This window comes from Pogoniulus pusillus, chromosome 9, assembly GCF_015220805.1.
Source record: "Pogoniulus pusillus isolate bPogPus1 chromosome 9, bPogPus1.pri, whole genome shotgun sequence".
In the NCBI taxonomy this organism is placed as follows: Eukaryota; Metazoa; Chordata; class Aves; order Piciformes; family Lybiidae; genus Pogoniulus; species Pogoniulus pusillus.
The window spans coordinates 33531541-33804676 of NC_087272.1; the positions used below are offsets into that span (position 1 = coordinate 33531541).

General features: G+C 42.5%; 9 protein-coding genes and 2 long non-coding RNA genes across 25 annotated transcripts; 6 read left to right on the forward strand and 5 right to left on the reverse strand.

Annotated features, from left to right (window-relative positions):
* Nucleotides 1–5924: 5924 nt before the first annotated feature.
* TMEM156 (transmembrane protein 156) lies at nucleotides 5925–31920 on the reverse strand. The gene is made up of 7 exons (XM_064149149.1): nucleotides 31821–31920; nucleotides 26599–26877; nucleotides 24811–25062; nucleotides 22087–22194; nucleotides 17554–17661; nucleotides 11010–11117; nucleotides 5925–6137 (listed from the first exon to the last, which is right to left on the reverse strand). The coding sequence occupies exons 1-7, from the start codon at nucleotides 31918–31920 to the stop codon at nucleotides 6118–6120; spliced, it is 975 nt and encodes a 324-aa protein (XP_064005219.1). The 3' UTR covers nucleotides 5925–6117.
* Nucleotides 31523–34807, forward strand: LOC135178311 (uncharacterized). The gene is made up of 3 exons (XR_010303467.1): nucleotides 31523–31606; nucleotides 34503–34541; nucleotides 34677–34807. It is a non-coding gene; the product is annotated as an uncharacterized LOC135178311 (long non-coding RNA).
* A 3296-nt stretch (nucleotides 34808–38103) lies between these two features.
* On the forward strand, nucleotides 38104–108012 carry KLHL5 (kelch like family member 5). 13 transcript variants are annotated; one of them, XM_064149141.1, is made up of 13 exons: nucleotides 39959–40073; nucleotides 40595–40685; nucleotides 61268–61361; nucleotides 71983–72165; nucleotides 83134–83270; nucleotides 84247–84443; nucleotides 92622–92834; nucleotides 99734–99920; nucleotides 101156–101380; nucleotides 101701–101863; nucleotides 103197–103409; nucleotides 104242–104413; nucleotides 106433–108012. In XM_064149141.1, exons 4-13 carry the CDS (start codon nucleotides 72023–72025, stop codon nucleotides 106487–106489), a joined length of 1707 nt encoding a protein of 568 aa, XP_064005211.1. In that variant the 5' UTR covers nucleotides 39959–40073; nucleotides 40595–40685; nucleotides 61268–61361; nucleotides 71983–72022; the 3' UTR covers nucleotides 106490–108012. The 13 variants fall into 13 exon arrangements, with proteins under 13 accessions (XP_064005210.1, XP_064005211.1, XP_064005212.1 ...); XM_064149138.1 differs by lacking the exons at nucleotides 39959–40073; nucleotides 40595–40685 and adding exons at nucleotides 59275–59460; nucleotides 60962–61153 and having other exon boundaries at nucleotides 71980–72165; XM_064149140.1 differs by lacking the exons at nucleotides 39959–40073; nucleotides 61268–61361 and adding an exon at nucleotides 38104–38248.
* Nucleotides 108013–108889: 877 nt separating this feature from the next.
* On the forward strand, nucleotides 108890–152407 carry WDR19 (WD repeat domain 19). 2 transcript variants are annotated; one of them, XM_064149151.1, is made up of 37 exons: nucleotides 108890–109043; nucleotides 110804–110895; nucleotides 110983–111048; nucleotides 112160–112285; nucleotides 113485–113600; nucleotides 114144–114259; nucleotides 115394–115474; nucleotides 117170–117282; nucleotides 119009–119182; nucleotides 120431–120501; nucleotides 121596–121768; nucleotides 121866–121980; nucleotides 123307–123413; nucleotides 124207–124329; nucleotides 124798–124947; nucleotides 125905–126052; nucleotides 126652–126856; nucleotides 128460–128619; nucleotides 129477–129587; nucleotides 129849–129958; nucleotides 131340–131397; nucleotides 132681–132827; nucleotides 132943–133025; nucleotides 134578–134661; nucleotides 136379–136525; nucleotides 136982–137106; nucleotides 139005–139117; nucleotides 140106–140174; nucleotides 140663–140740; nucleotides 144692–144788; nucleotides 145772–145896; nucleotides 146497–146578; nucleotides 147166–147316; nucleotides 149673–149796; nucleotides 150830–150906; nucleotides 151380–151500; nucleotides 152230–152407. In XM_064149151.1, the coding sequence occupies exons 1-36, from the start codon at nucleotides 109038–109040 to the stop codon at nucleotides 151492–151494; spliced, it is 4038 nt and encodes a 1345-aa protein (XP_064005221.1). In that variant the 5' UTR covers nucleotides 108890–109037; the 3' UTR covers nucleotides 151495–151500; nucleotides 152230–152407. The 2 variants fall into 2 exon arrangements, with proteins under 2 accessions (XP_064005221.1, XP_064005220.1); XM_064149150.1 differs by lacking the exon at nucleotides 108890–109043 and having other exon boundaries at nucleotides 152253–152407.
* LOC135178318 (uncharacterized) lies at nucleotides 130138–132576 on the reverse strand. Its single transcript, XR_010303471.1, has 3 exons — nucleotides 132376–132576; nucleotides 132101–132182; nucleotides 130138–130368 (listed from the first exon to the last, which is right to left on the reverse strand). It is a non-coding gene; the product is annotated as an uncharacterized LOC135178318 (long non-coding RNA).
* On the reverse strand, nucleotides 150094–191929 carry RFC1 (replication factor C subunit 1). Its single transcript, XM_064149157.1, has 25 exons — nucleotides 191845–191929; nucleotides 187445–187573; nucleotides 185717–185792; nucleotides 182908–183027; nucleotides 170917–171149; nucleotides 169969–170043; nucleotides 167765–167842; nucleotides 166802–166889; nucleotides 166421–166719; nucleotides 165202–165309; nucleotides 164233–164412; nucleotides 163821–163925; nucleotides 162160–162556; nucleotides 161215–161324; nucleotides 159633–159747; nucleotides 159134–159222; nucleotides 158042–158179; nucleotides 157779–157874; nucleotides 157573–157671; nucleotides 157000–157154; nucleotides 156764–156881; nucleotides 155778–155923; nucleotides 154859–155072; nucleotides 153701–153892; nucleotides 150094–153247 (listed from the first exon to the last, which is right to left on the reverse strand). Exons 1-25 carry the CDS (start codon nucleotides 191845–191847, stop codon nucleotides 153152–153154), a joined length of 3459 nt encoding a protein of 1152 aa, XP_064005227.1. The 5' UTR covers nucleotides 191848–191929; the 3' UTR covers nucleotides 150094–153151.
* A 269-nt stretch (nucleotides 191930–192198) lies between these two features.
* On the forward strand, nucleotides 192199–196432 carry LOC135178006 (caspase-8-like). The gene is given in 3 exon segments (XM_064148432.1): nucleotides 192199–192225; nucleotides 195376–195563; nucleotides 195565–196432. Coding segments are annotated over 3 exon segments (1083 nt in total).
* Nucleotides 196433–201062: 4630 nt separating this feature from the next.
* Nucleotides 201063–221313, forward strand: KLB (klotho beta). The gene is made up of 5 exons (XM_064149152.1): nucleotides 201063–201800; nucleotides 209758–210265; nucleotides 215438–215706; nucleotides 217471–218614; nucleotides 220508–221313. The coding sequence occupies exons 1-5, from the start codon at nucleotides 201063–201065 to the stop codon at nucleotides 220867–220869; spliced, it is 3021 nt and encodes a 1006-aa protein (XP_064005222.1). The 3' UTR covers nucleotides 220870–221313.
* A 3122-nt stretch (nucleotides 221314–224435) lies between these two features.
* Nucleotides 224436–230697, reverse strand: RPL9 (ribosomal protein L9). Of its 2 annotated transcripts, none has more exons than XM_064149155.1 (8): nucleotides 230636–230697; nucleotides 230151–230197; nucleotides 229945–230060; nucleotides 228862–228957; nucleotides 227864–227996; nucleotides 226016–226096; nucleotides 225408–225525; nucleotides 224436–224550 (listed from the first exon to the last, which is right to left on the reverse strand). In XM_064149155.1, exons 2-7 carry the CDS (start codon nucleotides 230194–230196, stop codon nucleotides 225419–225421), a joined length of 579 nt encoding a protein of 192 aa, XP_064005225.1. In that variant the 5' UTR covers nucleotide 230197; nucleotides 230636–230697; the 3' UTR covers nucleotides 224436–224550; nucleotides 225408–225418. The 2 variants fall into 2 exon arrangements, with proteins under 2 accessions (XP_064005225.1, XP_064005226.1); XM_064149156.1 differs by lacking the exon at nucleotides 230636–230697 and adding an exon at nucleotides 230283–230431.
* A 53-nt stretch (nucleotides 230698–230750) lies between these two features.
* Nucleotides 230751–244778, forward strand: LIAS (lipoic acid synthetase). Its single transcript, XM_064149154.1, has 11 exons — nucleotides 230751–230906; nucleotides 232831–233003; nucleotides 233530–233623; nucleotides 234984–235064; nucleotides 235300–235456; nucleotides 236428–236485; nucleotides 237756–237884; nucleotides 239358–239503; nucleotides 242026–242096; nucleotides 242847–242958; nucleotides 243893–244778. Exons 1-11 carry the CDS (start codon nucleotides 230832–230834, stop codon nucleotides 243943–243945), a joined length of 1149 nt encoding a protein of 382 aa, XP_064005224.1. The 5' UTR covers nucleotides 230751–230831; the 3' UTR covers nucleotides 243946–244778.
* Nucleotides 244779–247833: 3055 nt separating this feature from the next.
* Nucleotides 247834–265445, reverse strand: UGDH (UDP-glucose 6-dehydrogenase). The gene is made up of 12 exons (XM_064149153.1): nucleotides 265336–265445; nucleotides 264323–264491; nucleotides 260745–260846; nucleotides 258801–259001; nucleotides 258525–258722; nucleotides 257903–258050; nucleotides 257024–257118; nucleotides 254197–254327; nucleotides 253368–253501; nucleotides 252171–252262; nucleotides 251973–252083; nucleotides 247834–250702 (listed from the first exon to the last, which is right to left on the reverse strand). Exons 2-12 carry the CDS (start codon nucleotides 264482–264484, stop codon nucleotides 250592–250594), a joined length of 1485 nt encoding a protein of 494 aa, XP_064005223.1. The 5' UTR covers nucleotides 264485–264491; nucleotides 265336–265445; the 3' UTR covers nucleotides 247834–250591.
* Between the last annotated feature and the right edge of the window lie 7691 nt (nucleotides 265446–273136).

The window sequence follows — 273136 nt, forward strand, 5'->3', positions numbered from 1 at the left end:
CAATCTCTGAAAAAAGGGTTTATTAAGGAAAATCTATTTTATAGAATCATAGAATGGTTTGGGTTGGAAGGGACCTTAAAGACCACCCAGTTTTAAGCCCCCTGCCATGGGCAGAGACAGCTCCCATTAGACCTGGTTGCTCAAAGCCTCATTCAGCCTGGTCTTAAACTCTTCCAGTAATGAGGTGTTCACAACTTCTCTAGGCAACCTGCTCCAGTGTCTCACCAACCTCAGTGTAAAAAAATTCTCCCAAATGTCTGATTTAAATCTACTCTGCTCTAGTTTCAAAACACTGCCCTTCATCCTGTCACGACATGCCCATCTCCAGCTCTCCTGTAGTCTCCTTCAGGTACTGGAAGGCTGCTATAGTGTCTCCCTGGAGCCTTCTCTTCTATCACACTGTAATTTAACAGGTTTGAGATACCATTCTGGCTAAGTTAAAAAATGTTAAATAAACCTTACAGCAACATGCATAAAAATAAGAAACCCCTTGGCAGCTGCAAAGTCAAACAGAACTTGACATTCGTTGGTATTTATGCCATGCTGAACAGCTAGCCTCACCTCAACGTGGGAGAAAGTAGGACACAGAATATGCAACCAGCAGGCAGACTCAGTAGCCCAGAGGTAGGATGCAGCTCCCACATTTCTCTCTGGCATTGCTCTCTTTCTGAAAACATCATTTCAAAAGTGTATTTGCCAAATCATGTTTAGTTGATGCAAACCAGTTCACCTCTGCCTTCTACACTTTGAAGGGAATAAGCAGACTCTTCTCTAGTAGTCCCGGCTGGCTGCTGGAAGAGACACTTGCTTCTGCTGGCTTGACATGGCGTTGTGCTTAGCTATGCACTTCAACTCGGTGCACATCACTGAGAACCAGGTGCTTGCTCCACGTACTTGATCGTGGGCATTTTTCAGTTTTAAACATCTGGCAACATTTAGTATCTTGTAAAAAGGCCTTTTTGTTGAAAGTAGGTTTTATTCTGTTGTTCTGTGCTGACAAGCAGAACATAATACCTCGTTAAAAGCTCATTTGCTTTTCAAACAAAGACCATCAAGAAAAATCCAGTGTTTTCACCTATCAATCATTACAGCCGGGATTTAATTTAACTTTAATTCGATCATTATTTTTCATCAAGAAACTTTTCAGTCCATGTTGGAGTCCCCCTGCATCAGGTATCTGTAAATGTGGCATTACTGCCAAGTGAGTCATAGAGCGTGGCAGCAGCTGTTTCTTCAGAGTGTTCTCCTGCCAAGTCAGTGTTTTCAGACAGAAATCAAGTCAGTTACTTTTCCATGGGTAGTTTTTTTTCCCCTCTCTGCGATGCAGTGCCGAATATGTAGTGTTAAACCTGTCAGAAAAATGCGTTGACTAATAGTGGTGCCTTTTAGCAGAGGCTGAACAATGTATTAGAAGCCTCAGGGGATAATGTTTGCAGTCGTTGAGGGGCATTCTGGAAACAAAGATTGCTTGTCTGAGAGATTCTTTACCAGAGGTTCCATGATCTTGCTTAAATTATGTTTGTATTGAATGAAATATCTTACCCTACAGTAAAAGAAACTGAAAAATGATGTGGGGACTTAAAGTACTGACATCCATACAGTGTAAGAAGGGAAACAGGGCAGAGTATGAGTGTAGGGATACTCCCATCTGATTTCAGATGCAATCATCTTGTCCTAGGAGAACTGAGTGCTACAGCTTTAAATCCACTTTAGGTAAATAATATTTCAGTATAAAAGTACTATGTGGTTGTAACCAGAATGTTTTGTTTACACTGGTTTGTATTTTTCCATCAGTTAAATAAACCATTTGAGAGCTGAACTGAGGCAGTACACTGAAGAGAATGTTTTGAAGAGTTAACAGGAGGGGAGGATGTACTCAGTGAAGTCTCTCACTTTCTGGTTTTACCTTTGGAGTGATACTGTTTGTTGCCTTGAACTTGGAAGGGAAAGTGCTCTTTTTCTCAGCACCACCTTCTTCCAGGTCAGTACTCTGAATGTGTGCCTCAGCACTTGTCAAACTGCCAGGTTTGAGGTATTTATCTGAAAATTAACCAAGGTTGTAAAAATTACCTGGTCCCTTCAGCAGATGTTTTTCATGGCGTCCCATTCACTTTGGAGCACACCTTTTATGCAGAGAAAAAGGAGGCAGGTTTTTGTTCTCCCCGAGCTGAGAAACCTACCAACATGAAACTTTGTTCTAAGTCTGCATGCTTTGCATCCTTTGCAGATGATCCACGATTACTGAAGGATAAAGTAATGACCTGTAGTAGGTCGTGAACGATTAGACAAATATTTCATTTGCTGTATTTGTATATTAAATAGATTTGCCTTTTACTGTATTTTTCCTTTGAGCAAACAATGCAAGCTGCAAGTTGTTAGCTGCTTTTTAGGGTATAGTCTATCCATGTGTAAACATCTCTTCCCCATGATTTGCTCCTACACTTCCATTGCTTGAGACAGCTAAACAAAAGAACTGTCTCTTCCACTTTTCTCACGCTGCTTAGATCATCTGCTGAAGCCATTAATATCTTCCTCTGAAATGTGCCCAGATGACAGAATGCAAAATCAGAGCCGGTGCAAGCTGAGATGCTTTTTAATGATGTTTCCAGTGTCAGCCGCCACTCAGGATTCATCCAACTTTAATGGCGCTGAAACACCACGGGATTTCGAGTGGCAAATACAGATTTTTCACCTTTCCTTTTTTTTTCTGATTCTCCAAAGTGTTTTTATCATCCAGTCACCCACTTCAGAGGATTATCCTCGAGACACTCCAGTTCTATTTCAAACGACAGCCCTGTCCTTTCTGTTCGTCTCAAAAGAACGTAAAGAGTGGGAAAGGACTTTCTTGAGTTCTTATTAAAACCATCTCAGAGCAAGGCTTAATGTGACACCATCAGCCAGTCTGACCTACTTTGAAATTCTCACAGTCTGACTGGAAAGCCCTCTGGATTTTATTTTTTTCTTTTGTCTCAGATCAACCTTTGTTGCTGAAGCTTCTTTTTAGTGTGTGACCTGTACATTTTCCATGCTTGAGTCCAACTTCAGCCTTCATAATAGTGACAATGATGGGCAGGTTTAGAATTAAAAAACTGAGAGTAAAATGTCAAACATTGAGCTGTATTAAAAAGCTGGGAGAGGGAAAATGATTTTCAAAGGGAATAAAAAGATGTGCTGTCTGGAAATAAGAACAGTTTTCAAGGTTGAATTAGAGAAAAATCTCTCTAAGAGATTTTTTCAGCATTGTTCAGAATAAACAAGAGGTGACATCTGATTAGTTCCAGCAGAACTGGGGTAAGGGCACTTCTGAGGTAGAACAAAAATCTGCATGAACCTGAAGGAAGTGAGGAAAGATAAGAAACGTTCAAAGAGGACGAGCTCAAAGGAAAGAAGACAGCCAATGTGATCACTCTGCATCTGCAGAGCTCATTCCCCCCTTGCTGCCTGCACCCCACACAAGTCCCTGAGCACACATCTTCTTATTAGTCCCCTGACTTTGATCCCCCCCTCACAGCTTCCCTTTACAGTGTTTTGAGGAGGTGCTCTGATAGACTAAGAGCACAGCACTAAGTATTAATTCTGCCTTTCAAACATTTACCTGAGGACTGAAAAAAAATTATTATGCAGCACCAAAGCAATGTGCAGAAGGAGTCTAAACATCCAGCAGCAAGGACTAATCATAGTTCTTAGTGAAGTGAATTTTCTGCTGCCACTGCTGTAAAGAGGAAGGCTATTTCTTTTCTGTAGCACAGGTTTTTACACAAGGTGCCTGCTCTGGAGTCAGACAGGGTCACCTAAATGAAAAACAGAACGTTGAGTAGTTCAGTTTTTAAATGACTTCAGAAGCCTCTCAACCCACTTACTAGACTGGGAAAAATGCAGTCCTGCTTTTCCTGCCCTTGCTTATCTCAACCACTGTATCAGCAGCTTAGCTGATGCTGATGTTTAGGGTGGTCTGTGGTTTCCCTTATCAGTTCTGCCTGTGCCTACTTTTCACATTCTGCTCAGCATCGGTTCTGCCTCCCCCACCAGTTTCGTTCACCTCATTCTCCTCCACCTTCGCATCTCCTTCCTGCCGCTGGTTTCTGAGGTTCTTTCGTCCTGAGAGACTGCACCAGGACATCTGTTCTCTCCTTGCATGTTGTTTTGAAAATGCCAAGAGATGAAGAGAAAGGGTTAAGAGGACATGGGAGGAGAGAAACCAAGAGGCTCTCAGGACACTAAACTGGTTGCTTTTTAGTCCACTCCTTCCTCCTCCAGTGTAAGGAGTTTGAACTAGAGACAGCTTTTCAGCCCAAATTACTTTAGGATCACATCTTCTTACCATTCTTATCCATGTCTCCCCATTCTCCCACTGTTTCCTATAGCTTGGATCATACTTACAATACAAGGTAAGCTCTATACAACAGAGATTGAAAGTTAATAAGAACCTTTTGGGTTTACATGTTCTTGGTGGTTTTAAAGGTAACTTGGAAAATGGAAGCTTCCAGTGTAGTAACAACAAGTGTTTTGAGAGCTGTGGGATAACAGACCAGTAAGTCACAGTTTAGCCATTCAAGGAAAGGAAAAGAGGGAGGTTATATGCAGCAAGAATAATAGAATTAAGTTATAAGAGGAAGGAAATCCAATCAGGGTCAAAAGGAGCAGGGCTGTCCCTGCCAATAAGATCTCTGAATCAGTGAAGGGAAGAGTGATAAACAGTGCCAGCATTCAAATGCTGACTAAAACAGCTCTACCAGTTCTGCAGTAACTTGGGATAGACCTGTTTCTGTGTCTGCAGATTGCTGTTCTACAGGAAGGAGTTAAAAAACAAATAGGAACAAATTGTGAGAGTTTTATTTTATAGACTGTATTTAAAAATTCATCATTATCTTATTAGCACAGCAAAACATTAAAGCCTCAAAAGTCCCCAAATTAAGAAAGTCAGTGTTTTTCTCTGGTTTTTATGATGATAACAACCAATAGAAGCAAAATCTTCAGACTTACCCAACTAAATATAACAAAGTTCCATATGGCCTCAAGTCATTCAGAACCTAATGTTCACAACTATTCCCATTAAACCTGCACTGCTTGCTGCAATCTAATGACTGGAGAAGCAATTCCAGAAGGTTTCAGGAGAGAAAGGCTATATGAAGGGAAGGGATGGGGGCTGTGAAGTATTAGCATGATGCTCAGTTGCTGCATATCATCTTTGCAATGGGCAGTTTACAGTCTGTTCATCCTGATGGATGTAGCACATGGGAGTCTGAAGTCCTGGCTCTGCAATTTCTGTCTCTGCCTGGTAATTGATGGGTAAATTGTGCCCACAAATAACGTGTTAGCACCGAGTGAGCTGGGGCCCTGCTCAGCACAAACAGCTCCAGCACACTCAGAGGAGCTGTAATAAATGGAAGGCAAGGAAAAGTTCCAGGAGATAATGAGTCTGAATACTAATGACCTAAGCTGGTACAAAAGATAGAAATGCCATTTATCAAAAAGTACAAAACTCATTTGCTGTCTTAATGAGTTATTAAACGCCAATAATAACAATTTTGTGGTTTGAAGCCAAATTACTACTTTCCCACATTTTTTTCCCTTGGCCCACTAAGATGTTGCAGGATTTATGAAAGTTCTCCTGCTTTACTGCAGAAAGGAAAATGTACTCCAAAGTTTTCCCCTCTTGGATGCTTTGGCTACCTTCCTCAACCACCAGAAATTGTATCTTTTAAGCATCTTAGTCATCTGGAGCATTAAACAGGCTGGAAACTGCTCATTTCAAGACAGCAGAGGATAATTTCTCTCTTTAAACAGACTTCCTTATCCTGTGGAGTATGTAAAATTCTTCTCTGACAGAAAATGGAAATATTTCAAGGCTTATCTCACAACTATGTGATGAAGTCTAAATCCTGAATGAACCAAAAATAGATGTGAAATTTATACTGGCCTGCTGAAGTTGTTTACACAGCAAAACATGGTTGTCCATCATATTTGCTTAATACCAAGTAGTTCTGGTGATGGATAAACTGGAGCTTCTCAACTCGAATGGGTAGTTGGCATTCTCATTAAAAGACAGAGATGGAAATGGAGATGTTTCCCCTCTAGTGTGTGAACTATCTTCTTTCACCCAGTAGTAATGATGTTTCACACGGTGATACCTGAACCTAAAGGAAACAGTATCAAAAAATAAGAGGATGTTCATTAGGTCTTCACTGATTTATCTTAAATGTCATTCTTTTGGCTTTCACAGCAATGAATTCTCCTCTTTATTACAAAAGAAATCAAAGCTGTAACTAAGAGGCAGACAACTGGATGGTACATAACAGATTGGAGCAAAGGACCTAAGACTGATACCTGCCAGCAGAACAGTGAGTTAGGTACCTGCCCTGTGAGAATATGTTACAGGAACCTGAGAAGCACTCAGCCTGATTCATTTCCAGGTAAATTTGGCAATGTAAGAGCTGGCAGAGCCAAAAGCCATCATAGAGAGCATTCACCACATTCACCTGGCTGAAGTGCTCCAGGAAGGATGTCCCTGAAGTGTCTCAAACTGGCTTTCTGCAGAGTGTCTCCATCTACACAGAGTTCAGTCTGGAACTTGTGAAGGTAGGTGGTGATGGATCTTTTCCCTTCAAATAACAGAGGGCTTCACTCTGTCCTTCCTTCTTGGAAGCTAAATGAGGAAAGCACTTTGTGTGGTATCTACCTCTCCTCCAGAGTCACTTGCTCTGTGTCCACTCCTGGACATCTCTTAATGAGCTACACCACCTGCAGCAGAGTGTTCAGAAGTAAATGTGGGGCATTAACAAGGCCTTAACTGCAGCTGAGCCAAAACAAGCTAATTTATTGTAGTGGAGAAAAAATAGAAGTAGACCCAGCCAAACCACCAGCTGGAAGGAAGAATGTGCAGACTTGTGCCCAGCTGCATTTCCTGTACTGTGCTTGTACACAGTAGAACAAATTTGGAAATAATGAAGTAAGGGCAGCTTTTTCCACATTCTCAAGTGAAAAATACTCACAGAATAATTTTGTTTGGAAAGGACCTTTAAGATCTTTGAGTCAGCATTATCTAACTCTGCTCCTCAGTAATCAGCACTGGGACTTTTGAAATTTGGATTGCAGCTCCCTGAGTACCATGTGATGAGGAGCCTTGAGATATGAAAACACCCAGATCCCAATCAAGCTCATCAGAGTTTTCAGGGAACGACACAGTGCCAGGCTGGGGGGGGAAGGAAGTGCAGGCTTTGTGTACTTCTTACTCTCACACAGAGTAAAAAAGCAAACGCAGCTTGTCACCCATTCTGGTAGCTCGTGTAGCTGCAGTCCCAGTGACAACCTCTGTCTTCCCTTCCCGTCACAAGAACTGGGATAAGAAGTGTTCTTTGGGTGTGAAATCACAGTGGAGGCAGCAGCTGCTGCAGTGAGCTAGAAAATGATGAGTGTGGGCAGGATGCAATGCATCAAAAATTGATGGGGGCTGATGGAACAGTGGGTTTAAAGAGCCTGCACAGTGCCCATTACAATCCAGTTCTGCAAGCAAGCAGGAGTGCTTCCCTGCAAACCCCTCTAACTGTCTACTTTGGAGAGGAACACATCCTGGCATGCATTTTACTGTGCCAAGAGCCCTGGAATGTGCTCAGCAGTCTGATTCTGTGAGCTCTTTCACACTGAGAGGGGTTTTAATTTTGATGTATGATTAACAGTTGAATCTGTTATGGAAGCAGAACGAGAGACGGAATTTCTCTTTCATGGTACTGAAAAAACAAGTCTGGAATTGAGTGACAGCTTAAAGCTGCATGTGGGCATAAATCTTTTTTTCACAGCTATCTATAGGAATTGATGAAAGCATAACAAGTGATGTCTTCCAAAAATGGCCAACTGGCAACCCCAGTTTGCCAGGACTAGCTCCTGCCTTCAGCAGGATCACAGCCAGTGTTGTGATGAGTTCAACCACAGCACAGTCACTTCTGAGCTCTGAAATGATGCTTCTCAGGAAAAGTGTCAAAAGCATAATGGGAAAGATCCCAGCAATTTGAGATCACACCTACTGTTCTTTACAAATACACAAATGATTTATGAAAGCAGCTTAACTGCCATCTTCCTCTCCCTCCTCAGCACACTTGGAACCTGCCTTTGCTAGAATGTTTTGAACGGAGGCTTTCACTGTTTCTCCTGCATAATTGGTATCTCCTGTTGTTTGTGTGGGTGTCTTGCTCCAAGCCAGATGAGAGGGATTGTTTTAAACGTGAAAACGTTTTGTAAAGCCACATTCACAAAAGGAAAAGCAGGCAAAGAATATTTTGTTGCCTTTTCTGTTTGAGCTACTAAGTTCTGCTGTGAAGGCATTTGAAGATCTCTTCAGGAATGCAGAAGGAGCCTGAGCCAGAGCCTAGGTAATACCCTAGGAGGATTTGCATCAGTTTTTGCTGGTAGTAAACTGGAAATCTGCACAATTAAATTTCTGCATTGCTAGGGAAGGGCATCCTCAGAAAACAGCAGTGATGATCTATTTAGAAATGTCCCTGCTCACTGTATGAGGATTGGCCTGGATGACCTTTAAAAGTCCCTTGCAACCCAAATCAACCTATGAGTCTATGATACTCTTAATGCAGCTGCTTAGGAATCAGCCTCACGTACATGTAGTTGTTTACTCTCTTGTGCCAGCCACCACACCTGGGAGGTTTTGTGTCCACATGCTTTTAGACTGCAAAAAAAAGGGAAACCAACATTGTTGAGCCTTTCTGCTTTTTGGGTTAAGGGCCATTGCTGAGGCAATCAGCAGGTTCTCCAGCTCAGTAGCCGTAATGAGTGCTCTTTGCTTTTCCATTTCCTCCTCCTTACATCTGCTGTTACACCTACCACACCTACTCTGCAGCCTGCTTGCACAGAAATCAAGCACTGTGCTGTGGTTAATTCTTCTTCTGAGTGCAGCTTCAGCTAGCTGGAAATGAGGAGAAACAACTCAAAAGCAGTTTGCCTATCCCTGACTTGGTTGCTTGATCTAAGGCAGCACTGAGGCAGCTCTTACCAATATGCAGCAGAGAAGGGCAGATATTAGCACTATCACTAGTGGCTCAGGCTTCTAGTTCAGGCCAGAGCCCTTCTTTGAGGCTCTTATATCTGTGGTCTGAAGTGCATGTACTTCAGGGTAGCAGCTGGGACTGTGTCAAAAAGATGATGCTTTTTGGTCAAGAAGCTCCTGATGCACACTTCACAGCTCCAACCAACTTCCTTCTTGGGGAAAAAGAGGGTTTCTCAAGCTGAGGTAGTCTATATCTGTCTGTGTCAGTTCTGGCAGTTTAATCATCTTGGTGTTTTTCAGTCTGTACTAAGCTATTCATGTGCAGCACTTCAAATGCAGCCAGCTTCTCATTGTTCAGCAAATTAGTCTCTAGTAGCATTCTAGAGACTTCTGGAGACAGCCCTGGAGAGTCAGGAGAAAAGTGCACCTCAACCTGTTTCACAACCTAAGCAATCAAATGGAAACCTAGCTACAGGTCCAGAGAAGGGCAGTGAAGATGGTGAAGGGTCTGGAGAACAGGTCTGATGAGGAGCAGCTGAAGGAACTGGCATTGTTTAGTCTGCAGAAAAAGAGGCTAAGGGGAGACCTCATTGCTCTCTGCAATCCTCTGAAAGGAGGCTGGAGCCAGGCAGGACTCAGTATCTGAAGGGAGCTTACAAAAATGGTGGGCAGGGACTTTTTAGGCTATCAGGGAGTGACAGGACTAGGGGGAATGGAGTGAAGCTGGAGATGGGTAGGTTCAGGCTGGATGTGAGGAGGAAGTTGTTCAGCATGAGAGTGGTGAGAGGCTGGAATGGGTTGCCCAGGGAGGTGGTTGAGGCCCCATGGCTGGAGGTGTTTAAGGCCAGGCTGGATGAGGCTCTGGCCAACCGGATCTAGGGTAGGGTGTCCCTGGCCATGGCAGGGGGCTTGAACTAGATGATTCTTGCAATCTCTTCCAACCTTGACTGATTCTATGATTCTAAGTGATAGGATGAGAGGAAACAGCCTAAATTTGCACCAGGGGAGGTTTAGGTTGGATATTAGAAGAAATTTATTGACTGAAAGGGTTCTCAAAGACTGAAACAGGCTGCCTAGGGAGGTAGCTGAATCCTCATCCCTGGATGAGGGATGCTGCATGGATGTGGTGCTGAGGGGCACGGTTTATCACCAGACTTGGTAGAGTTAGACAGTGGTTGGACAATCATCTTAAGGTCTTTTCCAACCCTAATGATTCTTTGATTCTGTAATATTGATTTTCCAAGAAACTCCATCCAATTAACATAGATGTAAAGAAGGTCCTTCTTCAGCTTTTAATCTTAGGAATTCCCCACAGGCAGTAATGTAACCTGTGTGAGTGCCATAGCCTTGTCTATGCAGCTGATGGATTAGTTTATATGACTTATTCAAGTAGCATCTGTTCTGCCTCTAGCTATTACTGCCAGGAAGAGGTATCTCTTGCTGCCCATTTCTCTTCAGACTTGTTTCCTTGCATTAGATGTCCTGAAACAAATACTGGAGTTTAAGACCTGGAGAGTGTTGGAAGTGAAAGAGTCATTTTAGTTCCAAGCTGAAACCAACTTCTTGTGGATCCTTCTGTCTGGTGTAACAGCAACAGAGAGATGCATTTCTTTTGTTTGGGGAATTTGATCATCAGACTATTTATTTCAAACACTATTTTCTTGAGAGAGCATTTACAAATTGCTTCTTTCCTCTGCTCTTGTCAGAAACAAATGTCAGCATAATGCTGAGGTCCTGGACACAACTTTCAACACCAGAAAAATAATGTCAGGACTTCCACTGGGGCCTTCAGGGACACACAGAGTTGAAAAGGCCAACACATTAGTTTATAGATAGCTCAGTAGCAGAAGGAAAATTGATTCTGTTTCCCTGCCACCTAGCTCCCACAGAACACATTCCCCAGTTTCTCATATACTTGGCTAGAAGTAGTAGTAATTTATTTTGAGCAGATACTGCATACAATTAATTCCAAGTATACGAGGCAAATAACTGGAGTTGTAAGAGATGCACATACCTTGGGCAGTCGTTGCACCCCCATGACAATGCTCTTGTTCAGGAATCACAGGCAGCACATTGGTGGTCTGGGCAGAAAGGGCAGTCTCCTGTTCATTGGTTTTCACTACTGAAAGTTGAAATAATTTTTATCCATGTTATTAAACAGCAAATGTATCTGCAGAGTGTTAAAGACTGAACTGGCATCTCTGGAAACAATTGAGAACTAGCTGAAGATAAGGCAGAGGTGAGCAGCCAGTTGGTCAGTGAATATTAGAAGGAACTGCTTGACTGAGAGTGTTCTCAGTCACTGGAACAGGTTCCCTAAGGAGATGGTTGAATCTCCATCCCTGGAGGTGTTTAAAAGCAGTGGAGCTGTGGTGCTGAGGGCCATGGTTTAGCATCAGCCTTGGCAGAGTTAGATAATGGCTGGACTCGATGATCTTCAAGGTCTTTTCCAAATGAAACACAGTGCCTTGTTCCACTTAGCCAGGTTACTTGTCTCAATTTCAAGCAATCACAGTTTGGTGCATTACATTTTAGAATACAAACACAGGCTCCCTTGACTCACTTCTCTGGCTCACACTAATGAAAAGGTAATGCTGGTTGGTGGTAATGTTGTAAGTCATCCTGAAAGCAGGACATTGCAGCACCAGGGTGACAACCAGAATTTAGAGAAGAAAACTTGAGGCCTTCTGGCCTTCAGTTGTTTCCTGGACTGTTTGGACTGTTTTGGCAGTCACAGCATTTGATCTGAGTGGGTTTGACAGCTGTAATTTGCACATAAGAAACAACAAGACAAATTTCCTTTCAGTCTTTTAGATTCCTGTATTGTTTTCTGTGCTATCCTATTAAAACAATTAAGTCTTCTACACCATTAGAGGAAATAGGCAAAATTCTGCCATCTCCCTGATGTGTTGCTACAGCTTCAGCTTAGTTGACAGGTTGGAAACAGAAGCAAATGCAGGGTCAGGGCTGGCAGCCTTGTGGGTTCAGACTCACTCCAGCAAAACACTTACTAGCAAAGAGAGCAGGCAAGATGCACATTCTACAGCAGCAAAGAGAGGCAAAGCCAAGAAAAGGAGAAATTTGTTTCATCTTGGCCAAGTGAAGCATCACCTGCTTGATTCTGATGCTTCTCAGTTCCTGACAGAGATGGATAGTTGGCTTTCCTTCTGCAGCTCAGATGAATGATGCTGGGAAAAGCAAAGCTTGCCATCGTATTCCGTATTTAACACAGACTTACATGTTTCTGGGATGCAGCACTTCCAGAGAAAAATGTGAAGCCTTCTTACCACTTTGGGGCTTATTTGTTTATTTATTTTTCAGATGAGAGGATAAAATCTCTAAGATGCAGGGAATTCTAGGGCTGCTTTTTCTAGCCCCTCTACACTCTCTGCATTGCTGTTTTTAAAACTGCTCCAGTTTTATTCTGATTTTGCCTTTCATGTTTGGTTGTTTGATTGCCAAGATCCAAACTCTGGGTTTTAATCACGTTGGTAAAGAGACAAGCCCAAATCATGGAATCACAGGTGGAAAAAAAACTCTGACATCAGCAGGTCCAACCATCAGCCCAACACCACCATGGCCATTAAACCATGTCCTGAAGTGCCCTGTCCACACATTTTTTGTAACACCTCCAGGGATGATGACTCCACAACTGCCCTGAGCAGCCTATTCCAGTGCCTGACCACTCTTTCAGGAAAGAATTTCTTTTCCTAATATCCAACCCAAACCTCCCCTGGTGCAACTTAAGGCCATTTGCTCTTATCCTAAATGATAAGGTCAGTGGTGAAGTGATGTAGCTAAATACAAGTGGCATTGTTCATCCTCTTGTTATGAACTCAGCAGAAGCCTATTTGTAGGTTATGGATGATGAGGGGCAGGACAAATCCAGAGTTCAAATATTATTTGTGTTCTACATTGAATCAACAACTCTGGCAATGCTCTTTCTGTGTTTCTTTTTCTGTGTCCATGTAGAGTATCATAGGCTGTCCAGGTCTCTCTGCAGAGCCTTCCTACCCTCCAGCAGCTCAACACTTCCTCTCAGCTTAGTGCTATCTGCAAACTGACTCAGGGTGCATCAATCCCCTTGTTCAGGTCATTGATAAGGAGACTGAGAACTGCCCCCAGCACTGAGCTGTGGGGAACACTGCTTGTGTTTGAATTAAGGTTGCCCACACAGTCTATAGATCAATAACATGATGATATTAACTATAGGATTCACTGTCTGCATGATCCCATTCTAGCATTCAAATGGCATCAAGCCTTTTTTACCAACTGAATTCATGCTGCTATCAAAAGAGGATAAAAATAAATAAGGAATGTCATTAGTGTGCAGTTCTGGATGGGAATTTACACTGGTAGGCTTCTAGTAATACAAATCCACTCTTCAGTATAACCCATACCATTATATTAATGAAACTTTCAGCATGAGAAGACCCTGCTGGGCAGCCTCAGTCTAGGTATTAAAGGCTCTGAATTTGTACAGTCTGTCTGCTGTGCAACTTGAGAGTTTTAATACTATTCACACACACACACACACTGGCCTGCTCCCAACAAGCTATTCTGTGCCATGTCCCCAAGCTTTTTTACTATTATTCTTTAGGATATATCTGTATGAGAATAGCTATTACTTAGTTACTAGTAGTGGAAAAGGTTCTAAATAGGTTTGGGGAACGTGGGCTAAGGAAAAGGTATGGTAGCAGGGTAAGCATAGCTGCCTTCCCTTTCTCTGGAACTGCTTTAAGCAGCAAGCAGCTAGGCAGTTTCTATCTGGGATTCTATAAATCACTGTGGGAAATTCTGTATAGTCCTTCTAATTGCTGTTATTAATTTATTAAGTTGCTCCAAAACCTATTCTACTGCCTGCTCAACGTGAGAAAGCTCCTCACAGACATTCTTGCGATAAAAGCCTCGTATGTGGGAGTCCCCCTACCATTCTCTGTGGTCAACACAAAGCAAGGAGCTGGCTTCTCTTCTGTGGATCATTTTCTGCATGCCTCAACTCTCAGGTCCTGTTGGATATGAAAATACTCTGTCTGGAAATGCAGGTCAGCCACTTAAATGCAGCCACGAGAGGAGGGAAAGGGCACAGGGAGATCTTTAAGGACAGTTCTGGTTTGTCAGTTTGTACCATCGAAGGGAGGTTTAACAAATGCAATGGCAGCACCAGACCCAAAGCCTGGAAGATGTACTCTGTACAGCCCATGCTCTAGTGCACACTTTTTGGGCTTAGTACAGACAACATTGAGTCAACTTTTGTGTTCAGGAAAATTTCCAACTCCCCTATCCTCACTGTATGTGCATAATCCTTTGTAGTTCCATGTAGAGGGAAGGCTGTAACTTTAATCCTGCCCTAAAGAATATACCATACATTTTTTTCTCCTTCCCTCTGGCCACTAGACTTAATGATTCATGGGCACAGAGCCACCAAATTTCATAAAACTGGCATCCATGCTGTAAATTATCATTTTGTAGGACCACAGTGATATTTAGACAGTAATTTCCTGAGCTTACCTAGGAAATAATTCTCAAAGTATAGGTTTCCTTCTTTTTCTTCCCTTATCCTTTCTGAACTTTGAATAACCTTTTAGTAGGTATCTCTATGAGATACTGTCACGTCCTCTCAGATCTGTAGTTTCATTAGGGTGTTTCCAGGGTGGTTGTATTGCCTTCAGTGGCTCTCAGTGTTTTGTTTGAAGATTCCAGGCTATGTATTGACAACAGTGAAAGCATCAAGGTCTGTCAAAGTCATCTGTAGTTAGTTATAATCCATTATCACAGCAGCAAAACTGAAACTTAGCAACTGTGGAAAGAGGGAATTCTTTTAATATGGTCTTCATTCTACTTCTAATTATTTTGGTATAAATGGGAAAATTAAACCAAGGGGTGGGAAATCAAGGAATCTCCTACTAAAATAAACCCCATGATAGCAGATATGAGAGCCCAATGACTCTGTTGTCTCAAAACAATGCTTGACATAGCTGGACTGAATAGACAGGATGATGGCTTTGAGAGCTCTGGAGGAGAGCTATCAAGTGATGGCACCTTACTTGGAGGAGAGCAGCTGGCACGGCAAAATGCGTTAACAATGGAAAGAGACCATTCCTGCCAGGAATTCCCTTTCCTTATTTTAAACCCACTGTAACAGCGCCACGGAAAGGCCAATGGCAGGCGTTGCACTGGAGCGCTCCCCTGTCTGTGCACGTCTCTCTCTGAACATCTCTTTGTGATTTGGAGACACACACATACACACACATCCTAAAAGGGTATAAAGGAACCACAACTTCCAGAGTCCACACGTTGCATCTACCACAGAAGACCCTGCTGGGATGTACACCTGCCGCCAAGAACTTGGGCTATGCCTGTGAAAACATCACTGGATCCAAGGAGTGGTGATAGCTTTAATTTTCTCTGACTTCTAAACTCTCTCTCTTTTTCTGTCTCCTTTTTCTTCCCATTTTCCCCCTGCTGCAGTCCACTGAGACCTTTCACTGGCTCTGACAAACCCAACTCATCAGCCATTTGGTGTTAGTTCACTTTTATTTACTCCAAGGGAATTTCTGAATCTCAGCACAACCCCATTGCTGCCCAGGATTGGCCCAGGACACTGGGTCCTGACAGCAACTAAGCATCCATATCCTGGACTGCATCAAGAGAGGTCAAGGGATGTGATTCTCACCCTCCACACCACTCTCATGAGACCCCACTTGGAGAACTGTGTCCATTTTCAGACCTCCTTTTACAAGAAACATCTGGACAAGCTGGAACATGTCCCAAGAAGGGCCACGAAGATGACCACAGGACTGGAGCTCCTCTCCTATGAGGACAGGCTGAGAGAGTTGGGGTTGTTCAATTTAGAGAAGACTCTGAGGAGACCTTATTGTGACCTTCCAATATCTGAAGCAAGCTACAGGAAAACTGGTGAGCGACTTTTTAGGGTGTTGGGTAGTGACAGGACTAGGGGGAATAGATCCAAGCTGGAGGAGGCAGATTTAGATTAGATGATAGGAAGAAGTTCTTCACCATAAGGGTGGTGAGACACCAGAACAGGCAGGTAAGTGGTGGAAGTCCCATCCCTGGGTGTTTTTAAGGCCAGGCTGGATATGTCTCTGAGAAACCTGATCTAGTGGAAAGTGTCCCTGCTCATGGCAGGGAGGCTGGAACTAGATGATCTTTCAGAGGCCTTCCAACCCTGACTGATTCTGTGTTTCTGTGATCTTTCTGGGTCAAAAGGATAGATTGAAGTGGGAGGAACATGGAAGTAAGAATAGCCAATAAGGGATTCCTGCTCTCTGCAGTAAAATCTAGTAAAACTAGATTGGCTTTTCCATAAAATTCCATCATCAAAACAGCCTTTGGATATACAATATTAAAAATGCCATTGTGACCATGCTGATAAAACAGGTATGATATTAGTGGAGCTACTCAAGACAAAAGATATCAGAAAACTAATTCCTTTCCTTCAGGATAAAAATAATGAGTTCATAAATATATCCTAGAGGTAGTCAGTGCTTTAAAAGTGAGGAGCATAAATTGTACTTGCAGGAGGGTTCAGGCAGACAAGGAGTTATTCACTCCTTCCTAGGTAAAACTGAAATGCCATGAGTTACTGAGTTGTAAAGAGAAATCCTGAAGAGTGAGAGAAGACTCAATACTCCTGCTGAAGAGGAGGAAGTACAAACAGTGAAGTGCCCAAGACTAGCCAAATTTGAAATGATTTTTTAGTTTTCTGGCTTTGAGTTGCTCTTGTTCTGGAGGACAATTGCTTTGCCATTCACAGATTGTTCTGCATCTTCATCTTTTTAAAGCTTCCTTCATCAAATCAGTACCCATGGAATTTTAAACCACAGGACTCCGCAAGCAATATCAGCAACAGGTACAACTGCTGATGTCCTCTCACACAAAGATCTGTTACCAAATCATCATTTCTGGAAGCGAGACCTTGAGTTTAGCCATGCCTTTTTTAACTCACCTGTGCTAGACATGTTTAGTCATGCCTTTTTTAACTCACCTGTGCTAGACATACTGTGCTTTCAGAAGATTGCATTTGAATTCCTATCTGAAACTGGGAAAACTGTACTTTCATAGAATCATAGAATCAACCAGGTTGGAAGAGACCTCCTGCATGGGCTACAGAGTGCCAGCAGAGCCATCCTCTGAGTTCTCCCATCCATCCCATCCCTTGGCAGCAGATTTTATCAAGAGTCACATGCATACGCGTGTGTACCTGGCTGTACGCTTGTCATACACATAGAAAGCACTCAGCTGCCAACCCCAAATGTGGCATACAACATGATCAAAAATTAAAAGCAGGTAAAAAACCCCAAAGTCATTTGTGCAACACATTTGGAAGACTGGGAGAAGTATTTCCACATGATATACATAAGTTTTCTTACAGTTTTATTGTCAGAATTAGTTCTTTATGCTATAAAAAAAGGTTTTCATAACATCAGCTGGATCAAATCTGTGTAGGATCAATGGTAACTCTGAAAGAATGTCTTTAAAAGGCCTTTCTTGACCTCCTCATGTCTCAAAATTTACTAGGTTTTTATATTACTTACCAGGGAAAGGATGGATTTTAGTAGCAGATACAGTTCTTCTTGCATGCTTGGAACTCTTTTTTCTTACAGTACTAGAAACTGATGCTGAAGTTCTGTGTTTACAGTCTGCTTGAAACAAAAAGTGTTATCCTTAGCTGTAGAATTACATACAGCACTGATCAGCAAGAAAGCTGATAAGCTTATGTAATGCTTTGGGTGTTACCCCCTCACACACTTTTATGAAGTCACCCAGACTAGACTCAGCCAAGCCGGAAATTAAGGAATGAAGCTTTATATTTACAGCGTAAGAACAATATATGAGCAGGTATTTACAATAGATACAGCTATAGACAGAAATAGACAAGTTAAAGGTGATACAGAAACACAGCAGCCCTCCCAGAAATCAGAGTCTCCAGGAGGGGCTCCCAATCACCCTTCCACTTCCTTTCCACCCTTCTACCTTATCCCAGAGTTCGCCTTACATGCAAGGTGAGTTTGGAGGATGGGCCAGGGGGGTTAGAAAGCAGAAGGATTGGTTACACAGAAAGCAGGCCAGAGAGAAAAGTACAGACACCAGCTGCAACAGAGAGCCCCTGCATCTGTCTTGTTTATGTTCTTGTTTTTATACATCTCAGCAAGCCTATGAGTGAAGTAGACATCGTCATTGTTTCTTTTTCACAGCCTATCATCTAATTCTTCTCACCAAAATATTCCAGCTGGTCTCAAACTAGCATGACTTCTTAAATTGTTGAACACTTCCCATTAAAAATGAAAGGTTTTGAAATCAGGTGATGAGGAAAAAAAAGGGCCAGATATTTTATCTTTTCCTGAAGGGAATTTTCTGGAAATTTCTTTCAGGTTTGCCTCTTTCCAATTATTCCTTCCTTTTTCTATACTACATACTTTGAACAAAGTTTGTAATGTTCCAGTCCCAGTCCAGACTCAGACTGCCGACAGTGGAATAGTAAGGATGGAGGGCAGTGGTATCCTAGGAAGCTGACAGTTGATTTACATGTGTGAGGTGTTCTGCTTTGGAATCACAGTTTGAGAACAAGCTCTGTATTGCTCAGAGACAAAAATATAGAGGTGGAACACCTCTAGCTGTTCCTCAGCACCTAGTTCATAACCTCCTCAGTAATTCCATTCTTGCCATGCTCTCTTCATACTGAGCTCTTGGTGGGGTTGTTGCAGATGATGGTGCAGCTGTTTGGGTTATTCCTGTCTTATAAGGACAGCAGTTCACAGATTCATAGAATTGTTTAGAAGGGAATAGGTTAGAAGGGACCTCAAATATAAAGGGAGCCAGGCTCTTCTCAGTGATGCCCAGTGACAGGACAAGGGGCCATGGGTGGAAGTCAAGGCATAGGAAGTTCTGTGTAAACATGAGGAAGAATTTTTTCCTTGTGAGGGTGACAGAACACTGGAGCAGGCTGCCTGGGGAGGTTGTGGAGGCTCCCTCTTTGGAGATATTCAAGACCTGCCTGGATGCACTCCTCTGTGATCTGGTATAGGTGATCCTGCTCTGGCAGGGAGGTTAGACTGGATAATCTTTTGAGGTCCCTTCCAGCCCCTAACATTCTGTGATTGTGACATCTACTTCCAACCCAGTCCCCCTGCCACAGGCAGGAACACCTCCCACTAGACCAGCTTACAGTTCAGAGCTCAGACTGCTTGTGGTGAGAGGATTGTTCCAGTTCTACATAACAGAACTGATTTTTCTCACTATAAAACTTCAGGTTTAGGAAATTAATTAAATTAGGATTATTTAGCTCATGTTTTTTTTTTTTATGAGCAGCCCTAACCCTAATGTGCTGAAGTCCTGACCATGCACTTGCAAGAGTTAATGCCAAAGGAAGCTCTGGGAGTGGTGTTAAGACAAGAGTGGACAGGAAAAGCAAAAGGACTAATTCCCCATTTGTCTCCTATGTTATGAACCATTTGTAACCTCCCCCATGTTTATTTGAAATTTTATGTTGCACACTCATGGAAATAACTTATTGTTTCAGAAAGTCCCAGAGTCTGCCTAGCAGAATGTCTTGCAATGCCTCAAGAGGAAATAAATAATTCCATATTTCTTAACAGCTTTCAGTGGTGCTCAGAAATTAAAAGAGGAAAAACTACTAAGTGAATTATAGCTGGAAAAATCCTTAGCACCTGTTTTAGGCACATGGTAATATTCTGCTCTATTCTTTGGGCACCACTGAAGAGAAAGCTGCTTGAAGACTTGCAATTAAAAGTGGCATTGTAATATAAACACACAAGGAACACAACCCTTAAATCTAATTTGTATGTATCAGCATACTGATGTTGTTTATAATGGTAGATATTACAAATTAAACAAATCACTACTCTATTAACAGGGAAGCTATTCTAGAAGCAAGTAAGTAATTAGAAGCCTCAAAAGGGCATTTTTTTTCCTGTTTGTATCCATGACAATTCTGAAAACTCTGCATTTCATACAAAACTGATGCTTAAGAATAAAGAGAGGAAATCATTAATAATCACTAATAGTATTGCATTAAACATTACTCAAGGTGTAGGTAAAAAATATTACTTTTATAGGTAACTTTTAAATTGCAAACAAAAATACTTTCATTTGGAGCACTCAACAGACCTAATTTACACTTTGTGGGATTTCTATATACATAATATACACTCATGGTTTAGCATCAGACTTGGCAGTTAGATAATGATTTGGCTCAACGATCTTAAAGGTCTTTTCCAATCAAAATGGTTCTATGAAGCTATAAAATAGGTCTCAGAATCTGGTTCTAGCAATATGTAAAAGATCATGTATTTGAAACAAGCCAATCTGGTAAAGAGTCTTTCTTAGTCCTTTGGTGAGGAAGCATGGATTTGCCATTCGAAGCAACTATTTTCCTTGTTCATTAAAAATAGATGCATAAAATATTTACATTATGCAGAAATATCACAGAAACATTTTGTGTGTGGGCACTCTTCTTCCTTCTGTTCAGTTATGATGAAAGCTAGACTTCTGTCCTTCTTTGGTTACAGAGCTGCCTGTGGATACAGTAAGGATGGTCAAGGAATGGATAAGGCTTATTGCTTTTTTATTACCCCTGTGACCAAGATTGCCATTCAGCAGCTCTGGACCAGGAGGGAAATGGACATCTCTCTGGTAATAGCAACTAAATGCTGTCTGCCTGGAGGCATTCTGCCCACTCAGGGCTGACACAGGCAGAAAGTCTCAAGAAGTTGCTGTGAAAAGCATCTAAGAGCTTTTTTCTCAGGTAACAGCTTAGGTAACACTCTTTTCACACTGATGAAAGGGAGTATGCTCCCTCTTCCACCTTCCTCTGACCTGGGATGAAAACCAAGTAGCTGATGAGTAGCCCATTTTCTGCATTATTTTTGTGCAGAGGATTTGATCTCGAGTGCTCAAAATTCTTAAGCTCAGGGTACTCCTACACTTTTACTCTAGCTTTCATCACTGCATATTGCTAGAAGAAATACTGTAAACCTGGGTTCAGCCTCTGTCCCAAGAGAACTGCACAGGAAGAGCTTGTCTTGACTGGTGAAGACATTTTGTAGAAACACTTGCTTCAATCTCTGAAATAAGAACAGTTTCTTTCATAGCAAAGTTTTAATCACTTGGAATAGTCAACAGTGTAGATTCAGAAACCACAGCAGCATTTTCTTTGCTGAAATAACAGGCTAAATTCGGCTCTGGGTCCAGCTTGGTTGACCTGAATGGGACTACATCACCACTGAATGTAGAGAATCAGGTTTTAGGACAGTCAGCTGAGTGCATATCTCCTCATATCTAGCCTGTCATTTTTCTTGACCATGATCTAGATGAATCATCTTCAGGAATCATAAAATCATAGAATCAACCAGGTTGGAAGAGACCTCCAAGATCATCCAGTCCAACCTAGCACCCAGCCCTGTCCAATCAACTAGACCATGGCACTAAGTGCCTCATCCAGGCTTTTCTTGAACACCTCCAGGCGCAGCGACTCCTCCACCTCCCCGGGCAGCCCATTCCAATGCAAATCACTCTCTCTGTGAAGAACTTCCTCCTAACATCCAGCCTATACTTTCCCCAGCACAACTTGAGACTCTGTCCCCTTGTTCTGTTGCTGGTTGGCTGGGAGAAGAGACCAACCCCCACTTGGCTACAGCCTCCCTTCAGGTAGTTGTAGACAGCAATGAGAAGGAAAGGGTATCTCAATCTGTTTATACTGATCATTGGCTTTTCTGCTTTAGACCTTCAACAAGGTTCAGCTGCAATTGTTTCACCTACTGGAGTCAGTCTGAAACCCCAGCAGTTCATATCCCTAAGGATCACAGGCCACCAAGCATCTGTCAAAAACCCCACATTTCGTTCACCATCAACAAGCTTGGATTTGCATTCACAAGTCAGAGGTGAGATGTGACAGTGTCAATCTTCTGAGTATTTCAGTCCTCCCAGAAGAACCTTTTACCCCATTACAACTAAACACACTAGCAGTCAACAGCTTCGTTACTGTAAATTAACACACTTTACATTGCACAGAAAATAGAATTCATGCAGATTAACTTTTGGCTACTTACAGTTTGGTTCACTTTCTTGGGCTATTTTGTAGATGATGACTGAAAGAGTAGACACAACAACTACTGGAATGATAGTAAGCCAAATGATCTTCGTCATGCACATTGGATCTGTCCATAAAATGTAGAAGAGGTCAACTGAAGCAGGAAATCACTGGCAGAGGAGAGCAGAACATTCCATCTTGGTAGGTTTTCGGAGCATGCCTCTCCCCACAGATAAAAATTGAAAATGAAAGAGAAGATTATGCCATTTTCTTTCAACCTTCTTTTTGTTGTTGCTACTGTTAATGTTTGATTTTGTTTGAAATTAAGCTTCCTCTCTAGAATTGTCAGCTGTATCTGAAATCATCGTGTCTGAAATAGTTAGAGGTAGCTATGTGAATGAAAACTTTTCCTATTTGTTTAAAGTGTTATATACAACTCAGCCAGGAGGAAAACTCTTCAAAGACCAAAACAGATATTTAAGGTGGAAAAAGAGTAATATATATCCTCTCTTTGTCTTGATAGAGCACAGAAGGAATTAGTCCAACACTAGCCTGCATTGGCATTTCCAGCCTTCTGACTGGCATTTTCAACCTCCTGGTCCATCTTCACATAGAGCAGAAGGTAAGATGCTACCTTCCTTTCAAAAAACAAGGAAATGCCACCAAGAAGACTCCTCTGCAGAGTTCTTTTAACTAAAGTTGCCTCAGGGAAGAATCACTGTGGGACTGGATGTAGGAGGTAGGCTGCTCTTTGGGACAGCCAACTGCTGCAGAAATGCACCCACATTCTGCAGGGAGTTAGTTCAATAGCCAGGACAAGCCAAGACTATACCACAGACAGAGGATGTGGGGAACTGTCCTGCCTGGTTGTTTGAAAGGCCTTTCAAAGTTCTTTGGCAGATGCATGTTAGTGCATACCTTAGCACTGTCAAGTAACTATTACAAAACCCAACTCTGTTACTGTGACTCATAGAAAATCAAATTACCAGCTATAGCCTGGTAATTCTTCACTTAGAATAGTATAATTAGACCTACATCAACTTCCCTTGTGTATCTGCTCTATTAAGAAGTCATGAGGTAGCTGCCACTAAGCCTGTGGCTCTTTGAGGTAACCACAGCTCATCTGTCCTAATTCAGAACTAAAATTATCTTTATACAGTTATCTGGGCTCCTCTGAAACAGAGTACTCCACCACATCGTGTAGGGACTTGCAATGGCTTGCACACCACCCTTGCTTACTAAGATCCCTGGGCACACCTTTAGCCTTGTTTTGAAGTAAACAGCAGAGAGATGCATTGTTAAATTTCGTTGCTAATTTGAGATAACTACTTCCAAGGTAAATCACCCTTAGCAAGGGGTGGTTAGCTCATAGTTTTGTCACAAGTTACCAGAGCAAGTTACAGACTGTGCTCTCGTAGTTACACCTACTTGTTTTTTAAAACAAAACCTTAACCTGCCCCCTCTTCTCTAGGATTTTACCTGGGCTTATTTTGCATAGGTTTAGCCACCTGAAAACACATGTTGTTTTCCAGCAAAGGTATACCATAAAATGCATTTGCCATCCAAAAGTAAATGACTGTAATAATTCAGCAACTCCCAGATGGCAAAGCATTGCATATAGACAGGCTGGAAGCCCTGACTGTGGTCAGGCAACCAGCCAGAAAAGCTCCTGCAGTACAAAGAGGAATTTAAAAAGCTGACAGGCTGTCCTCTGGGAAAACTAAGCCTAGTTCAGCTGAAGATTTCTCTTCTAAGTATGCTGTAGTAAGGTTGTGTGGTAGGATATTGCAGTACAATGTTGAGAAGAGTCAAACCTGTCTCCTGGCCATTCTGCCGCTGAAGGTAACATGATTTTTTTTTGTTTACTTCCCAGACAGAGCTATGCCATTATTAGGGAGCAGAGAGGAAAAAAAGTAGTTGCAGGTTTTGCCACACATGCCATCTGAGAGTCTGTCATCACTGAGCAGAAAACTGCACAGAGACTTTGCTGTGCTCCTTCTAGAGGAAAAAAAAAGCCACAGCCAAACCTGCTGTAAAATCACTCTTAAAACTGTCAGTTGCCTACTAACGATTCTCTTCTACTAAGGGGTGGTCAAAATTGCATTCTCTTAGAGTCATAGAATGGTAGGAGTTGGAATTGACCTCTGGAGATTGAGTCCAACCCCCCTGCCAAAGCAGGATCACCCGCAACAGGCCACACAGGAATGCATCCAGATGAGTCTCGAAAGTCTCCACGGAAGGAGATTCCACAGCCTCTCTGGGTAGCCTGTTCCAGTGCCCCATCACCCTTACTTAAACTTAATAAGTTAATTCCTCATGCTGAGGTGGAAATCATATCATTTGATATGCAAAACTTTAGAAAAAAATTAGTGTATATAGTCTCAAAAATCTAAGAATTAAGATAATTAAGACATATCTGGATAGCAAGTCACCTACCAAAGGTGAAGGAGGTGAGATCCAGCCTCCCTCATGCTTTGGAGGTGCTTTGGGGGTGTCTTGCCACACAGACAACAGCAGCCTCATGCCACCCATGACTTCTTCCTTAAGCAGCAGAACTCCAAAATTCAAATTTTGGGCAGGACAGTGTGCTGCTGTGTTCCTCCAGCCATGTATCAATAGGTAGCCCTTGCCACTGGCCCAACACACCTTAGATTTCCTGATGAAAGCAGGGAACTACCTACTGGGGACTTTTGGTAAGACTGATACTGTTTCTGGTTTGATCTCCATTCTGACTCTGACTTACATTCCACGTGAGACTTCAGTTGCAGTGAAATATTTACACAGTCATTTTGGTCTCCCATCATTGCCACCAGACAGGAATGATTTAGATGTTCTTCAGCTGCATTTCTGCCTCCGACTAGAGAATGGTCGATGTGGATTTCCAGCAGGTAGTGAGTATTATGCTCTGCTCCTTCTGTCTCAGAAACCGAGGTGAAATTGAAGTACTTATAAAAATAAATAACATCTTCTGTTTCCACTTCAAGTGAGCTTTTTGCTTTGGGAAAGAAAAATTAAAGCAAAAGTGCTATAAAATACATGGCAGGCCAAGAGACAACTCTCAGAAAGAACAGTAAGACAAGTTCTGTCTCGTTTGCAAAAGCAAATAGGCTTTTACACTGTTGACTATGATAAAATGGACAAAAGGACACTGTAAAGCTATTCTGAAGAGATCTGAAGAGTATGGATTATCTCTACAAAATATATTGCCCCTGCAAATTATAGCCCTTTTTTTATTCTTTTTTTTTTTCTTGCTTTCAAAGAGTCTAAATGTTTTGTCGTTTTGCCATGTGTTGTCAAAGGTAGCAGATAAAAACAGGCTAGGAAAGAGAAGAAAAAAAACAAGTAAAAGCCATATGATGACAGGGATTTGAAGTGTCCATCTATTTTATCTGCTGTCATAGAATCATTTTGTTCAGAAAAGATCTTTAAGATCATTGAGTTCATCTGTTAACTCCAGTGACAAAGTATCCTTGTTCACTACAAACCACACAAGCTGCATGAACATAGGTGAGACATTTTCCAAAGTATTTGAGCTGGATAGGTCTGAGAAGAGAGGTTTCCAGGGATTTTTTGTTCTGTTGTTTTCTGTACTTGTTAAGACAGATGTTGTATAATAGGAAAATGATGGAAGAGCTCAAAAGGAAATGTTTCTCAGATTCAGGGCTTGGCCTGTTGCCTCTGTTGCTGACAATGTTGAAAAAAATCAAGATTCAGAAGCATGCTATTGCCCAGAAGTTTCTAGATGTTTTGCAAGAGAATATGGCTCAGAAGGAACCCTATGCTACTGCTCTGAAAAGGGGTGGATATTGCTGACTTCTCTCTGTGTTGCCATGCCAGAGAGTTATTCTGTGCTGCCTCCTGTGAAACATGCAAGGCCGTTCCTCGTACCACACAGCTGTGGATACCAGAGGCTACAAGCACGAAAATGGTTGTTTCTTGTGTGGCTGCCATCTTTTAACTAGCTCTTCAGATCTTGCTCACAAGATATATACTACTACTATATTCTTGTAGTATCAGATGTAGAGACACACAATGATATTTGAAAGCAAATCCTGTGTGAAGACTGAGCAGAAGCTGCAACTCCTTACAAATAAATGAAGTACTTCAGAAAACATAGCAAATTTCAAAGAGCAAAGATGGAACTATAAGCACACTCATAAAGGCAAGATGGCAGAGGTCATATTTGTAACAGAAATACTCCAGGTGGCCGCTGAATAAGGCTCTCTTTTTTCACAGCACTCTCCTTCCAGACTGACAAAACCTCCCCCCCAAAGATAATGACACTTCCCCCCTCCCCCATTTTATACAAGATCCTCAATGAAACTAAATCAGCATTTTGCTACCAACGCATTTCATTGACAGCCAGGAATTAATGGCACTGAGAATCTGGCACAGAACCTTTGCAAAGACAACCTAAACCCCCTTTATTCATATACTTGAAAAGACCACAGAGCCCCTGCAGAATATGATCATGTTCTTTTAACTGCCAAATAAAACCTCAAAATTAAGTGTTTCTCTTCCCCCTACTGACCTTTTTTAGCTACAGCCCCTGATCCTTGATCAACATCCACATCTCTCCTGGATTCACACTCGGTGTGTTTAGTATGAGGCCGTTGCACCCTCCTGGAGGACTGGCAAGTGCACGGAATATTTTGGAAACTGGAATGATTTACAGTGGCCTTCAGTAAAAGAGCCTGGTTTTCTGTTCTTTGTTGCACTGGTCTCTTGCAAGAATTGTTGAATGTACAAAGTGGAAAAGTGGCATTATTTGACGAGCAGGTATCCAGGCATGACACAATTACAGTTTTAGCTGTGAGAAAAAACAACAACAAAAAGAGTATTTATAGCAAGACAGTCATGCAGGACACATGGACAAATATATCATGCATGGGAGCATCATGTGGCAGGTCTTTTAATTATCTTATGATGAAATACTCTTTCTGGAGCATTATGGCAACACATTGAATGATAGAATCATCATAGAATCATAGAATGTTAGGGGTTGGAAGAGACTTCCATACATCATCGGGTCCAACCCCTCTGCCAAAGCAGGATCACCTAGGGCAGGTCACACAGGAGCACATCCAGGCTGGCTTTGAAAGTCTCCAGAGAAGGAGGCTCCAGAACCTCTCTGGGTAGCCTGTCACCCTCACAGTAAAGATGTTTCTCCTCATATTGAGGTGGAACTTCCTGTGTTCCAGCTTATTTCCATTATTCCTTGTCCTACTACTGGGTGCCACTGAAAAGAGCCTGTCCCCTTCCTCTTGACACCCACCCCTCAGATATTTATAGGCATTAATGAAATGCCTTCTCAGCCTTCTCTTCTCCAGAATAAACAACCCCAGGTCTCTCACGCATTCTTTGTAGGAGAGATTAAGGAATCATCCTCATAGCTCTTTGTTGGACCCTTGCCAGTAGGTTCCTCTTATCTTGAATTGGGCCCGAAACTGGACAAGTATTCCGGGTGTGGTCTCACCAGGGGAGAGCAGAGTGGAAGGAGAACCTTCCTACATCTGCTGGACACACTTCTACTACTGCACCACAGGATGCCATAAGCCTTTTTGGCCACAAGGGCACATTGCTGTCCCACAATGTCGCGTCAATGAGTAAGAGAAAGCAAGCTCAGTCCTCCTACAAGCTAGGCGATGGTTTGTATTGCTGAATTATATGAAACCTCTTGTAATACTAACTTTAAACTGTGGTTATATCTATCCGCATTCCTGTTTCCAAGCTGCTCTGATTTGATTGCACTTGAAAAGAAGACGAAAGCACTCATGTTTGGAGGGGAAATTTAGCCCTGGAACTGCAGTTGCAATGCACCAGTGCAATTATGTTGTAAAGCAGCTACAATGGGAACAAAAACTTCATCTCCTATGACATTGAAACCACCCAGTGAAGCACACAGAAATGCGGCTGAATCCTCTGACTGCACCCTTCATGTTCTCTTATATGCAGTCAACAAACAGAAATGTTGATGTTGACTGCTGGGTTTGGTGCTCAGTGTCAAATGTCAATATCAGGTGGCTGTAGCTGGAGTACGTTAATGCCATTCTGGCAAGTAGCAAAACCCACCCAGCATTAATTATTAATGAGTGTTATTTTAGCTGCCTTCCACATTCAAGTAGGGCTTTGTTGTGCAAATCAGGATTTTTTATGTGAGTTAATTTTGAACTGTTTTTTTCAGCATAAAACAAAACCAAACCAAACCAAACCACCACAGGAATAAAAAAACCCAACATGTAGGACCACAAGATGAAATACACATTTAGGAACAAAAATAGCCACTTCCTGGAGTTGAAGCTCAGTTGTAGCTGAACTTCCCAATTCTAGTGGTCCCCTTGCATCTCTATGAAGAGGAAACATTGCATCTAACTCACGTTATGAGTAATTGGAATAATATGTTCCTAAACCATTATTTATAGAAAGAAAACCAGAGCCTTTAATTGCTCCAGTGCTCAGCTGCAATGTGATAGCTTCAGCAGGCCACCTGTGCTCACAGAGGAGCAGGCTCTAACCCCAGGAACAGTTCAGAGAAGAATCTCAGGTAGGATACAGAAATAAAATCCAAAATCCAACACCAAAGTCAATATCATCAATTTACTGCTACTGAATCAAAGAGTCATAAACTCCTTTGAAAACATAATAAATGGAATTGTAAAATACACATCCTGTGCAGGCAAGAGAATAATTCATTTTAATGCTAAAAATGAAAAATGCCCAACAAAATTTAGGGCTTGATATTTCCCTGAGGCAAGACAAAACATTTTTCTCAAAGGGGTTATGACATGGCTCAGGAAACGTGGAGTGGAGCAGGCTCCTGAGGTCAAACTCTTCCAGCTGAAGGAGTCAGTTTGTGCAGAGCTTCTCTGTGGAGATGAACCAGGAGCAGCAAATGAATGCTTACTCTGCTCTCTTGGCAAGGCATGAGTGCATTTGGGCAACCAGTCTAAACCCACTGCTGTAGCTTTCAAGGTCAGTTTAATGGTCATTCTCTACTGTACCACTTTCACCAAGCAGTTTGTGTGTTGACTTGAGAATCTACTGACTGTGCTGTGATAACAGACTGGTCTCAGCACTATGTAGTCCATTTTGGGCTTCACACATGGCTGACTGGGTTCCAGAGTTGCCTATGAGCCGTGCTATAGATGTGTAAAGGCACATTACCTGAGTGGGAGAAGTTTGAATGCTGTTTTCATAGGGAGGATGCTTACCATCCTCTACTGAGAAAGCAAATCAAATGGTGATCTGGCTTCAGTTTAGAAGCAATAAAGCTAGCTTCTAGCTTTCTTCCAGCTCACAGAACTGTGGACTTTCTAAGCAGGGGCATATATTTTTGGATACTGTAAGCAAAAAGACTAGACTTTCCCAGTGGATTGCATGGCAGACAAGGATCCATACTCACAAGAGGCTTGCTGTTTGCTGCAGGACTGGGAAACGCTCTCCCAGATGTGCACCTCACTAGAAATGTGGAAAAAGGTTTTGTGAAAGCTGAAGGCAGACATCCTGAGGAGTTAAGAGGATCACTGAGATGAAACCATGCAAAGTACCTCAAGGAAAGTGCCATATTCAAACTTCTTAGTGCCATGGTCTAGTTGACTGGATAGGGCTGGGGGATAGGTTGGACTGGATGATCTTGGAGGTCTCTTCCAACCTGCTTGATTCTATGATTCTGTGATTCTGTAACCCTCGTGCTTAATGTTAGGAAGTTCTGTGACAATGAAGTACTTTTACTAAGCCTCTCTTTACAGAGTGTTTTTCCATAGGAAATCCAATTCCACTGAAACTAAATTATTCACAGGGAAGATCTGAATTTGTGAAAAACAAAAACAGAAACAAAACCCAAAACTTGCTTTCCATTAAGAAAATCATAAATATTTAATTTTAGATTGGCCTGACTTATTTTCATTTGATCTAAGGTATTCTGTTTTGAATCAATTCAGCAATATATAAAATAAGGCTTTTTAAATCATTTCCTTATGGAAGTTAGAGTTGTCACTAAATATTATAGAGTTAAAAGGCCTACAGCACGAGTTGGGGAATACACAACTGATAGATTAAAGGAGATACACTCCAAGTAGCTGGCCCCAGAGGACAGGACTAGGATTGAGAGCATCAGACTCCAGAACAACAACCTCCTGCTCCAAAGCAATGTGTTTAAAGATTCAATGACTCGTAACCAAACAAGGGGGTTGCTGTAAAGGAAATAATTCAATTTTGGCAGCACTGAACTGTATTCTTTTGATAAATTTTTAAAGGCTTGGTTTTTCACAAACTGATTTCCCCTAAATTTGTGTTTTAATGAGAGATTTCCATTTTTATCCCCCCCTGCTCAGGAATGAAAATTAATGCTGGAAGTTCCTCTGGGATAAAATATCCAAGTTTCACTTACTTCTGTTTGTATAATTTTTGCTGGCTGCCATTTCAGAGGTTAAATTAAAAACTTGAAGACCCAAAACATTAACATGGCCTCAGTAAAGCCAGTGGAAGTAGAAAGTCTCTGCTACTCCTGTAGAAAGCCCTCACAGAGGAAGACACAGTCACAGTGTCTCACATCTCAAAGATTTTGGGTTAACGGTTGGACTCCATCATGTAAAAGGCCTTTGCCAACCAAAATCATGGAATCATCATAGAATCAACCAGGCTGGAAGAGACCTCCAAGATCATCCAGTCCAACCTAGCACCCAGCTCTAGCGAGTCAACTAGACCATGGCACTAAGTGCCTCATCCAGTCTCTTCTTGAACACCTCCAGGGACGGTGCCTCCACCACCTCCCTGGGCAGCCCATTCCAATGCCAATCACTCTCTCTGGCAACAACTTCCTCCTAACATCCAGCCTAGACCTCCCCCAGCACAACTTGAGACTGTGTCCCCTTGTTCTGTTGCTGGTTGCCTGGCAGAGGAGACCAACCCCCAGCTGGCTACAGCCTCCCTTCAGGTAGTTGTAGACAGCAGTGAGGTCACCCCTGAGCCTCCTCTTCTGCAGGCTAAACAACCCCAGCTCCCTCAATCTATCCTCATAGCAGAGGTGTTCCAGCCCCTGGATCATCTTTGTGGCACTCCTCTGGACTTGCTTCAACATTTCTATGTCCTTCTTATGATGGGGACACCAGAACTGGATGCAGTTTTCAAAGTGGGGTCTCACAAGTGCAGAGTAAAGAGGAAGAATCATTTCTCTTGCCCTGCTGGCCACACTCCTGAAGTAGCCTAGGATACAATTTGCCTTCTGGGCTGCATGAGCACACCGCTGGCTCATGGTGACCTTCTCATCAGTCGATACACCCAAGTTTTTTTCTTCAGAGCTCCCCTCAACCCACTCTGCACCCAGCCTGGATTTGAGCCTGGAAAGCATGTCTCTTTCACAGACAGCATCACATACCAGATAGTCACTGTACAAATTTTTATAGGCATTTAAACATGGAAACTTAAAAAAAAAAAAAAAAAGTTATTTTGAAGGACATGCTATAAAACTACTTTACCTTTTCAGAATGAAGATAGTAGAAGTATAGTTGCATGAAAAGAGTTATCCAGATTTTTGCAGGGTAAGTAAATGACTAACAAACTCCTTTCAAGTTATTAAAGTGAATTAACCCTGTTGGTTAAAAATCTAACAAAACAAAACCAAAAAATAAACCTATCTGCTTTGCAAAGTCCAGAGAGTGCACCAACCTAACCATCACATTTAGGGAAGCACGTATCAACTTGCAACCAGAGTGTAGCATAAATAAAGAGCCACTTGAAAATCTGAGCACTCACCTTCCTGGATTTTGAAAAGTTCAGGTAAACACAGAACAAACATGGTCATTATTGCTAGTACTAATTTGAAGAGCGCTGATTTTCTCAAGAGCAAGCACATGGCACCGAAGCACTCCCATCTAGCACAGTGCTGTTAACTTCCTTCCTGGTTGAGGTTTTAACTTAGCACGGACTTTGTGCGAGATGATATCTCTTCATTTCCTTTTTCTAACAGGACTTTTTAACTTCTCATTACATGAAGTCGTAGAGACACAAGTTCTGTTCTTACATTGGCGTAGATGAGGATGATTCACATGAATACACTGAAGATAAAACTAAAACTTGTGAAAGCACTATGAAAATAAGAGAAGGGTCACACACAGAAACGGATTTTATTCACAGAATCACAGAACATTAAGAGGTTGGAAGGGACCTCCAGAGATCAATGAGTTCAACCCCCTTGCCAAAGCAGGATCCCTTAGGGTAGTTTGCACAGGAATGAATCTAGGTGGATTTTGGAAGTTTCCAGAGAAGGAGACCCCACAACCTCTCTGGGCAGCCTGCTCCAGTGCTCTGTCACCCTCACTGTAAAGAAGTTTCATCTTGTGCTGAGGCGAAACCTTCTGTGTTCCAGTTTGTAGCCATTGTTCCTTGTCTTATTGCTGCAGATCACTGAAAAGTGATTGGCCCCCACAACTTGACACCCACCCCTCAGATATTTATTTACATTGATATATCTCCTCCCAATCTTCTCTTTTCCAGGCTAAACAGTCCCAGGGCTCTCAGTCTCTCTCCATAGGGGAGATGCTCAAGTCCCCCAGTCATCCTTGTGGCTCACCACTGGACTCTTTCCAGCAGGTCCCTGTCTCTCCTGAACTGGGCGGTAGTTCTGGAATAGTTTTATTTCAGGAACATCAGCTTCTGATGGCCACTTTCTTACACCTTCTGAAGAGTAATCATCTTTGTGAAGGAATTTTGTTCTCATCTGGCCAAAATGATTTTTTAAAAATGAGTGAGGCACTCAATGATGAGTCAGAACCTCAATGAGTCAGATATGGATATTTTATTGTTTTATTTATATACACATGCCCTGGGGATAGGGGAGAAATAATGCCATGCAATACAGAACCTTTAGGATTTTAATAGGCTACTAATATGATCATTACAACCTAAAGTTACTGCTATGGCAAGTAAGTGATGTGCTGAGTACGTGTGAGTTACTACAGAATCACACAGTCACCGTATCAGGACAGGACAGGACCTCTGGGGATCATCTAGTGCAACTCCTCTCCTAATGCAGGTGAACCTGGATTAGGTTGCACAGAAACACATCCAGATGAGCTTTTAATCTCTAGAGAAGGAGACTCCACAGTCTCTCCGGTCAGCCCCTTCCAGTGCTCTGCCATCCACAAAGTTCAGGTGGAACTTTCTGTGCACCAGTTTGTGACCATTGTCCCTTGTCCTGTCATTGGATAATAATGAAAAACAGTCTGGCTCCATCCTCTTGACACCTTCCCTTCTCCTCTAAACCTGCTCTTTTCCAGACTAATCAGCCTCAGGTCTCTCAGCCTCTCCTCGTAAGAGATGCTCCAGTCCCTTCAGCATCTTTGTAGCCTCCATTGGACTGTATCCTGTAGTTCCTTGTCTCTCTTGAACTGGGGAGCCCAGAACCAGACACAGTACTTCAGATGTAGCCTCAGTGGGCCAGAGAATAGGGGAAGGAGAACCAACCTTGACCTGCTGGCAACAATCTTAATGCACCCCAAGACACCATTGGCCACAAAGGTACAATGGTTAATTTATTATTTATCAAGACTCCAAGGTCCTCTCTGCAAAGCTGTTTTCCAACTGGTCAACCCCTAATTCATACTGGAGCACAGGGTTATTCCTCCCTAACATGCTTATGTTGTTGTTACTGTTGTATTCTTAAAAGACAACAGATGCCAATCTGCAGTGTGTCCAGCATGCATCTTACTGTACTGTCCCTTGTATCAGAACAAGACTGGATAGAATCAGTACTATTTTTCTGCATTGTAGTCACAACTTTTCACCTAAACTTTGTAGTTAAAAAGGTGGAGACTGATAGAACCAGTACTATTTCTCCACATTGTAGTCACAACTTTTCACCTAAACTTTCCAGCTATAAAGGTGGTGACTGATAGAACCAGTACTATTTCTCTGCATTGTAGTCACAACTTTTCAGCTAAACTTTGTAGTTAAAAAGGTGGAGTCTTTCGTTCTGACAACCGCAAAATCCTCTTACAGGTGAAACTGCAGAGAACACTTCTGAAGTGCTCTGAATAAAAGTGTTCTGGATAATGCACATGTAGAAACAAACAGTTTGACTCAAATACAGAGCACATACACTATGAAGGACTTAATTAATTCAGAAAGCTCTTCTGATGTAGTATTTTTCCCACAAGCCATTAATTATTGAGTGCTACCAAAATGAAGCAACGCTCTTGAAGTTAAAATAAGAAATGCCTTACAAATCTGAAATGTCCTTCTTGTCACCTAGTTACCTCAGAAGATGAGTAAGCCAGGTAGAAGCAAATACAGGATTAATTCTAGAGAAAGACTTTTAATGGAACTGTAGTCAATATAAACTTGTTACTATGCTGTTTTACAAATGTAGCACTTTTATGCAACAAAAGCAACAAAACCAAAGCAAAATTAACTGGTTTTTGGTTTTTTTTTTTACAGTAAGATGCAACGGAACTAAGAGGATATAAAATATCACAGGTATGAATTTAAAACATAAAATGAGGCACAATTCATGTTTGTGATGTGTTAGCGAATGAGTCTCTCTCTTTGTGAGAGGCTGCATTGCCTCTTAAGTGTCTTCCCTATCAGTTATTTATATTTTCCTGGTTTTAGGGCAGCATGGTGTTCACTCATCCTTTCTGCCCAGAAGGAACGGAGAAAATACTGGAAAACAACATGAGGAATTTGTCAAGTAATATGTGCATCTCTCCCTTTCTGATACATTCAGACTTTCATCATTGTTTGTAGTGCCCAAGGTCAGAATAGAAATTGCCCCATAGGATCCCACTCAGGCTCAGCCTGATATAATATCCTGTGGAATATGCTGAGTTCCAGATTCTGCTGAAGAAGATTTGAAAGAAACCTGCAATAAGCAGATGGGGAATATCTATTTCAGGGCTATGGTGATGGCACATTTTAGTTTGGTTTCTGACTTCAGGAAGCCTACATATGATCTGTCCACACATCACTCTGCCCTGGTGAGACCTCATCTTGAATACTGCATTCAGTTTTGGGCTCCCCAGTTTATGAGCAACAGGAAGCTGCTGGAGAGGGTCCAGCGGAGAGATACAAGGATGATGAGGGGACTGGAGGGCATGGCTTATGAGGAGAGGCTGAGGGACCTGGGGCTTTTTAGTCTGGAGAAGAAAAGACTGAGAGGAGATTTAATAAATATTTGTAAACATCTGAGGGGTGAGAGTCAGGAGGCAGGGGACAGGCTCTGCTCACTTGCTCCCTGGGATAGGACAAGAAGCAATGGGTGTAAATTGCAGCACAGGAGGTTCCACCTCAACACAAAGGGGGACTTCTTTATTGTAAAGGTCACAGAGCACTGGAACAGGCTCCTCAGAGAGGTTGTAGAGTCTCCTACTCTGGACACTTTCAAGGCCTGTCTGGACGAGATCCTCTGGGATCTGTGCTAGATTGTATGGTCCTGCTCTGGCAGTGGGGTTTGACTTGATGATTTCCTTGGGTCCCTTCCAACCCCTAATATCCTGTGATGCTGTGATCTCTCAGGAGCACCCTGAGCTTTAGACACTGTTGCCATTGAGCAGTTGTACATGCATGTGGCCTGGCCTGCCAAGTGAAATGAAAAACCTGAGTTTTCCTCCTTGAAGAAAAACATCCTCTCCCCTAGCTGATAATTTTTGCACAGCCAGAACAACTAATGCCTTTGCAAACAATGTCTTTGAAGATATTGTTTGAAAGTTGAAGTTACTTAAAATGGACTGAATCATTTAAAGCCAGCCAGCATGAGAACTGGCAGACAGATGGACACAGCCATGTAAAGCCCCATTTTGTTACAGAATTAGGGAAAGCAAGCACTCTATCCCTCATCAAACACCTGAAACACCACAGCTCAGCAATGAACTCCCAGTTTTATCAGTTGGAGGCATATCTGCCACACAGTCATAGAATCATAGAATCAACCAGGTTGGAAGAGACCTCCAAGATCATCCAGTCCAACCTAGCACCCAGCCCTAACTAATCAACTAGACCATGGCACTAAGTGCCTCATCCAGGCTTTGCTTGAAGACCCCCAGGGACGGTGCCTCCACCACCTCCCTGGGCAGCCCATTCCAGTGGGAAATCACTCTCTCTGTGAAGTACTTCTTCCTAATATCCAGCCTAGACCTACCCTGGCACAACTTGAGACTGTGTCCCCTTGTTCTATTGCTGGTTGCCTGGGAGAAGAGGCCACCCCCCACCTGGCTACAATGCCCCCTCAGGTAGTTGTAGACAGTAATAAGATCACCCCTGAGCCTCCTCTTCTCCAGGCTAAACAGGCCCAGCTCCCTCAACCTCTCCTCATAGGATTTGTGCTCCAGGCCCCTCACCAGCTTTGTTGCCCTTCTCTGGACATGTTCCAGCACCTCAACATCTCTCTTGAATTGAGGGGCCATTCATCTGGAAAATTATTCTACCTTTGGATGGCAGAGGTCCACAAATAAGGTGTTGCATAACAAGGCCAGCAAAGGCTGGAGTATGTTTGCCCATTAGGCAAGAGAGTGCACAACAGGCTGCCTCAGCACCATGCAGAGCCAGGGCCTGAGAGGAAGTTAATCACAGAATGGCAGAGGCTGGATGAGACCTCTGGAGATCATTTACAACAACCCTCCTATTAAAGCAGGACTGCCTCAATCAGGTTGCACAGGAACTCATCCCAGAATAGGTTTTCAAGGTCTCCAAAGAAGGAGGCTCCACAACCCCTCCAGGCAGCCTGCTCCAGTGCTCCATCAACCGTCACAGCAAAGCTTTGCCTCATGCTGAGGTGGAACCTCCAGTGTTCTAGTTTGTGCCCATTGCTCCTTGTTCTACCACTGAAAGGAGACTGACCCCCATCTTCTGGATACCTGCCCTTTAGATATGGATAAGCATTGAGAAGATGGCCTCTCAGTCTTCTCCAGGCTAGACAATGCTGGGGTTTTGAGCTCCTCCTCCCAGATGCTCCAGATGCCTCAGCATCTTCATACCCTCTGTTGGACTCTCTCCTATAGTTCTCCACCTCCCTTGAACTGGGGAGCCCAGACCTAAGACTCCAGATGTGGCCTCACCAAGGCAAAGTAGAGGGGGAGGAGAACCTCCCTTGGTCTGCCAGACACACTCTTCTGATTGCCCCCCAGGAGACCTTTGGCCTTCTTGGCCATGGCTGTGTTGTGTGTCACTGAAGTGAGGCGGGCTGGGAAGTTATGCTTCGCGTTGTGGCTTCAGAAGCCAGGCAGGGATACCTTGGGAGAGGACGAGGCTTTTTATAGGACTAACCTAGACAAACCGCGCAGGAGTGGGACCGGCCCGGCCCGGCCCGCCCCGCCCCGCCCCGCCGGCAGGGGGAGCGCTGCGCGCGGCCGCCGGACTCCAGGGGTGCCGCCGCGGCCCGGCCCCTGGGCGCGCGGAGGCCGGCGGTTGGCTGGCAGCGCCTCGCGCCTCCCGCCTTTGGATCCCCTTTCCCCGCCCCTTTCCCCGCCCCTCCCCCCGCCCCTCCCCGCCGGCCCCGGGGTCGGAGCCGCCTGAGCGCGCAGGGGAGGGGCCGGGAGCGGGGCCTCTGGGGACCCGTTAGCGCCGGGGAGGGAGCGCGCTGTGTCCGCCGCCGGCCCCCGGCAGAGCGGGGAAGGAGGGGAGGGGGGTGCCGGGGCCTTCTTTGCCTTTTTTTTTTCTCTCTTTCCCCGCCCCTCGCCCAACCTCGCCCCCTTCCCGGACCTTTTGAGAGGTGAGAAGGGCGGCCGGGGCTTGGCAACGACAGGAGGGGGCTTGGGGCTGCCGGGAGGGGGAGGAGAAATCGAGGAGGAGGAGAAGGAAGAGGAGGATGAAGGCTAGTAAGGGGCGGGCTCCCGGCGGTCTGCTTGCCTGCCGGCTGCGGAGAGCGACTGTCAGCCGCCGCCGCCGCCCGGAGGAGCGTTCCCGGTGGGCGGGGGAGGGGGAGCGGGAGCGGGAGTGGTGCCGGGGCTGAGACACCGCCCACGTCCCGCCGCTGTGCAGCCTCCGGCGGGTGCCGGAGAGGGCGCGGGTGCCGAGCGGGCAGGCGACCGTCTGATGCAGGACGGGGCTGGGGGAGGCTGTTGGACAGGGCGTGATGGAGACGCGGGGGTCTGGGTCCCACCCGGCTCTGTAGCCCCGGCTGCTGAGTCAGTTCAGAGCATTCAGAACGAAGACCCGGTAAAAGTGCACTTAACACACTAGGCTTTCAGGTATTTGCCCATTTATTGTCTCCTAACCTTCACGATCACGGTGAGAGATAGTGAAAAACTAATTATTTCTTTGAGACTGGCCGAACAGAGTGGAGCAGCGACTACACGGGGAATGAGGGGAAAGTCTCTTTAGTGTTGAACATCAAACAATCGCTGTTTATATGTATTATTGGTTCGTGTTTTTCCTTAACGCCTTTTTGTGGCTTTGGGCTCGCACCGGTTTAGCTGTGTGAGCAACGATGTAGGTTAGCAGTCCAGCTGAAGTCAAGCCATCTGTGGCTCTTTGGTACCGGAGTGTTGTAGCACTAATGTCAGCTTTCATCCAGTAATGTCAGAACAGGAGAAAAGGAAGGCTTGGGTTTCTTAATCTATTTCCTTAGAACTTAATTACACAATTATATAAGCTAAACTCCAAGCACAGGCTTCTTTTCAACTGTACACATCGCTCAAACCTTGCAAGCATGCGTGGGAATAAAAATCTGAGCTCAGTGTTCTGTTGATGTAGCCTGTGTGTCTAAAGTCCCTGTATGGTGGGGATGGGTCCTATTTTGAAACATCACAGGACGTTCTTGTGAGAAGTTCGTTAATTTTGGCAGAGACAATCTCTGAACGCTGCTCATGAAGGGATTTTTGCATTAACATTTCCAGAGGCATATGTGGGTGTTTTTGTTTTTCAACAAAAGCCTCGTTCTTGAACTTCATAGGTGCGTTCCTGATAGAGGAGGTTGTGTTCCCATCTTATGTTTTTTCCTGTTTTCCACTTACTGAACAATGCTAAGGAGCGTAAATAATGATCATAACAACCCTGATCTGAATCAGTTTTCCTTTGCCGTGTGTCAGTCCTATTGAACGCCTCTCGAGTATATCCTCTGGATGGGCAGGTCCACTACCAAAGCGCAGGGTGTTTACTCCGTGGCAGATGATTTTAGCACAATGTGTTTCACAGAAATGCAAATGATTGCAAATTTAAAATAGAAAAACACTCGAGTGACAATGAAAATTCTTCCATTAGGACCATTATGGTCAAAGAGCAGTTGCAAAGTGTCCCTACCAGTAACAGTTCGTATTGATCAAATTGTTCCAGTGCTTTAAAAAGGTGTTGATTTCTTGTGTCTTTGTTGATGCAGTTCAGTGTTTCATGATGTGGTAAAGAAGGTTACCTAATCGGGCATAACATGACCCAATAATGAAAGTTTCTGCAGCTCTTAAGAAATTAGGGTGATTTTGCATTTCCTCTGCAAAGCTCTTGCAGTGGAAGTTTGCTTCCTCCTCCTGTATCAGTTAGGGGATTCTGCTGGAGGTGATCCTCCTCTAGAGAGCCCATCCAACCCCTAACATTCTGTGATTCTAAATCGCCTTTTATTATAGCAGCCTAAGTAAGTAGAAGAATGCATTAATTACAAACCTAAGTATCCATCCTTTGCCTTTTTTTTTTTTTTTTTGTTAATAGGAAAAAAAAATCTTCCATTAAAAATTACAAAGCAGCTGCTGACCATAACTATATGTATTAATTAGCTTTATGGCCTTAAAACCCAGTCACATAGGAGGAATGAGGTTACTTGATCCAGATGCAGGAACCAGGTGATGTTACTATTCAGACAACTAGCATAAAAGACCATGAAAGGCCAAGTATCAGGCAAAACATGATGGATGCAGGTGTCCTGTGGGGCTTGTTTTTCTTCCACTTTGAAGTGCTTAGAGTCAATTTGTTTGATGCCAAGCCAAAAGTAGACACTTCACCAGGCTTGGTTTTTTAAAGTAGAGATATTAGTTTGGAAATGTTTTAGTGGTCTGTAATAGGGAGAGATAGACAGCTGCTGTAACAGTAAGTGTGAATTTTTACAGAGCTGCTCCTTTACTGAAGCATGATAGCAGTGAAACTTTGATTTATTCACACCAATACAGTCGATGTTACTCTTTGGCAGCAGTGTTCAATTGAAGTGCTTTGTGTGACAGAGCAATTCTTCACTGCTCTTCCCTTCATGGCATTATTGCTAGCTGAAGATAGGGATGAAAATGCACCAATCTTGTTTCAAAAATCAAAGTCCAAAATATGCTGCCTTTTAACTCACTGTTTCTTGAGAGTTTATGTATTCAAATTTCACATTAATTTCCCCTCTTTCTTTGATCTGTGGGTAATGAAATTGTGAAAGGAACTGAGGTGACAATTGTGCAGTGACGTGCTTTTATCACCTTCCTCTCAGAGACTTTAGGAAACAGGACAAATAGAAGGAAGTTCTGTTTGAATTAAGTAGACAATCTGCTTTCTTGATAATTTTTTTTGTTCCCCCCCACCCCAGAATGGTTGGTTTTATTTATTTGCATTGTTGTTTTTTCTGCCTTTAGATTTTTTCTGCTACCTCAACTTTTTGGAAAGAAGACAAATGGAACTTCATCATGATTCTGTGAGCACCTAGAGATTATTCCAGTGCTATAGGTAATTACTGTGTTTCTGTTTTAGGTAACTATTGTTTTTACTTGGTTGTCACAGTAAGCTGTGCTACAGGAAACATGATTTTAGCCCTCAAAAGCATGGGGTCTTCCTTGCACTTGAAATTTCATCTTGTATTACACATCTTGTGAGGACTTCCTTCTGATGAGCATACCCAAGCAAGAACTGGCTTTGTTTCTTTGGACTTCACATCCTAGTTTCAGGAGCATTTGTGTGAGATTTCACCACTTCTGCTCTTTATCAAAGCATAATTTATAGCAGACTTTCAGTATTGCTATGAAGTTCAATTTTAATCTTAATGCATGAAAGAAACTTCAAACTTTAAATCTTTTAGTCGTTAGAGGAAAAATGGGAAAAGAAAATACTGCTTTAGAGAAATGCTCATGAATAGAGGCCCACCAACTGCACAGTCAAATCTCATTACTCAAATAATACTAGCTGGCTTTTACTTGCTTTCATTTTTTTTAAGCAGGAAAGTAGTAAGACTGTTCTAAGCTAAAGTAATTTTCAAAGGGAATAGCTTTGACATTTATACAAAGCAAAGGGATAAAAGAATGATGAAAACATGAATACATGCAAGAATCTAGCTTTATTTGGACTCTGTGTAAAGTAAAATACTGCTGGAAAATAGTGGTGAGAGTGAGAAAAGCAGTCAAATTAATTTAGGAATAGTAGGGCTCTGCTTCAATGAAAAAAAGTCTGCTTTCTTGATGTGAGATCTCCCTGTATGGGAATGTTGATAAAGAAACTCCTTTATAGTCTAGAATTTATTCCTGTCATGAAACTAACACAAAAAAGAGAGATGGTTTTTACTTTTCATGTCACCATCTGTCACACTGCTGGCAATTTAACATATACATAAGTTTCTTAACAATAGATGTTTTAATTTATTCTGTTGTGTATCCTTCTACCTCTCTGGCTCTTTTGGCATAGTATATTACATTACTGTGTTCTGGAAGGCTGTGACCTTTGACAAGCTTTCCAGGAGCTAGAGGAATGTTGCAGTTCTACATGTTGGAATAACAGGAAGTCTGCTTCAAGTAAATTTAGCCCAGAGTGATGACCCAGCTGCAGCGTCCTTCATGGCTATCTACTGAGGCACTTCAAGCCTAGAAGTACATAAGTCTTAGAGATGTAATTTTCACAAAGGTGATGACAATGTACTCAAGAGTTTTGAGTGTTGTTGTTGTTACAAGATCTAGTTTATATTTGGGCATTTTCTCTGTGTGGCCATCACATTTGTGAGAATCATGAATTGGGAAGTTTATAGTTTAGGTTTGTTTCTATCCTTTCTTTTCTCTGTATTGCACCTTATTAAACTCTTGGGAGACATTTCAGTGCTCTTGTTTACTTTTCTGTAGATTGATTATAAATTTATTTCATATTTGATATACTTCTCCCTGTCCAAAGAAAACCTAATGTGGTTTTGATTTGTATAGTAGAGTAGTTGGACTACATTAAATTGATCCTTACAAGCTTCTTATATTTAGAAACATTCATTAAATTAGCACTTTAGTATTCCTATTTCTCTGATCCAAAAGAAGAAAATGTTTGTAAGACACCTGAGGAGCTTGTTCCAAGTTTGTGGCTGCCAAAGTGGTACAGACTTTGATAAGTAATTGGCAGTCAGACCACCAGCACTTGCTGTGATGGTCATCAGCACCAACAATAGGAGGTATTTGGTGTTCTATTAGTCTCCTGTTCATTTCCCTTCAATGCAGGATTAAATAATACCAAAACAAGAACCTGCTTCTCACTCTGTGTTGCTCTTGTCAATACCAAGTATTTGAATATCACATAGCAGAATGATGCTTTTTGTATGGACTATTGTAAACTTAGTGCTCAGATAGAGGTTGAGAGACACCTACTTAAGCTTGATATCTTCCTTTGTCTTTACTGAGGTCTGATAAACTAAAAGTGTAGGGTTGTAAAGAACATGAGAATGAAACCCAAGTGTCATTTGGTCTTCCTTCAAGTGCCTTGAGATTCATCTCTATTTACAGAGATATTGACCCTGTTTTATTTATCCTCTTCCATGTCTATTTAGAAGCCTTTCCCAGACAACTTGTTAAGCCAACAGCAATAATAATCAAAATCACAGAGCCTTAGAATGGTTTGGGTTGGAAGGGACCTTCAGTGTCATCTAGATCAAACCACTCTGCCCTCGTCAGGAACGTGTCCTGTGAGACCAGGTTGCTCAAGCTTCCATCCATCTTGGTTTTGGACACTTCCAGGCTTGGAGCCTCCACACCTTCTCTGGGCAATCTGTTCCAGTGCTTCACAACCTTCACGGGGAAGAATGTCATTATGTCTGGCATCAAGCAGTTGGGGAAAGCAGACCTTCTTGTCTGCCCTGTTTTCAGGGGAGTAACAGACTTTATTGAATTACTGATCCTCAGTCTGGCTTTTTTCCTTTTTCTGTTTTTTTGTTTTGACATTTTCCATGTCTTTTCCTCCTTAGTCTGTCTATATCCTTGTTGGAATATTCCACCATAGATGGCATCAACACTCTTTCCAGCTTTAAAAATTATTGGAACCTCTGACGTTCCCCAGAAGTTATTTTAAGAACAGATTTTGTCGTTGCTGTTGTTTTCAGTATTTTGCAATAGTTAGAAATGTGACAGCTTGACTTACTGAAATAGCTGACCTCCTCCAGACTGTCAGAATCTTTAGACTTAGCCTGCACCTTCATCTGTAGTGGTCATGGAAGTTAAAAAGAAGTTCAAATAAATGCCAAAATGCACTCCACAAAGAGAAGGAACTGAAAAGGTGGATTGCTATGGAAGAAATTCTTACTCCCCATCTTACTGCAAGGCAGAATGACTAATTGTCAAGCAGGGTTGTTGATTAATACTTGTGTCTTATGGACTGTGCTGGCATTTTTCCAGAGGGAAGATTTCTGTAAAGTTGAGAGAGGTATTGATTTCAATCTGTTCTGAGCAAGACTTTGTCAATTAATTACTAGCAACTCTTAAGTGCAACTGATGTTAAAAATCCTGATGTCTCCCATAACATGATGTACTTTGAAAAATAATTTTTGGTTGGTAACTTGGGTTCTTCCAAATGCATCCATCAGGTATTCAGAATTAATGGAAAGCTGTTCATGCAATTGTAGAGGATGATTTTGTAACACAGTGAAATTGAAGATGGATCACTAGCTTCATCTCTTCCAAAATGTGTCTGGATAGATTTTGTATAACTGGGAGATGGGACATGAGCCAGCAGTGTGCCCAGGTGGCCAAGAGAGCCAGTGGCATCCTGGCCTGCATCAGGAATGGTGTGGTCAGCAGGAGCAGGGAGGTCATTCTGCCCCTGTACTCTGCACTGGTCAGACCACACCTCGAGTACTGCGTTCAGTTCTGGGCCCCCCAGTTTAGAAGGGACGTTGAGATGCTTGAGCGTGTCCAGAGAAGGGCGACGAGGCTGGGGAGAGGCCTTGAGCACAGCCCTACGAGGAGAGGCTGAGGGAGCTGGGGTTGTTTAGCCTGGAGAAGAGGAGGCTCAGGGGTGACCTTATTGCTGTCTACAACTACCTGAAGGGTGGTTGTGGCCAGGGGGAGGTTGCTCTCTTCTCTCAGGTGGCCAGCTCCAGAACAAGAGGACACAGCCTCAGGCTGCGTCAGGGGAAATTTAGGCTGGAGGTGAGGAGAAAGTTCTTCACTGAGAGAGTCATTGGACACTGGAATGGGCTGCCCGGGGAGGTGGTGGAGTCGCTGTCCCTGGGGCAGTTCAAGGCAAGGTTGGATGTGGCACTTGGTGCCATGGTCTAGCCTTGAGCTCTGTGATAAAGGGTTGGACTTGATGATCTGTGAGGTCTCTTCCGACCTTGGTGATACTGTGATACTGTGATACTGTGATACTGAGTAGCTGATACTTTTATCAATGTACTTGATGTATCTTGTATTGACTCTATTGAAATGACTTCAACCGATTTTAAAACATAGTAAGAATTTAACCTTTGCTTAATAAGCAAGTAAAGGTTAAATTCTTATCAGGTTTTATTAACTAAAGGTTAAATTCTTACTATGTTTCAAAATATGCAATGCTTTCCAATTCAAGGAATTGCCACTTAAATCAGCATTCTACTTCTATTTTGTGGAAGCTCCCATGGTCCTGGGTTGCATGTTCAATGGTGGGAGTAGCTTCTTGAAAAAGCGTATCAATTGTTCTAGACATCTTTTTAGATACAGAATGTAAGTGGATTGCTACTTAAGGCATAAATAGCTTTTTAGCTTTGATAAATGTCACCTCTCACAGTTTTCAGAAAGCCACAGCTTGCCCAGGTGTTTTGCATAATTACAGCCTTTTAGAGCCTTTGAAAAACACCTCGAAATTGTAAGGTTTTTCTCATGCCTACACTTAGTGGATTTTTTATGGGGATAGAGGAGGAGCAGAATGTGTCTTGCCGGAAAAGAATGAAAGCTTAAGTAAGTAATAGGAGTGCTGTGGACAACTTGATGTTTTCAAACCGGTTTCTTACAGTCTGCCTTTAATTATTTCCTGTGGGTTGCAATTGGAGACTTCTTGTTCACCTAGATAGGCTTTCTGTCTCCAACAATAAAGCAATTCTCACCTTGGCAAAGCATTACACCTTTAGCGTTAGAAAGAATGGCATTAAACGAAGAATTAATTCATTTTGTGAAACACTGGGTGTTACTGAGGCCAGAACTGTGATTATTTCTTTCTTAACTCTTTGTTTTGTGATTATAGTATTCTGTGTTAGGTTACAAAGAAATCCCTCCTCTCCAATCGCAGTTCTGGTTGGAACTTATATCTGTGAGATGCTCTGCTGGAAAACACTTTCAATACTCATTAGTATCTGAGGGGTACAGCTTTGTCTTGTGATAACATTTGTAGCAATTACTGAAAACAAAACAAAGAAACAAAAAACCACCAAAAAATCCCCAAACCAACCAACCAAACCCCACACAGCAGTCTCTTGGAAGGCTAAATATAAGAGCTGGAAGCTTTCAACAGAGTGAAATGCTTTTAGTTGAAAACTATTTCAGTGGTCTGTACTTCCTGCTAGTTTCCCTGAAGGTTTCAGCTTTTAAAATCAACGCAATTAATAGGCAATATATTTTAAAGGCTGGAGTTGGAAGGAGCAGAATGTGTTTCCTGTGCTTCCTTTTGTGTTCCACACAGTTTTTGCAGGAGCAGTGAGAGGGTGCAGTAGGATGATCTGCACAAGCTGATTGGGTCTGCAACACTTACATGCTCAGGGTTGCTTTTCAGTGGTCAGATTTTCAGGTGCAGGAACTGTGAACCCGCAACCTTTGGTACTGATTTTGAATAGGAAGGTCTTACAGCCTGTTGAGGTACAAGCAGATTAACTTTCTAAGCACTCATTTTTTCCTTTTTATTTCCTTTTTTTTCCCCCTTTTTCTTTTTCCTCTGGCACTTCTGAATCAATTTCCTATATACATTGTCCATACAAAGAAAAAAAGAAGAGAAAAACCTGTGGTTAGGTCTTTATGCTATCCTGCTCTCAAATGTCTTTCAAACTATGCTAAACTATTGTGCAATCTTAGCTATTCTGAACAGAAAAAAAAAAGAAAAAATGAGAGAAATATATTCTCTCAAACCTCTTTTAGGTTATATTTTAAATGCTGGCCTTTCTTCATGAGGTATTGATGGGTTTTTTACAGTGGTATATTCAGAATCCCCCCAAAAAGGACTGCATTTTCTCAGATGTATTTTAGGTTGATTTTAAAATGCTGTTCTCCTTTTTTTTTTATTGATTCCTCCCCCTTCCTTTGTCCAGTTTATGAAGCTGTAAGAGGAAATAAGAGTAACACTTTGATATGGGCTATGTATGAGGACAGTCTGAGCGATTTGGGGTTGTTCAGTTTGGAGAAGAGAAGGATCTGAGGAGACCTTGTTGTGACCTTCCAGTATCTGAAGAGGGCCTACAAGAGAGCTGGTGAGAGGCTTTTTAGGATGTTGGGTAATGATAGGACTGGGGGGAATGGATCCAAGCTAGAGGAGGGCAAATTTAGATTAGATGTTTGGAAGAAGTTCTTCACTATGAGGGTGGTGAGACACTGGAACAGGTTGCCCAGGAAGGTGGTGGAAGCCCCATCCCTGGAAATTTTTAAAGCCAGACTGGATGTAGCTCTGTACAACTTGATCTAGTGGAAAGCATCCCTGCTCGTGGCAGGGGAGTTGGAACTAAATGAACTTTGAGGTGACTTCCAACCCTGACAACTCTGATTCAGGCGTGTGTCTAGTACACATGGCATCTAGCACAGATTTGAATGTGGGTGGAAATAGTATAATTATTAAAACCTTAAGAAAAAAATATTGCACACCATGCATACACTCTGTAGCTTCAGTTTCAGAGCCCACAGAACTTTCCAAAATCAGGCTAAGTCTACCCACAGAACAGAGGAGACATTCATAGCACCTGGCTATGGAATAAGGCACATATTCATAGTGTACAATAAGGCGAGAATCAAGTCCAGAGAGATTTACTAACCTGAGTTGTAAGGCATACAAATAGTAGTATCCATGAATTATCAAATCAAATGTTTATAAGCAGTGTGTATGTGGTGAGGATGCATAGGAGAAGCTCACAGGAAGCTGAGGTTTTTGTCAGTGGTTTTTGGTGGTTGGATTGTTTGCAGGCAAGTTTTTGCTTGTTACTGTTAGCCTGGCAGCTGCCTTCAAGATAAGTAAGGCTTTCTACATTGATTATTCATTGTATCCACATGCATTTGTCTGGTAGAGATTCTAAAATACATTCTAATATCCTGAAAAGAAGTACTTCTGAATATTAAATGATCTTGTCATCTTTACTAGAGACAAAATCAAAGTTTAAATCTTGCTATTTTACCTGCAAGTAAGAGAAATGGTATTTTGGATGCAAATGTAATCACAAGCTTGTACATTCAAACTGTAATTAAAGGATTTAAGAAAGTAGAGCATTTAATGATGTTACCATGACTTGATAAGGCTTGGCAAGGTCTTCCCCAAGAACCACAGCATTTTAAACTTGGAATTATTTTCCAAGGAAATAAAAGTAATTCACTAAAATTAATCTGTGAGTTTATAAACATGTGGGCAGATGGACTGATAAGTATTAGAATGCAGCTCCTTTGTACCTCCTCTCAATTCCTGAGAGATTTCTAATTAACAAATACAAATTCAAATTGCACCTTTGCATAAGAAATGGATGTTTTGACCAAAGAACAATTGTACTTAAAACAGATGAAGTGATAGTTTCAGTCAGTATGCAAAGATTATTGTTTGAAAACTTACAAGCTCAGTGAATGAGAAATACTTTTCATAAATACTGAAAGCTGAATTAGGAAGTCTTAGAACTTGGAGATAGTAGTATGGATGGGCAGGTGATTGCAGACCATCTAAATCTGATGAGATCCACATGCAGAAGTAGATGATAGTTTGGTATTTCCCTTAGGGTGTAGCTAGAGTTGTTAGGAGATAAAGGAAGAAAAACCACTTGGTAAGAAAATAATGAAAGGGTTTTTTCTCAATTACACCACCATCTCCTTCTGACAATATAGCTGTCTGGGTTCAAAGTGTTCCCCTTTTTTGATCATGCTACTTGGTAGTGGACTTCTTGCCCCTGGGAGTGCCAGCAGTTTGAGTTAGTATCCTGTGTCCCTGCTGGCAGTTCACTTACATTGCTGTTGTCTGCTCCTCACTGTGCAATGCAGGAAATGTTTTAGGATTCCTGTTAAAACAGAGGTGAGGCAGCTGAGGTTGGTGGGACAGGTGGAGACAACTCTGTAAGTACTTCAACGATTAAAAGGTTTAATAGGTGGTCTAGATTTTTACCAGTGGTGCCTGCTTTCTCAAGGTCTTTCCAGTTTTACACAATTGTGGAGGGTGTGCTAATTTGAAGCTAGCTAGAATGTTTTGGTGAGAAGGATTAGATCACAGGCTGTGAAAGAGAAACAATGGTGACGTCTACTTCACTCATAGGCTTGCTGAGATGTGTAAGAACAGGAATCCAAACATAGATAAGGCATTCGGGCACTGCCTGAGCTCTGAGCAGCATTTCTGTCTAACCTCACCTTCTGTCTCTGATTAATCCACTTGCTTTCTAGCCCCCCTGGCTGACCCTCTATTCTTCCTTGGGGCACAAAGCAACGTCTAGGGTAAGGTTGAGGGGTGGGAGAAGGTGGAAGGGCGGTTGGGAGCCCCTCCTGGGGACTCAGGTTTCTGGGAGGGCTGCTGTGTTTCTGTATTACCTTTTACCTTGTATATTTCTGTATATAGCTGTATATACTGTAAATATTTACTTGTATATTGAGCTAAGCTGTAAATAATAAGCTTCATTCAATTTCCAGAGCTGTCTGAGTCTAGTCTGGGTGATTTCCAAAGTGTGGGGGGACAGGTAACACCCAAACCATCACAGAGGGTTAGGAGTTCATGGCTGCATTTGAACTGTCAGTCAGATTTTTCTCCCCCATAGGGCACTGGGATAAGTTTCCCAGAGAAGTTATGGCAGCTCCAAGGCTGGAAGTGTTCAAAGCCAGATTGGATCCGACCTTGAGGAAGCTGGTCTAGTAGGAAGTGTCCGTGCCCATGGCAAGGGGCTTGAAAGTAGATGATCTTGAAGGTTGCTTCCAACCCAAACCAATCTGTTGTTCCATGATACTGAGGTGATTTCTGTTCTACCCTGTTTCCAATGCCTGAGCTCAGGTGGTGCACAGCCTCTCATGAGGGCAGTTGTGTGTACTCAGAAGCAAAAGACAGGCACTTTCAAGTCTCTTGAGTTCCAGACAAGTTGGCTTTATGTCTTCTGATTTATCAGTTCCTCCCTAATAACCTTTCTGTCTGGTTGCCAATTTCAGTCAAACTCTGACAGAACAGAGCCTTTTTTGCCTTCAGATTCCTGAAAGGGTTTGCAAATATGGGTAGGTAGGGAAGGCCAAGTAATGTTACTCGACCTGCCAGCTGGTGAGCCTGTCTGCTTCTGGATCTGAATACAACAAAGGATTTGCTTGTCTTGCCTGCCCTGGTACTTAGTGGGGAGGGATTTACGTGTGTATGAGTGAGAGAGACTATGTGAGATGAAACAAGCAGGGCAACTGGAGTTACTGTCAGAAGAGCTTGTAAAATAAAGAATAGTGAGGAACTTGAGTTCACTTCTGCATGAAACTGCAGAGGCAGAATGGACAACCTAAGAAACCAGTTTTCTTCTTATAGTTAGGAGTACATGGTGACTGGATACATAGTTTGATCTGAGATTTTATAGTACCCAAATGCAGAATTAAAGGATATTTTTGCTTACATGCCTCAGATACATATTATTTTAAGCAACATTGACCTAAGGCAGAACTAATTTTGTTTCAGAATGAAGGGGATAATTAAATGTAGTATGTTCTGCATTGCTTTTCACTAATAGTATTTCCTTGAGCCAAATCAATGGAAACCTTTAATTAACATCTCTAATTTAATCATGTTGCTTGCAGGCCTTTGTGAAGCTTATTGTAACATGAAAAAACCTATCAAGACACAATGCTTGAAATTGCAGCAAGTAATACAAGGCATTTTATTGTGCATTTGCAAACAAACACATGTATGATCCAGTTTCACCATCTCTGGGGCTGTTTGATTATGAATACTGCTCTCTGGTGTTGATTTCATTTCAGGGCTTCAGATTTACAGTTACTGCTGTAAATGTCATTTGTTATGGAGAAATGAGATGAAAGAGTTTTCTACTCTGCAAGATAATTCTTTTCAGTGACGTTTGTCAGCTACTGATGTCTAATTATAACCAGGATTTTTTAGTGGTGATTGATGATTCATCTTGTGAGCCCTTAATGGGAATTTGAACACATAAATGCTCTTTTAAAAATCTTTACTATCATATGTATATTTCATAAGAAATGGAGATAATTTCTCTGTGTGGCATTTTTTTGTGTAGTCATTACTTCAGCTGTGTTCAATGAACTGCATAAGGAGTGATCATCACTGGCAAGCTGGGTTGGAGAAATGTTTCTTTGTAGTGTTGTATTAAAGTAAATCTTGGTAAAGTAAATCACAGATATTTCACAGTACCACAGTATCACACAGTATCATCAGAGTTGGAAGAGACCTCACAGATCATCAAGTCCAACCCTTTACCACACAGCTCAAGGCTAGACCATGGCACCAAGTGCCACGTCCAACCTTGCCTTGAACAGCTCCAGGGACGGCGACTCCACCACCTCCCCGGGCAGCCCATTCCAGTGTCCAATGACTCTCTCAGTGAAGAACTTTCTCCTCACCTCAAGCCTAAATTTCCCCTGGCGCAGCCTGAGGCTGTGTCCTCTCGTTCTGGTGCTGGCCACCTGAGAGAAGAGAGCAACCTCCTCCTGGCCACAACCACCCCTCAGGTAGTTGTAGACAGCAATAAGGTCACCCCTGAGCCTCCTCTTCTCCAGGCTAACCAATCCCAGCTCCCTCAGCCTCTCCTCGTAGGGCTGTGCTCAAGGCCTCTCCCCAGCCTCATCGCCCTTCTCTGGACACGCTCAAGCATCTCAACGTCCCTTCTAAACTGGGGGGCCCAGAACTGAACACAGTACTCAAGGTGTGGTCTAACCAGTGCAGAGTATTTAGAGTTGACATAGAAAATCTTTGTACCACACTGGAGAAGGGAGATTGTGTGCATGTACAGAATCACAGAGTTAACCAGGTTGGAAAAGAACTCTAGGTCGTTGAGTCCAATCCATCACCTAACCCTTCTAATTAGCTAAACCATGGCACCAAGTGCCTCATCCAGCCTCCGTTTAAACACCTTCAGGGACAGTGACTTCATCTCCCTGGGCAGCCTGTTCCAATGGACAGTCATTCTTTCCATGAAGAATTTCTTCCCAATGTCCAGCCTAAACCTGCCCTGGCACAGTTTGGGACTGTGTCCTCTTGTTCTGTCACTGGTTGCCTGGGAGAAGAGACCAAACCCTGGCTAGATACAGCCTCATTTCATGTAGTTGTAAACAGCAATAAGGTCTCCCCTGAGTCTTCTCTTCTCCAGGCTGAACAACCCCAGCTCCCTCAGCCATTCCTCATAGGTCTGTGCTCCAGTCCCCTCACCAACCAGTATCCATTTGATAGTGTTCTAACAAAATGCCTCTAAAGTATTGCTTTAAAAAGTAATGTACTTGTTACTTTTATTTATGTGTATAAAAGATGAAGGAAGTTACTTCATTTAGTAGGGGGATGAGAAGAACCTGTAATAGAGCAACATTTCCACTTAGCTTGCACCCCTTGCCCCTTGTCCTTCATCTTCCTGTCACTGCCCTCCACATATGAACTTGAATAAGGTCACCCCTCAGGCTCCTCCTCTCCAAGCTAAAGAGCCTCAGATCCCTCAGTCTTTCTTCATAAGGAAGATGTTCCACTCCCTTCAAGATTTTTGTGCCTTTGAGCTGGGCTCTCAAGCAGTTCAGTGAGGTCCTTCTTGAAATGAGTGGCCCAGAACTGGACACAGTATTCCAGATATGGCCTCACCAAGGCAGAGTAGAGGAGGAGCAGAATCTGTCTTGACCTACTGACCACACCCCTTCAAATACACCCCAGGATGCTGCTGGCCTTCTTGGCCACAAGGGCACATTGCTCACTCATGGTCATCCTTCTGTCCACCAGGACCCTCAGATCCCTTTCCCCTATGCTGCTCTTCAGCAGGTCAGTCCCCAACATATACTGGCCCATGGAATTGTTCCTTCCCAGATGCAAGACTCTATGCTTGCCCTTGAAGCTTCTTCACAGAGATTTTCACTGAGAGAGAAACAATGAGTCTCTTGAGGTGTCTTTTTGTGTTGAATAACTTTAGAATGCTCAGGTCTCTGTCTTGAAATACCTAAGTAGCTGTGGCATTGCACAGCTTGACATTTAAACAGAGTGCAAACCCTTCACACATGGACCTCTGTGGATTCCTCCTAGAAGTTTGTGTAGTCTGGCATGGAGCACTGTCTTGTACCACTTGACCAACTGCAAAGCTGCTTCTTCATTCTTCTTTTCCTGTGTTGTAATCTGGTGGTTTCCTGTATGGGGCCTGTTGCAGACCTGTGGGTACCTGTAGTTTTTTACCACAGAAGTAGTATCCACTCTGCAGTTGGCAGTGTTGTTCTCTATCCATTTTTCTGTGGGTTTTTCAGGAATACTGAATGCCTCCTGGTGACACACAGCTGTAAAATGTAATAAATATCTTTTTCAGTTTGCCTGTGAATTTGCTGCTGAAAGTGTCCTTGGCTGTGTCTATGTTTTCTTGATAAAAGGGAACTGTCTCACATTATTCTGTTTCAGTTAGGCACAATGCTTCCATCCCTCCTGTATAGCCTTTTATAGCTTTTTTTTAAGGCAATGCCTTCCTAAACTGGTTCTAAAGAATGATTTCGCTTTCTCCAGGACTTCTTTAAGCATCTTCAGAACAGTGTTTTGGTTTCCATTCTTCTCTAACACTGATCTTTCTAGAGGAGATGATTTGTGCTGGACCATGTCTGTCTCTAGATTGATTCCTTTACCTTGTCTTCATTAGACTCAGCAGTTCCAGTATTCCTGGAGTGTATGAACTAGGAACTTTTTTGCTTGCTTTAATCTTTCTGTGGCTATTTGAAGCCTTCAGTACAGAAAAGTTGTTTTGTGATTTGGAGGATTGGCCTTTGACAGCCTTGTCCATTTTGTATTATGAACGAATTTTAACTGAAAAAGCACAGCTGACCTGATGGACTCAGTGAAAACTTTCTAAGGGTGAAAAAGCTTCAGGGGACTTGTGTTGTTTACTCAGGACCAGCTCTGCATTCTGCTTTTACTCATAGATGGTTCCTGGTAATGCTTGGGTATTATTTGGATAGACAGAAATCAATATCAATGTTTTAATGTTAAAAGAAAATAAAATGTCTTGAATTGTTTCTGTGAACCAGTACAATCCTCGAGCTGGAAAAGTCTGGGATCTAGCAATGTAGTCTCCCTTTGTCTCCACCCTCAATCTTAATAGCATACAATGAACCAGAGTGCTTCTCTGTACAGGTCTTTCCATGCTGCTGTTAAGCTGAGTGCTCTAAAGTCAATGTTTCTAAACATATGGCTTGCACATCTCAAGGGAAATGTGCAATGCAAAGTGGCAGCAAGTCGTGATGCAGTGACAGTAATTTGGCTGCAGCTTGTTTCTGCCAGTCAGAACAATGATTTGGAGTTCACACTCAGTAAATGTAAGGTGTTTCCCCCTTTTTTTTTCTCCTGGATGAACCGTGTGCTGTAAAGAACTTCTCACATAACCATGAACCTGAAGTGTTTACACTTAACTCTGGGATAGGAAGTGATCATTGTTATCTAGAATCACAGAGCATTAATGTAGTTATCTTCTGAAGTCTTTGTTGAGCTGTGTTGGTCATTTTGGTGCTGGAACACAGGAATAGGGAAGACAAATTGGACATTTAACACTTCTTTGAACATAAGCATAGTTACATCAGAGTTGCAGTTTGTCTGTAGCAGTTTTCTTTGAACAGTTCTTTTAATGCATGAGATGAATACATTTTAAAGATCTTTTTAAAAGAAAAGTTAATTTTTGAATGCTTCTTAGTGCTGTAAATATGCTTTTGATTAATTGGTGAGCATTTTATGGTCAGTGAACCTTTTTTTATGCTTTAGAGTACATATCTAGGATCACTAAACATTGGCAACAATATATTCGTAGAATCATGGAATCACTCAGGATTGGAAGGGACCATAAGGATCATGCAGTTCCAACCCCCCTGCCATGGTCAGGGACACCCTGCCCTAGATCAGCCTGGCCTTAAACACCTCCAGGGATGGGGCCTCAACCACCTCCCTGGGCAACCCATTCCATTCTCTCACCACTCTCATGCTCAACTTCCTCCTCACATCCAGTCTGAATCTCCCCACCTCCAGCTTTGCTGCATGGCCCCTAGTCCTGTCACTCCCTGATAGCCTAAAAAAGTCTCTCCCCAGCTTTTTTGCAGGCCCCCTTCAGATAGTGAAAGGCCACAAGAAGGTCACTTGGGAGCCTCCTCTTCTTCAGACTGAACAGCCCCAACTCACTCAATCTGCCCTCCCAGCAGAGCTGCTGCAGCCCTCTGAGCATCCTCGTGGCCCTTCTCTGGACACGCTCCAGCATCTCCACATCCCTCTTGTAATGGGGGCTCCAGAATTAATAATATTGCTTTAGGACATCTGAATGAGTCTAGTTACATCTGAAATACATCATTGTATATTTAGTGCTTTTGTTAAGCAGTGTTTTTTTTTTCAAGAAACAGCTCTTACAGTCAAAGACTTTTTAATTATTCTGACATTGTCATCCTTATTTGGCACCTTGGGATCATGAATATCTTCTAAGGACTGTCTGAGCCTTTGTACCCCTAGATCTTCGTTTTTAAAAATGGATAATTAGAAACCCATTTAATAGAATAAATACCTTGAAAATACTACATCTGAGGTGCCATGAAATTGAGTGTTAACAGTCATTTCTGAAGCCAAAAAGTAGAAATGACTGGAAAAATGTTGCCATGAAAAGTGGCATTGAGATTCAAATCTTGAAAGTGCCTCAAAAAATATTCCATAAGCATTTAGCTGACTTTCTAGTGAAAGAGGAAAAGTCATAATGAATAAAAATGCTTAGATCCAATTATATATTTTTTCCATCTTTCCCAGTGATGTACTTAATATTTAGAGTGTGTCTTCCATCCAAAATACACAGTAGAAGTATCTTAGGAGAAAAACAAGTCTGAATTTAACCAGTTATGCTGGATTTCAGTCTTCCTTTAGCACTTGTGTGAATAAAAATATTATATATCATATCAAAGAATGTCAGGGCAGTGAAATGGGTTTTTTTGTTAATAAAAAAATAAACAGTTTTATATCTCTGTAGGGAGAAACTGTGTGGAAGATCTTGGAAAGAGCAATTTCTAAAGCTGCAGTGCTGTGGTTTTGGTGTTACCTATTTGCATTTAAATGTTCTCCTTTTATTCACAATGCAGAATCTGGGAAACTATCCCCCACTGATAACGGCAGGGATTTATTACTTTGTGGAGCTGCTCATGTGAGAGAAGTTATGTATTAAATGATATTCCTAAGAGATGAGCATCTAAGCAATCTGATCAAAACTAGAGTCCTCAAAATTGTTTTCACAGTAAGCTTACACACCTCATTAACGTGAACAAAATTCTGTCCCCAGATATCTGCCTGCGTATCAAATGTTGTTATTGGTCACCACAAACCAGATTTAGCTGCAACAGTCATAAATCCTACAATCATAGGATCATTTTGGTTGGAAAAGACCTTTGAGGTCATTGAGTCCAACCATTATCTAACTCTACCAAGGCTGGTGCTAAACCATGTCCCTCAGCACCACGTCTGCAGCTTTTAAACCCCTCCAGAGATGTTGATTCAGCCATCTCCCTGGGGAGCCTATTCCAGTGTTTGAGAATCCCATTAAAGTGAAGAGGCTTCTTATATGCAACCTAAAGTTCCCCTGGTGCAACTTGAGGCCATTTCCTCTTCTTCTGTCACTTGTTACTGGGCAGAAGAGACCAACACCCACCCAGATCCAACCTCTTTTCAAGGAGTTAAAGAGAGTGAGAAGGACTCCCCTCAGCCTCCCTTTCTCTAGACTATACAACCCCAGTTCCCTCAGCTGCTCCTCACCAGACCTGTTCTCCAGAATGGATGTAAGACCTCTTGTTTTTTCCATTAAATGAAAGCTTTTGCCTTAATAAATGAAAAACATATTTCAGAATGCTTGCTTACATTTTTAGGAGATTTCTCAGAAATATATGAGTATTGGAAAGAGAGATAATGAGAGGCCACAAACTATGGCTGGGCATTTAGGTTTGTGAGTACCAGACAGGAAGTCCAAAGATGGTCCTAGTAAGTGGAAGTCCTAACAGTTAATTTGGGATGAACAAAAACTTGTTAACTCCTGTCAGAGATCCTAATAAAGGCAATAAACATTGTCCAGAACAAGAACAGACCCTCAGCTACTTCTGAGCAATGTTGTCAATTTAGAATGAAGGGTTCAGTTGCATGCAACACCCTCGTATCTAACTTAAGTGAAGCAGAGAAATATTTCAGATGCTTATGCAGTTTGTCTTAGAACTGTAATTTGGGAGAGTGTACAGAGTGAGAGTTTGTTGGAGGTTGGAAGGGACCTCCAGAGCTTGAATCCAACCCTCCTGCAAAATCATAGAATCAACCAAGTTGGAAGAGACCTCCAAGATCATCCAGTCTAACCTAGCACCCAGCCCTATCCAGTCAGCTAGACTATGGCACTAAGTGCCTCATCCAGTCTCTTCTTCAACACCTCCAGGGATGGTGACTCCACCACCTCCCTGGGCAGCCCATTCCAATGCCAATCACTCTCTCTGTGAAGAACTTCCTCCTAACATCCAGCCTATACTTCCCCCAGCATAACTTGAGACTGTCCCCCCTTGTTCTGTTGCTGGTTGCCTGGGAGAAGAGGCCACCCCCACCTGGCTACAATGTCCCTTCAGGTAGTTGTAGACAGCAATGAGGTCCCCCCTGAGCCTCCTCTTCTCCAGGCTAAACAACCCCAGCTCCCTCAGCCTCTCCTCATAGGGTTTGTGTTCCAGGCCTTTCACCAGCTTTGTTGCCCTTCTCTGGGTAGCTTTTGAAAGTCTCCAGAGGAGGAGACTCCACAGCCTCTCTGGGCAACCTGTTCCAGTGCTCTGTCACCCTCACTGTAAAGAAGTTTCTCCTCATGTTGAGCTGAAACCTTCTGTGTTCCGGTTTGTAGCTGTTGCTCCTTGTCTTATTGCTGCTGACTACTGAAAAGAGATTGGCCCCATCCACTTGACACCCACCCCTCAGATATTTATAGACACTGATGAGATTTCCTCTCAGTCTTCTCCAGGCTAAACAGCCCAAGTGTCTCAGTCTCTCTCCAGAGATGAGATGCTCAAATCCCCCAGTCATCATTGTGGCTCTCCATTGGACTCTCTCCAGCAGATTGCCTTCCCTCTGCTTTACTTTTGTGTGGGAGCAGACCTATTTGCTTTCAGTCACCCTATCAACTGCTTCAAACAAACAAGATGAGAAAAGGAATGTTTCTTCTGACTCTGTGACAGCAGCAAGAAAAATACACAGAAGGCACTTTGTGCAAAAAGGCTGCACAAATTAAGCAGACACACCAGTGCCCAGCCTAATAAAATCCTAACTGTATGACCTTATAAAAAACCCAAAGTGAAACATAGTGAAACATGATAAACTTTGTGCAAAAGATACCTTTACCCAGTTACGTTTCATGATGCTCTCTCTTCTATGTTCAGTTTGTAGCTGTTGCTCCTTGTCTTATTGCTACTGACTATGGAAAAGTGATTGGCCTCATCCACTTGACACCCACCCCTCAGATATTTAGAGACATTGATGAGATCTCTCAGTCTTCTCCAGACTAAACAGCCCCAGGGCTCTCAGTCTCTCTCCATAGGGGAGATGCTCAGGTCCCCCAGTCAGCCTCGTGGCTCTCCACTGGCCTCATTCCAGCAGGTCTCTTGAACTGGAGAGCCCACAACTGGACACAATACTCCAGGTGTGGTCTCAGTAGGGGAGAAGAACCTCCTTAGACCTTCTGGACACACCTTCCCTGATGCACCTCAGGATGCCATTGGCTTTCTTGACCACAAGGGCACATTGCTGTCCCATGCAGAACTTTATGTCCACCAAGACTCCGAAGTCTTTCTCTATGGAGCTGCTTTCCAGCAAGACAGCCTCCAACCTGTACTGGTACCTGTTGTTATTCCTCCCCAGATGCCCCCATTCTAGGGAAAGAACGAAAGAAACTAGAAAAAACTCCTGTGTTTTGGTCTCTTAAAACTGCACCACATTTTGGTTTCTAATCTGTTTGAGCCCAGAGCTCCACAGCTGAAGCGAAGCATTAATTAGGTTGCATTTCCCAGCAAGTCAGGAGAAAGTGCTGAAAAAGCACCAGAACTGGCAAATCTGCCATTGTCTTAGCAGAGTTGTACTGGGACAGTTTGAATTTTAAATGAGTCTGTTTATGCAAGAAAGAGAATCCAGGTCAGCCCTTATGTATAATGGATTTCCCATACCAGAAGAAATAAAGGTATTTAAAGCTTACTTTTCATAGTTAAATGGGTCATTAAAATACTGCTGCCTTGCTGAACATTACCAAATACACCAACCATTCAGCTGTCCTGCTTCTCCACCTTTGATAGACATCTGACACCAACACAAACTGTTAAGGAGAGGACAACAAAAGGACATTTAAAAAAAACCCTATTACTTCTTAAGCTGTTTATTTTACCCAACTTGCAGTTATGCAGATGATGGTGTTTGAAGGCTGCACTTGAGCTTTTAAAACGATTAGCTGTTTGTGCACAAGATGTGTAAGGTTTGCATGTCACAGCGGTTTGGTTACACATCTGTACACTTTTTATGCTGATGGATGAAGTCATTATCCCTCTTACTTATTTCCTTGCACGTGTTTACATGAAATCCCCAGCAAAGACGTTTATTCACCTACTTAATCATCTCACCTTCCAAGTACCTTCAGCTGTTCTCTGGTCGTGCTGCGAAGCCCTGGGTATAAAGCTCGTTGTGGGCCAGGCTGCTGGCAAGGTACGCATCCTGAAAAGCAGCTCCTCTTTGTAGGGAACAGCTGGAATGCTGTTTCTATAGAAATGAGCTTTGCTAGCGTTTGCGAGAAGCACTTTGATAAATAACTGTGTTCTGAGCCATGATGGGTGAGCTTTTCAGGTTAAAACTAGCCCTTCCAGCATTGTGGTTTCCAAGAAAGCTTGATTTACTTCTGGCAGTGAGTATGAAATGGAGTGTTTGCTTTAGGGGGGGGTGGGTGGGTAAAACTGGGCACTGTTGAAGTTTTCGTATGGACTCTGCTTATAGCCTGTGTTAAAGAACGTTGCAGGAACATTACAAAATCACCTATTTTGTAGCTCGTTATGTTAATCTGAGGGAGAGTGACTTTAACTTCTGATGATAACCATAGACAGAAAAGAAGCACTTGTTACAAATTTGTTGCCTGTGTATCCCGGGGAGCTGAACAGACTAACTGAAGGGTGAAGTTTGAGAACATACATCTGTTTTATCAGGGGCTGATAAAATCCAGGGCTTCTTTGTTGCTATTAAACTGCTGTTACTCTCTGCATGTGACTGGAATGAGTCTCAGCGTTTCATACCTAACTAGCTCCATATGCTATAGAGGAAACGGGCTGTTTTTCGTAGGAAATGTAAATTGGTCATTGTGTCTTTTGTCCTTTTGGCTTTCTCTTCCTCAGTCAAGTGAAAACTTTCGTTTTATGTTCCATAAATAACCCTGTCTAGATGGAATTGTGTCTCAAAAGTAGGCATCTCTCCGTGTTCCTGCTCTGGGGCAACTGATTGTATATGGTTAGAATTAAGCCTTTTGAGAAGTTGCCTTTTGTTTTCTGTTTTGCTGGGGGTGGGGGGAGAGGCTGCTTAGCTTCTTGCTTTCGCTTTTAGTGATGTCTAAGTAAATGGAAGCCATTAGCTCGTTTCAAATAGAAATTTTCAGTTGCTGCAGACCTAGATTTGAATCAAAGCACATCAAGATGAAAGGCTCTATAACCCAGTACTAGTCTCTTGAGCCTTCCAGGCTGTTCTTGTCCTTTTTAACTTAGTGCATGTCCTGTAATGGGGGAAAAAAAAGAATTATTTACAGTTCAGTTTCTCTCCAGTATAATCAGTTATTTTTGGATTGGTTTAAAGTCTTTTCTGTCAATTTATTCTTTAGCAGTGCAGGAAGGATTTAACTCGCTTACCTTTTTTTTCCCCTTTTCCCTTGCTCGCCTTTTTTCCCCCTCTTGCTCTGTAGTAGCAAGAGTTAACAGAGTAAGCAGAGATTCTAAGATGCAGTACAGGAATTACGTTCTCTGTCATTTGTGGTTTAAGAAAAGGGGGTGGTATTCAGCTCTTGAAAGGGCCTTAATGAATACTCTTTGGTGTTTTTGAAAGCTAATGGTCAGAGGAGAGCAACAGAAACAGCCTCGGAGCTTTGAGGGTAAACTGATTAGCATTTTTCCTGATTGAGGTGATTGTTTCACCTCCTCTTTTTATCTCCGGATTTTTCACTGTCTGTTGCCTTTTGTTTATATTCAAATGACATACAGTTAAATAAGCTTTCCTCTCTTTTTTTGTTTTCAAACGTGAGTGTGGTGCTTTCTCCTCTCCTGTAGAAAATCTACTCGCCACAGCCAGGCAGAGCCATGTGTTTCTCTTGTCTTGGTTGGGTGCACAAATCTTCTTTTATGTGTGCTGCTTCTTACCCTGTTGCCTAGACGATCACTGGCTTTCACTAAGGATGTCTGGTCCTCGTAAAGAGTTTGACGTGAAGCAGATTCTAAAAATCAGATGGAGGTGGTTTGGTCATCAGGCGTCAGCCCCTAACTCGGCAATTGAAAACCACCAGGGAGACTTCTGGAATAGAGGACAACATGTAACAAGCACTTCTACCAAGTTTTTAGATTCAGGTAACCTACCTTTAACATCAGATGGTTACAGAAGGTCCAGCCAACAGGATTTCCAGAATTCACCTTTCTGGCCAATGGCATCCAGCTCAGAAATCCCTACATTTGAATTTGCAGCAGAAGACTGTGGAGGTGCACGTTGGCTTGACAGACAAGAAGCAGATGATAGAGCAAGTGAAGAAGAAAATGAATCGGACAGCAGTTCGTGCAGGTTAATGACTACTTTCCTGTCGTGAGAAATGCCTTTTCCTTGCATGTCTGCAGATAGCATGCATAGCTAGGCTGGGCTTTATTCTAAGTTGAAATGCTTCAGAAGGCTAGCAGCTGCTGTGCATCACAAACAGCAAACGATTTGTAATGGGGCTTCTGTGAGCTTACTAGGACTGTTCTAAAAGGCAACTGCAGGCAGTGTGAGAATAAAGCTCAAATGCGGATGCACTCACTTGTGTCTTAAATTGTACACCAAGTACGTGCTGCTGTGAACAAAGTACTGTTTGTGAAGTGGTACTGTTACAGGATGCTTTCTAAATTATTTTGAAGTGACACCAATTGCTTAATTATGCTGAGAATTAGTCCCGTGCCAGTTAGCAGAAAACTGTGATAATGAAAGCTTCTCATAATTCTTATCTGATGTTTCCATATGCTTCTGTAGATGAGGAAGATAAAACTGTGAAAATTACTTAGACTATTACTTTTTTTTTTCTTTTGCATTTGCAACTTAAAGGATAAAAAAAAATCGTCTATTGAAACCAATCAGTTTGTGCTTTGATGTGATTGCAGTTACCTGCCCAGTTAGTTTAAACCCTGTATCTACCTTAACAAGAAAAAAGATAGGTTTTAGTGTCTATAGATAGGTTTTGATGTTCTTCTTTTGCATATCATTACTAAGATGAAACTGCAAAATTTGTTCTTTAATGAGAGGTGTTTGCCAGTTGTAAATTAGGCTGGTTAATCTTTCTTAATTACCATTTTAATTCTATTATTTCCTTTTTCTGCATGTGTCAGCCCTTCTTCACTGAAACTGTTTTTCCTGTTTTATAGTGCATAACAGTTCACCATTTCAAATAATTTTTATGCTGTTTGCTTTCTGGCTTTTGAGAGAGCTTTGCAGGGATCCAGCATTTCAGAAAGCACAGCTATTTCAGAGGGAGAACTGTTTAATAAAACCTGTTAGGGACAGATCAATCTAGGTAGTGTTTTGCATCCCCTAAGAGAAGTAATCATTTAGTTCCAGGCAAAAGTAATTCTCAATATAAACACTATCTATGGTTTAAATGCACTTTAAAGGTTCAAGGTAAAAATGCTTTGGAGTCAGCAATGTATTTGCAAAAGTCCTAGTTAGTGCTTCAGAATCCTGCTGCAGCAACTACATAGTTACAAATAACATAGCTCTGAAGAGGTCCTATTTAAGTGATGTATTCAGGTATGAATTTTTGAATAGCTATGTCACTGGATAATAGATATGATACAGGACATCACCTTCCATTTCAGCAGCATCTTCTTTTGATGTGAAATTTTTATGTGCAGCATTACCCCAGATAGGACATTCTCACTAAAGCAAGGCAGTCAGTGTAGGTAAGGAAGAAGTGTGTAGACTGAAAATACCACACACATTTGTTCTTAATTGTAGGAGAAGAATTTACATATGACAGAACTAATTTGTTACTTTGTAGAACTGGAGAAGTGCAGGTATTTATTTAGGGAGTGTGAAAATTCTATATAGAACTGGGGGGTTTTGGAGGTTTTGTGGTTTTTTTTTTTCCCCCCTGTATACTACAGGAAATGTGTGCAGAGTTTGAACTTAGTGAATTTCAAGTGTATTTTTAGTATGTGCTTAATCGTCTGTAGCATCTAGAGTTATTTGCAATTCCTTTCTTGCCTTGCAATTCTTGCTAGAGTTTTACCTTCATGGTTGAAAATAAATATTTTTAGATCAATTTTGAGTTCAGTGTTGGTACAATTTAATACTTAATGGCAATTGTAAGCACTTGCTTTGTGTTGTTAGCTCCATCTCTAGTCTCATGGGGAAGACTGTGCTTAAATCATGTTTTGTTCACTCCCTTTGTTAGGAGTGTATAAGCTGTTGGGCAGACTATGCAAGCCTGCTTAACAGCTGGACTTTTTCTGATGTTAATAGCTTTAATTGTCCTTTCTTTAAATTTGATCTAAAATACAGCTTCTTATCTATTGGCTTGAGAGGCAAAAAAAACCCTGAAACACAAAACTCATCTGTATAGTTGTCAAGAGGTTGTTTTTCCATACGAAACCTTTGTTACCTCTATTAGAAACGTTGTGTATGGAAAAAAATCCTTGGTTTAAACTTTTTGTAGAAGTTGGGAAGTTGCCTTACTTCTTCACTTCTCTCTCTCTAACTTACTGCAGAGTAGAAGCCTTAAAAGCCTGAAGTAAAAGAAGCAACTCCACTGCTTTGTGTGTATCAATCTTCCTTCCTCTTTGCCACATCATATAGCACAGGTAAAAAGCGTGTGGAGCAGCTCTGTCATTCTGAAAGCTCTAGATCATTACATGATTCATTTAGAGGAAAACCACTGTAGAATTCATTTGTTATTAGTCTGGAGGCACAAGGAATAAGCAAATTCCAAGTTTAGTACCACATCTTTGACAAGGCTGTGTCAGAGATGCAAACAGATCATCCGGATTCAGGGACCAGAGCTAGTGAGCTGTAATGCTGGTCACATCAAGCTCCTGTGCGGTGTTTGTAACCAGCATTAGCCTGGGCGTTTGTTTACTAAGCCAGGGAGGTTGGAATTCTTCTGCTGATTTTTGTCTCCTCGATTTCCTCTGTTGCTGCTGTTTGTTAACTCTCTTGCATTCCTGAGGCAGTGGTCATCATTCTGCATTTGTGCCCTTTTTACATTTTCCCAACAGCTGTGCAGACTCTTGCACAGCAAATTTAAGCCTATTAGCAATATATTTGTTTTTCCTCGACGTTTTGTGGGTGCTTCAGCAACAGTCCACAGGCCTTGGAGGCATGGGGGATACCAAGCTAAAAATACCTTAGTATGCAGATTATTGTATCTGGTTCACTTCACCCAGGCATGCATTAAAATATTGGAATTACTTGGCTGTGGTTTAAAGTATGGAAATGTATTCAAACACAATACAAAATGTCTGTTTGTACTTGAGCAATAAATACAGAGTATTTCAGGATTCATCAGTTATGTCCTAACCTTGAACAGTTAGTGAGGTGTCTGTACTTGATTTTTGAGACAAGCTCTGGATGTACCAAGTGGTAGCTACTCTGCAGTATTGTTCTATATGAGCAGCCTTGGAGTTAGTACATTGTAATTTACCATCTAATCTGCTCCCCTCCAAAAAAACCCCAAACTTCACCCTGGCTTTCAGTCTGTAGAAAACTTCAATGTGCCTTTTATTTCACCTCAGTCCTACTTGACCTTTAAGGCTGTAAGTTCTTTATGACCCCTAGTTGTGCTGTGTATTTCTATGTATCTCCTATCATGAGATAATGTAAACTGTCAAAGAGGGTTGATAGATTCCTTCAGTGTGGCGTGGTAGTAGCACAATACTTGGAACTAACTAAAAACTTATAAAAAGAGCATTTTTTGCTACCTCTGTGCTGCATAGATTAGATAAAAGTGAGAAACTGTTAATAGACATAAACAAGTTACTTGTATTACAGGAGAGCATCTCAAGCCTTCTCGTTGTGTTTCTTTCATGCTGCTGCTAAATCCTGTCATTTTCTTCTGTGCCTGTTACATCTTCACTTGGGCTATGTGTATGCAGATTTGAAGTCTTGCAGCAGCACAATTATACAGCAAAGATGAGGCAGATTTAATCTGGTAAGCTTGAGCAGTAGCTGTTATAACAGAGCTAAAGTAACAAGAGGCTTCAGCATGGGCTTTGCAAAGCCACAGGGGACTTCAGCTATCTGTTTAGGTGGAATGGGCAGCCAGGCAGACTGCATGCTCCTGGTGACATATGTGTGGGTGTACTAACTCGTTACACTAAATGTCTCAAGGAAGTAAGGCAGGAGACATCAAGTGCTGCAATCAAACGTCTAGCTGCGCTGCAACGTGCTGACATTATTTCTTACCAAGATGAGAAGCACAGATGCAGTGGTGTGGGCTTAGCAAGCTGTGTATACACATCTTTGTTGGGCTGGCAGAGGTAACACTGAGGCTGTGCTCCAGCATCTCCAGCTTGTTGTTGCTCATGCCAGTTAAATTAAGGTTTAATGCAGATGTGTTTGTGTTTGCTCAAACCTGTGCCTTTTGACTGCAAGATTGTAGGTCTGGCTGTTGCTGTAATTCTTTTCTCTAGCATGGACTAAATCACTGGCCCTCAAGTTCACATGCATGTACAGCCTTACTCTGCCTATATTAGTTTGTTTAATGTCTCCTGATTTACACGTGATCTTAACAAAAGTAATATTCTTTATATGTGAATTCTGATTTAAAATGTGATTTTTTTTTTTTTTCCTTAGAAAGTGGTGTTCCCTGGAAGCATAGTAGTGAGGAGAGAACCATGGGTGTTTTTTTTCCCTGTCTGTACAGTTTTACAGGGTTTGGTGCACCAAATGCTTTCATCTACATGCAGAAATGTATGTAACATGGAATTTAAGCCAGTTGAATGATTTGGGTTGGGAGAGACCTCAAAGATCATAGAGTTCCAACCACCCTTGGCATTGGCAAGGACACCTCACACTAGACCAGATTGCTCAAGGCTTTATCCAAACTAGTCAGGGTGGGGGCATCCAGAACCTTAAGTTTTTCTTGCTTTAGTTCCTATTTTGCACCATTTTCAGTGTCTCTGTGGAAGCCACGTGTGTTGGTGTATAGTGCTGTCTACAGCACAGACAGAGCATTTGCTTTTACATGGACTTCCTGAGGGGACCAAGTTTATGGAGTTGTGTTCTGCATTGCCTCTGCTGTTTGCCTGGTAGCTTTGAAACCCATGGGCCATTTTCATCCTAATGTGAGAGCAGGCACATCTCAAGGATAACGTCACTCCTCTCAAATGGCAGCTAGTTAATGGGGAGAAACTCAGCTTATTGCCTGCGCTGAGAAGATCAGAATTCATTGGCTGCAAAGCTGGCTGCACATCTCCCCTTAGGCACGTTATTTGCAGTCTCTTGCCTTGTGAGGCATTGCCTTAAGGAATTGAGTGGAAAGGAAAAGAGCTGTCTTGTGGTGGGAGATGGAGGGAGAAGAAACAGCGTTGAAATCGTTTGAAGCACAAAGTTTGTTCATTGATTCTGTGAACCAGTCTGAGCTGACTTAGTAGCATTGTGTTTGGGGTATTTTCTCCATCAAGGTGACACTAAGTTGGGAGGCAGTGTAGATCTGCTTGAGGATAGGAAGACTCTGCAGAGGGACCTGGCCAGGCTGGATCAGTGGGCCAAGGCCAGTGGTATGAGGTTTGACAAGGCCTAGTTCTGAGTCCTGCCTTTGGGTCACAACAACCTCATGAACACTCCAGGCATGGGGCAGAGTGGTTGGAGAGTGCCCAGCAGAGAAAGCCCTGGGAGTGCTGGTTGACATACAGCTGAATGTGAGCCAGTGTGTGCCCAGGTGGCTGAGGAGGCCAACAGCATCCTGGCCTGGGTTGGGAACAGTGTGGCCAGCAGGACAAAGGGAAGGGATTGTCCAGCTGTATTCAGCTGTGGTGAGGCCACACCTCGGGTACTGGTTTCAATTTTGGGCCACCCATTAGAAAAAAGACCTTGAAGTGCTGGAGCAGGTCCAGAGAAGGGCAGTAAAGCTGGCAAAGGGTCTGGTGAGGAGCGGCTGAGGGAACTGGGGTTGTTTAGTTTGGAGAAAAAGAGTGAGCTACCTGAAGGGAAGCTGCAGCCAGATGGGTCTTGGTCTATTCTTTCTAGTATAAAGTGATAGGATGAGAAGAAATGGCCTCAAGTTGCACCAGGAGAGGTTTAGGGTGGATAGTAGTAGTGATGTCTTGGCTGAAAGGTTTCTCAAACACCAGAACAGGCTCCCCAGGGTTGAATCTCCATCCCTGGAAGTGTTTAAAAGCCGCAGAGATGTGGTGCTGAGGGACATGCACCAGAATTGGTAAGAGTCAGATAACGGTTTGGACTGAATGATCTGAAAGGTCTTTTCCCACCCAAAGGATTTTAGGACTCTAAGATTTTGCAGATACAAGTCCCATTGCGATGCTGCCTAACTCCTTTTTTCTGTCAAGGCTGTAGTATAAGCAGCTGCACTTCAGCATGTTACTCCTGTCAAAAGAAATGTGACTTTTAAATGCAAGGAAATAAGTTGTTACTTGCTGCAGAAGGTTAGAAGAGACAAGGTGGTACTTGTCTATAAGGTCAGCATCTGTGCTACACACTCTTGATCTAACCATATCACTCTGATGGTGCAGTCAAACTTTATTTTTGCAGATTGAGAGGATTTCTTCTTGTGGAGTAGTTGACCTTTTTTTCAGAAGTACTAATGAGGCTGCAGTTAAATTAGGTGAACTGATCATGGCAATAAAAGAGTTTTAAATATGAATGAATCGATGCCTAATTTTTCAGAGGGAACTTTTTCAGCCATGATTTTACAAGGGGAAAAAAAACTACCACCAAAAACCCCAAACCCAACATTTTAAACTGACTTTAAAATGTCAGGTTTCATCCCTCTATTTCTGTTCCAAAATGAGTAGTTTGAGATGCATGTTGGGGTTTTTTTCTTAGTCATAATGAACTCTTCATTGCTTTGTTTCTATGTCAAAGGCAGATGTGGAGATGTTTAATGTAAAAGATGCCTTCCTAAAATAGATATAAAATGCATGAAATAAAATGCTTGGGGAAAAAAAAGTTGTGCAGCCTTTGTTATAGCCAAGCTAATATGTCTGCTATAAAATAACTGTTCTAAGCCCTCCTTTAAATTTCATCTCCTCGCTTTCAAATAATTAAAAGAACAAATCCTGTTAATTGGAATAGGTTGTGTTTCTCCCTCATAAAGCTGGAGAAGCACTGGTGCCTCTCTCTATACAGAGATTTTAGTGGAAATGGGAGGAAAGAAGGTTTGTGGCTGTTTGGTTTGGGTTTGTATAGCAAACTCTGGCTTTGAAGATACAACAATGAAGCTTGAAACAACACCAGAAGCAGAGGTGTGAATTCACCTCTCCAGTCAGGAGAGGATAACAGGATTTGGTGTTTTAATTATTTTAAAGCTAGGAGATTAAAAGGAGTTACAGTGGTTATTTTATAGTGATGGCACAGTACTTAACTATTCCACTAAGTATGGAGCTTGGCTGTAACAAAGGCTGCAAAACTTTATTTTTAAAGCATTTTATTTTATGCATTTCATATTAATTTCAGAAAGGCATCTTTTACATTAAACATCTCCACATCTGCCTTTGAAATAAAAATGAGGCAATGAAGAATTCATTATGACTAAGAAAAACACATCTCAAACTATTCAGATATGCTTTTACTTTTGAAACTCTTTTTTTTTTTTCCCCACCACTTTAGTATCCCACTTAATTGCTTCATTACTTTACAATGATCTGTTCTACTGAGCAGAGGTCCTTAATCCAAACATCCCACTTCAAGAAATAAAATCCTTTAAAAATTAATGGGTATATAGCAGAGCTTATACATAATTTCAGTTTCAAAAAGCATGCTCATATAAATTCTTTATTAGACAGAGAAGTTGATGAAAGCTAGCATCTTCAGTATAAAAATGTTTGTCACCAGGACACTGAGATATGTAGTTAGCATCAGAAAGACCTTGTCTTTTAACTTCTGTTTTTACAATTATCCTGAAATTGTAGCACAATAAAAAATTGTCAGTGCTAGATGGCATCTTTTTTTGACAGAAAAGAAAGACCAAGGAAAATGTGACTGAAGGTTAAGGAATAAAGGAAACCCTACTGAGTAATGCTCTAAAGATACTTGTAATAGTATCTTTAAGACTGAAGAAAGCATTTTTAACATATTAAAGGAATATGCAGGATTCTTTGATACCTTTATCTGGCAGCCTCAGTATTTAATGGAATTGTCTTAGTAGTATGTGAAGTATGCAGAAGTAGCAATACCTCTAGCTTACGGGAGGGGAAATTCATCCTACACTTACACTAGACTTGAGAGCCAAAGCCAAAAGGACCAGAGCCACCTTGATACTCAAGAGCTGCAGGACTTTCATGGCTGAGTGTTTGCTCTGGACATGGGATTTACAGGTTAGTGTTAGATACCAAGGTTTTGTTCTCTCTGTTCTCTAGAGGGCATCTCAGTGCAGCTGCTGGGAGAGGGCAAAACAGCTTCTTCCCTTCCTCTATTCTATCCTTGCTTGTGTGTTCTCACAACCTATGATAGTTGTGGCAAACTGAACTGTAAAATGGGTTCATAAAACAGTTTGGGGAAGGAGGGAGAAATAGTTTTTCCTAATTGTGATAGGCATCATTAGCCCTTAAACCTATATTTTTTTCTTTCTTACATATACCTCAACTATTAGATTGTCTCTTTTGTGTTCTCTTTACGAGCCACTGAAGTTTGAATCTTTTTATCTTCTCCTTTTCCTTCTTATGGAAAATGGTTTGTGAGTTACTAGCTAGAGGATAGAAATAAGGTTGAGCATCTGAGCTGAAGGGAAGAGCTAAGGCTGGCTCTGCTGTGTCCTTAAGTGCTTTGTTTGGGCAGTGGAAAACAGAGACCATTGCAATTATTTTCTCTTTGTTGAACAAGACTGGTGACTGCCACTGAGTGCATAATGTACCTGTGTGCTCTCTTGGGGCTGACAATAGCTCTAGTGAGGGTGGTCCTGCAAAATGATGGCTTGGAAAGTTTTTACCTTCTCCATACTAGTCTGCAGCTCAAATTCTACCTGCACAGCTCTTTGTGAGGTTGTAGTGTAAATCAAATCCCTGATATTATTTTTGTCATCTTTAATGAGCTTAATATGAGGAATCTGGGAATGTAATTCAACAACACCCAAAAAACCCCAACCAAAAAAAATTAAAAGGCAAACCCACAGCAATCTGTATCAACACAATTGAGGATGTGATAATATGTGATAAGAAACAAGAATTTCCTAAGCATGCTACCCAGCACATTGTTCTTTCCGTTTCTGTTTCTTTAGCAGGGATGCTGATTTAAGAATTGCTTTCCCCGAGTACTTCTTGCTCTTTGATTGTGAGAGTGCCACCCAGTTTTGCAATATAGTGTTGGGGTTTTTTGGTGATTGCATGGTTCCATTTTTCACATAGGAGTTCTGTGATTCAGTTTTCTCTGTGGACATTTTGAATACGTGCTCCGGCTTGTAAGAGGGCCAGTGGTGGAGCAGACCAAGTGACTCTGATGGGCTGAGAAGTTAACCCAGCTTGACCACAGCTTCAAAGAACATATTTAAGATAAATCCCTCTAAGGGAAGTAGGTAGGCAGGTATGTCATTTGTGATCCTTTCCTAGATTTAGATTTGAATTAAGCACTAGATTGCTTGGACTTTTTAGCTATCTGGGCACATGCGAAAAAGACCTCAAACCAAAACAAAAGTAAAGTCCTCCACCACTGCAGAACATTTTCTGCTTTAAATTTGGACTGATTTTGAGGAGCTTTGTCTGGAGATTAATATCCTAGGCTAAGGACCAGTCTAAATCTCTTGGTGGATTTAGCTCTGAGCATTCTGCCTGTGTTCATGACACCTTTGTGAAAGCAGGAGTCTGGATGCAGATCTTGTGAGCAAGAATCGGCGCTTCCCTTACTATACATAGTTAGAATTAATGTCCTTTCAGTCCCAGACCCATGCATGCCTTTTAAGTTTCCTGTTTCTCTATTCTCCCACACTGCTGTGTGTATGCACAGGAATCATTTTTCTCCCTGTTCACCCTTGTGTTTTTTCTGTGTTGGATTCTGTTATGTTAGATCTCATTTCAGGCATGTAAGACATAAGTAGTAGTAATGATGTGTTTCTTATTTGCTTTAATATTTTTTTCCCTCATGCATGCTCATGTTCTTTAACCAGGTTCATATATGCTGAGTTTTATTGTAGCTACTTTAGGCTAAATGTGAAGCAAGACTTTAGCATGTGTGAAGTAAAAGCTTAACTTATAGTAGGGAAGGGTTTGATTCCTTATTGCATCCTTCCATTGCTTTCTCAGTTTGCAGGGGTTTGGTAGATGCCTCTTCTTCCTTAACCATCTGATGATGCTATACATACAAGAAACTGCTGGAGAGAGTCCAATAGAGGCTACAAAGATGCTGAGAGGGCTGGAGCATCTGATAAGGAAAGAGTGAGAGATTGGAGGCTGTTTAGCCTGGAGAAGAGCAGCCTGAGAGGGGATCTCATCCATGCTTCTCAGTATCTAAAAGCTGGTGGGCAAGAGGATGGGGCCAGACTTCTCAATGGTGCCCAGAAACAGGACAAGAGGCAGTAGGAGCAAACTGGAACACAGAAAGTTCCACCTTAACATAAGGAGAAATTTACTTCGATTGCACCAGAGCACTGGAGCAGGCTGGAGCTTCTGAAGCCTCCATCTCTGGAGGCTTTCAAAACCCCTGGACATGCTCTTATGTACCCTGATCTAGGTGAACCTCCTTTGGACTCGGTGATCTCCAGAGATCCTTTCTGAGCACCACTACTCCATGATTCCATGATTCCTGGACTGATATTTGTCTGTTAGTTGAAGAGTACGAGATTAAATGGTCATACTTTTCCCACAGTGGTTTAGATAAGGTTTGGAGGAAGAAAGTATGAATATGAGTAGAAACCACATAGCAAGGGAATATATATTAAAATAAATAATGTATGCCAGCTTTAAATCATGTGATTTTTGCTTTATCATCTATAGACAGAAGTGCTGCAGCTTAACACTCTGTGAACTAACCTTTCTGTTACTGTTTTCAGCAGAACTTCCAACAGCAGCCATACCTTATCATCTTGTCAAACTATGGAGCCCTGTGCCTCAGATGAATTCTTTCAGGCTCTCAACCATGCTGAACAGACTTTCAAAAAGATGGAGAATTATCTCAGACACAAACAGCTGTGTGATGTGGTGTTAGTGGCTGGTGATCGTAAAATCCCAGCTCACAGGTAAGTTTATCATCATTCCAAGTTACTTAATCTTCATTTACAAATGCAACTTCAAAGTGTGTCCTGTGTTTTGTTTGAAAAAGATCAGGACATCCTAAACGATTTTGAATTCTTTAGACATGCTTATGGGTTTTGGTTTTTTTATTAACATTTATTTGGAAACTATAAGTAAATATCTGTCAGTTGTATGCAACACAGCATCAAAAATAACTCTGCTTTCATTTTCTGCTTGTTGCTTTCAAGCCTAGGGCCAGATATCTGCATACCAAAATAAAGACCCCAACGCACCCGCAGGGTATTATTAGTAGCAGCTTTTGTGCTACTAATGGTGTCACTACTTTTTTTCTTAGGTTTACTTTTCTCTTTTTACTAACAGTTAAGTTGTTGGAGCCATAATTAGTAATAAGGACAGTCTTCTGTCCACATAATTTTTTTTTTTTCCTCCCATAGTAAGAATCCTTTGATAGTAAACTACTGAAGACTGGCACCAGGTGTTAGATGGCTAATTAGATCAAACATTAGCCTGTGTAATTAAGAGATCAGCTAGTGTGTCACCTAAAAGGCTAGGAAAATACCAAAGTTTGTGAAACAAATGTATGAATAACTGAGGCATTTTATGGTATTTAATGCACAGTATTTAAAGCTCAACTAGGATCCTAGGTCTAATTAAGCTGTGGTTTCATAAGATTGGCTCCACAACAGAAAATAGTAGCCTAAAGCATTTCTGTTTTCTATTGCTCATTCCTACCCCCACATTGAAACTGCAGCTTAGTACTCTAGCAGCAATAAAAGGATGGGAATTGGTTGCTGGTTTAGGTTTGGTATTCTTTTTGAAATGCCAGATTTCTGCATTTCTTCAAGTGTCATCCACTCTGTTGTGCTGACACAGCTGAGAGGTTGGTGGCGTGAGGACGAGAGCTAACTTGAGGTTGGTGGCGTGAGGACGAGAGCTAACTTGAGGAGGCAGGTCTGCTGTAACTTGCTGTTGCTTTCAGAGGCTTCATCTTGCAAAACTTCGTTTTTAAACTGAGACTATCTCTGGCTTTTTCAAGTTGATTTAAGCAAATCTGACTGTGACCACTGCTAGAATGGGTGGTCCTGCTTTCCACCCAACTCCTGACCTCAATTCCTTTGTAAACTTTTATAGCTGTGGATGATGAATCATTTTTGGAGAGACAATAGGGGGAACAAGATGATTTGGCTTTCCCTGTGGCTACAGTGTTGCTTAAGCTTGGTCTTCAGTTTGTTCAAATTAGTTGCAAAACTGCATTGTCCCTGTGGAGAGTGAATCAGAGGAAAACAGGGAACGCTCATCCTCAGTGGATTTGCACTCACTGAAGTAATTCAGAGTGCAATTGAATTCCAGGTTTGGAGTGCTGTAAACAGGACATGTAGTCATTATAGTAAGAAAATAATTTTACTTCCTTATGTGGCCAAGGTAGCATCTTTGCAGTACATAGTTCTGGAGTGTGGCTTTTGTAGTAGGGTGCAGAGGACACCTGCAAATACCTTACAAAGGGCTGGAAGGTTATGGGAGTTTTGCAACAAGATAAACAGAAAGACAACATGCAGAAAAACTTCTTTACTGTAGTTCCTCCTGTTTCTTAGCTATTTAGAGAGATGATTTTGCTCCTCCAGATTCTGCTGCTCAATCTGTAGAGCATTAGGCACGTGCTATCACTTGTTAATTGCTCTGGTCCCTTCTTGGAAGGAGAAACAGCATGCTGTATGTGGCCTTGTGCTTGGAGCAGGAGGCTTACAATTGTCCTTAGTTCACTTTATAATGTTGGAGTAGCTTAGAAAGAAGCATTGCTTTTTGCACAATGAGTTCTTTCTCTTACTGTTCTGTTTTCACAGAGAAATGTGTCAAATAACTACAATAACTACAGTCTTCATCTCAGTACATCCAAAGTACCTCACTGAAAACTGAACTTTTCCATAGTGGAGATGATAAAGGTGGAAATCCTAAATTTGGTTTGGAATTTTACAGAAATTGAGTAAGAAAGCCAGCTTGATGTACTTGCTGTAGCCTGTGTTCTGAGATGACAAGTCTGGAGAAGTTTTTTACTGCCTTGTGGTGGTTTGGGTGTTACCTACCCCCCCCCCCCCCCCAACTTTGGAAACCACCCAGACTAGACTCAGTCAGCTCTGGAAATTGAATGAAGCTTATATTTACAGCATAGCACAATATACAAGCAGCTATTTACAACATATATACCGTTACATACAGAGGTATACAAGGTAAAAGGTAATACAGAAACACAACAGCCCTCCCAGAAACCTGAATCCCCAGGAGGGGCTCCCAACTGCCCTCCCACCTTCTCCCTCCCCTCTCTTCCTTACCCCAGACATTGCCTTGTGCCCAAGGAAGAATAGGGAGATTAGGAAGCAGGTGGATTAATCAGGTTAGGTTAGAGGGAAAATGCAGCGCAAAGTCCAGACAGAGAGCAACTTCCCGACTACCTTATCTATGTTTGGATTCTTGCTCTTATACCTCTCAGCAAGCCTATGAGTGAAGTAGACCTCACCACTGTTTCCCTTTCACAGCCTGTAATCTAGTTCTTCTCACCAAAACATTCTAGCTAGCTTCAAACTAGCACGTGCCTGCATCCAAGTCTTGACTTCTTAGGTATTGACTGCAGAGTGGAGCACTGCAGTCAATCACTTTTAGAACATTAGTCGTTATTTTATCTTAACATTTAATAAGCAACAAAATACATATTAAATATATAATAGCTTAGTGGTTTGGCATTCTGAGATGTGCAAGAAAATAGAGAGTTTGCTTACACTGGGCAGCTTTTATCTTTCTTAAAGAAAAAAAGACTCTGTCACAGTATGTGATCATCTAGAATTGGTAAGAAGGAATGTATTTCATTACTGCTATTGTCATTCCTAAATGGAGAGGAGTTTTCAGATCTTGTAGGTTGAACCTGATATTTTTAGTAGTTTTTAGGGTGTTGTTTTCTTAACTCTTACCTTTCCTTTCGATGATGCTCGAATGTTCTGAGGTGTACAGTGGATGTTTTAAATCAGAGAGTAGCAAGTTTGGTATCTGCAATAGTAAGAAGCACAGGTGACATGTTACTGTGAGAGTCTGGAGAGTTTTGGTGTGTATCTAGTTGAAGAATTCAGGCTATGAGTCTACCACAAGTGAGTGTGTTCCATGCAGCCATGATGTTTCTCAATATCACACACTCTATTATTCCATGACCTTTTATCTTCTCATTCTGTGCTAAAATTACAGCTTAGGACTTGTTTAGGAGATCAAAAAGCAAGCAGGAAAGGGGGCAGTTCTTCACAAGGTAAAAAATGCTGTCCCTGGCAGGAGGGTTGAAACAGGATGATCTTTGAGGTCACTTCCAACCCAAACCATTCTGTGATCTACAACTGCCTGAAGGGAGGCTGGAGTGAGGAGGGAACAGCCTTTCCTTGATAACAAGTAACAGGAGTAGAGGAAATGGATAGAAGCTGTGCCAGGGGAGATTTAGGCTGGATATTAGGAAATATTTTTTTCACTGCAAGAGTTACCAGACATTGGAGTGGTCTGCCCAGGGCAGTGGTGCAGTCACCATCCCTGAAGGTGTTCAAGTGCTGTGTGGACCTGTTGCTTAGGGATGTGGTTTAATCTCATCCCTTCAGTGCTGAGTCAAGTGTTGGACTGGATGCTCTTTCAGGTTTCTTACAACCAGAGATATTCTGTGATTCCATGATTCCCATTCCCTTAGCCTGCAGTTATGTAGAGAGAGAAATGTTGCCACTTCAAAGTAAATTTAATTTAATCACCTTTTTTTGCATCAGGTGCTTTTTTTCAGTATACACTGCAATTTCAGACATGGAAGTAATTTACTACATTTTTGTTTATTACATTCAGTTAATTGCTGTATCCATAATAAAAGTCGTTGGGGTTTTTTTTGACAATTACTTGCTGATCACAACATCTACATCAGAAAAGGGAGATCTGTGTAAATCCCTGGCCAGGGGGGATGTAAACCCTGCTCTTCCTCCTGCAACCAGCAGTCCAAAGATCTTTGCAGAACCATTTTCTGTTGACACTGAAATATGGAAATACAAAAGACATGAGACTGAAGGAAAGAAGGCAAATGGAAGCTTAAGTACTCTAGGGGTTAGGAAGCTTATTTGGAAAGGCACAAATCCTAGCTTGCAGACGTTTTTTATCTTCAGGCTTATTTATCTTTGTACTGCTTTGCCCTACAGCTTAATAATACTTCCTTTCTTTCACAGTTGCATTGCCTTAGTTTGTAAATCCTTCACTGCAGACTTCTTGTTTTGTTTTAGCTACATGTTTATAAAAGTTTATCACAAAGTGCCATTCTAAAAAGTCAAAAGAATGTTAAAAAAAATCAGTTCTGTGACAGCTTTGTGTTTAAAAAGGTTCTGTTGCTACTAACAGTGTGGTTATTTTGAAGACTTCTATGAAAGGGTTTATTGTGACCCTCATTTAAGTGTCAGAGGCACCAAACAAATTTGGAAAGGTTTGATTTTTTTTTTCCTGGAAGAGAGCTATAACTGGAAATCTTTTTAACATCAACGTGCTGCATGTATAATGTTAGGTACTGCTTGCTTTTAAACAAACTTAATTTGAATAACTGCAGATATGTTACTGGGGTGGGATAGTACCACTTCCATATATTGTTTTTATTACTGTTAAAGAATCACAGGATGGTTTGAGTTGGAAGGGGCCTTCAAGGTTATATAATTTCAACCCCTCTGCCACGGGCAAGCAGCTTGCTCAAGGCCCCATCCAACCTGGCTTCCAACGCTTCCGGGCTTGGAACCTCCACAACCTGTTCCAGTGCTTCACCACCCTCAGTGGGAAGAATTTCCTCCTAATGTCTAATCTCAGTTGGGCTTCTTCCATTTTGAAGCCATGCCCTGTTGTCCTGTCACTATGCCTTTGCCAGAAGTCCCTCTCGAGGTCTCCTGTTGCCCCCTTCAAATACTGAGAGGCTGCTAAGTGGTCTCCCTAAACAACCTCCCTGGGCAACCTGTTCTAGAGTCTCACCACCCTCGTACTGAAGAGCTTCTTCCTAAGATCCAGTCTAAATCTACTTTCCTTCAGTTTCAAACTATCCCACCTTGTCCTATGGCTAGGCACCCTTAGGGAAAGTCCATCTACAGCCTTCTTGTAGGATCCCTTCAGGTATTGGAAGGCAGCAGTAAGGTCCTCCTGGAGCCTTCTCCTCTCCAGGTTGAAGAAGCCTGACTCTCTCAACCTTTCCTTGGAGCACCTCTGCTATAATCCTCTGATTATCTTTATGGTCCTCCTCTGGACCTGCTACAGTTCCGTATCACAGTATCATCAGGGTTGGAAGAGACTTCACAGATCATCAAGTCCAACCCTTCACCAGAGCTCAAGGCTAGACCATGGCACCAAGTGCCACGTCCAACCTTGCCTTGAAGTGCCCCAGGGACAGCGACTTCACCACCTCCCCGGGCAGCCCATTCCAGTGTCCAATGACTCTCTCAGTGAAGAACTTTCTCCTCACCTCCAGCCTAAATCTCCCCTGGCACAGCCTGAGGCTGTGTCCTCTTGTTCTGGAGCTGGCCACCTGAGAGAAGAGAGCAACCTCCTCCTGGCCACAACCACCTCTCAGGTAGCTGTAGACAGCAATAAGGTCACCCCTGAGCCTCCTTTTCTCCAGGCTAACCAATCCCAGCTCCCTCAGCCTCTCCTTGTAGGGCTGTGCTCAAGGCCTCTCCCCAGCCTCGTCGCCCTTCTCCGGACACACGCAAGCATCTCAACGTCTTGTATTGGGATTTCCAGTGCTGGAGACCAGGCTTCAGGTGAGATCTCCTGGGAGTGGAGTGAAAGGGGAGAGTCAAGAAACTAGCTGAAGCCACTGGTGTGGAAGATTCTTCACCCCAGGGTGCATCAACTACTCAGTATCACTTTACAACTTAAGTAAATGCTATTGGTGAGCTCCCTAGAACTCTTTACAGATATTATATGGCAACACATAAGGAGTTGCCTAGAAAGTGTCTCTTTTTAAGATGTTAAGAAGCTTCATTTCATCCTGTCAGATGAACTAGATGAGGAGATACTACATTTATAAATTGCCAGGTTCACCAGCTATCATCACTGTACCTTATAATTGATCTGAGGACATAGAAAGCTGTCAAGAGGGTGCAGCTTGTGGCAATTCCATAAAGAAGCACAATTCAGATGTGCCCCACCCTACTTACACAGACACTCAGTAGAAGACACTTCAGAATAAGTAGCTGTAGTAGATCTTTGTGTTTTTTGATCAGTACAAACCACAGACATTGAAGACATCAGTAGCATCCCTGTAAGAATAAGGAGATGTACTGAAACACTTGGATTTTTCCAGTATTTAGCCCAGTACCTCTTGAGTGTTTCCCCAGGGAGGTTTCCTGGCTGAAAATTTGTTCTATTTCTGTGTTCCTTTTTCGTATGCATTTTTCCTGTGCACTGAAACAGAGCAGCCATCCAACTGCATAGAATTCAGTAGCCAGATTCTTCTGATCTTATCTATGCAGAATTAAGTATTTGGCAGTAGCTGGTAATTAGGTAAAGATGGAGAGTAAAGGTAAATAAGTCTGATATCCACAGCTCAACACCACAATGCCAACTGCAGTAAGGCTTTTTCTTTATTATTTGGTTGTACTGTTAATAGTCCTCACTGATGGCAGTCTCTGCTGATTTCATAGGCTTTTTATTTGGGCTGTTTATGAAAGAAATATTTCTATTGGAGGGGGGAGGGGAAAAGAAGTAGAAATTCATAATGCCAGAGCTTTCTTCACTCTCTAGACTGAGGAAAGGCAGCTTTTGTAGCATCAGTAGATCTCAGTGAACTCTTGATATGGATGAATGCTAATTTTAATGCTTAATAAATAACACAAAGAGAATCTCTTTATGTTAAATATTAATGAGGACACAATGGCTCTATTAAACATGAGAGCTGTGCATGGAAGTGTAGTTTTTATAGTCATTGCACAGATTTTTTTTCTTCTGACGCTTGTCACTGAGCTCATTTAGAGCCTAAAAAGGTCAAATATGGATGGGGAAGTTCTTCCATGGATTTTTGGGTGATACGAAGGGATTAGCTTCTTCATATTGTATTTTCTGCATGTAGAGATGCAGTTTAATTTCAGACAATATGAAAAAGAAAAGACTGAGAGAAAAATGAGTTGCTAGCTGTGAGATTAAAAGATCAATGAAAAAGTGGGTGTCAAATGGCACAAGTCAAGCAGTAATTGATTTTTATTGACTAGTGAGAATAAAATAGGACAAGAAAAGGCCATTTGGCTGAAAGTCTGGCTTTGTTTTCATTTTTGCTAGCTCAGTGTCACCTTGATGCATTTGGTCACTATATGTTTTAATCCCCTTTATCTAAAAGACCTTTTAATTCACAGCACTTCTGCTATGAGGACAGGCTATAGGATTTGGGGCTCTTTAGCTTGGAGAAGAGAAGGCCTCAAGGAGACCTTATAGTGGTTTTCCAGCTTCCTACAGGAAGGTTGGGGAGGGACTATTTGCCATTGGAATGGGCTGCCCAGGGAGGTGGTGGAGTTGGTGTCCCTGTAGGTGTTCAAGAAAAGACTGAATGAGGCACTTCGTGCCATGGTCTAGTTGATTGGATAGGGCTGGGAGCTAGGTTGGTCTGGATGATCTTGGAGGTCTCTTCCAACCTGGTTGATTCTGATTCTATAGTTTACAAGATCTTGTAATGAGAGGATGAGGAGTAATGGGTTTAAACTGGCAGAGGGGAGATTCAAACTAGGTGTTAGGGAAGGGTTCCTTACAGTGAGAGTGGTGAGACACTGGCACAGGTTGCCCAGGGAGGTTGTGGATGCTCCTTCCCTGAAGGTGTTTTAAGGCTAGCTTGGAAAAGGCCTTGAGCAACCTGTTCAAGTTGGAGGTGTCCCTGCCGTGGGCAGGGGGTTGGATCTGGATGATCTTTGAGGTCCCTTCTAAACTAAAACATTCTATAAATTCCAGTGGTTTCTTTTGAAAGACTTCAACATTGGAAGTTGCAGGGAGGAATTTGCTGACATCAACCAGCTGGTGGAAGGTGCTTTTCTGGAGTTTTGGATTACTGTATGGCATTTCTTCAACAATTATTGCTAAGATATGTACAGTCCAGCCACTCTCTAAGTAATGCTGCAGATAACTAACCCACCTGCACTGCTGGGGGGAGAAAAGAAAGAGCAAACCCCAAAACTGTTAAGAGGTGTAGGCTGGATGTTAGGAGGAAGTTTTTGACTGAGAGAGTGATTTGCCGTTGGAATGAGCTGCACAGGGAGGTGGTGGAGTCGCTGTCCTTGGAGGTGTTAAAGACAAGACTGGATGAGACAGTGCCATGGTCTAGTTGATTGGATAGGGCTGACATGTTGGACTGGATGATCTTGGAAACCTCTTCCAACCTGGCTGATTCTATGATTCTATTCTATGATTTCTCATCACAGAGGCCTTTCTTTTTCAAGCTGTGTTCTGCTTAGAAGTTCAAGTCAGTATTGCCAGAGGTGAATATTTTAAGTTGTTTGTTATTTTGGTTTGGTTTTTTTGTATTATTATAATTAATTCTGAATTGGACCTACAGAGGTACTTGGTTTACTCAAATCTGTCCATCTACATGCTCTCCCTTCTTATGAGAACACCTCTTTTGTACGTACTACTCTGATCTTGTCTCATTCTAGCATGAAAAGCAGCTGCAGAAACTCTGCCTTGATGCTTACATGAATGGACTCTAATTTGACTACACTTTTACAGATCTCTAGGAGCCAGTATTTTCATTCATCTGCAGGTTTCATTAAACCTGAGGTTAAAATGCCTGGAACTGATGCTAGAGTGCTGCCTTGGCAGAGTGCTCTCATTTAGGCTGGATGTTAGGAGGAAGTTCTCCACAGAGGGAGGGGTTTGCCATTGGAATGGGCTGCCCAGGGAGGTGGTGGAGTCACCGTCCCTGGAGGTGTTCAAGCAAAGCCTGGCTGAGGCACTTAGTGCCATGGTCTAGTTGACTGGACAGGGCTGGGTGCTAGGTTGGACTGGATGATCTTGGAGGTCTCTTCCAACCTGGTTGATTCTATGATTCTAAGTCAGGCACAGAATAAATCTCATATTTCAAGAACAATATGCTTCTTAAAAGAACAGAACTTTATTTCTCATTACAAAACTTAGCTTCAATCACACAACATTTAAAAATGAATCTTTTCCCCATGCACTCTTGACTCAACTTTGTTGCCTCAGCAACTAGAATAAAAAGGATTACCCCACAGTATGCCTGACCAAATGGTCAGTGGTCAGAGAATCAGCAAGAAAATAATGTTTGAAATTAGTCAACAAATCATTACTTTGCAGTTGAATACCTAAGAGACAATTCTTTGTACTTCATGACTCTGTGTATGGACCTGCAAATCCTCCCCATTAATACATGTTTAGACTCCTAAGCATCTGTGTTCAGATTTTCAATTAATTTCACTCTTTTTTGTGGTTCCTGACCTCTGTCATCTTAGCAAGACAATATAATGATTCAGCACTGAATAAGCTGACATTTCATGAAGTATTTGGTTCATTGGATGCATGCAGATGGCTATGGAGGGTGTTTGCTGTTTGTACAGCTCAGTACATATGCAAGTGTATTTCTGTTTGAATTCCCTGTGACCAAGGCAACGGTGAACTGCTGCAGCACAAAAAAATTATGCAAGCCACAGACCGTTCCTGGAGGTCTCTTAGGGCAGAGACCAGCAGACCTCATCAATTGCCATGGTGGGTTTCATACAACAGAACTCTGGGTTGAATATTCCTGCTGCAGATGATTTGTTTTCTTCTTCACCCCTCATCATGCAAACATGTTCTGAGACATGAAAATTCTTGCCCATTTTGTGGAGCAACATTTTTTTACGTGTACTCATGTTTGAGTAACCCAAGGAAACATCTGTTGTGCACTAACATGTTTACTTGGGATCTTAAAATACTCAAATTGTGAAGAAAAGGCTAAATACGGCCCCACAAAAGAGGTTACTCTGTCATAGAATCATAGAATCAACCAGGTTGGAAGAGACCTCCAAGATCATCCAGTCCAGCCTAGCACCCAGCCCTATCCAATCAACCAGACCATGGCACTAAGTGCCTCATCCAGTCTTTTCTTGAAGACCCCCAGGGACGGTGCCTCCACCACCTCCCTGGGCAGCCCATTCCAATGCCAATCACTCTCTCTGTGAAGAACTTCTTCCTAATATCCAGCCTAGACCTACCCTGGCACAACTTGAGACTGTGTCCCCTTGTTCTATTGCTGGTTGCCTGGGAGAAGAGGACACCCCCCACCTGGCTACAATGCCCCTTCAGGTAGTTGTAGACAGTAATAAGATCACCCCTGAGCCTCCTCTTCTCCAGGCTAAACAGGCCCAGCTCCCTCAACCTCTCCTCATAGGATTTGTGCTCCAGGCCCCTCACCAGCTTTGTTGCCCTTCTCTGGACATGTTCCATCTGTGTCTGTACCATCTCCATGTTTACTGTGCCTAGTTATGGTGCTAGCATTTCAGTAAATGAGTACACCAAGAGGAAAAAGCAAGAGTAAAGCACTCTGCAAAGAACTAGTCAGCTATTCTTTTGCATGTAAAAAAGTCACTGACATAATGTAAATTGATGTTAATTGAACTTCATTTTCTTCCCATAATATATATTTATATTCCTTTTCCAATTTATATGGTTTTTTTTTTTTTGGTGGGTTGTTCCTGTGTTGGCTTTTAAAAGTCATGGAGCTTTGAAAGGGTAATTCATTTACTTCAGCAGCAAATCCACAGTACTTCATTATTCATAGAAGGGAACTAGAGCATGGAGCAGTTTGTCAATTTTAAAATGCTTTTCTCAGTAGAGTATTTCATCACAGAGCGAAGCAATGAATCATAAATTAACAAACATCAAGTTGACTAAGTTGGTTTTTTTTTTCCTCTTTTGTCTCCTTTTCCCCTGCATGGTGTATTCAGATTGGTTCTCTCCTCTGTTTCGGACTACTTTGCAGCAATGTTCACTAACGATGTAAGGGAAGCAAGACAGGAGGAGATCAAGATGGAAGGTGTGGAGCCAAGTGCATTGTGGGCTCTGGTTCAATATGCATATACAGGTAATTAAAACAAAAATGGGAAATGCATCTAATAAATTACTCCCTGGTGGAGCATTCTATTCCATGATCATGCATGGCCAGCAGGAGTAGGAAAGCAATTGTGCCTCTGTACTTAGCAGTGGTGAGGCTGCACCTCAACTATTGGGTTCAGTTTCGGGCCCCTTACTGCAAGAAAGACATTGAGGTGCTGGAGTATGTTGAGAGAAGGGCAGTGAAGCTGATGAAGGGTCTGGAGAACAGGTCTGATGAGAAGCAGATGAGGGACCTGAGCTTATTTAGCCTGGGGAAAAGGAGGCTGAGGGGAGACCACCTTGCTCTCTACAACTCCCTGAAAGGAGGTTGGAGCCAGATGGATGTTGATCTCTTCTGCCTAGTAAAAAGTGATAGGAGGTTTAGATAGGAGAAGAAGAGAAACTTCTTCACTGAAAGTCTCCCCAGGGAGGTGGTTGAATCCCCATCCCTGGAGGCATTTAAATGCCACAGAGATGTGGTGCTGAGTGCCATAGTTTAGCACCTGACTTGGTAGAGTTAGATCATTGAATCCTGCAATGCTTTGTGCCGGGAGCCTTAAAGATGATCCAGTTCCAACTCCCCTGCCATGGGCAGGGATACCCTTCTCTAGACCAGAGTTCTCAATGCCTCATGCCTTGGAACACTTCCAGTGAGGGGACACCCACAACTTCCCTGGGCAACCTGTCCCAGTGTCTCACCACCCTTGATGGTCTTAAAGTTTTTTTTCCAATCAAAATGATTCAGTAATTCTATGATTCTTAGAAAAGGAATCTTTCTGAGGTTCCCTTTTCCTTACATCATGATGGGCATTGATTTTGAGAAGCTGGGCATCTGGTGCAGAGGGTGATGCTTGCTAAGCCTTAGGCTCTATCATAAAACTAGGAAATAATTCTGTTGCTTCTGAGTTTTGCAGAGTTTAATAAATGCCAAGAGGAAACTAATGTCATCCTTTTAACATTACTAGGTCGCCTTGAATTAAAAGAAGATAATATTGAGTGCCTGTTGTCTACAGCTTGCCTTCTTCAGCTGTCTCAAGTTGTAGAAGCATGCTGTAAGTTCCTAATGAAGCAGCTTCACCCCTCCAATTGCCTTGGAATCCGATCTTTTGCTGATGCACAGGGCTGCACTGACTTGCACAAGGTGGCTCACAATTACACCATGGTATGTTGTTAACTATCAACTCCTATATTTAGTAAGGTAGATACAGAATGTTTTCCTGAGTAAATTACTAATGTTTCTGCCTCAGAAAGCCTTGATCTTTTTCCAAGCAAGAGTGTACACATGTTTCCATGATGAGTAATGACAAAATCACCACGAAGCTGCTGGTTTAGTGTTGGAAGGAAATAGTCAGGTATTAATGGTTCCCTGTAACAGTAATGGAGTGGTATGGCACACATTTAATTACTCAAAAACTTGTTCTTATCTCTGAGTCAAAAACTTCAAACTTAGGAGTAGTCAAGCTACCATCCTCTAGTCCAAAGTAACATATTATCAAATGAAACTGGAATTCTTAGTCTATAATGAGCTGGAGTACTCAGTTTTTAAGTTATACTTGTAGGCAGGAATTTGGCATTTTTCAGTATAGTATATTCTGCATTATCCTTAATTTCTTGGTAATTAGATGCCAGAATGGCCTCAAACAATTTGTATCTTAGACTAGGCAATATGTGACTAAACACAGCTTTGGCACTGATGTTTTCAGAGTTAATCTATAGAAAGACTGACCTGCCAACTTAATTAAAGTTCATCTTAATAGTCATCCTTTTATTTTAATATAAAATGGTCTTTTTCCCCCTCTCATGAGCATATTTTAGTCATCTTATCAGCAGAAAAAGGCAGGAGAATTGTCTCTGAGGCAAGTCAGTTCATCAGCGCTTTGCAGAGGCATTGTGAGACATTTTTCTTTCTTCTTGATGAAGTTTTGCCTATGTAAGCTCTTGGGACCTGAATGAGGGCATGTAGATACTGTGTAAGAGATGTGGGAATGAAGATAGGACTTAATTTGCTTGTGTGTCATGGCACTGCATTGCTGTTAAGCCATTGGCTTTGGTCCAAGAGGTGGAATTTCTGTCTTGTAATTAGTGTTAGAAATGCATGGCTTTTCCTCTTGTTACCTTTAATTTTTTGCTAGTTTAAAGACTTTTTTAATTGTTATTTTGTTCATGTCTCCTTGGCTTAAAATTTAGTATTTGTAACAGTTTAAACCAGCATTTTTTGGCTTTAAAGGATACAATGCTCTCCCTCAGTGAGTGGATCTCTGATATATTGAAAATCTTGTACAGACTAAAATCAACCAAAACAAGTCAATATGCAAATTGTAACTTGATTTTTTAAAAAGGGGTTTCATTGCAAAATAAATTAATAAGATTTTGAATGCTTCCATTTCTTCATATTAATCATGTAGATGTAAGTTATGCTAAACTTTCATTCTTGATCTTCATTATTGCTCAAATGAAAATAAGGAGAATGCAATTAGGTAGGCAGCCAGATGAAATAGTAAAGATAAATGTGGCTTATGCCTTTGAGGAATATTAGAATTAAGTTTGAGGGAGATAGAAATAGCAAAAGTATGTCAAAAGAAAACCTCCCTTCTCTGACCTACTTGTTCTTCTTCAGAGTAAGTGGGAGGTAGTGGAGTCACCGTCCCTGGAGGTGTTCAAGAAAAGCCTGGATGAGGCACTTAGTGCCATGGTCTAGTTGACTGGATAGGGCTGGGTGCTAGGTTGGACTGGATGATCTTGGAGGTCTCTTCCAAGCTGGTTGATTCTATTGATTGTGGTCCATGCTATTGCCATGCCTCTTATAAATGGACTGCCAAGATCAGAATGGTAATAAATGTTAAGAGTTAGACTAATGCCTCTTTAAAGATGAATGTTATAGATTGTAGCCTTAACTATTTTGCCTGGAGATTCATGAGTTGTGGAAAGGGGCTGTGAACTTTCTAAAAGCCATTATTTTACAGCACCTATCTTTCTTTTGTTCAGACCACAAGAAAACAGTCATGTGCCTTTTGGCTGTTGTTTACTTCAGTGGCAAAATTGTTGCTTTTAAGGCTTTGCCGTGGACTAAATTTAAATTAGGTGGATTTTTAAAAAGCCATTTTCAAAAACTAATTAGTTGTGCTAGATGGATTCTTCCTAAGGCCTCTTTTAATGTTGTTTAGTTCCAACAGAGACATGAAATTGAATTTTAGTAATAATGAGTAATAGAGAAGCAGCTTCTTTAGTTTGAGGTGAATGCTGCTATGGAAACTGCATAGAAATGTATAGTCCAATTGAATCTTCAATTAAAATAAATCCCCAAGTAATTTAATTTGTTTTAAAAGCTGTTGGGGAAAAAAAGGCAAATGTTCCACAGTAGTAATAAGTGGCAGCCACTTGATGCTCTTTCCACTAAGGAGTATTAGAACATACTGAGGTTAAGCATACCTGTCATAGCTGGAAATTCTGTTTGTGAAAAGAGTTAGGGTTTTTTTATGCTGCAGTTGGCAGTATAGGACAATGGGGGATTACACTGAGTATAGATATTTTTAATGCATTTAAAGTAATGAGTAAGTTAAAATGATTATAACTTAAACCCATTCTTTCCTATGACTTTTTCTGTTCCTTTGGCAGAAAAAAAAAATCAGGTTGCTATGTAAAAACAGTCTGCAGTAAAATCAGGTTGCAGTTAAAACATCTTGTTTTTAAAGGTTTTTATGACATATGCTATAGTGGATCATAATTTCACCCGCTTCTCTAAACTAGGAATGAAAAGTAGAAATTCAGGTGAAATGAGCATTTGGTTGATGTGAAAGACCAATCAGTGAGTAATCCCCATAGGCCTGCCTCTGTTAGTAGTCCTGCTCTGTCTGAATAATCATTACTGTCACTGGAAAGCATTAGCATGATTCTCTGGCATAGTTTTAATCACATAATACAGTGTGATTACAAAATAAATTAATAAGAAGGATTTGGATGCTTCGCTTCTTCCTACTAATGATGTAGATATAAGTAATGCTAAAAGGACTTAAGTATTGCATTACTTTATTGCTTACTGTGTTGACAGTTGATAAGCTAGTGGTTTATTTTTTTTTCCAGAGGAGAGTAATTTTTAAGGTTATCATCAAAACAAGTCAGTTTTTGACGTTGCAAATTAAAACTTGAGAATTTTCAGGATGCATTAAGTGAAACAAGAGATAAACTGAAGTTATCAGCACTGAATTTAATGCTGTATAAAGAGCACCTCTGATTAATTTTCTTATTCATCAGTTTTAAAATACTGTTGGCAGCATCATGAAACGTAACTGGGTAAAGGTATCTTTTGCACAAAGCTCATCATGTTTCGCTATGTTTCAGTTTGGGGTTTTTATAAGGTCATACAGTTAGGAATGTAAGGATTTTATTAGGCTGGGCACTGGTGTGTCTGCTTAATTTGTGCAGCCTTTTTGCACAAAGTGCCTTCTATGCATTTTTCTTGCTGCTGTCACAGAGTCAGAAGAAACATTCCTTTTCTCATCTTGTTTGTTTGAAGCAGTTGATAGGGTGACTGAAAGCAAATAGCTCTGCTTCCACATAAAAGTAAAGCAAAGGGAATGCAATCTGCTGGAGAGAGTCCAATGGAGAGCCACAATGATGACTGGGGGATTTGAGCACCTCCCCTCTAGAGAGAGACTGAGAGACCTGGGGCTGTTTAGCCTGGAGGAGAGAAGACTGAGAGATCTCATCAGTGTCTATAAATATCTGAGGGGTGGGTGTCAAAGTGGATGGGGCCAATCTCTTTTCAGTAGTCAGCAGCAGTAAGACAAGGAGCAGTAGCTACAAACTGGAACACAGAAGGCTTCACCTTATCATGAGGAGAAACTTCTTTACAGTGAAGGTGACAGCACTGGAGCAGGCTGCCCGGGGAGGTTGTGGTGTCTCCTCTTCTGGAGACTTTCCAAACCCACCTGGATTCGTTCCTGTGCAGCCTATGCTAAGGGATCCTGCTTTGGCAGAGGAGCTGGACTCGATGGTCTCTGGAGGTCTCTTCCAACCTCTAATGTTGGGTGATTTCAAATGAGGGAAAGCTAGCCTGTCTTATTCCAGAACATGAATTACCTCTGGTGAGTAGTGAGGAGTTCTTATGTAAGTGCCAGCAGCTTCTTCAGTAGCCAGGTTTTCACTTCTTTATTTACAATGGAGAAAGGGCAAAACAGGCATTGAAACATAATACCTGGTAGTGCCTGAGTCAATCATTGTAATCTTTGCTGCTGAGCTTTCCATGCTGAAAGCAGAGTGAAAAGTCATTCTGATTTTCATCAGATGTACATGAGCAGCAATAATGTTACAAGATTGAGGTAAAGTTAGTTTAGGAGTTCGAATGATTTCTGAACACAACTGATGGCTGTTTACAAGAAGAAAACCTTAGAAAGTACATAGTAACAGAGTGAGGCCAAGCAGAGGTGCTGGGAATTTTCTGAATGGATGTCAGATACTTAGATTTGCTTTTTCTGTTCTAAGGCGTGAGCTGGGTAACAAAAAATCATTGCAATATAGTATTCAGGGTTTGGAAGGAGGAATCAAAAGAGGCATCATTAGTCTTTTTTCTTTTTACAGCCAGGGCAGTTTATTCTTTTAGTGAGGGAGTGAAAAGGGGAGAAATTTCAGTAATATTTTTTGTACACTAGGGGACAGACCCAAAAATTGTTCATGCCTAGAATAAGAATTATATCCTGCTCAGTAACTCTCTATCTGACTTGGATAATACTCAATCACTTCTTTTCATGTGTGCAAATCCAAAATATCTCTGTCTTTCAAGTTTCTTGATTTCTGCCTAGCACAGTATATCACTACTGCCTTGGCAAGGTCTCTGTATGCTGCTTAACCTGTTTTGGAATCCACAAGCTATGCAGAGAGGAGTCAGGCTACAGTAGTTGTACTCTAAACAAACCCTGGGCACACTAAAAGCATTAGGTTGGTTTGTTGCTTAATGCAGCAGTTAAAGCTGACTAAAGGTAAAGTAGCTGCTATCTGACATCTCTCTGACTATTAATAGTTTACCAGGAGGTCAGATAGCTCAGTTCTTAGTGAATTCATACCTCAGCTGACCTGCTGACTGAAGCAGCCAGTACACAAACTTACATTCCCTGTTCGTTCTCGTTCAGCACCTCTTGCTTTTCATCTGTCTAGGTTCAGAACTTAGAGACATGTGGTTAGAGCTGCCTTACTGGGCTGCCACAGTGTGCTGTCCTTCTCAACCCATAGATGTTCTTATGCTCTCTGAGGTTCTAATCCTTATGACACAATGCAGAGGGAGACCAACCGTCTCACCAGATCCCACTGAGTGTTAAGTACTACTCAGCAATAAACATCATGGTGTCTTATCTTTTGTGTGACCCTAGTTTTTTTTTTGCTTTTTATCAAGTGCAAGGCAGACCTGTCGTTAAGAGTGTCACTGTTACTCATTCTGCAGTTGCTTAAGGGTGAATTTAAACTTGCAGTGTGAATGAGCAGTGCACAGCATTAAGCACGGGGACTGTGTGTCCCTGTGTCAGCTAAGGCATAGACCTCAGGCTACTCATCTGATAAAGTTTCCAAGCTTTTTGAGGAGTTCGTTTTGGGGGTGGGGAACTCTTTTTTTCACTTTCAGGACCAGAAAGCAATGGACTGGAAGTGCAGACCATTTGTTCTCTGAAATATCCTATTCTTCCACAGAGAGTTCCCATAAGAAGAAGGAAAGAAAAGACTAATGAGGAGGTTAAGAATGCTAGGAGATACACTGGCTCCTCCTTTTTGTCTTCAGTATCTCTGTCTGTAGAGGAAGAGGAATTGCCAGATTCTGATCCTAAAAAAACCCAGACATAGGCCAAAGAATGGCTGTATTCCCAGTGGAATCCTTTGGTACTGTGCTCAAAAGGAATCTCTGCTTTACAAATAGAAAGGGATCAAGAGGAAGTGGAACTTGTTCCCATCAGAAGGCAACTGTCTGCAAGCAACAAGAAGGAAAAACAGGCTTTTTGCACACAACAGCTGTTGAAGTGATGAAATCCAGTTGGAAAAAAGCTTTCCAAAGAGGATCCCTGACTGAGTTATACAAGATCAGCTTGTCGTTGCCTTCAGAGACAAAGGAAAATTTCCTTGCAGGTGCTTTCCCCTTCCTCTTCCCATGATGCAAATAGACAATAAGGAAAGTTTAAGGTAGTAAGTCTTGGCTTTTCTCTTTGTGGGTGCTCACTGCCTGTTTCTTCAGCAAAACTAAAAGCACAGCTTCAACTTGCACACTTTCTAGGACAGAGAATCAACACAAAATCAGCAGTGGAAAAAGCGAACTCAGAGGAATCTGAATGTGTGAACTGCATGTTTAAGCACTGGGAATAATTCTGATCATTTTGCAGCTTCAGTTTTACTGCCAAGTGTTTGACTTCAGAGTGAAACAAATAACAGTGCATGTCTAGTGCTACTGAATATTGGTACAGTCCTTTCCTTGATTTTAATTCCTGCATTTGCTCACATTCTTAACTTTCATTTTGTAATGCAAAATGTTCAATGAATTAAAGAGGAAAAGACAGCTCTGTTTTGTGTAGCCAATTGGATTTCTCTAGTAAGAATGCTTTTCAGATGCTCAGTGTAAAACTTTCCTTCCCAAATTCTACCCAGAAATATAGTTATGTGCACAGGTAATACTTTAAATTACTTTCCTAATTTCAACTCCACAGTTACCTGTGCAGTGGAATGACTTTGATCTTTCCCCTTAGGCATCTTGTAGCCATCATGTGGCTGTGTGGCTTTCACATGAAGGGGACCGGTGTACTCCTTGTTAGGTTTTTTCCTCTTTGCTCAGCATTCTTTAGTTAATAATTTTTGAGTGCTGAGATGTAACTTGGAAATGATCAGACTTAAGCAATAAAAAGGGAGCAGTGATGGCTTTTTTAGTTTGTTGTCATGATGTCCTCTGCATGTGCAATGCCAAACTGTGCTGTATGTTTTCCTTGTCATTTTGTATGCTAAACTGGTTCCTGGTTTGCAATGCCAGTCCTGCTTCTGCTCCCAAGTTTCTCCCTGTTTTGTCTACCTACAAATCCTATGTTTTTTCCAACATATACATGCTTCTATTTTTTTTTTTTTTGTTAGTTTGCTATTCTTTCTTTTAAACCATTAACCAAGATACTAAGTAAGGCTAAGTTTGATGGTAGAATTGTCTGTGGATCTAATACACTTTATCCTCTGGGTGTTCTGGATATGATGGCAGAGCAAAACCAGCATCCCACTGACTAGCTGTGTAGCTATCAACAGAGCTCTTACTAAATTGATTGCAATACTGTTCTCTTGTCATTAAGCTGCTCTGACTTTGGGATTTGAGGATAACTGGGGTTTAAGCTACCAAAATGTAAGAACATGTAATGATGCATAGACTGCTTTTACTTTTCTCTCCTTTGCTGCCTTGTAAAGGTATAGAGGGAAAGAGGACAGACCTGGTCTCATCCTTTTCTGTTACATTCAGATTTCTTACTGTGTAAGTTCATAGTGCTGATGATATTTCTACATACTTATCTGCTCTTTCTGCCTAAAATCATGGCAATCCTTACAGTATATTCTGCAAGTCCCAATATGCTGAAGTAGTAGGATATCAGTGTTGGAAATGTTAACACGTTGTGACCTCCCTGAATAAGTAAGAATTTATTGTTGGAAATGGCAGGATGAAAGTTAGAAAACTAAATCCTGGCAAAGTAACTATTGTTAATAAAGCAAGGTGTATACACTATTGTGGATTCTTTGTGTTTTGTTCCCCAGTCAATCAGAGCAACTGTGTGAAACATGCAAAATGCTAAAATAAATGTAAGATAATTCATTGAAAGGCAAAAATAAAATTGTTAATGTTGCTTATTTCCTGTGAAAGCTTAAAGACCTACTTCAGTCTAGCAGTAATGAAGAGTTAGATGCACCCCATAGCTGCAGCACGTTGTGCCCTTTGCTTGACAGAACATCTTACCTTGTGTGCTACGTTGTCAACAGGAAGAAACTGCACATTTTATTTCATTTGTATTAAACTGAGCCTCAGAAATGCTTCCTTCAGTTTGCACTGTCAAGATAGTGACCCCAACAACCCACTGCTCATATCTCACTCATTTCAGCACATCAGTGTGTAGGACTGTGCAGTAGGGTTAGAGAAATGTTGAGGAGTCAGAATAACTCAGGACAGTTGGATTTTACTTTTTTAAATGTTATTTTTTTTTCCTCTCAGGTGAGTTCTGCAGTGGCATTTAGTGGCACAAGTGAGAGTTGGTGTGAAGGAAGGAAAAAGAGATACAGTGGGTGTTCCAGAAAATGTCTTTCAGAGTATGGTGTCACCTGTGTTTTTAAAAATGCTTCTCTTTTTCAGGAAAACTTCATGGAAGTAATTAGAAACCAGGAATTTCTGTTGTTGCCAGCCACTGAAATTGCAAAGCTTTTAGCAAGTGATGACATGAACATTCCTAATGAAGAAACTATACTGAATGCACTACTGACGTGGGTTCGACATGATCTGGAACAGAGAAGAAAAGATCTCAGTAAACTCCTGGCTTACATTAGACTGCCTCTGCTTGCTCCACAAGTAAATAGTTCTCTTCCTCTCTAGTTTATATATCATGGTTATAGTGAGCATGGTGTCTGCAGCATCAAGATATTGATAGAATCATAACAGCTTCAGGATTTCTAATGATTCTTAAGCTGCATATGAAGGCTCAACATGTTGTATAGTCATGATGGTTTGTGTTCATGAGATCTGACTGTTCTCATCCTAACACAAGATCAGGACACAAAAAGGGGTTGGAGCCACTAGGAAAAAAATTGCTTCTCTTGCCTAGGAAGTTGTTTATCAAGGATATGCTTGTCACTAGAAGGTGTGTCCTTTTACAATTCCTTCTTTTAGGAACTCACACTTTATATCATTACATTTTCTTCATATCATAGAATCAACCAGGTTGGAAGAGACCTCCAAGATCATCCAGTCCAACCTATCACCCAGCCCTAACCAATCAACTCCAGCTATTCTGGAGATTTAGGAAATACAACTTGAGTGAATTATTTGGAGTGCCTTTTTTTCTTCTCCCAATGCCAGAGAAACCATATGGGTACTTTTTTGTGCTTCCCAGTCAATACTACTTCTACTTCCTGGGCATTTACACATGATGTTGAGGAAAACTTGGGTTCAGTTTGCTTGACTAGTTGTGAATTACCATTTTCTTCATCCTTTAGGAATGGTCACTCTTGTTAATGTCATGTGTATCATTGCATTTATTATCTCATAACATCCACGTAAATTAGGTTTTGGGGTTTTTTTTGCTTGTGTTTTAATTTTCATTTTTGCTTTCTTTTCTTGTACTAGTCCTCTTTGACATTAATGAGTAATATTTAACACTTAGTGTACAGTCAAAAGATTTTATATTGCAGTTTTTGACTTGTTTAATGAGAATTATCTTTATTCAACAAAGGAAATAGGATTTTAAAGAAAACTGAAGAATGAGTAGAATTCATTAGCACTGCAAAAAATTAGTTTGGTTCACTCAGAGTGACAAGTCTCTAATCTCCCTACCCAGCGTGAGGATACCAGATTTTCTAGCAAGCATTTCCATACTGCTTATTAGATATGCAGTGGAAGGATTTTCTCAGCTGTGGCTTTGAATTTGTAATTCATTTTTTCTAGAAACATAATGCAGTGTAAGACCTGGAGGAAATAATTCTTTTGGTAAGCATTTAATTAATTGATCACTTTAAGTAGCCACTGCTATAGTCACTTTATTTAATTGCCTGTAATTGAAACCAGAACGATGTACTGAAATCAGATTATGTCTACTCAGTAACTGTCGTGGAGGCAGGGAATTAACATGGCCAAGTCAGGAAAATTTGGTAGGAAAACTGCAGAATGAAATACAAATGATGGCTGCCAATGTGTCCATGTCCAAGTGGAGGCCAGTGGCAAGCAGAGTCCCTCAGGGATCAGTCCTGGGACCAGTCTTGTTCAACATCTTTGTCAGTGGTATGGACAGTGGCACTGAATGCACCCTCAGCAAGTTTGCTGACGACATAAAGCTGTGTGATGCAGCAGACATGCCAGAGGGAAGGGATGCAATCCGGAAGGTCGTGGACAAGCTGGAGAGGTGGGCTCAAGCCAACCTCGTGAGATTAAACAGGACCAAGTGCAAGGTCCTGCATCTGGGTCGGGGCAATCCCAAGGACCGATACAGGTTGGGCAGTGAGTGGCTGGAGAGCAGCCCTGAGGAGAGGGATTTGGGGGTGCTGGTAGATGAGAAGTTCAACATGAGTCAGCAGTGTGCACTTGCAGCCTGGATGGCCAACCAGATCCTGGGCTGCCTCAGAAGTGTGGCCAGCAGGTTGAGAGAGGTGATTCTCCCCCTCTACTCTGCTCTGCTGAGACCCCACCTGGAGTACTGCATCCAGTTCTGGAGCCCCTATTACAAGAGGGATGTGGAGATGCTGGAGCATGTCCAGAGAAGGGCCACGAGGACGATCATAGGGCTGCAGCACCTCTCCTATGAGGACAGACTGAAAGAATTGGGGCTGTTGAGTCTGGGGAAGAGGAGGCTCCCAGGTGACCTTCTTGTGGCCTTTCAGTATCTGAACGGAGCCTACAAAAAAAGCTTGGGAAGGACTTCTTAGGCTGCCAGGGAGTGACAGGACTGGGGGGAATGGAGCAAAGCTGGAGGTGGGGAGATTCGGACTGGACCTGAGGAGGAAGTCATTCAGCATGAGCATGGTGAGAGCCTGGAATGGGTTGCCCAGGGAGGTGGTTGAGGCCCCATGCCTTGGAGGTGTTTAAGGCCAGCGTGGATGGGGTTCTGGCGAGTCTGATCTAGGGTGAAGTGTCCCTGCCCATGGCAGGGGAGTTGGAACTAGGTGATCCTTGTGGTCCCTTCCAACCCTGACTGATTCTATATTTCACTTTATATTTAATTTTTCATGGTTTTTTTTTTTTTTCACTTAATTGTTTTATCTTTATCCCTTCCCAAATGCATACTGAGATTTGTATAACATTTATTTTTCTGTCATCTTTTTATTTATTACTTTAACAAATTAGTGTTGAAGCTGTGATTTTTAGTATGGCAACAATTAGCTCATTGAGTAAATTGAAGTGCCCCAAAGACTCTTAACATTTCCAGAGTCATGTTTTGCTTTGTGATGGGATGACATTAGGCAGTCTGACAGCAAACAGAACATAATGAAAAGGTTTCCAATTTTATGGTTGAAGGGTTAAAGCTATTTGAAGGAAATGAAATTAGAAAATTGAACAACTCACCGAAATCAATAACTATTGCAAGCAGAGATACAAAGAATATGAGGTTCAGACACTTTAGACAAAGCAACACTTTGGGAAATACTCTGAAATTGTAGCACTGGAAGCAAAAAAACAGTCATGACTTGTCACTTTTATTGGGGTTTGGGTTTATGCATCTCTTCCTACACAGCACTCTGTCATCTCTTTGAATAATGCAAGCAGTGCCCTAAATATTTGTGAGTCTTTTTTTGCTCTTAGGCTGAATATGAATTTTTTGTCATCTTCTTCAGCTGTTAAATAGGCAAGTATTCCATCTCTGAGAAATTAATTCAGAAACTGATTAATCATGTTTTTCATTACAAGATGCTTCAGCTTCCATAGACAGAAAATTCTTAGTACTTGCATATCTGCATAACCTTTCCCTTCATCAGGTTTCCAATGACTATGCTAACACATCATTTGTAATTGCTTGGATGTAATTGCTTTTAGTACAAGGAGCTATGTAAAGAACAAAACTTGGACATTTTTAAATTTCATTTCAGTAGGCCCATTCCAAGTGCTTTGAGCAAAAAATGGTTACAGAAAATTGAAATACAATAGCTTTAAGTTCAAGAGCCTGCAGGATTTTTGGGTGCTAAAGCAGTCTTAGTGCTGGAACAGTGTTACAGGCTGAGTTGAACGTGCTGCTGTTATTCAATACCATGCTGCCCAGGACAAACGGGTAGCCCAGGGAGGTTGTGGATGCCTCCTCCCTGGAAATGTTCAAGAACAGGTTGGACAGGGTAACCTGGTCTAGTGGAAGGAGTTGCTGCCTGTGGCAAGGAGGTTAGAACTAGATGATCTTTAAGATCCCTTCCAACCCAAACCATTCTGAGAGTCTGTGATTTCTTTTTAACCGAGATGATGTTTCTTTCAGAGATTGAGACTCTGTGCCATGAGAAAACTTCCTTAGAGGTTGGTGAGCTTAGAAACTGGAGAAAATGTAGGTTGTATTTTGTTGCCAAGCTCATACACACTTGGTGTTGCTTTAAATATTAAATTCTCCTTGTGTATCAGAAAAATGATTGGAGGTCTGAATTGGTCATGTTGTATACAAGCCTTCATTTTCATCTGAAACTATGGCAACATCTAATTTAGGACAGTAATAATTAATTGATTTTTAAAAAAGCAACTATGTGCAATTTTACATCCTTGCACGGCTCTTAGTTCACTATTGTATAATAACAAAGTGTCCCTCTGAAGTGACAAAAGTGGTGGTTTGGGTCAACAGAAGAAACAATGGGAGGCACTGAAAGGAAGGAATGAAAAGCAGTTCCCTCTGCTAAATTACATGGAAACATTTCAATTTGCCAATTACAGGGATACTCCAAAAATCAAGCTCATTTTTCTATAAAGTCTTTGTTGAAGGGTTTCAAAAGTTGTTTTTATTCAATATGTATGTTCATTGTTTCCTTTCCTCGTTTCTGCTGGTTCACCTGATTCAGGCTTATACAGACTGATACAACATGTTCAAGCTTAGCCTGTGCTTCTCTGTATCTCTTCTAGAACCACTATTGTCATATTTACCCTTTTGCACTCCTAAGGCAGCTTTTAGCCAGGGCTGTGCAGAAACCAGATTGTTTCATGAGTCCTCTTAGTACTCGTGATTGCTAACTGTGCAGCAGCATTGTACCTGTTACTGGTTGGCTTTAAACGGTTTGTATTTCAGATATTCACACAGTGCCTGGGTTTTGTGACACCAATTCAGATGCATTTGCCTTTTTGTCATTGTTCTGACAAATGTCCAAGTCCCAGTAGGGCACTTGACTTGTTTTTTCTCTGTTGCTCAGGTCATGCCTTGCAGCTCAGGAAAAATGTCACTTGTCTAGACTTCTGATAATTACAGTTGGGACGCTCAACCTACTGAGACAGTTTTCTGTGACAAACAGAGGGCACAAAAGACTCCATAATCTTTAAATTTTAGAACTTTCATTAGTAGTCTTTATTTAAATGAGTTTTATTTTAAGTCAGATGTAAAATTTAAGACTTGCCAAGTTTGCATCCTTGATGTGAACGTTTTTAACAAAGGCTTGCATCAAGTCGTAAACTGTGATTGTGCTCTGGGTTGCTGTCAGATTAAGAATAGAATATGTAATATTCAGTCTGTGCCTGAAGTGGCTTTTACAGACCTTTGGTTTGAGTGCATTTGGGAATAAGAAGGTAAACTGACATGCTCAGAGTCTGTTTTTTATTTCCTTGAATGTACCTGGAGTGATATGTTGAGGTGCTGGAACATGTCCAGAGAAGGGCAACAAAGCTGGTGAGGGGCCAGGAGCACAAATCCTATGAGGAGAGGTTGAGGGAGCTGGGGGTGTGCAGCCTGGAGAAGAGGAGGCTCAGGGGTGATCTTATTACTGTCTACAACTCCCTGAAGGGGCATTGTAGCCAGGTGGGGGGTGGCCTCTTCTCCCAGGCAACCAGCAATAGAACAAGGGGACACAGTCTCAAGTTGTGCCAGGGTAGGTCTAGGCTGGATGTTAGGAAGAAGTTCTTCACAGAGAGAGTGATTGGCATTGGAATGGGCTGCCCAGGGAGGTGGTGGAGGCACCGTCCCTGGGGGTCTTCAAGAAAAGACTGGATGAGGCACTTAGTGCCATGGTCTGGTTGACTGGATAGGGCTGGGTGCTGCGTTGGACTGGATGATCTTGGAGGTCTCTTCCAACCTGGTTGATTCTATGATATTCTATGGTTTCTTCCTTTGGACCATCAAGCTTAAGTCATTCATTAGGGTCAGATAGCTTTCATTTTCAGTTTTATTTTTGCCTAATGGCTTAGCTTAAAATGTGACTGTTTTGGTTGTTTCAAGTTTATTTTTACTCTAGTCTTTTTTCATATGACTGTTTTGAAAATGCATAGATTTTTTTTAAATCAGGTAGTGGAAGTCTTTGGAAAAAATCATGATCCTTCTGGAAACTCTGCTAAAGCAGATGGAAAAACAGTGATCAGTGACAGCCAGCATGGCTTCACGAAGGGCAAATAATCCCTGACAAATTTGGTGGACTTCTAAAATTCTGTGATGTGGTTACATTGCTGGTAGATAAAAGAGCAACTGATGAAATCTACCTGGACTTGTGCAAAACATTTGATAATGTTCCACATGACATCCATGTCTCTAAATTGGAGAGACAGAGATGGACCACTTGGTGCATACAGAATTGGCAGGATGGTCACACTCTAATTGTTCTGGTCAATAGCTCCGTGTCCAAGTGCAGACCAGTGGTGATGTTCTGCAGGGGTCAGTATTGGGGCCAACACTGTTTAGCATACCCATTGGTGACATGGATTGAGTGCACCCTCAGCAAGTTTGCTGATGATACCAAGTTACGTCATACAGTTGGCACACTAGAGGAATGTCATCCAGAAGGACCCAGACAGGCTGGAGAGGTGGTCCCATGTGAACATCATGAAATTCAACAAGGTCAAGCACAAGGGTCCTACATGTAGGTCAGGGCAAACCCAGGCACAAGTACAGGCTGGGCAGAGAATAGATTGAGAGCAGCCCTTAGGAGAAGGATTTTGGTGTAATGGTTGTCAAAAAACTCAACATGAGCCAACAATATGCATTTGCAGGCCAGAAAGCTAGCCAGATTCTGGGATGCCTCAGAAGCAGTCTGGCAAGCAGGTTGAGGAAGGGGATTCTGCCCTACTGCATCCAGCTCTGAGACCCCAAAAATAAGAAGGACTGAGTTGGAGAAGGGCCACAAAGATGATCAAGAGGCTGAAGCACCTCTTCTGTGAGAATAGGCTGAGTTGTTCAGCCTGGAGGAGACTCCAGGGGTACCTTCTAACAGCATTCCAGTAGTGGAAGGGGGCCTACAAGAAAGCCAGAGAACATTTGTTTTATAAGAGCATGGAGTGACAGGACAAGGGGGAATGGCTTCAAACTGAAAGAGGGTAGGTTTAGATTAGATAGCAGGAAAAAATGCTTCACTGCAAGAGTGGTGAGACACTGGAATAGGTTGCCCAGGGAGGTTGTGGATGACCCCTAAAAGGATGGGACTTTGAGCAATCTGAGCTAGTGGAATGTGTCCCTGCCCATGGCAGGAGGATTGGAACAAAACAGTCTTCAGGATCCCTTGCAGCCCAAACAGTCCTATGAGAACATTTTCTTACACTGTTTTTATTCTGCGTGTAGCTTACAGCAGTGCAGCTTGTTTAATTTTCTTTCTTGTTCACAGTTTCTGGCAGATATGGAAAATAATGCACTCTTTAGGGATGACATTGAATGTCAAAAACTCATTATGGAAGCAATGAAGTACCATCTGTTGCCAGAGAGACGACCTATGTTGCAAAGTCCTCGCACCAAACCTAGAAAATCTACAGTGGGCGTGCTGTTTGCAGTTGGAGGAATGGATGCAACAAAAGGTATTGGCTTACATAATGATAGTGATCAGTTGATGAGCTGCTGTGCTGCTTCTTGAAGGAAATGTTTGATAGATGTTTTTACAACTTGTTAGTTTTAAACTGTAAAGATTCTGCAGTGTAGAACGTAAACGGTGTACATTTTAAATGCTTCATTAGGTTAAAAAAACTCTGCCTAGCTTTGATAATGCTGTAAACATTCTGGAAGCTGGAGTTGTGATGGATTTGAGATTTATCAAGGGAATAAATTATTTGAGGAGGGAGATGTTGAATGGAGTGAAAATTGACCTTTATTTACTTGAGTGGGATGTCACTTGGAAAAGGAAGACCATGACAGAAAGGGCATAAAGGTGACCTCCAGATGTATTTAAAAGAACTCCACTGATTAATTGTGAAATGGTTCTGTCAGAGCTACTGGAATTTTCTTTTACACTTCCACACTTACCATGGTTAGAGGGAATCTGTCATGCTATAGAATATAAGGCAGATTAAGTGTTTTAACTGTTGTTTTTCAAGTTTGCACCTGCATGGATATGATTCTGAGGGACATGGTTTAGTGGTAGTGGCTTAGCAGTAGTGGTGGGACTGTGAGCTGTAGCTAAGCAGGTGGACTTGATGATCTCACATATCTCTTTCAACCTGCCATGGAACTGTTGAGGTTGAAAGAGACATGTGAGATCATCAAGTCCACCTGCCTAGCTACAGCTCACAGTCCCACCACTACTGCTAAGGCACTACCACTAAACCAGGTCCCTCAGAATCATATCCATGCATCTTTTAGATACCTTCAGGGATAATGATGCCACCACCTCGCTGGGCAACCTGTTCTAATGCCTGAGAACCCTTTCTGTGAAGAAATTTTTCCTAATATCTAAGCTGAACCTCACTTGGCACAACTTGAGCTTGTCACATAGCCTCAGATTTTTTTTTCCCCTAATATTCCAAAACAGCTGAATTCAAGATATAATTGCATTTCACAAGGGTTGGTTTATATTCTTAACATTTATACTTTTTAAAGGCTTAATTTTGCAAAGCAGTTTTTTGTCTTGAAAGCCCTGAGCAAGTCCTTTATAATGGTGCAGTTAATTCTTGAGGAAGTAGAGGAAGACTCTTCATACGCCTGGAGTTAAGAACATGCTGCAGGATGTCATGCTGCCTTGTGGGATCAGCATACTGCTGAAAAAAGCTCTCCTGATAATTTGATGTGGTTTTAATCTCCTGCATATGTTGCTCTTTAGGAGCTACAAGCATTGAGAAGTATGAACTTCGTACCAATATGTGGACTCCTGTTGCAAACATGAATGGCCGAAGATTGCAGTTTGGAGTTGCAGTCTTAGATGATAAATTGTACGTCGTGGGAGGCAGAGATGGACTGAAGACATTGAATACTGTGGAGTGCTACAACCCCAGAACAAAAACTTGGAGTGTAATGCCACCTATGTCCACTCATCGTCATGGTCTGGGTATGTAGAGGCTGAATGCATGCTTTTAGAAGGTTATCTGGTTTAGAGTTGGTCTAAAAACAGTCAGCAATTAAACTGAGGGCTTGGAAACCTTATTTCAGTGCCAACTGCCTGTTGAACATCTTCTGTTCTTCAGGTTATATCCAGCATTGGCCACCAAAAGGAAATATCTGTTTGGTTTTTAAGTATTTTGTGGTGCACACTTGGACTGTCACTAGGAAAATGTGCTTTTTTTTTTCCTCTTATCCAAAAGTAAAAGGTTTTCATATCTGTTTGAGTTGTCTTTTGGTTTTTTTGTTTGTTTTTGTTTTTTCTTTTAGGAGTAGCTGTTTTGGAAGGTCCAATGTATGCTGTAGGAGGACACGATGGCTGGAGCTACCTGAATACAGTAGAAAGATGGGATCCACAGGCTCGTCAGTGGAACTTTGTAGCTAGTATGTCAACTCCAAGGAGCACTGTTGGTGTAGCAATATTAAATGGAAAGTAAGTGAAGGCAACTTATGTTTTCTGTCTCTTTATTTTAATGTAATTATTGGACCATCCTGAGTGACTATTGATAATTTCTCTTGAGTAGATATCTGATAGCCTTCAGAACAAGTTTAACAGCAAAGATACTGTGTTAGTCAAGCAGGCTTCCCCACAAGCTCCTCACAGAGCTCCTCATTACCAGTTCTGAGACATCATCTATATGGGATAATAAGTAGTTGGCCCTTATTAAGGACTAATTGGTCATACTATCATCATAAATTGCTCATGAACTCTGTGCATAAACTCATTGTCAAGTTTGATATTTGATTATTTTAACGATTAATGGGTGATGGAGTGCTCCTAAACCCTCTTTTCCTTCTAGCCTTTCATAAAAGTTGGTATCCTTTGTTAACACTACGGGTTTGAAACCTCTTTGTAAGAACTGAGCAAACTAGGCCACCTAGTGGGTGTGAGGGACCTTCCACAGCGCTGTCATTCGGAAGCTGAAGCCCAGGTCCAGAGAAATACTTGAACGTCTGAGATGAGGCATAGCAGAGTTGTAGCATGCACAGATCCGCTACTGAATTTGTCCCTCTGACCCTTGGCCTTTATCTTTCAAGGCCACATTTGCCCTCACTACAAGGAAGATATTGAGATGCTGGAGCATGTCCAGAGAAGGGAAATGAAGCTGGTGAAGGGTCTGGAGGAGCAACTTAGGGAGCTGGGGTTGTTTACTCTGGAAGATAGGAGGCTGTGGAGAGACCTTACTGGTTTCTACAGTTTCCTGAAAGGAGCCTGTGGCCGAGTGGGTGTTGGTCTCTTCTCCCTAGTAGCAAGTGATAGAATAAGAGGCAATGGCCCCAAGTTGCACCAGGGAGGATTTAGGTTGGATATTAGAAGAAACTTCTTGACTGAGAGAGTTCTCAAACATGGGAACAGGCTCCTCAGGGAGGTGGTTGAATTCCCATCCCTGGGAGGTGTTTAAAAGCTGCAGAGATGCAGTGCTGAGGGATGTGATATAGCGCTACACTTGGCAGAGTTAGATAATGGTTGGACTTAGAATCCTTTTAGTTGGAAATTACCTTTAAGATGATTATGATTCTATGCAAATGTGCATAGGTTGGAACATAAATGCTGTTTTAATAGATATCCATTTTCTGTAAATTATTGTTACTTCATGTTGATCAGGACAACAGCAAAAGATAAGAGCAAAACTTTAGTTTTCATAACAGAACATTCTACTGAAAGCTGAAAATCTCCTTCTATGCTTCCCTGTTTTAACAAACTTGAAAGTCCTTCATACATCACTGGAAACTGTGACTTGTTCTTTTTGTTTTTCAATTTGTAGGCTTTATGCAGTTGGTGGTCGAGATGGAAGTTCTTGTCTTAAGTCAGTAGAGTGTTTTGATCCTCATACGAACAAATGGACCCTGTGTGCTCAGATGTCAAAAAGAAGAGGTGGTGTAGGTGTAACCACTTGGAATGGTTTCTTGTATGCAATAGGTGGCCATGATGCCCCAGCATCAAACTTAACATCCAGACTTTCAGACTGTGTAGAAAGGTAATATCCTGATGAAGACATCCTTGTGTTTGCTTTACTACAGTGTAGCAGCAGAACTGTTTCTGGGGTGGCACATTCAGACATACAATAAGAAATGTAGTAAGAAGAGCTGCATGTACTACTATGTGGAAAGCAGGACAGAGTAGATTAGGTAGGTGGTGTACTTACTGCCTGTCCAGATGGCTCAAGGAATATTTTCAAAAAGAAAAGGGGAGAAATCCTTGGAAATGTACATCCAAATCTCTGCTTTCCTACCAGTATCGTTGAGGAGAAATTGGAGAACCATTAAAGGAATTAATAGCTTTCAACAGCCTTTGCTTTTTTCAAGGGCAATCTTGAATAGAAAGAGCAGACAATTTTATACATTCCTATCTTATTTTAGGCCTTGGACAGTAATGGTTCATCACAAAATGGTTTTCTTGACTATCTTCCCCTGGAAATGTTTGTAAAAGTTACCCCCCTAAAGTGAACCCAGTTGTTACTTTAACCAAATGCAACCTCTGTCGCATCTGGTCCTCCAGGACAAGAGGAAATGGCCTCAAGCTGCACCAGGGCAAGTTTAGGTTTAGGCTGGCCAGGGAGATGGTGGCGGTACCATCCCTGAGGGGTGTTGAGAAAGTGTGTAGACATGGCACTTGGAGACATGGTTTAGTGGGCATGCTGGTGTTGGGTTGGCAGTTGGACTTGATGACCTTAGAGGTCTTTTCCAGCCTTAAATGACTTTGTGGTTCTACCTGTTTTCAACTCCTTTGAGAGTGTCAATTCCAATACATGTTTTTTCCTATTGAGTTTTGGCAACGGTTTCAGAGCATAACACCAAATTGTCTTTTAGGTATGATCCAAAAACAGATATGTGGACTGCTGTGGCCTCTATGAGCATTAGCAGAGATGCAGTGGGAGTCTGTCTTCTTGGTGACAAGTTGTATGCTGTTGGAGGATATGATGGGCAAACGTACCTTAATACAGTGGAGTCTTATGATCCCCAGACAAATGAATGGACACAGGTATGTTTTTTGATTAGACCACGTACTACTACTTAGCTTACCATCTCAACTGTGCCTTTTTCAATGAGAACTCAAATACTCCTTCTCTAAGAAACACTTTCTTCCAAATCTATTGTCTCCTTTCTTTGTCTACCATCTCACAGTGATTTATCTTGAACAGTGGTTAAGTTCTAATCCACTGCCCATCTTTCTCTAGCAAGAAGATAGCTATTTTCTTTGACAACTACTGTTAAATATACTGTTGGCATGTTTCCTAAGCTTTCATAAAGGCCCCTGTTTATGACTTCCTATTCTGAAAGTATATGATAAATGTAGATTAATTTTAGCTCTCATGTGTTTCTCGGCAAGTTTATCAGTTTCTTCAAGGATTTGGTCATCTTTTCATAAATAATCCTTTCCTGATGTGGATGCTATGTACAGTGTGCTTAACTTTCAGGAAGCTTTTTCCCATTTCTCTTCACTTAGCTCAAATAAAATAAAAAAATGTCAAATTCACAGTCATAAAACATTACTGTCAGTTCAAAGCTTGGTTATTTTTTTTCTAGATGCAGGAACGTGCACACACAAGGACATCCTGGGCAGGCTGTCCTTTGGTATCTACTGCAATTTGAGACCTCCTAAAGTGCCTACAGCACAGAAGGCCAGCAGATACAGCCCAGAATCAGTGCCCTTCTGGAGTCCAGTTGCAGGCTAGGATGAATGTCCAAAGTCATCTAAAGTAGCATTAGACCTCAGTACTTAAGCAGATGAGCTCTGATCTCCTGAACATGCTATCCCAGTATCAGCCCCAAATTGCTAATCCAAAAAAGAAAACCACAGTCAGAATCTCTGTAACACAGAAAACTGAGCTATCCATTTTGCTCTACTTCATACTGCTGTAAGATGATAGAACATAAAGTCCTCTAGGATGCTCAACAAGAGCTTGAGGCCTTCAGTGGTAGTACTGGTAATGATTACCTGTGGTATTGTTTGTCCTGCCAAAGAAAGAAAAAAGTGTAGCAGGGAGGAACAGTGCTTCTCACTGTTGCATCTAGATGAATCTTGCATGATGCCAGGTGGTGACCATCTGTATGTACTTTTGTAACCTTAGCCCTCTATACCTCGCTGAATCCTGTAATCTCAGTATATGAACAGTTTTGAACCCTTCCTAGATGGATTTGGAAGTGTGTACCTTCCTTCTTTCTTGGTGTGTCAGCAGTCTGCCACCACTTCATCCACACACAACTCAGAAGAAAGTAGTGGAATTTTCTGAGCTGAAGTTTGTTAGAATCACAGACAGCTCAAGATAAGTCTGATGTTCCTGGAGGGGAGGAAAGAAGTTGGCATAAGCACCTTTTATCATCTTCAAAACACTCAGCGTGCTATTCACACAATGTCCAGTACTAGGAAGCTTAGAAGGGGAGGCAAAGTTGAGTGTTAGAAACTACCTTCCTCATTTTAAAGCCAACAGACTCTCAGCAGAAAAAGGTCTTGCCAGAAGTAACTTCTGTTTACAAGAAAAGATCAGAGACTGGGAAATTATTTTGATTTCAAGAACTCTTAACAGCATTTCATCAAATATTCATGTAAAAAGGAGAGATTGCCCCTGTTGTGTTTGGCATTTTCTGTTCAAGATAAAAACATAATTTTGCCAGCCATTTTTCAGTTGTCACTGTCTAGCTCAAGTGTCCAGCTTGCACTGTACCAAAGGATTCTTTTTCCTGTAATACCAAGTAACTGAAATTAGCAATACAGATTATTCCATATTCCTATTGCTTTCCAAGTGCTTCACACTCTAATATAAAATACCTTCACCTTTTCTGTGGGTTTTAATCCAAGTTTTGAACCAATTTACTGTTCTTTTTGAGTCATGCCAACAGAGTGTGGGTGATACTCCCACTGTGCTGCAGCTGTATAACTATTATTACAAGTATTAACTAAACACTTGTCAGTAGGGTTGTTTTTTTTCTGGGGAGGGAATGCTTAAAGCTGATTGCCTTTATCTCACATCTCTTTGCTTTTGTTTTTTTGTGTTCACAGGTTGCACCATTATGCTTAGGAAGAGCTGGAGCATGTGTTGTGACTGTGAAACTGTAAATGATTTTGTCTATGAAGGTGATGTTCTCCTCTGTAGACTCAGAGGATTTATTTTTTCCCACAGCAAATTACCAGTGCACCAATGAAGACAAGGTGCGGGATACCTACCATGGGGAAGTGTTTGGTCTCAAGTTGACACGTTCATGTTGTTCCTAAAGACTGAAACAAAGCACTTTTAAGAAAGAAATAATCTTTGTTACCTATGTTACATAAATCTTATTTGTAAGAAAATCAGCTGCAACCTGCCAGTTTCAAGCAGGGGACTTCTGTTTAGGAAGTGCTAAGAAATTAGTGAACTCATTATAACAAAATGTTGTAGATCCAGAGCTGTGATCACCCAAACATGGAGAGGAATGATGTTGTCGATGGATATACTTCCACTGGTATAATTAAGTCTGTCTCTGAGTGAAACAAGTTACAGGACTGGATCCCTTGTATTTAATTTGCTGGTATTAAACATGTTTGGCTGTAGGTCTCTGAGCTGCTACAGTGCAGGTTGACAAGCCAATGCAAACCATTGTAAATGGCAGGCTTAGCACCTGCCTTGGAAATGAAGTTGTATATTTGATGAATCTTTTGCACTTTTATTATCATTCCTAGTTTAGCAAACTTTTTATTTAACCAAAGCCTTATTTTAAATATTGTCTTATTATGCTAACAGAAACCTGCTATTTAATGATTTCTGCCAGAGGTTGTTCTTTTCACATCCAGCATACTACTTGGATTTTCAAAGTTTTTGTGAGATACAGAACATCATACCTCTATCTCTGCTTTTTTGTTCCTATATCTACTTTGCTATTTTACAGGGAGAGGAGGGGGGGGAATCTATAAGCATGAACTATTGGAGGAAATCTAAAGTGTGATTCAAAGTTAACCAATTTAAGTTTAGTATTTGCACTTCAGATTTTGTGAAGCATTCCATTCCATCTAGACTAATTCCATTTTTACGTGAGGCTTTGCACTAATTTGAAAAGAAATCTATACTTTTATAAGATGAAGTGAGACAATTGTCTGTCTTTCCAGTAAGGTTACACCAAAATGCAAAGGGCCCAGTCCTGCAAGAAACTCCACCATTTAAGCACATACAGCATCTTACAAGGGAGTTCTGTGTGCCTCGCAGGATTGTATCAGATTAGTTACCTTCTTTAACAGTCTAATTTTTTTCAGATGCTTTATAATTTGCCTTTTCTGAGCCCCCGTGCTGTTACAGAGGATTGCTTTGAATGGTCTGAATGTTCTCAGAAAGTCTTTTTGTATTTGCTTTTCTGTGCCTTGTTCCTTATGTTTCCAGAACCATAGGTGGTAACGTGTGTTTGTAATGGGAAAGGGGAAGATGTGAGCTCATTGAATGTTTTCCAGAAGTTTTGAAGCATCTGATACCCCAAGTCTTTGTACCTTTGTAATTTAAGATGTGTTAATGCTCTCGGTGAACTATTTATTGTTTCAAAAGAAATTACTAAGCAGTGAAACTTTGCGATGAAACCTGCACTGTTCGCATTCGAATACAGCTGAAGTTAAACACAGCTGGGTGGAGTCAGCACCTTTTGTTTGTTGAGCTTCCAGCCTGTTTGCAGAGTCACAGGATCATAGAATCAAACAGGTTGGAAGAGACCTCCAAGATCATCCAGGCCAACCTAGCACCCAGCCCTATCCAGTCAACTAGACCATGGCGCTGAGTGCCTCATCCAGTCCTTTCTTGAAGACCTCCAGGGACGGTGCCTCCACCACCTCCCTGGGCAGCCCATTCCAATGGGAAGTCACTCTCTCTGTGAACAACTTCCTCCTAACATCCAGCCTGTACCTATCCTGGCACAACTTGAGACTGTGTCCCCCTGCTCCACTGCTGGCTGCCTGGGAGAAGAGGCTACTCCCCACCTGGCTACAATCTCCCTTCAGGTAGTTGTAGACAGCAACAGGATGGTGGGGGCTGGAAGGGACCCCTGAAAATTCTCAACCTCTCTGCTAAAGCAGGGTCACCCAGAGTATATCACACAGGGGCCTGGAACACCAGTGCTGTGCAGACAGGCTCAGGGAACTGAGGTTGTTCAACCTGGAGAAAAGAAGGCTCTGGGGAGATCTAGTAACAACCTTCCACTTCTTGAAGAGGATCTATAAGAAGGCTGGAGCGGGAGCACAGGCCTGCAGGAATAAGACCAGGGGCACTGGCTTAAAACTAGAGAAAAGTAGATTTAGATTGGATGTTAGGAACGAGCTTTTTACCACGAGGGCGGAGGAGCACTGGAATAGGTTGCCCAGGAGGGGGTTGAGGCCCCATCCCTGGAAACACTCAAGGTGAGGTTGGACGGGCCTCTGGGCATGCTGATCTAGTTGAGGATGGCCCTGCTGCCTGCAGCGGGGGTTGGACTGGACGCCTTTCGCAGGTCTCTTTTAACCCGCAGCAGTCCGGTTCTACGCCCAGGGCTGGGCTCCCCCTGCCTGCCGCGTCTCCGGGGTGAAGGCGACGCTGCGGGCGGGCGGAGCCTGTCCCGGTGGCCGGCCGGGGGGTGGCGCATGCGCTGAGGGCGCTGCGCAGCGAGCCGGGGGCGCGATGAAGGTGAGTCTCTGGGCGCCCGCGGGAATTCCTTCGGCTACCGTGCGCCGGGCTGTGGCGGAGGGGGGCCGTGAGGGAACCTTGGCACCGGTGCGGCCGCCGTTCCGCGTCGCGCCGTCTGGGTCAGAGGCGTCGAGCAGGCTTGCCACGGCCGGGCGGTGCTTGCGGCCTGCGGAGGGGAGCCTGGGGGGGAGCCGCCCGCTCGTGCAGCTCTGCAACAGGTGGGAGGCCTCCGCCGCGGACAAGGCCTCTGGGCAGTCCGGGCCGCTCCCGAGAACGGGCCGCAGAGGCTCGTACTCCGCCCGGGCTTGTTCTTCCCGCGACACGCTGCCCAAGCCGCCGCCGTTACCGTTATCCGGAGCTGTTACCGACGAAGTTGGGGTCTCCCACCCGCGGGTCACTGTGCCTTAATGCCAGCCCCGACAGCGACGAGGAGCGTGCGGTGTGTGAAGAGCTGGAGCTTGCCTGCACTGCCGTCATTCTTTTTCACCTGCTTTTAAGAAATTCTTTTCAAACATAATCGTGAGATCATGACTGTGGTATGTGGAGACCATAATTTCACAGTTTTAGTCACGGAAGTTCAAATTCATTGGGGATTACTGAATTCTATTCCTCCTAAAGAAGGGATGGGCGGAACCTGAGTACAGCTTCCAGGCGTTTGGGGGACACCACCTATTGATGCTGTGCGAGGGAAAGGCCTGGTTAGCAAACTGTCCAAGTGCAGAGCTTTAGCTTACTCCCAGGTTCTAGAAAAAAAGAGCTGAGTGGGTAGTGTGCAAGGAAAAGGAATTTGGAAAACTTTCTTCATCAGAAGTCGGTGTCTCTTTTTTTCACTGATGGGTAGCTTTGAGGTCTTGAGGAGAGGCTGAGGGAGCTGGGGGTGTGCAGCCTGCATAAGAGGAGGCTCAGGGCAGACCTCATTGCTGTCTGCAACTACCTGAAGGGAGGTTGTAGCCAGGTGGGGGTTGGTCTCTTCTCCCAGACAACCAGCAATAGAACAAGGGGACACAGTCTCAAGTTGTGCCAGGGGAGGTCTAGGCTGGATGTTAGGAGGAAGTTGTTGGCAGAGAGAGTGATTGGCATTGGAATGGGCTGCCCAGGGAGGTGGTGGAGGCACCGTCCCTGGAGGTGTTCAAGCAAAGCCTGTATGAGGCACTTAGTGCCATGGTCTAGTTGATTGGCTAGGGCTGGGTGCTAGGTTGGCCTGGATGATCTTGGAGGTCTCTTCCAACCTGCTTGATTCTATGATAAGAGTTCAGAGAGGGCAAAGTAGTTGCATAGCTTCAGAAGCATTGATGTTAAGCCTACTGTTTTATATGCTACAGATGCTTTCTAATCCCAGGCTTTGGAAAACTAAGTATTTTGGTCTTTGGACATGAAGCAAAATTTTTTACTCCAGTAACTCTGTGAAGAAAAAAAAAATACTCATGATAGAGTCACAGTAATTCTCAACAGGACACCTAGCACCAGAAAACTCACATTTTCCAACACAAGCCACAAGATGTTTCTGTGGAATTTTGGTGTGTTAGAATCATCATAGAATCATAGAATAATTTAGGTTGGAAGTGACCTCAAAGATCATCTGGTTCCACTTCCCTGCTATAGGCAGGGAATAGAATCATCCAGAAGCCATATTTGAGGGTTGGGGTTTTTACATACCTCCATGCTACTCACAGTTGCTGATGTAATAGGAAGTTGTTTACTGTTCTGTGCTTATGAATTTAAGTTTTGTCATTTCCCACTTCTTTTTTTTTGTCTCATAGCAAGTATTCTATCTACTAGATAAAGCTTGGTCTGGTTCCCCTGTGCAGTTTGCTTGGCAGAAAACTTTGGGAAATATCCTTGCTGTAACAGGGTAAGATTATAAACGATCATTGAATTTGTCCTTAGAGATTACTGATGGAGAAGGGGAATTATTCTACATGTTAATCTTCTTTTTTAGAGGTGATCGTGCTGTGAAAATATTTGATCGTCATGGTCAGAAGAGAGATGAAATCAACTTACCAGGGTAGGTACAAAGATGGGTTTAAATTATTTTCTTTGGCTTTTGTTCCTTTTAAAATGTTTCTCTTCTGGTGAGGTGCTTGCACAATGTGAAAATTTTGTGGAAAGAGACACTATCACTGGTGAACATACCTGGAAAAGAAGATGAACTTATGAGCAAGACAAACTTAAGGCGTGCTGATTGCTGAGAAGCTCAAGAGCCGGCAATGTATGCGTGCAGCACAGAAACCAGAAGTGTCCTGCGCTGCATCAAAAGCATCATGGGCAGCAGGTGGGGGGAGGGCATTCTGCCTCTCCGCTGTGCTTTAGTGAGACAGCAGCTAGAGAATTGTATCTAGCTCTGGAGCCCCTGACAGGAGGACATAAAACTGTTAGAGCAAATACAGAGGAGGGCACACAGGTGATCAGAGGATTGGAGCACCTGTGCTGTGAAGACAGGCGTTAGGGGAAACCACCTGGCATCCATCCAGTATTCAAAGTGGCCTAGAGAAATGCTGGAGAGGAGCTTTTGGCAGGCATATAGTGACAGTATGAGGGATAGTGGCTTCAAACTGGAAGAAGCTCCGTTGAGATTCAACGTTAGGAAGCAATTCTTTGCTATGAGTGTGGTGATAAATTGGAACAGGTTGTCCAGGAGGGTCTTAGTCTGCAGCATGTGGTGCTTTCAGTATGTAAACAACAAGTTGTGAGTAATTCTGTTGTCATTTTCCTTCTGAGAACTATCTGCAAGTAGAGGTTTTTCTTGCCGCTGCAGAAGTTTCTCATCCAGCTTTGTTATGCTTGTTGAACTACGAGGAAAATAATCCCAACACCGAATAGTCTGGGATAGTATAGAACCTTACAGAGGATTTTCACTGTCCTTTCACCAATCAAGCAGGCTCTATTTCAAGTAGAGGCTCATTCTGATGACTTCCCTGATCACCTCACTGAGATTTGAGTGTTGGGGTGGTTGCAATAAGGTCTCATTTTGCAGCTAGATTTGCAGTCTGTCTTGGGTTTGCTTGGGAGGGAAGCAGAAGCACAGGCATTTCAACTGACTAAATCTGGCCATTTCTCTACACTTAAACATTTCAACATTACTAATGAGAGTTGTTTGTTTTGTATTTTTCCTTCAGCAACTGTGTTGCTATGGACTGGGATAAGGATGGTGATACTTTAGCAATAATCACGGACAAATCTAGTGCCATATTTCTGTGGGATGCAAACACAAACAAAACAAGCCAAGTAGACAGTGGCATGAGGTAAGGAAGTTGTTTTTAAAGTGTGTAGTTGCAGATTTGGACCACCATGGCTTGATGATGTGGAGGATATACTGCAAAGATCATCTTTTTTCAGGATCTTTGTAGTACATACACTGTTAAACCAATATGCTACAGTTTGTTGCTAAATTCTTTTCTGTATAATTCACTGGGTTTGAAATGCTTTTTTGGGTGGAAGTTTTGAGATTGGTTAGGGTTTTGTTTCTCTCTTGTCAATAGTGCTAAGGTCCTTAGAGAGCTTCTCTTCAAAGTTTCCACTTCTTGGTAGCAACAAAATGGGTGAATTTTTTGATGTGTCTGCAGTAGCTAACAAAAGTAAGGGAAGTGATCTTGGCGGTACTGAGATTCTTTTTTTCCCCTTGGATAAGGGGACTAAATGCCATTTACAAATCAAACTGGTTTAGGATGGGAGGAAATATCTAAGATGATCCTACTCTAAGGTTCAAATCTCTACCTTTCAGAGATTTTCAACTCTCCTGAGGCCTGTATAACAATCAAAGCGCTGGGTAAACAAATAAGCTTGGTTTGACAATTAAACTTTTAGCTTCTTTGAACCTATTCTAATAAATTCCTGCAATCTGCATAAACATTCTGTCTCTAGGAGAGAGAGTGGAAAATTAACGTCCTATATTTAAGGCACTCACCCAAGCACAGGAACAGATGATTTGGGCTACTGCTGCTATTTTATTTAAGACAAACACTCCTTCTGATCTAACCTTTTATTTCTAAACTTTCTTTGTGCTTTGGAGGGGGTGGGGATGGGGATATGTTTTTTTGTTGGTTGGTTAGTTTTTGTTTTGTTTGTTGTTTTTTTAAGTAGATACCCTTTTTTTTTTTTAAATACCAAAACTGGAGTGTTTTATCCATTAAATCAAAATAATTCAGTTTGCCTGGAAAAATTGAGAGGTGAGGTTTATGTTGGGTGATTTTTCTGTTTTGGTTGATTGGTTGGTCATTTTTTTTTTTTCCAGATTTAGGTTGAAAACTCCATGCCTGGAATATAGAAATATGGAGTATTTCTGTTAGCATGTATGCTTGTGTTTTGTCAAATCCATTTGGAACATCAACTAATTGACTATGGGGTATTTCCATATATTACAGCCTGATATGTTTCCTTATGTAAGCATATGAAGGTAAAAGGAATCTCTGCACTGTACAAAGTAATTTTTTCTTTATTTTAGGGATACAATGTCTTTCTTACTGTGGTCCCGAGTTGGAACTTTGCTTGCTGTTGGAACAACAAAGGGAAACTTACTTATATATAACCGCCAGACTTCTCGCAAGATTCCTGTTCTTGGTATGCACTGGTTTGAAATTAAACGTGCACATGTCGGAGTGGAATTTTGCTGAGATGCTTCCATTCCTTTTTATGTCTGTATATGACTATACCAGTAAAAAAAAGTGTTCATACTCAGTTTTCACCTTGTTTTGTTGCACTTAGCAGAGTATTTTTATAAGTTAAAAGTATATACGCGCATATCTGCCTCATGGGAAACGTGTGTTCCCTTTCTTGCAAAGGATTTGTGTCATTGGTTGCTAAGTTACTTTTTCTTAACTGCTTAGGGTACCTCTGGGCATCAAGTTTAAGGATATAGCATAGTCTCCAGAACTTTGATGCAAAGAAATAGAAGAACAGTTCCTAAAAGGTCAAAAGACTTTCATTGAAAAGTAAAAGATTTTTTTTTAAAGACTCTTGAATTTGTAATGCTCCATTAAGTTGTTTCACATTCTGACAGTCTGTGTTTGGGTGGCCAGACAGAACATATTTCCATTTCAGATGGTTTATTTTTACTTAGTGGTTGTGTTTCATTTGTCCTGTAGGGGTTCCTTTCTTTTTCAGGTAAGCACACTAAGCGGATTACTTGTGGCTGTTGGAGTACTGAAAACCTTCTGGCTCTAGGTGGTGAAGACAAGATGATTACTATAAGCAATCAGGAAGGAGATACAATAAGACAGGTAGCATTTATAACCACATTTGATTTTTGAGGCATTTATTAATACTCCTAGTTCCTAGGAAAGGTGGGATCTGTGGAAGCTTATGCTTTTTGAGTCTTGCTGCATTCAAAGACCCTTTGGGAGACACCTTCATCATCCTTGATCCTGATCTTTCTCTGGTAAAGAAGCATCCTTTGAGTCCTGTGTGAGCTTGGCTTCCCCAGAAGCAGCACAGGACAGCTCTCACCTGACTTCAGAAGGTATTTAGGAAGTACTTTTAGTGTTGTGTTTGCTTTAGATCAGTTAAGCAAAGATCCTTGCACCTCATGTGCAAGGATTACACCTAGGCTGGATCTCCATTGCACTGCTGAGAGGCTAATTCTAGTGCTTCCTCTAAGTACACTCAGGTTCTCCAATTAAATATTCTGTTTGCTCGTATACATAATATCCTGTTGAGCAATGACAGTTGCTGTGTAATGTGCAAATCAATATAATTATTTTTTTTAACTTTAATGAGCAGCATTTCACTCAATGTTTTCAAAGAACAGATCTTTCATGTGCTCCTATGTTTATATCTGAAAATCCCCTTTGGAGAAGAGTAACCTAATAAATTTATTGGGATATCTGTGCTTTAAACTAGCTGGCTTAGTAGTAGCAGCATAGCTGAGACAGCAGACCTAAGCAGAGCTTGGTTATTAGGTTTTAGAACTTCATATTGACTGCAGAAACAGCTAGATTGCTGTCACTACCTAAGCCAGATCACTTATATCCATATTAAAATGTATTGTAAATATTTAACCTGTATGCCTTTATCTTCCTTCTTTGACTCTGCATTGAAGCAACCTCATTTGTACTGCTTCAGTTGGTACGGTCTGCATAATGTCCCTTTGCAACTCTTACTCCTCATCTGAATCTTCTCTGTTTAGATTTCTGTTTCCTAGATAGTTTTCAGTGTTTTCTGTGATAACATACTGTTATCACCTAAACCGAGGTCATGTTTTCACCAACCTTTTTCTTAGTTCTGGTACTAAGTGCAGTTTCTTTCTGTCTGACTGTCTATTCATCCATCCATCCTTTACACCAAAATGCACAAGGCAGGACTAATACAGTATTGCTACATTACCTGTTTTCTCAATCTGAACTTCTTCCTTGCAGACTTCAGTGAGCGCAGATCCCAGTGATATGCACTTCTCAGTTATGAAGACTGATGAAAGAATATCAACCACAGAAAGCACAGTAAGAATTCAATCCAAAACACTGCAAAAAGTGTTAATCTGACATCTCAGGGGTTTCTTCTGGCAACCTGTATGACCCAGGAAGCAATTTGTTCCTCCTTGACTTACAGTTTTGTGTTGAAGACTTTTTTTAGTTTTCAAAAACTCTTCTTTAAAACTAAAGCCATACTTTTTTTGTTCATTAAGGATGTGTTCAAGAGAAGTGCAGTCGTTAGCAATGCAACAAATAAGAGTAGCTTTGCAATGATAGTTAATGGAGATGTGTGCAGGGACTTACAGCATAAACAAAGAACTGTATATGCAGTATGGCAGGACAAAATGGAGCAGGTTTGTCAAAATTGTTAAGAGATCAGAAAAAACACAACAACCTGCAGCTTGCATCAACAGTAAGTAGTGCAAGAGTTAACATCTTGCTCTGCAACATAAAATTCCTGTGAAATAGTGTTTCTTAAGTAGTGCATCATTAAGCTGCAGTGGAATTACAAGCAAACTGTTTTGAAAGACAGGAAAAAACACTTTTTGTATTTGAGGTAACTTTCAGAATTACAGGTCAGTTTGAGTTTGTAGTTCTGCATTAATGCTTCCCTAGGAAGAGGGGTAATGGCTTCAAACTGGAATGAGATCTGTTTAGATTAGACTTTAGGAGGAGATTCTTCCCTCTGAGAGTGAAGAGGCACTGGAACAGGTTGCCCAGAGAAGTTGTGGTGGTTCCAAACCTGGAAGTGTTCCAAGCCAGGTTGAATGGGGCCCTTGAGCAAGCTGGTCTGGTAGGAGGTGTCCCTGCCCCTGCAGTGGGGTTTGGAACTAGGTAATATTTAAGATCCCTTTGAACACAAACCATTCTGTGATTCTATGATTTATCAGGTTTTAGGCCAACATAGGCCTTTTTTCCCCCTCAGTTTGAAAATTCCAGCTCTGTATTTCATACCTCTAGCTCTTAGTTTAGGAATAAAATATTGTCGTCTTTTTCAACAAGGAGAGCTGAAGCACAAGGGAAAGTAAATTTGTAAATAGCTCTTCCAAGTATCCAAATAAGATGAAACAAGCTTTTCCTCCTTGCTGTTTGTATGATGAGTGTTTTACACCTGCCTAACAATTATGCTCAATTAAGAAAAACCTTTTAGAAACTTCACCTGTATTCCACTATGAAGTCCAGCATCTCTCTGGGATTCATCAGATAAAATATGCTCACCTAGACTGATGTCAGGCTGTAAATGTTGCTCATGTAATACACACTAAACAAGCTGGGTTTTACTGAATTGTCTTTTGGCCTTTGGAAGCTGAGCAAGGCCATTTGAGATGGCAGTGGTGTGATAGTCATCCCCTTAACTTCCCATGTAAAACTCTGTAGATGGAAAAACATGCTGTGTTCAAATGAGAGTAGTCCTAAAGGATAAATCCATGTGACCTGCATCATTTTCCTCTGAGGAAATGGAACTGGCTTAATACTTCTCTAGGGAGAAGTCTTGAATTTTGAGATGTGTGTTCTCCTGGGCTGGCATTTAGTGAACCACTAACTCACAAGGGGAATATTCCAGAAATCTCTTCCACTGTTGATAAAGATAGGGAATTCAGATCCATGGGATTCTTAAGGATTATTGAAAGTCCTAAATCTCATCTTTAGTGAAGATATGAGGCCTTGCTTTAAGGGGATGCTATTCTCATCAGGTTAATTTCTCTTTTCATTTGTTGGCAGGTTAGTGTAGTGGTCGGCAAGAAGACTCTCTTTCTTTTTAACTTGAATGACCCTGATAACCCAATCGATCTGAAATTTCAGCAGCCTTATGGCAGTATTGTGACCTACAGATGGTAAGCAGAGCTTTCTTAGTGAAGCAATCTAGTGTTAACAAGCTGAGGATTTTCCCAATAGCTCTGATAAATGCTGGAAAGGAAATCATATCCCTTGCTTACACTGGAATGTTTTCTTGAACATGTTCTAGCCTTTTAGATCTTTTCCAAGTACAAAGAGGCTTGTATGTTGTAGTTGTTTTAGTTGACAATTCAATGGTTCTAAAAGCAGTATTTGCCAATATAAATACTCTTTGTATGCTCAGTTTTAGGGCACTTAACACTGCTGCTGTCTTGACATTAAATTAAACTGAGGTTGTGGTAGGTCGTTTTCTGTTTGGATGAGTAGCTGATGGAAGAGCTGGGGTGGAGTTGTATCCTTCAGCTAGTTTGCTGATTTGCAAAGTTGTACAAAGCTTTTGTAGCCCTACCTCTTTGTAGTCCAGTTGGTAATGTTCATTGAAGAAATCCCAAGCTAGACATTTCAACTGCATCCAAAAAGTAGCTGTACTATTTCTGTACCTTTGAATCGTTATACCCATCCTTTAGCGTCCTTTCTGTAAACGTGCAATGGGTGTTTATTTCTTTATACTGCAGCTGTGTGAGAGCACCTCTAGCTCTATGCTTCTTCATTTGTGTCCAGATGTCCAACAAGGCATACCCAGGCTATTTCCTTTGCAGTGACTCTTTTGCACCTAAGCTGATAAGATATTGTTTGAATTCATCCTTACATCCTGTAACTGTTTCTGCCTTCACCTCATTATTTCAATTTGACATTGTGGAAAGCAAACAGATGTGATAGGATGAAAAGACAATGTCCTCAAATTATACCAAGGGAGGTTTAGATTTGCTATTGTGAAAAATGTGTTTACTAAAAGAGAGGTCAAGCATTGGAACAGACTCCTTAGGGAAGTGGTTGAATCATCATTCCTGAAGGTGCTCAAAAACAATGTACACATGGCACTCTGGGACATGGTTTGGTGGAGATGATGGTGTTGGGTTGATGGTTGGACTTTGATGATTTTAGAGGTATTTTCCAACCTTGGTGGAAAATAATTCTGTAATTTAGTGGTGACTTAGCAGTGATGCCTTAAGAGTTGAGCTCAAATGATCTCAGAGGTATTTTCCAACCTTAATGATTCTATGATTGTATGAAATACAGATTGTAGCTTTGGTACCTTCAGTGTGTTTGCAGCAGTATGCCCTAAGTGCACAGTGACTAGCATTATTTTTAGCATAGATTTGATGGAACCAAGTCTGCCAGAAGCAGAAATGTAAGTTTCCATCTTCTGGCATGTTTATATGAAGATTCCAGAGGTCTTTCTGCTGGCATCACTGTCATATATGCAGCGTCCTGGAAGTAAAATGGTATTATAGAATGTAGAAGAGAGAATAGAGACAACTTATGAGTGAACTCGAGGCACAAACATGTTTTTTTTCCTTTGAGAACCTTTTAATCTGTTTTGTACTATATAAGTTGGTGCTCAAGGATATGGTGTAGTAGTGGCCCTGGTACACTACTACTAGAGTTAGATAATGGTTGGATTTGATGTTCTTGAAGGTCTTTACCAACCATAGTGATTCTGTGATTATTTAATTCAATTTTATGTATGTAAATTTCCATAATTTGATTATTTTTCCTATTAAAGAAATGAACTGACAGTTACCCCAGCAGTCTGGAAGAAAACACATTTTGCATATTGCATAAATAGGTCTCTTAAGTTGTTTTTTTTGTTGTCGTTACCAGGTATGGTGATGGCTACATAATGATTGGCTTCTCACGGGGGTATTTTGTAGTCATTTCTACACACATTCGTGAGATAGGACAAGAAATCTTCCAAGCTCATAACCACAAAGACAACCTAAGCAGCATTGCTATATCCCAGTCATTAAACAAAGCTGCATCATGTGGAGACAATAGGTAAGTGGAAGTCTGATACATAAAAGATGGAATTCATCTCACACAACTGTAATTATTGGGCATTATAGCTGGGCTCTCCAAGGCTCCTTAAGAAGTCAGTTTAAAGATGAGATTAAGTGCTCTGTGGAACTGCCTCTCCACCTAAAGACAGAAGCTAATTTTGACTAAAATCTCTGCAGTTGTAATTAAGGTTATTGTTGGAAATTTTTAAAAGATAATTAATCAGATCTTAGTATATGTTATTCCTTTTCTTTCTTTCTTTTTTCTGCTATGTTATTTGGTTACAAAAATGCCCAGATTTCTACTATAATATACTAATTGGACAGAAACATCTGCTTAGCAATAGCAGAACAGTTAATTTCAATCTCTGCTGGGTATCCTGGTATCCTCCTGCATCATGTTTGGTCTTACTAAATTCTAGACAAAAGTATAAATGTTTAAGCAATCAAAGAAAAAAAAAGAGCAAAACATGGTATAACTTCAGGCACCTTGGCTGTTGTGCAATATAATTTCTTTAAGGTGATCTTTAGCATTGATTGAGTAACATGACAGCATAAGTAAACTCTTGCTGTCCCTTTTTATGTGAAGCAGGACTTAAAACCAGTTTTTTAGATCTGTATTTCAAGCAGTATTCATCTGTCAGGAATGTGTTCTTAACCTAACCATTCCAGAGGGAACAGTTGACTGTGTTTCCCACCCCTGAATTCTTTTCAATAGGATTTGTGCCTTTTCCTTAGATTTCAGTTCTGAGCAAATCCTTTTTGTACAGTCATAGTGGTCACACTGATTTTTTGAGTAGGATGAGAGGAAATGGTCTCCAGTTGCACCAGGGGAGGTTTAGGTTAGATATTAGAAAAAACATCCTGACTAAAAGGGTTGTGAAAGACTGGAACAGGCTCCTCAGGGTGGGTGGTTGAATGCCCATCCCTGGACATGTTTAAAAGCTTCAGAGATAGATGTGGTGCTGAGGGACATGGTTTAGCACCAGACTTGGTAGAGTTAGATAGTGGTTGGACTCAATGTTGTTAAGGGTCCTTTCCAACCAAAATGATTCTGTGTTTCCATTATATGCTATTTAAAGTGATGGATAACAGTGAGTGTGTGTTGCTCTTTTGGAAACAAAAGGCACTTTTCATTTGGGCTCTATTTTTTTTGCTCTGTAAGGCTGTCTTAATTAGGTTGGCTTTCTTCTGGTTTATGATGACTGAGTTTTCTATTAGTGAGGATGACTGTTTATTTTTGTTTTAGCATTAAAATCCATGATCTGTCAGACCTGAGACAAATGTATGCCATAGTAAACTTGGATGATGAAAACAAAGGTATGTTACCAGTCTCCATGAGGGTAGGAATCTTACAAAGTAAATAAACCAGATTTTTTATGTTGATTGTGTTTACATGATTGAAAGTACAGTTGTTGGAAAAACAAAGTAAAGAGAGAACTTCCATAAATTCCCTCTTTCCCAACTTGTATTGATCAGGCGACCCATACCAAAATGGGAACATGTTTTATTTTATCTCTTTAAAGTACAGAGAAGCACAGCTCTCAGAGTATTTGATCAATTAGTATTTTGGGCTTTTGACTCTGGAGTGCAGTATATTTAGATTATTAAAATAATAAACATAAACTGAGAGTTCAAGTTGTTCAGACTGGAGCAGAAAAGGCTCCAGGAAGATCTTCTTGTGGCCTTTCAGAGCTTAAAGGGACCAGCCAGAAAGGTGGGGACAGATATTTTGGCAGGGCCTGTTGTGAAAGGTCAAGGGGAGATGGGTTTAAACTAAAAGCTGAGACTAGAGAGAAGGAAGACATTTTTTGGCGCTGAAGGTGGTGGTCAGTGGTTGCCCAGAGGTGGTAGATGCCCCATCCCTGGATCTGTTTAAGACCAGGTTGGACCCTGGGGCTCTGAGCAACCTGCTGTAGTTGCAGATGTCCTTGGTGACTGCACAGGGGTTGGACTAGATGACCTTTAAAGGTCCTTTCCAACCCAAACTGGTCTATGACTCTGTGACTTAACTGCTTTCTGTTTCTTTCTGTGGTGTCTTTGGTTGGGTTTCTGCACAGCAACACTCCTTTTACTGACATACATCATATTTAATCTGTTCTCATCCTGATATGCAGAACATTGGCTTCCAGAACATTGTTACAAGACTATCTTTTTGGGTAATGAGTATCTCTTCTTGTACTGTCTATAAAAGCTTGATGTTTTTTAAGTCTTCACTCTTAAAACACTAATCCAGTAAATTATGAGCTTGAATGACTCCATTTAATCTTGGAATTCCATGAATTGGTAGTGTTTGAATACATAATTTCCTAGATGTGAATTCCAATTTCATGTTTTAAAGCAAATTAATTGTTTCTTGGTTTCAGCAGCTAAAGGATTATTTTTTTCTCTGCAAAAACTTGTGAATGCTTTAGGTGTAGATCAGCTGGCTTGGACAGATGATGGACAGTTGTTGGCAGTATCTACACGAAGAGGATCCCTCCATGTTTTTCTGACAAAGCTTCCAATCCTCGGAGATGCTTGTGGCACGCGGATTGCACACCTTACTTCTCTCCTTGAAGTCACTATAGCCAACCATGTGGAGCAAGTATGAGGACTTCTTCCTTTTAATTTAGCTATAAGTAAAATTAGTACTAATAGTAAATGAAAATTGTTTCATTTGTTTTGTTCTGTCTTTTTTACAGGAGCAACCACTCACAGTTTCTGTTGAAGTAGAGCCCAGTTTTGTTGCTATTGGTGTTTATCATTTGGCTGTAGGAATGAACAATCGAGCTTGGTTTTATGGACTTGGAGAGAACAGTAAGCATAAATTTAGTTCTCTTAAAACTACTCCATTATTGTTTCTTATTTTATGAATTGGGTGTTGTGCTTAGCAGTTCTGGACATCACACAGTGTACAATGACAGCTTGAAATGCCTCGTGGTCTTGTTAGGACTGGGTAACGATCTTCCCAAACTGAAGCAGTTACAACAAGGCATTGTAAGTAACAGAAACAAAACTTCAGGTTCAAGGTATAGGTAATGAAATGCAGAATGGTTCTCTTCTGTTGTTTTTTCAGATTGTGTTGTTAATCAATGAAGGGCTTTTAAGATGTTATTTGACCATGCCTTTAAATAGTTTGGCAAAGTACCCGGGGACTGTGTGTGTCAGAGGGTTTAAATTCTCAGTTTGGTATGTGTTCATGGTAAGGTAAAAGTGGCTATGCTGTATCTGGAGATGGTAATCAACAGCCAGCTATATATGAGCCAGTTGAGGTAGCTAAGAAGACTGAGAGCATCCTGGCCTGTATCAGGACTGGTGTGACCAGCAGGAACAGTGATTGTTCTCCTGTGCTCGGCACTGATGAGGCCACACCTCCAGTACTGCAGTCAGCCCTCCTACAAGAAAGACATTGAGGTGCTGGAGTGGGTCCAGAGAACGGCAACAAAGCTGGTGAAGGGTCTGGAGAACAGGTCTGGTGAGGAGCAGCTGAGGAAACTGGGGTTGTTTAATCTGGAGAAAAGGAGGCTGAGGGGAGACCTTCTTGCTCTCTGCAACTCCCTGAAAGACAGTTGGAGCCAGGTAGGTGTTGGTCTCTTTTCCCTGGTAACATGTAATAGGATAAGAGGAAATGGCTTCAAGTTGCTCCAGGGGAGGTTTAGGTTGGATACTTAGAAGAAACTTCTTGACTGAAAGGGTTCTCAAACACTGGAATCAACTGTCCAGGGAGGTGGTTGAATCCCCATCCCTGGAGGTGTTTAAAAGAGGCAGAGTTGTGCTGAGGCACCAGCCTTGATAGAGTTAGAGAATGGTTGGACTCAATGATCATAAAGGTCTTTTCCAACCAAAATGATTCTGAGATTCTACATACAAATTTTAGGTAGCGGATTTAAAGTTTTAATGTCTCTCTATTACCTTTTCTGACCAATAATACATTAGTTCAGACTGTAAGAATACCAATCACAGTTGGTCAGGAAAAGATTCTTTGGTGCTTTTTGATCCATTCTCTAACTGCTGAGAAAAAAAGCCTTCTTACATGCAACTGATCTCTGTTTCGTTGTGAGCCTTTCGCATCTGGTTACTTTATTGGAAGTAAGACCCATATGAAATTAATATATTTTTATCTTTTCTATTTGAAATTTTCAGATGCAAAAAAGCTTAAAGATGTGGAGTACCTTGGGACAGTAGCAAGTATGCACCTTAATTCTGATTATGCTGCTACTCTCTTTGAGGGTAAAGTCCAGCTGCATATGGTAAGAGCTCTGAAAAGTGCTGAACTAGAGTTGGTCTGAGCTGAACGTGCTGTTTTTAAAATAGAAAATAGCCAGTTGGTGGAGATACACAATTTTCAGAATGCTTTTGCTGGCTAATTAAAATGTAATTGAGCACAAGCCTGATGAGGAGAGGCTGAGGGAGCTGGGATTGGTTAGCCTGGAGAAGAGGAGGCTCAGGGGAGACCTTATTGCTGTCTACAACTACCTGAGGGGAGGTTGTAGCCAGGAGGAGGTTGCTCTCTTCACTCAGGTGGCCAGCACCAGAACAAGAGGACACAGCCTCAAGCTACGCCAGGGGAAATTTAGGCTTGAGGTGAGGAGAAAGTTCTTCACTGAGAGAGTCATTGGACACTGGAATGGGCTGCCCGGGGAGGTGGTGGAGTCGCCGTCCCTGGAGCTGTTCAAGGCAGGATTGGACGTGGCACTTGGTGCCATGGTCTGGCCTTGAGCTCTGTGGTAAAGGGTTGGACTTGATGATCTGTGAGGTCTCTTCCAACCTTGGTGATACTGTGATAATTTTAAGTTTCTTTTGACCTCATAAATACAACTTAGTTTAGAACAGATTAATAAAATATGTTTTCTTGGGAACTATTTAACTAGTTATATTCTTAAAGTTTCTGTGGGCAAGCAAGAGAGGCAGATGTTGGGGTTTTAAGGGATGAACATGCAAGTTGGTTTTCATCTCATTTCCTTCCAGTCTGATACAGGCAAGACTGTGACACCTTGTTGTTAACAGTGAAGTTTTTCAGTTCAGTCTATTCTTTATATTTAGATAGAAAGTGAAGGTTTGGATTCTCAGGAAGAACGAGAAACTCGGCTCTTCCCAGCAGATGATGATAAATACAGAATTTTGTGCCATGCTTTAACTAGTGACTTCCTCATTTATGGTACAGATGTGAGTATTATTGCTTTTTAACTGGAATATATTTCTGTCTGAAGGGACATTGTAGCCAGGTGGGTGTTGGTCTCTTCTCCCAGGCAACCACCAATAGAACAAGGGGACACAGTCTCAAGTTGTGCTGGGGGAAGTATAGGCTGGATGTTAGGAGGAAGTTCTTCACAGAGAGAGTGATTGGCATTGGAATGGGCTGCCCAGGGAGGTGGTGGAGGCACCGTCCCTGGGGGTCTTCAAGAAAAGCCTGGATGAGGCACTTAGTGCCATGGCCTAGTTGACTGGGTAGGGCTGGGTGCTAGGTTGGCCTGGATGATCTTGGAGGTCTCTTCCAACCCAGTTGATTCTATGATTCTATGATTGTTGCTCTTCCTTTTAGGAAAAAAAAAATGCTTCCGAGTAGTTTACAGTGGATTATTTTCCATGCACTTACTGATGTCACTGTTGGCTTTTCCTGTTATTTCTCATCAGACTGGAGTTATTTATTATTTCTACATAGAAGACTGGCAGTATGTGAATGAATATCGGCATCCTGTCAGCGTGAGGAAAATTTTTCCAGATCTCAATGGAACCAGATTGGCTTTCATAGATGACAAAAGTGATGGCTTTGTCTACTGCCCAGTAAGTCAGTGTGGGCTATCCATGCAATTATATTTAGAGCCAGGCTTTTAGCGTTGAGAGCTGTGATAATTTACCACAGCCTTTTCCCTACAACACAGAAGTGAGAGGAAAGTAACACAGAAAAATAACTATGGGTTGAGATAAGACATTTTCTGAATAAATGAGATAATAATAATCCAGTATACAATTACTTTAGTCTATTTGCAGAAAAAGCACAGCAGAAAGCAGCAGCAAATGACCTAAAAACCTAAGCCAGGCAGCTTATACCCCCATTCCTCCCTGTCCCTCTGCCATCTTAGCAGAAGACGGCCAACACCCAAAACCCCAAAGAGCAGCAGCCAGAACAGAAAGCCTCCCATGTTACAAATTAAACTTCAAGCCCCATAATATTTTGCTCCAGCCAGCATGTTCATTTTAAAGCTGGCAGGAGGCTGACTGGTTTTGAGTAACAGTAGCAAATATTCAGCTTAACCCATGACAAGAAGGAAGAAGCTTTTGTCACTCCGAGATGTTATGCTTGAAGAGATTTCCTGGGAGGCTTGAAGATAACTGTATGGCCATGTGAAGAGATAAAATCTGTCGTATTTGTTCAGGACAATTTAATTCACGACGTTCCTGATCAGTAATTTTCAGAAGCCTGTGTGTTTGTGTATTCAAATACAGGTATTTTAGCCTGTTAACAGGCACTGCCACTTTCACTGCCCTTCCTCACACCTTTTTTTTTCCCTGAGAAAATTGAATAAGTGATAAAAAGGGCATTTTCTCCATTTGCTTCTATTCTGAATTAAACTATTGTGTTATTCAGAACCACTGCTAATAAGCAGTCTTTTTTAAATACACTTTACATATTTCTGTGCTATTTACACTAGTATTTTTATTTTTAATCATAACCAACATGGATATTAAGTTCATCTCTTTATTCTCTTGCTAGTAATTTTACTTTTGCATTCTTTGTAGGTAAATGATAGATTATATGAGATTCCAAACTTCTCACCAACTATTAAAGGAATCCTGTGGGAAAACTGGCCAATGGATAAAGGGGTTTTTGTTGCTTTTGATGATGATAAAGTGTACACTTATGTTTTTCATAAGGATGCCATTCAAGGTACTGTAAATGCTTTTATGAACTTAGTATTTCAGTTACTAAAGTAAAAACACTGAGTCTTCATTTGTTTTAAATGCTTTTGTAACTGCATATAAAAATGTTCTTAAAGAAGTTTTGAAGTGCAGCTGATGAATAGAAAAATGGTTGCTTTGTAGGTTTCTCTGCAAAGCTCCAGGGAGGCATTTTGGTCAGTCTTAGTTCTCTGAAGTTCTTGCCGTTGCCATCTTTCCTCTGAAATTTACACAGTGTGTTTCAACTACATTTTGAAGTGTTCATGAGAAGGTCTTAGGATCAGGGTGACAAAGCTCATAATCACTTGCAGTGTTAACCAAAATTGTAATCTTAGCAATTTCTCTATCTGTGACAGAGGAACATTAAGAAATTTACCTAGAAATAGTTGGGAAATGACCTTACTACCTCAGAAGAGTTAAGTTCTGTGTATTTATTGAAAAATATGCCTTGCACTGTAGATGGCGAACTACCAGAATTAGAGACCTGCAGTTACATGACTTCAGCTGTGATGTTTGCTACACTTCTTACCAGATAGGGATTATTTTTTTAAAGTGTTGTCATCTTTTCCTCCTGATCTTTAAATCTAGGATCAAAGATTATTTTGGCAGGTGGCACAGAAGTCCCCTTTTCCCATAAACCTTTGCTGTTGTATAATGGAGAATTAACTTGTCAGACTCAGAGTGGAAAAACAAACAATATCTGTCTCAGCACTCACAGTTTCCTTGGCAATCTCAAAGACTTTGGACCTAGTGAGCTGACACGAATGCTTACTCAGACTTTAATGTTGAAAAGGTACATCTGTGTTTTAATTATTTTGTGTAAAATGTTTTCTTCTGTGTGTGTATCTCAATACGACATATCCTGGTGATTTAAAAATGTCATCATGAAAGTTGATAAATTAAATTGCAATCCCAAGTACAAATACAGGCTGGGCAGTGACTGGCTGGAGAGCAGCCCTGAGGAGAGGAACTTGGGGGTGCTGGTGGATGAGAAACTCAACAGGAGCCAGCAGTGTGCACTTGCAGCCCAGAAAGCCATCCAGAGCTTGGGCTGCAGCAGAAGTGTGGCCAGCAGGTCGACAGAGGTGATTCTCCCCCTCTACTCTGCTCTGCTGAGACCCCACCTGGAGTACTGCATCCAGTTCTGGAGCCCCCATTACAAGAGGGCTGGAGCAGCTCTGCTATGAGGACAGACTGAAAGAGTTGGGGCTGTTCAGTCTGCAGAAGAGGAGGCTCCCAGGTGACCTTCTTGTGACCTTTCAGTATCTGAAGGGAGCCTACAAAAAAGCTGGCGAAGGACTTTTCAGAATATCAGGGAGTGACAGGACTAGGGGGAATGGAGCAAAGCTGGAGATGGGGAGGTTCAGATTGGATATGAGGAGGAAGTTGTTCAGCATGAGCATGGTGAGAGCCTGGACTGGGTTGACCCAGGGAGGTGGTTGAGGCCCCATCCCTGGATGTGTTTAAGGCCAGGCTAGATGGGGCTCTGACCAGCCTGATCTAGGGTGAGGTGTCCCTGCGCATGATGGGGGGGTGGAACTGGATGATCTTTGTGGTCCCTTCCAACCCTGGCTGATTCTATGATTCTAAATTGAGCCATGAGTCCCCATAGCTGTCTGAGCAAAATAAGTGACCCAGTGCTGATTTGTTTGATTTTCCACTGCCAAATAAAGCAAAAATATTTTTTTTTCAAGACTGATTTGAGATTCTGTGACAGTGACTCTTCCAAAACGGGCTGAAGGTGCTTCTTGCATACTCCCCTCCCACCTAAATGAAGCCATGTGGAATCACTCTAAGGGAGAGGATGCCAGACTAGGGCAAGCAGATAATTTCCTAAAAGGTGTGGTAGAAACAGAATTGCAAGTTTTATGTTTGTGTTTTTTCTTTCTTCCTGACGTATATCTCTCCATGACTTACAAGTAAATGCTCTTAATCATAGAATAGAATCATAGAATCAACCAGGTTGGAAGAGACCTCCAAGATCATCCAGTCCAACCTATCACCCAGCCCTAACCAATCAACTAGACCATGGCACCAAGTGCCTCATCCAGGTTTTTCTTGAAGAACCCCAGGGACGGTGCCTCCACCACCTCCCTGGGCAGCCCATTCCAATGGCAAATCACTCTCTCTGTGAAGAACTTCTTCCTAATATCCAGCCTAGACCTACCCTGGCACAACTTGAGACTGTGTCCCCTTGTTCTATTGCTGGTTGCCTGGCAGAAGAGGCCACCCCCCACCTGGCTACAATGCCCCTTCAGGTAGTTGTAGACAGTAGTAAGATCACCCCTGAGCCTCCTCTTCTCCAGGCTAATGCCATAATCTAATATTAGAAGAGTGTTGAGAAGGAATTTTAGGTACAACTGCTACTAGTCCACAACGTGTTTTACCTTCTATAGGTTTTCTGAAGCATGGGAGTTGTGCAGACTTCTGAATGACAAGTCTGGTTGGAGTGAGCTGGCCAAAGCTTGCCTGTATCACATGGAGGTGGACTTTGCAATACGAGTTTATCGGACCTTTGGTAATGCTGGGATGGTGATGTCACTGGAGCAAATAAAGGTAAAACAGAGAGTCCCTTTTTGAATTAGGAAATACAGTGATTTAATTCTTCTTTAAGAATTGCAGAATTCTTGTTTTGTGGAAATTTGGCTGGCTTTTAAATAGAATGTGAATTGTTCTCGAGAGGGCTAATAGTTGTAGAGGAGAAAGTGTCCAGACCACGTAACTCTTCCCTGATTTTCTCTTGAAGAGGTCACAGTCTCTGCTGGAATGCATGGCGTTGCTTCCTGCATTAGCTTGAGAGTAGCAGAATATATTCATGTCTTGGCCATTTGGCCTTAAACATGTAAAAGCTTCCACTATTATTATTTAGAAAAAAGAAAACCCACATAGACTGCATTGATCTACCTAAAAGTGTACATGAAATAGTACCTTAAATACATACTTGTGCATGCTGTTGGGTGTAGGCAGTGTTAGCTGTAGTGGCTTTGAGCTACAGCAAAAATTGAGGGCTTTTTCTGGTTTGTAGATCACAGTACATATAAAATAGTTTAGATTGGAGTGGACCTCAAAGTTCATCTAGTGCTAACCCCCTGCCATAGGCAGGGACACCTCCCACTAGAACAGGTTGCTCAAGGCCTCATCCAGCCTAGCCTTGAACACCTCCAGGAAGTGAGCATCCACAACCTCCCTGGGCAACCTGTGCCAGTGTTTCACTGCCCTCATTGTAAAGAACTTCTTCCTTACATCTAGTTTAAGTCTCCCCTCTGCCAGTTTAAACCCATGACCCTCGTCCTATCATTACAGTGTAATAGTAAATTACAATGTAAATAGTCCTGGGCTTATTAGGTTATGTTATTTTGCAATATTTTGTTTTTCTTTTGGACTACTTTTGCACCTGTTGTGTCTTCTTGCAGGGAATAGAAGACCGCAACCTTCTAGCAGGACATCTTGCGATGTTCACTAACAACTTTAATCTGGCCCAGGATTTATATCTAGCGTCCTCCTGTCCTATTGCTGCACTTGAGGTATTCGTTTTAGCTGTGTCATTTTTTTTTCCTGCTGCTTTCATCTCCTCCTTAATGTTGGAAATATTTTCTTTCTGATCATTCTGCCCTTTAATGGTTTTGTTTTTGCCACTGTGTAGCCAACAGACATTCCTTTAGGATGAACATCTCACAAATTGTCTGTATTTTTCTAGAACACTACCCCTGCATTTGTATATAGAATAATAAAAAGTTCATGTTAGAATAATTGCATCAGGAAATGCTACTGTTCTTTGTTAACAGATGAGAAAAGACTTGCAGCACTGGGACAGTGCACTTCAGCTGGCTAAACGTTTGGCCCCAGACCAAATCCCTTTCATATCCAAGGAATATGCAGCACAGCTGGAATTCATGTAAGTTCTTTTGCAAATCTGCAGTATAAGAATATTAAACCAATACTTGTGTTCACTACAATAACTGAATTCCTTCAGCTGAGGGGATTCTGTGAGGTCTTGCTTCTATAGTATAGGGAAGGATAGTTCTGTAAGGAATATTTCATACTGGAGATATACATTAGCAAATAGTAGTTATTTTTTATTAATGTCAGGATATCTGGGTTCTTTGCAGCTGGTAAATCCACTGTGTAATATCATCTACTAAATAAATTATTGCAGACAAGTGCTTGGAAAACAGAGGAAGTTCACACTACTTAACACTTCTTACATTGGATGAAAACCTTTTGCCAGTCTTTAAATATCCGGTGGCTTTCATTTTCTTACAGATTTGAGGCAGGGGAGTGTCAGGTTTCATGGCTTCCAGTTCCCTGAAAGAGAGAAGACATTAACTATTTACCATGATTTTAAAGTGTATTTTGCAGTTAGTTCTTCACAGATGAAGTCTGATCTGTTTAATATCTAAACCAAGAAGAAAAACTCTTATTCTTTAAAAATTTCTAGGCAGTTTCTTCCCACTGGAGCTCAGACAGAGCACTTGCTGATTGCAGAAAGGAAGGAATAGAAGTAGCTGAAGCAGTGCAGCCATCTGTATTTTTTCTTAATGTACTTAATGAAGAAAAAATATTCTTTTTTTTTTTAATGTTGCCAGAAGTTGTAAATAATTTTGTCAGGTTAGTTTCATTAATCTGCCAGAAAAATGTTGGTGTAGAGATAAGATTTTTGAGTTATATTTTGCAAATGGATGCTTTGCCTGACTTTCAAGGGGGGTTTACTGATCTCAGTGTAACAGAACTGAGAGGTGGACTGCTTCTTTGTCCATCCTTTGCATACTTCAAATGCTTTCATGGAGGAGTTATGCCTAAAGCAAGATTGACACATGCATTGTCTGTGATAACTATCTCTTCTAGGCTGAGGCAACTGGGGGTGTTTAGCCTAGAGAAGACTCCAGGGGGAACTTATAGCTGCCTTCCAATACCTGAAGGTATCCTACAGGAAGGCTGGAGAAGGGACTCTTATAAGAGTGTCTAGTGACAGGACAAGGGGGAATGGTTTTAAACTGAAGGAGAGTAGATTCAGAGTGGATGTTAGGAAGAAGCTTTTCAATATGAGAGTGGTGGGACTCTGGAGTAGGTTGCCATGGGAGATTTTGGATACCTTCTCCTTGGGAGTGTTCAAGGCCAGGTTGGATGAGGCCTCGAGCAGCCTAGTCTAGTTGAGATGTGTCCCTCCTAATGGCAGGGAGGTTTGAGTAGATGATCCCTAAGGTCCCTTCCAACCTAAGGCATTCTATGATTCCTGTCAAAAATATTCTTCCATATAACTTCCAGTTTTCTTTTAGGGGTGATTACGTTAATGCCCTGGCACATTATGAGAAGGGAATCACTGGAAACAATAAGGTAATTCCTTTCTAGTAGTGACAGTATACTACCATACTGCCCATTAAGTTGTCATGTTGCAGACTTATTTTAATTCAGATTAATTTTTTTATTCTGCCCCAGCTGCAGGCTAAATTTAGACACTTAATGATGTTCAAATAACTGAGAAATTACTGCTAGAATTTTCGTGGTTATAACAAAAAGTCCCAATTATTCCCTCTGTTCTTTACTGAATTGTTATCTCTGTAAAGACAAGCAGAGATCATGATAGAAAATAAATATGTTCAGTAAATCCTCTCTTATTTTGGTGTTATTTCCACTAATATTTCCAAAATGTCTCTTGAAGCAGCTTCAGTGATAATAGAGAAACGTAGCAGGGAAAATAGCAATGTTTTCTGAATTCAAGCCATTTGGTTTATGAAACATTAGTGGCTTTACCACCTTGGAAAAAATAAATAAAGGAAATATCCTTCTTGTAGTTTCTCTTTTCTCTACTGTTGGATTTGGAGAGAAGTACTGATCTGTCTGTAAAAGATTCTTTTCATGTATGCTTGATGTGGACAGATGAAATAAAATATAAAAACTAAAGACAAGGCTTGATAAGAAAAGTAAGCCAGGTCCTTGTAAATAACTGATAGCTGCAGCTGGGCAAGAATTGGGTGACAAAAATGGATTTAACTAAGTCTGTGCAATGTTTTGCCAATTCAGTTCACTGCTTACTTACTGTGGCTTTTGTGACTGTGATGGTTTGGGCTCTTACCCGCGCCCCCACACTTTGTATTTGCCCCAGCTAACTCAGACGGACCCTGGGAATATAGATGAAGCAATTTATTTACAGCTAGCAGAATTTACAAGCAGCTATTTACAATATATACAATTATATACAGAAATAGACAAAGGATAAACAATACAAAAGCACAACTCCCCTCCCAGAAACCTGATTCCCCGGGAGGGGCTTTCAAACCACCCCAACACCTCCCCCGGCCCTCTCAACCTTACCCCAGTTCTCAGGAAGAAGAGAGGTGCGGCCAAGAGGTTAGGGAGCAAGGTTAGTAGGAGCAAGGTTAATGAGATGTGACCAGGTCTGAAGGCAAAGGCAGAAGAGAAAGACAAAATGGAGAAAGTTTTTTTTCTTCTTCCCAGAGTTCTCAGCGTAACTGTGAGAGAAGGAGACACCATGTTTTCCTTCCACTGCCTGTTATCAAGTTCTTTTACCAAAATATTCCAGCTTGCTTCTAACTAGCACAGTGACCTGCTATTTCTGATGTATAATGAATAGCTACTGCTTTTCATTCCCTTGCCAGTACCAGGAACATGATGAAGCTTGCCTTGCTGGGGTGGCTCAGATGTCCATTCGAATGGGAGATATCCGGCGAGGGGTAAACCAGGCCATTAAACATCCCAGCAGGTTACTCAAAAGAGACTGTGGAGCAATTCTGGAGAGTATGAAGGTATTCCAAAGGCTTAACAAAGCTAAGACTGAATACATGAATTCATTAAGCTATTTATTTATTTATTTGTGATCTTAATTTAAAAATGATGCTTTAATGATTCCCAATGTTGTAGCAATTTTCAGAAGCTGCTCAGCTGTATGAAAAGGGCCAATACTATGACAAGGCAGCATCAGTGTACATCCGGTGTAAAAACTGGTAAGTACCCCTTGCATGGGGGTGTTGTCCTTCAGAGGACTTCTCTCCTGCGTTTTGGGAGGAAGTGAGTCTCTGGAGAAGAAATTACCCTATTAAGTTTCCTTGATTTTGTTGTTCCTTCCTCCAGACTTAAACAACAACAGTGTCCTCTTAGAAACTTAGGAGGTTTTAAATACAGTCTTGCTGTAAATGTTCTTGTGCATTCTGTTTCAAGTTACTTACAGTTTCCAGTCCTCTGTGCGTGTGTGCACAATTTGATTATTGTCAGGTCTCCAGTGGAAAAAAAAATACAAATTAATGAGAGGTTTAGGGCCTTAATTCTTGCCTAATTATATGTTATTAACTTTTAAGAATTGATCGTAGCAGAGATCAGAAAGACCTCTCCTCTCTACAAGTGCTCTAAAATTAGGTTGGAATACTATGTTAATTTACAAAGGAAAAATTTATTGCATCAGAGAAATGGCAGTGAAATCAGAACAGACCAAGAGAACATTTCAAACAGAGTAACTTTTGATGGGAGTTGATTGGGAAGTGGGAGGTACAAGCTTTGTTTAGCAGAAGGAGGTTCAATGGGGGGAGTGCTCTGTTGTTTAGGCAGCCTGTCTCTAGTCTCTCCTGCCCTTTGTCTTGAAAGCCCCACTGCTTAGCTTGCTGTTGCTGGCTTTTATAGATTGTATCACTCTGTGCAGCTGTTGAAACTAGATTTATGGCAGGGCTGACAGTTCTGCATTCCTCCACAGTCTACTGTTATGGATGTTGTTGCTCACAGAATCTCGTTCTGGCTACCTAGAGTCCTCTGTACCACCTTAAGCACACACTCACTGGAATCATCACAACCATGCCTGTACTGGTGGGCTTGTGGACTCTTTTGCACATTCTTTCAAGTTACAAGGCTAGCACTGTGCTGTCTCTGTAGAGTGATTAGAGACTACAAGAGGTAGAAATGGTTAGTCTGACAATTCTTCAAACACTTCCAGTATTTGAAGAGGACTGCAGCAAGAGCTGTAAAGGGACTTTAGGCAAAAGCATGGAGTGACAAGACATGGGATAATGGCCTCAGACTGAAAGAAGCTGGATTTAGATGAGATATTAGGAAGAAATTCTTCTCTACAATGGTGGTGAGGCACTGGAACATGTTGCCTCGAGAAGTTGTGCAGGCTCTAGCCTGGAAATGTTGAAAGCCAGGTTGGAAGGGGCTTTGAGCAAGCTGGTGTAGTAGATGTCCCAGCCCGCGGCAGTGGGATTGGAACTACATGATTTTTAAGATCCCTTCCAACCTAAGCCATTCCATGATTCTGTGCTCCCACAGAATATAAAGAGAAGACACTGTGCTTGTTTAATCCTGTATGTTCATGTAGCGATCTGTAGTAGCCAGCTCTTGCATTTACAGAGTTCAGCTTGAAGACATTAAAGTGCCTTCAGAGCTCACACATGTTCAATTACTTCTTTTTTTAGCTTCCCTTTCAGTGTTAATATAAACATGCCTGTTTAACTGAAGCAAACCTGAAAACAGATATATATCTACTCACTAACTACCATCTTGTCTTGCTAGGGCAAAAGTTGGTGAACTTCTTCCTCATGTTTCATCTCCAAAGATTCACCTACAATACGCAAAGGCCAAAGAAGCAGACGGCAGGTGTGCTTGGATGATTTTCTTTTCTTTAAACATGTTATTATTGTTAGTACACATCACTCTTTTTATAAAAATAAGAGACTTTCAATTTAGCATAAAGTAGCCTTTTGAAAATGTCTTCTGAAATATGTAGAATTAAAGTGTTGGGCAAAGATTGGAAACAAACTTCTACTAGAGTCAAAGAAGTGTTTCTAATTGGTGGTTTTCCTGTCTAAGCATTATTATCCATAACAAAGATCATGAAAGATTTTGAAGTACTGCACTCAATGCAATATTTCACCTTGTGCAGTATTCAAGTTCAGTCTGTTTCTAACAACTCCTTAGCTGTGATTTTGTTATGGGTTTAAGAACCGTAGAGGTTCCTAAGATCTCCAGAAGTACCAGAGATTACAAGGAGAGGACACCAGAGAATGTAATCTTTGTTATTTTATTCCCATCAGCCTGCACCCCTATATAAACAGACATTTCTGTCTATTCTGCTCTCTTTCTCCCTCTCCCTGCTCCCAGCACGTGTTGGCTGTTATCTTTTCTTTGTTGTTTCATCCTTGAGTGGCCAGGCTCATTTTTGCTGCCCAATTTGGGCCTGGTATGGGGGGGAAGCAGGGGAGGCATGAGAATGGGCATTGAGGCCTTGGTGTTAGGCCTGGTTGTGGAGGAAGGCTTTGGAAGGTTTTGGCACTAATGAAATTGTGATAAGCCAAGGTCAGAGGACTGGGCTCAGGCTGAATATGGATTTGTGTATTTTGTGTTTCTGTATATATTTGTGAATAGTATGTCCATTTAAACTTCTGATCCAGCATGGAGCATTTTTATTTTAGTCCTTTGGGAAGGGGTAAAATAGCTTTCTGTCCACTCAAAACCAGACAGATTTTTAAAGGTCATTCAAGGAGGAATAGTCATAAAAGAGAATTTTTCATTCTTGAACCAAATTACTGTTGCATCTTGCAAAATACTGAATATGAAAGTATTGTCTGGTATGAAAACCTCAAACAGAATATATTTTAATCACAGAATGTAGCTTCTATAAGGCTTTATCTGTAAGTAAGTGTGTTGCAGAATGGTATTTTATAATATAAAGCAAGAGCAGAACTACATGTTTGCTTTGATGAGACTACAAAATGCTATTTGTGTCAGCTGCATAGTGAGGAGGAGAAATTTCTTCGTTTACTTTACAGAACAGAAGTGTGTTTTTTTTTAAACTGTGCAGCTTTCATCTGTTTGGCTTTTATTGTTCTCTTGCTCCCAAGTGGTTTCATATGGAACTGATGGAACAGATGAACTGCTTTTAAAATAGACCAAAACAGGTGCTGGCAGAGTAGGTAAAAAATACCTTTATGCCAGATATTTTTCTATCATCTCTTCCTTTCATAGAATCAACCAGGTTGGAAGAGACTCCAAGACTATCTCACACCAGAGATTCTCTTACTTCTAGTAAGAGGTATCCCTGCCCATGGCACAAGGGTTGGAACCAGGTGATCTTTAAAGGTCTCTTCCAACCTAAATCATTCTATGATGAAACAGAGACCTAAAAAAAACATAGTAAAGGCAAGACTATCATATGCAAACTGAAGTGAAGATGTCACAGAGTAACCTTTCAGAAATAAAATTCTGTATGCTTCCTTCACACCAGGTGGTGAAAGTTTAACAAGTTAATTACTAAATAAGTTAATAAATAATCATTAAAAGTTAGAGAAGCTGATATGGGGCCATTATTTTGCAGGTACAAGGAAGCTGTGATAGCTTACGAGCACGCAAAGCAGTGGGACAGTGTAATTCGACTGTATTTGGATCACCTGAATAATCCTGAAAAGGCTGTTACCATTGTGAGAGAAACACAGTCTCTTGAGGGAGCAAAGATGGTGGCCAGGTAACAATCAATATTCCACAGGTTCAAAAACCAAAAGGGTGCAAGAAGCCATTCCCTCTTGGAAGCTGGTGAAGCTTATTAATGTATCAGACTCTGATTATTGGGTGCTTGGCCAATAGCTATGTATTTCAGTTATCAATTATCAGGCTCTGTTTATTGGGTGCTTGGCCAATAGCTATATATTTAAGTTATTGATTTGAGTTCTTTAAAATATGGGCAACGAGGCAGGTACTGATTTTTTTAACTTTCTGATTAAAATCCTATGAATCTGAAGTAATTGATGCAGAGAATCAAAGTTGTCTTGTTGTATTATTGATACTAAGTTAATTTAAGTAACCTGATAAAAATATAGGTATAAAAGAAATGTATGCCACAAAATACACTATATTCCTAAAATATTTGGTGTATTCATTATCTTAATTAGCACAAAATAATTAATTTGTACTTTCTGGTTAGATTCTTTCTGCAGCTTGGTGACTATGGTTCTGCCATCCAGTTTCTCGTCATGTCCAAGTGCAATAATGAAGCCTTCACATTAGCTCAACAGCACAACAAGATGGAGATCTACGCTGATATCATCAGTGAGTATTCCAAGTTAATAGTTTGCTTGCAAGGTGTTTTGCTGTTTTTTTTTCATGTGGTTTAGACCAACCTGAACTCATAAGACATGAGATGTGAAGTTTTGTTTGCCAGTCTTTTTCATACCCAGTCACCATGGACAGGTTTGGCAATAGGTAGGCTATGGACTACTTTTAGATTTCAGCTAAGGTATCTCCCTTGGTCCTCAGTCCAGGTTGCTTTACAGTATCACCTTGCTAGATCTTTTCCTATTTATCCATGGAGATAATGCATTTGTCTAGACTATTCTCTTGTGCCTGTTGGGGAATCCCTTTCTTTGACCTTGATCTAGATAATACTGCTTTTCCAAAGCCAAGAATTGTATTGGTTCAATTCCTGACTTTTATTCCTTTTTTCCCTTTTTCAACGTTTCAGCTCTTTTCTTACATGTGTATGTCACTTGTCTTCCTTTTTTATCCCTCTAAAGCCCTTTGTGGCCTCCACTTTTGTCAGTGAAAGGCAAAAAGGGAGACCTTACTGTGAAGCTTTTACCTCAGGCTGTCATCAGTTAGTGGCCACCTTGTCCATTTGCAATAAATATTAGATTTTTCACCTGGGTCAGGCACCATCTTTGTGGAAACAGTTCCACAAAGGTGTCTACAGAACCGTCTCATGTTTTCAATTAATATCTCCCTTTAAACAATGTATTCTTCTTATAGAAGTTCTAAACATTTGGCAACAGCTAGCTTGATGATGTACTGCCTGTCATGGTGGCCACTGTTGTTCTGCTGCTCCTGTGCTCTTTTCCTTCTCTCTATACAAAATCTCAAATTTAATCTTATGTATGTGGACAAAGGGTTTAACACTAACTTTGGAGTAGTGGCTGTATTTAGTTTTGATGTTTACAGTAAAATGGAGTCTTGGTTAGAAGACTTAAGCAATATTCCCTGTTGCCACATGGTTACATTGGTCCTGATATCCCTGCTCTGTGGGACAGAGATAAATTCACTTACTCGTGGACTGTGAAAATAATTCAGGTGATAATCACAATCAATTGCTCTGTTTTATTGTTGCTGGAAGAATTCATTAGTAGGCCACAGTTAGGCCATGTGGAAAAAAAACAGAAATCTTGTTATGGTATAAAACCTATGGAAACAATTAGGAGCTAAAAATGCATTGAAATAATGTCTGACATGTAGTCTGATTAATTAGGAAAAATATGGATAAGACAGAATTTGAGTGTAGCTGGCTTTGATTTTTCTTTGAATGTCAGTAGACAAAATACCCATAGAATAGGAGTTTTTTCCTTTATTAAGGTATTTTTCTTAGTCATAGAATCAGCGAGGTTGGAAGGGACCTCCAAGGTCATCCAGTCCAACCTATCACTCAGCCCTGTCCAGTCAATTAGACCATGGCACTAAGTGCCTCATTCAGTCTCTTCTTGAACACCTGCAGGGCTGGTGACCCCACCACCTCACTGTGCAGCCCATTCCAATGCCATTCACTCTCTGAAGAACTTCCTCCTAACATCCAGCCTAGACTTCCCCTGGCACAGCTTGAGACTGTGTCCGCTTGTTCTCTTGCTGATTGCCTGGGAGAAGAGACCAACCCCACCTGGCTTACAGCCTCCTTTCAGGTAGTTGTAGTCAGCAATGAGGTCAGCCCTGAGCCTCCTCTTCTCCAGGCTGAACAACCCCAGCTCCCTCAGCCTCTCCTCACAGGGCTGTGCTCCAGGCCGCTTTGTCGGCCTTCTCTGGACATGTTCCAGTATCTCAACATCTCTCTTGAATTCAGGAGCCCAGAACTGGACACAGGACTCAAGGTGTGGCCTGACCAGTGTTGAGTACAGGGGAAGAGTAACCTCCCTTGTCCTACTGGCCAGTAAGAATACTTGGCTATTCTTGCTCTCTCTTTGTGGCAGGTTCTGAAAGCACCACCAATGAAGATTATCAGAGCATTGCACTGTATTTTGAAGGAGAAAAGAAACATTTTCAGGCTGGAAAATTCTTCTTGCTGTGTGGTCAGTATGGACGGGTGAGTACACAAAGCCAGTGATAGGCAAACCTTCACAGAAGCTGTTCCAAATGCAGTACTTCAAAATCGGGGAACTTCGTAGGAGAATTGAGCTGTCCTAAGTGATGAGATAGTAACAAAGTGTGAAAAAATACAGGCAAACTATTTCTGTTTCCAGCTTTCTACATGGTATTCTGTGGATTATACACTGCCAGGCACAGAACTTTTTCACAGCAGCAAAGGCTCCAGGTAGACTGCCCTCAGTGTACCTCTGTGTATCATAAATCCAGAAGCAGAATTTATTACTGTTTTATCAGCCTGACCTATGCAAGCTTGGCTAATGCTTACTTAATTATTCCTCTAATACTGTATCATTCCCTAACTTAGAGCTTCTCTTTGAATAAAGGAAATACATTCATTAAAGTATGGTGATTGACACATTTCCTTTTGATCAGTTGCAAATCAGTGAACTGATGGTTATTGAATCTTTGACTTTTGCATACTGACCAGAGACCAAAAGATATTACAGCCATTGTAGGTGACCACTTCTTCAGATGGGGCCTACAGGTGTGTCCAGTGGCACACTGATGATTCTCAACATGTTGCTTTGCACATCTTTCACAGTTAGGTGAAGGTATATATGAGTTAGGTGAAGGTATACATGAGACAAAGACTCAACTCTTCTTTCTTAGAATTATAGATTTTTTTTGGTTGGAAAAGACCTTTAAGATCATCAAGTCCAACTGTGATGTAACTTTACCAAGTCTGGTGCTACACCATTATTGGTTAACCCTGTGCTAAACCAAACTTCTTGGCAGGAGTGTCTGTAAGAGCAAGCTGCTGCCTCTGTAGTATATGTGGATATCCTTATGGCTGTAAAATACAAGCAAGATAAGCACTCAGTGTGCCACTTGTCTGTCACAATACAGACAGAGGTAACTTGATGAAAAATTAGGAAAATGATTGTTTATTTCATCTCAGATTTAACTTTTCTTCTGCATCATTTCAGGCATTGAAGCACTTTATGAAAAGTCCAAACACAGAAGATAACTTGGCTATAGAAATGGCAATTGAAACAGTAAGCATTTTTAACAAAACAAACAATTCTTCACCTTTTCAAGAGGTTTGCCTTCAGTGCTGGCCCATTTTCCTAGTGTCAGTGAGATGTTGGGACAGATTGCAAAGAGAAGAAAACTCTGTCAGTAAAGGTGATATCTAAACATGTAAAAAGTAGAATAAATGAATACTGACACCAGGGTTTTTCCAGTCTCCAAAGGAGGGTTTATGAATTCATGCAGATCTTGGTGGTTGTGTGTCAAAAACAGCTGAGTTTGGAATTTTCCATTTTAGCAATAGCTGCCTAGTTCTTCAGTTCTGCTGATCTTGCCAGTCCACACACTGTAGTTTGAGAGGTCAATATGCCTCTGTTCTTACTCTCTGTCACAGAGAGGGTGAGACTGAGAGAAACTTCTGAAGCTTATCTCATCCAACTCTCCTGCCTAAAAAAATACTTAAAAATAAGTATTTTCCTTTCATATCATCATTTCTTCTGTCTTCATTTAATAGGTGGGACAAGCGAAAGATGAAGCCCTAACAAATCAGCTGATAGACTACCTTATGGGAGAAACTGATGGCATGCCCAAGGTAGGGGATTTGTCTCACTGCTGTTGTGTCACCTTGCTGTGCTGCAAGATATTTTGACCTTACTTTGTCCTAAACTTTTGGGTAAGCACAGACTGCGTTTTAGCTTGGCTACTTCAGGAACAAGACTTCCATGATCACTCTGGGTCATGCACCTAGTAACTTCAGTTTCAGAAAGACAAAAACATAACTATCTTAGATGTCATCATTGTTCTCCAAGCTTAGGAAAGCAGTTATTGGACAGAGGAGATCTCAATCAATGCTCATACTGAAGGAAAGGGACAGAAGTTACCTCTTTGTTCATGCCAGCAACCAGCTAGCTGTTGCCTTTCCCAGATGGACAGTCAGCTGGTGTGTGCCTCAAGATTAGCTACAGCTGTGTGGGGAGCTGGTTTGACTGTCTGCGTGGAAGAAACTAAAGTAGTAAATAAAAGCTGAAGGACAAAACCCTGAAGATGATCAGGCCACATTAGTTCCTGTATTCTCTATACATTAAGACATAAAAAGGTGTGGAGAGATTTTCCAAATTACCAGCTCCCTGTTAATTTCTGAAGCGATTAATAACTAATGAGCTTAGCCCAGAGCAGCTCCAAGGTCTGCCACTGAGACTTAATTGAAAATGAAAATAACCCCAGAACTCCTCTCTCTGTTATTTACCTCTTTATCATTTGTCTGTAGCTTGAAATGTGAATGAAATTTCAAGTGAAACAAAGTTGTACCAGAAGAAAATGAAGGTGCTGGGGACACAGGATGAAAAATCAGTGTAGCATCAAAGTCAGCAAAAGAATTTCAGATTTATGCTGAAAGCTGAGCAGAGAAAAACTGTAGAATCCAGGCTCTTTTCCAAGAGCAGCAGCCTGGCCATCTAGTTGAAGGAAGTGCATAGGGAACTGAGCTACAAAGTGATTTCCATAGTGAGGAGGTTCAGAAGGTTTTAGAAAACACTTAGGAATTTTATAAGTGTCATATTTAACATTGTTCTGAACTTCAATGTAGAGCTTTCTTTTCCTTGTTTAAAAGCTCTCTCTTGTTCTTCTGAATGCTTTAATCCAATCTGCCATAGTCCCTTTCAGTGAGTAACAAAATTTTACTTTTCTCAAATGATAGATACTTGTTTTAAAAATCTGCCTTAAAAGAAACCAAAGAAGTAATCTTTTTCCTTATTAGGGCATCAAGACAGTGGGTTTGAAATTATCAAGCAAATGGGATTGCTTTTAGAAACTAGCAGCTTTGATGTGGTGGTATTTTTGCAAGGCTGAACTTAAAGTAGCCACACAGCAGAAACTTGCTAATCCTCTAAGCATTGACCTGCAAGCCAGGTCACTGCTCACAGCAGCCTGATGGCTTTCAGTCTTTCACAGCCAGCAGTGTGGCATTTTAATGTTACCAAAATCATTATGCTTACCAAAATCATATTTCTTAAGTGTGTTGTGATGTCAGCTACTGTATTTGTTAAACTTAAAGATCCTTCATTTGCTCTCTGTGTGCCCTTAGGTAATCTCTCAGGGAGCAAACTAGCAAGGTTCTGCTGTTTTCTGTGTGCATATTTTGTAGGTGCAAGTGCTTTAAAACGTAGAGTTAAGAACTAAGCTAATATCATGGCTATCAAATGTTAAGATCAGTTAGATTGCAGTGATTGTTTCCAAGACCTTAGGAAATGTGGTGTCAATTGACAGTTCCTTCCTACATTTATCTTCTAAACTGGCTGCCTTTAAAGGTAGAAATATGACAGTAAAACCCGAGGCTAAGTTTCCTTAAATCCTTATTTTTCCTATGCCCTGTAAGCCACTTAAATAATACATTGAAGTAAAATATAACTAGGGACACAGGAAATACTATAGAAGATCACTTGCTGGGTTAGGATCCTTCTCCTCCTGCACCAGGATAAAAGGGAAGAGCAGCCTGGATGAGGAAAATGTGCAGCCTTTTGCTGTCATAGAATCATGGAATGGATTGGGCTGTAAGTGACCTCCAAAGGTCATCTAGTCCAACCCCACTCTGCAGTCCACAGGGACATCCTCAACTCGACCAAGTTGTCCAGAGCCCTGTTGAGCCTTATCTTGAATATCTCCAGGGATGGGGCCCCAACCACCTCCCTGGTCACCAGTGGAATTAGCTATCTGTGGTCATTAGGAGGTGTCAGGAGTTGGGAAGTATCACATCACGACCAACCCTTCATCAGAATTTTTGTTTTGCTCCCACTCAGGGAATAGCAATTTTCCTTTCTAAGGCACTTTAGAGCAGGTAGGTAATATCCACTAATACCTGGTTACTTTATCATCCAGAACTATTCTGTTACTGCTTAATTGTGATTCTTAAGATGTTCAACCTCATGATGGTGCCTTACTTGAAATTCTGCTCTATCATTAGTTTAAAAGTCATTGCTTATGGTCACTTCTTGTTTTTCCCTATATTGTAACTTAAAAAGAAGAATTTGACTTGTCTGTTTTCTTTTGGTATGCCAGTCTTGTTTCTCTTGCTTTTATCTCTCATTTTTCATCATTTTTCTTTCCTTGCTTCTCATACAGGGAGTTAATCTTTCCCTTGTAAGGAAATGTCTTTATTTTTCATATTTCTATTCCTTGGAATTTATACCTTTTTTTTTTTTCTGTGTGATTGAGAATTCTATACAAAACCCCCTCAGTATTCCAGAGAACAGCACAATATTGATCAAGACAAGTCTTTTAAAACATAATTTGACACTATTTTAACACAGTGTGGTTTTTTTTCCCCTTCCTGATGGGTTTATCAAAGTTAGAGCTATTACAAACAATATTTCAGCTCAATTTAATCTTGATTTGCTAGTTAAAGGACTTTCATGTACAAACTTCACTTTTTGGCAATCTCATTTAAGAAATCTCTGCTAAAAATCTGAAATAGTGACAGTAGCTCAGATTTTTTGTTACCTAATAGTTCCTTTCCATCATAAGCAAGGTAATTTTGTTTCATATTTTAGCTGTGTTTTTAGGGATTGACCTCTTCTGATGGTTTTCTCAAAATCCTTATGAAATCTTCTCTTGTTGATTTCCTTTTGCTTTTTCTAATTTTTATTAGTCCTTTAGAAAGTGGAGTACACTTCACAAGAACAGAACTCATGTTTGATTTCTTCAGGACTAACATCTTAGGGTTTTAATGTTTTGAGTTTGAATTATTTCATTCATTTTCCTGCTGTTGGATAGCCAGCTCTTGGGTCAACACTTTGCTGCATTTGCCACTTCTAGTATGCAGAGAAGACTGAGAGGGGATCTAAAAAATGTCTATAAATATCTGAGGATTGGGAGTCAAAAAGAAAGGCACAGGGACAGCCCTGTGATACAGCACAGAAAGTCCCACCTCAGCATGAACTTTACTGTAAGGGTCCCAGAGCACTGAAACAGGCTACCCAGGGATGTTATGGAGTCTCCTTCCCTGAAGGTTTCAAGCCTTGTCTGGATGCATTCCTGTGCAACCTGCACTAGATGATATGGTCCTGCTCTGGCAGAGGGGTTGAACTCAATGATCTCCAGAGGTCCCTTCCAACCCCTGATATCCCATGATCTTCCTTACCCACACCAAGCCACGTTTGCATCTAGATCTGTAACACAATTGAAACATTTCTAGCAGGATTACCATTTCTACACAGAATTCTTTGGTTCCTTTTTGACACCATAAATGCTATGTGTCTGAAGTTGTTGGCTTTCCCTTGTACAGCTCTCTATCTGTGGTTGTGTCCCTAGTGACAGGGCTTGGCATCTGCCTGCCACAGCTTGGGGTCCTCAGCCTGGGTGTTTATCTGTCTATACCAAGGGCCAAAGCTTGTAGTGGAGTGTTAGTTTAGCTAAAGCCTGGAGATACAGAGCCCTCCATGAAACAAGCCAGCTTGTCTCTCTGAGGAGTGTGGTGGTGGAGTGGGAAGTAAAGTGGAATGCAGCAGTATCTGTCCAGTATTAATTGCCTTTGTATGCTTTAATTAAGGATGCCAAGTACCTCTTCCGCTTGTACATGGCACTAAAGCAATACAGAGAAGCTGCCAGGACTGCCATCATCATTGCCAGGGAGGAGCAGTGCTCAGGTGAGTCTGTTGGCTCTGATATGACAGCATCTCCAACACCACATCCTAGCAGTCCCTAGGATGCCATTATTTATAAAGGACTGTACTCAGAACTAAGGCACTTGCCAGTTCTTTTAATTATATTCAAGTTTCACTTTGAATTTGGAGTAGCCTTTGTGAAAAGATTGGGACTCAGACCTAGGTATGAAACACTGGAGGAAACAGCTACATTACTTATTGCATCCATATGAACACTGTGATGAAGTTCTCTGTGTGTTACTGGTCTGCAGTATCTACATGCATGATTTGGATATTGATCCTTTAGACTTAACACACATTTGTTTTTCTGTGGGAGATATGCCTAGGAGATGATTTCTGACTGGATAGGGCTGGGTGATAGGTTGGACTGGATGATCTTGGAGGTCTCTTCCAACCTGGTTGATTCTATGATTCTGTACCTGCTTACTTAGGCCTTGTCTTCCCCTCTAATAGGTACCTAAACTTAGGAAAGAATGAGGAGGGTCAGGGCTAGAAGCAAAATAGCTCTCACCTGCTCTGTTTGCTCTTCTCTGTGGCCATGGCAACAGCTCTCCCATAACATCATTTCCTTTAAGAAAAATATCTACAAGTAAAAAATGGCAGCCTCAGGAGCAGCCCAGGCACATTAACATCTGTGGCCTGCTCCTCAGCATTGGGTTAAGGAGTGGAAAAGCACTTGGCCAGCATGACCTCCACAGTCACAGCAGTGAACAGTCAGAAAGATGTTTTCCAAAACAAGAGATTCCAAGGTCAACCATACACCTAACACTGCCAGTTGCACACCATGCCCCCATGTCTTCTGTGTGTAAAAAAACATGCAACTGCTTGTGACTTTCCAAAGAAATTCTCATGCCAAGGTTTTGCTCCAAAAGCCAGCATCACTTCCTGAGCAGCTTTTGTGTGTGTCACGAGTAAAGAAATCGTTGTGAAGAATCCAATTCACTGTTCGATGTTGTTTGTTTAAGGCAACTACCGCAACGCACACGATGTGCTCTTCAGTATGTACGCAGAGTTAAAGACCCAGAAGATTAAAATTCCTTCTGAGATGGCTACCAACCTTATGATTCTACACAGCTATATCTTAGTGAAGGTAATCAACCCAGAAACTGGATTCGTGCCTGACTTGGCGGTCTCTGATTTATGGAGCTGTACGTATGGACACTCTGTAGGCATAAATTGCTTTGTTGTGTAAGTTGTGTCAGAGAGCCCAGGACAGTCCACAGCTGATTGTTCCTGCTTCCTTGGTTAGCAAATTTAAAAAGCAGTTTTTAATATTTCCCAGTTTTTAATATTGAATGTATTTTTAAATACCAAAGACGTGAAACTCTGCAGCTGGCTCCCTCCGTTTCTGCATTCGTACTTACAAAGATACTGTGCTGCTAGTGCTAGCATTATTTTTAAGGAGTTTGCTGCTTTTCTGTACATGACATTAAGCAGAGGAGCTGAAAGGATTTCTACCCATGGCCCATCAGGATACCCATCCAGCAGCAGTGAGGCAGGAGCTGGCAAATTGCAGTGGAAGGCCAGAAAGAGCCATTCTGAAATCCCTGGCCTTTTCTCTAGTGTGTGACACACCTCTGCGCAGTTCCATGAAAGAGCCATGGCTGTGCAGCTCCCGAAGGGTGAACACTAGGAGCAGGAGTTACTGTCTAAAGGCTGCAGCTAAGCTGATCTGTTTGTTGCGTTCCAGACTCACGTGAGACGAGGTGATCACATGAAGGGAGCACGTCTGCTTATCCGAGTGGCCAACAACATCAGCAAGTTCCCCTCACGTAAGTGCTGGCAGCATGACAGCTCTTCAGGACAGTTCATGAATCAGTGCATTAGCAGGTACCTGCTCCTCCTGCCATGCTAGAGCACAGGGCAAAGTGTTAAAGACAGTGTGCTCTGTCCTCCCGTGGACAGCTCCAGGATGGGTTCCTCACCAGCAGTTCCACCCATCCTCACCCACAGTCTCAGGCTCACATGTACTCACTGATTGGTTCTGTGACTATCACAAAATTTCAGTTGATCTTCTATTGAAAAATATTTTTTGGGTGCATGGAAAATGTAGATGAAAAATGCAAACTTTAAAACAGACCAGATCTGGGAGAAATGTTTCTGATCCAAACATTCCTGCTGCCATGCTTGAGCTTCAGGAGTGCAAGGCAGGGAGAGGTGAAACCATGGTTATCTAGTGTATAGCTAAAGGAATTGCAACATTGTCCAACTATGGGTCATGAGGAAGAAGAAAACTGCTGTCACTTTGCATAAATACATTCTTAGCCCTATTAGCTTAAAGATTTTCAACGTTAGTGTTGGTAAATAAATACCTGACATCACAGGATGTCAGAAACATCATTTTGTCATTCTCTTACAGACATTGTGCCCATTTTAACCTCAACTGTCATTGAGTGTCACCGAGCAGGACTGAAGAACTCAGCCTTCAATTTTGCCGCTATGCTGATGAGACCTGAATATCGGAATAAAATAGATCTGAAATACAAGAAGAAAATAGAAGCAATGGTCAGGTGAGCAGCATTCATCTGTACTTCCAAATGCACACACAAACAAGGCTTTATTTGTGTAAAGCCTAAGAGCTTTATCCTGCTTTCAGATTATTTCACTGCCTAAAGTATGGAAGGCTAGGAACCATTTCTTCCTCCTCTGAAAAGTGAAGGTTTTTCTGTTCCCTCAGATGCACTAAACTTTAGTGTCACTGTGCATGTAAAAATCTTCCAAAGCAGCAGTGGCATTGTGCATTTTGGCCACACAGCTCTAGGTAGCAGTGTACATGTAAACTTAGCTTCCACAGCACCAGCAGCAAGCTCCTCTGTGACAGACTAAATAACTAACGTAAAGAATGGAAGAGCAAGTTAAACAGATGGACTAAACAGATGGACTCTAAGCATATTCATCCTTATTTGTGTCAAGACTGGTTCCTAACTACTTTAATGTGATGCCTCCTAGTTTTCCTCTCAGATCAAGCCTTCTCTGGCTCATTGATGATTTTATAGATCTCTCTTTTTTCCTCTTTTCCCTGTTTATCAATCAGTCACAGCTTTTTAGGCCCTGAAGTGTCTCAGCTTACATAGCTGCTCTTTCATGGACACTGAAGCTTTCATGTTTTTTGGAGGGGGCAGACCTAACTGGTCTTTGGAGGGGGCTGAGCACCTCACTGAAGATGTGTGCAGCCTAAGGCGTTATATAGGAGTAGAGTGACTCTGTGTTCTACCCTGCTTGCTTTGCCCTGCTTTCATAGCATGTCTTACCATTGTGACATTCTGCTCCTAAGGTGGAAACCTTTTTCCAGCAGGCCTTGGTTTGGCATCGCCCCAACCTTGCATTTTCTTGTCACAGAGTTCTTCTGGACTTCTTCAAAGCCACATCAGTCTGCATGCTAGCTACAAGCTATGGCGTCACATTATTTGCACTTACATTTTATGAGCGTGCAGAACAGTTGCAGTTACTACAGATGTGTTCGCTGAGAACTGGGGATCCTGGTTTGTGTCTTTTAACCATTCTTTAGAAGTCATGCAGAGTTCTTCCTAAATGCCTGCTCCTTAATGTTTCTAGAACAGTAAACATCTAAAATACGGCATTGATGCTAAAAGCCCTGTTTGCTTGTTACAGGATCACAGGATGTTAGGGGTTGGAAGGGACCTCTGGACATCCTCTAGTCCAACCCCTCTGCCAAAGCAGGACTATATCAGCCAGTGCATATCACACAGGAATGCATCCAGGCAGGTCTTGAAAGTGTCCAGAGGAGCAGACTCCACAACCTCTCTGGGTAGCCTGTTCCAGTGCTCTGGGACCTTTACAGTAAAGTTCTTCCTCATGTTGAGGTGGAACTTATGTGCTGTAGTTTACATCCAATCCCTCTTGTCCTGTTCCAGGGCACAAGTGAGCAGAGGCTGCCCCTGTCCTACCTTCCTGATTCCCAGCCCTCCGGTATTTATAGACAGTTATCAGATCCCCTCTCAACCTTCTCTCCAGATGAAACAGCCCCCAGGGCTTTCAGCTTTTCCTCCTCAGGCAGTGCTCCAATCCCTTCATCATCCTTGTCGCCCTCTGTTGGATGCACTCAAGTAGATCCTTGTCCCTTTTGAACTGGGGTGCCCAGAACTGGATGCAGTATTCCATGTGGCACCTCACATGTTTCTCCTTACCGCAAAGTGGAGGCAAAAGATCAGGTCCTTGTGAGGGAAACAAACCTGCTCAGGCTAATAAAATGAAAAGTTGGACTTTCTACAAAGTATCAAGGTAACTAAGGCAGTCGCCTAATTATCCTCAAGGTTACTAGGCTAAACAGGAGAAGGGATCTCTTTACTGGAAAATGCACTCAAAGCTCTTCATCTCTAAATGTACCACAATTATGTGTTAAGGTCACATAAACCATCTGCTACACGTCCTCTCCCAGCCTGGTTGCCAAGATGTCTGGATCAGAACCCTCCTGACAGACACTTGGATGAAAACAAGCCTGCGGCAGGCAGAGTTGCAAGCTGTATCGTCCTACAAGCCTGGTATTGGATCCTCTTCAGTTCTCTGTGGTCACCCCTGCTATAAACACTGAAACAGAAAAAGCATTGCTTTATATTAGACACAGTGTAGAGGTCATGAGCTTTGGAAGCTTTCAAGGTATTACGATCTGCTACAGCTTTAAAAAGGTTGTGTTTGTTATGTCAAACTGATGTGAAGTGACCTACTTCTGAGCCTCCACAATTGTGATGAAGTTTGGGTGGCAGTTAAAAAGAACGTCCCAGTCAAATACAAAACAGCAGCTGGAAGTTGTGCATATAACTCCAAGTAGAAACACTTGTTTAAAACGTTGCTATTGATTTGTTCAAGTTCTAAATGCTGTCATTCACATTTGTGTCTGTCTTCTAGACGCCCAGATACAACAGAAGCAGAGGAGCCCACAACAGCCTGTCCCTATTGTGAATTCCAGCTCCCAGAGTGTGAACTTCTGTGTCATGGCTGCAAAAACAATCTCCCCTACTGCATTGCAACTGTAAGTACCTGCAGTGGCAGACTGAACACAAAGCTTTCCTTTCCTTGTGAAAATAAGCTCATCTTAAAGATGTTTGGTTTGCTGGTAGATACAAACCAGGTAGTTGTGTGGATTGATTCTGGGGTGGTTTTTTCCCCTCCAAGTCCCAGTGGAAGAGCCACTGCACAAAAGAGCTACCAGCACAAAAAAATCTTCATCCTGAGGTTGGCTGTTTTGTAACTGACACTGTTTTCACTAGGTACAAGTGCTTCCTCATACTAAAGAAAAATCAACATTTACTTGAGCAGGAATCAATGCTAGAGTTAACATTTCTTTATTAAAACTAGGTAATTAATTTTTACCAAGAAAATAGTCATTAAAATTCTCTTACTGTTTTTAGTCTATTGGTTTAGCAGAGCAAGGTGAGCAGTACAGTTTAAAAGTGTTATTATACAGAAAAGAGCCCAAATAGTTTCAGTACAGCTGTATGAGCCAAATGCAATGTACAGAGTTGCAGCTATGCAGTGTACAAATTCCATGACTGTTTCCCATTCAAGATTCTGCTCTCTTTGCAGTATCAAAAAGGTGAGAATTTGGGTTCTAGCAAAGCAAAGTCCTCAGACCCAGCAAACAGAGGAGCTCATTTCTGTGTGAGAAGGCCAGTGCCAGGCTCACAAACTTACCAGCAGCCAGTGCAGCCTCCTGGGGTTATGATGAGCTCTGGGGACAGTTTTTGAATGTCACATGCCAACACCAACCATCCCAGTGGATTTTACATCTCTAGACAGATCTACAGCCCCAACTCAAAGAATTTTCCAAGTTGCAATTCTATCCATTCTCAGTTTTCCTTTAAGAGAGGTTGTAATGAGAACACTGCAGAGCTCCTTCTTCTGGTTAAAGAATTTACAGAGCAGCACTGTTCTAGGTGTGAGGCTTTAGGTCCTCAAGCTCTTTAGAGCTCAGTTACTGATACTTGTTCCCATCAGGATTACAGCTGTGCCCAGTGTGCCAGCATAGCAAGTGTCAATTAATGGCTTGTGGCTTCTGCCTGCAGGGTCGGCACATGGTGCGTGAGGACTGGACTGTCTGCCCTCACTGTGACTTTCCTGCCCTCTACTCAGAGTTCAAGAGGTAAGTTGGGCTTTTGTTCTGTTGCAGAACCATCTCATTTGTTCACGTTTTAGGAGTAAAGCTGCACATTTGGTACCAAAAACCTGTAAGAGCTGGCCAAGAGTGAGCTCCCTTACTTGGTAGTTTCATCTAACATGCTTAGAGAACATCACTTCCAAGTGGATCAAAAGCTGTGCTCAAGGGCAAACACATCTGCAGGAACAGGAATGAACATGGGTCAGAGGGCTGGTGGAAGGTCTCAGCTCCTTGCATGAAGAAGAGACAAAACAGGGGTAGGAGGGGAACACAAGTACAGCAGCAAATCAAAGAGAATACCCAGTACTGGATAGAGCAGCAATCTCTTGCTCACAGAGCATCTGTGTGAGAATGCAGTTCAGGTGTCAGAGACCATAAAGCTGCAGAGATTACACATTCTACTACACACAGGCTCCTTTGTACACGGTTATATTTGCCTGGTTATTCTTTTACACCAGCATGTTACAGACTGAAAGTGTGTGTCCCATGTGCTCTGAGAAGATTGACATTGTTCAGCTTAAGAAAATACATGACTGCACCCCCTACCTCAGGACAGAAGATGGGGACCAGTAACGGCAGGTATGTGGCTGGTACTTACCAGAGCTCACTAGAGAACACCAGGAGTTGTTCCCAGTAGAGGAAATGTAGTGCTCAAGAGTTATCTTACTGCCCTGGTCACACCAGCATCACTGTCCTGCCCTCAGACATGCCAACAGCAGTTTTTGCTACTGTAATAACTTGGTTGTTAAATCATTCCAGTTGTGAGGCTTTAAACCTGTTCCACTCGATGTTGCACTGTCACCTGCAGTGTGTTCTGGTTTGGAGCATGTTGCAGAACACAAGATGTGTTTGAGCAGTGCAGACAACAGTCTGATGATCTGTGTGTCATCAAATCCTTCTAGAGAGCCACGAACCAGTGTTTAAGTGTAGGGAGTGACAAAGATGCTGCTGGAAAAGGCAGGTCTAAAATGCAGGTTACATGATCTTAGCCTCTGTTTAACAGCATGCAAGAATAACTCAGAAGAATGACACCACAGCATTGGCTTCAGATACTCCCCTTTCAGTGACAGCACTGCTCTGCCTGTCCCACACACCAGCATCCAAGACTGGACTTGTTAAATGAATGGTAACTGAAAATGAGTTAAAGTTCTTCGTTAGCTTTGCCATTTGAAGGCAGATCTACTGCTGCTGACATCTCATGTAAACACTTAGCTATCAACCAAAGTAATATACAAATTATCTACATCACAATAACCTTTGTTCTTCATGTGCTTCTGGTCTGAGAAAACCTTGTTCTTTGTGTTTCAGTGACTGACCTGCACTGTTTGCAGAGCTCACCTGTTGTCTGGCAAGAAGCAAGGACAGGCTGCATTACGCATCTCTTCCCCACTAGGATTTAATAACCACCATCACATCGCTTCTGGTTAGCAAGAGCCTGTAACTATGTAGCTTTTGATAAATTTTGTACTTTATTATAGTAATAAAATGGGTTGATAATTCTTACCAAGCAAAGACAAACCAAGGGGTACTCAGCATGAGTGCTAAAAGCACTCCCCCTGGGTTCTCTAATGCTATGCTTAAATACTTCTTGTTCATACAAGTTCAACAGGAAATAACCGTAAGTATTTCTTTCTGGGTTTGATCAAAACAACTTACACAAGCTCCAAGGTCTGGAGCTCAATCCCTCACTGCTCTTCTGTATCTCTAAACAAAAGCTGTAGGAAAAGCATAATACCTCCTGTTCATGAAGGAAAACTAGAACATAGAACATTCTGTGACCTCAACAAACATTTCAAGAGTCCTATGAAATGTTTTATTGTCACTTTATAGACTGCTTGATTTCTAGAATGTACAAATATGCAGGCTAGGGTTGGGTGTGCATCACCTGCTATTTACAAGAGTTCACCACACAACAGAGGATTGATTAAAAAAACCAAAGGAGTGAAGTCCTAGGAAGACTTTGCATAAATGCCCGGTAACTCAGCATCCTATTTGCACCCTGTTCATGCACCCCATGTTTGTTGCACAAAGATAGTCAGGGCTTGTAACCTTGTAGCAGGTTAAGAGTAAGTACAGCAGGGCACAGAGAGTACAGCAGCTATGTCACCTCTGTAAGAGGAGCATTTCAATGCACTTGTTCTACCTTCCAGACTCCAGCACTGGATCCATCTCGTGTTCTTGCCAGAAGTCAGATCGGCAAAGCTGTGTCCAGAGCAAGAATTTATTCTGGTTAATGTCTTGTTTTCTCTTTCCTTTTCCCTTCTTTTTTTGTTATTTCTTCAGTTTTCTCTCTTTTTGGTGGCTTGGAAGGCTTTGCCTTCTTTTGCTACAAGAGAATACAGAAGAGTTTAAAATCCCAGTGGAGCAGACAGTGCTAGAGAAAAAGCCATCTCTCTCCTCTCCCCCCTGCTTCTCAGCCAGGACTGCTTAAATACAGTGGAGAAAAGAGGATTTCCAATATCCATACCCAACATACAGGCCTGTGACTGCTCCTGACCAGTGGCACCATCCCCACCAACACCTAGAAAGTTTTGGAACTGGATGTGGCATTCACAAGCTCACACTTTGGTCCAACAGTCAAGCAGAAGCCAATGAACAGAAATAACTTAGGCGAGTTTTCCACACTACTACTAGTTACAATTTTAAAACTTGCTTCTGTCTCTTCTAGCTGCTGTGACTTTTTGTATTTAAAAAAATACTTAATTCAGATGTCACAGGTCCCAGAAAGGTAGCTAAAAGGAAGCAGTGTGTAGTTTATCCTGAAGGAAACTTAAGTTACCTTAATCATTGCATCACTTTCAACAGTATCTTGCTCATCCTCATCAGATTTGGTGTCTTCCACATTCAGGTCTTCACTCAGTTCGAAGGCCATGGCAGATGCTGACTGCCTCCTGGATGTCTTGACAGAGTTCAGGGAATAAGGAGTCAGGTGGGCCTCTCTGTTGTAGGCACGTGTGAAAGCTGCTTTGACCTGTGAAGATGGAGGGAAACACTGTGAACATCAGCTCATTAATTGTAGATTGTGAGCTTACCAACTCTTGGCTAGAGATTTCACATCTTTCCTCTGGGGAGATGTGACCAAAGGTTTGTAGAAGAGGACACTAATGCTATCTCAGAAGGACAAAGTATCTAAGAGTTGTATGGTGAAGAGTCATTTTAAGTGAGTCCCACACCACTGTCATATAGAGCAGGCCCTTCAGGTGCTTTTTTGCTTCAGTCTCCATTAATTTCAGCACTATTCTACTCCCACCTCATGCAAGCCACTTACACCAAAGCCACTGAAAACCTGCTGTTCTGGATAGGAGTAAACACCCAACAGGTTCACTTAGCAGCAGAGAAGATTCTCTTTCCTTCACTGCTTGACCTGGGAGAGTGGAGATCATGATTCAGATCCCACACCTGCCTATGTTCTAGCAGGGACCTTGCACCAGGTTAATGTCCCAACCACTGGAGAGGACCAGCTGGGTACTGGAGGAACACAACACACAGTACCCACAGGTGTAGCAGCTCAGCCTAGCTGGACTGTGAAAGATGCAAGCTGTAAAGCCAGCCTCAAAATGCAGTGCCCACTGTGCCACAAAGGCAAGCTGGCAAGCAAGGTAGTGCACAAAGGTGACACAGCTTGTAGCCAGGAGCTTGCTTGTGGTAAGGTCCCAGCTTTCCCTGTCCTGTCTGTGCCACAGCCACACCCAGCTCACACTGACACCAGGAACAACTGGGTAAGCACAGCCTGGCTGTCTTTAGGAGATAATCCCTAAAATCTTCAGTGCTAGTCTGACAGCTGATTTGCAAAGACTACTGTTAATTAAACACAGTTAATACAATCATTCATTGGCAGCTGCACCAACTTCAGCCCTCTGGCAGCACACCCATACTGCATCTGTTCTAGGTTGTCTTTTTAAAGATGCAAATGAAAAGATTCACTCATTAATTTTACCTTGGGATCCAACTTGGAGAAAGGGCTGGGGCTGCCTCCCCATGTGCTTATTTCCATGATGTTTTCAATATCTTCTTTCATCAAGCAGTAAGAGTCCATGAATGTTATGGCTTCTTGTATGCCATCTGCTCCAAGCTCCTTCAAGGGCTGGACAAGTGCATCCCGCAGGTATGGCAAGTACTCCATGTTCACTGTCCTCTTGCAGGTGTGGGTTCTGTGCCAAAGTGACAGCACTCAGTGACTGCAGTCACCATCTCTGAACACAAGTAACCTGTGGGGAGGCCCTCAAACAGGCTTATAGATTTGAAGGTCCCTTCCAACCCAACCAGAACATCTAGTTCCAACACCCCTGCCACAGGCAGGGACACCTCCTCCTAGACTAGGTTGCTTAAGGCCCTCATCCAACCTGGCCGTGAACACTTCCAGCCTTGGCGCCTCCACAGCTCCCCTGGGCCACCTGTTCCAGTGCCTCATCATCCTCATAGTGAAGATTTTCCCCCATCTAATCACAATTCAGCTTCTTCCAGTTGGAAGCCATTACCCCTTGTCTGTCACTCCATGCCTTTTTCAGAGGTCCCTCTCTAAACCCTCCTGAAGGCCCCCTTCAGGGTGAGGAATAGCTGCCACAGGAGTTAACTGCAGGTGGTACTGCACCATTCCCTTTGCCATTCCTGCACTAGAGATAACCAGTGTGAGGCACTCAAATACCAAACAGTCTGAGAGAACATCCCTGACTGTGAAACAGCTTCCATCCTGAACACTGTGTCCAGGTTAAGGACTAAAGAAGTGTCACAAACGACACAGGAGAACATCCACAGAATATAGTTCCAGTTGTACCAAGCACAGCAAGGAATTCATGGAGATGAAGGACACAAGTAAGCATCTGTGTGGGTATCAAGAAGAAGGTGGCGAGTGCTACCTGAGGCTCATGTGCATCGCCAGTTCCTGAATGATTCGGTCGTGCTTGCCTGCAGATGAAAATTTCCCCAGCCAGCTGGGAAAGACAGGAAACTGGGACATGTAACCTCTCATCAGCTCCCCCGGGAGAACACTTGCATAAATAGCCTGAAAAATAACACACAGAACAAGCTCAAGCCACAGTGGATTAGTCTCTCTGACACCAGGACATGCCACCCACTCATCTGCGTGGAAGGGGACAAACAGCTCATCTGAAGAGTTGCTTCTTGTTGGTTTCCTGTTCAAGACCTTTTAGCTTCATGGCTTTTATCACCCTATTTGTTACCATCCTCAAATATCTGGGAAGTTAGGCTGTGCTCTCAAAAACATTTAAAATTAAGTCTCTTCATTTCTCATTTTAGAGCACATTCAAATAGCTGATGTCACACTGACATCTGTAGCCTTCAAGAGACAGATGCAGTGAAGGAGCCATTCCCGGAGAACGTTTCCCAAATCTATGCAGAAGGAGGTACATTCCTAAACAGCTTACCTGTTTGGACCAGTACTAAGCAGGGGATGGTCCAGAAGACCTCCCAGGGTCCCTTCCAACTTCACCTATGATGCATTCTCTGATGCCAGTCATAACCCTTTAAGCACAGGTCTTGTCAATATTTCAGTGATCATTAAAGGAACACAGTGATGAAGCTTCAGAAGCAACACTGGCCTGGTGAGAGGCCAGGGTAGGAAGCACCTAAGAGTAGGTTTGTCAGAAGTGACGTGTGCCATGAGCCCCACTACTTCAGGAAGTGTGAAACTTCCCCAGGTTTCAGATTTCATTTCACAACACAGGGTGGGCTGCACAGTGTGAGTATGGGAATCTGCTCTAGTGACCGGCCCAAGAGAACACTGCATCAAGTATCATAAGTTACACTCAAACACCAATTTCCAGGGACCAGCCTTTGACACCAGACACCAAAGCAGTACATAAAATGACCATCAAGTGCTCACCTGTGTTGGAAGAAGGTTCCAGTTTTGCTTGCTACGAATCTGTCTGTCCACTATATCACCATCACATATACTATCAGCTGCTCTGCTCAAGAGCAGCAAGTGCTTCTTCAGGTTTCCTCTGGTAAAAATCAGAGTTGATTGTATTACAAAGCAGAACTAGCCAGACAGATTTCAGTCCTTACTTTTGCTGCCTGATATGAAAGCCTGTGTCGGGTTTAGGGTATGGAGTAACTCACCCAGCAGCAGCTGGTTTCACATGTACATAGTTCTCCTGGACAAAGAGAGGTGCTAGGGAATAATCATGGAAGAAGAGGTCTGACTTGTCTATGAGAGACATATGAGAAGTTTCCTCTCCTGCAGCAAAAACCTTCCGGACAACATCAAAAGGTCCCTAAGGAAAGGATATTTTTAGAAGTCAGCAGGCTGCAGGTCAACACAGACACTTAAGTCACAGCACAGTACCAACAAAACTACTGCAGAGGTGGTACCCAGCAACATCTGGGCTCAGCACTACAAGGCCAATGTTCACTGCTTCCTCCCCAGCACAAAACTGACAGTTTTGAGCTGTGTTTCATTTGTGGCACTGATGCAATTATCACTTAGGATGAGGAGAATGACCTTCACAGTTGCATCTTATGCAAGAGACCAGTGTATCAAAATGTATGCTCAGTCCTGGGTTTACTGCTCTTAACTATTTGTGGCAACTTTGACAGCTCCCTGCTTCTGGGCTTAGTCCAGAAGATGCTTACAGTCCCCAGTGATAACATCAGAACACAACAGTAAAAGCCAAGCTACTATTTTCCACTCACCAGTCTGATATCCTTTTTGGCTCTGCTGGCATCTGTTTTAGCCTCATCATAAGTCAATGATTTCTCTTTTGCACACCACATGTTAAGGTTATGTAAAACCTAGAGAACAATGTTTACAGTTCAGTAGCATAACAGCAGAAAAACTATGTTCAAATACTACACTGAAGTCAAGAACTTGACTTCAGTGACACCTTCTGGACACTGACCTGCCTGATGTCCTGATTCGCTGCCAGGATTATCTCTTGCATAGCAGGTGGTGGAATCTTTAAGCCTTCTTTAAAAGCAATAGACATCATGGCCCCCTGTAACACACGGTTGAGAAACTGTCACTAGAGAATCCCTGTGAATCCTTCTCCCTGCAGAACATGTTCACACATCTCTTGAAAGATCTTTATCATATTAGATCATTGTAAAGTACTTAAGTTTTCTCTTTCACACGTAAGTGATCCCTTGTCAGTGGCCTTCTTACCTTGATCTGCTCTAGACGAGGCCTCTGGAAGCGAAGATCAAAGCAGTAGTGGACCAAGGAACGCATCTTAGGATGGTTTCGATCATTACACATGCAGATGATGGGTATCTTTGTGTGCCTAATCAAACCAATCAGCTCCTGTGATTTAAACACATCACAGCAATTAGGCACCTCAGAGAAGGAGGGCATTGTTAAGTGTCACACCAAGCAGCATTACTGCCTTGGATCCTTGACAGATATAAACTAGAAAATTCTCCCTACTGTAATTAGAATTCCACACAGTGAAAGGCTCACCCCTGTCCTATATTTCCCACTTGCAGTTCTGTTCAGCTGCAGTAAATCTGTCTACCCACTTCATGTTTAGACCATTCTTCATGAAGCAGTTAGAACAAATGTCCAGAGTGGAGCTGTCCACCTGCAGAAGGAGATTCCTTTGTCCAAAGGCCACTGTGACCTGGCCTACACCCAGAGGGAGCACTCATTTTTCTGCCTGCACCTTGTCACAAACAATGCAGAAGCAGGAAGCTCTTCCCTATCCACTGAGTTCTGCAGTGAGGCCTCAGCATTGGTGGAGTTACCAGCAAAAGCTCTGCCTGCTCTAATGAAGCTGAAAATTCAGCTCAGTTTCATACTCCTGCACTACAGATGTCTACATCTGGGCTGAAGATCTGTGTAACCTTTGTTACTGAAGTATTGCACGTGAGCATAGGATATCTTCAGAAGCTAAATCAGGAGCTGGCAGGTTGTTTATTCAGTGTTCCTGTCTTCTGAAGAGAGCAACCATCCCAGTCAGGTCACAAACTTCCTACTGCAGGCAGCTGTCAGCTGTAGAGACCTGCAAATAAATTCATCTGCCCAGGAATAAACATCTAAACTGCACAGACCCAAGTTTATCACTCCAGGTTTCTTTTACAGAAGCAGTTTCTCCCAGCCTCAACCACTGGGTAATTCTCACACAAAGTGTATCAGGTCAGACTCTACTCTCCAGAGACTTTCTAAGGACCAGGGGTTGAGGACTGGCTTGAAGTAGTTGTGCTGTACATGGTGTGCACTCTCAGCAATGGCATTAGCTAGTAACTGTAGCAGTTTCACCTGAATCCCTCCTCTGTCTTCATTGCCTGCCATACCATCCACTTCATCCATGATCAATACATGCTTCCCGCTAACTGATGAGGATGTGCCTGGAAATGAACATGAACAACATGAGATGGGAATAAAACAGGGCCTTGCTCGGTGCTTTAGAGGTTAGGGAACCCCACCCTGGGCACCTGAGATGGTGGTGAACCTCTCACTCTTGACCACCACGTGACTGCATGAATCTACATTCACAGAGTAGACTATAACCTCCTGACATCTGCCAAAAAAGCAGCTCTGTGCACAACAGAAGAGCAACTGCAGAACTCTTGAGTAGCTAATGCAGGTTATCAACTGATTCTACTGATAGCGGGATTCAATTCTACAGCGGGAGAGGAAATACAACAGCTAATTAGTTAAGCTCTCCTCTTAAGAGCTGGGCCCCTCCACGTGGCGAGCAAGTAAAATTCCTGACGCTGTCCTCCTCTAACTAGACTGCTGCAAACAACAGACCTACCAGAGCAGAAGTCTTTGATGCTGGTGTTGTTCAGCGACTCAGCAACTACTTCCTTCAGGCTGCTCTTACTGCGAGTGTCACTGGCATTCAGCTCCACGTAGCTGTACCCCAGCTCCTAGCCCAGACAAAGCACACATGTCACTGACCCATGTTCTCGCTTCGAAAGGCTGTGCATAGCCTCAGTTAGCAGCAGTACTTCAGAGCTCTTAAAATACTGTTTTCACATAAACTTCATGGCTTTGATTCTTTCTCCCCCTTATCCTCCTTTTCTCTCACACTCCAAAAAAGTATTCACAACAAGGGACAGGACAGATACACACAAGAAAGAACTTTTAAGGAAGGGTAGGAGTAAGTCAGTGGCAGATTTAATTCCAAAGGATTAACAGAACTGCCACCAGGGATAGAAGCACAACTAGGAGCCAAGGCTGGCTAAGCTCTGAGGTATTTCCAGCTGCATATCAAAGTCTAAGGCAAAGAGTCAGAAGAAGCACGTCACATATGCCTCTGACAGCTGAAGGAAAGAGCTTTTAAAACAGCCAGGAAACAACACTGCTGCCCCAGGAGCCCTAACGCTTCACAACAGGGCTGGGTTGCATTCCCTGCAAGAACTTCAGCCCCAGCTGCTCCTCCACCAGCAAACTCCCCCTGCTACAGCAAGTCACAGTGCAGCATGGACCTGCACACAGCTGTTCTTGCAGCTTCAGCAACCCAGTTTTGTTGTCTTCTGCATAGACCTGAAGCAGCTATGAGTAAACAGGGTTGCAAATTGGAAGCAGAAAAGCATCAGCTTGTTGGCACAAAGTTGTAGGGCAGGGTGGAACTGGGAGTTACTCTATGCAACCCAGATAGTGAGATAAGCAGTCATTCCTGCCCTGCACAAAGATCAGATAGCTGACAATAGCTCTTGACCCTTCCAAGCCAGTAGTATCATATTCTAATAAAAAGTAAAAGAACAAAACTCTAACTTGTTACAACTACACTATTAATAGCTGAGCTTCAACGGTATTCCTTCCGCATGGAGTCCTCAGCTGATGCTCTTGCTACAATCAGTGGAACACAGTGTCCCAGCTAAGAGAGGAACAAATTAAAGTTCACATTTAGAAACAGACACAGCCTTGTCAACCTCTCTCATGCTAAACTAGCACCTGAATTTAGAATGAGTCTGGGAAACATACCCGTGTTAAATACAAAAACCATGGCCAAGTCTGCCACAGAAGCTTCCATCCAAGAAGCCTGCCTAGATTCCACTGCCAGTCAAACTTGTGCAAATATTCTTTGACCTGTGAAACTAGTATTGAATGCTCACAATTCCTGAAAGCCATTTCCAGTTGCTCAACATACGGTGGAATGTTTCTTTGAGAGAGACAGAGACACATCATTGCTACATTCTTACCCCAGACCTGATAAAGGGATCTAAACATTTCCTTGTTTTCACCTGCAACCCTGTTCCGAGCAGGTGGAGCCAGGCTGGGAGGAGCCCCTGGTCATGCAGGGATATTCCTCTGTACACTTCCCTTTGTATCCAGATACAGAACCAATAGTAAAGAGAAAGTGCTGGGAACAACTGTCAACATCAACTCACCTTACAAACCAAAGAAGCTGTAGTAGTTTTGCCAACTCCAGGCGGACCAGAAAGTAATGCTGCTTTAAAACCAGTACCATCATCTTTGCCTCCAGTTTTATTGCTCTTTGCTGTAACAGAAGATTGCAGGTTTTACCCAGGTATGTAGTAGCAAAACTTCTAAAGAGAGTGACCTCAACAGACTTCCCCTCATTTAAGGCTTGGTATGAATAAAAAAAATGCAAATAAATGAATACACATCTGCATCCTAACCCTCTGGGGAAAGGCAGCTTAAACCATTTTCATTTAAGGCTTGCAGTGACTCTAAGCCAGAAAATAGCCAAAGTGCTATTAACGCGATACAAATACTTCAGCAATTTCCTCACACCCACACCATAAAAATAACAAACCACCACCAAACACCCCAAACACACCGCCCAGAAAAACCTCACTGAGCACCATGGTTGAAGTGAAACCTAAATGCTGTTTTAAAGACAGGAAAAATACTGTCTAGAGGATGGCATGGACTTGTCAGGCAGAACCAACACCTCAGCAGTTCATCACTTCCCCACACCTGGCCAACTACCTGTGTTTTCACTATGGGTATGGAGAGGTTGGGACTGGGCAAGGTTTCTCTTGGTGAGAAAGGATTCCATAGGCTGAATCTCAGGCCATTTTTTAATATGCTAATGCTGAGGCTATTTTGTTTTCTTTTGGAGAACAAAATCACTTTTAAGACACTGCCACAAGATCTAAAATATTTTCAGATGCAGTTTTCTGTTCTGCTTTTTTAGTGGGAGGGTGATGAGTGAATAACTGCTTCAACTAAACAACTCATGCTCAGCTGCTGCTAAAAATGCATCTAACTGCAGCCTCATTCCCAGTTTCTAGAGCTGTTTTGCTATCTTAGAGACCCAAGCAGTGTGATTGGCATGGAAGAACACAAAAGTTAACCACACTGGTCACCTTGTCCATCTTCAGAGGTATTCCTGTGCCAATTCCTGAGCCATCGGAGTAGTTTGTTGGCACAGCTTTGCTCGCCCTGCTGTCCAATTATTGCCTTAAGAGACACAGGCTTGTATTTGTCTACCCATAGCAGTTTCTCTGTGCCATCTTCATCCATCTCAGAAACCAAGTTCTCCTTGGGTTTGGTGGCTTCTTCCTTCCCTCCAGCCTGCCACTTAAAGTCCATCAGCTTTCGAACAGCAGTGGTCTCTTTCTTGACAGATTTGACAGCATCTCCTTTTGCAGGAGTAGACTTCAATTTTTTATTATCAGCTTCACTTTTGAAAGGGCTCAAATTCTTTTTTCCAGCTAGAGCTTTCTGTGGTGTCCTTTTAGGTCTTGATTCTACTTTCTTTGCCTTGGGAAAATAAAGGTAAGAAAATGAAAAGGGAAATTAAGAAAAACCCAAAGTCACACAGTAAATAAACATGGTGCCTTGGAACAAGCATACAGGAAAGCTTAACACAGTAACAACGGTTAAAAACACACCACCAAAACACTGCAAACACTTCAAGAGCAGATCAATTTAAAATAAACCACTATTGAACATGATGCCAGCTGGTTCTGTAGCACAAGCCACAGAGAAGAGGCAGGAAGTGTTCTGGTCCTTCCAAGAGTAGTCAGTCCCTTTAGTGATTAGAAAATAGAGACCTGCTGCCTGTCAGTTTGGAACAAACAAGCCAGACACCCATGAAGGTCTTCCAAAACAACATTTCCAGAAGTGTTGAGGTCAAAACACAATTCAAAAGGGAGTGTAAGTAATTAGCTAGGAAGCTTTTACACCAACAGTGTCTTTACATGCAACAATTCATATCTAGCTATATCAGAAGTGACAAGGCAAGGCCTAGACCAAATGCACATCATGTCTAAGCTAAGAGACTTTTGTGACATTTTATCAGCCTCTACAGACTACATTTAAATTTAGGCTGGAGGTGAGGAGAAAGTTCTTCACTGAGAGAGTCATTGGACACTGGAATGGGCTGCCCGGGGAGGTGGTGGAGTTGCCATCCCTGGGGCTGTTCAAGGCAGGATTGGACGTGGCACTTGGTGCCATGGTCTAGCCTTGAGCTCTGTGGTAAAGGGTTGGACTTGATGATCTGTGAGGTCTCTTCCAACCTTGGTGATATTGTGATACTGTGAAATGTGCATTAAAAAAAAAGTAAACTGTTTTTCAAGTATTCCCCTCAATATTTAGCTCTAATTTTATTAGTTCAAGTACCACATGTGTTATCTATACACATGGTAAAGGTGTCCCGTGTTTACAGTGTGATTTTCTATTGGGCTTGAGTACCACACAGGATCAGTCACTATCACTTAAATAATAAATAGTTTAAAACTGAAAACACCTAAGGAGATACCTGACTGAGAGAATAATTGTCTAAAATACACACAATACAGGAGGGTCACAATTAAAGATGGAAGCAAAAGTAGTTTTTACAGAATATCTATAGGTCCCAAATAGAAATTTTAATCACAGATAAACCACCTTCAATTCTTTTAGCCTAGCAGGACAAACTGACAATCACAGGGTCACTGCTACTGGAAGAGAAGATCAAAACTCCTTCCAATTAAAACCAAACCAAAGTAAAAAGCAAACCTCCCCCTCTGTATTTTTAACAAACCTCTGTTTCAGCTGCCAGCTCATATTTGGACTTCTTGCCTGGCATAGTTCGAATAAGATCAAACAGCCCATCCTCATCGATAACTTTTGTCCCTAAAGCAGATGCCTGCAGCAAAACAAAGGATTAGAAGTGAGGTTAAGTCAACTCAGGAGTCACATAATCCTCTCCCAAGTGCTTTCCAGTAGGATGTTTAGGAACACCCAAAAGTACCCTTTTGTTGGTTTATTTTCACATACACCTGTGTATATACACATGCAAAACCAGAACCAAGGCCTAGACCATGAGGTAACCTTTCCTTCTTAACACACACTTTATTGTCAGCAGTGCTTCCTCTTGGAAGAAATGATGAAAGCACCCAACAGAGATGAAAACTTCGGTTTCCCTTCTGCTTTGCTCAGGCACAGGAACCCACCTTTTCACACTTAGCCTGGCCACAGTCTCGCCCCATCACCAGGTAGTTTGTCTTCTTGCTGACGTTGCCTGTTACTTTTCCTCCATACCGCTCGATCAGAGACTTGGCCTCATCTCTCTCAATGCACTCCAGAACGCCTGTAATGACGAAGGTCAGGCCTTCCAAGCAGTTTTCAGCTCCCTGAGAAGCAGAGCATTGCAGAAAATGCCATTACTTGATGCAATTCTATCAAATACCTCCTCACTATAAGCTTTTTTTATCCTCCTACCATGACACACAGCCTATGAAACATAAGCCTGTGCATGATACCTAGCTCAGTAACAGCTCTATAGGGCCAAAAGACATTAGAGAATAGCCACCAACAAAAATTCATACCACCTTCACCTCAACAATTATGACTATAATGCTCTGTGCTGAATACCTTACAGCAGCCTCCCAGTACCTGAAGGAGGCCTACAGGAAAGCTAGGAAGGCACTTTTACAAAGGCCTGTAGTGGTAAGACAAGAGGGACTGGACTGAAGCTTGATGAGGGAAGATTTTAACTGGACATTAGGAAAAAATGCTGTACAGTGAGGGTGGTGAGATGCTGGAACTGGTTGCCCCAGGAGGTTATGGATCCCCCTCCCTGTAGGTGTTCAAGGCCAGGAGGAATGGAGCCTTGAGCAAGCTGGTCTAGGGGGAGTTGGAAGTAGATGATTTTGAAGATCCCTTCCAGCCCAAATCATTCTATCAATCTGTGAATCTTCAACTAAGACCAGTAACTACTTTCCATTGTCTTGACTTCATAAACTGGTCCTAGTTTCTTAGTGTAACTCCTTACTGAAGCTGCTGCTCCACATTACAGTTTAGCTTCTGCCAATACACACTCCCTATTTGAGAAAAACACCAGCTTTAGTTGATGCTTTTCAGATCTCTTCTAACAGTGAGCCTGTGAGACACTCCACTTGTACATAAAGAATGTTGCTCACCTGAGGGATCTCTTTGGAACCCAACGCTTTTGGTCCCTCACGGTTAAGGAAGCTTCGGTAGGCTTCGTAATTGCTTCGCTTCTTTTCAGAGTCTTCAGGACTTACAGACTTGGGTAGGATGGAAAAAAACCACAAACCAAACTCAGTGCACAAAATAATCAACAAAAGAAAAAAGAGTCCAAGCATCACAGTTTCAGACATTTTAATGCACCACAGGAAAATTTCTAACTCTTGCTTTAAATGTATTAACATGCAAGAGTGAAGCTTCCTCTGGTTTTCATGCCTGTGTTTTATCTGTTTTCTGGTCTTTTTTGAAGACTTCAAATACAAATTCATCTGTGAGTTCAAAAAAATATGTACTCAACTGTCAGGTTTCTGTAGATTCACCTGGAATTTATAGGTACATGCCCACTTAATCCATAAACCGCTGCTTTAAATTCACATCCTATTTTATTTCAGAATGATGCTCGAGTACAGACAAGATCTACACTTATATGAAAGTAGAAATACCACAAAGTAGACCTCCAGAGACAGTGAAGCCTTGTTATAAATCAGTAAAACATCAGTTAAAACTCCATCCAAAACCTTGTGGGCTCCCCTCCCAATTACAACTGCTATTTAAGCACCAAAATCAGGATATTTTTGTATTTTATGGTTAAAAATTAAATGTTTTATGTTTGCAAGTGACTGCCAGTGTGTGCAATAATACAGTTACTGAATCAGACACTTAAAGCTAAATTACATTACTAAACCATGTATCAGTCATCAGAAATACACTTCAAAAACAAGAGACTAGGGAGGAGGAAACCCACCAACGCCATTTATCATTAACAGCAGTATGGATCCACAAGGTCACCATGCTCACATATATTGTAAGCTTCCACTCACTGGGGAAGTGTCAGAATTCCTGCTTTCTGCATTTTCCCAGGACAGCTAAATGTGAAAGCACTGAGCTGATTTTGCAGTGTACAACCACAGCCCAATGTGCATTAAAGAACTCTCAGTACCTTCATGCAATTCACTTACACTTTTCCAGGTGATTTTTTTCCCCCTATACTTTTACCATTGCTAGGAACTCACAGCCTTAACAGAATACAGATGTTTTAGAATTGCCCAGAAGACCCAAAGTACCAAGTTATAACAGTGACAAACACACCAATAAAGGAAAACTACTTTCCTGCAAACTCCATCAAGACAAATTAATTTTGATAGCTCCTACCTCAGCCTTCTTGGGAGAAATTTTCTCCTTCTTTGGTGTTGTCTTCTCTTCTTTCCTCGAAGCAGCTTTTTCTTTAGATGCTGAACTCTGAGCTCCTGCTTCCTTTTCAGCAGTCTCTGCTTTTTGTTTCAGAGACACCAGCTTAGAGCTAGGGTTTAAAGCCAAGGGCTTATTTGTTGACTCTTTGGCAGTTTTACCATCAGATTGTGGAGATGAACGAGAGCCTTTGTAATGTTCAGGTTTAGTTTGCTGCTTTGGAGTGCAATCCTTTGCTTCACCTGTCAAGTTTGCTGCTTTCCCTTCAAAGGAGAACATATATATATATAAGAATGTGTCTTATTAATATAAACTCATTCATGTTTTCTGTGTTCCACATCCCACCTTTTTCTGACTGCTTGCATCTTTCTGTCACGTTGGGACTGCTCTTGATGCTCAGCACTGCCTGCTTCTCTCCTGAATCTCTTCGAGCCTGAGCACATATACAATGTCAAGGTCAGCCATGCATGTCCCAGGGTACCAACAAGTCCAATCCCCAACTTTGATTACTCTTAAGTACAACAGACTGAAGGACATGTAACAAAGGTCATCCCTACCAGAAATCAGAATACAATCTAAGGCAGGTAGCTGAGCAAGTTCTATACTCAGCCATGCACATAAATTCCTTCAGCTAAAAGCCTGACAAGCTTTCAAGTTACCATCAATTTCAATCCTAATAAGCTTACTAATCTAGAAGTAAAAACACTTGCTACATTCAAGTTAACAGTTCTAAACAATAAAAGCCTTAATGTATAAACACAGCAAATATTTTACTGCACTACAAGCTATGAGCACTGGGAAGGTTTCCACCACTGGGGTTAGTCTCAAAGCTTTCAAGATTCCCTGCTTGTCCCATCTCTCAAAGGAGAATCTTCTCCTTCCTTTTTCTCCCATCACTTTTCACCAATTTGTGCCACTGACTCATTTTACTCAAGCTGGTGCTCCTGAACCAGCTGATCTAAATCATTAGTCTTCAGGAACACATCTCACTTGATGAGAACTAGAACTCAAAGTCCCATTTCAGCAGAAGCAGACAGCACAGAGCTACAACAATGCCTGCTGTCTGGTCAGGAAAGCCACATATCTGCTGACTGAGATAGGTTGGACTGGATGATCTTGGAGGTCTCTTCCAACCTGGTTGATTCTATGATCCCAGAGGACAAGCACAAGAAGTCTTATTCTCCTGCAAACATTTTGTTGCTAGTTTTAGTGTGTTTGTATGGAAGCCTCAAAACAAAGGTTTGATGTTTAAAGAGCACTCAGAGCAATACAATATCTAAAAACTTACAAAAAAACCCAAACCCAAACCTTTTTCTTCTGGGGTGTTTCATCCAACATGGCCAAAGTTCTAGCAAATTCTCTGTCTTCATGCAGCTGTCTCTCCAACTGGAAGACAGGAGAAAAAAAAAAGAACTGTTTCCTCCAAAGAGAGACACTGAAGCCTAATGAGAGGAGTAGCTGGGATTTGTTGCACTGGAAATGTTTATACATCTGTTTTCACAGAGGTTTTCTATTCCTTCATATTTTGTATTGCTTATCTTTCGTTCAAAGTTTAGATTATTAAATGCAATTCAAAACTTGAAGGCAGGATCTCAGCTTGCACCAAGATGGAAGTTTTCTAAAGCCATCAGGTTCCAAGAGCAGCCCCAAAAGCAGGAACAATGCCTGTTAAGTATTACAAGGTCTCAAAGAATGTTTTTGTCTTATTTACTGCTAGCAACTTAACATAAGGGAAAAAAAAGAGAACTCTGGCAGTTTTGGAGTATTTAGCTACTGCTCTTAGCTCAGCTCTTGTCAGTTCCATTTGATTTATGCTTTTCACTTTAGTATTTCTGCTTACACAACTGATCAGCTTTGACAGAAGATCCAGTAAGAACAAACACTGCACATGGATTCTGAAGAAGTTTTAATTGTAAGAAACAAAACCAGGTTAGCTTCATTTTTTTCTTTCACCTAGCAAAACTGTGACAGCTGCACTTATCTTCCCTATCCAACATGGGCCCTTGGGGAAAACTTCTTCTACTCCTGAATAGTGTACACTAATGCAAATAATTATTGGTCATTGCTTAATCAAAACAACAAAGATACTGTGCCATAGTTTTAAATCAAACATGCAGTGCTCCAAGAGTCAAACAGATGACTTTAGAAAACCAGTATGCCACAGATATTACTTTTATGTGCCTATCTATCTTCTCTATGGACAATAAGAAAGGGAGGGACACAGACCAGAGTGAGGCAGACATACAACTTCAAATAAAGTATATTCCTTTGATCATAAATTAAATAAAGGATGATGACAACAAGTGTTAGAAATAAGATGAGTTCAGATGAAAAATAGAACCTTTTTTCCTGACAGGATGTTTAACTTTTTAATAGAGTCATTACTCCTCTGGGGAGATCAAGAAGGAGACCAAGCTGGGCATGTACTGTGTCCAGTTCTGGGACTCTCAATTCAAGAGAGATGTTGAGGTACTGGAATGTGTCCAGAGAAGGGCAACAAAGCTGGTGAGGGGCCTGGAACACAAACCCTATGAGGACAGGCTGAGAGAGCTGGGGGTGTGCAGCCTGCAGAAGAGGAGGCTCAGGGGTGATCTCATTGCTGTCTACAACTACCTGAAGGCAGGTTGTAGCCAGGGGAGGTTGGTCTCTTCTCCCAGCAACAGAACAAGGGGACACAGTCTCAAGTTGTGTCGGGGGAGGTCTAGGCTGGATGTTAGGAGGAAGTTCTTCCCAGAGAGAGTGATTGGCATTGGAATGGGCTGCCCAGGGAGGTGGTGGAGTCACTATCCCTGGAGGTGTTCAAGCAAAGCCTGGCTGAGGCACTTGGTGCCATGGTCTAGTTGACTGGACAAGGCTGGGTGCTAGGTTGGCCTGGATGATCATGGAGGTCTCTTCCAACCTGCTTGATTCTATGATTCTATGCATATTTATTTCAAATTATACTCGATATTATCAATAGAAGGTAAGTGAACTGACCTCCCCCAGGAGCAAGTAAATACCTAGGACAAGTGTACCTTTCCTTCTTGTCACCACTGACTCAAACAGGAAGGTTTAAGGCACACACACAAAGGTAATTAGATTTTTTTCTCAGCTTTACAGAAAGCTCTGGTGAGAAGTGAAATGGCTTTTCATTGTTCACTCCAGGGAACGAGCAGGGCTTAAAAAAAACAAACACAAAAATCAAACCACAAAACCAAAACCTCTAAAAAAAATGAGGAAGCAGAAGGCAAATTCCATGTCAAAAGCAAGACTATTACAGACACATCAACTGCACAGATAAAGAAAGTCTGGACAGAGAGAAAATAAAGTGAAATGGTCTATTTGTCTAACTGAAGTAATGCCCATAAAAATACCTGAGTGACTGCATCTGCACATATATGCAAGAGTTAAGTGCACAGAGGAAGTTTATTACACTATTTAGAGCTGACATGGAAAGTCTTATCTTAAGGAAAACCACTTAAAATCACACAAACTGCTCCTGGCATAGAGCAGCAAACTAATAGAGCTTTTACCTCTGAGTCTTCTTCAATCTGCAGTTGCCTAGCAATGGCTTCATCATCTACTGTGCTGTCTCTGCTTTGTGAAGGCTATATTTAAGAAAAAACACAGTTCAGTTTTCCCAAGACTGTATAATTTATAGTAATTTAATCTGTATGAATTCATTTCATGTATTCTAGAAAATAAGACATGCAGCACTTTATTCCTAGCTCTCCAAACACTATAAAAACAAGCCTGCTTTCAACACATTTTACTATTCGACACAAAACCACTCAGGGTCTCATTTCTTCAAGCAATGCTGAGTATCTCTGAAACTATCACAGTTGGCCCATTTGAGAGAGAGACTACACTGTGGAATTCTCATTTCCTCCATACTTTACTTGTTGCTTTGTTATTCCACAAACATGTGCCATAAAGCTTGGCAAAACTACCTCACTCCTCTTGCTCCTGCCCTTCACCTCCAACTCTAAGCTATTGCATCTACTCACTGATCTCAGTAGTCAGTTTTAAGCCAAGTCACTAGAGAAGAATCAATGGAGAAAATGCTACTAGATTCAGAAGTGGGTAGATTCAGATTGGATGTTCGGAAGGGTGGTGAGACACTGGAACAAGTTGTGTAGGGAGGTGGTGGAGGCCCCATCTCTGAAGGTTTTTAAGGCCAGGCTGGATGGGGCTCTGAGCAACCTGATCTAGTACGAGATGTCCCTGCCCATGACAGGTGTTTGGAATCAGATAACCTTTGAGGTCCCTTCCAGCCCTGACAATTCTATGACTCTCATACATGGACAAACTTGCATTTGAGGACTTGATATACCTGCATCATCAAAATTGAACTGAGTGGTCACTAAAAAGAAACACGAGGTAGGACAAGCAGTTAACCACCTCCCTGCAGTCATTAAACTGGCCACACTGATCTGTCACCAGACACATGAGCAGCCTGAAGGAACATTATCAGGACTTACCTCTTTCCTTTTACTTGCTACCAGTTTTTTATCTGATCGCTGGACACGACTTGTTCCAAAGTAATCCAGTGCTGAGGTGGGAGTCTTTTTCACTGGAGATACTGGTTTGCTTTTAGCTTGTGGTTTGCCATCCTCCTTTTTTACTGCAGTTGTTTCTGGACAACCAGCCACTGATGTCCCATTTTCCTTGGGCTTCAGGGAAATTCTTTTATTGACCAAGTCATCTTCTTCATCTAACCATGAAAAACAGTCTATCACTTCTGGCACGTGGAATTTAAGTTCTTACAACAGGACTATCAAGAGAGATTACATCCATTCAGATCAATATAATATTGCAAGTGTTTAGGAATTACTAAGAAAAAAAAAAGAAACAAAAAAGGCTGAGTTGTACAACACAGTATTTCACAACAGGTCAAGTCTAAAGATCTTGGAGGTCTCTTCCAACCTGCTTGATTCTATAAACCAAGGGAAAATATACTGTACTTACAAAAAGCTCCTTGAACAAGCTTACTGGTTATTTTTGAAGTACTGCTCATAGCTTCTCAATGCTTTTTCAGAAACACTCTGGGTTTTTTTTTTCCCTCCCTTTTTGCCAGAGTTTATAGCAGCTGGCAGCCAGCTGAACATCAGTCTGTATGCCCAGGTGGCCAAAGTGGTCACCAGCATTCTGGCCTGGATCAGCAATATGGTCCCAGAGGGACCAGGACAGTGATTGCTTCCCTGTACTCAGCACTAGTGAGGTCACACCTTGAGTACTGGGTTCAGTTTCAGGGCCCTCACTACAAGGAAGACATTGAGGTACTGGCATGGGTCTAGAGAAGGGCACTGAAGCTAGTGAAGAGCATGGAGACTAAGTCTGGTGAGGCGCAGGTAACTGGAGTTTAGTTTGGAGGAGGCTGAGGGGAGACCTCACTGCTCTCTGCAACTCCCTGAAAAGAGGTTGGAGCCAGGTGGGAGTTAGTTTCTTTTCCCTAGTATCAAGTGATAGGATAAGAGGAAACAGCTTCAAGTTGCACCAGGGGAGGTTTATGTTGGCTTTTATAAGAAACCTCTTGAGTGAAAGGGCTCTCAAACAGTGGAACAGGCTCCCCAGGGTGGTGGTTGAATCCTCATCCCTGGAGGTGCTTCCAAGCCTCAGGGATGTGGCGCTAAGAGAAATGTTTCAGCACCAGACTTGAGAGAGTCAGGTAACAGTTGGGACTTGATAATTGTAAAGGTCTTTTCCAACCAAAATGATTCTTTGATTCTATCTTATACCTTCTACATTTCTGCACGTGAACGTTCTCTCCTTTATGACACAGTCAAAACCACCTCAAAGAAACAGAGCCATTTCACACAGCACAGAAATCAGGAAAAGATCAGCATAATTTAAAAGGAGAAGAAAAAGTGTCATACACAGTTTCTTTAAGAATGAACCCACAGCCCACTGAACAAAAATTCAAATCTTTCCTTTCCATAGTAGCCAGGACAGTCTTTCCAGCAAGCAAAAAGAGAAAGAGGCTTTGACAGCAATCTATTCTTTGTGGACCAGAATTTTTCACTCAGTCAATCAATCAACACAAAATACTACCATGGACTTCAAACAGTCTCCCTGACAGTTCCACACATGAAACCCTATCAAAGAAGCATACAAAAGCCTAGAGATATCACTGCCAAATGCTAAGACTAATATGAGAGCACAGAAGACAAACTTCTCCATTAGCGATAAAAGCACTTTCTTTGTGAATGCTAAACACTCAAAGTGTGCAACGGCTAAGAAGCCAACTGCAGGAAAATCCCCTAGTGAACACCAGGCAGAAAGTCTTGAGAGGAACAGAAACAGGGACTGTCTCATTTGCATGTCTCTAACTGAAGGCTGGTTTGTTTTTTTTCTCAAAATAGAGAAGTTTCAGACACTCAACACAATGTAAACACAGAATGTGCTAAACATCTCTCTCATAACTGAACTTAAATTGACAGCATTATCACACAAATGTATTCATTTTCCACTCATTTCTACTTTCAGCCTCCAGAATTCTTCTTGATCACTTTCCCAAGTGCAGGTGATGTCACATGCCTGTCATCTGGCTCTTTTGTTATGCACTAAGCAGAGATGGGCCAAAACATTTTTTGTTTCACCTTTTCTCAAGTACTAACAATAGTGGTTCAGGCATCAGCTGAAACTTTATGCTGCTGAACAGCAAGTAGAATGCAACAAGTACAAAGGGGCATTCTGACTATACCTGGCAGAGAAAGTTCTGGGAGAAGGAGAAATAGAACAAAGATATGTCTGGAAGGCAGGAAATTGATTGAAGCAATTAAATTAAGAATGCTTGAAGATAAAAACTTATCGAGGAGAAAGTGACATTTTAGCCAATTCAATTCACAAAGCAACACTGGAACATTCAATTCCATGCCCCTAGCTGAAAGCAGCAAGTTTCACCATCAAGCTGCTTTTACTACTCTCAACGTGATTTATTTTCTCTGGGCAGTAATAAATCTCTTCCTGCCATTTAGCTCAATTTAACAAATCATTACATATCTGGAAGATTTGGATACTGGATGCTTCAGGCTCCTAATGTACAGTAGTTTGAAATCTGAATAAGAAAATTGCTTATCTCAAACTTAGTTCCAGAAGTGTTTTTGCTTCTTTAGATATTTTTTCCCCTTTTAACTATTATCAGAAATGAACAATTCATGTAGATGCAATGACATTTATTTGACTTGGAAATAAGATAGAAATCCTATTCTGCCCCCTTGCTCCCAGCTTTTCTTAAACTAAGGATTGCTTTCAGCTAGGAAAGAATCTTTACTCATCACTAGTGTTATCAGAAGAGCCACATGCAGTATTGATTTTCTCATTATTCACTTGTAACCATTTAAATAACAACAAAACCACATTCAGGATATTGCTTTCACTCAAGCAGAAAAAAGCAGAGTAAATATAATTAAGTTCTAATTAAAGAGGACATGGATTTGAGTCATTTATGATGACAGGACTATGTGTTGTCAATAATTAGTTTTGCTTTAATTATGTTCTTCCTAGAAACAACAAGATTAGAAGCATTTATTGACTGCAAGTGGCAGCTGAAGAAGGACAAGACTCACAGCACCTATGAACAGCCCCCTCTAGATGTAAATAAAGGCAGAACGAGAACACTGAACTCGTCATCAAGGAACAAAACCACTCTAATCCTGTTAAACAGGATTCAAAAAACGATTGAGGGGACAGACAGGCTACAATTTCATGCCAGATTCAAGAAATTCACAAGCACATCCCAAACTTGCCTGATCTCCAGTTAATTCCCTCATTTCAAGTACTTAAGAACATCAACTGCTTCAGTAAACCTTCAACACATCTTCCTTGAAGTGAACTAATCAGGCATGCCTACTGCCACTGGAGTGAACAAAGCTCATCCCTTGCAGACTTTCAGCTCCCTCACAAACATGCAGGCAACTTCATTTACAGCTTGGAAAACACCAAGAGTCCTACCTAGCATTGCTGCTGGGTTATTCAAGTCAGTGCTTCTCAACACATGACCTGTAAAAGCAGACATTCTCATTGATACAAGCAATCCAGTCATTTGTGGGGAAATAAAAAGGAAAATATGGATTTTAGATTATAAAAATTGATTAACTGCATTCTTACAGCAATTGCTTGGTGAGCAGCTGAGATAGCATTACGTGTGGGGGCATGGATGTGACAAAGAGAAAGCTAATCAGGTGATGGATGAACAGAGAGGCATGACAACCAGGAGACTGCTTTGAATTACTCTGGATGCAATAGACACATGAAGCAAGGGACCTGTTATGCCAGGCAACATACACAGCCAAACTTCCCTAGCAACAAACAGGGGTTTCAGAACTATTTCACTGCATTCAAGCATATCTGGCTTTAATATGATACACCCTTATAGCAGCAGAGCTATTAGGTTAATGAACTAACACCTGCAGCCCACCTGCAACTATTTGTTACTCCTCTTCCTCTTTCCTAGCTTCGCCTGTTCTCAATAGGCTTTCACCTGTTAATTACACAACAACATGTGCTGCTGTTCCCTGACACAACTCTAGCAAAATTATCTGGGTGTATTTAAACCTTTGTTTATATTACTTTTAGTAATTCTTGAGCCTTTTATAAGGAAGTAATCTACTGCAGGATGGGACAATGGCAACAAACAGCATAGGACAGCTCCTAGAATGGGCTTCAAAACAACATTTCACTCATCTTCATTTACTATTTTTGTATTTTGAGTTCCTCATCAGTATTAGAACAAGTCCTTAGCTCCTATTCTGTTTAAAATGCAAAATATTTGAAGCAGAGACAACCTTTTACTATGTTATAAAACCAACTCATAGGCAGAGGTTACAAATAATTCATATTTATTATGTGTATGTTAAACTGGTGTTTGTGGACTACTACATAAGGATTCCTGTATGGAGCTGAAAGCCTATAGCCTATCCATAAGTCATTAAATCTACTTTAACTGTATAAAAATACAATATTCAGGACATTCTTCACTTCCAAAGGCACCACATCTACACAAGCACTTAAAACAGTTCCTGTCCTACAGTATTTGCAGTCTAGAGCAGGAAGTGTTGTTGACAAAGATAAAATTGAGGGTAGAGAAAATAGTACAGGTGTAAAGACAATGTACTGGGTTTAATATGAATTGGCCAACACTTGGTAGGACTGGGCTTCATCTTGTCCTTTTGGTTAAAGTATATCTTTAAGAAGATTATCTTGGAAGTTAACCACCACTTGCCAAAAGAGCCAGCAAGGTGATTCCAGCTGAGCCTGCAGAACTCCTTCCAAAACAATCCAGATGCTATGTGTGACTAACAAAATGCATCTTTTTTCTATCTTCCACTGCATATAAAACCACAGTAGTTGCAACCTGCATTTCAGAAACTGCTCTGGCCACTCATTTAGGTATTTTTTAATGTCATTTCTCAACCAGCCAATTGATTTTAGATGTACTACAAACATGCACTTTAAACCACAATTGTTAGCACTTGGCCTATATCGACATGTCAAGGTTCCAGGTTGTTATAAAAATGCAAGGTTTACCAGAGCCATTCCAGCTTTACTCCCTTGAGCTGAAATTTACATTTAGATTTTTCAGCTATCAGAAGTTACTTTTACCATTTTCTGCTTCAAGGCAAGAAAGTTCTGACCACAATGCAGTAACCCAATTGCAGTTACACACTTCGGTGCCAAACTACGTAACCTTTGATACCCTTTGTCCAGTACCTTCCAAATAAAATTCTTAGTCAAATATGCACACTCATACTTTGAAAATACCTTTAGAATGGTGTGTTGGGAGCATTAAAAGGGATGAGAAGGCTGAATATACTTAAACTGAATTATTTGCATCTGAAAAAACATTAGTTATAACAACTGCTTCCAAATTAAATAGAACTTGCCATAGAAACTGCCGTGTGTGTTACTCTGGCATGCAATCACAAGTCAGCAGTCCATTAACTCTTTCCACTTCATTCCAGAGTTTTAGTCACTTGAACTGGTTACTTTTACCCCAACAGCAGCTTTATCATTTCACAAAAGCAGATCTGATTCTTCATCATGCAATAAAAACTTCAAGTTCTGGTTTAGTTGCCTGAAGTTCTATGGAATCATAGAATTGTTTTGATAAGAAGAGATCTTTGAGATCATCAATTCCAACCATCAAGCTAACACCAGCTTACTGTACGATGGGGAATATTCAGTGAAGATCAATCAATAATTAGGAAAGGGAGAGGAAAAAACCAACTTGGTAAAAATCCAGACAAGTGTTCGTTTTTTCCAGCTGCAGCTCAGTTTACTGAGCCTCTCAGGACACAGTGTTCTGTCTGAGACACAATGAACTAGTCTAGAAAAACACACCACAAGACCACCACAACAACACCACCACCACAAATCAAAGTCCTCTTTTAGATTTTAAACTCACCCAGCAGATTAACAGAGTCATTTATAAATCAATTAGAAATTAACAGTCAGAGGAATTTCATACAAGAAAAGTGGGAATTAGGGAAAAGACTTTAAGATCAAGTCCAACCATTAAATATACTGAACATACAGAATGGTTAAAAAGTAGTTTGTGGTATTTCTACATAGAAGTAATTTCAGCAAATACTGAAAAAAAAGAAACATTAAATGGAGAAGCTCTACAGCAAAGTGAACTTGGGCAGTGAGTGGCTGGAGAGCAGCCTTAAGGAGAGTGACTTGGGGATGCTGGTGGATGAGAAGCTCAACAGGAGCCAGCAGTGTGCACCTGCAGTCTGGAAGGCCAACCAGATCCTGGGCTGCATCAGAAGTGAGGCCAGCAGGTGGAGGGAGGTGATTCTCCCCCTCTACTCTGCTCTGCTGAGACTCCACCTGGAGTGTTACATCCACTTCTGGAGCCACTATTACAAGAGGGATGTGGAGATGCTGGAGCATGTCCAGAAAAGGACCACAAGGATGATCAGAGGGCTGGAGCAGCTCTCCTGTGAGGACAGACTGAAAGAGCTGGGAATGTTCAGTCTGGAGAAGAGGAGGTTCCCAGGTGGGCTTACAGTACCTGAAGGGAGCCTACAAAAGAGCTGGGGAGGGACTCTGTAGGATATCAGGGAGTGACAGGACTGGGGGGAATGGAGCAAAGCTGGAGATGGGTAGGTTCAGACTGGCCACGAGGAGGAAGTTCTTCACCATGAGAGTGGTGAGAGCCTGGAATGGGTTGCCCAGGGAGGTGGTTGAGGCCCCAGTCCTGGAGGTGTTTAAGGCCAGGCTGGATGAGGCTCTGGCCAGCCTGATCTAGGGTAGGGTGTGCCTGCCCGTGGCAGGGGGCTTGGAACTAGATGATCCTTATGATCCCTTCCAACCCTGACTGCTTCTGTGATTCTACGAACTGCAATGACTTCTGAAATTCTCCTTTTTCATCTTCTGAAAACACTGTATGTGCCCAAGTACAAAACTTCATCATCTATGCTTACATTCATGAAAATTAACAGATCTGAAATAAACCTGTAAAACAAAAACCTCCTGCATCTTACTGCAAAATTACAAAGCAAATTATAACATTATAAACACACCACATATCTATAAATTGCTGGGTTTTTAATGTGACATGAACTCTGAACCACAGCTGGAACAAGGCAAACCACAAACAACAATGGTACCTGCAAATGTCATTTGTATCCTCCAATGCTTACATTATACATATGTGAATTACTGATCTGGTAATGAATAATGTGTTGGGTTTGTTTTTTTGATGCAATAGTGACTCTGTAAACAGAAATAACTTGCAGGACTCAGTATTTTATGAAGTTTTATCATAAAATGGATTAGGTTTGAATGGACCTTAGAGATCATCTACTCAAATCTCCTCACTGTAGCCAGGGACTCCTCTTCACTAGATTCAGCTGCTCATCCAATCTGACCTTGAACACTCCTAGGGAGGAAGCATCCACAACCTCCCTGGGCAGCCTTTTCCAGAGTCTCACCAACTCATAATGGAGAGCTTCTTCTTGAGATCCAGTCTGAACCTACTCTCCCTCTGCTTAAAATCATTCCCTCTGTCCTATCACTGGACACCCTTATGAAGAGTCCTCTCCAGCCTTTCTGTAGGATTGCTTCAGGTACTGGAAGACAGCTTTCAAGTTCTCCTTGGAGTCTCCTCTAGGCTGTAAAACCTCACCTCCCTCAGCCTATCCTCACAGCAGAGGTGCTGCATCCCTTGGACCATCTTTGTGGCTGTCCTCTGGACTCACCCAAACAGCTCTGTCTCCTTCTTATAATGGGGACATTAATGTGGGACCCAAGATAATAACACATTTAAAATTTGCTGTCTTGTATGAGGAACAGCACAGAAAAAATAAGTAAGACTTATTTGCACTTACAGGACTAAAAACATTAAAATCTAGTTCAATATAAAAAAAAATGATCTACCTATTCTTCAACTGCATTCACAAGTCATGCTGGAGATGGAACACAGATATCAACTGATGAAAAGAAAAAGGCTGATCCCTACACTACAATTTCAAAGAGCCACAGAGTGATCTGGCTTGGAAAGAACTTTTAGGATCATCTAGTCCCAAATCCTCTGTCATAGGGCTTCAAAATATCCAACCAGCACAGTCTTAAGTTTCCAGATGTGTCACACTGAAAATAAAGAGGAAAAATGCCTTCAAATCTCATTGGAATCTTTTCTACCTACTATGCCTGGATTCATGTTCCTTTAAGATATTTATCTCAGCTGTATCACTACCATTGCAACACACTCAGCTGGAGAGTCCCATTAAGCAGAAGAAACAATTTATACAAGTTAAACAAGTCTGAAAGTTATAAAAGCATTGTTTTAGACACATACTATTAAGTCAACTTATGTGTACTTAAAACTCTTCAGATAAGAGTAACCTTGAGCCACAGATTTCATCAATAACCTTGACTTGTGTTCCCATGGTATCCCTATGCAGGAGAAAAAAAACACCACCCAGAATTGCATAACAAATCTAAATATGTAATGTTTACTTCCCAGTTAACCAATCATACATCTACTCTCAGATCAATGCTGTTAAAGATACTTCTTAATTAGGAGTGTTGTCAAAATTGCCAGAAGCAGCAAAGATTTGACTAAAAGGACAAACCAGAGAGCTTCCCTTGGACGATTGAGCTCATGTGAATATGTGACGCAGTACAGCTAAATGCCAGGTCAAATATTTAGGACAAATAAAATCAGCCAAACCATCTTGGAAACAGTGAGAGAGAAAAGAATCTGAGTAGGAGGATGGCAGAGATAAAAGGCAGCTCACCCACATTTCTAATAGGATACTGCAGCAAATAATCCCTCTTTCAATTTAAAATTACATGATATGCACTATCATTATAGGGAGGCAACGTTTATGTTCAGCAATGACCTCACCAAGAAAATCTTACACCCAGGGACTCTGTTCACTTTTCCAAACATGTATCCTAAAACTCAGAGGGATCACAGATGACCACCTGGAATTCTAACACTTGAATTCCAATATATTTTCATTTAAAAAAAAATTAACTATCAGTTTCAAAGAACTCAAACAGGCAAAGTCCTATGCCTAGCACAGAACACTACTCTAGAAGACAAACCCAGAATTCCCAGTAGTTACAATCTCAGCTGAATTCAAACTGCCTGCAGTAACCACATCTAACCACAGCAATGGACATTCTTCAAGCCTAAACTATAGTTTAGAGGTATCATAACTGATACCTCTCTGATCAAAATGCATTGCAACCCTCCTTTGTGACTGAGGGAACTGGAATTGCTTATTCTGAAGAAAAAGAGGCTGAGGAGAGATCTCCTTGCTCTCTACAAATTCCTGACAGGAGGCTACAGTCAGGTGGAGGCTGGTCTCTTCTCCCTAGTAAGAAGTGATGGGACAAAAGGAGGAAATGGCCTCAAGCTGCACTAGGGGAGGTTCAGGTTGGATATCAGAAGAAAATGCTCGACTGAAAGGATTCTGAAACACTGGAATCAACTCCCCAGAGAGGTGGTTGGATCCTCATCCCTGGAGGCATTTAAAGGCCACAGAGATGTGGTGCTGAGGGCCACTGGTAGAGTTAAATCAATGATCTCAAATCACTGAAATAATTATATGATTCTGAATTCTACAGCTTCTGTTGCACAGGTGATTAGAGCATGGTAACCAATACTCATTATCAAAATACCTTCTTTTCTCTGCATTTTAACAAATCCATGTGAAATTACAATAGATCCAGTGCAGAAAGAGATCTTTGTGCTTCAGAAACAAGCCTGAAAAGCAGGAACCTAACATGAGAAAAATACTTAAGCAGGGAAGGTATCAGCTCTGAACAGTAGATCATTTTGATCAAATCAGAGTCAAATTTAAGGTGCTTCTAATCTATGTCACTCAGTAAGACACAAATTTAATTCAATCTGTTACCAGAATAATGTTTCCATCCCACACAGTCTTCATCTTTGCTTAACAGTCACTAATAATGCACCTCAACTTAGAGATCTAACAGAACAACCAGTCATAAAAGCAGTCCTGAGGCTGCAAGCTCTCAAACATTTCAAATGTATTTAAGAAAACAAAACCCCAAAAGTCAAACACACATGCATCCAACTGTTCTCAGATGCTAAAACCAGAAATACTAAAAGCCCATTGTCAGGGAAGTACTGAAGGATTCAGCTAAACACTACAAGCTCTGATGATTTTCTCTCACAGCTGCAATTTTACAGCAGTCACAAAACCCTTTGCTGCTGACACACCTCTAAGGATGCCTGATTCATAATGGAGTCTATGCAGGCTGATGGCCACCTACAAAACAATGCCACTGAAACTTTTGCATAATGTCTTATCATAGAATCAACCAGGTTGGAAGAGACCTCCAAGATCATCCAGGCCAACCTAGCACCCAGCCCTAGCCAGTCAACTAGACCATGGCACTAAGTGCCTCAGCCAGGCTTTTTTTGAACACCTCCAGGGATGGTGACTCCACCACCTCTCTGGGCAGCCCATTCCAATGCCAATCACTCTCTCTGAAAAGAGCTTCCTCCTAACATCCAGCCTAGACCTACCCTGGCACAACTTGAGACTGTGTCCCCTTGTTCTATTGCTGGTTGTCTGGGAGAAGAGGCCAACTCCCACCTGGCTACAATGTCCCTACAATGTAGTTGTAGACAGCAATGAGGTCACCCCTGAGCCTCCTCTTCTCCAGGCTAAACAGGCCCAGATCCCTCAGCCTCTCCTCACAGGGTTTGTGTTCCAGGCCCTTCACCAGCTTTGTTGCCCTTCTCTGGACACGTTCCAGCACCTCAACATCTCTCTTGAATTGAGGGGCCCAGAACTGGATACAGGACTCAAGATGTGGCCTGACCAGTGTTGAGTACAGAGGAAGAATAACCTCCTTGTCCTACTGGCCACACTGTTCCTGAGCCAGGCCAGGATGCCATTGGCTCTCTTGGCCACCTGGGCACACTGCTGGCTCATTTTAAACTGAGTAGAGGAAAATGCACGCCATGAAGCAAGTGGAAACAAACTGCTTCATGACAGAATTGAGAACACTGGGGAAACAGGGGTAGCAAAGAATGACCACCAGTGTTTTGGTTTGGAGCTGGGAAAGAAACACATTTCATGAGAAATCTGCAGGATGAAACTTGCAGAACAGCAGATGAAGTGTAAATGTACAAACTCCTTGAGAGCACCAAGGTCAAGAATCAAAGGAAACAAGAGGGAAAGCAGTACTAAGGAACAACCTCTGTGCAAACACAGAAAAATTATCTTATAAAACTTTTCAATCAAACTGATGGAATTTGCCCTTATCTGTTGAGTGGTCCTTATGGGTTAAGATTCTGTTTTCAGTTTAAATATGCAGCTTCTAAAGAGCCTAAAATCTAAGCTAAGATCTGCTGGGAGCTTAGCAGTTAATCACTGTCGCAATCTCAGAAGGCTAAAAGAGACCTGAAAATTATCAAGGGATGGTTAATTACATTCCTGGTCAGGTGTACAAGAATTCTGCATGCTCATTATCTACCAGCATGGAAAGAACTCTTCGCCAAGAGCAAAAGTAGCTCTAGAATTTAGAAATCCAAGACTTTTAGAGGATTAAAGACATGCAAAGCCATATGGCAAGCAAAATAAATAACAATAATAAATAATAAAGATAAAAGCAGGTTTTCAGACCTATTCATTGTAAGTAACAGTCACAAAGCCTGATAATGAGCAGTTTAACTATATTAAAAATACTTCCCTTATCTAACCCCTCCCCCTAAATCTATGCAATACTTTTATGCAGGGAGTTAAATGCCTATTAAAATTAATCTAAGGCAGTACCCTACATCACCTCAGCTCCTGATTTGCCAGTATTGAGGCTGAAGTTCTGAAGTCCTTTTGGCCATCTTGTTTAAGACAAAATATGCTCACTTAGCTCAATATTTAAATTCTGTGGGTATGAATATTCAGGCAAGCAATCCATCCCATCTGTAACATGATTCACTCCACTGCACTTGAACTAGGAATGATTTATTTCTTCCTTACCTGTCTCTGAAATATAAACAACAGGATGCCTCTTTAGAGCTTTACCAGGTTTTGGAACAGATACTTTTTTCTCAGGTAGCTTCTTGGATTTCTGCACTGGCTGCATCTCCTCTTCTGAATCTGTATTTTGACCACAAAATAAATGTCTATTTCCACCACATACATACAAGCTTTAAGTAATACATCACATAACATGAGGAGATGTGAGCACACATTAACTAAACTGAGCAAGAAAGATCTCACCTGGAATGTCAAGAACATAGCTTTGTCTTTCTCCAACAGCTAACATCCATCACATATACATGACTAAATCAAAATTTGGTCAGAACTGTCTAGACAGTGGGGTTTGTTGACATAAAATATATTTTGTTGACTCATTCTAGGTCTGTATAGAAACCTTTCCAGGAAGGAAATGTTCAGTAATCTGATGTGATACTCTAACAGCTGCAAACAGCAAACACACACACAAAAAAAAAACCAAACACCAAAAAGCCCGAGCCAAAACCCACCACAACCCAGAATAAACTTTTAACATAGATTCATTAATCTGATCGAATTTCTGTAGCAGTGCATTATGCTGATGCATTCCACAAGTTAACAGCAGGTGAAAACAGATCACTGAGGATGTTCTTTGATTTTTCAGGATGTTGATATAATGTCATTCATCTCATCAACCATGGTCCATATCCCAAAAGCTGTGCAGATGCCACTTACACTACCATGGATTATGTATCCCAATATACAAACAAGTAGGACAAAGTAAAGAAGCTGAGGCAACTGGCAAGTGTAACAGAGGACTACCCTTCAGAGTGTAAAATCAGAGTACAACTAATCACACCACACACTCTTCCATCTTCAAGAACTTGGAGCACCACTCCTCTTTGGGCTCAACTTCGCAAAATCTCCAGACACTACCAGCACTTCCAGAGCAACAGCTGAATTATCTATTGCTTTTGTACTTCACTTTTTAATGCAGAAATACTTCTATTGCTATTCCTCACTGCTAAACAGGAACTGTTTACAGAACAGTTTGCAGAAATGAACACCATTTTCTATATGCAGCGGCATTATTCTGGCGTGTTTGTGTCACCATTTTTCTTCTATGGGTGAAGCAATCTTCTATTGTTAAGATTGTTTCTAAAAACTGAAGCAGAAGCATTCAGTAGGAGTTTAAAATCACAGAAAATCCCATCTCTTTTCCACAATCTCAAACCAAAATCAGGCTCAAAGAGTAGTGGAGAATGGACTTAAAATCCAGCTGGTGGCCAGTCACAAATGGTGTTCCTCGGGGCTCAGTGCTGGGGCCAGATCTCAGTGATCTGGACAAGGGGATTAAGTGCACTCTCGGTAAGTTTGCAGATGGCATTACATTAGGTGGAAGCGTTACAGATAGAAAGGCTCTGCAAAGAGTTCTAGAGAGGCTGGATTGTTGGGCCAAAGTCAATTGTATGAGGTTTAACAAAGCTAAGTGCCAGGTCCTGCACTTGGGTGACAACAATCCCATGAATGGGCTGCCTGGGGAGGTGGTGGAGTCGCCGTCCCTGGGGCTGTTCAAGGCAAGATTGGACATGGCACTTGGTGCCATGGTCTAGCCTTGAGCTCTGTGGTAAAGGGTTGGACTTGATGATCTGTGAGGTCTCTTCCAATCCTAATAATACTGTGATACTGTGAAGGCTCCAGGCTTGGAGCAGAGTGGTTGGAAAGCTACCTGGCAGAAAAGGACCTTGGGGTTGACAGCTGGCTGAAAGCGAGCCAGTGTGTGTCCAGGTGGCCAAGAAAGCCAACAGCATCCTGGCCTGGATCAGCAATGCTGTAGCCAACAGGACCAGGGAAAGTGACTGTCCCCTTGTGGTCAGCACTGGTGAGATTGTATCTTGAATACTGGGTTCACTTTTGGGGCCCTCACTACAAGGACATTGAAGTGCTGGAGCAGATTCAGAGAAGGGCAACAACAAAGCTGGTGAAGGGTCTGGAGAACAGGTCTGGTGAGGAGAAGCTGTGGGAATTGCAGCTGTGTATCCTGGAGAAAAGAGGACTGAGAGGGGACCTTCTTGCCCTCTATGAATCTCTGAAAGGAGGTTGTAGTGAGGTGGGTGTTTGTCCCTTTTCCCTAATAGCAAGTGACTCAACAAGAGGAAATGGCTTCAAGTTGCACCAGAAGTTTAGGTTGGACATTAGGAAAACTTTCTTTCCTGAAAGAGTGATCAGGCATCAGAGCAGGCTGCCCAAAGAGATGGAGCCACTATGCCTGGAGATGTTCAAGAAACATGGACATGGCAGTTTGGAACATAGTTTAACATCCATGGTGGTGTTAGGTTGGATTCAATGATCTTAGAGGCCTTTTCCAAACAAACACTTATCATAGAATCAACCGGGTTGGAAGAGACCTCCAAGAATCATGCAGTCCAACCTAGCACCCAGCCCTAGCCAGTCAACTAGACCATGGCACTAAGTGCCTCATCCAGTCTTTTCTTGAAGACCTCCAGGGACAGTGCCTCTACCATCTCCCTGGAGTATCATCCTCTGGACTTTCACACTGCATAACATTCTCCAATGAAGTGGAGATTTTAATAAGAACACAGCTCAGAAAGATTAAACTAGAAATATCAAACTTTTAAATTGAAACAATTGGTTTGTTTTTTAACAGTGATTGTGTTGAGTTACTTTGCACTGTATGTTACATGCACAACACACTCTCTATTCATCAAATATATCTAGCTATCCATCAATGATTACTGAGAAATGTTTGAAAGTGCAATGACCTTGCAGAAGACACAAAGCAACATTCAGAAACATCCATGAACACTACCTGAATCATAGATTATTCTCTTTTTCTTGTTTATCCGCTTTGGTTTCCAGTCATCTTCATCGGGTGAATTATTCACCTAGGAGTAACAGTCCATTAGTACAACCAGTAAACAGCTTCTTAAGGCTTTTACTCACAGTTACACATTCAAATTTCTGAGTTTAAGAGTAATGATGCATTTCCCAATATGACATTTACGAACGGTCTTGTGCTAACTCATGAGAAGGACGGAGGAAAGGCGCAAGGCAGAGGAAATGCAGGAGAAAAGGCAGGCAGCAGCAAAGACACACACGCTCCAAGCAAACCTTAGATGACTGTGTTGAGAAAGAGTCAACTTTAATGCTAATCAAAGTAAATGAAGCAGATTTGCAAGCACTTCTGACTCTTAAGCCAAAAAAAAATTACATGGTCTGACCAAAAATACAAGTGGTAAAGACCAGTTTCGTCTATCAGCTCCATTCTAGATACAGCTTAGCCATAAACCACCAGAATTCCACACAATTTTAGAGCAGCTGAAGAAAATTAAAAAGGATACAAAACATTTGAAGCTAGACTGATTCCCTGGTTTCTTGCAGCTTCTTCTCTCACTCAAAGTACTACAACAACCATAAAACACTGCACCAGTGGTCACAGTCAGCAAACCTGTTCTATCTAGCAGCAGCTACTATTAAACTGTATCAAGGTTTGGGATTTTTTAAAGGCAAGTTTCAGATACTCTGAAAAAACAATACTTAGAGGTAGAATGTTTCCTGGGCATACCCAACTACCAGCTGTGCTTGTTTTGTAGTCTTGCAGAGATAGAAATTCCTCCCATTGTGTAACTTCATATCAACTTCATTACACATTTTATAATCCACATTCATTTCTAACCTGAAACCTGTTAAAACCTTGGTATAATTGGAGAATTGCAAAGTGAAAATAATAGGTTGCCTAAGAAAATTGCAGTGTCTTTCACTTCCCCTGAATGCTCCTTCATTTTCATATAGAAACAATGAAATTACACAGCCAAAATATATTTTAAGCAACGTCTTACTTCTGGATTGTTATGCTTCCTATTAAACATGCTCCCCCATTAGAAATCCTTCCATTCTCTAAGTGATTTTAAAGCCCTCTTTAGGCACTTCTTCCTTTTTTGTACCAGTTCAGAGATTAACTGAAGTGCTCTGAGACTGGCACTCAGTCTAATTTTAACCTGTCACTTTACAGAATTTGAGGTTTGCAACAGGTTAACTTCAGGGTCCCCACCCAAGGAAGGTGTTAACGTTTCTCCTACAGGTGTGTTTAGAAAACACAGGTGGTTAAGAAATAGAAAAAAGGCACAATACAGACTTTCACTTTACTTGTAGACATACAAATGTGTCATACTTTCACTTACTGTAAACATCAAGTTTAGTTACCAATTAAATAAGCAGAGGTACTTTGAGAACTATTGGGTACAGCTAGAATAACTTCAAACATATCAGACTACATTAGCATTCAATAACAACTACTCTACCTACCTCTCATTTGCCCTGCAATCTAAATACTATTTAAATCAGCAGTTTTCCTCACCACCCAGAAAGTTGTGCTGCTAAAATATTAATTAACAGTTTACTCCCATGCCTATCAAAATAACTAACATATAGTCTAGGGTTCGAGTATATAAAAACTACTTTAAAAAACCACCAGAGATCCAAACAACCCTAAATCAGGGCAATCATGCACTTCACAAATAAGAAAAGCAAGACTAACCTTACTTTCCTTCCCCCTTTTCTTCCCACTCAAAGGCTCTTCACCATTTTTAACTTTCTCATTCTTTTTCACAGTCTCACATTCTTGTCGTTTTCCAGCAGGTACAACCCCAAAGAATCTCCGGATATCCTAAGCAAGAGACAAGAGAGATTCATCAATTTTAAAGTACAGACTTTTCAATAACACCACACTTAAATTACTTTCTCAATAGCTCCATTATTATATTTAATCTTGATTTTGCTTTTTTTTTACAATTAAGAAAAGGTCAGCTAATGAAACACAGCTGCTCAAAGACCTCACCACCTTTCTCCTGTCTTTGAAGCATGACAAAAGTTTATTGCTCCCATAGTGGGAGAACTTCACCAATGCACATCTCAAAATAAACCTCCATCAGCAATGAAACAGTAGCTTAAGAGAGATGTTTCATTTATTATTAAGCATCATAAACCTAGCCCTAAGTGTTTTTATAGATAAAATTATCACTTCAGGTATGAAGTAGTTTCCAATATAAATAGATTAAAGATATTTTTAAATGCACCAAGAGCTAAAAAGCAGCCAAGTAGTGGGACATACTGCACCCACTATTCCTTTATAAATTTAAGAAAGCAACCCTCATCTAAGGAAAAAAGTGATCACCCTTAGAAAAGTAAGTTAATATCTAAACAAAGAGGAAGAATTTAATACAAAGAGCTCCAAAAGATCTGGCTTGTCACCTTATTTTAGTATCTGACCCCACATAGCACAATCATAAAATGCTTTCTGAATACATAAAAATACAGAGCACATAATTATTTTTCTCTGTTTTTTAAAGCATTATTGTTCACCCAAACATGACTTCTCTCAAAAATAGTATTGCATTACAGAGAAATAGAGAGTGCATGTACCTGATTGGTATCACCACCTCCAGGGGTAGCAGCCATTTTAGAAGTAAAAAAAATACCTTCTTATGGCCTAAATATACAGCAAGCAAAGGGTGGACCTCAGGGCTAGCTGCTACCCAGCTGATAGCTCTATAAAGTTCATCTGCATAGATTTTGACTACTACAGGGATCTGCAGCTGAAGTAGTAAATGCTTAAGAAACCTCTACAAAAGTCTGACTGAAAAAGGGTGTTTCAGTCTCCTTTTCTCTTAGCAGTCAGCTCACTGGTGGGTTGGGTTTGGATTATCAGAGATTATAAAGCTTAAAATTAAATGGAATCTGTAATGTGAAAGCATACACACAATATAGATGGGCTGAACTCTATTTACTGTATGTAGTTTAGCTGCTTTACAGAATGAGACTTGTTTCCTGTAAAAAATTATAGGCTCTGTGTTTTACCTGTGTATAATAACATGGATTCAGCAAACAGACAATAGGAAATGTTCTTCCTTAATGAGGCTTCACACATTTCCATCTGCAGAATTTAGGCACCGAGGTATGAATTTTCAACACTGTTATTTTATATGTACTCCTACAATATAGATGCAACACTATATAAGCTTGGAAACTTTGGCAACACCTAGAGCTAGCAGCTTAGAAGAAAGCATCTAATCAGAATGTGTCCAAGTAGATTCAAGGACTTGACCCCATGATCATTATAGAATCAGAGAACTGTCAGGGTTGTAAGGAATCTTGAGGATCATCTAGCTCCAACCCCCGCTGTCACAGGCAGGGACACACACAAATCCTTAACTCGTTGCACAACAAATTCCAGAAACGAAGCAGTGTCTATCAGAGTGATTGCCATTCACCAAGTCTGAAGACTATAAAGCATTATATAAGCTTAGATCCCAGACAGGATCACTTACCTCTAAAGAGGTAAACCTATTTGTTAGGTAGTTCAAAGATGGAGTTTGTCAGGGTGACTTTTAAGACGTTACAGAACCACAGATCTGTCAGGGTTGGAAAGGACACTAAGGATCATCTAGCTCCAAACCCCTGCAATGGACAGGAACACCCACCACTACATCAAGTTGCTCAGAGCCACATCCAGCCTGGCCTTTAAAACATCCAGGGATGGGGCTTCCACCACCTCCATGGGCAACCTGTTCCAGTATCTCACCACCCTTACAGTGAAGAACTTTTTTCCAACATCTAATCTAAATCTGCTCTCCTCTATCTTGGATCCACTCACCCTAGTCACCTGACATCCTGAAAAGTGTCTCACCAGCTTTCTTGTAGGACCCCTTCAGGTGTTGGAAGGCCACAATAAGGTCTCCTCAAAGCCTCCTCCTCTTTAGTAAATACCAATCTCAAAAAAATCAGTTGTAAAAGTCAGGAATACTCCATGTGTATTTTTCCCTGCATTTCAAAAGCACTGTAAACCAAAGATCAACTATTTCAACTCTCTGATGATAGAACCATCTCAACCTAACCATATGGCAGTGTTTTCAGAAGACTCAGTGTCCAGTAAGGTAGAATATTTTTCAAAATAACATCATGTTATTCAGTTTGCACCTCAAAATATGAGATAGAAAACTGACTGTAACAAAAAGTAATACACTTTATTTCAGGTCTTCTGGAGTGTGCCTATATGAGGGCTTTGCATCAAAATAAACAGTTTATAATGTGCCTACTTCAGTGCACATTTGGGGCAAACATCAGCTCTGACATCTGGTGTGTCCAGAAAAACTGCACTAACCACAATCAATTTATAGTATTACTTCATGGAAATCTGTGATATTTGCTTGGGCTTAATTCATGTTTAATAACAGGTAACTGCAGCACAGGTACTCACAGTAATTTCTGAGCAGTATTAGAGTCTAAATACACACCAGCTGCTGCAGCTTTGGCCATGTGAGTGTCTCAGATGGAGGCAACTCAAATAGCCCCTGCTCTTAGCTAATCATTCCCTCAGTTGTACTAGTACAGCTCTCTGCTTGGGAACTGGGTCAGGTTACTAATCTAGGTAAAAACAATAAATCCCTTCTGGGACAAATGAATTAATTGTGTAACTCTATGCACACCAGTTCAGCACAGCTGAGAAGATGCTGCAGAAGCTACTCAGCAGGGGCTACTTAAAAAAAGAAAGTCTGTTTGCAAGAGTATTACATTAAATTGCAATACACTTGACCCATTATTTCATAGAACAGGCTACATAGTTACTAACATAGTTGTATTTTTGCCTCTATCTGCAGAGCTGCAGCAAAGATGGTCACACAGCCTCCTCTCTTCAGCAGTGAAAGGGAATGATGGATAGGAAAATACCAGTGTGGATGTGTGGTATTCATAAAGCTATACAGAGGGAAGGTGGGAAAGCTATGTAAAGGAAGCTACATAAGAGAAGGTGGGAAAGAAGGAAGCAAGTCCATCAGCACCACCAGTTTTCTAAAGGTCATGGGAAGGGAAGAGCAGAGGCAGAGCTGTCCTCATACATAAATTTACAGCCGTCAGCCACCCTTAAACTATGAAAACATCCCGGGTCAATTGCTTCAGAATTCTTACTGCAGACAGATCTCTCAGTAGTGTGAAAGTCCTAGACTGTATCCCCCACCATTGATGAGCATCAGGTGGAAGGCATAAACAATTTGAACCTCTGTGGGGAGTCCAAAACCAAAGTTGCACCTGACTGGCTTCGAACAGCATCGGTAGTTAGGCCAGTAAAACACCTGCGCCGAGACTCCACCTGCGGAGGTGGCAATCTACTGGAGCCAGAGATGAAGAGGTGATCTTCTAATGGCTGCACAAGGGAGCAGTCGCTTGCAAAGCACACACACAAGCACGGACAGATCTGGATTTGCAACCCTCTGCAATCTACTGAGGGTTGCACCCCGTACGATTTATACAAGTGTCTCTTTCCAGACGTCTGAGTTCTTCCTCCCACACGGTGTTTTTCTGCAAGTGTTGCACACTCTCCAAGCCGACAAGAGCAGCAGCCTCCTGGTTGCTCTTACTGAAACTAAACCCAGAGCTGCAACTTCGTCAGGCTGCGTTATTGGCTCGTTCGCTTTGCACCCCCAGGAGAAACCCGCGATCCATACCCAGTGCCCCACCGGGGGAGACAGGAGAGGCCCAGACGCTTTCCCCTGAGGGCAAGGGCACAATGTGGGGGCACTTCCTCGGCATGGGGCTTATTTTCCTTCATGCGGGACAAGCCAGGCCTCGGCCGCTCCGGGCGGGAGCGGCGGGAAAAGCGCGGGCGCTGCGGGCGGGCGGCCTCTGCTCCGCAGCTCCCGGCCGCTCCCGCCTAGGCAGGGCTCTGCCGCTCCGCCACAACGCAGAAGTCGCACTCAGGCAAGGGGATGCTGGCTCGGTTCAACTGAAACCGAATCCAACGACCCCGATACCGCGAGCAGGGCAAAACGCCACCGGGCCTTGTCGCCGGCGAACGCTGCGCAACGCTCCCTCCACCCCCTTCATCGCCTTCCCAGGGGATCGCAGGGATCGCGGGGAACACCCGCAGCCCCGCAGGGCGCTCACCATGCTGCCGGCGGCGGTCTGTCTGGCTAGCGGGACGCCTCCAGCTCCATGCCGCCCGCACCCCCACCTTCGCGCCAACTCCCGCACCCGGCGCACGGCGCTGCCGTCAGAGCCGCGACGGGCGGGGCGGTCGCGGTGGCACGTCCCGGCGAGGGGGAGGCGGTGGCAGTGCTGTTCCCGCGGCGTTGGGCCTGAGAGGGTCTCCGGGCGTGTCGCCTTTTTCCCCTGCCTTCCGTTCTCTGCAGGCGCCAACGGCTGCTTTCCTGTAACGGGCCCGCTGTAACCGCTGTTAACCGCTCCCCGGAGGCTGGGCGGGAAGCCTGGGCAGCGCTGCGGGGCCGCGCCTGCACGAAAATGGGTGCAGCAGCTCGCCTCAAAATGGTGGGCCTCACAGAACCGCAGCGTTGTTAGCGACCTCTGAGGAGCATCTCCTCCAAGCCCCGTCTTAGAGCAGGGTCTTCCAGAGTGAATCTCACGGGAAGACAGGCAGGTTTGGAACGCCTCCAGAGTCAGACTCCACAGCCTCTCTGGGCAGCCTGTTCCAGTGCTCTGACACCCTCGGAATGAAAACATTGGATCACAGTATCACAGTATCATCAGGGTTGGAAGAGACCTCACAGATCATCAAGTCCAACCCTTTACCACAGAGCTCAAGGCTAGACCATGGCACCAAGTGCCACGTCCAATCCTGCCTTGAACAGCCCCAGGGACGGCGACTCCACCACCTCCCCGGGCAGCCCATTCCAGTGTCCAATGACTCTCTCAGGGAAGAACTTTCTCCTCACCTCCAGCCTAAATCTCCCCTGGCACAGCCTGAGGCTGTGTCCTCTTGTTCTGGTGCTGGCCACCTGAGAGAAGAGAGCAACCTCCTCCTGGCCACAACCTCCCCTCAGGTAGTTGTAGACAGCAATAAGGTCACCCCTGAGCCTCCTCTTCTCCAGGCTAACCAATCCCAGCTCCCTCAGCCTCTCCTCGTAGGGCTGTGCTCAAGGCCTCTCCCCAGCCTCGTCGCCCTTCTCTGGACACACTCAAGCATCTCAATGTCCCTTCTAAACTGGGGGGCCCAGAACTGAACACAGCACTCAAGGTGTGGTCTAACCAGTGCAGAGTACAGGGGCAGAATGACCTCCCTGCTCCTGCTGACCACACCATTCCTGATGCAGGCCAGGATGCCACTGGCTCTCTTGGCCACCTGGGCACACTGCTGGCTCATGTCTTTACATGGAAGCTGCTGTGTTCCAGGTTGTGTCCACTGCTCCTTGTTTTGTCACTGGACACCACTGAGAAGTTGTGCCGGGGGAAGTTCTTCCCAGAGAGAGTGATTGCCATTGGAATGGGCTGCCCAGGGAGGTGGTGGAGTCACCGTCCCTGGAGGTGTTCAAGAAAGGACTGGCTGAGGCACTCAGTGCCATGGTCTGGTTGACTGTCTAGGGCTGGGTGCTAGGTTGGACTGGATGATCTTGGAGGTCTCTTCCAACCTGGTTGATTCTAAGATTCTATGAAAAGTTTGGCTCCATGCTCTTGGCACTCATCCTTTAGATAGTGATCCCACTCAGCCTCCAAGCTGCAGGGCCCCAGCTCTCAGCCTTTCCTCATAAGATAGATGCTCCAGTCCCAGTGGCTCTCCACTGTACTCTCCCAGCAGCTCCACATGAAATAGTGGTCACTTCTGACAAAGAAGTAGGCCTGACAGCCTTAACTATTTTAACTAACAACTGAATAGTGCCAGGTCTCACTGAGATTTACCGAGTTTTTTAAGGCATTGAGGCAAATTAAGCATCCTAAGTACATAACAATAACACAGCAGTGCAGCCACTGTAAGTCAGGTCTGAATCAGCACAGTCTGTAATGAAATGTCTCGGTCCCTTCTTTCCTGGTTGTGCAGGAAATGCTCAGCTTTGATTCCTCTATGGTATTTTCCTCTATGTGTTAAAGCTTAGGAGAGCTCAGAGTTGTGACAAGTTCAAGAGAACTTCAAGAGAATGTCTGACAAGTTCAAGAGGAACTGGGAAGTTAAACTTTGTCTTCACCCACTTACTCTTCAGTTTCTAATGAAATCTTGTCTGTTTTCTAACAATTGTTTTCCTCTCCTTGCTGAACACTGGGAAGGAATAAACTTGGGCAAACCAAATAAATACAGTTCCCCTCTCAATAATTTCTTGTCTGATATTAAGTTGATCCAGTTGCAGATGCCCCTGCAGGGGGGTTGGATGAGATGACCTTTGGAGGTCCATTCCAACCCAAACCATTCTGTGATTCACTGTACAGAAAGTGCTACTGTTCTTTCATGAACACACAAGGTCAGGGGGAGCCTTAAATGTCAGCATTAACACAGCTGTGAATTTGGATTTCTCTTGTCAGAAACAGATGACAGATTGAACAAGTAAATGCATACCCACAGGACAGACTGTGGTTTTCAGCCTGTTTTGCTAGTTACTCCATACCCACTCAACTATAATGGCTAAGCAAACAAAACTGCTATCACCTGAGAAAAACATCTCCAGCCATATGTTTGTATTTACAGAGTTAATTCTCATTATGTAATTTTTAAAGGTCTGTGTATTCCTGATACCAGAACTGAAGAGCACTTAAAATGGCTGACATGTGAAAGAGCCAGGCAAACTGTTTAAATAATGTTAAAAGAATTATTGCAGGTGGTTATCTCTATTTGTAGTTGATAAAGCTACCTAGAATAACATCCAGCAGAGGAGTACCTGCCTGTGGGATTGAGACATGTTCATGTTTCTTAGAAGGCAGGAGTTTAACCCTTTATGAAGAGAGCAGGCAGAATACCTGGAATGACTGTAATGCACTCCTGAGAATGGTGAGGAGACAACAGATGATATTTCTGCATGGCTATGGAACCACTGGAGGTGGAAAAAACCTTGCTCTGACATGGGAAACAGAACTGAAGACTCATTGTATTATTATGTGCTTTGTTAAACTGAAAGTAATTTCCTTTGGAGTGAACCCTGCTGTCGTTGGTCATGTTTTAAAGGCATACTGCCCAACTGACAATACAGCAGCTGAAAGAATTTCAATATCATCAATCTTTTTACGACCAAGACAAATATTTTTTTTTAAATCAGACTTCTTTACCACTTTTCTGAACATCACAGACTGTTTGGCTTTTTTTTCCAAAAGACATTTAACAAATGAGACATTAACTCGTGACCTTGAGGGGGTTTTCCTGATTGAACAAAACCTGTCCTGCTGACGTTATCACTAGCAAAGGCTTTGCCTTGCTTAATGAGAGAGGAGGTTGTTTGTAAGAAAAATATATTTTCTTACATTGATAAATAACAAATTGTCTTTTTTTTTTAAATAACATTTCCTGGATTTGAGGCATGGTCTAGTTGACTGGATAGAGCTGGGGGATAGGCTGGACTGGATGATCTTGGAGGTCTCTTCCAACCTGGTTGATTCTATGATTCTATGGATTACTTTATTTTCAATTACTTATTTTTCTTTAAATATTGAGTATAGTATCACAGAATCAACCAGGTTGGAAGAGACCTCTAAGATCTGCAGGAGAAAGGCATGATCGAGGTGGGTAACCTGTCCTTCTTGAAGGAGCTGCTCTACCAGATCAGTCAGATCGACCTTCTGGCTGCCCACCTGGGCTCCGGCCGTGAGGAAGTGGAGTGAGAGCTGAAGATCCGAGACAGGGCACAGGTGTCAGCCTATAGACAACTGCTATATGGAATTGCAGAGGACTTAAAAAGATATCCAGAATGTGAAGGTCCTGCTCCAAGAACAAATACCAAAGAGTATTGTTCAGGGTAATGCTTCAATGTTGAAGGTCTTAGTGGAAATGGAAAGAAATGGGATAATTAAAGAAGATGACCTAACAATGCTGAAAGATATATTCAAGAAATTTAGAGCTGACATAAAGAAAAAAAAAGAGATCTATAAAGAAAGAAAAGAAAATTATTCTAAGGAAAAACTCCACTACCCAGTGTCTGTGTCAATATATCCAACAGGACAAGGAGCAGAGGGGGAGACACCACACCTGCTTGTGGAATCATACAAGATGAAAAATAACCCCCATGGTTACTGTGTGGTTCTTAACAACTACAAATTTAAAAATCCAGATGAAGCCAGAGAAGGAACAGTGAAAGATGGAGAGGCTGTGAAGAGAGTTTTTAAGTGGCTTCAGTTAGAGACAGTTGAGCACATGGATCTAGAAGCAAAGCAAATGTATGCAAAAGTTAAAGAATACAGCAACAAAGATCACAGTAACATGGACTGTTTTGTTTGCTTCATTTTCTCACATGGTGTAAAAGACAAAATAAAAGGTGTTGATAATGAGGTTGTAAATATTAAAGATTTACTTTCCTGCTTCAGTGGATCTAATTGTCCTTCTCTTGCTGGCAAACCCAAGCTGCTTTTCATCCAGGCTTGCCAAGGCTTTGTAGGTCATCCAGCTGTCATAGTAAAAGGAGACTTTTCTGGCCATTTTGAAACTGATGCTACCCCCCAGATTTCAATTCCTCATCAGGCTGATATTCTGGTTGGCATGGCTACAGCACCAGAACAAGAGGACACAGCCTCAAGCTACGCCAGGGGAAATTTAGGCTTGAGGTGAGGAGGAAGTTCTTCACTGAGAGAGTCATTGGACACTGGAATGGGCTGCCCGGGGAGGTGGTGGAGTCGCTGTCCCTGGAGCTGTTCAAGGCAGGATTGGATGTGGCACTTGGTGCCATGGTCTAGCCTTGAGCTCTGTGGTAAAGGGTTGGACTTGATGATCTGTGAGGTCTCTTCCAACCCTGATGATACTGTGATAACTGTGACTAGTAATAAATACTGACTATTGAATAGAATCATAGAAGGATTGCCCAGGTTAGAAGGGACCTCTAAAGGTCATCTAGTCCAACCACCTTGCAGTGACCATGACACAATGTTGATACAATTTTGGAATTGAAATAAAATTGGTATAAAATTTTATTGCATCCTCTGAAGCAACACTTTATTTACTGCTCTACAAATTTTGTATTTTGGATTGTTTGAGACTTACATGAAGTATAAAGCAGATAGGTGGTTTTGAATTCCACGAGGCACCGTTTCTGATGCACTTTAGAGGACAACAGAAATCTCTGTGATGGAACAGAGATTTTATGATTCTATGTTTGGACTTTCATGTGTGTCCAAAGGACCTCTCAGGTTAGGAATTTCCCTAAAGAAATGGTATTACTGAGAGGATGAGGAAAACACATCAAAAATATATATCCTGAAACTTCAGGTTGAAGTTTGTATTTTTTCATAGCATTACAAGACTTTAAAAATACTAATTTACTACATGATAAGACTCTGTTTTGGAGGAATTCTGTAAGAATATTTTGCTTACTAGAGGCTCTAGTAAAGAAAATCAATTTTCTCTCATGTTGTAGGAATTAGCATTTTGTTGCAGACCAAAAATCCCCCAAATTCTTTGAAGATCAGTGGTCTAGTTTCTATTTACATTTGGCTTCCCACAGTATCCATCACAACTCCGTGTCTTTAGAAGAGACTTGATCCCATCTCAAACAGTTTTTGCTGCATAAGGTAAAGGTGTAAGGTAAAGAGAAGTGTTTGATTTGCATCACCCCATTGAGGGCAGTTACGTAAGTTGTCCTTTTTGGAACACTAGCACTAGCAGAGCTGAGCAGCTGACGTTAATGTAAACATTACACTTCTTCTCACTGAACTTTGTCTTTAAGGCTTTCCTCTCTCTCCATTTGCATACCTAGGCAGAATGAATGTGTCCCGACTCAGCCTGACATTGCTGCATTCAAAACTCTACTCCTTTCAGCTGATGCCTTGGATGTTTCTGCAAATCAAGCCCAGCTCCTAAACCAAGGAGAGTACATACTCAATGGTCAAGTGGGAAGTTGTTTTCATACTTTTAATCACTTTCCTTGTCAGAGGCAAAGCTGCTAGTGGAAATTTGATAACTAAGAATTGAGCTGAATATTCCTTAGACTTCCCAAATACTGAAATAGTAATGGCAGGTTCCCTGAAGACCTGAGCATCTCTCAGCCTTGGTTTATTTTGAAATCAGATTCATTAAGTGCACAGCCAGAGGAAGGAAGTCCCAGTGTGCAGCATCATACTGGTGTCCACAGACAGCATCAGGACTGGAGTCTGTACTGACTGCCACTGCAGTTAATGGAATAATTAAATCCTTCTTCTTCCTCTGTCTTTGCACCTTCACTTCTCCACAGAACATGATCACATCTCATTTCTCTGTGCTGTCTCCAAACTAACAGTCACGGTGTTTCCTTTCCCCAAATCTTTGCTCTGCTAATCCAAACCTCCTTCCAAATTCTAGTCACTATATGACTCTTCTAACTTTTTAACTTTGCCAAGCAACATTCTAACCCAAACAGTTAAATACAAGAAATCAATGAGGAACCAGATTGTGAGGCTTGAAACACTGAAATATTTTCAAGCCTTGATTGTGGCATGCTCCCAGTCATATCAAAACCAAAGAAAGAAATGCAGTTCATCTCTTTGTCCAGATCAAGCATCTGGAAGCACAGGTCACTGCTGCACCATTCACATCTCATACAGGTGCATGGTGTTGTCTGCAGTAAGATGCCAGTGGCACTAACTCTGCTGCAGTCTGTGGGTCAAAGCCTATTGTCTTTACCTTGCCCATACACTGCCACAGTATTGCAGAGCTATCCTGGTTTTGACTCAATCATGGTTACTAAACTGCTTTAGAAGTATAGTGGCATCCATAACTGCATGTGTTTGGGATTTCTTTCATTAAGTACAATCAAAGCTTTTAAATATTAAAACAGAAGGATTATGTTCATGCAACAACTACCCAAATTAGCATTTTAAAATGCTATTCCATAGACTAAAAAAGAAACCTGTGTGGGTATACTACAGGCCAATTTGTACAGCCACAGAGTCACAACATGATAGAAGTCGGAAAGGATCCATGAAGATCACCTGGTCCAATACCCCTGCTAGAGCAGGATCACCCAGAGTCAATCACACAGGAACACATCCAGGCAGGTTTGGAATGCCTCTAGAGATGAAGATTCCACAACATTTCTGGGCAGCTTCTTGAAGTCAGTGCTCTGCCATCGTCCAAGTCATAGAATCATAGAATCAACACGGTTGGAAGAGACCTCCAAAATCATCCAGGCCAACCTAGCACCCAGCCCTAGCCAATCAACTAGACCATGGCACTAAGTGCCTCAGCCAGGCAGGATGATGACTCCACCAACTCCTTGGGCAGCCCATTCCAATGCCAATCACTCTCTCTGGAAAGAACTTCCTCCTAACATCCAGCCTAGACCTCTCACAGCATAACTTGAGACTGTGTCCCCTTATTCTTTTGCTGGTTGCTGGGAGAAGGGACCGACCCCCACCTGGCTACAGCCTCCTTTCAGGTAGTTGTAGACAGCAATGAGGTCTGCCCTGAGCCTCCTCTTCTCCAGGCTAAACAACCTTAGCTCACTTGGCCTCCCCTCATAGGACTTGTGTTCCAGACCCCTCACCAGCTTCATTGCCCTTCTCTTTCCCATGCTGCCCTTGGTAGGATCTTAGCTGAAAAGCATAGATCAGTTAGCTCAGGGAGCTGAAGGAGTGCTGCGCTTGTTACATGGGAGAGACTGACGTTAGATGCACAGCTACCCCACCAGCAGGGACCTACGGTGCAGAGAATGCCAGTGGGAGCTTTCTTCTTCACCTACAGTGACCCTGTTTCTTGTAAAGGTGCTGCTTACAAACATGTTTTGAGGTTTTGTGGTTTATCTTAAATGAAAAACCAAAATTTAAAGAAATTAAACTCCAGGTTTTATGTTTCCATGGCATGATACTGTGCTGCAAGTGTGCTCTCAGAGGTAGCAGGAGCAGTAAAGCAGCAGCAGCCCAGTAGTCTTTCTGGACTGTCATGTCCTAATGCCAGCAGGGCAAACTGTTCCAAGCAGAGCTGCTTACTTGCCAGGTTGTTCCCATGTTTCTGTGTCAGAGTGTGACTTTCTTACACATGATACTCCCTTCACTCTGCTATCCCATTCTGCAGATCCTTTCAGCAGCTGTGTGATTATCTCTCTTCAGTCTTACTGTGCTGAGTAAATTGCCTGTATCTCCACACAAGTAGTTTTTGTTGTAATTTGAAGTATGTTAAAAGCTGAAGTTCTACAGCATAACTGCTCTGTAAGATACTCACTGTACTGATGCCCCAGCTGTGCACACCAAGATTGTTAAATTAATACCAAAATAGCATCTTTTAGGGCTAGTTACCTTTGCTAAATATCTGAAGAAACCCAGATAAATTGCTCAAGGATTGGAACAGGGCCCTGCTAGAGCTGTACAGGAGTCTTTTATGCAGGCCAGAAAACCAGTTCTATGTGTTTGGAAGAAATACTGCCTTGCTTTGCATTCTTATAGTCAGTGGGATGTGCTCTTGTCCACAGCAACACTTCCCATGAGTCCAGAGGGAATTTTTCAGCAGAAGCAGGATGCTTGAGCCAGGCAGGACTGAAGAGTGACACCTGATTACAAGATAGGATAAATCACATCTTAATTGGAGATTGGGTAATCTGAATTGAACATAGAAGGTTTCACCTCAGCATGAAGAAAAACTTCTTTATAGTCAGGGTGACAGAGCCCTGGAACAGGCTGCCCAGAGAAGCTGCGGAGTCCCCTTCTCTGGAGGCTTTCAAAACCCACCTGGATGCATTCCAGTGTGAACTACCCCAGATGATCCTGCCTTGGCAGGGGGATTAGACTTGATGATCTCTGGAGGTCCCTTCCAACCTCTAATGTTCTGTGATTCTATGACAGTATTTCTGCCACATTTCGAAATGCAGCTGCACAAGGAATAAAGGCCATGATAGCCTCTTAGCACCCTCTGTCACCTCAATTCACCCGCTCAAATGACAGACCTTTATGTCAGGATCAGTTACTAGCACTTACATTGCTCAGGCAACCTACTTTCCTGCAGTAAGAAGCCAGCCAGGTATCAGCAGTCATGCAGAAGCCACCTCCCTAAAAATTACGCTGTTCTCTGACTCGTTCTAGGTCTCACAGTTCAGGCTAATCATTGACAGGGCTTTTACAATCACCAGCTTTTAGTCAGGCTTTGATAACACACTCCAGCAGTTGGTGGCAAATGAAGAAGACAGTCTCCAGAGCAGGAACTCCAGCAGATAAATGGATATTTTTCAGCATCAGTGCAAGAAATCTGACGTTTAACACCGGTGCTGTAAACCAGCACAATGTGTGGCCAACGATGGAAGAGAATCGTTGCTTTTTGGACATTAGTCTTCGTGAGGACAGTTACTGGGCTTGCTGGAGAGGGAAGAGCTGTGTGGAAAAAGGACCCCCACTTCAGCCCTGTGAGTGAAACACAGATGTTTCTATATGACACCTTCCCCAAAGACTTTCTCTGGGGTATAGGGACGGGGGCTTTCCAGGTGGAAGGCAGCTGGAGGAAGGACGGGAGAGGCTCCTCCATCTGGGACCACTTCATCCACTCAGAGTTCAGGGATTTTGATGGCACAGACACTTCCAGTGACAGTTACACCTTGTTGGACAAAGATTTGTCTGCTCTGGATTTTTTGGGAGTTACTTTCTACCAGTTTTCAATTTCATGGTCAAGGCTTTTTCCTACTGGAGTGGTAGCAGCTCCCAATGAAAAAGGACTCGAGTATTACAACAGCCTTATTGACTCTCTGCTCTACAGAAACATTGACCCCATGGTTACGCTGTACCACTGGGACCTGCCCTTGATGCTGCAAGACAAATATGGGGGATGGCAAAACGAATCACTGATTGATATCTTCAATGACTATGCCACCTTTTGCTTCCAGACCTTTGGAGATCGTGTTAAGTACTGGATTACAATCCACAATCCATATGTAGTGGCTTGGCACGGGTATGGCACAGGTATTCATGCTCCTGGAGAGAAAGGGGAAAGAGCAACTGTCTACTCTGTAGGACACAATTTGATCAAGGTACAGTACAGTCAGGTTTTACAAACTGATCTTGCACTGCCACAGGAAATGATGGGAGGAATCAATCATGTAATCAATGCACTAAAAAAGATGGAGGAATGTGAAAATACCCTTAGCTGAGGCAGTCTTTTTTATGTCTTTTTTAATCCTCATGATGTTTTTCATCATTGTCACAACAGCTGACTCATTAATTGCTTGTTTTAAAGTGCTTGATTATTATCTTATTTAAATTAGGCTTTGCCTACAAAATCTGGCTACTGGAGAGCATGACTTTCCTTCCTTATTCTTTCCACTGAGTTAAACACTCTTACATGACCATTCATTCAGCTACACCAAAGGGCCTACTCTGTTAATTTAAAATGAATTATGTTTTGCATTTGCATGTTGGATCAGTTCTACTAGCAGGAGATTATGTGTATGTAAGTATGATCAGCTCTAGATTAGTAAGATTGTGTTGCAAAATGTTTACTGCAGAACTCACAAGGTCATCAGTTCTTGGGTTTGGAAAAAACAAAAGATCCTCTTCAGTTATTTGAGACTTTCAGAATTACATTGTTTCCACCATGCTTTCAGCAGTTTAGTTTTTATGTCAGTCTTACTTATCAGCTGTCTTCTACTGAATTACACATCCCAAAGGCTTTATCCCACAATCAACAGCTGCAGTACTGGGTCCTAAGTCCATGGTATTCTTTTCTTGGGAAGGACAGAAGTGGGTCATATTTTTAAAGCAAAAAGTGCAGATGTGCATGTCTGTTTCTTGTATTTGCTTCTGGGCTTGAACCTGCAGAACCTCTTTTTTTCAGTGAATTCCCACTGCAGTAAGCAGAAGTTTTACTCACAGAAAAGACACTGAGCACCACCCTGAGTCACTGCCTTCCGACATAGCAGAATGATTTAATGGTAGATTTGTGAAGCATCTCAAAGACTGCTGATGCTCAGTCATGCTATTGATTTTCAACTACTATATAAAATATATTTGATATAAGACATGGGAAAGATACAATTTGAGTTTGCTTGCCTGCATTTCTGAGTGGCACAATCAACTCCAAGGTACCAACCACGCTGCCTCTGCATATTCCCACTCTGTTAAGATCCATGTCAACAGCAGACAACACATCAGGAGCAATGCCTCTGCTGAAAAGTTCCAAGAAGCCAAACACCTAAGTTCCTTGGTCAATAGTATTTAAATCATAGACTTGATCTAACAGTTCATTTTAGCTTTATAGTCTGTGAATCTGAATAAATCACTTACAGAGTTAATGAGACTTTGAGCAACACACAACCCACTAACTACTTTTTTATTATTTTGGCACACAAATCAGTGTGTCTTTATTCCAGCCCCAGGAACACTACCTAATGTATTAGTACTTCTCTCCTGTGGCACACTAAAAATTCTGAGTGTTTTGCATTTATGAGGAATCTCAAATCTGTAGTAATGTATTTGAGGGACTAGAGTTTGATGCTTACCCTTAGAAGTGCAATGGAAGTTCCTGAGGAGCCAAACAGGAGTTCATATAGAATTGTTTGGGTTGGAAAAAACCTTTAAGATCATCAGGTTCAACCATTATCTAACTGTACCACATCTGATATTCAACTGTTTTTTATAGTAAGTGTCATGTGGGAAAAATATACAGCATTTATTTATATTACATATATATATATATATATATTCCTATCTTCCTTTAAAGAGATTTCACATGGCATTTCATGCTGGGACTGGTATATGCAAATTTGTTCCTCAGACATTGTATGATGGCTACCTTCTCATTTACCACTGCAAACCAAAAACGTCCTCCCACAAATAAAAGCCCAACAGAAGTGTCAGGTTTTGGCAGAGTGAGGCAAAGCCTGTGAAAGGTGTGTTAACAAATTCCCATTTAGGAAGAGTCACATTCTTGTCCATGTCAAGGCTCCATTTTTTGGACAGGCTGTTGAAAGGCAATTGTCTTCGTGCCACCCTCTGTACATTACCAGGTCCACTCATGAAATATGCTGAGCAGGAAAAATAAGTCTGTAATGCTCAAAAGAAACCAATCTGGTCACCACTGAGTTACAGAGCAAATTGTTGAGTCATTGCTCTCAAGCCATTTTGTGGTATCTTTGGATAAACTAAACAAGGCTGTCTCATGAGTCCTACTTCTCATTTCATTTATTAGTGCACTGCTGCAGTGTTGTGAGAGTTAATCACCACTCATCTAAAGGAGACCTTTTCTGTGCTATGCCAGTCATGAACTGAAGCTAACCTCCGCAGAACCACAACAACATAACAAACCATAAACCTCTGCTATTTTGGACTTTGGATTATTTTATTGTAAGAACAGTTGGAAAATTGCTGGAGATTTCTGCACCTCTAAAAGAGGATTGAAGAAATTTTTTCTTAGTTTTAAACTATCAATTTTAGTAGACTAAAGAAATCCAACATCTTAAAGCTGGAGTAATTGGCTGGCTTAAGGAAAAAGCCCATGCATTTTAGAAGTGATTAAAAATAGATCTCTTCTGTGAATAAATTCAGGTAGGTAAATAGTTAGCTAATCACACAGTCACAGAATGGTAGAGGTTGGAAGGGCTCTCCAGAGATCTAGTTCAACCCCCCTGCCAAGCAGGTTCACCTAGAGCAGGTTGCATAGGACAGCATCAAGGCGAGTTTTGAATGACTCTAGAGGTGGAGACTCCACCACCTCCCGGGGCAGCCTGTTCCAGTGCTCCACCACCCTCGACATAAAGAAGTTCTTCCTCATGTTTAGATGGAACTTCCTGTGTTCAATTTCTGCCCATTACCTCCTATCCTGTCACTGGGTACCACTGAAAAAAAGATTGGTTTCATCCTCCTGACTCCCACCCAGCATTGATAACATTGCACCTTCATTTTCTCTTCTCTTATTAAGGCTCTTGGAAAGAAGTAGGGTTATCCTATCTTCATCACACCTCAGAGCCTTATAGTGCTGGCTAGCATTGCAGATGCTGCATCATCTACTACCTGTGCTTGCCTTCTGTGTCTTGCATCCTCTTAAGTGAGCCAGACACATCTACTTAAGAGACAGTTCTGCCTTTGCCATGGGTCTTGCTATTTAAAGAGAATAGTCTAAGCAGAATCCAAGTCTAAGCAGGGTGCTCAGGAGTTCCACACAGGGAAAATAATCCACAGAAGTCCAAATTTCAATTAAAAAAATTTGCATGTTACTATGCATGTTTTTCATACACAGAGGGTAATTATTGCTGTCAGTCATTTTAAAGGACCTGACTACTTCCATGGAAGAAATAAAAGGACATTTGAAGTCAGTGTCTTTGCTGGGAGGTTTTTCAAACCATAGTAGCCATCAGTAATGCTGTAAAACTCAGCACCAATTCACATTTGTTTGTATGATTTGTTGTTTTCAGGTTAGCTTTCTGATACTTCTTGGTAATTATCAGGAAAACCAACCCAAATGCAAAGTGGTTAGCATACAGTAACAAAGCTGCCAGCAAAGCCTCAGTCCTTCAGATGAAGAAATTTAGTTACCTACATCTCAGGACCTGCTTTTTCCTTCTCAAGGACTGAGCTCCAGAGTCAAGCAGCAAAATAACATGATAACATGACTACAGGGCATGGTTATCAGAGACCAAAAGGGCTTGAACCGAAGTACACTCTCCAAATAAACCACACACATCTGCCCTTCTGAAGTGATCGATCATCATCAAACTCTGTTTTCTAGCTCTTTGTGGTTTCAAAAACAAACAGATAAAAACAAACCCGCACTTTACTCTTAGCATTTTTCAAGTTCTCTTTCTCCTAAATGCTCCTGCTCTCCAGCACACTAAAATAACTCTGTATACCCCTGGCATTACATGCTCATTACTTAGATACTGAAGGAAAATTAAGTTTAACATATCTTAAGTATTCGAGAGTATTAGTCTTTCAACAGTAAACTTCTTGTGTATATACATGATAAATTAGAGGGTTAGGGACTGAAGGAGTATGAGAGTATTTCAAGGGAGGAGAACAATGCTGCCTTGATTCTATTAAATTGACTTAACCTATTCTTTTTTACAGATGTTATGCTAGCTGACTCTTGTTAGCACTCAGTGACTTTCAAATCTATGGAAAATATTTCTATATTAAGACCAGGAGAATATGCTGAAATTAATGTGCTGTGTATATCTAGCATAAATACACACTATTGATCCTGCTTTCACTGTGTACCTAGCCTTGACAGTTGCCCTTGATCTAACAAGGAAAGTGAAAGATTAGGGATTAAAGTCTAACTGAGAAAAAAAAGATTAGTCAGACTTTACCCCAAATAGCCAAACTAATCTATAATACAGCTGTTTAAAATTATGTTTGTTTTTCATCTGGTCTTACAAAATGAATTATACTAATCAGTTAGTTCCCTCAACAGTAGTTTGCACTCACTGAATGCCTTCAATCTGAGAATCATAGAATCACAGAAACATTCAGGTTGGAAAAGACACGCAGGATCACTAAGTCCAACTAATAAATCAACTCTGCAAGGTTCACCCTAAACTCTATCCCAAAGCATCACATCCAAACAAATGTTAAGATGCTTTACAGATAATTAACCACTCAAACCAGAATTCTAGGCAGGCAAATGCTGTTGTGCAAAGACCCTCAGGATAGACAAGTGGGTTGGTTTGTGGTTTTTTTTTCATTAGAGGTAACCCTTAGTGAGACCTCAGTGACACATGAATCTGTGTACCCTGACTCATAATAAATGTGCATATTTGCACCTGAGGTCTGCTCCTGTAGATTACCTCTGGCTGTATTTTCTCAATGTTTTCTTAATATTTTTAGTAGTAACTTGACTTTCTTACAATCTGCCCCTTGAAGGTGTGTATGAATACAGTGAATTGTCTCTCATTGTCTTCTACCTGTCAAGATTGCATTCTAATTAGTTGTGGTTTGGCAAAGCCATCTTTCTCCACTTCACCTAGGAATGTGTGATTGCTAAGCTTTAGGTGGCACTGGTGTCACAGAATCAAAGAATCACAGAACCTTAGAGGATGGAGGGGACTTGCAGAGATCAAGTCCAATCCCCCTGCCAAGGCAGGATCACTTAGAGTAGTTTGCATAGAAATGCATCCAGACAGGTTTTGAAAGTCTCCAAAGGAGACTCTACAACCTCTCTGGGCAGCCTGTTCCAGTGCTCCATCACTGTAAAGAAGTTTCTCCTCATGTTGAGATGAAACCTTCTATGTTCCAGTTTGTATCCATTGTTCCTTGTCTTATTGCTACAGACCACCAAAATGAGATTGGCCCCAGGCACTTGACACCTACCCCTCAGATATTTATAGACATTGATCAGATCTCCTCTCAGTCTTCTCCAGACTAAACAGCTCCAGTGGTCTCATTCTCCCTTCATAGGGGAGATGCTGAAGTCCCCTAATCATCCTTGTGGCTTTCTGTTGGAGTCTATCCAGCAGGTCCCTGTCTCTCTTGACCTGAGGAGCCCGAAACTATCATGCTGCTTGGCACTGTGCTGACTTGAGTCAACACTACCATCTACCTTGCACTTAACAGTAATGTTAATAGCCCGTGTCTGAGAAGAAAAAACACATGTATTAATCAGGTGAGAAATCACTAGAGGCAGAGAACAAAGCAAGCCTGGCCCCAGTAGCCACCCCAGGCTAGATCTTCAGGAAAGGACAGTGAGGATAAGTGATGATAAGAGCAGTAAGAAATCTCCTTTATAGTATTTTTAACTGCATCCTGCAGTTTGCCTCCTGAGTACAGTTTTGCTGACTTCCCCCTTCAGCTACAGAAGCTGCGTTTCAAAGGTTAATGTTACTTTATCAGCGCTTTCAAAGACAGACCTTGAGCAAACGTTACGAGCATGACCTTAGAGACCATAAACAGCTGATACACAAAATTTCACAAACTGTAATTCTTCATTACCCCATGGCCTTAACCGAATATCTACCTGACATCAGGTCCTTTGTGTTTTTAAACTGTCAAGGCCGTGTGTCTCTAGATAAACTGAAGTTATTGTCCAAGTAAGCAGTGCTGTTTCACTTGGAAACCATGTCAGACTGAACTGGGCACTTGAAGCATTTCACAATGCTGCTCAGTGGTTTTTCTGGCTGCAAACACTTGTTTTCTCACCAGCTTAAGACTATAAAGCAACACTTCAGGGATAAGGTAAACCCTGAGTTATTTGACAATTCCTCAGCTGGCAGAGGTCAGCTCACCTCCTGTGTCCAGTTCTGGGCTCCTCAATTCAAGAGAGATTTTGAGGTGCTGGAATGTGTCCAGAGAAGGGCAACAAGGCTGGTGAAAGGCCTGGAGCACAAACCATATGAGGAGAGGCTGAGGGAGCTGGGGGTGTGCAGCCTGGAGAAGAGGAGGCTCAGGGCTGACCTCATTGCTGTCTACAACTACCTGAAGGGAGGTTGTAGCCAGGTGGGGCTTGGTCTCTTCTGCCAGACAACCAGCAGTGGAACAAGGGGACACAGTCTCAAGTTGTGCTGCTGGGGGAAGTATAGGCTGGATGTTAAGAGGAAGTTCTTCCCAGAGTGATTGGCATTGGAATGGGCTGCACAGGGAGGTGGTGGAGTCACTGTCCTTGGAGGTGTTCAAGCAAAGCCTGGATGAGGCACTTGGTGCCAAGTGTCTAGTTGACTGGATAGGGCTGGGTGCTAGGTTGGACTGGATGAACTTGGAGGTCTCTTCCAACCTGGTTGATTCTATGATTCTCTGATTCTGTGTATCAGGCACAGGAATGGGCTGCCCAGGGAAGTGGTGGAGTCACCACCCCTGGACACGGCACATGGTGGTGCTGGGTTAATGGTTGGACCTGATCATCTTAGAGGTCTTGTCCAACCTTAGTGATTCTGATTCTCTGTTGTGATTCACCCTCTATGTGACTGATGATGCTAGTGGTTCCTCAGTCTCCCATGTATTCTTTATTTTTGGGAAGGTATTATTTTGACTTCTGTACTCTGTTACTTAAATATTTAGCAACAGGCATTTGAAGGTGACAGCATTAAACTTTCTTAAACATGATGATAATCAGAAAAAAAGGAATTAAGATGTGATAAGCATTCACTGTGACTAAGATGATGCAGAGATGTGGTGCTGAGGGGCATGGTTTAACACCATGGTAGAGAATGGTTGGATTTGATGATTTTTCCAACCAAAATTATTCTATTATTCTATGGATAGCAGAACTTCTCTTTGTTGTAGTGCAGTTCATATTTGGCTGATTATGGTACTAAAACATGTCATACACAACAGATCTAAGGGGATATTGCTGCCAAATTTCCTTTTAAAAGCAAAGTGGCTGCTCTCTACTTAAAATGAACAAGCTTCATTCCGTGCTGTTGCATGTGCTGTCAGAAAGAAATATTATTATAGCAGCTTCAAACAAAAAAATAATCTTCTGGATCAAAATTCTTGCACAGAATTGTGAAACTCAGTATTTAGGTTCCAACTTGGCAGCTAGGTCCTTTGTCCAAGTTTATACATTTAGGAACTGTGCAGTATCAAAAGTTGAACACTTGCTCATATGATTAGGCCAAACTAAGACAGATGAAAGTGTATCCCAGGAAGAGGGATGGGGTGGATGTGGTCAGATCAGAGTAAATCCAGGTAACCCCCACAGCACAAAGCCAAGACTGACATCTGAAATACAGCTTTTATGGAACAATTCTAAAGATGGTTTAAGATTTTAACTGTACCATCAGTCACTGCTTGACAAAGAAAGATCTAGGTGGGCCTGTCTATATCACAGAATCAAATCCCATCAGTAACAGCTTTTGAGCCCTAAAGCATCCACGTAACAGCTGTTCATAAACCTGCTGGGAGCTCTTGTGAAATTTAGACCTGTGTTAAAGGGCAAAGAGTCACAGCCCTAATGTGTCCCAGGAACAGGAGTCTGCACAGAATCAGATGCCTGCCAGTCTAGCTACTGATGCACATAGAGATTGATTGGAGTTACCATTTAATGCTATTTTCTCTCACCAGGCTCATGCAAAAGTTTGGCATAGCTACAAAAAACACTTTCAGCCACACCAGAAGGGGATGATGTCCATAGTATTGGGATCCCACTGGATAGAACCAAACAAATCAGATGATGCTTTGGACATCTCTAAGTGTCAGCATTCAATGGAGAGAGTCCTTGGATGGTTTGCTAAACCCATCCACGGGGATGGAGATTATCCAGAAGAACTGAAAAATGAGTTCTCGTTTTTGCCACGCTTTACTGAGGATGAGAAAAACTACATCAAGGGGACAGCTGACTTCTTTGCCTTCTCCTTTGGTCCTACTAACTTCAAACCTCCAAGCACTCTACCAAAAATGGGACAAAACTTGTCACTCAATTTGAGGGAAGTCCTGAACTGGATTAAACTGGAATACAACAACCCTCGCATCCTGATTGCAGAGAATGGCTGGTTCACGGACAGCCATGTGAAAACAGATGACACCACAGCCATCTACATGATGAAAAACTTCATTAATAAGGTTCTACAAGGTTTGTACACAACTTAGTTGCTGGATATTCTGAGAGCTTTTTAAGATCCTTTGCTATTTAGCTCTGTAATGATTTCATTGGGGTTGGGGCTTTTTTTTTTTTTGGAAAGAGATAATGGCAACAGAGTTAATTATTAATTATTTACACTGCAGTAGTACAAGTTGTGGATCAGGATCTATTGGTGCTAGGTATTGTACAAACACAGGGGAAAAAAAAAGACATAGTCCATGTCTCACAAAGCTAAAGTCCAACATCTGTGTTTGATTTTAAAATTCAGCAAAGTGCAAAATTGAGTCAGAAATGAAGGAAAATGAACCTGCTGGATTTTACTTCTCACTGCTGGCAGTCGAACTGCAAAACCTTTGTGTGGGTACATACCTTGGACTTGATGATCTATGAGGTCTCTTCCAACCTTGTTGATACTGTGAAAATGAGACAGTGACTACAGCCTGTCATGCTGCCATGCTGGGTGTGACAGTTTGGATGTTACCTGCCCCCTGCTCTTATGAAATCACCCAGACTAGACTCAGTCAAGATGGGAGGTTAAAGAATGAAGCTGTATATTCACAGCTTAGCATAAAATACAAGGAGATATTTACAATATATACAGCTACATTCAGAAATATTCAAGTTAAAAAGTAATACAGAAACATGACACCCCTCCCAGAAACCAGAGTCCCTAGAAGGGGCTCCCAACCACCCTTCTACCTTCTTTCTACCCCTCTACCTTATCCGAGAGTTTGCCTTATGTGCAAGGTGATCTTGGACAGTCAGCAAGGGGGGTTAGAAAGCAGGAGAATTAGTTACACAGAAGGCAGGCCAGGGAGAAAGTACAGGTTCCAACAGAGACCCACACACACTCTCTTATCTATGTTTTGTGCTCTTGGTTTTATACATCTCAGCAAGCCTAGGAGTGAAGTAGACGCCAGCACAGTTTCCTCTTCACAGTCTATAATCTAATTCTTCTCAGTAAAATATTCCAGTTAGCCTCAAACTAGCACACTGGTGAACTAGTTCAAGATAAAATGTGTGAGAGAAATTAGCAGCAGAAGAGCAATTGTCCTTCAGGGTTATTGCATGCCAGAGATAGCGTGTTTTAAAGACACATTTAATCTTGGTATTGGTATAAAGGTGGTGTATAGGGATGCTCTCTGAAGATAAAAGAATCATAGAATCATAGAATCAGCCAGGTTGGAAGAGACCTTCAAGATCATCCAGTCCAACCTAGCACCCAGCCCTATCCAGTCAACTAGACCATGGCACTAAGTGCCTCATCCAGTCTTTTCTTGAAGACCCCCAGGGACGGTGCCTCCACCACCTCCCTGGGCAGCCCATTCCAATGGCAAATCACTCTCTCTGTGAAGAACTTCTTCCTAATATCCAGCCTAGACCTACCCTGGCACAACTTGAGACTGTGTCCCCTTGTTCTATTGCTGGTTGCCTGGGAGAAGAGGCCACCCCCCACCTGGCTACAATGCCCCTTCAGGTAGTTGTAGACAGTTAATTTTGCATGAAATACAAATGCTTTTAGCATCTAAAGCCTCTGCAAAACCAGTATTGCCTTTCCCTCTCACCCAGTTTGTAGGCTCAGCTTTGGGAGAGGCAGAGCTGCTGGTCCCAAGAGCTATTCTGCCATGCTGCAGTGATTGGGTGGCTTGGATCTCTTACAAAAGGCCTTTCATATCCTCAAAAGTGAAACCATGAATAATCATTTACTCTGACATTAAGGTAGGAAGTTCTTTGTCACCACCAAATGCACTTAAGCTCCAAATGAAAACCATTCAGATATATTTAAAGTTGGTTCACACAGAGCAACTGTTGGCATATATCCTGCCTTTTGCAGACTTTGAGGAGGTTACATTCCACTGCTTGGTTTATGGTACTTTAAACCCTGCATGGACACAGCAGGAAAGTCTAGGTGCAGGCCTGAATTTGGAGGTGTGGAACAGGTAGATTTCTGGACACATACATAAGAAATTCCATAGTGTTATCTTTTTTGGATCCTCTGCAGCAGACCTGTCTGCATTAGCCATTCATGCATTCACACTTCTGAAATACTTGGGTCAGTGTTCACTCAGTAACTGCTTCACTGTAACGGGATGGTGGCTCTCAAGACAGTGCCTAACAGGCTATATACTCCTCTGTGTGTGTTTGTGTGTTCAGGGAGTGTGCTTTGAACTTTGCACTGCATGTCTCTCACATCATCAGTCATGAAAAGATGTGATGTGAGAGATCACCACTGCAAGGAACGGGATGCAACTGAAACTACAGCTTCTTAGTGTTCTGTCTATAGTGAAACTTCTTACTTCTGCAGAAGGACTGCAAGGCCCAACTTACAGCAGACACAAAAATGCCTTGAGATCTGTGGATGTCATCTATGGTGACCCACGCAGCTTAACTCCTGACCTTTTCTAACTTCATTCCCTTGCTGCTGCCCCAAGCTATCCTCTTGCTTTTTTAGGAGTATTTTCTCATCCCCACCTTAAGCCCCCTCCTTTCATTGTCACTGGAGGCAACGCTACAAACACACTACCAGGCTGATCCACAGGATTTCTACCCAATCACCTATCACAGAATCAACCAGGTTGGAAGAGACCTCCAAGATCATCCAGTCCAACCAATCAACCAGCCCTAGCCAGTCAACTAGACCATGGCACTAAGTGCCTCAGCCAGGCTTTGCTTGAAGACCTCCAGGGACAGTGCCTCCACCACCTCCCTGGGCAGCCCATTCCAATGGCAAATCACTCTCTCTGTGAAGAACTTCCTCCTAACTATTAATTCTTCCTACCACAACATACATATAAACCAGTGCTTTCTGACCTTTCCATTTAAACAGCCACAAATTCTCAGCTAGGCATACACCATCTCAAGTACCACATCGCTGACAACTAAACTTAGTCCCCATCCATTCAATGTGCTTCTAGAAGATGTTTTTTCCTCATTTGTCACTTATGCTGTATCTATCTGCTCCCATTTGTTCAACCTTCCTCACTGCAGACATGAGGCACTCATATTTAATTACAAGGCCTTTCTGGCCTCTTTATCCTCTACATCACTGTGAAAACTGGGGTTGTATAGCATGGAGGAAAAAGATCCTCAGAGGAGACTTTCTCACTCTGTACAACTCCCTGAAAGGAGGATGGAGTGAGGTGGGTGTTTTTTCCTTAGTAACAAGTGATAAGATGGGAGAAAACAGCCTCAAGTTGCACCAGGGGAGGTTTACACTGGATATCAGAATAAAATTCTTCACTGCAGTGGTTCTCAAACACTGGAACAGGCTGCCCAGGGAGGTGGTTTCAATCTCCATCCCTGGAGGTGTCTAAAAGCTGCAGAGATAGAGTGCTAAGGGACATGGTTTAGAACCAGACTTGGAAGAGATAGGTAATGGCTTGCCTGGATGATCTTAAAGGCCTTTTCCAACCAAAATGATTCGGTGCTTCTCCACCTCTGCATTTTGCAGTTGCTATTTTCAGCCATTTTTGTACTTCCTTTCACGGTGTCCCTAATATTTAGAAAGTGCTTCCCTTGAAAGCACGTGCCATTGTATGACTTCATTAGATTCCTTCATCTTACCAGGATTCTGGCCTGGTCTGTCAGCTCTGTCTCACATAACTATATTGCAAACTCTCAGGCTTTCTGATCTCTTCATCTAGCAGCAAGTAAAACAGCAGACTGGCCTGTGACAGTGGACCACAGGTGAAATTCTCTGTAAGCTCACTTGGTCACTGCTTTGCCCTTGATATTCCAACCTTTATATGGTTAACATGAGGAGTTATCCTACCTTACAGCTGGCAACAGGCAGCCAACAGGACTGACCATGGAGTTTGGACTTTTTTCTTCCAGGATGCCAGCTGGCACACACTGAAAGTGTAAAGAACACTCTTGTCAGTTGGTGTCAAGGGAGAACCTGGCTCCTAAAGTTCTGTAGCCCTTCCTGGTGAATCAGTTTCCACACCCAAGAAAGTTATTTTGACATCTTTCTCATCTATTATATGCAAAAAAAAAAAAACCAAAACCAAACCCCAACATTTATGCTCTATTGCAAGTGGAGGTTGCAGGATTACCTGAAGAAACACAAGATCACAGGATGTTAGGGGCTGGAAGGGACCCTCTGGAGATCATTGAGCCCACCCTCCCTGCCAGAACAGGACTGTGATCTAGTGTAGATCACACAGGAACACATCCAGATGGGTCTTCAAAGTCTCCTGTACTGTCTCCATCATCATTATTAAATACAGTACTTCAGCCTCTGGGTTAAGCAACCCAGATTCTTCTAAAGTCATTATGTGTCTTGTACCAACACCTGCAATTTTTCAACTTAGAAGCTGAAGAGACATTCCTTAATGTCTCAGCTTGCAGAGATCTTTCAAATAAAGGAATAGAATTTTAGCTTCATGACAAATACAAAGTCACAAACTGGAGCAGATGTTGCACCTTTAAATTTCAGTCCTGATTCTCTAACGTTATTGGCCTATGTCACAGAATCACAGAATGCTTTGAGTTGGAAGAGGCCTTCAAGATCACCTAATTCCAATCACCCTGCCATGGACAGGGACACCTTCTACTAGAACAGCTTGCTCAAGGCCTCACCCAATCTGGCTTTGAACACTTCCAGCCTTGGTGCCTCCACAGCTGCTCTAGGCAACCTATCCCAGTGCCTTACCACCTTCATGGAGAAGAATTTCTTCCTAACGTCTAATCTCAATCGAGCTTCTTCCAGTTTCAAGTCATCAACCCTTGTCCTCTCACTCTGTGCCTTTTTCCAAAGTCTCTCTCCTGCTCTCCTATAGCCCCCATCAAATACTGGAAAGGTCCCCCCAGAGCTGAACAACCACATCTCTTCTCCAGGCTGAACAACCTCATCTCTCTCAGCCTAGAATCTGATCATCTTGCAAATCACAAAATGCAACTTAAAACTTGGACATGCCATAATGTTCTATGTTTGCTCAGAGCAGAAATGGAGCATTCTGCAGTAATTTCATCTCTCAAGGAAGCAGTGACACATATTTAATGAATAAAGACTAAAATGTATTGACTGTCTGTCATGGCTTTGCCACGAGCCAACAACCCTGTGAGCAGTGAGAACATTCAAGAGCTTCCAAGTGAATCAATCTTATATACATTAAGAGTGCAAAACACTAAGACTGATGGGTGTTACTTTCTCTTACACAGCTATTAAATATGACAACGTGGATGTGTTTGGTTACACAGCCTGGTCACTCCTTGATGGCTTTGAATGGCAACACGCTGACAGCATCAGGCGTGGATTATTTTACATAGATTTCAAAAGTGAGAAGAAGGAAAGGATTCCCAAGTCATCTGCACTTTACTACAAACAAATCATACAGGAAAATGGCTTCTTTCCAAGGGAGTCTACCCCAAGCTTGCAAGCTCAGTTTTCCTGTGACTTCTCGTGGGGTGTCACTGAGTCTGTTCTTAAGGTAAGTAGATTATTGAGAAGACTGCTGGAGGCAGAGCAATCAACAGCTTTACTTTGTGATTAAATGATTGTGCAGCACCTTGTGTTTGGGAATCTCAGTGGAGGCTGCAAACAGAAGCCAAACCCAGCCATAACTGCATGGATTCAATTCTATCTGCTGTACAGGTTTTCAAGAGAGCAAACCATAGAGGGCTGGTTTGCTGCTGCAGCAGCAGACCCCATTGCAGGAGTCCTCCCAAGGCTGGCCCTCCCTCACTTTTCTCTCCTGCTGTGTCTCCACCTGGCACATCAGATCAGGAAATTTCAGAGCAAGAATTGACCTCAAGTGATTGTTCCTGGGTTATTTTTCAACCAGGGGAGTTTCCCAACCCAGTTCATGGTGTGACCATACAGATGTCGTATGACAGTGTAATGGAGAGGCTGGCACAGGGCAGGGACAAGGTGGTTTATGCTGGTGGCTTCAGAGGTTCCTGCAGGTTGGAGGTCTTGCGTAAAGCTGCTAAACAAAGAGGAACAGATTCCTGGGTTGAGCCTGGCTCTAAGTGCCACTTGCACAAGTTGGCAACAAGCTGTCCCTTAACGAGGCTTGTACCAAGTGGAGATAACCAACACCAGCTCATATGGCTTTTACCAGCTGACTTCACATCTGAAAAGAGATCCTACAATCTTTTTTTCCAAACTGATTCCTACAGTATCTATTTCTGCTTTAAATGTGGCAGATAAGCTAACCATACTTAAGGGCAGTGCTGGGATACTTTGTCATCAATGACTGACATCAGCTTCAACAAATAACAACAAAACTCCGTAACTTAACCTATTCCTTGACAATCATAGGGGGAAAAAATAAGCAAAGCTTCTATATACTTTGTTAATCATTCTGAGGAAATATACAGCAAAGTCCATTTTCTTTTAAAAAGTGCAGATTCACTCTAATTACTTCAAACTTGATTCACAGAATCACAGAATGCGTCATGTTGGAAAGGACCCTTGAAGGTCATCTTGCCAATCACCCCTGCCATGAGCAGGGACATCAGGCTGCTCAGTACCCTATCAAGTTTGACCTTCAATGTCTCCAGGAATGGAACCTTGACCACCTCTCTGGACAACTTGTTCCAGTATTTCACTTCCCTAAATTTTCATATTGTATTATGAATCCTAAGAAAAGTGTTTAAAAAAAAGTGGGAAAAAAAAATCCTGTGTTATGCAGGATGTATCTTATGTTAGCCTTGTTAATTAGTACAAAACAGTAAAGATGCAACTAACAATAAACACTACAATCTGTGTCAGATGTTTGCAAAAGCAGGACTTCCACTAAAACAGAAAACATTCTGCTAAAGCTTCACAAGGTTTATCTCAACAGCAAGTGCCAAAGTAATCCATGCCTGCCTTGTACTGCCCCCCTCAGTGCTTGCTCCTAACATCCAGCTCTCCTGCCAGCTGCCTGAGAACTGGTGCTTGCATGACCAGAGAGTGAATTCAGTCAGGGAGGTGCATCTGTGTGAAAATGTATGGGTGCAGGCTGCTGGCAGGGGTAAACAAACCAGAGTATAGCTGAATAGAGTGCAATTGTAATGTTTTCTGTAGATGAAGGAACAGAATGGGTAAAGAAACCACTAGCACAAAGCTCTCTGCCCTCCAGAATACCTAAGAGGGAACTTCTGCCATCCAGCACTAATCCTACAGCCAAACACAGGCAGAAATGCAGACCACAGCAGGCATTCCTTTAACTAAACCCCACTGTAACACCCTGTTTTTATTCACGCAGGCAGAATCCATGGCTTCCTCACCACAGTTCTGTGATTCCAGCCTGTACCTCTGGAACATCACCGGAGATGGGTTGCTACACAAAGTTAAAGGGGTGAAGCTCAAAACCCGGCCAGCACAGTGCACGGATTTTGTCAGTATTAAAAAGCAGCTTGACCTGCTGGAGAAAATGAAAGTCACACATTACAGGTTTGCACTTGACTGGTCACTAATTTTACCCAGCGGAGATCAGTCAGTGGTCAACAGGCAAGTCTTGAGATACTACAGATGCATGATTAGCGAAGCACTGAAACTCAACATTCAATCTATGGTCACCTTGTATTATCCGACTCACGCCTACCTGAGCCTGCCAGGCCCTCTGGTGCAGGCAGGAGGGTGGCTGAACCAGTCCACTGCCCAGGCTTTTCAAGGCTATGCAGACCTGTGCTTCCGGGAGCTTGGTGATCTGGTTAAACTCTGGGTTACAATAAATGAGCCAAACCGGCTGAGCAACGTCTACAACAGGAGCAGCAACGATACATACCGAGCGGCGCACAACTTGCTACTAGCACATGCCATGGCCTGGAGAACGTATGATGAGCACTACCGGTCCTTTCAGCGTGGCAAAGTGTCCCTGTCTCTGCATTCTGACTGGGCTGAACCTGCCAACCCCTACCTTGAATCTCACTCAAAAGCTGCCAACAGGTTTCTGCAGTTTGAGATAGGCTGGTTTGCTGACCCCATATTTAAGACTGGGGACTACCCAGCTGCCATGAGGGAGTACATCAGCTACAAAACGCGGAAAGGCCTCTCTCGCTCGTCGCTGCCATCCTTCACAAACGAGGAGAGGCAGCTTGTCAAAGGCGCAGCCGACTTCTATGCGCTGAATCACTTCACCACCAGATTCGTCATTCACGAGCCTCAGAACGGGAGCCAGTATGAATTTGATCGTGACATTCAGTTCCTGCAGGACATCACCTGCCTGAGCTCCCCTTCTCGGCTGGCTGTGGTGCCTTGGGGCTTGCGCAAAGTCCTTGGGTGGATTAAAAAGAACTATGGGGACATCGACGTTTACATCACAGCCAATGGAATTGATGACCAGTCCTTAGACAATGACGAACTGCGGAACTACTACCTGGGGAAGTACGTACAAGAGGTTTTAAAAGGTGAGTATACAGTAGAGCCAAGCTCCCCAGAGCCACTTCTGTAGTATAGACACAGGCATTCCTCAGACATTCACCTAAGCCTTGACTTAGATAAAGTAGCTCTGGTTGAGATGCAGGAACCAGCCATCAGTATTCAGTCCCCCGAGGTGCCTGGTTCTGCAGCCACCCTCAGGGCAGATACAAGACAAAGCAATGGCATCAAGCTCCTCACTCGACATGCAGCCACAGATGCTTCCAGACTAAACATGTGAAAAGCCATCTGGGCATGCATGTAGAGCAGAGCAGTTATTTGGAAGTTAGGAGATGGCATTTCAGACCAACAGCTCCCAAGAGACAACTCTAATTTCTACTCTACAAAGGAAAGAGGATGCCTCCTTATTTGTTCGCTGAACTAGAATCACTGGACAGCAAAGCACAAGCAAGTCTGGGGAGAGACAGAAAGGGATACAGAAGAAATAGAACAGATCACCAGAGTTTCAAGGAGCTGATGTTGAAGGCAGGCAGACTCTAATTCCTGTTCCACTACTTTTTTTTAACTGGGCACCTACAGCAATCTAGTTTTCACTTTAGGGAAAAACTGACAACAATTACGGAGGTAGAGGACAAAAATGTTCAAGAAAACAATATTCAGCAATAGCTTACTGTAGGAGAAATGCTGCAGGGACCTCACCAGTCCCATCCCTCTTCATCCAAACACTGAAAGGAAGGCAGCGAGGCACAGGATACCAGAAAGATCCCAGTACCTGAACCATACAGCCAAAACAAGACACACAGTACAGCCCTGCTCTCAACACTGGTGCGCACCAGCAAGTTTCCTGACCAGATCATGGGACATCTAAAACCCCTCCTGAGGCATATGGCCCCAGACACAGTCCACACACCCCAGTTTCTTCTCTCCAAGAGCTATGTGGAAAAAAAATGAGGGGTCTTACTCATGATTAAGCATGGCTTCAGACCAGACACCAAGAAGAAACACAGCACTGTCCTTCAGTGTTTAGCTCTTTCTCAGTTAATTGCCACCCCAATTTCACATAAAAGAACAGTAAGTTCCAAAAGGAAATAAGCTGTTACAGGGAAAGAATTGTTTAAAGTACACTTCATCATAGTATTTTCTCATTTTTTGATTCCATGACACTTCATAGCACTCATAGGAATACCTCCTCTATTTACAATTATCTTGCTCAATCTGGTTCATATCCCTGACCATGGTCTCTGCTTAGTCATGAGATATTTACTCCCCAAGGACTGCTATCTATTATTTCATCCAAGTGTTTTCACCCAACACTTGGGTGCAGCAGCGTAACACACAGCCATGGGTGCTACTGGGCTGAGGAGCTGGGTTTGGAGCAGAGCAGGAATTTTTGGGAAGCTCCTCTCATGGCAGAGATGAGCAGCTTGAGTCATCCCAGCTGGGGTCAGTACAGAGCAGCACCTGGATTTTCACAGGGAAGTGAGATGCCAGCTCTAACCCTGTCAAGGGCAGGTGTCAGGAGGATGGAGCCAGACTATTCTCAGTGATGTCCAGTGCAGGACAAGAGGCAGTTGACACAAACTGGAACACAGAAGGTTCCACATAAACAGAAGGAAACTATCCTTCACTTTGAAGGTGGCAGAGCACTAGAACAGGCTACCCAGAGAGGTTGAGGAGTCTCCTTCTCTGGATGATGCACTCAGACATGCTCCTGTGTCATTTACTCCAGGTGATCCTACTCTAGCAAGAAGGTTGGACTAGATGATCTCCAGAGATCCTCTCCAACCCCTACCATTCCATGATTCTATGTGAATTACCTTTTTTTAACTGGTAAATAACTTGAAATCTGAACTCATTACCAGAAAGCCTGCCGGTTGTACAAGGTTTGGTTAACATTTGGCTTTGTTTTTTCTCCTTCCCAGCATACTACATTGATAAAGTCAAGATTAAAGGCTACTATGCATTTAAACTGACTGAAGAAAAATCTAAACCCAGATTTGGATTCTTCACTTCAGATTCCAAAGGAAAGCCCTCAATAAAATTTTACAACAGCCTGATAAGGAAGAACGGGTTCCCTGCCAACTACTCAGCCTGCGATTCCTCCCACCATGAGAAGCAGTGCAGCTTCTGTTTGTTCATTTCTCAGAAGAAGCCATTCATATTCTTTGCCTGCTGCCTTTTCTCTACCCTCATCTTGCTTTTAACCATTGTTGTTTTTCACAAAAGGAAAAAGAGAAAACGTTTTAAGGCAAAAAGCATCCAGCGTCTCTGTGTTCCTTTATGAAGAGGGGGCACAAGGCTGTTTTCAGCGAGCCCCATCAGCTTGCATTCTACAGAGGACAATGCAGATCAGCCAGCTGTAGAAAAGCACTATGTGAGTCACTCCAGTCACACACCCCAAGCTTGTGGTTGGGAATGGGAATGAATCGTGTGCACAGGAAGAGCATTCATTTCAGGTGAAATTACTTTTATCCACCTACTGTACAGAGAAGACAAAATCGTGTATTAAAACTCACACCAAAAAAAAAACCAAAACAACAAAAAACATTTGATGACTCTTCTGTGCCTTAGAAGAACCTCTCGAACAGTCTGACTTGAAAAGAGATACTGTGAGAACTGATGTGCACTTTTCTGTGAACCTCTAGGCCAAAGCATCTTGTGATGTAGTCATGTTGTGTTGTTGAGCATGGACCTGCAGTTACTAAGGTTTACAAATAAAAGCATTATTAAAACCCACAAACTCTCCTCTAAGTACAACACCAAGAATTAAATGTCCTAGGCTGTCTTCTGAAGACGTCTCTAGAATGGACCTAGATAAACTCCACTATCACCCAGCACACCTCTATCTCTTACATACTGGGGCAAGTATAGATTGGATGTCAGCTTTCTAAGCAAATGTAACTGGAACCCCCGGGACAAGTCACAATAACATACAATAGCTAGTTTCCAAAACCAGGGAGTCATAAAATCATTCTGGTTAGAAAAGATCGTCTTCTAACTGCCAAGTCTGCTGCTAGACCATGTCCCTCAGCATCACATCTCTGCAGCTTTTAAACATTATCCCTCCAGGGATAGGTATTCAACCATCTCCCTGGGGAGCCTTTCATTCAAGAAATTTCAGTATCCAATCTAAACCTCTCCTGGTGCAACCTGAGTCCATTTCCTCTCCTCTTGTCACTTGAGGGAAGAGACCAACCTCCACCTCACTCCAGTCCCTTTTCACAGTGTTGTAGAGAGCAAGGTCTCCCCTCAGCCTCCTCCAGACTAAACAACCTGTTCTCTCAACTGCTCCTCACCAGACCTATTCTCCAGACTTCTCCAGCTTTGCTGCCCTTCCCTGGACCTGCTCCAGCACCTCAGTATCTTTCTTGTAGTGAGGGCCCCAAAACTGAACCCAGTACTCAAGATGTGACCTCACCAATGCTGAGTACAGGGGAGCAACCACTTTCCCTGGTCCTACTGGCCACACTATTCCCAATCCAGGCCAGGATCCTTGGTCACCTGGACACACTCTGGCTCATGTTTAGCCAGCTGTCAGTCAGCACCCCAGGTCTTTCTCTGCTGGGCAACTCTTCAGCCACTCTGCCCCAAGCCTGGAGCCTTCGTGGGGTTGTTGTGACCAGGAGATAGGGCTGACATAAAAAGTATTAGAGAACATAAAAGTAACTATTTACTCAGGACAGCAATTAATATAATTTTAAATTGCACTTATTCACACAAATAAATGTCTACTGTCATTTTAGCTCTGGTCAAAGGTCAGTGCAAGCCATGGGTGGGATCAGACCCTTGTGAGTTTATTGCTGCATTACACAACAGCTACCAAGCTGGGCAGGATGCTCTTAACAGATAAATTAACCTGCCACCTCCTTTAAACTTCACAGCGACCAAACCCAGAGGTTTCCCTTGGTCTGGATTTGGTCATCCCCAAATGAGCCCAGCAAGTTTCTCCTGTGAATTGCACCATCATTTCAAATTCCCCTTGGCCAGCCTCTTCAGTCCCTGCATCACATCATCGCTGCCCAGGCAGAGAGCACACACCTCTGGAGAGGGGTAGAGAAACTTCTCTACAATCACAGAATCACAGAACCTTAGAGATTGGAAGGGACCTTCAAAGATCAAGTCCAACCCCTTGCGAAGCAATCATCTAGGGTAGTCCACACAGGAATGCATCCCTGTGGATTGTGAAAGTCTCCAGAGAAGGAGAAATGCAACTATGGGCAAAAAGTGCCATCAGCAAAATTTCTGCTCCTTCCTCCACTTCACAACCTTCTTTTCCAGTACCATTTTTAAGATTCAGGGATACACCCAAAGTGTTCCAACCAGAATTTAGTCACCTCAGTCTTAAGACCTCCAAGTGGACTTTATCAGTGTCCCAGCACATCTTAAAAGGTATTTACACTTTCGCAACTGCATCTGAACACAAGACAGCATCAAACACAAGGCAAATGATAGCTGAACCTCAGACTTCTAATACCTGACCCAACCTAGAGTCTCATTTCATAAATCCCCAAGACTATTTCAAGTAGCAGTCACCATCACAGAAGGCTTATTAAAAGTGAAATGCAGGAAGTCTCTGGCCATTTCAGACTGTGAATTATTCTATTAGCATGGGTGTTGGAGGCACATGCATTCTTCCATCACCCAAACCCACCAACTAGTTATCACCCACAGCAACTGTGAAGTCACCTTGAACACACCAGGGAACTCCCTGCATTCAGTGTGCAGCATGGGAACACAAAGGATTTTGAGACTCCTTGAGCTGCACAATTTAAGTTTTTCTATTAATGTTATTTCAAAATTGAATGTGTAACAAATGATGATGTGGATTTTACCACAGCACAACAATTAGGTGTTGCTACACAGCAAGATGAAAAAGCAAGAAAAAGACAACCCTGGACTTCAGTAGGGCCAACTTTGTCTTTTTCAAACAACTGCTAGGGAAGTCCCATGGGACAGAACTAGAAGAAGGTAAAGAGGCCCAATATTGTTGGTTAACATTCAAAGACTGTGTCTTCTGAGGTCAAGGTCAGAGCATCCCAATGGGTAGGAAGCCAACCCTGTAGCGATAGGACAAGGAGCAATGGCTTCAAACTAGTCAAGAACAGATTTAGGCTGGATGTTAGGAACCGTTTCTTTACCATGAGGGTAGTGGAGCACTGACCAGGTTGCCCAGGGAGGTGGTTGAGACCCCGTATTTAAGGTGAGGCTTGATGGGGCTCTGGGCAAGCTGATCGAGTTGATTATGCCCCTGCTGATGGCAGGAGTTGGACTAGCTGAGGTCCCTTACAACTTCAGGGAACTGCTTCAAAGACCAGTGCCGAGCCATAAAGATAGCCAAGGAAGTTGAACATCTGTCTTATGAGGAAAGGCTGAGGGAGCTGGGGCTATCTAGCTTGGAGAAGACTGACGGGTGACCCCATTCATGTTCATAAAGATGTGAAGGGTGTCAGAACAGAACCAGACTCTGCTCAGTGATGTCCAATAATAGGACAAGGGGCTACAGGTGCAAGCTGGAGCAGAGGAGGTTTGACATGAATAGAAGGAAAAACTTTTCACTGCGAGGAAGACTAGAACAGGCTGCCCAAGGAGGTTGTGAAGTCTCCTTCTCTAGAGACATTCAAAATCTGCCTGGATGCATTCCTGTGTGACCTACTCAAGGTGATTCTGCTCTGACAGGGGGGTTGGACACCACAATCTTTCCAAGATGTCCCTTCCAACCACCAACATTCCGTGATCCACAAAGTGCTAACATCTTGCATTACCCTGTGATGATCCGCTTCTCCAATGGCCAGAGCTCTTGAACAGGTTCACATTATCACCATTTAGTACTTAAAAATAGAAGCCAAGATATAAAATATGTTTCATTTATTAAACCTCTTATGGTCTGGGGATTTTGTCTTGGATTCTTCAAGCTAGTACTTGCTGATACACTGCCTCATGTTGGTGTCCTTCAGGATCCAGACAACTGTAAATAAAAAGAGCTTTAAGAAAGTTTTATCACTACAAATGTGAAACCAATTATAGACACTAAACAATTCATCTCATAGTTTTGACATTAACTCAAAGAATTTGTTTCATTTTATTCAGAAAAATTAGAGATGACTTCAAACACAACAGCTCAGAGCTGTTGAACAAGCAAGCAGTAAGTTCTTCCATCTCTCAAGAAACTCAGAACAGCACTACTTTTTTCCAGCAGCTTACAAGTGTCCAGTACCTGACTGATGTCTTCTGTCTCAAGCTTAGATGCAGAACACACACATTTATTTCATTTGCAATTCAGCTTGTCTAGTCCTGCACAAATGTTCTGGTACCACGTATGGAACCACAGAGAGATGAAACCTATCAAATTATTTCAGTAGTTAAAACTCTTAAATTACACCCAAAATTGTTATTCCAGTAACAAATGTATACACACCATGTAAACTGCTGTTCTTTTTACACACTAACTACACAGAAGACCACCTAGGAGGAACACTAGTCTAAGGAAGTCTCCTCTGGTCTGTCAGGCCAGGTCACAGCTGGCATTAAATTTTCAGCCATCATCACAAACAGCATTTCCAGTGCAAAATACAGCCCTTCAGAGTCAGGTACTTCTCCACACAGCAATGCACCACCAAGTTCATGAGAGATGGAAAGCTGCTGCTGAGCCATAACAAAATTTAAGTGTCTTGATACCTCTTATGCCCTTTATAAACACAACTGTGTCCCTGTTGGGAGCCTGCAAGCACAGTCTTGTTTATGCAGATAAACCTTGTGAAGTCCCTAGACGGAGCCACCACCTCTACACAAAAGACAATTAATTTGTGTTAAGATGATACCAACCTATTAGAGCTTTACTCATCTGCCTGCTGCACTGTTCCTTTCTCAGAAACATAGATACCATCCAAGAATTTCCTGATATCCTTGTTCTTGACTGTAGTGGCTTGCTGGATCAAGGCAGCTGCAGATAAAGCAAGACCATTACCACAAAGAAAGAGGGCTAAGCCATCTCACAGCTCTGTTTATTCTCCAGTATTTCAACCAACCAATGGAACTGTGACCTGCAGAATATAATTGCCAATTTGCAACCACATCAGTTCTTATGAAAACAGAATGTTTTTCACTGAACTAATCCTGGCAGCCCAGGGCACTGGCAGTTTACTTCTGCACATTTGGGGACAAATAGAAAGCTGAGAAGCTTGGTGCCAAAAAGGACACCAATACTGATTCAAAGAACATCTATAGGCTTGTACAAGTATCTTTTAAGTTTAGTAAAAAAAAAAAAGGCAGCTATGAAAAGCAATTAAAGTATAAAAAGAAAAAAAAACCAACAAACAACAAACTGTTATTTATCTCAGGGTTTGAGAAAAAAAAAGACAGTTTGCTAAGCTGATGTCTTCAGATCACAGTGGCTGTATCATTTTATCTGCCCACATATCCACTGCACAAACCTGAATTGGAGACCAATTCGATGTCATTCCCCTCAAGGATCAGCTCATCCTTCTGGGCTTGAGATACGGCACAGGTAACACCTACAGAAAGGAAATTGCAAAATCTTCACTGATGGTTAAGCACACTAGAGTATTCACATCCTGTCTCAGTTTGCAGCTCTAGGAAGCAGTGCTTTAGGCATTAATGACATTCTATGACTTCCCTGCAAGTGCCTCCCAAATCTCTTCCATGACTGTCCTCCTTCACAGTGTCAGCACACAAAGATTAGTGCAAGTCATGCTCTGGATCATGCAACTAAGGACTTAGATGCCGCATTTCACCAACATCATGTGGAAGTTAGAGATGTTACCAGCATGACTTTTTATCAGCTAGGTGAGTAGAGTTGCCACCTTCTTAATTTTTCCAAGACAAAACTGGAGTCGCCCCAATCAAAAGCTACTGACAAGAAACCCTGCCCCTCCAGAGGTGAACACTGGGACACTCAAGAGTCTAACAGGAAATTTTAATTGCAGGGACAGTAACACTGGGAAGTATTGATAACTGCATCTATGCAGTCAGTAGATGTCAGGTTTTAAGCCACCACCTGACTGTCTTGAAGCAAATGCCAACTTAAATACAATTATCAAACCCATCCTCAATACCCCAAAGTAAATGAGTCACCGCAAGTAACTCTGTACTGTAACTTCCAGTGATTCTGGACAAGTATGTTGTCATCTAAAGCCACTCCAAAACACTAAGTCACATTAAACGTCCTCATCCTTACCTTCACCAGCAGTGGAACTATCAAAAAAACATGGATATGGGAAATCTTTCTTACGGTCTTAATCTAACTGTGTTCATGACATGTTTGCCTCCTCCTGGAAGCTTAACAAGCTCTATCAAATGCCTACTCTGCTGGACACCTTGCTGAAGCTCCTAAGTACATGATGCAAACCCAGCAGCTAAGATAACCACAGTAACTAGGTCTCAAATAGTTATTAGCTATTAAATCTCATTACCAAGAGCAAATTACAACAGCATTATGAAGTAAAAATCTAAGCATGGCAAAGAGCACACAAATTCAGACTGGAAAATGCTGTTTCAACAATCATTCAAGGACTTGGAAGATGGTGGTTGATGAGAAGCTCAACACAAACCAGCAACATGCACTTGCAGCCCAGAAACCAACAATGTCCTGGACTGCATCAGCAGTGTGGGCAGCAGGTGGAGGAAAGGGATTTTGCCCCTGTACTCTGGTGAGACCCCCACCTGGAGTTCTGTGTCCAGCTCTGGAGCCCCCAGCAAAAGAAGAACATGGAATGGTTAAGGGAAGGTCAAGTGTACGATCATGATCAGAGGGATGGACCAAATCAACTTTGAGGATAAGCTGAAGGTTGTTCAGCCTGGAGAAGGGAAAGCTCCAGGGAGACCTTCTAGAAGCCTTCCAGTATCTGAAGGGGCCTACAAGAGAACTGGAGAGGGACTTCTGACACAGGCATGAGTGACAGGACAAGAGACAAATGGCTTCAGACTGGAAGCTCAATTCATATTAGATATAAGACATAATGGAAGATTTTTCTTTTCCTATGCATGTGGTGAAGCACTGAAACTGGTTGCCCAAAGAAGCTACAGAGGCTCCAAGGCTGGAAAGGTTGAAAGCTAAGCCAGCTGGGATCTAGAGCAAGCTGGTCTAGTAGGTGTCCCTGCCCATGGCTGGGGGTTGGAACTAGGTGATCATTAAGGTACCTTCCACATCAAACCATTCTAGGATTCCATGATTCACTGTTGCCTGTTATCAGTGGCAGTATCCAAAGGAAGAGTTCAGAAATTCATCAGAAACAGAATCATCCACATCCAGAGCCGCTCACCTGGCCTCATGCGCACTCGGCGAATGTACTTCTCCCCTAGGAAGTTCCGGATCTCCACGAGTGAGCCGTTATCCTGGATAACCACGTTGATTGGGAAGTGAGCGTACACTGACCTCATCTTGTAACGGAATCCCTAGGACAAAGGGCACCATCAGATACTGAAAGCAGAAAGCAGCCAGAAGGCATGCAAGACATGTAAAACCTACTAGAGACCCATAAACCCAAAATATATTGAGAGGAGTTTAACAAGGGCAAGTCATTGAGCCCAAGAGACATCTAGTTAGTTACTGCTGATGCTTTGTTCCACCTGCAGAACTTGCCTGACAGCATGTGCAAGGTTGAAAAAGAGAGAAGCTACATCTTGAATGGTCAAAAAAGCTCTCACTGAAGTAAAAGCTCTCACTGGTCAGGCCACACCTTGAGTACTGTGTCCAGTTCTGGGCCCCTCAATTCAAGAAAGATGTTGAGGTGCTGGAACATGTCCAGAGAAGGGCAACGAAGCTGGTGAGGGGCCTGGAACACAAATCCTATGAGGAGAGGTTGAGGGAACTGGGCCTGTTTAGCCTGGAGAAGAGGAGGCTCAGGGGTGATCTCATTACTGTCTACAACTACCTGAAGGGGCATTGTAGCCAGGTGGGGGGTGGCCTCTTCTCCCAGGCAACCAGCAACAGAACAAGGGGATACAGTCTCAAGTTGTGCCAGGGTAGGTATAGGCTGGATGTTAGGAAGAAGTTCTTCACAGAGAGAGTGATTGGCATTGGAATGGGCTGCCCAGGGAGGTGGTGGAGGCACCGTCCCTGGGGGTCTTCAAGAAAAGACTGGATGAGGCACTCAGTGCCATGGTCTAGTTGACTGGATAGGGCTGGGTGATAGGTTGGACTCGATGATCTTGGAGGTCTCTTCTAACCTGGCTGATTCTATGATTCTATGATAAAAAGGTGCCCAGCACCATCAGTTAACAAATGACACAAATTACTCCATTTCCAAAGGGAACTCACCAGTGTCACCCCCTTGATCATGTTCTGCACATGGCTGCAAATGGTGCGAACTGTTGCCAGCTCCTTTCTGTTACCCCACCACTTGTCAACACGCAGCTGTGATTAAAAAAAACACAAAACAAACCAGAATTAGCTAAGTTTTCTGCTATACCTCCAAACTACGCACATTTGTGTGTCAAACTAAGCGAAGTTCAGGTTAGACACTTAAAAGCTGCCGCAGCAAAACCACAAAACTGTTTTGTTTCTTTAGATGGCTACTAAAGGCCTCATTACTGACATTTTCAACCTTAACCCCTAAACACATAAAAACACCACCTTTTTTCCCCCTCATTTCTCATTATTAACAAAGCTTGACTGAAACCAGGACAGGTATTTTGACATCTCACGCAAAAATACATGTTTTATCCAATGCTGAACATAGAACAAGTTGCTCTGAAGTCATTCTCTCAGGTATTATCTACACAATGAAAGGGCGAGCAGTGATAAGTGTTGAAACAAAAATCTAGATGCTTGTGACAAAGTAGTTGAAATGAGCCACTCTTCCCTGTTATTTTTTTCCCCACAGCTCTTAAGCCAGTACAAAAACATGATTTATAAAAATCTATGCTCTCCTGAAGTAACCTGTCAGCTCTGGAAATGAAGAGATTTAGGTTTATCTAGCTAAAACTAGCTGGTTTATAAAAACACAGCACATAATGATCAATTCCATTTGAGGCACCGTCCCTGGGGGTCTTCAAGAAAAGCCTGGATGAGGCACTTAGTGCCACGGTCTAGTTGATTGGTTAGGGCTGGGTGATAGGTTGGACTGGATGATCTTGGAGGTCTCTTCCAACCTGGTTGATTCTATGATTCTATGTAACTACAAAACCAAAATCAATCAACAAATTCACTCCAAAACTTCAAGAATTCCAGAGTTCCAGAACAGATACTTGAGGTTCCACAAGTCCAACCTCTTTCACACAACACAAGAAACATGCAGAAAATTAAGCAACTTGTCTGCAAATGAAAATGCTATTTTAATCTTCTACACTATAAGCAACCCACCTCTTTCTGGGCAGAGAAAACAGCCTCTACAGCACTCACCTTCTTGCGTTTCTTTCCCAGGAGGGACAGCTCCACGTTGATGTGGTTAAAATCCCTTCGCAGGGTTCCTCTGGGGCCCTTTACAATGACTGTCCGGCCCTTCAGGGCTACGCTGACTGGAAATCAAAGGTAGACGCAAGTAAAGCAGCTGCGGGATCAGCACCACAAAACATGTATCCACGCCCAAAACACCCACGTAGACTTACCTTTTTCGGGGATGTCAACCGTCTGGTTGCTAAGAATGGTCTTCATCCTAAAAAAGAACACCAAAAAGAAGCTGCAGAACCTCAAAGCAAAGCCCTTTTCCGGCACCCTTAGCGCGCCTCCCACTAACGTACCCCGGAACGCGAAACCATGGAGCGCAGGCCCCAAGCACCCACTCCCTCTGCCACTTCTAAGCCGCCAAGACGCTGGGCTCCGCTTCTAACACCGCCACGTCCTCGCCGGGCCCATGGGAAGCGGCTGCCTCAGTGCTCAACACCAGAGCGCGGCCTAGGCTGGGCCTAGAACCGCTGGGGAGGGGGGGCAGGGGTTAAGCGCCATCCCGGGGCTTCCCTCGCACAGCATTTGGGACAGAACGCGGCGGCTGCGCTCGGGGCGGCTCAGGGGGTGTGATCGCACCCAGGCAGGGTGCACAAGGAGGCTGCCCGCAGCCGATGGCCCCGGATTCCTCCACCGGCCCGCGCCTCACCTGGCAGCAGGCAGAACCCAAAGAGGCAGCGCCTGACGTCATCACGTACTTGTAGCCGCTCTCGGTCCCAGAACGTCATCACGCTGAGGATAGGCGTTCAGGAGGCAAGAGTAGCCGAGAGCAGATGTGCTGAGCTGACTGAGGCGGCAGGCCGAGCGCTGAGACGATTGATCGGGCGAGCGGGTCCGGCCTCGCCATGTCGCTGCTGCCGCGGGGCCGCTGCTGTGGGGCCGCGGCCGCCCGGCGGCTGCTGCTGGGACTCCAGGGTCGGGTGAGTGGGCGCCGTGTGCCGCAGTAGGGTGCTGGACGGCCGACTGCCTATTCCACCGGGGCAGGCCTTGCAGCTCGGCATACATAAGATCCCGAGGTAGACCCCTGGCGAGGGAACGGGGCGCCTGGTGCCGGCAGGAGACGATGCTGTTAGCCGAGCTCGCCTCCTTGGTGGCTGCGGGCTGCCAGGGCGGGCTGCGGGGCGTGACAGCGGTAAATCTCCGCGGACAGGGCTCTGGGAAGGGCTGTCCCCAGCACTGAACTGGCCGTGCCGGTACGTCAGGCCGGCCGGAGAGCTGCTGTGCCGGTACGTGCAGACACGGCACCGGGCTAGGAGCCCATCCGGTGCAGCTCCGCTTCTGAGGCTGTACCATCCAAACAACTCCCGGCGGTCACTGACCGGGCAGCCTGCGCTTGGCCATCTTAACGTCCTGCTTCTCAGCCCCCAAATCTCAATCCGTGCTACGTTACTTCTACCCAAACACACTATCTGTAACTCAATAGGTGTAAGGCTAAGATATTTTGGAATAACTCGGGCTTTGTGCACGTTTCGAATTACTTCAAATAAAAAAAGAAAAAGATAAATTACAGAGCACAAGTCCTGTGAGGAGCAGCTGAGGAGCCTGGAGTGGGTTAGTCTGGAGAAGAGGCTGAGATGAGACATTCTCGCCCTTTACAAGTCCCTGAAGGGAAGTTGGAGGCAGGTGCAGGTTGGTGTCTTCTCTCTAATAGCAGGCGACAGGGTGAGAGGAAATGGCTTCGAGTTGTACCAGGGGAGGTTTAGGCTAGATAGTGGAAGAAACTTCTTCACTGAAAGGGTTGTCAATCCCTGGAACAGGCTGTCCAGGGCAGTGCTGGCATTCCCATCCGTGGGAGAGATTTAAAAGCCGTGTAGCTGTGCTGCTGAGGGACATGGGTTAGCGGTGACCTGCCAGTACTGGATTAACGGTTGGACTTGATGATATTAAGGGCCTCTTCCAACCAAAACAATTCTATATGCTTAACTTAAGAATGACAGAATCACAGAATTAACCAGGTTGGAAAAGACCTCTAGGATCATCAAGTCCAACCTATCACCTAACCCTTCTAATTAACTAAACCATGGCACTAAGTGCCTCATCCAGCCTTATCTTAAAGACCTCCAGGGATAGTGACTCCACCACCTCCCCTAGCAGCCCATTCCAATGGGCAATCACTTATCTGGAAACACTGTGCTATGGTTAGCAGAACCATTAAACATCCAAGGAAATGTGGAAACACAAAGAAAACCAGTTTCTAACCACTGAAAAGTTACGGGCTGCTATTGCATATTGCCATGGAAACAGACTAACTCATAATATCTTGCACTTAAAAATCAATACTCAGCATAAACCCATGTGTTCCAGCTCAACATTTCATTCTGTTCAACCCCCTCTTGGAAGCAAGTAGCAAAGATTTTCCTTAAGTGGTAACTACATCCACTTAGTGACAGGCAAGCAGACACAAGAGGACAGCAGTAGCTTCTTCACCCAGTGCCAGCTGCAAGTTGGGAAGCATACCTATGGCTATTCAGAAGCCCAGATTCAAAATACAACTGACTGTTTCCCATGCCAAATAAAAAATACCTTAGGAGTAGTTTTTCAGCAATAGTTGGACTCTATTCCAGGATATCCAGCTTTTGTGTTTTAGTGACAATTTCCAGAGTAATGGAACAAGAAAACTTTGAATGGTATAGTTCTGTGTTTAAGCTTTACATAAGATAGTTTCCTGAGGTTTTGCTATTAGATCATCACACAACCTCTCAGGTTGCAGGGGGATGGTCGTGGTGACAGCTGGCAAAATGCTTAACATCAAGTGCCCATTAACCACCAGAAAGGCAAGTAATTAGATAGTGTATAATGCTAGTACACTTATAACTCAAGAAATGACAGTGTTGCTTCTTGTAGGTGTCTGGGAGCCATGTGTGTAACCAGTACAGAAGATCTGGTTCTCTGACAGATGAAAAAAAAGAATTTCTGCAGAATGGACCCAGCTTACAGGATTTTGTGTCTGGAGATTTGTCAGACAAGAGTGCATGGGCCGAGTACAAAGGCAATTTAAAGCGTCAGAAAGGAGAAAGGTAGTTGTAATTTTAAACAACTGTAATTGCTTCTATGGGGCATCCTCCATGTAAAACAAAAGGAAGACTAAATCTAACATCCCCAGTTTCAGTTATAGATTTAACCAGACTGTCTGATGGCTGTGCAACAGGAGCTGCCATTCACTGTTGCAGTCTCCAGTGTGGCAGTACTAAATCCCACCAGTATAGTTAAGTGTTTTCCATTTTACAGTGCAAATCTTTCAAATTCCTGCTCTTCAATGTGAGATGATGGTAAACACAGAAAAGAGAAGTCTGTTGTGATCATTAATGGTGTTAATACTAGTTGCTGAGCTGCATCAGCCTTTAAGGGACTGTGGGATGATGGTAAACATAGAAGAGAGAAGTCTGTTGTGATCATTAATGGTGTTAATACTGGTTGCTGAGCTGCATCAGCCTTTAAGGGAACTCTCCTAGTTGGGATCTGTAACTAATTGAAGTGTATCCTTGAAGTGAATGAAAGCTTACCATGTAAATAATTTATTAATCCTTATGTTTTCTTATTCAGGCTGCGACTTCCTCCATGGCTGAAAACAAAGATTCCCATGGGAAAAAACTACAATAAACTAAAGAATACCTTGAGAAGTTTAAATCTTCACACAGTAAGTCTAGTACCAACCAAGTTTTCCTGTAGGAATAAGGCATTTCTTACAGATACAAATTATTTCTCCATGGAGAACAGGTAGAGATCATTAGGAGGCTCAGGGGTGACCTCATTGCTGTCTACAACTACCTGAAGGGACATTGTAGCCAGGTGGGGGTTGGTCTCTTCTGCCAGGCAACCAGCAACAGAACAAGGGGACACAGTCACAAGTTGTGCCGGGTGAAGTATAGGCTGGATGTTAGGAGGAAGTTCTTGCCAGAGAGAGTGATTGGCATTAGAATGGGCTGCCCAGGGAGGTGGTGGAGGCACCGTCCCTGGATGTGCTCAAGAAAAGCCTGGATGAGGCACTTGGTGCCATGGTCTAGTTGACTGGCTAGGGCTGGGTGCTAGGTTGGCCTGGATGATCTTGGAGGTCTCTTCCAACCTGGTTGATTCTATGATTCTATGATTCCTTGTATGATCTTCAACCCTGAGACCAAGCCTAGTGCTGATCATTTTTGCTAGCAGTGAATTTTACTCGTAAGGAGTGGAGACGGAGTGAAAAGAACATTTTATGTTTTCCCTGATCTAAAATACTAGGGTTTACTACTTGCATCACCAAAAGGATCAGAAGATGCTACATGTCACTGTTTTAATAGAAACATACCAAATTTGAGAGCTGTATACATATTTTGCATGAACAGAAATTCTAGAAATATCTGTACCTAAATCTACCTTCCAGATGGGAACAACTGGTGGGTATGCTTGGAGAGCTTTTTTTACACTTTTTTTTGTCTTTAAGGGTAAGGTCCTGCTGTGATGCATCAAACTTTGTCAATGTTTTATCAGTTTTTACATGTAAAATGTTAATGGCAAATTTTCCTAATTAACAAGTCAGTCTTCTAGCTTTTGAAGTTGTGAAGTAGAGGGAGAGAATGGTAGTGGAAATCAGGAAACAGCTCTCTTCCTAAGTTACTGACTTACAGAACAACATGAAGCTCTCATGAAAACATAAATAAAATAAACATAAGGAAAAAAAATCTTTACTTTGAAAGTGTCAGAGCACTGGAACAGGCTGCCCAGAGAGGTTGTGGAGTCTCCTTCTCTGGAAGCATACCAAACCCACCTGGATGTGTTCTTATGTGATTTACTCTGGGTGATCTTGCTTTAGCAGGAGGGTTGGATCAGATGATCTTCAGAGGTCCTTTTCAGCACCCACTGTGCTGTGATTCTGCTTTGCCTGTAGGCTACCTTCAAAACTGATCAATCATACAATAATCATTTTCTATAATAATACAGAAAAAAGACAGGTGCATTGCTGTCTTTAGTTAATACCTATGGAAAAAAAAGGCAGGTACATGTCTGTCTTTTACCTTCAGGTATGTGAAGAAGCCCGTTGTCCCAACATTGGAGAATGCTGGGGAGGTGGTGAATATGCTACAGCTACAGCTACTATTATGGTAAGCCATTAACCATTTCTTCTATATTCCAGTAATGTTTGAGCTGTTTGTGGTGCATTTTTGGGTCTCTGCTGTGGTAGAGTGGTTTCATTGCAAGAAGTTGATAGTGAAGCACTGTTCTGTGCTTTTATTTGCATAGTATTGGGATTTATCTGCTTGAGCTTATGTAGCTGTTTCTCAGCTAAGCAGTAGTGGTGTGTACAATGTAAAGGTAAGAACTTCCCTCTTATTTCAGCTGATGGGTGACACATGCACTAGAGGTTGCAGATTCTGTTCAGTAAAGACAGCCAAAAATCCACCTCCCCTGGATCCCGAGGAGCCTTACAACACAGCAAAGGCTATAGCTGAGTGGGGCCTGGATTATGTGGTATTGACATCTGTCGACAGAGACGGTCAGTATCTTGTCTCGCATCTCTTCCAGTCTGAGCTCTCACCTGTGTTTTATGAGACAAACACAGACATCAGGAAACATTTGAGTCAGCACAACTGTTAAGCATTACTATTTTAAAGGAGCTGATAGTGCAGTCCTGAAGCTGGAAGATTTCTTCATGTTCTTAATGTTTCTTTATATCTGATGCAGTTACACTGTTATTAAACATATGGAGTATTACTGTACTGAGTATTTTATACTCAGTATTGTAGTATAGTATTTATATTTCATAGTAAGTATTTTATAACTCTTTATTTCTCCAAAATACATACATATATACCTTTGCAAAATAGATACATAAATAGATATATACACCCACACCATGTTCTTTTACTTTACTCACCAAAGAAAACCTCTGTAAACATTCAGCTATAGTATCACTACAGAACTTCCTCCCAACCTATGATGTGTAACAGTACTGAATATCACCTTTTTCTGGGGTTTTAGTAGCTCCTTTATGGTGACATCACACAGATGGGGAAAACCTTTGTAAGGGCTGTTCAGTATGGTGAAAGTCCACTAGTGTCAAAGTGGCTGAAAATAAAAGAGCAGTGTGTATATATATCTATATATAATAAGTATAATATATACATATAAATTTATTCCTTTTTTTTTGTAGAAGTGTTTCTCAGACCAAACCCATAAATACATGAAGCCATTGTGTGCCCAGCCTGACAGCAGTGAACTTAGAGATGGATAAATTCAGAGTAAACATTTGAAGTCTGCCCTAGATGATCACAGTTAGACTTTGTGCAGGACAAGGCTTGGTAGAGTATTTGTTGTAAACCTTTGACATAGGTGGCAAGATAAAACTGAGGTTCAACTGCTTTTGTTGTTTTGCACTGAAAACAGGATCTGCAGAGGTTTTGTGACTTTGATAATAAGTAAATACATTTCTTGAACAGAGTGGTTAACTAATTGAAATGCTTCCAGATATGCCTGATGGGGGAGCAGAACACTTTGCAAAGACAGTCTCTCACCTGAAAGAAAGGTACTTCATTAATACATTACTACTATTATCAATCTATTACTGTTAAAACTTTAGAACATGGTGCTGCATACAGGTCAAAACTACCTGTACCTGGATTATTTCAGGGGCCATGCAAATACAGAAGTCTGCTTTTAGCTTTTCCTCTTTCTCATATAATGGCCCCAAATTATTTTGAACTTGGATGCATTTCTGATTTAGCCCAGGCTTATTTAAAGCTAAGTACTGGATTATTTCGTTGAAGAGGCAGCTGGTTTGCCAGGAAATGTGTAAATGCTTTTGAGGTATGCTCATTCTTGAATCTTGGGGCTCAAACACAGTGGATTTAGATAAGGGTTACCACATGACAGAAGCTGAGTTTCTCTTTCAGCAGTTTAAGTCTGCAATTGTACCTTCCTGCTTTCCCTAGCTGTGCCTTCTTCATTCTTTATCAGTGTCTGGTACACCATTTGATAACATACTTGTTTACCTGCAGATTTAATTCATGTAAACCTATTTAAGTCTTTATCCAGCACATCCTGAGACTCAAAAAGTTCTTACAGTTTTTCCTACCTGTATTTTTGAGCTGAAATCTGGCTCCTGGACACCAAGATTAGCTTGCAGAGTAATAACGCAGAGTCTTGTTATCCAGTAGGCAGGATTACAGCTCCTCTCTATTTTGGGTCTCTGGTACTAAACTCAAGACATGAAAAATCACATAAAAGCAGTGAATGAGATTGTTTAAGAATTGCTTTTATATTTGTTATTTTATATCTATTATTCAGCTTTGACAGAATCACAGCATGGTAGAGGTTGAAGGGACCTCAAGAGATCGAGGCCAACTCCACTGCTAGAGCAGTGACCCAGAGTCAATCACACAAGAACAAGTCCGGGCAGGTTTGGAATGCCTCCAGAGAAGGACACAACCTGTCTGGGAAGCCTGTTTCGGTGCTCTGTCACCCTCAGAGTGAGGGCTTTTGTCCTTTTGTTACGTGGAACCCCGTGTTCAGGTTGTGTCCATCGCACTTTGTTCTGTCACTGGACACCACTGAGCCTGGCTTCATCCTCTGGACACTTTCCCTTTAGGTACTTGTAAGCTCCTACCAGTTAAGCCAGGAATTGAAGACAGGCTGTTTTGTTTGCTTGCAGAAACCTGCTGCTTTGGAATTCTATCCTGGGTTCACTTGGCTTGGGCTATCGGAGCACTGTGGATTTACTTAGGTTTTGGGGCTTGAGCTTTCTAGCAGCAGTGACACAATTCCACGTGTGTGTTTATTTCGTCCGCCCATTTCAGGAACTCCAAGATCCTGGTGGAGTGCCTGACGCCCGATTTCCGAGGAGACCTTAGCGCCGTGGCGAAAGTAGCTTTGTCCGGACTGGATGTGTATGCCCACAACGTGGAGACGGTGCCGGAACTGCAGCGGTAAGCGGTCCCAGCACGTATAAACGGCAGACAGCAAAAGCAGAGAAGGGGGTTTGTAGGGCTTTGTGTGGCCGATCCGGCCGGGGCCGTTCGCTTGCCCCGCCGCAGGGCAGGGGCAGGGGCAGGGGCAGGGCGCGGCGGGCGGCGCAGGGGCAATGGCGCGGGGCGCGCCGCCAGGGGCCTCTGCTCCCAGCATGCGCCGCGCGCGGCGGCGGCGCTGCTGTACCCCGCAGCTGCCGGCAGAGGGCGGCCGCGCCGTGCGCAGCCCCCGGGGCGGTGTCTGCTTGCCGGGGCCGCCTCTGCGCGTCGGCGCGGGCGAGGTCTGGTCCGGGGAGAGCCGCAGGATCGAAGAACGGCTCGAGTTGGAAGAGGCCTTAAAGATCATCTAGTTCCAGGCCTCCTGCCATGGCAGCCACACCTCCTTCTAGACCAGATTGCGCATCCAGCCTGGGCTTAAACAGGGATGAGGCGTCCATAACTTTTGTGGGCACCCTGTGCCCTCATAGTAAAGAACTTCTGAAAGGGAGCCCGGCTTTGGTACGCAGGCTGGAGTGCCACCCATCCCTTCAGGGTTCTGCACTTTGGCCACAACAACCCCAAGCAGCGCTATAGGCTGGGGACTGAGTGGCTGGAGAGCAGCCAGGAGGAAAAAGACCTGGGGGTACTGATAGTAAGCTGAAGATGAGCCAGCAGTGTGCCCAGGTGGGCAAGAGAGCCAATGGCATCCTGGCCTGCATCAGGAACAGTGTGGCCAGCAGGACAAGGGAGGTTATTCTGCCCCTGTACTCAACACTGGTCAGGCCACACCTTGAGGACTGTGTCCAGTTCTGGGCCCCTCAATTCAAGAAAGATGTTGAGGTGCTGGAACATGTCCAGAGAAGGGCAACAAAGCTGGTGAGGGGCCTGGAGCACAAATCCTGTGAGGAGAGGCTGAGGGAGCTGGGCCTGTTTAGCCTGGAGAAGAGGAGGCTCAGGGGTGATCTTATTACTGTCTACAACTACCTGAAGGGGCATTGTAGCCAGGTGGGGGGGTGGCCTCTTCTCCCAGGCAACCAGCAACAGAACAAGGGGACACAGTCTCAAGTTGTGCCAGGGTAGGTATAGGCTGGATATTAGGAAGAAGTTCTTCACAGAGAGAGTGATTTCCCATTGGAATGGGCTGCCCAGGGAGGTGGTGGAGGCACCGTCCCTGGGGGTCTTCAAGAAAAGCCTGGCTGAGGCACTTAGTACCATGGTCTAGTTGATTGGTTAGGGCTGGGTGCTAGGTTGGCCTGGATGATCTTGGAGGTCTCTTCCAACCTGGTTGATTCTATGATTCAGGGGGTCCTCAGCTGGTGCCAGACTCCAGAGCCAGAAGCACCAAGTTGCCATTTTCACTGTGTAGCACCTAGCAGGGCGCACCTTCCTTGGCTTCTCTCAACCTGTGTGCACCCTTTTGTGTGTTTTCATTTCTTGTGCTGCCAACCCGGAAAGGAAGGTCCGTGATCCCCGAGCCAACTTTGAGCAGTCCGTGCGTGTGCTGAAGCACGCCAAAGCAGTGCAACCTGGTGTCATTTCTAAAACCTCCATCATGCTGGGGCTAGGCGAGACGGATGAGCAAGTGTATGCCACCATGAAACGTAAGTTGGTGTTGGAAGAACGTGCCTAAAGTCACAGCTCTCCATTTTACTGTGTTGGAAAACAGCTGTAAGTATCGTTGCCTCTACGTGCAGTTTGCTGGCACAGGAAATGTTTCCTAAGCTTTATGGCAAAAAAAAAAGTTTGGTTAAAAATGATTGAACTTCTGAAATATTTTGCCTTCATAAGGCTTTCAGATGCATATTGACAGGTAGATGCAGCTCATGTTGACTGCAGTGGGAATTAGAACTATCTTTGGATGACTGTATTAAAATTCTTACCTTTGCAACAGTTTCACAGCATCACAGTATCACCAAGGTTGGAAGAGACCTCACAGATCATCAAGTCCAACCCTTTACCACAGAGCTCAAGGCTAGACCATGGCACCAAGTGCCACGTCCAGTCCTGCCTTGAACAGCCCCAGGGACGGCGACTCCACCACCTCCCCGGGCAGCCCATTCCAGTGTCCAATGACTCTCTCAGTGAAGAACTTTCTCCTCACCTCAAGCATAAATTTCCCCTGGCGTAGCTTGAGGCTGTGTCCTCTTGTTCTGGTGCTGGCCACCTGAGAGAAGAGAGCAACCTCCTCCTGGCCACAACCACCCCTCAGGTAGTTGTAGACAGCAATAAGGTCACCTCTGAGCCTCCTCTTCTCCAGGCTAACCAATCCCAGAGAAGAGGGGGAAGAAGATGGGCTTGCCTTACTGTGCATTCCTTTTTAGAAACTGCAGAGCTGATTGCTTAAAATAATTTATTTCAGCTTACTTAAATGCAAAAAAAAAAAACCCTTTACCCTAGGAGATGTAGCATGTTCTTATGATTTCATGAAATGTACTTTCAAGAGGAGAAAGTTTCACAGCGGTGAGTGAATGCAGTGTGTTTATAAGGAGAAATCCATACATCCTGTGACATTAGAATCATAGAATTGTTTCGTTTGGACAAGGCCCCTAAGGTCACTGAGTCCAACACCACCATGGCCACTAAACCATGTCCCCATGTGCCATATCCACACATTCCTTGAAGGCCTCCAGGGACTCCATCATATCCCTGGGCAACTTGTTCCAATGCCTGATTGTTTGTCCCATACCCTGAGACAGCATCTGCCTAGTTCTTTATTTTCTGTACAACAATCCATCACAGGTAATTAGTGATAGAACAAGAGGGAATGGCCTCAAGCAGTGACTGGGACTGGATGATCTTGGAGGTCTCTTCCAACCTGGTTGATTCTGTGATTCTCTGAAAAACTTTTTCACAGCAAGAGTGGTCAGGCATTGGAATGGGCTGCACAGGGAGGTGGTTGGGTCACCTGGACATGTTTAAAAGTTGTTTGGATGTGGTGCGTGGGGACACAGTTCAGGGTGAATCTTGTAGAGTAGGGATATCAGTTGGACTTGGTGATCCTGAGAGTCTTTTCCAACCTGAATGTTTCTATGCTTCTATGATACATAGAATGCAGTGATGCAGTCTCATTGTTTTGTGCAGCTGTCCCATAATCTGGACTACACGACCAGAGTTTGTGACCTTCCCATTCGTCCTGCCTAGCATTTCCCAGCCAGGAGAATTTGAAATTCCACATTTGGTGCTCTTTGTTTTCAGACCACTTTCAGAGGTGTATTTGGAGACAAAACTGTCACCCACCACATTCACTCAGATACTGTAAAGGGTATAAGTAAAAGAATATTTAAACGTGCTAATAGAGAACCAATTTCTTTACAGACCTGTGTCAATCTAAACAGCAATTCCAGGGTAACAGTGAGTGTAATGCTGTAGTTAAAACACTCTTTTCCTCCTATTTGATGTGGGACAATCAGCCCAGGTAGCCAGAAGATGTATGTTCATGGAAAATGTGATTCCTCAGGCATCCCTTTGTTCAGAACACCCCACTAGCTGCAGTGAACACAGTTCTTCAAGCTAGCTGACAAGCAGGTGGCTGGATCTCCCTCTGTAAGCAGACTACCTGAATTCTTTTGCTGTATATTGACACTAGCATACACTAAATCTATCAAAGCTGATGAGATTCTGCAAGCATCAAAACTAACATATATTCTAAGCGTGGAAACCTGGCAGAAGATGTTGGCAGTGCCCCCTGATTTATGGCTCTTTAGAGCTGTCCACATCTTTGCAGCATGAAGTCTCTTGAAACAGTGCCAAGAGAAGTGCCAAGTGCACACGCACACATCCATTTTTGCGTGTGTGAAATGAAGGCTCTGACCTAAAGACAGAGTGAAAAGCAGTCAGATAAAAACGAGAAGAGCTTGTCATCTCTGCAGCAAGGCACGTGACTGCAGAGTGCAGCACAGTGGTGTTCTCTCTGGCTTCAAACCAGGCAGCAGCCTGCAACTCACAGCGAGGTAGGTGGCTGCTGATCATGCAGGCTGCCAGCTGCCCTTGCTGGAGAACAGAATATAAGCCCGTGGGGTGCTGTGGAGTAACCTTTGCTCAGACTTGAAAGGAGGGTGTCCTGTTAATCACTGACAGTCCCTTGTGATCCTTCTGCCACTAAGAGGGAATTCTGTTTTTGCAGTGTTGCGGGAGGCAGATGTGGATTGTTTGACCCTAGGACAGTACATGCAACCAACCAAACGTCACCTCAAGGTAAAATGCCTTCAATTTGCATCTCTGTGTTGCACAGTCGAGTTGCCTTTTTCTAAACTGAAGCTTGATAGGCGTCCTTACCTCAGCTGTGGATGTTGGGAAAAATTTCCTTCCTTCCCTCATCTGTTACCTGCTCTTCACTAAAAATTACCTCAGCCACACAGTCCCTTCCATTTTCTGCAGACTTCCCGTTTTTGCCTTCTGCTCTTAGCTGGGGACGCAGCTGGAGCTGAGGCATGATCCTGGAAAACAAGAAACTCACTGTATGTCTCAAACCTAATGGCTCAGGCCAGCTCCCCTTCAACTATTTCTCCCATAATGGTGCCACTTCAGGTGGGGAAATTACCGTTTTCTCCTCCTGCAGTCTGTCCAGAGCTGGGGTCTCTGTTCTGTGTTCCACTATTAATGAAAAGATTTCTAGGACTGTTGTATTTCTTTGACCGATTTGACCAAAAGAGAAAAAAGGTTTGCTTAAAAGGACCATTCAAAACCAGAGTGAAGAAAATGATCAAGCAACAACCACTAGAAATGAAATCCTAAACTCAGTGTGAAAGCAGTCTTATATAAAATGCATTCTTCTGGTTGAAAGCAGAGAGAATATTCAGTTTGTGACTTGACTGCTGGAAGTTTCCTAGTGCAGACTTTTGAACTTGGCAGTTCAAAATATAATTGTCTTTCATTTCACTGCGTGCTAGCTGTAGCCATTTTCTGTGCATTAATCCTGACCAAAAGACTTTTTCTTTCATTCAGGTTGAGGAGTACATAACTCCTGAAAAATTCAAGTACTGGGAAAAAGTAGGAAATGATCTTGGATTCCATTACACTGCCAGCGGGCCCTTAGTGCGCTCCTCCTACAAAGCAGGTAAACGTCTGACAAGCTTTAGACTCCTGGGCACAAAACATTTCAATCTATTAAGTTAAAAGGGTGAAGTAATATGCAACAAAGCTCACCTCAGCTCAAGGACCACCTCATACAGCCATCTTTTCTTTGTTTTCACTGTCTTCTGAGGATCATCTAAATCATAGAACGGTTTAATGTGGAAGGGACCTCAGAAATCATCTAGTTCAACCTCCTGCCCTAGGCAGGGACACCTCCTACTAGAATGCTTCAGTCTGACAGCAGCATTCATACAATTGCTGTGCTGCTTAAGGTGGTTTGGTTTTATATTAAATGTGAGGCAGGATAAATGGTGCCTAGCTTTCCAGCACATTCTACTTCTAGGTTTAATGGGGTCCTCTGTGATGTGATTTTATTGCAGAATTTATTTACAGTGCCTTGGAAATAACAAGGTAGTCATGATAGAGGTTTTTTTGTTTCCTGATAAGGCACTGGGTGTTAAGTAGCAGTTGGTATTAATGGAGCTGTTGTGTAGGTCCAACACCCTATTTCTTCCTCAGGAGAGAACAGAGAAGACTCATCTTGGACTCATCACCTTGCTTCTTAGGCTGTTTTAATGCCAGCTCAGATGAGATTTAGAAGGGGTTTTGCTACAAGTTGGTGGTACTTCATGAAATAGGAATTAAAATTTGAGTCAGTTAACCTTTGCCCATTACAAAGCATGAAGCAGCAGAGCTCTTCCAGAAAGCCAGGATTTCAGGGGTGGAGGGTGGTTGTTTGGTTTGTGGTTATCTTACATCCCTGCTACACTGCAAGTGCTCTTGTATAGAACTGTCAGATACCCTGTGGTAAGAACCACTGCAGAATAGAATACCTGCATTAAGTGATGTGCATTGTTTTGCTTGCTTTCCTTGAATTGCCTACAACTAACTGTGGTGCTTTTTTGCCTTTTCATCAGGTGAATTTTTCTTGAAGAACTTGGTAGAAAAAAGAAAGACAAAGGCCATCTGAAAATGAGAGGGAACTTATTTAAAGCAGCCAGTGTTAAGGATCCTTTTATCAGTGCATAATTACACTCAGTTCCAGAAATGCAGGAGAGCAGATGGTGGATGTATGAATAAATTTACTATCTTTCCAGAACACTTTTCTCTCACCAAAATGCTTCACCTTTTTTTACCTCATTCCTCCTGGCAGAGCTACAACTATATAGTACTTGTAGTGCTCAGCAAAAAGTCAGAAGCTAGACATTATTTTGAAAGCATGGTGGAACTGAGGTGAGAGAAATGTAAGCTGGCAGATTTAAGTAAAGGAGTTTGATACTACCATCAGCACTGCTGGAAGATGCTAACAGTAATTTGAAAGGTGCTGATCTTTTGGTGTATCTTACAATTATGTAACACAAGTTTGCAGGGGCTCTGGGAACTAGAGGAGTTCTAAAGAAAGACTGTGTACATGAGAAAGGACCAGATTAGGGCAGGTGTGGCCCGCAGCAGAGGAAGTATCAGCGATACTCCTTCAGGAGGTGGAATCTCATACATGCATCTCAAGAAAATGAGCTGTACCCTTCTGCTAGCTAATCCTTTTCAGGTGTTTGCATGTCTCCAAGTGTGAACCATGGTAAACATAAGGTATCAAGTTGAAGAAATGAGCCCTCTGGGGCAAGACGATTAACCTTGTGTAGGTACCATCAAATTTGAACCACATGGAATATCAGTTGCCATGGCAGCATAAATCAGGTTTGAGTATATGCCTGTAACAGACCTGACTGTATTGCACAGGTGCTGCTTGGGTATTGGGTATGCAAAACTGCTGTACTGCCTCATTAAAGGACAGTTAAAAACTCAGTCTGAGGGTGTGGTGGTTGTGCTGGACTGGGCTGGCTACCTCTTCCTTCGAGAGCTGGTCTCATTGTTAGATGAATGTGAGTGCAGAGAAGTGAACTGCACTGTGGATGAAATGTGCAATCTCTTACAGATCATACTGAGCTTGAGCAGTAATATAAATGTGGCTTATGGTGGTACTAGCAGCAGGACATTCTTCTCTTTATCGCCATCAATGTTCAAAGTGCATCTGTCCCCAGTAACTCTCAGTTTTTGAACTGCCTTCAGCTGTAACTTCATGAAGTTATTTGGGAAATACACCAGGAATTTGATATCTGGTCCCAAATTCTCCCCATGCAGGTAATCCCACAATGGACAACAGCACTTTCTTTGAACTGCTGCAGTTGGCAGTGGGAGTGCTCCTGGCAGCCAGCTGAACATGACCCAGCAGCATGCTCGGGTGGCTAAGAAAGCCAACAGCATCCTGGCCTGGATCTGAAATAGTGTGACCAGTACAGCCCAGGAAAAGTCTCCTTGTATTTCAGTACTGGTGAGGCCACACCTTGAGTAGTGGGGTCAGTTTTGAGGCCCTCACTACAGGAAAGACACTGGTGCTGGAGCAGGTCTAAAGAAGGGCAGCAAAGCTGGTGAAGGGTCTGGAGAACAGGTCAGGTGAGGAACAGCTGGGGTTGTTTAGTCTGGAGAAGAGACTGAGGTAGCAGAACTTACTCCCTGAAAGGAAGTTGTAGCGAGGTGGAGGTGAGTGTCTTTTCCCTATTAACAAGTGGTAGGATAAGGGAAAATGGCCTCAAATTGCACCAGGGCCGGTTTAGGTTGGATATGAGAAGGAACTTCTTGAGTGAAAGGGTTCTCACCCAGAGAGGTAGATGAATCCCCCTATCCTGGAGGTGCTTAAAGTCACAGAGCTGTGGTGCTAAGGTTTAGCACCAGACTTGGTAAGAGATAATGGTTGGACTTCATCTTAAAGGTCTTTTTCAACCAAAACAAGTCTGATTCTGTATGCAGGAGTGGACCCTCCACCCACCTCCAACTCAGCAAGATGTTAGAAGAAAGACAGTTAATTAGCAAGTTAAGATGTAGGAGAAGCTTGCTACTGCCATGAACAAAAGTCAGACTGTACCAGTGAGGCCTGCACAGATGACACCTCACAAAACAAAGTACAGCAATATTAGAGCATCATGAAGACAAACAGCTTTCAGCTAGGACTGAACTAATTAAACAGTGTAATGGAAGAGAAAACAGTGGGAAACAACAGAGAAACAAAGCTTTCAGAGATGTTTTGTAAAGGCAGAGAAAACAGTAAGGCTGCTTAAAAAATAATGAAAACTAATTAAAAAAAAATAAGATTTTGGAGTAAAAAGTTTGACCACAAGTCTTGGAAAGCCAAGACACACTGTGAGCAGCAAATGCCCTGCTTCAACTGAAGCAGGCTGAATTCCAGAGCAGTGGAAGGTTAGCAGCCCTGGTAAGGAAATTCAATACTCCTTCCAGAGCAGCAGGCAGGGAGGGCTGACACATTAACTGCAGGATACCCACACGTTGAGTAGCTGCCAGCCTTTACTGGAGGTCCTACTATAAATAATGGCTTTGAATTGCCTACAGAGCAGTTTTAATGGAATATTACTATGGCTTTTGCCAATTTACTGCTCTTCAAGCCTATCAACAACAAATACGGAAGAAGGGGTTCCAAACCATACAGCACTTGCCAAACTGAAGAAGAGAACATCACACAGCAATGATCCAGACTTCCTTCGAGCAGGAGGAAAAAGTGCTGCTGGGAAGACAGTGCAATGCTGTTTCTTGTTGGAATTAGAAATTGCTGCTGGGTGGTTCAGAAGATGCTTTTACACAACTGTCTGCCAGCTGGTACCAAGTTTCAAAGCTACATAAACTTTTCTAAGGGCAAGTGTTGCTGTGGTTTCTAAGGAAAGTAGTCACATTTTGACTTTATAGACTGGATGGGTGTTTTGTTCAAAAGTATTTGAGGACAAGTCCTAAAGTTCTTTTCCTGGTTGAGAAATCCATTTACAACCACCTTCCTTACCTACTCCCCTTTCAGTTTTCCCATAACTACATGTTAAAGTTTTGTAGTAACCCCTGCTTATGAACTCAGCATGACTTTCATGACTCATCTCTTTTGTTTCCAACCAAGTTTGATGTTTAGTGACATTTTCCTTTGGTGTGCCAATCACTTCATTCTGTCACTTTGTTTCAGAAAGGAGACATGAAAATATTTTAGGAAACATTAATCTGCCTTGTAATCAGGAAAACATCACACTGAGTTTGGGGAATATGATTTCAAGTTGACACAGGCAGTTTAGAAGGATGAATAGTCTTTTTTAGCATCCTTACATCAATCTGCTACACTGTGTGAAGTATAATTAAATGTTATGCAGCTGAGTAGAGAACTGCTGCATCCTCCTCTGACTCCAACTCTTTAGGTTAAATCAAAGCCAGTATTCATTTAGGAATAGAGTTTTTTCCCCCCCCGTTTGATCAATAATTAATATCTGTGTTGTCATTTAAAAAGATGTCAATGCTTTATGACTACATGTAGCAACTTATTGCAGATGTTCAACTTGCAACATAAATTCTCAGCTTGGCATACACCCAAAAAAAAGTAATGAGAAATGACTCAAATATTCTTAGATTAGGTAACTTGTTATGCTTGTTTTACAAGCAATGCCAAACTTCAGCTGTTGAGCAAGAGCATAGCATCACTATAAATTCAACAGAAGAACCTCAAGCAATAAAAGTGTAAACGTGTTGGCCAATACAAAAAGCTCACCACTACCTGTTTCTATACTGGCTAGTCTGGGTCAGAAATGTCTTTTCTTGCAGCATTCTTTACTATCATATGCCTGGAACCAAACTAGTTTTAGCTGCACAAAGGGTTGAAGACGCAGAAGAAAACCCATACATCCTGCCTGGCATTTACAATTTGCCTGTGCACATCTTGAGTAAGACTTGATTCATGCAGTCTGTATCCTACTATTCACATTATTAGAGCTGGATTTGCTTTGCTGTTGTACCCAGGCTTTTGCAGTGAACAGCAGTGTTACTGTGGGATTGCATTTTATTAAGAACCTTGTAAAGAGCAATTCAGAGCACAGGAGTCTGTTACTCAACACAATTCTCATCAAGAATTACAGGCTGTAAGATCTCACAGCCAAAGACTCAATAGTATGAGAAGCCATCTCTTGCATGCACTACTCAAGTCTCCAAAGCAGGAACACAAGTCATCTCTAATTCTTATTTCCCTGGCAACTGTGCTCCAAAGATGATGGCTTGATTCACAGTGCTGCAAAAGCTTCTGAAGCTTTTCCTTTTGGCCTGTGTGAGGTTCTCTTGCATAGATGCAAGATACATAATGCTGTGTCCTGAAGGCATGCTCTACCAGCTGTTCACTGGATTCATCCCACCGTCCTAGTATCCCATGAAAAGAATGCAGCCACCAAGAAGCTAAATAAGCTGACTCCAAGCAAGAGAAATGCCTGGATCAGTTTTGCCCCTTGTTGCTCTTCAGAAATGATCTCCCACTGCCCCCTTTTTTAGAGTGATCCTACTATAACAAGCTTGCCCATTCTAAGTGACAGTCTAGGCTTTGACTAGGGCTGCAGGAGAAACAGGGTAGGCTCTAGCACCTTGTTTCTTCAGCTCCTTGGCATGAAAAACAGTTGTGAAAAACCTCAGGAACACTGACCAGCTTTCCACATTCCTAAAAGGAGTAGTGCTTCACACGAATTTAATGGGTCACCTGTCCACTTCTGACTAATCAGGAGAGGTCACATACAGAGGGTAGGAGGACACTGTGGCAAGCTCCCGAAAAGCATCCTGATTTTCTGAAGGCTCTACTCAACCTCCTCGTTAAGGCAAGTCCTGAAGCAGTGCTGTGCCACCCTGAACACAGCTCAGGACAAGAGCTTCTTCAAGCACAACTTGTCAATACCCACTTCTTAGTCTCCAAGGAGAAACAGCCAGCCTGGCCTCTCAGGTGCTGTGGGGGCAGAAGTCCAGAAAATGCCTATCTGCAAAGACAGGGTGACCTACCAGTTGGATCACAATGCTTACAAATAGCACAACTGTATCACAGGATTGTCCCTGCTCTGTGAGTGTTGTGTAACAGCAGCGCTAGTGAATCGGGAGGAGGGTATGGCAAAGATGACAGCTTAAGATTCCAAGCATGGCTTCTGATAAGCCCCTCACTGACGACTCTTATAGGCTAAAAAATCCTGGAGACATATCTGTCCAAAGTGCTGTTAAGTCCCTGTGTAGAAGCCATTACCATGCAGATCTGTTTCAAAGATAGAGCTATTTCAGCCAGATAACCCTGTCTGCTATCCAAATTGTTATACAACTTCCTTAAGTCTTCAGACATCAGTCCTGAGGCTTAAATTACTTTTACATTTCTGGGGGTAAGTAGTTATAACAACAGCACTCATTACCACACCACCACTGATCTCATGCTTTGGTTAGCCATGGATATTGAATACTTGAGGGCACACCCGCTGAAACAATACAGAAGGTATGTGACAATTTACAGGGTAATTCTCCAACATCCCAACACTAATGTCATTCAGTAAGATCTCACTCTATGCTACTCTTTATGGTCACCCCTCTCTGTCCTCCCCTGCATTTGACAACCTCATGCAACAAGCCAAACACAAACTCTGCCATCTCATGGATTTTAATAGCACTGGTCAATCGAGAATAGGAAGTAGTAGAAATTAATTCATAGTAAAGGCAAAAAAATAAAGTCAAAATACCATAGGAAGCATTCCTTCCTGCTACTTAAATGAGGTAGTATGCTGACTAACTCCTGGGGCTGAACTTTTGTTTTTCATTTCTTAACAGCAGAGAGCAATTTTTGCAGATTCATTAAGAAAGCTGCTTTCAAATGAAGTTATATAAGCAGAAAAGGAGGGGAAAAAGATAACTATCGAGTTAGCTTTGAGGCCAATATTTGCTTTCTGCTTGGACTGACACCAAATGAAGGTAATTTTGCTTAAATTCAATGTTTAAATAAGCAGAAGGCTCCTCTGCTGAAGACAGTTTGTATTGCTGTAGCTTAGGAAAAAAAAAACCTTGCCCCAGGAATCTGATGAGATCACTAATTTGTGGCTGTTCATGGAATGTAGACAAGACAATCAAAGAGAAGATCTGCCAGTGGATCAGTTTGTAGCTGCTGGTCCACTGTCATCAGGTACACTATAGATGTCTGTATAATAATCTGGCCTCCTAACAGAAGCACTTGAGGCTGCATCAGTTGAACTGATCCTGACCACGATCAGGGTGTTATTGTGGCAGTCAGCTCTATTTCAGGGATCAGACCAAAATCTATCCAGTTCTCTTAGAACTTATCTTTTGACCTCAATGCCAGTTAAAGCAGGCATTGAACTGGGTTAAGAATTACCCCAAAAGAAAATTAAAAGCTGAGACCAAAGTTCCTGATCGTTGTCTATAACTGGACTAAAGTAGAAAGATGTTCTAATTCTTTTGATTTTGCATTACTTGAAACATATAAAGTGCAGTTCAGGAACATCTCTGGAAGCAGAAATCTGCTGTTTGAAAGTAACTTTTCCACTTAAAAGATGTTTCATTATTAAAAAGGTCGTACCATCTTCAGTGACCAAAACAAAAATCACTAGAAAAATAGAGATTTGAAAATAGACTGAATTCACATGTACCAGGTACCATCCTTAGTGTAAAATTGGTTTAGTTTATGAAAAATATCTTTCCTTAAAAAAAAAAAAGCACAGGCTTACAGTTATTATCACTAAGAAGGTCCACAGAATTCCTTCTGTAACAATTAAACATTATACTCTGGGCTTTTTGACAGGTGGGTCCTGCAGGCTGAATTTAGGAATTTCACAGGAAGAACCAAAAGGAATTCCTTTGGCTGAGACCTTCTTCCCAATTGTTTCAATCTGAAAGAGAAAATACATTGAACCAGTGAGTGTGGCAAGGAGGCACAATCATGTCAGCCTACGAGGAACCTACAGATTAAACCCAGCACCATGGCTACATATCATTAACACTGAATCTAGAATCAGTCAGGGTTGGAAGGGACCACAGGGATCATCTAGCTCCAACCCCCTGCCATGGGCAGGCACACCCTACCCTAGAGCAGGCTGGCCACAGCCTCATGCAGCCTGGCCTTAAACACCTCCAGGCATGGGGCCTCAACCACCTCCCTGGGCAACCCATTCCAGCCTCTCACCACTCTCATGATGAACAACTTCCTCCTCATATCCAGTCTGAATCTCTCCACCTCCAGCTTTGCTCCCTTCCTCCCAGTCCTGTCACTCCCTGACAGCCTAAAAAGTCCCTCCCCATCTTTTTTGTAGGCCCCTTCAGATACTGGAAGGCCACAAGAAGGTCACCTGGGAGCCTCCTCTTCTGCAGACTGAGCAGCCCCAACTCTTTCAGTCTGTCCTCATAGCAGAGCTGCTGCAGCCCTCTGAGCATCCTCGTGGCCCTTCTCTGGACATGCTCCTGCATCTCCACATCCTTCTTGTAATGGGGGCTCCAGAACAGGATGCAGTACTCCAGGTAGGGTCTCAGCAGAGCTGAGTAGAGGGGGAGAATCACCTCTTTCGACCTGCTGGCCACACTTCTCCTGATGCAGCCCAGGATCTGGTTGGCCCTCTGGGCTGCAAGTGCACACTGCTGGCTCATGTTGAGCTTGTCATCCACCAGCATCCCCGAGTCCCTTTCCTCAGGGCTGCTCTCCAGCCAGTCACTGCCCAACCTGTATTTGTGCTTGGGATTGCCTCAACCCAGATGTAGGTCCTCACACTTGGTCTTGCTGAACCTCATGAGGATGGCTTCTGCCCACCCCTCCAGCCTGTCCAGGTCCCTCTGGATGGCATCCCTGCCCTCCAGTGTGTCTGCTGCACCACACAGCTTGGTGTCGACAGCAAAATGGATTACCACAAGCCACAAAGCACAGCGTGCCCAGGGACAGCTTCTGGGACTGGAGTTGCCAAGAGGTTAACTTAAAACACTTTCACAGGTGTCTGCTTTGCCTATTTAAAGCTGACCCTTGAACACTCAGGTGCCTCATCTTCCACAGGACTATCAGTACAAATATGTTTCTAGGTATTGATAAATTGTGGGTTCAGCCTCCTTTAGACAAAGGAGGACTATGTCTAGAGGGAAAGAAAACAAAAGAAGCAGAATTATCCCACTGATTACCTGGAAACCAATGACTTGTAGCTCATTGTGAAGATCATCTAGAACTCTCCTGCCATCAAAGATAAATGCAGGCTTCAGCATCTTCTTATGAATACGTTCATAATCCAACTCCTGTAAAGGCAACAAAGCAGATAGAATAAGTAAGTAGCATAACATTCCCTCTTTTCCCCCCCTTTAGTTTAAATTGAAGACATTTACCTTAAACATGTCCCACTCAGTGCAAATGACAAGGGCATGAGCTCCATCACAGGCTTCATAGGGATCTTTGCTGATGGTGACCAATCGAGACACTGCAGCAGAAGGAAAAGAGTTTTATTCTGCACACATCTTTGGCATCAGTCTTGTGCTCTCCTAGCAAATGAGTCTCCTTCCTTGTCCTACACAAGCAAAGAGTTTTAAGACACTCACACAGAGATGTTCTCTATCATTTGTCACTTAGATTTCACTCACTGAAATGACAGCATCTTGTACCTGCCATCTGAACAGAGCCAGAGCACTTCAGTGCTTGCAGTTAAGCATTTCAATTTGATTTAAACAGCCAAGAGCATCTCAAGAGTTAGAAGGTACTATGGAGCATTCAACCAGCAGCCCTCACAAGCATCATTGCCTGTCCAGTAGCAGCACATGACAGTTACTGTTTTAATACGTGGTTGACACCAGAGAAGATAAATGTGGCTCACGAGGGGCTGCCTTCATCCTCTAACTGCATCAGCAGCTGCCTAGAGACAACCCTCTTCTCCCTCTCCTCTCTCTCTCACCCTCTGCAGATCATTTTCCTCCATTCTCTTCATCCAAAGAAGCCTGAACCAGCCTTTTTATCCCACTCATTCATCATCTCCATCCTCCCCTTCCCAGCAAGAAAACAAAAACTCCCTTCTCCAACAAACTTCACATTATAAATGACCAAATTCTTCATTAATTTGAAGAAACAAATTAATTTGGAAGCAATATGCATGAAAGAAAAATACTCTACAGTGAATTCCAGAATTGGTTGTTTCTACTTTAGAAAGCAAGCAAGAACTAAGGCAAGACAGGACTCAGGACACAAAAAGCTGACAACACTAGGCTCTCCAACTTCTGGACATTCTTCTTTCTCTTAATTATGCAGAGAGAAAATTCTTTGCATGTATTCAAATGAATATTTATCAAGAGAAAAATATGAAATGGTACAGGATTAACATTAATATTTCTGGAATTAACATTCCCCCTGGAAAGGGGAAGAGTTAACAGTAATCCTCTGAGCCATGACAGTCTTCTAGTAACTGTAACTAACAGCATATCATTGCCATGATGGAAATGGGGAAGTTAATTTACAGAATTTCAACAGCCCTTGTGTGTTTTGAGAACAGGGTGGGGAGGGAAGCAGGGAAATTGGCTTGACATGAGCTTTCTTACCTTGGTTATCTTCTGAGACACCTGGATGTGAGAGATCCAAGATGATTTGTTCCTTAGGTACTTTAGGATCATAGATATGGAGCTTTGCTCCTTCATCCATCAAATACTTGCTAATGTAGATACTGGATGACTCTCTAGGGAAGTGAATCAATCAGTTAAAAAAGAACCAGGTGGCATATTCTAAATAATGAAAGTCTTCAAGTGTCATGATAAGCAATGTCTGAGCTTTTATACCAGTTTTACATTAAACATTTTAGTGGTAATCCATGCCAGCAGCAAACTTGAAATCTTGAGGGACACTGAGGAGGAAACAAGTTTACATCTCTTGCTGAATTATGCAAGAGAGATACTGAGACCCAAGACTCCTCCTGACCATAATTAACAAGCATCAAGCTTATAATCATTTCCCACAAACTGCAGCAGGAGAACTGTATCAAGTCTGAGCTTTACAGAAGACAGAATTAACCACCTTGGGGAAAGAAAGCTGGAACTTAGGCTTCAGAGCAAATTAAAACCAGCTGCAAAAATATTTTCTGTGGAGAATGGAAGGACTGTTAAAATCTATCTTTGCTTTTGCAAGCTAATAAAGACTAAAGTTATCTGCTCTAGCTTCTGAATGATTCAAGTATATTGTAGAAGTCAACAATCAATTGTGTCACCCATTTGTGAAAAACTAATCCCTGCTATAAACCAATTCAGTCAGAAGTTAAGGGTCCCAAATTCAATCTAGTTTTATTAATACAATTCAGCCTGGGAGGGAAGGTGTTAGCTGCATAGCTGGTGACAAATGTAGGGAATTCAGGTTAGTGAACTGAATTTGCTTTCTTACCTCGTGTCCCCAGTATCCTTTTTAAATGCAAACCCTAGAATAGCAATCTTCTTATCAGTGACAGTATTGAACAAGCTGTCAATAATGCGGGAAGCAAATCTTCTCCTCTGATAATCATTCATGTCTATTACCTGAAAATATGTAAAACAGGAGGGTGCACAAAGGAGACAGATTCAGTTCTAAACAGACTTTACTAACAACCAAGCCAAGCTACCCACTCATACATTTAACAGAAGCATCAAAGAGAAAGGCAAGTATTTTTACCCAGCATCATAAGTAATCCAAAGATAAATTTAGTTGACTTATCCAATTCTGAGACAAATCCTACAGTGACTGCAGATGCATATACACACACACATACTGTCATATGCTGTCTAGTTCAAAGGCTAGGATTTATTCAGATTGCCTTTTTCCTCTTAAGTCTCCACCTTACTGTATCCTAGACAGAAACATGGGAAGCTATTTCAGAGTACTTGATGTCACATGGACATCCTATTCCAGACCTATACATGCATTTCCTTACAAGCCATATGCAACAACTGAGATCCTCTTTTAGCCTTTTTAATCCACACTAAGAGGTTTCACTAAGCAAAACTAGCATGCTTAAAACTTTTGTTATTACATGAAAGTGGGTTCATACACTCCAATTGTTCTGGTGAACCTGATTTATTGCAGGAAAAGAAGAAAAGAAAAAAAATTGAGATGTATCCAACTCAGTAGTGTGGTGATGGAGAACAAAAGTAACAGTTAACAGGGTAAGAGGGATACATTTCTTTCTGCAGGTATGTTTTCAAAGAATTAAGATTTCACTTTCAGGGAATTAAGATTATAGTGCCTTGCCCTGTCTGAAAACAGAGAATAAAAGTTAGGATCAGCTTTGATCAGCGTAATCTCTAGAACTTGTCTCCTGGTCCCCATGTGCATGTACTGGGATGAGCTGCAGACAGTGCAGTGCTCAGGCCACAAAGAAGGGTTCCTGTCATTGCTTATGCACAGGTGTGTGCATGGCCTGACCAGTGTAGGCTGGGCAAGAGGACAGTGTTCTGAAGAGGCAGCAGGTGCAGGTAAAGGGTCGTACTTCTAAACACAGCACTTTATTCTAACTCTGCAGCAGCTGTTCCTACTATTTGATTTGTGCACATCTTAATAAGCCATGTAGAAACACTGCAAAGATGTGTTCTTAAAACAGAGTAAGAGCATAAATGCATTAGAAGTAATCTGAATTAGTGTGTTTACACAAACAATGCAATCTTTTAGGCCTTTGTTACATTAAAACACACCCAAACATCTCCACAGAGAGCAAACCATAAGTTGTCCCATGCCTTTGGGTTGCCAAGATACCGAGTAGGTTGCATTTTGAGAAGGGCCCTTGTCCTCTTGAAGGACAGAGCCAAACCAATTTGTCTCCTTCAAGACAGTATTATTTTTTGTATTCATCAGATTATCAGTGAGGTCACACAGTTAATCCCTGCAGGCCCAGACTTTTGTCTGCTATCTACTTAAACCTTAAGCAGTAGCTCTTGAATATCAGAACCTGGGGCTCCTACACTTTCCTGCTGTGCCAATACATCTGAGCCCTCACTGACCCAAACCTCTCCTGGATGCCTGCATAAGGTTCATGAAGTATGTTAGATGTCTCTTGAAGCTTCTCCACCACTGACTAATGAAGTGGATTTTTAAAGGAAGGTGTCAGCTTGAACCTCTTCAGAGGCAGACAGTACAAAACTTCCTTGCCCCAGGCAATTAATCTAAGAGTTACAGCAGCAAATAAGTAACCAGGCTGACAATTATCCCCTAGCTGGAGGTTAAACTACCTGAATAGGATGTTAGACATCACAGATATATGTAACAAGCTGACTGAAGTCACCATGAGAGATGACTGTGTTTTCCAAGCAGTTAAGGGGAAATGATGAGATTCAGCAAAGCTTCAGACAATGGTAAAGCACTACTAGGGATTTTTTTCAGAGAACAGAACCCTGCAAAGCCAAGAGAGCCTAAGTAACCCCATCAACAGTACCACATGGCCATAATAACCTCCATAATGGTATAAAAAATACTGGACTTCAGTATGGATATGGCACAATTAACGTCATTATGGACAGGCTGTTTCAGTAAATAGGGAGCAGAGTGGGATGGAGATGAGCAAGAGTTAAAAAAAGACTAGCCAAAAGGAAAGCTGCTAGTGAAGAAGGCAAACTATGTGCTACATATTAAGGAGGCAGCCTTGATCACCACAGCCTAAATCAGGGCAATAAGTCAAAGCTGTTCTTCTGATCATACCATGCAAGTCAAAGCTGCTTCCTCAGTCAGGGCTGGGAAGAGGGGTGAGGTGCTTTCAATACAGACTGAGCAATGGCCGTATAGCTGCTCTGGTTCTAGGCCTGAAAGCATCCACATCTTCCCAACCATTCCTAGCATTAGCCACAGAAGAACAGCAACCATGTTTATTTAGATGAACAGTAAGCTCTGCTGAGTTCCTTCAGAAAAGGGCTGTAAAAGCAGACCCTGAAGTAAAGATCATAAACTCTGAATTCAAAGCAGACAGAGATAACCAAGTACAAGAGGAAGACAAGAGTTTGCACATGCTTGTACTTCACATTTTCTACTGATGCTTCTAGACAACATCCCAATCCATTTGAATTCACCCCCAAAACACCTAAACAAATGCCAGTGTCAGGGTGAAGGCCCCTTAAAATGTAGAGATGAAGGTATCTGCTCCTTGAAGCTAAAAGACAGATTACATGTGGACAGTGCTTAAAAGCTCAATGCCTGAGAGATGAATGCTGAAGAAACTTTACCCCCTCCACAGTTAGTGAAGAACTTGTACCTGTTGCCAGTAGCGGGCTACTTCAGGTAAGTTCAGTGCCTCACAAAGGTACACTAAATTCAAGACATCCTTCTGAAAACAGCTACCTCCAAACCCTGAAAGAGAACAGTTATTTAACAGGTAAATAACTCATTTTTTGGAAACAGGTACTTTTTGTCAATCACTGGCATATTCAGCATTATCTTCCCCACCCCAGTATTACACTACTAGCAAATGAAAACTTCAACCACTGGACCTATTTAGTCAGTTATTGAAGCCTTCAAGTCTTCTTCAAATCCTGCTGAAGTCAAATGGAAATTCTAACCCAGTCTCAGGGGAATGTACAAGATAATTCCTTTTTTAATTATTATTATTATTATTATTACTACAAGTGGGTGGACAATCTCTTGCCTTTGGTCCCCTCCCACTAAAAGACTGGTTCTGAGAAATACTAAGTCTGTTAACATTAGGTTCCTTCCTTCTACAAATCAGAAGTTACCTTCACACATTCTGACCTAGGGGCACCACTTCCCTCAGGCCACTGGTAGCAGCTCCTGAACAAAACTGCAGTAGCTGCAATTGCAAAGACACCCTGCAGAGCCTTGTCACCAGTGATGATTCATTAAAAACAACGTTGCAGATCTCCCAGGGTTCCAGGAAGGATAAACCATGTGCTCTGAAGTCTGGGGTTTCAGATTGTCAGGGTGTAGAGCAATCTCAGTTCTACACATTCTACTAGAAAATGTGACTTCTGCTGGTACTCTACAGCAAGATTTTCATACACTCAAGCTGTAGACAATCCTAAGAGCACCAGATCACTTACTTCAAAACACTACTGGTAGACCTCTTGCACTACCAACCAGAAGCTGAGGAAAAAATGAAGAAGATTTTTTTATTTACCAACACTGGCTTTGAGAAACTTATTTCCAATTCTTTGGTCTGTTCCAATAGCTCTTGCTACCTCTTCAACATCTGCTCCTGTAGCTTCACACAGGGCACTAATGGAGTTGATGCTGCTGATTCTTTGGGCAAGGAAAGCATTAGCTGCCTGCAAACAAACAAACAAAATATAGTGAAAAGAACTTCATTTTGCCAGAAACCAAGATGCTTACAGACTGCAAGAAAGATTTGTTTTAGAATCTATGTAACTTTGTTGTGATACAACATAGTTAACAGCAGGTAGCTAATAAACAGCAGTTAACAGGATCTAAGCAAATCATGTAATGCTTAACTTGCAGAGTTTGAATCATTTTATGATGTTAACCATTTTCCACAGCACTGTAAGTTATTACTCTTAGTAATAAATAGAGTAGCACTAAGTGAAAAATGGATTTCATGGAAAGGTGATATCATCTATTAGCTCAGCTGAGATAATTGGTAAGATTCATATCCTCTGTCATACATACTGGGTCCTCCCAACCTCATCTGTCATTCCTAACTGCATCACTCCATGTCGGTGAACTTCTGCTTCTTAGTTTTGTCTCACACCCTTTTCTCATTGCAGACAGTGAGTAATACTAACCAGTTTAGAAAGTTCTGATGACCAAGTGTTGGTTGTGAGGATTTTTTCTTTGGGCACCCAGTGCTCATAAACAGCACAAAGAGCACGGACAGCCTTCTGTCCCTCTGGAGAATCATCTCCACCAATAAGCACTCGGTCTGGGTTCTTCAGGTCCTTGATGGCTGTTCCTTCTGCAAGGAACTCTGGGTTAGACAGCACCTACAGACACAGAAATAACAGATGAAAGCCAGAAGGAACTACCAGCCTTTAAAAACACAACTCAAAGACTGTGCCTACCTGCAAATCCAAGTTAGGCTTAGTATTAGCATCAAATATCCGACGAATGCTCTCTGCAGCACGCACTGGAACTGTGCTTTTCTCAGTGACAATTTTATAGCCATTGGAGTTCTGCACAATCCGTCTGGCACAAGCTTCAATGTACTTAAGATCAGCTGCTCGGCCTTTTCCCATCCCATAGGTCTTTGTTGGAGTGTTAACCTAGGTACAAGCACGCGGAGGGGGAAGAAATGTTACAAGTCTCTTCACAAGAGATACTGACAAGGTGAAACTGATCAAAGATGACAGATATTTTCCCTCCCAGAGTCCAGTTTGCTTCTACCCCAGAATTATTCTAGTTACTACATCAGATGAACAGCTATTAGTTTTCTCAATTACCCATTTTCTTTGCCAAAGAAAGCTCACTGATCTCTATTCAAGTAGAATTTAAAGAGCAATTTAAAGCAGCTCTGCAGGCTTCAGTGAAACTCAGCCCTTATTCTGGAAACACCAGTAATTTCTTCATGACTACAGACACCTTTTGCTTCCTCTTCTCAAAAAAATCACCCAAGAACCTTGCAGCTAGTGAGGCACTTGTAGTCTGAGCTCACTTTGCAGTACAACCTAAATGCAGAGCTGCCAAAAGTCTCTCAGAACCATGGCATATGTTACAGCAGGGAACAGGCTGGACATCCGCAAGAATTTCTTCACCAAAAGGGTTGTCAAGCTCTGGAAGAGGCTGCCCAGGGAAGTGGCTGAATTATCATCCCTGGATGTGTATAAAAGACTTGTAGACATGATGCTGAGAGACATGGTTCAGCACCAGATTTGGTAGTGTTCAGGTAATAGTTGGATTCAATAATCTCAAAGGTCTTTTTGAGCCTAAACAATTCTAGGATTCCATACTGAAGAACACAGAAAAGACACCATGAGGGAAAGCACATCATTTAGATGAAAACAGAGGAGTCTTTTCATTACAGACTGAAAGAAGAAACAGCAACAACATGTAAAACACAACAGCACGCTTTAGTCCAAGGACAGGTGGCAATATATGGGCTGTATCAGTGGCAGTCATCCAACCAAGCAGCATTCATTTTAGACTTCATGAAGAGAAAAAAACACTGTCAGAAAGAGAGCTCTGTACTGACAAGACCCAACAAATAGGAGCTCTCAAGAAAAGCAGACTTGAGGAACAAAAAAAAACTCTCAACTGTTGCCTATCAAGATGAATAAAATAAGTTCTTTTGGATTCTGCATTAGGGACAACCTTCTAGCTTACAAAAGGTCACACTGTTTATGTTTGACTGGATCCTCTTCCTAGTCACATCATCGGCTTAGAAATACTAAAGCAAAACCCTCTTCCATTAATGCACTGTTTTTTAATGGCTTATAGAAATAGGTTATATACTGATTATTGGGTTATAAAGATAATTTTGCATCCCTGCCTAGGAACCACATCAATGTTATTAAGGTCCCATAGATTTTAGAGGTACACTGCAGTTGACTGATCTGCATTATACTCTGCCCTAAAACCCCACACACCTAACCAAGCTGAACATCAACACTATCTTTCAAGCCTGAAGTGCTGAAAGGCAGATTGCATGGGGGCTTGAGCAAGCTGGTCTATTTGAAGGTGTCCCTGCCTATGGCAGAGGGGTTGGTACTAGATGATCTTTAAAATCCATTCCAATTCAAACCATTCTATGATCCTTTAGACCTATTTGCTTGCTAAACACTTCTCAAACATTCTACTGCTTATAAGAAACAAAGGACAATAAAATAAAAAAGCTTACTGAACACTTTTCCCACAAGAAGAGAACTGTGACACGGTGACATGACATTGCTAACTGAAACTAGATGACAAAAAAGAGGCTTCTTCCTAACAGAAGGGCAACAAAATGAGTTGATAGGAAAGATTAAAAAAAAAGACAAACACAGACAATCACTTCTTGCCCCTAAACTTACAGAAATAAATACAAGATCAGCTTCTCTAATGGCATCATCAATACTGGTGGAAAAGAAGAGGTTTCTTCCTCGACAGGATTCTACAACTTCTTTTAACCCTGGCTGAAAAAGATAAGAGGGGGAAAAATAGCAGTTAATGTTAATGCAATTAGAAGAACAGTAAGCTGCATGCCCAAAGAAACAGCATACAATTTCAGATACAGAAAGACCTTTTTTCTCCCCTTCAGTGTGGCATGTTCTGCCTGCGAGATACAATGCTTCTATAGATCTACATAGTGAAAAAAATTACACCTCAAATGTTGTCTCAAAACTGTTAGTCAGACTGAACTGTTATTTGCACAGTTTAGATTTTGGGCTCTAGTTACTCCCATGCTCAATTACATCACCGTGAGCGAAAACTAAAGCAGTACCTATAGAGTGATCTTGGGCATATGCATGAAGCAAAGTTTTACATTACTCCCTAGGTTGCAAACAGAAGAGGTGGTCCCAACTCTTTTCCCCTCAGCTGCACATTTCCCCAGTATTTTAGATCTAAAACCGGTTCAGCACCAAAAAAAAACCAAACCACAAAGAAGTCTTTGGTCAAATCAGCAAGCCCAGATTCAGTGAAATAAAAAAAAGGGTGGTGGAGACAGAGGAGACCAATCCTTTTCATAACCACCCATCTCTGAAACAAATAGAAGTTATCATGGCACCACACCCGCAGCCTGGAAGAATCACAGGCACAATTTGATAACGTTCTTTCCAGAGACAAGTACTCTTCCCTTAACACCACCCCTAAGACAAGAGCAGGAGGCCATGAGTAATCTTCTGTGTCAGAATGGTCCACAGAATTATTTAACTAAGATGAAGTTGTCATGGACAAAAGAAGCCTTTACTTTGTTTGAAAAATAAACTTATATGCTGTACCCTGGCAGTCCAATCTCCAGCTTGAGACACACCTATCGCAACATGAGATATTTCAGTGCCAGAAAGGCAAAGGTTAACTAGAAGGACAGGGAGGAAAACAAAGCAGAAGTATTTTTACACAAAGCATTTTTGCTGGCTCACTTCATACCAAACACCTGCTTAAAGGCAGAACAAAGGCTATTTGCCTGTCCTGACAGGTTACAGCCCATCAGATGTTTCAGCTTCAGTTGAAAGTAGAAAGGCAGCCCTCTAAGACAATTTCTGACACTGGAAATTAAAATAACAACAACCAAAAACCAAACCATTAAAAACCCCCTCTGTGCAATGACTCAATTTTACAAACTGAACAGTCTTGGCAGTTTTTGTACATTCTCTGCAGCAAAGAACATAATTCCAGGAAACAGATGTTGTGAATTTGGGATGGGTTTGGGGTTTTTTTTGGTTGCTTTATTTACTTGTTTTAAAAGCCATGACAAGAGTAGCTTTATGGCCAGGTTTAACCCAGTCAGCAACTAAGCACCATACAGCTGCTTGCTCACTCCCTGCACCACAGCAGGATGTGGAAGAGAATTGGAAGAGAAGAGTAAAAGTGAAAAAACTCATGGGTTGCAATAAAAACAGTTCAATAGGTGAGCAAAAGCCAGGCACACACACAGGCAAAGCACTGCTTCCCATGGGCAGGCAGGTGTTTGGCCATCTCCAAGAGAACAGGGCTCCATTACATGTAACACTTGAGAAGAAGAAAGCCATCACTCCTAATGTCCCACTCCTTCCCCCAGCTTTACGTGCTGAACGTGACATCACATGGTCTGTAGTCAGTCAGGGTCAGCAGCCCCAGCTGCATCCACTCCCAAATGCTTCTGGTATCCCCAGACAGCCCACTGGTGGGGTGGAACAAGGAGCAGAAAAGGCCTTGACTGAGTAAGCACTGCTCAGCAGTAACAAAAACATCCCTGTGCTATCAACATTGTTCCCAGCACAAGTCCAAATTGCAGCCCTATAGTAGCTACAATGAAGAAAATTAACTCTATCCTGCTCAAAACCCAGCAGGCTCACTGAATATGTTTATAGGGAAGAAAGCACTTGCTTTCATGTTCTTCACTCATGTCTCATCTGCTAATGTGAGCACTATGAGGCACTTAGTGCCGTGGTCTAGTTGACTGGCTAGGGCTGGGGGATAGGTTGGACTGGATGACCTTGCAGGTCTCTTCCAACCTGGTTGATTCTATACATTCTCATCTGAATATGTATGACAAAAAAGGTCTATTCATCATGACTTTAAACCAAATCTATAGTAAGAGATAAAAAACTGCATTAGTGCTATAGCACAGACAGGAGTCAGCAGGCTTCTTACAGCAAAGCACAACTTAGTCCTAGGCAAAACACCTTGTCTTTGGCAGCCAAGTGAAGATGTTTTCACCCCCTTCAAACAACTCAACTTATATAACTACAAAATTTGCCTCATGAAAGAATGAAGAAAACAGAAAGAAAGAGATCTATTCTTTAAAAGTGAAAAAGTGTGACATGTAAGTGCCATGGTCTAGCCTTGAGCTCTGTGGTAAAGGGTTGGACTTGATGATCTGTGAGGTCTCTTCCGGCCCTGATGATACTGTGATTACTGTGATTTCTGTAACAAGTGCCAAAGGAAGCAAAATAGATAAATATATTATGTATTTTTCAGATTAAAGTGATTTTGTAGTGAAGGGGTGCCAGTATGATGTCTTTAAAAACATTTTTTTTCTAGGCCAAACTTCCCAAGACCAGACTGAAGGTTTATGGTACAAATGAATCTGGAACATGACTGTCCCTGGCATGGCAAGATGGGCAGCAGAAATTAGATTTCAGCAGAAAGGAAATGAAGCTTACCACACAGTATTACACATTCATATGTGTAATTTACATTCATTACACATCACACAATATCAGTAACTAAGAGAACTACGTTATTATGAAATCAAGTCTAAAAGAAGTCAGCACAATTCACTATGCATGTACAAACACATTTTTCCATAGGAGTTCCTTCATACATAATCCCTAAGTAGCTGGTGCAGGTAGGTACTGAAAAAAATCTGCTTCGATGAGCAATATTGACAGGCAGCTGTTCCAGAATACTCTTCCTGAAGGATATCCCTATGCTATACTTATGGAGCCCATGTGAGAATCATAGAATCAACCAGGTTGGAAGAGATCTCCAAGATCATCCAGTCCAACCTAGCACCCAGCCCTAGCCATGGCACTAAGTGCCTCATCCAGTCTTTTCTTGAAGACCCCCAGGGACGGTGCCTCCACCACCTCCCTGGGCAGCCCATTCCAATGGGAAATCACTCTCTCTGTGAAGAACTTCTTCCTAATATCCAGCCTATACCTACCCTGGCACAACTTGAGACTGTGTCCCCTTGTTCTATTGCTGGTTGCCTGGCAGAAGAGGCCACCCCCCACCTGGCTACAATGCCCCTTCAGGTAGTTGTAGACAGTAATAAGATCACCCCTGAGCCTCCTCTTCTCCAGGCTAAACAGGCCCAGCTCCCTCAACCTCTCCTCATAGGATTTGTGCTCCAGGCCCCCCACCAGCTTTTTTGCCCTTCTCTGGACATGTTCCATGTGGAAACACCAAAAAGGAAAAAAAACACTACACAGACTAGAAGAGACAACAGGTAAGACAAGTTTACCTCGTAGATTGGAAGTGTATCAGAATTCCAGGCATTGATTCTGGCCTCATTGACATCCACGACAGTAACTTTGATATTGGGACACATCTGTGCAATAACACTACAAGTTGGCCCACCAACATAACCAGCACCAATGCAGCAAATCTTCTTAATTTCGAACATGATTGTTCTGGTAAGAGGAGGGGAGAAAAAAAAATTATAAATTAATGGCCAAGGATTCAAGGAGATGAAAGAGAAGTAATGTTCTATTATTATACTGCCACGGAGAGAAACATTTTGCTAGAGCTCCTCACTGTGAGGGTGGCAGAACGCTGGACCAGGCAGCACGGAGAGCTTGTGGAGTCTCCATCTCTGGAGGCACTCAAACTTGCCTGGACACTGTGATTCTGTGTGATCTGTGGGATTCTTCTCCATCAGAGGGGAGTTTGGACTAGCTGATCTTCAGAGATCCCTTCCAGCCCCTATCATGCCAGGATTCACGAACCGATTCTCCCTCGCCCCGGAAGGCTTTGGAACCAACCCCACTCCAGGAGCGCCAGCACACACGGACCGTTTTTTGTGGTGGCTCTGGAAGCTACCAGCCACACCACCACCCCTTCGGCCAAGGAACTGCTGATAGTGCCAGGTATGAGCACCGACAGTGCTGCAGGCAGCACACAGGGGCAGGGACTGGCGCAGCCCCACAGCGGCCACAGCCGCACCAGGCCGCGACCCCCAGGCCAAGCCTGCCCCCGGCCCTGTCCTTGAAGCCCCTCGGCTGGAAAAGGCCGCAGCTCCTGCCTCCTCCTCAAGCGAGGCCGCGGGCCGGGCACCTACCCCGCTGCCCACCGGGCGGCTAGCGCCAGGCTCGACCCTCGCAAGCTCCATAACCGAGAACCCAGCCGTGGGGGTCCCGTTGGCCGCGGCGGGGAGCAGCTTCCCGGCGAGAAAGGCGGCCGCCGCCCCGGGAAGCCCCCGAAGAAGCCTGCGCTAAGACCCGCGGCAGGCGCCGGAGCTGCTGCGTGGAGACTTACTGCGTGTGGGCGCGGTCCTGCCCCGTCGCCGCGGATCGAGCTGAGGGCTGCGGTAAGGATGCTCGGCGAGCTCAGAGCGACACTCCGCTAGCAGCGGAAACGCGGCGGCTATTTAAAGGCCCGCCGCGGTGCCGAAGCGAGGGCTTCATCCCGGAAACTCCAAGCCAGGCCCAGCCCGCCTCGTCCCTTCCCCCGGGGCCGGAGGCCGGCACGGCACCCCCCCGCTCGCCCCGCCGCCGAGCACGCCCAGCCGCGCTGCCGGCGAATGGCCGCAGGACACCTCAGGCACCACCGCCGGCAGCGCAGGGCCCGGTCCCGCCCCGGCCACAGCCCCAGCTCCGGCCCCGCCACGGCGTGGGCGGCTCGAGGGCCGCAGGGCGCCCGGGCGCGGCTGGGGTCTCCGCGGCACCGCCAGCCCGGGCTCGAATTCGAGAGGGCCCCGTCGCGGAGCTTTCCCTCAGGGAGGCGCGACGCCTCTGGAGGCGGGACCGTGTGCCGCCGGCCCCGTTCTCTTGCGGCGCAGGGATTTTTACCCCTCTCTCTCTGCTTTATTGTGTGGTTTTAGGGGTTTGTGTGTCATGGCGGCTGGATCTGTGCCTGGTCTCTCTGCCCCTGCCTGGGAGAAGGGTCCCCACATCGGAGAGTCACTGGGAGGATCACTCAGACCGTTGCCTCCTGGGACAATGCCTGTGGCAGCGAGGGGCGAGTGCGCCTCCGGGCCCCACCACGAATACCAGGGGTGCCCTGGGCAGCTCTGGCCTGGGCTCCCAGGGGATGTCGAATGACAGCTGCGGAGCAAGGGAGCTTAGCAGGGTGCCTGGTTGAGCTGTGCCCTCCTTCTGTTTTTGTAAGAAAAGTTGATTTCGGTGGGGTCAAATCCGTGTGAATGATTTTGGGTTCTTAAGCTGTACTGTGAAAAACGAAACATCGTTCTTTTTCCCATTGCAGTATAGTGCAGTCCTAACGCAGATCAACGAACAGAAACGTGAAGGCATAGGAAAAAACCCACAGCATTTAAAGTCCACACTGCAAATACTGACAGAGTAAAGAAATGTGATAAGCTTCCACTTTCTTGCCCTTGCGTGTGAGCGCTGCCCAGGGCTGTGTTGCCTACTCATAGTAAAGTTCTCAGATAATACTTCTGCCCTTTGTATGATGGTGATATGTTAACAGTATATATTTAATCTGACCAGGGCAGCAGAAAGGCTGTGACAAATCTGCTGTTTGCTGTGGTGCATTCAAGTTCACTTTCCTAGAAGCTGGAGGTTTTGCTGCGTCTGCAGTACTGCACCACTGCCGCTTTTAACAGCTCGTATGTTCATATACGTATGTCCTTGTTAACCATGTGAACAAACTATTGCCTTGTCTTTGTGCATGTTTCAGTCCATAGAGGCTAAAGTATCTAGAAAATAGATTGGAATCATTGTTTCTGGTTTATATTTCACTCTGTGACTGTTTCACTCTGGAGGACCTGATTTTTCCCTAGAAGAAGCTGTGCCTGTTTCAGTGAGTACATACTGATCCTTTAGAAAGAGCACTGAAAGAGCCTACTGAGCTTGACAGTCCGAGGGCAGGATCGCGGTGGAGTCAGTGTGCTGAGCCAAAGAACTGCCTGGCAAAGGTGCAGGCTCCACCATGTTTATCCTGAAGTAAAAACAAGTAATGCCTTGTCTCGGTGCTAATTTGCACAGATGTCTCATTTTTTTCCAGGGAAGCCTATGCAAAGCAAGTAGAAGCTTGGTGAGTTCTCACTACCAATCATTTTTTCTTACACCATCATCTTCAAAATTCCTGTCTGTGTCCTTTAGGTCTCAGAATAGCCATAAATACATACACTGTCACTACTGAGAATTTCACCTAGTCCTTCTGGACATGTTTGTTGTTGTCTTGGAAAGGCCAAACCCACTTCAGATCCTTTACGTGGTTCCCTGAGGGAATTTCTTCCTAATGTCTAATCTCAAGATAGCTGCTTCTAACTTGAAGCTGTCCTGTCCATTCCATGCCTATGACAAAAGTCTCTCTACATTTCTCCTGCAGCCTCCTTCAAATACTGGAAGGCTGCTCAAATTCTCTCAATCTTTTATAGCAGAGGTGTTCCAGCCCTCTAATTATCTTTGTGGCTTCTTCTGGACTTGCTCTAACAGTTCCGTGTCCTTCTGGTGTTGGGAGCTCTAGAGCTGGACACAGGACTCCAGATGGGGTCTCAGCAGAGTGGAGTAGAAAGAGAAAATCCCCTCCCTTGACTTGCTGCCCACGCTGTTGGGGATGCAGCCCAGGATATGGTTGGTTTCTGAGCTGCAGACACACACTGTCAGCACATGCTGAGCTTCTTGTTGCCCAGCACATCCCAAGTCCTCAGGACTGCTCTCCATCCATTCTCTGCCCAGCCTGCGTTTGTGTAATCCTTCCTTCAAATTATCAAAATACTATGTATAAAAAGTGAAGCTTGGTAAAGTTCAGATTCATTACAGTTCTTTTCTAAAGGTGAACTAAACAATTCAGAGATGTTCCACCTCTGGGAAGTTTTTTAAGAGAGATGTTTCTAGTGCAAAAAGTGAATTAATACAAAAGAGATGTTCACAGTAGCCCAATTTGGCTTTATAATTTATGATCTTAATATGTATATTTTGCAAGACTTTAAGTAAAACACTCTCTTAACTGGTTGCTGAAAAGTGTTTTAGCAGAACAAGAGCATCAGTGAAGAGTTGTCACTCTCCAAACTAAGCTTTGAGCATTAAGGTCTGGGTCAGAAGTCTCCCTCTAGGGTAGATCTCAGTATTGTTTCTCTCAGGTAAGTTCCTATATGTGTTATTTTGGAATGAAAACTTAGACAGCTGTTGGCATGACTGATGAGTGACTGTTCCATTCGTCCAGAATTTTACATTTTAAAGAGCATCATTTGCATAAGAATTCAGCAAGTTCCCATATCCTGCTGGGAGACTGGCCCTTCTGAACCTGGTATTAAGCAGCCTGAACTTTAATTCCTGTCCAAGAAAGGTGAATATCAGAATTTGTACACATATGCTTGAGGAGAATAGGCCATTTTAGAAGTATGTGCAACTTTTAGGCCACAGACAGGACAGAGTTTATAACCCAGGCACTAATCTAGACTTAGGGGATGGTCTCCAAAAGGTATATACTAGATATATAGGTATATACAAGATATATAGGTATATGTACAAGATTTTGACAATACTTATCTACCTACAAGTACATCATCTGCCTTTGTCCTGTCAGGCCTGAGCAGTTCAGTTGCCTGCTTCATATTTAAATTTGATCTGATGCTGAAAATCAGCCTTCTCCTTGCTAAATGCTCTCATAGACCCGACCTTTGTGTCCTCTGGCAAAGGTTAATACCAGCAGGGAGAGCTCACGATTTAAGGAGGGTTTGAAGGATGAGGGGAAGGTAGAACACAAAAGAGCAAGTGAGTGCATGACTGCTTAATCTGCTGGCTGGCACCCTGCTGTTGGACATGAGAGGAAAAGCCAGTGAGGAACCTTGGTTATGAAAGAAGTTTTGTATCATATATAGGGAGAGTTTAATGTCAAACTAATCCCTAGCAGATTTAGCTGATCATTAACTAAAGGCACCTGTGTTTATGTAATCAGTTTGAGGCAATGACATCTGACATAGATTCAACAACCACCATTGTCTGTCCAGCCTTTCTTTAACTCTTGACATGGCACAATCAGCAGGCAACTCTACACGTAGCAAGGAAATCTGAACTACTTGGCAACAGTCCCAGACTGTGGCACAAAAATGCCCAGAAGATTTGCCCACAGATCAGTTGGATCAGCATTTGAATCCATGCTTTGTCTTTTACAGCACTAAGAGGAAGGCAGGAAACTGCAGCTAAAGATTACACAGGGACGCGTGGGACTGGGCATGTGTGTTCCTCTGGAAAAGGCCCCAACAGCTGCATAAAACAAGCCATACACAAGTGGTGGACACAGGCAGCTGAGTGCCAGAGCTGCCACATCTGCCTAGAGACAACCATAAGTGAACTGAACAGAGACAGTGTTACAAGTTGCCACAAGGAGACATTTTCCACCTGGCACGTCCATATTTACAACCTCTCCTCTACCTCTCTGACTCAGCAGGACTTTTGGTCTGATAGTTTACCCACACAGCTAATGATTAATTCAACACAGTAATTTCATTAGTGACAACCAGCACTCCCAAATCATAGTATCACAGTATTATTAGGATTGGAAGAGACCTCACAGATCATCAACTCCAACCCTTTACCACAGAGCTCAAGGCTAGACCATGGCACCAAGTGCCACGTCCAATCCTGCCTTGAACAGCTCCAGGGACGGCGACTCCACCACCTCCCCGGGCAGCCCATTCCAGTGTCCAATGACTCTCAGTGAAGAACTTTCTCCTCACCTCCAGCCTAAATCTCCCCTGGCGTAGCCTGAGGCTGTGTCCTCTTGTTCTGGCACTGGCCACCTAAGAGAGCAACCTCCTCCTGGCCACAACCACCCCTCAGGTAGTTGTAGACAGCAATAAGGTCACCCCTGAGCCTCCTCTTCTCCAGGCTAACCAATCCCAGCTCCCTCAGCCTCTCCTCGTAGGGCTGTGCTCAAGGCCTCTCCCCAGCCTCGTTGCCCTTCTCTGGACACAATGTCCCTCCTAAACTGGGGGGCCCAGAACTGAACACAGCACTCAAGGTGAGGTCTAACCAGTGCAGAGTACAGGGGCAGAATGACCTCCCTGCTCCTGCTGACCACACCATTGCTGATGCAGACCAGTATTCCATTGGCTCTCTTGGCCACCTGGGCCACACTGCTGGCTCATGGTCAGGTAGGTATTAATCAGCAAATGCAATTATTGGCAAAATTTGCCTCAAAATGCAGTGAGTTTCTGGTGAGTAGTCAACATGATCTTAAAGGTCTTTTCCAACTGCAACAGTTCTATGATTCTATGCCTGCTTGTATAGGGCCTAAAACATTTGGACAATCGTTTCAGTTGGACTCGTGGACGTTACTGCAGTAAAGATAAAACACAAAAACCAGGCAGGATTAAGATATTTTAAAATGAGAGAAAGGCCGCCCTGAAAACTCTGATGGGAATGCCCTGTCAAACCCTATTCCTTTGGCTCCTGTATGACAATGTTTTGTTTTCCAGTCTATGACCTTCCACTAATTAGATTATTTAAATCTCTCAGTACACACAGAAATTATTCACACTTCCTCCCAGGCAGGATTACATTTGGAGGCCTTATCTATTGTTTAGTAAATACCTCCTTTTTTTGGTGGTGTTTTTTTTCTCCCTCCTCCTCTTGAGTTTCTTCTGGAAACCACACACATCGCACCAGGCAGAAACAGTGCTGCGGGCAGAAGCTATTCTGAACCTGGAGCTCAATCTCCCATAGAAGAGCCGTTCCAGGCTTAACAGCCAACTCACTAAAACAATAAGGAAGCCTTAAATGCTAAAACTAATGCAATGGAAATAAGATCAGCCAGATAAGGCACTGCCTTTCATCACAGCCTCACTGGAGAGAAGCTGCCCTGTGGCATGATTTCTTGGGAGGGTTTTATTCACCTGAGTTGTACCTTTGCCTAACAGTTGTTAGTATAAACTAAGGTGAACATTTAATCCACTGTTACAGTACAGCTAAAGGCAAATTTGGCTTCATCTCTTCCCCCTGCATACTGAAACCTACCAGAAGCACACAGCCAGAAAAGTGGCACAGGCAGGATGCACCTATGGTTAAAACTGAAAGCTAATATTTGGATTTTCTATTTCACCTCTATGAAACAGAGGCTGGAAAGCAAAGCTGCAAGAAAATCACTAAGAAACAATCTTTTGACTCCCTATCAAAACAACAAAGCTGATTTTGATGTATTACATGCACTGCTTGCTGTAGTGTCCTGTTTGAGTCAGGGACTCTACTCACTGCTGTGAGTAGAATAGACTTTCCCTAGGGCTCCAGGCTGCCTATTTATAAGTGGGGCAAAGCCATTTTGTGGCTAAACCTTTTCCAATTTTCTGATTCTCCTAAATTACTAAATTGCCCCTAAGCATCCTTGTGAAGATTTTCCCGACCAAATCAGAACTCAAATTTAACCAGTTTGTTATACAGTTTGTGGGCAAGGCTTTTTGGAAATCAAATAACTACATATTGTATAACTCCTGCCTCATTAATTGCCCCTACTAATTCACTCAATGTTCATGGAACATTTCTCTGCAATAATTTGATGTATTTATCCCAAACACCCTAGACAGGATACAATTTCTTTCAGGCAGAGTAATCTCTGTTTACCTGGTGGCCCTGAATTGCAAGACCTCACACAGATCCATTTTTGGTAATTTCCTTTCTGCAACACTTTTTGTAACATAGATGTTAACCCTTGGCAAACATTTTAACAAGTGTAACTGAAAGGCCACAATAAGGTCACCTGGAGAAGGCTCTGAGGTGACCTTATTGTGGCCTTCCAGTATCTGAAGGGGGCCTACAAAAAAGCTGGGGAAGGACTTTTCAGGATATCAGGAATTGACAGGACTAGGGGGAATGGAGAGAAACTGGAGATGGGTAGGTTCAGGCTAGATGTGAGGAGGAAGTTCTTCACCAGGGTGAGATCCTGGAACGGGTTGCCCAGGGAGGTGGTTGAGGCCCCATCCCTGGAGGTGTTTAAGGCCAGGCTGGAAGGGGCTCTGGCCAGCCTGATCTAGGGTAGAGTGTCCCTGCCCATAGCACGGGGGTTGGAACTAGATGATCTTTGTGGTCCCTTCCAACCCTGACTGATTCTATGATTCTAAGTTTAGCTTTACTTTTAGGAGCTAATTTATCACCTCCTGTTCAAGTAAAAAGGTAAATCTTACGAGGCAGACATGAATGATCTTTGATAAAGATCATACTGTTTCTAAATTGACTCAAATGCCTAAAACATTTCTTCTTAAATTACTATTACTAAAAAGAAATTCAGATTTTGCTTCTGAATCTCTCTTATTTATTACCACTATCTCTGGATGTTATTTTGAACCCTGATGCTTCCCTAGTGTTTTCCTTTTTTGTTTTTTCATGGATTAACAGAGTGTAGTAGTTTTAAGACTTACTGGAAAATTCCAGTAAGAGAAATGGGGACTTTCCCAAAAGTTCAGTGTAGAATGTAAATAAATTAGATCATTGGATGTAAAAGAATAATAATGCTAAAGCCTGTATCATTCATTGGTTTGCTAAGAGGGATAAAACAGCAGTGTATAAACAATTTCTCACTCTTTGTTCCCTTTGCCTTCTGCCTTCTACCTCCTCCACTGCTCCTCTGTGCATGGCTCAATACTAACCTTGACTGAACTTGTAACAACTGAGGCCTTGCTGGTTTTCCATCTGGGGGGAAAGTGGTGTTGGCCCATTCTGGTCTTTCTTTGTCCAGGGTGGGAGGACTGGATTTCTGTGTTATTTCTAAATGGTAAGTAATTATATAGAATTGTAAATATAGTTTGTATATATACCTGTAAATTTAGCTTGCTGTTATATATAGCTTTATCTTACTTCCAAACTGCCTGAGCTGTCTGGTGATTTCAGTTTTATCTGGGGGGTTATTTCTCAACCCAGCACACAAAGGAATTCCTAATGTGGGACCTGAGCTGCTGCTGAGGCAGAGCTCAGCATTTCATGCTCTTGTGGAAGGAAGAAGAGTGCTGCACTCCATGGGAACAGTGATGAAGCAGCAGGTCTCTACTACTTCTGCATGCTGTCTCAGATCCACTATAGCATCTAACTTCCTCAGGACAGCTCTGGGTCCACCACTGCCAAGAACTGGGACTACAAAATAGACTGCAAATCCCAAAGTA

Bases quoted from the DNA above. Each gene is read 5' to 3' on its own strand.
- KLHL5 (XM_064149136.1), top strand. From the start codon at position 60,985: ATGTCTGGTCCTCGTAAAGAGTTTGACGTGAAGCAGATTCTAAAAATC. The intron at 101,381-101,700 runs GTATGTAGAGGC...TTTTTCTTTTAG, and splicing joins CACTCATCGTCATGGTCTGG to GAGTAGCTGTTTTGGAAGGT. The intron at 104,414-106,432 runs GTATGTTTTTTG...TTGTGTTCACAG, and splicing joins AGACAAATGAATGGACACAG to GTTGCACCATTATGCTTAGG.
- UGDH (XM_064149153.1), bottom strand. From the start codon at position 264,484: ATGTTCGAAATTAAGAAGATTTGCTGCATTGGTGCTGGTTATGTTGGT. The intron at 257,119-257,902 runs GTAAATAAAAAA...GTTCTCTTTCAG, and splicing joins GTTTCTCAAAGCCAGTGTTG to GGTTTGGAGGTAGCTGTTTT. The intron at 250,703-251,972 runs GTAATCAGTGGG...TTTCTCTTTCAG, and splicing joins TACAAGTCATTGGTTTCCAG to ATTGAAACAATTGGGAAGAA.
- KLB (XM_064149152.1), top strand. From the start codon at position 201,063: ATGTGTGGCCAACGATGGAAGAGAATCGTTGCTTTTTGGACATTAGTC. The intron at 215,707-217,470 runs GTAAGTAGATTA...TTATTCACGCAG, and splicing joins TCACTGAGTCTGTTCTTAAG to GCAGAATCCATGGCTTCCTC. The intron at 218,615-220,507 runs GTGAGTATACAG...TCTCCTTCCCAG, and splicing joins CGTACAAGAGGTTTTAAAAG to CATACTACATTGATAAAGTC.
- LIAS (XM_064149154.1), top strand. From the start codon at position 230,832: ATGTCGCTGCTGCCGCGGGGCCGCTGCTGTGGGGCCGCGGCCGCCCGG. The intron at 233,624-234,983 runs GTAAGTCTAGTA...TTTTACCTTCAG, and splicing joins GAAGTTTAAATCTTCACACA to GTATGTGAAGAAGCCCGTTG. The intron at 235,065-235,299 runs GTAAGCCATTAA...CTCTTATTTCAG, and splicing joins CAGCTACAGCTACTATTATG to CTGATGGGTGACACATGCAC.
- RPL9 (XM_064149155.1), bottom strand. From the start codon at position 230,196: ATGAAGACCATTCTTAGCAACCAGACGGTTGACATCCCCGAAAAAG. The intron at 228,958-229,944 runs GTGAGTGCTGTA...TTTTAATCACAG, and splicing joins TGGGAAAGAAACGCAAGAAG to CTGCGTGTTGACAAGTGGTG. The intron at 226,097-227,863 runs GTGAGCGGCTCT...TCCTTTCTGTAG, and splicing joins CCGAGTGCGCATGAGGCCAG to GTGTTACCTGTGCCGTATCT.
- RFC1 (XM_064149157.1), bottom strand. The intron at 171,150-182,907 runs GTAAGGAAGAAA...TTTCATGGTTAG, and splicing joins TGTTTATATTTCAGAGACAG to ATGAAGAAGATGACTTGGTC. The intron at 166,720-166,801 runs GTGGGATGTGGA...TCTCCTTTGAAG, and splicing joins ATGCAAGCAGTCAGAAAAAG to GGAAAGCAGCAAACTTGACA.
- WDR19 (XM_064149151.1), top strand. The intron at 128,620-129,476 runs GTAAAACAGAGA...GTCTTCTTGCAG, and splicing joins TGTCACTGGAGCAAATAAAG to GGAATAGAAGACCGCAACCT. The intron at 129,588-129,848 runs GTATTCGTTTTA...CTTTGTTAACAG, and splicing joins GTCCTATTGCTGCACTTGAG to ATGAGAAAAGACTTGCAGCA.
- TMEM156 (XM_064149149.1), bottom strand. From the start codon at position 31,920: ATGTGCTTGCTCTTGAGAAAATCAGCGCTCTTCAAATTAGTACTAGCA. The intron at 17,662-22,086 runs GTAAGTAGCCAA...TTTTGTTTCAAG, and splicing joins CCAAGAAAGTGAACCAAACT to CAGACTGTAAACACAGAACT. The intron at 6,138-11,009 runs GTATGTGCATCT...TGTTTCCTTTAG, and splicing joins GGGTGCAACGACTGCCCAAG to GTTCAGGTATCACCGTGTGA.